General features: G+C 37.7%; 1 protein-coding gene and 1 pseudogene across 1 annotated transcript; one reads left to right on the top strand and one right to left on the bottom strand.

Annotated features, from left to right (window-relative positions):
- Positions 1 to 15,399: 15,399 nt before the first annotated feature.
- PIK3C3 (phosphatidylinositol 3-kinase catalytic subunit type 3) lies at positions 15,400 to 160,559 on the top strand. Its single transcript, XM_040478958.1, has 25 exons — positions 15,400 to 15,563; positions 19,057 to 19,245; positions 23,707 to 23,850; positions 30,898 to 31,027; positions 58,202 to 58,288; positions 60,357 to 60,452; positions 63,056 to 63,127; positions 66,307 to 66,411; positions 67,097 to 67,189; positions 76,035 to 76,220; positions 80,812 to 80,966; positions 82,568 to 82,658; positions 88,581 to 88,648; positions 94,779 to 94,884; positions 96,393 to 96,509; positions 99,528 to 99,659; positions 103,106 to 103,234; positions 104,329 to 104,398; positions 106,629 to 106,693; positions 112,908 to 112,992; positions 119,483 to 119,557; positions 134,288 to 134,456; positions 139,764 to 139,854; positions 149,212 to 149,337; positions 159,742 to 160,559. The coding sequence occupies exons 1-25, from the start codon at positions 15,496 to 15,498 to the stop codon at positions 159,754 to 159,756; spliced, it is 2,664 nt and encodes an 887-aa protein (XP_040334892.1). The 5' UTR covers positions 15,400 to 15,495; the 3' UTR covers positions 159,757 to 160,559.
- Positions 160,560 to 182,443: 21,884 nt separating this feature from the next.
- Positions 182,444 to 183,722, bottom strand: LOC121032710 (pre-mRNA-splicing regulator WTAP-like; annotated as a pseudogene).
- Between the last annotated feature and the right edge of the window lie 56,736 nt (positions 183,723 to 240,458).

Here is a 240,458-nt window from a genome sequence, read left to right as displayed (position 1 = left end):
CGGCGGGGAGGGAAGGAAAAAGACCAAAGAGAGTTTATGAATTCACTGTAGGATTCAAATCACGTCAGGGGCATGGCCAGTCTCCTTCCGCATAAAATCAGGCAAGGCAGAGATCAGCACTGTGTGCTGATGTTTTGCTTTCTCCCCTTTTCTCTACATCTCCATTTACTCATTTAGCAACCTACTGACCTTGCAGAATGGGGGAGCCGAACCACTCCCTCTTACATCAAGCAAAACAGGAGTGGAGATGCTTGTTTTTTTTGTTTTTGTTTTTGTTTTTTTTTGTTTTGTTTTGTTTTGTTTTTATCACTACTCTTCTCTGGGGACTTCAGCAAAACTGAAATACTGATTCACTTTTAAAGAAAGTTTTATCTAAGTTGCTTCCAGAATGCCCTGAGGTTATTTAGTCTACTATTTGTCTCGATATTTAAATTTTTTTAAGTTTATTTATTTATTTTGAGAGAGACAGAGACAGCATGAGTGGGGGAGGGGCGGAGAGAGAGAGAGAGAGAGAGAGAGAGAGAGAGAGAGAGAATTCCAAGCAGGCTCCTCACTGCCAGTGCAGAGACCAGTGTGGGGCTCGAACTTACGAAACCATGAGATCATGACCTGAGCTGAAACTGAGAGGCGGATACTTAATTGATTGAGCCTCCCAGGCACCCCTCAATATTTACAATTTTAATATAGTAATAAAAACAGAGATTTGCAAATGCTCATCATCACTCATCTAGAAGCAATTACTCCAAAGATAATTTAGCATCAACACTTTTTTTTTTTTTTTTTTTTTTTTGAGAGCCAATATCTGACTGGCACTTTCTGGGGCCTTTCATGCGTATAAGAATATAAAGGTCATATTCCACATTGGTCAGTGTGGGATGAAAAAGCAAACATGTAAAATAATAGCAAAAAACAAAAAGCAAAAAACAAAAAACACGCTAACTAAAAAAGTACCAACAGGGAATACAATGTACCTTATACCTTCCAGGTTTTCCACACAGGTATTAAATAAATAAAGCTTACATTTTCTGTACCATAATACTGACCTGTAAATACATTGTGCTATTCCATAATATTAGTCACCTCATTCATAAATCTGCAAATCATCTGGTTCAAATAAAATTTTAAAAGGTGAGGTATTTTTCCTTTTTAGCTGAGATCTTTTGTCAAGAGGCTAATAACAACAAGAAGAAACGACAAACCCCAGAAAGACTCTAAGTCATGGCAGAAGAAGTTTTAAGAAAAACTTGTGTTTTATAAGGGTGACTTCTATAGATAGGGGAATGCTTCTGTGCTTTGCACTGAAAAATGCTTTCAGTGATCCTTAAGTCAGCTGGGAACGTGAGAACCAAAATGCACGTCATCAAATGTTCACATGGTACCAAATAACTTCATGCATCACGTGTCAGTAAAGACAAAATAGCATGTTGTATAATTTTATCTTCAGAATTTTTCTTTCTCTTTTTTCATAAAAATTTTAATAGTTTTGGCTTAATTATAAATAATTTAATCCAATAAGAATTTTTTTTTAATTTTAATCAAGGGGTTATTGTGTAGAGAGAGAGAGAGACCCTCTCACAGAGGGTCTCAACAGCAATATGTTCAAACAATAGATGCCAAAACTGCAGGATGAGACTCTGGCTATGGAATGGGAAAGGCAAGGCAAATAGACTTGACATTGGAACTTGGGTTGAAGAGGAAATAATAATTTCACTGAACCTACAAGTTGTCTATTAAATTCTAGATTTCATTCCAATTTCAGGGTTGTTTGGAGGCACCTGGAATCTGAGATCGGTTCCTGTCAAAGACAAAAACCAAACAAGGAAAGAGATTACTTTTATTCAGGCTAGTACCATAGGAAGAACACCCCAGATGGGAAGCTCAGAGTTTCTCAGCAGGATGGTTTCACCTTAGACTTTCATTGGGAGAAGGAGACAAGTTATAGGTGGGGTGATTTTACAGTAGGGATTGTTTTTATAATCAGAGGGATTCTCAGCCAGTCAATTAAATAGGAAATATTTCTCTGTGTATGTGGCTAATTTTTGGACAAAAGACAATTCAGTTAGTCATTTATGAGACAAAGAATGGAAATTTGAAGGGTCTGTGTCTGGTCTTGTTATAAATAAAAAAGAGGTTCATTAGTGAATTTTATCTAAGTCCTAGGGAGAAGGGTGGTTCTTTGTAGTAAGCCAGTTTCCTTGATCACAAAGAATAGGGTTGTTTGTTTGTTGTTTGTTTGTTTTAATCATCCCTGCTTTCTAGGAATACAGGGCTCAAATACAGTTTACCACTGCCATTCTCAAACTGGCCACTAACTAAAACTAAACTGCCTTGCCTTCTGAGAGGCAACCTTATTCCCGTGGTAGTTCATTTATTGATGTATTATCCATTGAGGGATTCACTTTCCTATAAAAGGTAATTTTCAGAGAAAGGTAAAATGATGACTATCATAAAGATGTAAAAATGGACACATGTTAATAACCATTTTGTTCTACTCATTAATCAGTGAGGGAACCAGGCAGATACCATAACCAGTTCAAAGGAGATTCAAATACTATTCATGGTAGTTTTAGATCAGGAATATTGACATGAATATGCTAATCAAGGAAAAATGGTTTTTTTCCAAAAATGGCCAAAGGCAGTTTGAATTTGTCAGTAGGCATTATTTTGCATAACTATTGGGTGCCTATGGTTTACAAGGTGATAAAATAGCTCAAAGACATTCTAGTGTTTCAACTAGATTCATATAATCTATAAGGGTGTCATCGGAAAATGCCTGGTTCGTCACTGAAGTATAATTTTTTTCTGCATTCCCTTTATAATAAGTCCAGACTTTTTAGCGTTTTTTTTTCTAGGCTCTGGTTCCTCCTACCTCTCACCCTCTCTCATTGCCTTTCCTCTCTGTTACGGGTTGAATTGTGTCCCCTCAAAATTCTTCTGTTAAAGAAAGTGACCTTATTTGGAAATAGGGTCACTGCAGAAGTAATTGGTTAAGATGAGATCATACCACGGCAGGGTGGGCCTTAATTGATTATGACTGGTGTCCCTATAAAAAGGGGAAATTTGGACACCTACATGCATATAGAAAGAAGGCCATGTGAAGATAAAGGCAAAGATGCTTCTATAAACCAAAGAACACAACATGTTGTCAGAAAACCACTAGAAGATAGAAAAGGAACATGAACCAGATTCTCCCTCATAGCCCCCAGAAAAGAGCAACTTGCTGACACCTTGATCTTGGACTTCTAGCCCCCAGAACTATGAGACAATAAATTTGTGATTTTTGTCACCCAGTTTATGGTACTTTGTTATGGCTGCTCCAGCAAACTAGCCTACTCCCTTCCTACTGCGTTCTGTGTTTCTTTCAAGTTGTCCTCCCCTGAGAAAACCCACACTGTTTCCTCTGCCTCCAACACTTTCCTTCCCTCCTTTTCATCTATGCTTCTCCTCTGTCACCAGGCCAGCTTCTACACATCCTTCAGATTTCTGTTTCATCCATTCTTCCTCTGAAAACCCTTCCTTGTTTCACCTGCACCCCCAAAATGTAAAGAACCATTCTGATGTGCTCCCATGGAACATTATGTCACTTTTCATACCTATCATAACTAATTACAGTCAATTCTGGTTATTTACAGTAACTGTGTTCTATCAGGTAGCCATGAACACTGAATTAGTGGATACTGAATATCCAATAGTGGATATTGGTCCCAGGGGGAGTGCAGGGTTAGTTCCTGTGCATCTATGGTCACAACATTTTCATCAATCAATACATAATCTTATTTTATGTGTGTTCCTGTTTGAAGACATCATATTTAATACGTATTATCGATTCATTAACATTGAATTCACGGCCAACAGCACTATAACTCATGCCTGAATAAAGCTTACCTAACACATGTATTTTCTTTGTAAAGTTATATCACAACCTTATATTTAGGAACACTAGACTGCACTTCAACATGACACATAAGGGCCATTTTAAACAGTGAAATCACTGATAAATAGGACAAACATGCAAAACAACATGGCACTAAATAAACTGCAAAAGGGACAGTAGTTTACAATATAGAGCTGAAACGTGAATGCACAGCATTGCCTTGTTCTATCTCAACTGGGAATGTATGCATTGGACAACTCAGTTTTTTTTGCTGTACTGCAGATGTATATGAATGACCACAAAAGTACTGTAAGTATGAATTTAAATTTCAATGACAGTAGGTAAATTTGTAAATATGAATCCATGAATACTGAGGATGATTATACTTATTTAGTTTTATGCCTTCCCGATGACACTGTAACTCAGAGAGGGTAGAGGCTATATTATCTATGTCTATGTTCTCTCTAATTGCTATGCCGGGCCCATAGAAAATATTTAATAGGTATTTGTTGAAAGAATGAATGAATAACAGGTGTAATAATAAATGTTCATGCTATTGTACTGTAGAAAATACAAAGATAAATTAATTTTGGCTCCAGGATGCTGACACAAGATAACAATTTGTACATATTTATGCATACCAATTACTAGGAATTTCAAAGATGTCTAGGAGTTTGGAAAAATTGTTTCTGAAGATCAAGGAGGCTAAATGTAATGAAGTTAGTTCTTGAAGTAAGTGGGACAATGAGGAAAGAAGGAAACTCTTTAGGGAGAAAATATAGTATAGGCAAAGATATGTGAGCAAATATAAGTTGTGCAGAAGACTGCAGTTGGGTAGAGACTAAGAGAGACTCCAATTTGAGAAGCTGTAGAAAGCAACATACCAAAAGGAGAATGAAGTAAGAATCTGGAAGATAAAGCAGGCCCTGGTAGACTTGATCTTTATCCCATTAGATGTGATGAATCATGAAAGGGTTTGAGGAGGGGAGGAACAAACTGATATATAATGTATCAGGTGGGGAAAAAATGGATAGGATCCTTATCTGGGATTATTGGAAATCCTGTTAGAAAACTTTTGTTCTTCTTAAGAAGTATTAGAGAAGGGGCGCCTGGGTGGCACAGTCGGTTAAGCGTCCGACTTCAGCCAGGTCACGATCTCGCGGTCCGTGAGTTCGAGCCCCGCGTCAGGATCTGGGCTGATGGCTCAGAGCCTGGAGCCTGTTTCCGATTCTGTGTCTCCCTCTCTCTCTGCCCCTCCCCCGTTCATTCTCTGTCTCTCTCTGTCCCAAAAATAAATAAATGTTGAAAAAAAATTACAAAAAAAAAAAAGAAGTATTAGAGAAGATCCTCCATAGGCTAGAGTTGTTCTTCAAAAAATGCAAAAAGATTTGGGGAAGGAATGGATAAAGGGAGAAGCAGAGAGCAGTCAATGTAGATCATAGCTTCCTAGGAAGCACTAGCCATAAACTTAATTTGCTGCCTGTTAGCTCACAGAGATCCATCTCCCCTGTGAAGTCTTCTGGCATACTCTCCTCCAGTTCCAACTCTGTAATTATCAATATGACCTCAGCCATTTGCTTTAATCCCTACAGGAATCAATTTCTGTGTTTCTAAATGAAAAGGAATGGATAGTGCAGATTAGCACTACTCAAGACAGTCTTAACGTCACTCATTATAAATGAAGGCTCTCCAGGGCACTTGGGTGGCTCAGTTGGTTAAGTGTCTGACTTGGCTCTGGTCATGGTCTCCTGGTTTGTGAGTTTGAGCCTTGCATCAGGCTCTGTGCAAGTGGTGCAGAGCCTGCTTGAAATTCTCTCTTCCCATCTCTGTCTGTCCTTCCCCTACTTGCACTCTTCTCTCAAAACAAAAACAAAACAAAACAAACCTAAACTGATGGGATCTTAGAGTGATAGGGGTTCAGAGCTGATGGCCAAGAAACAATTCTTGAGATTTCTTTGGTGCAAAGAGGTAATTTTATTAAAGCATGGGGACAGGCAGGACCCATGGCCAGAAAGAGCTGCAAGGGAGTTGTGGAGAGTGACTGGTTATATACTGTGAAACTGGGGGAGATAGAGTCAAGAGGAAGTTTCTTAAAGGGATTTCCATATGCTAAAGAAGACTCACAGATTACTGGAGGCCCAGCTGTTGTCAAGCTAAGATTATTTTTTCCTCTAGCAAAGCATTATCATTAAGACAGTAGGGAGCTCCTGAAGATTAGGCTATTGATAAGATTGTCTTTTTCTTGTAACTTACTAAGATATTTGTTTAAGTGATGGAGACTCATATCTTGCATGACTGTGATCTCTTATCAGTTAAACATTTGCTTTTCCCTTTTCTTTGTTCTTTGGCAGCCAGGAGTGCCTGAGGAACATTACACATATCCCACCTGGAGTGAGGGTGGGGTTGCTGGGGGGGAGGGGTGTTAGCTTGCCTTATGCTCCCTCATCAAAACTAAAAGAAATAGACTCTCAGGTCCCATGGCCCACATTCACTGAATCAGAATCCTCATTTTATTTAAAAAAAATTTTTTTTATGTTTATTTCTGAGACCGAGAGAGACAGAGCACGAGTGGGGGAGGGGCAGAGAGAGAGGGAGACACAGAATCTGAAGCAGGCTCCAGGCTCTGAGCTGTCAGCACAGAGCCTGACACAGGGCTCGAACTCACAAACCATGATATCATGAACTGAGCCAAAGTCGGACACTCAACCAACTGAGCTACCCAGGTGCCCCCAGAATCCTCATCTTAGTACAAGTCCCTGGAAAATCATATGCACACTGGTCTAGAGAGGCTCTTCATTCTCTTTGGGGAACAAATACAGTCCATTCTCATTATTCACGGATTCCATATTTACAAATTTGCTTGCTCACTAAGATTTTTCTATAACCCAAAAATCAATATTTGCAGCCATTATAGACATGCACAGGGCAGTGAAAAGTCTGAGTCACTCGATGTACACGTTCCCAGCTGAGATAAAACAAGGCAATGCTCTGACTTCTTGTTTTCACTTTTCATAATGTAAACAAGTAGTCTTTTTGCAGTCTCTTAGTGCCATGCTGTGGTTTGTTTGTTTTTTGTTTTTTGCAATGGTGATTTCACTGTTTAAAATGGCCTCCAAGTGCAGTGCTGAAGTGCCCTCTGGTGTTTCTAACACAAGAATGTAGGGTGCCTCATAGAGAAAATACACGTGATAGGTGAGTTTCATTCATGCATGAGTTATAGTGCTTTGGCCATGAGTTCAATATTAACAAATCAACAGGGTATATGTTAAATAAGGTGTCTTTAAACAGAAACATAAATCACACAAGGTTATATGTTCATTGTTGGATGAAATGTTATGATCAGAGGCCTGCAGGAACACAACCTTTTATTTCCCCTAAGAGCAATATTTCAATATTCACTAATTCAGTGCTCTGTGACATTACAGAACATAACTTCTATGAATAACAAGAATCAGTACACCACTACTGGGTGAAGATAAAGGCAAAATCTGAATACAGAACAATAGAAAAAGATTTTATTCAAAACTGATGTCTTCAAGCAAACATTGAGAGGCAAATAGAAAATAACAATTTCATAAAACAGCTAAAACTTACTCCAATTCTAAATAGTCTATGAAATCTGGAAAACCTCTGTTTCCTCTCAACTGCTGTGAAGAGCCCCAGGATTGAAGAGCACTTTTGTGTTGTTTTGTCTCTGTTGGTTCCCAAACTGGGGAGTTCCCAGGGGGAAATTTGAAACCACTTCCCTCTCCCCCAAAACAGAAAACCAGGAGAAATGTGAAGAAGGAGGCTGGCCCCTCCAAATTGGGAAGTTGTGGTTTTAAAAGCAAGGGAATTACCAACAGGTTTGTCTCAGGTGCCTCAAGACTAGTAGATTCCTGCACTTGCTCGTTAGAATCTTGACAGTTTATACTGAGGCCTTTAGTGGAGCTCAGTCATGTGTACTGTCTAGAGAGTCCCAACACCACATCACTCTCTTAAAGCTGCATCCTTTAAAATGGTTCCCACTATGGGAATGGTGGGCAGAATGTACAATACAGGACAGGGGAGGGGTGAGGAGCCTATGACTGCCTGGAGCCAGCTCCTGGGTCAACCAGTGGTCACGTCCTCTCTATGACCTCCTCCTACAGTTTTTGAGACAGAAAAAGAAACAGTTTCGCCCCTGCACCTTAGTTAGACTTGGTTTCTCTGACAAGATGGATGTCCCATTGTTTTGTTTCTCATATTCTCTCCTTTGAGCCTTAAGTCTGTTCCTTTATCAAATCCCCGCTCCAGCCTGACAAGGATCCCTCTCATTCTGGAGAGTATTAACTTCTGAAGCTCTTACACTAATGCATGGCTCAGATCCAAGCAGACTCTCAAGTGAACAATTCTTCTTTCCCCCTTATTTTTTCATTCCAGGGTTTCTTTTAGTATTTACATAAGGGTTTTGTTTTGTTTCTTATTAAAAGATAAATTCCTACAACACAGTGAGGGTCTTTCCTTTTTTTAGAGTCTCTGTTACTCTTTCCCTGTGCATTTACAGCATCTGGGTAGGTGGCAAAGTGACTTAAAATGACTCGAGAGATCACGAGGAATTACTTGTGTCACTAATTATTGTCTATGGACTCAGACCTTGATTGCTCCTCTTCCTTCTGTTGCAGAGAAGCAAGCCTGAGTGTCGGGTCAGCAACCTCTCTGTGATTAAATATTCATGCACAAACACAAATGCACAGAGGCGAGGCAATAAGAAGTGCCAAAAATAACAGCAGCATCTCTGTCCTGTGGAGCTTGTAGAAGCACAAGTAAAGAATGAACACAGACCAGAATTGCAGATCAAACATAATGTGGGCTGAGAATGCACTCATTGCCATGGGCTTCCTAACAACAGTGAGTTCTTTTTTTCTTTTTTTTTTAAATATATGAAATTTATTGTCAAATTGGTTTTCATACAACACCCAGTGCTCATCCCAAAAGATGCCCTCTTCAATACCCATCACCCATCCTCTCCTCCCTCCCACCCCCCATCAGTCCTCACTTTGTTCTCAGTTTTTAAGAGTCTCTTATGCTTTGGCTGCTTTGGCTCTCTCCCACTCTAACCTCTCTCTCTCTCTCTCTCTCTTTTTTTTTTCTTCCCCTCCCCCATGGGTTTCTGTTAAGTTTCTCAGGATCCACATAAGAGTGAAACCATATGGTATCTGTCTTTCTCTGTAGGCTTATTTCACTTAGCACGATACTCTCCAGTTCCATCCACGTTGCTACATAGGGCCATATTTCATTCTTTCTCATTGCCACGTAGTATTCCATAGTGTATATAAACCACAATTTCTTTATCCATTCATCAGTTGATGGACATTTAGGCTCTTTCCATAATTTGGCTATTGTTGAGAGTGCTGCTATGAACATTGGGGTACAAGTGCCCCTATGCATCAGTACTCCTGTATCCCTAGGGTAAATTCCTAGCAGTGCTATTGCTGGGTCATAGGGTAGGTCTATTTTTAATTTTTTGAGGAACCTCCACACTGTTTTCCAGAGTGGCTGCACCAGTTTGCATTCCCACCAACAGTGCAAGAGGGTTCCCGTTTCTCCACATCCTCTCCAGCATCTATAGTCTCCTGTTTTGTTCATTTTGGCCACTCTGACTGGTGTGAGGTGATATCTGAGTGTGGTTTTGATTTGTATTTCCCTGATGAGGAGCGACGTTGAGCATCTTTTCATGTGCCTGTTGGCCATCTGGATGTCTTCTTGAGAGAAGTGTCTATTCATGTTTTCTGCCCATTTCTTCACTAGATTATTTGTTTTTCAGGTGTGGAGTTTGGTGAGCTCTTTATAGATTTTTGGATACTAGTCCTTTGTCTGATATGTCATTTGCAAATATCTTTTCCCATTCCGTTTGTTGCCTTTTAGTTTTCTTGATTGTTTCCTTTGCTGTGCAGAAGAAGCTTTTTATCTTGATGAGGTCCCAATAGTTCATTTTTGCTTTTAATTCCCTTGCCTTTGGGGATGTGTCAAGTAAGAAATTGCTACAGCTGAGGTCAGAGAGGTCTTTTCCTGCTTTCTCCTCTAGGGTTTTGATGGTTTCCTGTCTCACATTCAGGTCCTTTATCCATTTTGAGTTTATTTTTGTGAATGGTGTGAGAAAGTGGTCTAGTTTCAATCTTCTGCATGTTGCCGTCCAGTTCTCCCAGCATCATTTTTAAAGAGACTGTCTTGGGGCGCCTGGGTGGCGCAGTCGGTTGAGCGTCCGACTTCAGCCAGGTCACGATCTCGCGGTCCGTGAGTTCGAGCCCCACGTCGGGCTCTGGGCTGATGGCTGGGAGCCTGGAGCCTATTTCCGATTCTGTGTCTCCCTCTCTCTGCCCCTCCCCCGTTCATGCTCTATCTCTCTCTGTCCCAAAAATAATAAATAAACGTTAAAAAAAAAAAAAAAAAGGGACTGTCTTTTTTCCATTGGATATTCTTTCCTGCTTTGTCAAAGATTAGTTGGCCATACGTTTGTGGGTCTAGTTCTGGCGTTTCTATTCTATTTCATTGGGCTATGTGTCTGTTTTTGTGCCAATACCATGCTGTCTTGATGATGACAGCTTTGTAGTAGAGGCTAAAGTCTGGGATTGTGATGCCTCCTGCTTTGGTCTTCTTCTTCAAAATTACTTTGGCTATTCGGGGCCTTTTGTGAGTTCTTAGGAAAATCTAAAGTCATTTGTCATCCATAATATCCATAGAAGAAATGAAATAAAGATCTTTGTGGCCTATGATCTTACAGGACAGTTTGCATGATGACATAGGGAACACACAGTGAGGGATGTCAGGGGTGGTGTCACATGCAGATGGGGAATACCAATTTCTCCCTGATGAGATTGGAGGGGCCAATATTCAATATAATGCTTGGCGTAGTTCATGGCACATTTTAAGCATTCAGTAAATATTTATTACATAGATGGGTGACCTGCAAAGACGCTAAGCAGACCAAAATCTCCTCTCTCCATGGAGTTAATCTGTAATAAATCAAGATGTTTACCTGAGAATACAATCTATAGAGAGGAAGAGGGATCAATGGCAGTGCTAAATAACTAACATCGAGGATGCTAAAGATACTGCCATGAATGATTTGTTTTCTGTCGCAAAAAGTAAGTTCAGGAATTATTTTGCAATATTTCCTTGCTGTTTGGTAAAAATATCATGCCTTTTGAAGCCAGATACACTTAGCTTTACAATGTATTAGTGAATAATTATACACAAATAACTTTATCTTATAGTTACTTTTCTGTAAAAGAGGATAACAGTAACTTATTGTTGAAAAAATTAAATAAAATAATACACATGAAATTGCCTAACATGTTATCTGACATAGAGAACTTTTACCAGTGCTTGTTTCTTCTCTGCTTTGCTTAGACACATCTGCCCTGTGTCAGGAACTAAAGTAGGATGCAGTCCCGGATAAGATATACACAACTTTTCCTTTACAGAGCTTGTAATTTAGTGGGGAGATAACCATTAACCAAATTATTATGACAGAAACTCTTGAAAATACTGTGAAAGAAGAGTGCAAAGATGGATAGATTTTTGAGTGGGATGACTTTATCAGTGTTGGGGAGGAGCGTGAGGTCAGAGGAGACTTCTCTCTGAGGGAGTGAGGTTAGGCTTGCAGTGCCAAGATCTAATGGAAGTTCCTTTGGCAGGGGTGGTGGAGGGGGTGGAGACTCTTCTAGGGTCTAGTATAATTTTGTAAAATCCCAGAGTCAGTGGGGCTTAGATTTTTAAAAAATCTTTTAAAATCTTGACTTAAAAGAATATAACAATCAGATGTTTCTCACACTGTTTTTTAGCTCTTCTCTCCAAGATTGCATTCTAGAGACCACTCCCATATTGAGTGAGATTTGAAGAGACACAGAGCTCCCACCACAACAATGTTTCTTCACCATGACCTAATCATACTTCCTAGGGGAGAGAGGACTCTATCCCTCTTTCATAGCTGAGATTCTTGACAGGATGTCATCTAACTACAAGTTGTTTTTTTTTTTTTTTCCTCAATTGTGACACAGAGAGAGGAACTTCTTCTAGTACATAATAGAAATATTACAAAGTCACACACATGCAAGATATATGTGTATTATTTCCCAGAATGCCTCATGCTTTTGACTTTTTTTCCTTCTGTAGCTGAAAGAAATTACATTCTTAAATAGAACAGCTCAGGCCTTGTGGGTTCCTGCTCAGGATCACTAGCAGACTTTCTCAAGTCCATATTTTCCCCCATTGTAAGTAACTTGATAACAGGCCAAGAGTCTTGGCTTATGAAGTAGGAGTTTTCAAGTTTCCTAACACTATTCTATCATTTAATTAGGTTCCAAAACTACTGGGGTAAATGTAAGAGTTAAATTGTAGTCTAGGGCTAACCTGTAGCCTTAAGAAATAACAGCTTTGTTTTAACACTGTAGATTAACAGATAACAGCCTTGTCCTATCAATCAAGGGAACAAAAGTTCAAGGGAAATCAACTGGATTAGTGTTTGATTGGATTGGGGCAAGGGCTTGTCTGAACTGTTTCCACCCCCATCTGGGAACTATTTTTTTGTTCTGTCCCCAAGTGATGATAAGACGATGTGGTCGGCTATAAAAACTCTGTACCCCAGTTGTTTGAGACTGCACTCCGGTCAAGAGTGTCGGTCCCAATCGGTTGGCCTTGCCTCTCATTGCAATAAACTTTGTTGTGACTGTCACTGGTGCCTGTAGCATTCTGTTTCAGGAGTCGTGTGGATGCAAAAGTAAATGTAAAGGCTTTTTTTTTTTTTTTTTAACTGGAGAAAAAGGAACCATGAGATCATTTTAATCTCATGGTATCATGATCTTTCTTGCAGAAGCTTAATAATAGATGGTTGCCTGTTTTAAAGTATAAATCCAAATTTTATTATAAGCAAAAGAGAAGAAATTGAGTGACAGGAACTGACAAAAACAAACCTGATTACCACTGCCTGAATCCTGGGCAACTTGAAGGAATCAACCATTATTATTAAAATCACTTATTTGAATAATAAACATGAGATTGAAAAAGATGGCAAAAGAAACAAAAAATCCAAAACTGAAACTGCTGAGGTGAATTAAGTGCAGGACCAAGTAGCCATGAAGCAGCCTACCATATAAAGATTATGCATAAAAAATATTTCCCTACAGACAGGCAGTAGACAGTGATACACAGAACTGTGGATTCTTGAAATACAAATTGTGTCCCATAATTATAAGTGTGTGTTATATTTATGAGTTGTGGAAGATCACATGTAAAAAAATATCACTCTTCTCCTTTCAGAGTATAATGCCAAAGGCTTCCCTTTCCTATATGACCATGGCCTTGCCAACAGGACTGTGGTACTCAGATCTACTAACCAACACCTTCCTAACTGAAAATTGGTCTGGAAAGGCATTGCCAGTTTTGGTTTCTGTGACTTACCATCCTTCTATGACTTACCAAAATCCTCCTCCTTAACTGGCACACTAGCGTTGTTGTTGTTGTTGTTGTTGCTGCTGCTGCTGCTGTAGTAGTGTCTCTACCAATTACTGTCCAATCTTCTAATATTTCCCATAATATATTTTTAATGTTATTTTTTCTTGATGATTATCTTTAAAAGGTTAATATATGTCTATCCTGGATTCTATGAATGAATATCTTAGAACTAAGTGCTGACACTTCATTTTTATGCCTTTATCTGTGTTGTGTTTGTAGCTGCATTGGGGTCAATTAGTATCACTTTAACTGTCATGAGCTAAGGAGAAATGGACAGAGATAGACTTAAGGCTAAATAAAACTCTTTTGGGGCCAACTAAAGGCCAAATGCCATTATGGTACTTATACTCCTGAAAATTTCATAGTAATGTGAATAAAAAAGGAGGCAAGAAAAAAATATTGCTATGTGAAATACAGCAATACAGACATGCTGAATTTCAAAGAACCAGTCCTGTAAGAGTAGGCAATGCATGTTGTAGACAATAGAGTTTCACCAAAAAGACTATATATTATATTAAGGTTGTTAATTTGAAGCTTCTTATATTTAATTTATAAATTTTAAAAATAATTTATAAGAATTATAAATTGAATATTTATATATGTAGTTTTATGGTGTTTTACTTAGGTTTACACATTAAATAACATTATAATAAAAGTAATTTAAGTGAGTACTGGGATCATAGAATTTATCCTTCATAAATTATAACTATTTTATTCAATTTTGATAAGTCTGTTTCACATCAAACTTCACAACCATTGCTGGAATTATCCCATAGGGCACGTGTAAGTATTTGTTTTACTGTTGGACAGCTCTGAGGATTAGAAAGTTTAATTTTTATTGCTTCCTGATATTACATTTCCTGTAAGTTCCAACCATTGGTAGTAGTTACAGTTAAGAACAACTCAATTCTCTTCTCTTTTTTGGGAACTTTAAGTTACAGGAAAAAACTATCATTTTTTTTTTTTCCCTTAGCCTTGCTTTCACAAATGTTTTTGAGAACTTACTTTGACCAAAACAGTGCATAAGCCATGTTTTGCTCTTCTAGCTTAACAGCTACACTCCTTCTAACTCTTCCGTGAAACCTATTTTTCCCCTAATTACTGTAATTTATACAAAGTCTACCCATGTTCCTATTGCAATATGGCACCTAAAAATAAACATTTACAAAATGGAAACTTTTATTTATTATAGCCGATAATAATAAATAGGAATTATTAAACTCGACAGTGTATTGAGCATTAGTGGGGGCAGATACTGAAGTAAATGCACACTATTCTTGTCTTCCAGGAGTTTTGAATCTAGTTGAAAATAAAAATTACAAGTTTAAGTAATACTAAATATTATACGATCTGAAGAGAAACCAGAGTATGTAAATATTATAAAAAAATATGCATTGCAGGAGTTCATAGGGTTCAGGAAACTTAGTTCTAGATTGTTACTGGATGTTTCCACGTTCTAACTAGGGTTGTCTTGAAATCCAAATTGAGTGTGAAAATTACCATTGCAAGCAAGTACCAAGTGATTTGCCCAAAGTAACATAAATATCGGTAGTGCCAAACTGGAACCCAGGTTTCTTTGTTTTTTGTTTGGTCCTTTCTCCACAAAGAAGAGCACACAGAGGAAACATAGCACGAAGAGAAAATCTTTGTTTGAGATAGGAAATTAGGGATTAAATTCACAATTTTTGGAAACGCCATTGGAAATTGAACTTGCGAAAATTCTAATTCTTGTAATTGCTCCTTGTTTAGCCTACAGCGAGCGAAGACTGTTACCATTCTTTTTGAATCGAATTTTGTTTTGATTTTAGATGGAGCTCAAGCGCAAAAGCCAGCTTCTTTTCTTACGGGGGAAAAAAAAGTTCTTCAAACAGGAAAAACACAGGAAGCCTGGAATGTAACCAGATAGGTTGTTTCCGGAGTCCCACTTACCCTTAAGCAATATGGTGAGCTACTTTTGCACTTGCGCAGAAGGAAAAGTTGGGCGGGGAGTTCCGCTGCGTCGGGTCGCGCTCCGGACAGGGATTGGTAGCAGCGGGCGTGAGAGGCGGAACCGGAAGCGCCTGTGTTGTGGGGCTTAGCTTGCTCGGTCCCGGTGTCTTTCCAGCGCCTTGTTTCTAGAGGTTGGTGCTGCCTTTGCCGCGGGTGCCATGGGAGAAGCGGAGAAGTTTCACTACATCTACAGTTGCGACCTGGACATCAACGTGCAGCTTAAGATGTAAGGGAATCGCGACAGTGACTGGGATTGCTGGGGCTTGGGGACGCTGAGGCAGGGGCCTGTGGGTTGGGGGGGAGAAGATGGTTATTAGCCTAAAGGCCTGCCTGGGGCGGCAGGGAGGGTTGTAGCCAGGGAAGCGGAGGAGAACGGGAGCGTGGAGGGGGCGATGTCAAAGAAAGATTGAAGACTAGTTCTCTGGGAGAAGGGTAGCTGTAGGAGGCTGCTCTAAAGTCCCACGATGTTTTACTTTGTTTGAAGCATCTTGCTGTTGACAGCAACCTTTTGAGGGTTTTTACATTTTACAGATGAAGGAATCAAGTCTCAGTTAAGTCGTCCTCTGGCTGGTAATAGTTGGAAGGTCTTTAGAACGGGGCTGGCAGGTGGGAGGGGGACTAAAGAAATTATGGAGAGGTAGACACAGGCAACAACCTGGTAGTTGAGAATAAGATGAGCACATGGATACAGTACTAGAAGCACAGGAGGTGATAGAGGCTTAGATTGAATCTTTGGACCGTGTGGCATTATTTAGCCAGGGAAGTTGGGAGTCATTCGGAGGTGACGGTGGTAGTTGCAAAGGGACCAGAAGATATGAGAAAAGAGCCTTGCAGGAAAATCTTGGGGCATCACAGTTGAAGTAAAGGCCAAGGGCATGACAGCTTGAGATGAGATTACTGGAACGGAGACTGGGAACTGGTGGGACTGAGTTGGAAATTATGTCCATTTTAGGGCAGTCTTATAGAAGTATTTTCATATGTGAAAGCTATCATAAATTATGAATCATATCATCATTTATAATATATTTAGTCAGTATTCGTCTAATGTGCCTCTGGCAAAGGGCTGCATACAGGCAGTGAGTACGTTTTCTCAGCTGTCAGATGCACCTCTGAAGGACTGTTTCCTTTTATTTTCAGAAGTTACTTATTTCAGACTCTGACAGATCTTTTACTATCCATCTTGTGGTGGTAGTAAAAATAATAATTCAACAACCAAACTATACTTTTGTAAAATCATTTACACACCCATTTCAGGAAATTTCTACAGCATGTGGCACTAGTTGTTTATACAGGACTGCATCGTTATTATTTGGTAAAGGGCTTTCCTTCAGTCTCCTACCTCTCAGTATTTCTTGGACATATGAATTTTTTGAAACTTTTGAATATTAGAAGGAAAGAAGAAAAGTGAAACAAAACAAAACAAAAACAAACACACAAAAAAACCCCTGACCTGTTATTAACAGTTACACACTTGGTATTTTGAGGCAACAATAAAGCATAAATTAGAAGTTTGACAAAATTCAATGCTAACTGTCTTTCAGCTTCTGTGACTGCCGTTGTTTATTGGGGCACAGGAAGTAGCAACTTAGAATCATATAATCAGAGAATAGTGAATTCTTTAATTCAGCTTGTTCTCCCCTTCAGTTTGTTTCTCCAGTTCAGTTTGTTCAGTTTGTTCTTTAGTTTAATTGCTACAGTTTTAATAACAAGTTGCGCTTTGATGTCTCTTTTCTTAGCGCTGTAATTGGAAATCAAACTGCCTGAGAGACATAGTCACTTTGGATGTGCCAAAGCACTTTAAAAGCAGCTGTCTGAAACTGGCACATCATTAGCCTACCCCTCTAACTCTAATCTTCCCATGTTGTCTCTCTTATTTTCATGATTGTTGGCATCATTCAGCAGGTTGGTTAAGACAGAAAACTTTGGAGTTCTGCACACACCCCTCTCTTACCTTCTGTGTTTAATCATTCACAAATTGTCTTGAATCTACTGGCTTCATATCCTTGATCCACACTTCAGTCTCTCCTCTCCATTATGTTCTTATACTGCTGCCAAAAGTATAAATCTGATTGCATTACTGTCACTTCAGATCATTCATTTAACAGATTTTTGAAGTTCACTTTGTGTCAGGCACTGTGCTGAATATGGTATCTACCTAGCTTCATTTTATACCTACTTTTCATTCTCATCTCTAGCTTCTTTGCCACATGAGCTTTATGCTTTAGCTATACCAAACAACTTGTAGTTCCCTAAACCTACCATCTTGCCTCTTTGCCTCTATATATGGTTATCTGTTCTTCTGGGATGACTCCTTACCTTTTGGTTCTCATCGCCATATATTGTTCAGGCTCATTTCAGACATCTGTCTGGGATGCTGAGCTCTTGCTCCCAAGCAAGTTTAGGTGTTCCAGAGACTCTTTGAGTTATCTTTCTTCAAATGTCTTTGAAGGACATTGGCTGGCTTTGGCCTCTTCTGCCCTTGTTTCTATTCTCAGCTCTGTTACTTTGTGAACAATAAGCTTGATCTCTGAGTCTCTGCTTCATTATTTATAAAATGAGAAAAGAGTGAAAAGTAATAGAGTTTATAAAATGCCAGGCACAATATTTGACATAATCTTGTCCAAGCAATATTCCCACCTCTTTTTTAATGTCTGTACGTATCTTTTATGACTTCTTTTTAAAAAAATTTTTTTGTTTTTATTAAAAAAATTTTTTTTAACGTTTATTTATTTTTGAGACAATGCGAGAGACAGAGCATGAGCGGCGGAGGGACAGATAGAGGGAGATACAGAATCTGAGGCAGGCTCCAGGCTCCACACTGTTAACACAGAGCCCGACGTGGGGCTCAAACTCATGAACCGCGAGATCATGACCTGAGTTGAAGTTGGATGCTCAACCGTCTGAGCCACCGAGGCGCCCTGTTTTTATTTTATTTTAAAATAAAATAGATTTATTTTATATTTGGAGAGAGAGAGAATGCAAGCAGGGAAGGGGTGGAGAGAGAGGGAGACACAAAATCTGAAGCAGGCTCCAGGCTCTGAATCGTTGGCATAGAACCTGACTTGAGGCTCTAACTCACAGACCGTGAGGTCATGACCTGAGCTGAAGTTGGACGCTTAACTGACTGAGCCACCCAGGCGTCCCTCTTTTATGATTTCTGTGTTTTTTAATTTAATGTGATCAGATAATATTATAAGTTACATTATATATATAATGATAATATATATAATAATATATATAAACATATATAAATAATAATACATAGTAACAAAAATTAAAAGAGTAATAAAAGAATATACAGTTACAAGTAAGTGGAAGCAAAGACTTTATTTATTATTTATCTCATCTTTCATTTTTGGACGTCTGTGCCCAGCACAGTGAATGTTTGTTGAATGAATACATGAACAAGTTCTCAGCTTGAAATTAAGTGAAACTAAGGCCTGGAAAGCTGGTGATGTCTAGAAGGTAGATCAAGAGATGATGACAGAATATAAAATTAAGTAAAAGCGTAAAATAGAGAAATATGTTGATGAAGATTAGAATGATTTTAGGTATGTTGGGATTTTAAGAGCCCTTTATAAGATGTAAAAGTGGCTTTAATTTTATATACAGGAAAATGTTGAGGTAAGATTACTGTGATACAAACATAAACTATTTTTGGTGTATGTTGTGTATATGTTTAAAAATGTCTATAAACATTATTATTCTTATACTTTCAGAGGAAGTTTGGAAGGGAAGAGAGAACAAAAGAGTTATAAAGCTGTTCTAGAAGACCCAATGTTGAAGTTTTCAGGGCTGTACCAGGAGACATGCTCAGATCTTTATGTTACTTGTCAAGTTTTTGCAGAAGGGAAGCCTCTGGCCTTGCCAGTGAGAACATCCTACAAAGCATTTAGTACAAGATGGAAGTAAGTTGTTGTCTTGCATATGGTGGGTTCCAGACTATTCTTCTATTTCTTTATAAATGTGGCAAAAATGATTTGGTAGGGATTAAAGAGGAAATTAAAAAAAAAAATTTTGTACCTAATACCTATAAGCATTGATCTAATAGTTTAAAGCAGTAGCCTCCTCAGATGGAATAAAATATTATATATAGTAATATTGTAAGTGCAATTTAGGTAGAAGTGAATTTGTGTTTGTATTCAATATATTGGTGTATTTTTATAAGTACTTTACTGATTCACAAAATGAGCCAAACCAAAAATACATGTGTAACATCTTTAAATTTTCTACCACTCTACTCCCTGAACACGTGAACACTTCTGGATTGTCTGAAATGTTGTCCAACCTGATGTTTGTAGCTCAGATTTTCAGAGAGAGAGATCTGTTGTCATCTGTTCGGATCAGATTTTTATTATTATTTTAAATATGAAGCTAACTTAAAAAAAAGTTCATGGTTTATTGAGCATGGTACATTAGCAGACCATTGTTGGGTTGCAAGGTAAATCTAGTGAACATGAAGTTCCTGTTTTTCCAGAACACTGTTGTGGGTCCTGAAATCAAACTCTTGTCTCCTCTTATTTGATAGATTATGTGGTGCAGTTTTGTTGCTCTACCCATGAGGGTTATTCAGCACCCTGGGAGGCTCTCTGCAGGATTCACAGGTTATGTGCCTCTTAAGGAAAAAGCTTATGCCCACAGTGTTAATGAAAAAAAAGGTGTGACCAAATGGACTACCAGGTTGAGGGTACAGCCCTGTGTTTACCAAGTGTGGTCTAGTAGGTTGAGAAGGGTTTTTTCAGAGAGCAGAAGTCTGAGCTCTAGTGATCTGGCTTCATTGAAACCAACTATTTTAATAGTGTAATTTCTTTAGTAGTCCTTTTGTGGATAGCTATAAACACAAACACACTCAAGTATATATATATGTATATACTTGTTATTTTGGAAAATTTCAAACCTGCAAATGTAGAGAGAATAATACAATGAACTTCCAAGACTCTATCACCTGGCTTTGATAATTACTAAATCAAAGCCAATCGTGTTTCATCTATATCCAGTTATTTTAAAGCATATTCCAAATATTTTATCATTCTAACTGTGTTTCTGTGTATTTGTTTTTTGTTTTTGTGTTTGTTTTTTTTTTGAGAGAGAATATGTACATGCAGGGGGAAGGACAGAGGGAGATGGAGAATCTTGAGCAGGCTCCACGCCTAACGTGGACCCCGACTCAGGGCTTGATCTCACTGAGATCATGACCTGAACTGAAATCGAGTCCGATGCTTAACTGACTGAGCCACCCAGGCATCCCTTTGTGTATTTCTTTTGTTAAACAAAACTGCAGTACATAATTATAATACATAATTACATCTAAAGCAATGGACCAGGATTCCTTAATTATATCAGGTTTTTAAACTGGAATCAGGAAGTGTGCAAAAACCTGAAATTGTATGCAGAATTTTGTATCTTGTGCATTTTTACAAGGACAGAGCTCAAAGCTTTTATTAGATTTTTTGAGGTGGCTTATAACTTCAAAAAAGACTTCAAAACTACAAATTAGGTTTAGACCATCAACATTTATGGTGAGTTCCACTTTTCTTGGTGAGGGAAATTGTATAGTGGTTTTGCTTCATGCCTTGGAAATAAAGAAAATTAGAGAAAAAGCATATTCCCAGTTACAGGGAGATTCAAATCTTTTCTCTTTCCATTTGCCAACTCCTTTCTTCATTTGTTATGTGTTATGTATTGTTGAAAGATATAAAGACTGCCATATTCGCTGTCCCGAAGTTTGAATTTTTTTTATATTTTTAAAATTGTGACTACACAAGTAAGTGCTTACTACACAAGTAAGTACTGCAGAATAATTAAAGTGGCTTCTTTTAATTGAAAGGTTCAACACATCTGTGTAGGATATAAGGTGAGAAAATACCTCATGTTGGGTTAATATGAGGATAGGCTTTTTGTTTGGTTTATTTGTTTCTTTTAAATATATTCTTTTGGCTCAGGGGGAAGACATTTGTAGATTTTGTACACCCTGCTCTTTGGTATTTAAGAGGTGAATTTTTTACAGTTTATCAAACCAAAAATTGCCCTCCTAAAATGCTTGAGGGCAAACTTTTCACAGTCACCTTCTATACACTTAAAAAAGAAATAGTGTAAACTTAGGAAAAATAAATTATACTGTAAAAGGAAAATTTTGCATTTCCTTAGTTTAGACCGTATTTTTGGATAGTTGAGATTCCTAATGATCTGAATCTGATTTTTGAGATTCTGATAGTTGTGAGAGTTCAAATAGTAAGGATTCATCCAAAATTTACCCAAGTCTATTCTGTCTTCTCCTATTCTATCCTGTCCATAGTGGGGAATCTTGTACTTTAGTTACATTTAAATAGAGTTGTCATTTGTGTGGAATATTGCAGATTTCCATGTTTTATATGTAAGTATTATTCTGTAGGCAAGTGGTTTAAATCTTTTTTTTTTTTTAATTTATATTCTCTCCTGTCCCGTAAAAGATATAACATGACTTTAGAGAGAGAAACAGACTGATAATCTAATATAATTAAGAAATGACAAAAGTAGGATTTAGGAGTGCACTGGTCAGACAAGAAGGTTAGTACAGTCGTATGTGGGGTGGTGAGAATCCAGCCATGCAGAATCAGGCTTCAGAATATTGAAATGTTTTGAAAGTTGCCAACTAGATTTAGTCTCTAGCTCAGTGAGGGTTGGGGCGTGTGGAAGGCCTGATGTGCTGAGAGGGAGAGAACAAAATGGGGTTCAGAATTTATATCTTCTTGATATCTGATCAGATCTTTCCATAATTTCTGGAAAATCTAGAGTTTTCAAATCATATATCTGCAGATTGATTTTCTTCAAAAGAACTCTTCTGCAGCAGTCCAGTATATAAAACAGGTTACAGTATAGTTAATTTGATTTTAAAAAGGTGTGGGGGTGTGTTTTTAGATGACAAGTTTGAGGCAGATGATTGTGTGGTCATAGATACTGTTTTTTAGTCAAAGGACAGAATATAGAAGTGAGAATTTCCATAGTTCATTTTGGATATTGTTGTTGATTTTTCTGTCTTTAGCCTGTATTAGTTAATTTTTGTGTTTTTTTTTTCCCTTGGCACAAGATGATACTGCTTAGTATTTACCCTTTCAGTCAGACCCACCTTGTGTACAGTAATTAAATAAATTCATTTAGTTCCTGAAGTTTATCTAGTGAAGAATGGCTTTTTTGAGAAAGGCTTTTTTGAGAGATGATTTATTTTTTTAAGTTCTTCATAGAAGAAAAGGATTTAATAACTTTTGATTCTCCTTTAAATTGGTAGTCATGTCTAATTTTCTTGTAGGTCCTTGAATTTATATGGTGGGCATAAATGATTTATCCTTTAAGTTTTTGAAAATTCTGTTCAATTTCTTACTGATGCAGATGTATTTGACCTAGACTGGGATATGCCCCTTTGATAATAATTTTGAGTAAACAGAATAATTCTGAGTAAACAGAGAGAAACAGTTCTGTGTGTCTTCTGGGTATTAGTTTGTGTATTGTTTGCATAATTTTCTTTTGGGATTTTAAAAGCCATCTGTTGTTTAAGGGAGTTGAAATTGTCAAATAGATTCAGTATGAAGTTTGAATGCAGAAGAAAATTTGCAGGGATAAATAGAAATAAAAAAAAGAGCTGTGTTATCATTACTAAATTATTAAGCATGAGCATTCTTTAGTGAAATCGTATATACAGGTATGCTTTAAAAATGTGACACCTGATAGCTTTGCATTATCAGTATTGATGAAATAACTTGAGGAACAGAAAAATATGTAAAAAATTGTCATATGTTTGTCCAGAGCAGTCTGGTAACTTCTTCATGTTAGGGTGGTAGTAGATAGTCTACTTTGACCTCTTTAGGGTTTTGGTTGTTTTTTTCTCCTTTGTTTAGGTACTCTTGTATAATATGGGACCATACTATCCTCAGCAGCATTTTGAATAATTCTTTTTTTTCTCTTTATAATGTAAAAACTGTGTTCTGGAAAATGCTTATAGATAATCATACTTACGTTCAAAACAAGTTTGGATCTAACATGCTTGTGTTTTACCAGATTTTTATTAGCCATTATCACTTTCCTGTGTCTTAGTGATATTATGTGAATTTCTTGATTAAAGAATACCAGTGTAAATTTTCATGAGCTTGGCTTTTCATTATTTTTTTTTTTATGTGTTCTATATTTAAAATTGAAGTTGCCTCCATCAGAATCGAGGTAAGTGTCACATTTTTTGTAGTACCAACCTAATCTTTTGGAACATTTTCTCTGGACAAATCATACAAAAGTATGGTTTGTTAATTTAAAAGGAAGTTTACACACACACACACACACACACACACACACACACACTTTATTTCCTTAGCTTTATGTTTATGTTGACTTTATTTCTATAGCTGGAATGAATGGCTAAAACTGCCTGTAAAATACCCAGACCTGCCCAGGAATGCCCAAGTGGCCCTCACTATATGGGATGTGTATGGACCAGGGAAGGCAGTGCCTGTGGGAGGAACAACGGTTTCGCTCTTTGGAAAATATGGGTAAGCATTCTTTTCTTCTGATCTTTTAGGAATGTTGGGAGAGCTTTTCTTTTTGGGAGAGCTTTAATAGTTTATACCCACTCTGGTGCTCTGTGTCCTATGAAGCAAAAACATATTTGGTATACATGATTCCTTTATTCTTGAGACTGAATTTGACACAAATTTCCTATGGGATATGCAGGTAGATTAATTAAGAAACACAACTTCAGTTACTATACAATTAGTGATTGGTAATATGATTTCTATTTGAAAATAGTCATTAGAAATTCGAATCTTGCTAGAAAAAGAGGCTCTTTGGTGTATACTGTAATTGCATTGTTAAAGCATTTTTTTTTGCTTTCTCAAAGTAGTGACAGGGCAATAAGCAGAGTTAAAAAGCATTGCTAATAATGACAGTGATTATATCACTGTGACTATATCATTGAAAAGGTGTCAACTCAGTTTTTAAACATTTACAGATAATAGAAGTTTGTTGTAAAACAATAACAACAACAACAACAACAACAAAAGCATAATCCTGAAAGGTATTTTTTCTCCTTTTTTCTCCTGGAACAGAAGGATCACTATCTTTAGAGAATTGGTGATATTCTATTATTCTTTTCTGTGTTTATTAATTGGGGTTTTCCTCTAAAGAACGTGGTCTTTCATCAGGTATTGAGTTATCTCGGTACACTGTTTATATAGGAAAGGCGGATGAATGTTCACTTTTTTCTCCTTTACCAATTTTAAGAATGAGTTGGTGTTCTGATAACTTGTCTATTTGATGATGGAGTTTTTTTTTTTTTCCTTTTTGTTTTTAAGTTTTGTCATTAACTTTTAGTCTTAAACATTTTTGAAATGTTTTAATTAATTTCTGCCTTTAGTCTTCACAGTGTTCAAACACTCCCATTTTTGGTCAGTAATAGTTCCTTCAAGCTTATTCCCTCCCTGGTTCTGTGACAGTACTCCAGTAGTCATTCGTACCTTCTTTGCTGTCTGGTTGACACACTATTTCAGGCTAATTGGGCAGTTTCTCATCCCTGAACTGGAATCTCTGAAACCCTACTTCTTTTCAGTGCAAAATAGGTAGAGAACTTAACCTAGGTATTATCAGACTTATTAATTTGTGTTGATTTTAAAGTCAGATAATGTTATTGCCTGAATTAACTTGCACATCATTAAATTTAAATGAAAATGGTCATATTTTGATATGTTCATTTACTGTTTGTGTATGTTTCTGTGAATTGCTTTTTGATGTCCACCTATTTTTTCAAAAAGTGAAATATAATTCACATGCCATAAAATTCTGCTTTCTTTTTGAGTTGTCAGTTTTCTTACTAATGTATAGGTGTTATTTGTAGATTAATGAAATTAGCCATTTGCATGTTACATGTTACAAATACTGTGTTTCCTGTTCGACTTTTTTTGAATTAGTATATATTTATTTATTTGCTTGCTGTTCATGGACCTTAAATTATCATGTTGATCAGCTTTTATTTTTATGGGCTGTGAATTGTTTTAGAAAGTCCTTTTCTAATTTTAAAAGAGATTTCCTCTTATGATTTTTATTCTTATTTAAGTCTTTGATTCATCTAAAATCACTTTCTGAAAGGGGTGATGTATTGAGAATCAACTTAAAAAAAACCAGAAGACTGACAAATGGCTACTTATTTGTCTTAACACTATTTATTAAATTGGCCTTTGTTTCCAAATGTTTTGAAATGATACCCTTATATATTCAGTTCATCACATATTGAAGTCTAAGAGAAACAGTGTAGTATATCATACGGTGGTGGTTAGGGATGCAGCATGGAGAACCAGATTATCTGGGTTCAAATCCTGGCTCATTTGTTTATTATCTTTGTACCCTTGGGCAAGTTATTTAATATCCTGCTGCCTCAGTTTCCTCATCTCTAAAATGATATAACAATATTTATCTTATAGAGTAGTTTATGATGATAAATTACTGAAGACACATAATTAACTTAATAAGTGTTCAGTAAATATTAGCTTCAACATTATTTCTGAACTATTCTGTTAGTCTTGAATACTATTATAAAATGTTTTAATATTAGATGGGGAGCATTTTCCTTATTTGCCTTTTTATAATTTCTCTGGATATTCTGTTTGTTAGATAAAATTTTTATTATTTCTTCAAATAAAAAAAGCTCACTGTTATTTTGTTAGGAAATTGTATTGAATTAGATATGTTAATTAAAGGAGAAAATTGACACCTTTGTAATATTGAATTTTGCTATCCAGGGATAGGGTGTGTTAGAAAGCCTTCAACTCACGAACAAAATCTAGATGTAATTTCATTTAGAATACTTTCGTTGCTTAATAATGTGAAGGTATTTTTGTTTGATGTAATTATTAAAGAGATATTTATTACTGAAATTCATGAAAGAACAAATTTAGACATAGTCTGACACATTACATATAATTTGGTTAAAATAGCATGTTACATTAGAATGGACATGTCACTAAGTCAGTATTGTTCCTTTTCCAGAGTGTCTGTTCCTTTTTGCTGTTCTCTACTAGGGTGGGGTTTGCCACACAGTAAAAAAGTGCACAACAGTTTATTACTCTTGCTGTGTAGTTAGTGGTTAAATGTTCTTGAGAAACAACAGATACACCTCTTGGTTTTTCCTCTTGACCTCTTTATAAGTGGTTTCCCTTTTGGAAAATCAGCTGGAGGTTTTGTCATAAAAGCACACCTCTGCATTTAGATGACCTTAGGATATAGTTTCAGGGGACAATTAGACTAGACAGTAAGTATGAGACAACTGAAATTTCCACAGAAGTGCAGTAAAATGAACTGCCTAAAGCCAAACAAACTCTTTCTTTCTCAAATTAACATTTGTGACCCAGTTTTACTTGACTTTTGGCAAGTTTTTGAAAAGTACATGAAGTCAGTAGTAATCAACCTATGAATAAGAAGCATCTGGTAAGCTCACTAGACAGTCATCTTCCTGTGTTCTCACTAATTTAGTGAGGGTGTCATGGGGCCCAAGATTCGGCATTTTTAGTAAGCAGGATCCCGAGTGATGCTGTGGCCTACGGATCAACATTTTGGGAAACGCTGCATTAACCTTTTTATAATAGTCGACTGGTAGAACTTACGCCAGCAGTTGTTTTCAAAGTTTCTTTCATCCTGTTGCCCGCTTGATTTGTATTTCTGTATGAACCCCAGTAAAGGAAGCATTCCTTTACCTCTCATCCAAACCATGATGGAAATGTGCCTGAAATATGAGTCAGTAGTATTTGTTGTACTTTAAGAAGTAATTAAACCCCAAATATTTCCATGAAGGTAGTGGTAGCAATAGGTGGGAGTTCAACTTCAATTCGTTTTCCTGATATTAAGTAAATTAAGACTTCGAATCTTGGAGAGTCCTCTGTTTTTTCATAACTCTTAACTGGACATTAGGTCATGCTGCCCATCCATGTCCTGAACACATGAGGTGTCAGGTGAAAATAAAACGTGTTGGAGATTGGTACTGACTCTGTGCAACTCCCTCACTTAGAGCAGGGTTTCTCAAATAGGACTGGTTGACTTATTACTTTCCGAATTCCTGCCTTATCTCTGTACTGAGTATCTCTGTACTTGATTATCTGAATTGGCTCACTTTTAAAACAAAAACAAAACACATAGCTCCTATGTGGTTGTATGTCAGTTAGCCAAATGATAACATCAGATTTCAATATAGGTTTCTCTGATACTTTGAACAGTGGGGAAGGAATGAAGAAAAGGTGGATCATCTCCTCCTGTTCCCTCTAGGTTGACATTTATCCTGACCTTCACCTCAGAAAAAGGAAGCATAAGAAACTTTATGAAATTGAAATAAGTCCTTTTTCTCTGTGTGTCTTGGGGCCTTTCCTTGAGATGAACTGGGTTGTGCTGCATGTAAGCCCAGGCATCTCCTGGCACGGTACTAGACTGTGTGCAGCTTTGTGTGTGACTGCTCAGGATGTTCAGGTGTTGTGGCAGGGTACACACCTCCGCTAGTACTGCGGGGTCACAGCTGCTTCTCTGCATGCTGCTGCTGACATTTCGGCAGAGAGAGTGGCATCCATCTTTTGGGTGGCCTCAGCAGGAAGCTGCTGCAGTTGTTTTTTTTTTTTTTTTTTTTTCCTTCCTACTGTTAAAAATCATGTCACGTGCCACCACGGTTTTTGTGATTTAAGGAAACTGCTTTAGACTGTAGTTTCTTCAGATGTTTCTTGAACCATTACATAACCCCAGTTGCTCCTCACCTTTTCCCCTAAGTAGGGCTGGTATGGACTTAGTTTTTAAGAAGTGGTCTTCAAAGCATGAGATAGTTGTCTTATAATATTGGGAACCTTGTGACTGTCAACTCTTGGTATTTGCTAATGTCTGTTTTGTTTACTTGAGTCTGTGTGAAGCAGTGCTTCTTGGAGAATAGTATAATTAATAATTGAAAGACTCATCTCTTAAGATACAGCCAGAATGACTAATTGTCCTCATTTTGAAAGTTTAGCTGGTGAGATTTCTAAGTAGCTAAAAAACGGATTGATCATTAGATTGAATTGGCAGAGAACCATAAGCAGGCTGCAGATTTCTCATGCAGATGTTTTTCCACATGTGAATTTGAAAGTCAGGGCAGTGGCTGCGATAGTGGCTTGGCACTGGGAGCTGGAACGTCAGCAGCAGCTGTTGCTGGGGCCTCTGCTGGAGTCCGAAGGAGATCCTGCTATGCTGTGTCTTTTGTCTTGCCTGTTTGGCTTAATTTCCCAAGTGGACATGATGCTCTGAGCATCTTTTGGCTTGCCACCTGGAGGCTGTGTAACTCTCTGCAAAGGTTCCATTAGTGTCAAAAGAAAGTAATATGTTCACTTGATCATTTGAGTCACTTGGCATCACCCCTTCCCTCCACGTCCCGTATCCTTAAATCTTCTCTCCAGATTCATCCCAAGGCACCTAAATCATTTAGTAAACTGACTTCCTGCCAAATGTACTTATTTTTGATTTAGTTACATTCAGCCAGTCACAGTATTCACTGGGGGATACAGAGGTAGAGAGAAGGAAGGCAGGCCTTCTGCTGTTTCTCAAGGTACATGTAAGGATATTCATTTAAAGTGGCATTATTGCTTCACTGTACCCAGTTTCTTAGAGACTAAGCAGGTCTGCTTGATATTGAATCTATACCTGATTTGAAAGAAAGTGAACTTTATAAAAGACTGGCATATGTGCTTTTTTTGTGATATAACTTTTTGATCTTTAATATGGTAGATAAATCTTGAGAATTTTTATTCTTTACAACTAATCAGTGCATTTTTGGGGGGTCTCTAAGGTAAGCTTTTGCATGGCTGCTGGGTGCCACCTGTTTATTGCCAGCCTTAAAGACCTTGTAACAAGTATGGTTATACCTTAGTCTTACTGTGCTCATGAGCTTGTAGCTATCGTTTATAATTCCGTTCTCATTGTTCATGGCATCATTGCTTATATACATTACAGAATCATGAAAATCCTCTTTATTATCTGGGAAAAATCTGTGAAGAAATTTTCCATTAGTCAGAACATGATAATAAATGGCTTAAAAATTTTATGTAAGCCTTTTATAGTTAAGTATAATGTTTTTAAAGATGGAAAAATGCTGTATCAATATATGTAATGTACTTTATTAAAATTTTTTTTAATGTTTATTAATTTTTGAGAGCCAGAGCATGAGTGGGGGAGGGGCAGAGAGAGAGGGAGACACAGAATCTGAAGCAGGCTCCAGGTTCTGAGCTGTCAGCACAGAGCCTGACTCGAGGCTTGAACTCATGAACCGTGAGATCATGACCTGAGCCAAAGTCCAACGCTTAACTGACTGAAGCCACCCAGGCACCCCATAATGTACTTTATTTTAAAAAAAATTATTAAATGTGAGAGTGTGCAAAATGCTTTGGACTTGCCTACTCACTTCCAGTCTTATTTTTTTCCATTGCAGTCATCAGCTTGCTCTTTGAGCTTTGGGAGGATGCTCTTTGATAGACTTTATATTGTTTGAAAGGTCTTGTTTAAAAAACAACAACAACAACACTTAAGAAAAAAGAGAACACACTAACAGAAGGACATCTCTAATCCTTCCCTGAAAAAACACTCAGACACTTAATAGTAGCATATTTAAAAAACAGTTGTCTAAATCTCCTTTATGACTTTGCTCAACCTTTACTCTAGATCTTCTTGGTAGCTTTTGAAGGAAATTTGGACATCAATAATCATATATATAGTTTTTCACTATAAAGCAGGATCTCACCATCCTCAGATTGAATTTTGGCTGTATGTTAAATCTCTTGATTCATAGACATGGGATTTTTTTTCTTATACGAATCTGCATTTGTATTCTGTTTTAGACCTATCTCTTGTGTAAAAGAAGATAGGAGAGAAATCATGATACCTAGTGAAAGGCTGATAATAGCTAACATTTATTGAATACTTCCTGTGTGGCAGGCACGGTTCTAAGTACTTCTTACTTCTACCGATCTATTTAATTTTTCTAACAACTCTGAGATACAGGTACTCTTTATAATCTTATTTTATAGATGAGAAAACTGAGACATAGAGGTTGGGTAATATACCCAAGGTCATGTAGGTAATAGTTGATGGCACTGCTGGGATTCAGATCCCAGCATTTTGACTTCACCTTCTACTGTGCTGAATTGTCACTTAAAGTAGAGAGTTATGTATTCATTTAAATTTGGTTTCAGTTATTATAAATGTGACATTCTTTTATTTGATAGGAATTTGGTCTCTATTATTTCTCAGATCTCCACTGAAATGATGAAATGTGAGTGTGGTCCATTATGGAACTTTCTATTTCTACTCTACTTGTAGGATTTCTGTAATAGTTCTGTGTGGAGGGGAAAAGAATGGCATGTAAAAAAACAGTGTTAACATGGATTTTAGTTGCTTAGGTAATTGCTTTACAACCCACTGGAGGTTTCAGGCTTGGCAAGACAGACATGCATTTTCCTCTGTGGAATTCTCTCTGTTTTAGGAACCTAAATGTCCTATAATGAACTGCATTAATTTACTTCTACCCTGAACACTATCTTTTCGCCTAGCATGTTTCGCCAAGGGATGCACGACTTGAAAGTCTGGCCTAATGTAGAAGCAGATGGATCAGAACCCACAAAAACTCCTGGCAGAACAAGCAGTACTCTCTCAGAAGATCAGATGAGCCGCCTTGCCAAGGTAAACAAGAAATTTGGATCAGTTGGAAAGTTCTGAATGTGTCTACTATAGTACAAATGACATTATGACTTGTCCGATTATTTTTTAATTTAAATTTAATTTTTTTAAGTTTATTTATTTTGAGAGAGAGAGAATGAGAGGGATGGAGGGAAAGTAGGGGAGGGGGAGAGAGAGAGGGAAAGAGGATCACAAGTAGGTTCTGTACTATCAGCGCAGAGCTGACACGGAGCTCAAACTCAGGAACCATGACCTGAGCTGAAATCAAGAATCTAAGGGGCGCCTGGGTGGTGCAGTCAGTTAAGTGTCCGACTTCAGCCAGGTCACGATCTCGCGGTCCGTGAGTTCGAGCCCCGCGTCAGGCTCTGGGCTGATGGCTCAGAGCCTGGAGCCTGTTTCCGATTCTGTGTCTCCCTCTCTCTCTGCCCCTCCCCCGTTCATGCTCTGTCTCTCTCTGTCCCAAAAATAAATAAAAAACGTTGAAAAAAAAAATTAAAAAAAAAAAAAAGAATCTGAGTCTTGATTAACTCACTGAGCCACCCAGGTGCCCCTATTTTAATTTTTAATAAGAATATTATTGAAATAATAATTCACATACCATAAAATTCACCCTTAGAGAATGTATAGTTGAGTTGCTTTTAGTAAATTCACTAAAAGTTGAATATGTAGTCACACTACTATTTAATTTTAGAACATTTTCATCAAATATGTCACCATGCACTGTACCTATTAGTGGTCAATCCCCATTCCCTCTGCTCTTTGGTTCCTGGCAACTACTGATCTACTTTTTATTTCTGTGGATTTTCCTATTCTGGACATTTCAAAAAATTGAATTATATAATACATAGCCCTTTGTGTTTGAATTCTGTCAGATTTGAAACTGTGGAGCTTTTGGTGATATTTTCAAGATAACCACTTTTTTTTGGTGATATAGTCTTAAAGATGCAGGTGTTACATGCTACAGATTCTTACATTGCTTGCTTGGAGGTAAAGATTCCTTGTATTACTAGCTGGTCTAAATGGCTCTCACACCTCCCCTGTCTCTTTTTTTTGTAAGCAGACTGAATTACTACCTTTTAATTTAAAAAATGCTTCATTTATTTATTTATTATTATTATTATTATTATTTTTAATTTACATCCAAATTAGTTAGCATATAGTGCAACAATGATTTCAGGAGTAGAGTCCTTAATGCCCCTTACCCATTTAGCCCATCCCCCACCTCCCACAACCCCTCCAGTAACCCTCTGTTTGTTCTCCATATTTAAGAATCTCTTATGTCTTGTCCCCTTCCCTGTTTTTATATTATTTATGCTTCCCTTCCCTTGTGTTCATCTGTTCTGTGTCTTAAAGTCCTCATATGAGTAAAGTCATATGATATTTGTCTTTCTCTAATTCGCTTAGCATAATACCCTGTAGTTCCATCCACGCAGTTGCAAATGGCAAGATTTCATTCTTTCTGATTGCCGAGTAATACTCCATTGTATATATATACCACATCTTCTTTATCCATTCATCCATCGATGGGCATTTGGGCTCTTTCCATACTTTGGCTATTGTTGATAGTGCTGCTAGAAACATTGGGGTGCACGTGCCCCTTTGAAACAGCATACCTGTATCCCTTGGATAAATACCTAATAGTGCAATTGCTGGGTCATAGGGTAGTTCTACTTTTAATTTTTTGAGGAACCTTCATACTGTTTTCCAGAGTGGCTGCACCAGTTTGCATTCCCACCAGCAATGCAAAAGAGATCCTCTTTCTCCACATCCTCGCCAGCATCTGTTGTTGCCTCAGTTGTTAATGTTAGCCATTCTGACAGGTGTGGGGTTTCTCATTGTGGTTTTGATTTGTATTTCCCTGATGATGAGAGTGATTTGATCATTTTTTCATGTGTCGGTTGGCCATCTGGATGTCTTCTTTGGAGAAGTGTCTATTCATGTCTTTTGCGTATTTCTTCACCGGATTATTTGTTTTTTGGGTGTTGAGTTTGATAAGTTCCTTATAGATTTTGGATACTAACCCTTTATCTGATATTTCATTTGCAAATATCTTCTCCCATTCCGTCAGTTGTCTTTCCATTTTGCTATTTGTTTCCTTCGCTGTACAGAAGCTTTTTATTTTGATGAGGTCCCAATAGTTCGTTTTTGCTTTTATTTCTCTTGCCTCTGGAGACGTGTTGAGTAAGAAGTTGCTGTGGCCAAGATCAAAGAGGTTTTTGCCTGCTTTCTCCTCGAGGATTTTGATGGCTTCCTGTTTAATTTAGGTCTTTCATACATTTTGAGTTTATTTTTGCGTATGGTGTAAGAAAGCGGTCCAGGTTCATTCTTCTGCATGTCACTGTCCAGTTTTCCCAGCACCACTGGCTGAAGAGAATATCTTTATTCCATTGGCTATTCTTTCCTGCTGTGTCAAAGATGAGTTGGCCATACGTCTGTCAGTCCTTTTCTGGGTTCTCTATTCTGTTTCATTGATCTGTCTGTTTTTGTGCCAAAAAATTGTTTTAATGTAGTGTTTTCATTTAGGAAAAAAGGTAGGTTCAATTCTGTGTTTAACTCACAACAATATATCTTATGTGATGAATGTTTGTTCACAAAGCGCTATGCTAGATACTGCTTAAAGATCCTTTTACAATTCTTTCATTAAGAGACTCTCTTTTAATTCTTACATGTAAATTTCCTTTGCAATCTTGTTCGTGTGGATAACTCTTTAGTGTCTGGAGAAAGTTTTCATGCCAAGCATTTTACAGCTTGTTGTCTCAACCTACATATGGAAGAAATATTAATTATCAAGAATAAGTACTTGCATTGGGTTTGCTTTGTTCTTCAACATAAAATTTTCATTGTCAAGTTCATTCTGTGATTTTTGTATTGCTCTTTTATGGAAAAGTGATGTATGTCATGGTTTCCTCATAAGCTTTTTAAGCAAATTACTGTTGTCAGCTTCCCTCCCCCCATAATTAGAATTTAATTTCTAATTCAGCCACTCATTCTGAGGTTTTGTTTGCATTTTTACATGGGATACAGAAAAGTTCTCAAGCTTTTCATATGTCAGCCTTCTTTTTAAGAGTTTATCTTGGTGATGGACTTTATGCTACACTTTGTGACTTTTATAAACCTGGAACAGTTATAGAAATTTTATCAGAATCAGCTCATTTATAGCATGTGGGTCACAGAAGGTTAAATCTCCAATGCAGGAGGAAGGTAGCATGTGTGGAAGAAGTAAAGCTCTTAAAATTTTTTTCTGTTTGTTTTTTGCGAACAGCAATGTGATGCATATTATGGATGAAATTCCAAATTTGAGGGGTAACAAGGAGAGTCAAGAAGTACATCCATTTTGGTTCTCTTTTAAATGAATTATTTATGTTTCTGTCCATATGTTCCTAATTTTTTTTCTCCAATTATTTTTGTTAGAAGATTCAGATATAATTTTTATAACAGGTGACTATGCCATTTTTCAAAAAGCAGTATATGTAGCATAGGAATTTGTTTGAACTGGACTTCTCTGGATTTGTAAGGTAGCACGATGTTAAGTATTTCTCATTTTTATATTTTGAATTTTATGGTAGGAAAAAAAAAAGTGACTTGATAGTGATCAGCTTTTTTTATGATTGAAACAATAACCGCTTAAAGAGTTTTATGGGTTCACATTTATTCTCTTGGTTCTTAGTGCACAGTTGCAACTCTGGAATCGACGACTAAGCATATGCAGAGCAAAATAAGATGTTGGGAAGAAGCTTTCTTAACATGTTTGGTAATTGATAGTAATCATTAACTGTCTAAATTCTTTATATTGAAGAATATGGCAAGTTTGGTCCTACTTTTTTAAGAGATACTAAAATTTTAATGTTGTCTGTATTTCCCAGAATGGTTAACAGTTTTCAAATAAATTTTTATCCATTAATTTCTAAATCTTTAAAATGGGTGTAAAAATTAATGAGAATAAGCATCTTACAGCCTTTCTGAGGCTATTTGTAAATGAGCTCTTTTCAAAGTTCTTTGCTCCTAACAGAATTGTACTTGTTATTTCTGAGTGGAATGGAAGCTTCAGAACTTGCTATGCTGTGACTTCTTGCTTTAGTGTTACCTCATGTTCCCCAGAGACGAAAGAAAAACTATTAAAACCAGTAATTACTTTTCTTACATGGAAAATACATCGTGTTTGTAGCATTGTTGAAAGAACTGTTCCCTCTTTGAAGGAAGCTCTTTCTTTTTCTTGGCACTTTGGGCTAATGTGTTTCATTCTTTCTGTATAGAAGTTCGTCATGCTGTTTGAGATTTCAAAACCTTTTCAAAGCCTGCTGCTGTGGAGGAAGAACATGTTTTAAAAAATGATGTCTTAGGTTTGATGAAATTGGAAGCTTGGGCACTTGGAAGCACTTTTCAGTGGGAAGAGCACTGTGGTATGAGTCAGAGACTTGGCCATCCCACTGACTCACAGAAAATTTGAGCCCGTAAAATCAGAAGTTTAGAATGGATGATTTCTATGTAGGTCCTGTGTAGCAGCTATTCATACTCTGTTATTTTAAGAATACCGAAATAGCAAATGATCAGGATTGTTTATCTAACTGGATTTTACAGTTATCACTTTAGTAGAGAATGAACATGTGATCATCTATTTGCAGTTGTGAATGAGCTGTGTTCATGTCATTCCTTCTGTGATCTGTATGCCAAAAGTATTATTCCGACCTGCCTAATAGGAATGATATGGCTGTGCTCTTAGATTTTATTTTTGTTGTTGTTGTTTGATTCGTACCTGTTTCTTTAGTTACACCTTTTTCAGGCTGGCTTCCTGAGTCTGTGTCTCTTGTCTCATACCAGAGACAGTATACTTTGTTATTTGTTATACCTGAACCTAAAATTATACTTCCGTATTTCTTTTGTTCTGAAAATTGTGCCACAGTAGCTCTTTTCCCCCTTATTCTCCTGCCCCTCTCATTTTTCTGGTTCCACATTAAAAAGTTTGTTCTTTTAGATTGGCATTCTCTTCCACAAAACACTTTGAAGTTGTCTTTGGTACAGTACATTTTTAAGAACTGGGAAAGAATGTGTATGATTGTGTTTCCATTTGTATACAGTAAGAACAGATTTTAGATATAATACTCAAATTTCTCGCACTACCATTTTAAGAAAATAAATAAGTATTCCAGTAGAAGAGACTTAAATGGTTAGAACTGAATGGTTTATTTCTTGTACTTTGATTTTCCAGCCAGTGAATTTACCATGATTGTTTCTAATTGTTGAGAAGGCAGTTGGACTCAGAATAGATAGGTGCACATAAATCTTAATAATAGCAAAGCATAGTTACCATGCATTGTACCCATGAGCCAAAATAAATAGCACAGAGACAATTTTCAAAATGCAGTGTAAGAAAGTCTATTCAGTTATAGAAGTGCTTCAGTCTTGGCTGCCTGGGGATAATGGGACAAGAGGACTGTGAAATGAAGATGAACTACTTAAATGACTTGTGAAAAGATGGTGTTCGATAATTATTAAGCAAAGAACCTCAAACTCCAGCTGGACTAAATATTTTTATTCTCACTTATTGCTTGCTTAACTATGAAGTTTGTATTATAACTGCAATATGGATAACTGAAGTTTAAAAGCCTGATTTTTAGGTTGAATATTTTTAAAAGTCAAACCCTTTCAGAGGGAGTTTAGTGGAATTAACGTCTCTAATGATTTTACATCATTTTGTGAACATGCCTAGTTTTCCTTTGAGGAAACGCTTGTGAGAAAAGGAAACAAATTGGAAGTCTTCAGTTTGGTTCTTATTTTTTAAAAGTTGGATTTCTTAGACTTAGCAGGGAATAGGGAGAAATGAATTCATTAAAATATACTCCTCTCCCATCCATTTCTTCCTAATTATCTTTTCTACCCCAGCTCTACATTTTCCTATTTAATATTTACAAGTATAGTATCTTTCTGTTTGAATTGATTTGTGAAAATAATCAAAGGCCAGACTTCTGGAGCATTTATTCTACTTTCATTGTCCATGACCCAGCCTTTTAATGATTGTGGGCCTTACTTGAGCAAATTTGCCCATTGTTCCCATCTGCTGCGTTTTTCAGCTTGTCATATTGTAAGAGTTTTATGACTAGGATGCATATCCACCTGGGGTTTTGGATGTGACTACCAAACTTCAGTGTTTGATTTATATTTGAATCCATGTCTTTAGACATGAAAGGTTAGTGCAAAAGCATGCCTCTCCACTGTCTCCTTTTCATTTTAGCAGCTCTGCTTGATGCCTTTGGAATGTGCTTTAGTTTCTGTCAATTTGATTAAGAGGAGGCAAAGAGAAAGTAACCCACTAGATGAAAAATGCTTTGTGGTCTGTGTGACACAGATAGGTTGGGGAAAGTTGAGTGTATAGGTGAGCATTGTGACAGTGAAGTTGTGGTAAAGTGAGGTGATGTTTCAGGCTGACCCTAACATTGTCTGCATGGAGTCATTCTGGGTCCAGGGTCCAGACTTCAGGTCTATAGCAGTAGGATCTGGATATTTTTAGTTCATTCAGGAGCAGTTAGTATCTTGAGAATAGGCTCATGCCAATCAATTTAAAGAGTTATAATCTAGAGTTGTACTGTCTAAAATAATAGCCGTAATTCACAACTAGCAATTTAAGTTAATAAAAATTAAATAAGATTAAAAATTCAGTTGCTCTGTTACCATAATCACATATCTAAGTGTTCAATTGCCACATGTGGCCAGCAGCTATTGAACAGTGCAGATATGGAATATTTCCATTATTGCCAAATGGTCTGTTGGATAACACTGGTCTAGAGTGCCAATTTACTAATTTGTAATGGGCTGGTAACCATATTATTATCTCTCTGGTAACCATGTTACTTGTATCTGCTACCCAGGACACCATTTTTTTTCCTTTTTTTTTTTTTTTTAACGTTTATTTATTTTTGAGACAGAGAGAGACAGAGCATGAATGGGGGAGGGTCAGAGAGAGGGAGACACAGAATCCGAAACAGGCTCCAGGCTCTGAGCTGTCAGCACAGAGCCCGATGTGGGGCTTGAACTCACGGACCGCGAGATCATGACCTGAGCCGAAGTCGGACGCTTAACCGACCCAACCACCCAGGCGCCCCATGGACACCATTTTTTAAGGTACCTTGGAAATTAAATTAGTCTTCAGGAGATTGTTGATTTCTTAATGAGCCATAAAGGAGCTAAGCCTGAAGGAGCTAGAAAGTTCTGTAAGTCATTTCAGTTTGGGGAAATCTTAAAAGGACTTTCTCTCTTGACATTCACTTTTTAGTTGCAGCATTACTTGAATATGCTGTCTACACTGCGTCTTTTGAGTAAACGTTGACAAATTATCATGGTTACAAAATAATCTTTTAAAATTGAAACCAAGGTAACAGATTTTCTGCTGACATAATTTCGTGAAGTGGGATTGAGGCTGTTTATTTTAGATTATTGTATAGTACTCTTTGACCTGCTGAAACATTTGCCCTTGAAAGAAAATAGTTTACATTCAATGCATTACATTGCATGGGTACTAGTCTAGAGGCTTTAATTAGAGGAGCTCACTGAGATTTTTATTTCAAGTATATGGAAAAGTCCTCTTTTTTAAAAATGTTTTTATAAAACTAAATTTATTCAATGTAAGGGACTTTATTCTAAGATTGTGTTCTTTCTGTGCTGTTGAGTATTAAAATGACCCTCATTTGACAGTAGCATTTAAAAAATGACTATGCTTGGCAAAATAAGATTTGGGAACATCTATAACTGTAAAAAAATTCAGTTGACATGCTATATTATATTGGTTTCAGGTGTACAACATGGTGATTTGGCATTTATATACTTTGTGAAATGCTCACCACGATAAGTGTCGTTACCATCTGTCACTATATAGTTATTATAGCATTATCTGTCTCTATCTCCATCAGCATCACCTCCTGTACTGAAGGCACACTGCTGTATGTTGGAGACAAAAAAAAAGTTATTGGGTTGATGCTGTCATTATTCATAGTGCCATTATGAGTAATAATAACTAATAATGATAATCAGCTTGCATGTATAAAATGTTTAATGTCTATAAAGCCCTTTAGCATAGATTGAGAACTAAAATGGAGAAGTGGTAAAAATCATGGCTTTGGAGACTGTTTTTCATTCAGATTTCAGTTGTCTTTTGTTTAGTTGTGATCTTAGATTAACTACTTAACTTTATCTAAGCCATGAAATCCTCATCTGCACAATAGAAATAATACACCTACTTTCTTCAGTTATTGTGAAGACTAAATCTAAATGAGATAAAATAATTAAGGATTTTGCATATTGCCAGGCATCACTGAGCATTAATAAATATTAGCTCTTGTTATTACTTTATCTTATGTGCCTTCATTTGATTCTAATGAGTGTAATGATTAGACACTACATATTAGAAAATGTACCAGACATTGTTTTTAAACTAATGAAAAGATGGAGGCTTAGAGAAGTTAAGTGATTTGCTTTAAGGTGTCGTGTTAATAAGTTGAATCTGGACCTAAAATCAGGTCTTTAAATTCTTCATGTAAATGTGTTTCCAAAGGTAATTATCTTGCTTTCTTAAGATTTAAAACTTGTGAAGGATTTTTTTTTTTTGTATGGAGAATATGTTTTTCTTATCAGGAAGATTAGAATTGAAAATAGAAGAGACAGAGGGAGTAAGAAACTGTATATATTTGGAGGTACTCACTCAGGTATGGCATAAAGAAAGATGGTGCCCAGGAACTTAGTAAACAGTGACTTGCCTGTGGTCAGTACCTATGACAAATGTGTGCCATGAAGGAACTAGTTATAAATGAGACTTGTGACTTCAGTTGTTACCAATGCATAAGTTAAAGGTAGTAAGTAACAGTCACTCTTAAGATTTCTTTCACCCATAGACCTCAAACAGCTAAGGCTTAAGAGGAAAGGAAACACGATAGTGAAGAGGATAAGTGTTGTTCAAAGAAACAATATGGTAGGAACTTCAGGGTGCAGATGCACGTGAGAATCCTTTGCTAAAGATAAAAGAAGGAAACAGATACTGATAAACTTGTGAAAACATTTCAGAGCTGTGGAGAGGAAGGTGCTGTTAGTTTCTTTGTGTGATCACAAAAAATGATACAGCTAGAAAGTTATTAGTGGTAATGAAGTCTCATTTGTGCAGCCCAGGCTTTTGTCAAAGTATTGCTTGATCACTGGGTAATTTTTTAGAAGACTAAGGAAAAAAGTTGTGGCTTCTCTAGCATTAAGTTATTATCAATATGAAGGAACCAGTTGGTGAAAGGGGAATAATAGGAAGTTTGGAAGAAACTAAGGATGTCTCATTATACCTTGAGATTGCAGTTATAGCCAAGGAATGGGATATTGGATCAAGAGTCGGATTAAGAAAACAATTTCAACTAGAATGGAGAAGGGCAAGACATTCTGGCAATTTGAGAATCTAAAAAGGAAGACAGCCCCAGAGAATCAGTGATTCTCAAGAGGTGATTTGGGCTGGGCATAAGAAGGATTTATGACAGGAATTGTTTTGAAGAAAAAGTCCTTAAAGATAATGATATTTATATTTAAAATATATTTTAATAAATATATAAATAAAAATATATTTAAATAAATATATATTTAAAATATATTTAAAATATAAATATTGTTTTGTTTTGAAGGCACTTAAAGCACTTTTGAAGTAGGTCTATGTGAGACAACCTAATTGAATTAGTGGAGTTTTATCTTCTTCATCAAAATGTTCTTTAGCCTAAGGGAGTTAACCAAGTAAGTTAAGTGGTAATTGAACCCTAAGAGTGGTGAGAAGAGGTAGTAGAAGGCACTTACAGACTGTAGATTAATTCAGTTTTCCCAGCCCTGCCAGGTTAAATGCCTGGGTTTTAAAATTACGTATGTGTACAGTTATGTTTTTAATTTTTATTTTAAAACAATTCAAATAAAAATAATACTGTAATGGACATCCATGTATTCATTGTTAAGATTGAACATTCAACATTTGCCTTGTATCACAGTGTTTTAAAAAAGGATGAAAAAAACCACAGATACTTGTTAAAACTTCCCTCGTTTTTTTTTGTTTGTAATTTGCTTTTTTAAGCTTAATGCTGTTTTTGAAATTTATCCATGTCAATATACGTAGCTTGAGTTCTTTCATTTAAACTCCTGTGTAGTATTCCATTGGATGAATAAATCAGTTTATTTGTTCTCCCAACAATTTCAGCTTTTTGTATTATTAATAGGGCTAAAGTGAATGTCACTTATTGCCCACAAGTGATTTCTTTACTATAGAAATCTAGGAGTGAAGTTGTTGGATTTCAAAGATTAACATCCATACATTTTCTGTTCCATTTATTTCTAAATTTCAGGTAGTTTTTGTTGCTATTGTATATATTTTCTAAGGAGTGTATTTTTAGATTGGTAAAAAGGAATTTGGAATAACATTGATTCCTGTTTATTGACCTTATGTTCAGCAACAATTCTGAACTCATTGTTTCTAATAGTTTGTCTGATAGTTCTTTTGAGTTTTCTATGTGATAATCATCTTAAAAAGTTTTAATTTCTTTCATTTATGTTTTTCTTGTATGACTGGTACATGAAGCTCTGGTGTAGTGCCTACCAGAAACAGTAGTAGAGGCATCCTTGTGTTCCTCCCGACTTTAGTGAAAATGCTTCTTACATTTAACCATTTGATAAGACGTTGGTTACCACTTCTTCGTATATTTTTTAAAAATCAGGTTAAGAAGGTCCTCTTTTACATTACCAAAGCTCTATGCGATGCATGAGTGTTGAAACTTACCAAAAAATTTTGGGGATCCTTTTACCAAATGTTTTTTTCAAAGCAGTTAGTGTAGAAGGCCTGCTATTTTTATGAGGTCCTGCCTACAATGTTGGCCCTTGGCTGATGTTTGAGAACTTGGCTTCTGAAACATTACCTAGCTGGTATAGATGTATAACTGTGCCTAGGCTGTCTGTACATTGTGATTGATGGTGAACACCTGCTTTCTTCCTAGGAGTCTAGAACTTTGGTAGGTGATAGCAGAGAATGCCTGTGTGACTAGCCCTCTATAAAAACTTCTAATCTCAGTCTCAGTGGGCTTTCTTAGGCTGCATTTTCCTTGCTAGAGAAAGAAGCATACCCAAGTATGTTTCTTTTTGGGCAGGGGAAGGAAGGTATAGGAAGCCTGTGTATGGACTTTTCCAGACTCTGACTTTTCTGTTTCCCTTACTGAACCATCTAGCTGTATATTCTTACTGTGTTGCTATAATAAATCTTAGCTGTGATTACAACTGCCTCTGAGTCCTGTGAATTTGTCTACTTGATTTTGGGGACCCTTGATAACACTCAGTAATGTAATGGATTACACTAATAGGTATTCCGTGTTAAACTGTTCTTGCATTCTTAGAATAGATCCTGTTTCATCATGATACGGTTTTTTTAAATTCCTTGACACATTTTGCTAATTTTATGCTGAAGTTTTGCGTCTATATTTATAAGTAAGAATTGCCTATAACTTTCCTTTCTTTGACTTTATTGCTCTAATTTTACTATCATGGTCATACTGATCTTAGCACGTTTTGTGGATCCAGATTATGAAACCACTTGAGTTTGAAAAAGGGGAATAAAGGGGGAAGAATCACTCTACCTAATATTAAGGCATACGTATGTTTGTGATAAATAATGTATTATTCTTTTTTTGTGTGATTTCTTGATTTATGTTTAATGTTTTTGTATTGTTATATTTTGAAATAGTTGTTTTATTTTCAATAACATACTACCTAAATTTCAGACAGATGTATTCCAGTTTGCTATGATTATTGATTTTAGCTTTCATTGGATTGTAATTGTAGATTGGAAACTCATCTCTTACGAGACTTACCTTTCTAAGTTGTTATACCTATTTTACTGTTACTTCATATGTTTTAGCTGTTTGTTGTGGGAGGATTTTCAGTTTTTCTTAGTCTTCACATTATTGAAATTGGAACTCAAACCCAATGTTACTTGCTTATCTGCTGTTACCGTTAGATGAATGTAGAGAACAGAAGAGCTATTTTGGAAAACTGAGATTGGGAAATGTTTGGGGTTTTAGAAATATGATTTAAGAAAGGAGTTTGTGATAGGCTGGACATCATTTCTTGTTACAGATTTGAGGACAGATTATCAAATTGATGATTTAAATGTGTACTTGCATAATGGTATTCTCTGGTTAGATTTTAGAGACATGAGAAACATGGAATTATCCATGGAGATGGTTTGAAAAATGAAGGCATTGCCTTTTATTTTATGCTTTTAAAATTAATAGAACTATCAAAACTGATGGAAGATTTAAATAGTAATGAGATACATTATAACTAGGTAGGAAGACTGGCAGTCAAAACCCCTGATTTATAGCTCTCACAGTTCATTGCATAACCAGCTATTTCTGCATTTGTAGATGTTTTCATTGATAAAAAGTGGTCAGTTGGACTCTATTCTCTCTGTTTTTATAGAAATCATAAAAATGCCTTTATTATTGTGATTGTTATCATCATCATCACAATGAAAAACAAACAATTGAAACTTGACCACATAGTAATGAATACAGTAGAAGTATTGTCATGCTCTCAAAGAAAATGAGAACCCCATTTATGTATTTTGTCTATAATAATGTACTTTAGGGGCACCTGGGTGGCTCAGTCGGTTAAGCATCTGACTTTGGCTCAGGTCATGATCCCAGGGTTTGCAGTTCCAGTCCCGCTTCTGGCTCTGTGCTGACAGCTCAGAGCCAGGGGCTTGCTTCAGATTCTGTGGGGGAGGGGCAGGGAAATCTCTGTCTCTGTCTCTTTCAAAAATAAATAAACATTAAAAAAATTATAATAATGTACTTTAGTGACAAGAAACCAGCAAAGCCAAAAAACTCCTATTTTTAAATGTTTACGTTTTGGGGGAAGGAAAACAGTGGTCAGAAGTGTTAATGGAAAAATTTCTTACTTTAAAAATGAAAAAACAGAATCCTGCTATAAAATTTCAGTTAGGCAGAAGCATCTCACTTTGGCCTATTTCCTTCCTTAGATCTTTTGTAAATGACAGTAATAAACAACAGAATTATGATGACAGCTGCTGAAATTACTCAAGGCTATGAAACATTTTCAGTGGCACCACTGACATCATCAAAAATACCTCTTAAGCACAGGTTTTTATATAAATAATACGTGTAACTTTTATAAACATACCTTATATGATTTGATTCTGTGTTGCTGTTCTTTTTTGTCATAAAAGGAAGATTTGGGAATCTCTTCTAAATTTGGTAGATGGTATATATGGTAGAATCTAATGCTATATGGTAGACTCTTCTTTATCAATCACTTTGGTTTGCTTACTGTTGTCTGAGACTGTCAAAGCTTTTAGATTTGTCTTGAAAGCAAGGGTAGCAAGTAGACTAAATTAGTTTTTGTCAGTGTAAGATTGAGCCCTAAAAGAATATTGATTGATGTTCTATAAATCTGTTGTTTGTCTTGACAGCGATAGTTTCTGCCAGAAAAATAGGAAGTAACATGCTTTTAAGAGTAGATTAATCTCTGAGAAATTTAACCAAATGAAACTTTTATGATGCAAAAGCTACTCTTCCTAAATAAGATTTACATGTAAAATTTCAAAGTAAAAATTGAAGATTTGTAGCTAAGATACTGTTAATCAGGAAGATAGAAGAAACTTCTGCTTCCTAAGAAAAAATACATAACTGTGTGTGCTGAGTCTCTAACACACATACACAGCTGCTTTTTTAATCTCAGTAGTTCACATGAATTCATATATACAACTGTATTTGGTCTTGAATTATAAATTACTATGGTTTGTACTTGATTTGATACAGGTAGGACGCATCATCTTATGTTTATGGAAGAATTGTACGTTTTAACAATAGAAATTTATGAGCCATGGTGCATCATGTGAATGCATTAGCTGGCCTATAATGGTATTCTGTTCAATGAATATTTATTAATTTAGCTCAGTTCCAATCTAGGCTCAGGGAATTGTTAGAGTTGAAAGAGTTATATTTTGGCCTTTACGTTGAGGGAATTTAGAGGAAGAAGATACAAGATAGTTGAATTAAACACCATTTATATAATCATGCAGGAGAAAAATAGTCTTGTGTCTGGTAGTAGCAAGCACTTTTATTGGTCAATATTCTCATAACTGTTTCAAGACAGAAATTTTGATCTTTTCACATAGGTTCTGTGAATCTGAAAGTTTTCTGTGTAGTGACGGAGCAGAGTAGGTTTTTTCATTTGTTCAATATTCCAGTGGCAGGGGAAAAAACACAACTTCACCATTTTTTCCCCCTTATATCCCCTAGAGATCATATGTGTATCTGGCCCAGGCATCATCTATCATATACCTCCTGTTTTTTGGGGGGTGGGAAATTCATTTATTTCTAAGAGTCCTTGTAAAGTTTCTTGACATGAGTAAGGTTTGATACATAAAACCTATAAATTTCTCTATATAGGGGTTTTTAGTAAACTACATATTGAAAAATAGTAGTTTTTAATTTACACAGTTCTTTACTTGGACCTAGTTGAAAGGCTTTTGGAAGAAATAATTTGAGAGAGAACAATTATGTTAATGCTTGGTTTCTATTTTAGGTGATCAAATTAAATTATTCTGCTAGGTCTTTAAAAAAATTTTTTTTAATATTTATTTTTTGAGAGAGAGAGAGATACAGAGCACAAGCAGGGGAGGGGCAGAGAGAGAGGGAGACACAGAATCTGAAGCAGGCTCCAGGCTCTGAGCTGTCAGCACAGAGTCTGATGCAGGGCTCGAACTCACGAACCGTGAGATCATGACCTGAGCTGAAGTCAGATGCTTACCAACTGAGCCACCCAGGCACCCCTGTGATTTTTATTAAATTGGGATCATATTGTCTGTGTGTTTAATTGAGTCCCATTCTTGCACTTAATGTGTGTTTTAAAAATTGTTCCAGGTCATTTAAGAGACTTCTACCACATGATTTTTTTTTTTTTTTTAAGTTTATTTATTTTGAGAAGGAGAGCCTGAGCAGGGGAGGGGCAGAGAGAGAGGGAGAGAGAGAATACCAAGCAGGCTCCACACTGTCAGCACAGAGTCCAGTATGGGGCTTGAATTCAACGAACTGTGAGATCATTACCTGTGCTGACAATTAAGAGTCAGAGGTTCAATCGACCTAGCCACCCAGGTGCCCTTCTACAACATGATTTAAAAAAAAAATTTTTTTTTAAGTTATATATTTATTTTGAGAGAGAGAGAGAGAGAGAGAGAGTGCATGCAGGAGGGGCAGAGCGAGGGAGAGAGAGAGAATCCCAAGCAGGCTCCACACTGTCCATGCAAATCCTGATGTGGGGCCTGAATTCAAGAACCACAAGATCATTATCTGAGTGAAAACAAGAGTCGGATGCTTAACCGATTGGACTACTCAGGCACCCACCCCTCTAATGAATTTTGGGGTGATGGTGGGGTTCGTGGGGTCCAGAGCCAGTGACCAAGAAAATTCTTGAAGATGTCTTTGGTGAAAAAAGGTGATTTTATTAAACCATGGGGATAGCACCCATTGGCAGGAAGAGCTACACTGTAAGTGTGGCGGGGGGAGGGCGGGTTTGTGGGGGTGGTGGTGACCATTTTATGGTGTTGGGAGAGAGGGGGTTTCCAAAGAGACTTTGACATGCTAAAGACTTACTGGAGGCCTAACTGTGGTCAAGCTAAGGTTGTTTTTCCCTCTAGCAAAGCATTAACATTGAGACAGTAGGGAGTTCCTGGACTTTAGGCTATGATGGATGGGATTGCCTTTTTCTGGTAAACTGATGGAGACTCTTATGAGTTTAACCATTTGTTTTTTGTCCTTTCCCATTTTTGGGTAGCCATGAATGTCCAAGAAATATCATACTGTCCCACCTGGGAGGGAAGGTGCTGTTAGCCTGCACCTTGCCCTCAGCTTGCCCCATGCTCCCTCATCACCTCTACAACATGATTTTTAAAGACTACAGGAATTTGCATGCTGTGGATGGATATGCCATAATGAATTTCAGCAGTCCTCTATGGTTGAATATTCAAAATGTTTGTGAATCTGTGCTGTTGTAAAGCCATTATCCACTTTAAATTTTCTGTTGGCTTGAAAATAAAAAAGGAGGATTTTTCTGAGTCATATTTAGATTGCTAATTTGATTTGCTCATATACTATATTTCCATGTCATCAGACATAGTCATAAGGTATATGTGGGTGCTTAAAATCAGGATTAAAGTTTGGTGTACATCTTTGAATTCTTTTATTTTATCAGTTATATTCTGTCTTAGGTGTTCATCTTGTTTTCCAGCTACATACTAAACTCTTTATGCAATCATGTCATCTCTAATGTTGCAGGATTTTTTACCTCAGCACCTAGGTTGTATTGTCTCGCCACTTCAAAGAATGAAGAGATGGACACACACTAAAATTAGCTGCATGCAAAAGTTTATTAAAGTATGAGATCAGAAAGGAGGAATAGTATGAACCTCTCTTTACAGAGAGGGGGCATCTGAAAATGAATGCCTGAGACTATAGGCAAGGGACTTTGTATTTGTTCTAAATACTCGGAGCCCAGGAAGAGACCAGCTACAAGCACTCGGGAATCAGAAAAGACTGTTTATTTTGCACCTGTGCTGGCCAGTGGGGTCACTTCCAAGGGCTGAGCCTCCATTTTGGGTTTTACTAATCTTTTATACATATGTGCTTCCAGGTTGGGTGGGACTAGTATAGTCAAGCTTCTGGTTCCTGGCTGCTCGCTGATGCAAGAAAGAGGCAAGCAAGATTGCAGAAGCCAGAAACATGCAAGGGGAGTATCTGGCCTCAGACATCTTGCTGGCTCTTCTTACTTGCTTTTACCAGCTTTCCTTTTCATGTTTTATAAGGTTTTCGTTGGCCTCTTTCCTTTCCCCTTGTTCCTTCTCAGACTCTATCCTTATTGGCTTGGTAACTCTAAATGCCTAGTCATTCCTTTTTAATTGGGTTTTTGTTGTATGAGGGGTGGTCTGTGGCCATACTGTTCCTTGTGGGTCATTTATGGTCTACTTATTTTTAGTCAGGTCTTTTGTCATAGAGAAGCCTGAGGTGGGGAGGAAGAGGGGGGCAAAGGGGAGGGGTAAGTGGTGTCTGTCACATTCTCAGGAGGAACTTTATGTCTGAGGGATTTTGCTCTAGATCCAAAGCTCCCAGCATTGTTTTAAAACATGCGTTTCTGGGGCGCCTGGGTGGCGCAGTCGGTTAAGCGTCCGACTTCAGCCAGGTCACGATCTCGCGGTCCGTGAGTTCGAGCCCCGCGTCAGGCTCTGGGCTGATGGCTCGGAGCCTGGAGCCTGTTTCCGATTCTGTGTCTCCCTCTCTCTCTGCCCCTCCCCCGTTCATGCTCTGTCTCTCTCTGTCCCAAAAATAAAGAAACATTGAAAAAAAAAATTAAAAAAATAAATAAATAAATAAAACATGCGTTTTTCCCCCACCCAGGGACCTCAGGTCCTAACCTTTCGCTCTCTGCCTATTTTATCCTATCTTTGCCTATCATATTAATAAATAAAAGTAATCCCCTTTCATGGCACTTGTGAACTTAAGCCATGTATCTGATATTGTTTGATAAATACATGTTGATTGATGTCTTTTGTAAAGATAAAGTAGGTGTATGAATATGGAAGAAATTGGCCAAGGAATATTTGTAAAGCAGAAATCCTTTCTCTCCATTTTCCTTGTGAGTCTCTTCCTCCTCTTCCTCACAGATTCCTGGGCAGACTTGAAATAAACATTGCTTTTTAGTCCTTATTCTTTCCTTTCCCTCTTTAGGCTTTAAGTGTAGTATCTACTATAAGGAAAAATCTAGATATTGATGAACCTCAAAGCAGATTCCCAGTAAGCGTCTTATGTGTATATAGATCTTTCTACCCTCCACCTTAAAGATAACTTGATTTATTTAATTAAATGTTCACTGAGGACTACCTTCCTCCTGTTTCTTTAATGCCTGAGCATATCAAGCTTATTTTAATGCTAACAGCCATTTCCTCTGCCCTGGAGGTTTCATTTCTTTTTGTTTGGATGATTCCTTTATGTTTCAAGTGCTCTCTTAAATGTTAGGTGCTTGAGAAGCCTTCTTAAGACTACTTATTATTTTGTGTCACAGCACCCAGTTCAGTACTTTTACATCAGTGTGTCAATTTGTTGATACACATATAGACATTTAACATATGATTGACTCACCCCTTCCTACCCTTAAGTTCTATGAGGGCAGGAACTTGCTTCTGTTGTTCAATATTCTGTGCTTCCCTCCAGAGCAGAGGACCTAATGGAAGTTTGTAACTTACAATAGCAATCAAGTACTATATATTTATGTTGAGAGTATATAAATGTTATGTCCAGAATTCATGATCCCCAAAAACCACCAGGGAGCCAAGTCCCATGCAAAAGCAAAAGAGCCTAATTCGAGCTAGCTCGAGCTCGAGCTCAATCCCCTACCTGCACCAACGCAGTGGTGAGATACCGGGGAGAGAGAGCGAGAGTTTCAAAAGCACAAAGGTTTTATTGGGGTCTAGGGGCAGTTGGTGAGGTAATGGCTGTGGCCTCAGCAGATTGGCTGGGGAAGGGTCGGAGTCCTGTAACGCAGGTCGCTGGGGCGTGTTTTGATCTGGAAATTTGAATGGGTGAGTGGGAGGTTACTCAAGGAGAGGAGGCGTGGTCAAGGTGAAGGACACAGAACACGATGGAGTCGGCAGGCGTAGGCCCGCCCTTTCAATAAATACTACGGAAAAGTGACCCAATGGCATGAATCATTCTTCTCTTCAGTTTCCTTTTGAGTGTTACCCCTTTCTCTGATACCGTGTTTCCCATCCACTCCCCACAAGTCTGAAGCAGAATTCTGAAGTATACAAACATTTGTTTTCCATCTATCACCCTTTTACATTAGAAGGCTTTTCAACAGATATATTCATTGAGTAAGTGCTAGGTTCTATCAACCCTCATAGTTTTAGCACTCAGGAAGCTTATAGTCTAATAGAGCAGATAGAAATATATCTAGTAAAACAGATAAGGAGAGATGAACGGTGAGTTGTGATCACAAAGTCGGTATTCCCAGGGATGACTGTCAGATTTGGCATTTGTTTTCCCAACTGTTCTTAGTTCATATGCAGGGCAGCAAATTGGCCTACTTTTAGTTCTGTTCTTAGTACTTGTATTGAACACCTACTAATCTGAGACCTTGTTTCTGCCTTCTCATTACATCTGATAATACATGGTTGGTTAGTCCTCCAGGCAGTTTCTTGGGCATGTTGTTATTTGCTTCTTACAGATTTTTTTTTTTTATTTAAATAGACTTTAAAATCCATTGCTGTAATTTTGGAGAAGTTAGAGCTAGTAATTTTGCTATTACTTCTATGACTGTGGGTTTCTCTCTGAATTCTCTGTGTTTTCTAAGTTTCTCTGTAGAAACCTGTGTTCCTTAAAAAGTGAAAATGACACTTTCATTGATTTGTTGACCTATCTCCTTCCTAGGATGGGCACCCTAGTGAGGATTATTTCTTTACAAGCAATTTGAAACAGACTGTACTGGTTTTATCCTGCTATTTAACAGAATGCAGATTTGCTCCTTTGAAAGATCTAGGTCACTGACATTTGAGACCCAAAATGAAATATAAGTTTAAGTTCATTTTTTTAAAAGTTTATTTATTTTGTGTGTGTGTGTGTGTGTGTGAGAGAGAGAGAGAGAGAGAGAGAGAGAGAGAGAGAGAGAGAGAGAGAATTCCAAGTAGGCTTTGTGCTGTCAGTGCATAGCCTGATGCAGGGCACATTGCGGGGTCGATGTGGAGCTCAATGTGGAGCTCAGACTTAGGAACCGTGAGATCATGACCTGAGACAAAGTCAAGAGCTGGATGCTTAATGGACTGTGCCACCCAGATGCTCCTGTTAAAGTTCATTTTTGTTTTTTAGTTACTGTGAAAGTTCCCAGACTGGAGACAACCAGCAGCTTTGGACTGGTGAAAATCATCCAAGTTTGTCTCTATTGTTATCAGCACCTATAAGAAATGAAATGACGTAGATTATGGTCTAATTATGATAGTTGCTTATATTGTGCATAGTGCTTTACAATTTTATAAAATTTTATAAAACTTGTAGTAAAATTTTTTTCCTCTAATATTTAATCATTTCATCCATGTTGAGTCTTCAAAGTAAAATGCCTTTATAAAAGTTTGAAGAACAAAAGGGGTGACTGGAGTATAGTGTGTAAGTTGTAGGAGATCATTTTGGAGAGGAAAACAGGACTTAGGAATTGTGATAACTAATTCTAGACTTTGTCTATTGCTTGAAATCTAGGTAAGAGTTGACTGCCTTCTGCAGAGTCTCTCCCACTGCTCTTTTGCAATTGAGCAATCAACTATATTGTACGCGTGGGCTTTCCAATAAGTGCTGTGCTAACTAGTCTCTAAAAAACACCCTCAGTGATGCCTCTTGATACTTCTACCCTTCTGTTCCACATTGGGATCTGCATTAGTGCTGTGACTCATTTTAACTGATACAGTCCTGTGAAGTGATGCTATGTCTCTTCCAGGCCTAAACCTTAAGACAGTTTGATACGCTTCTGTTTTTCACTTTTGGGACAGGGAGCTATATGTGAGAAGTCTGGGTATCCTATTGTACTGACTATATTGAAAGACTACCTGGAGAGGGAAAAGCACTGAGAGTAGATGCAGAAAGAGAGAGGCCCACCCATCCTGGTTTCCCAGTTGAATTCACTTTTTCCCACAAATGTATTAAACATGTGAGTGAAGTAAGCTATCATGAACATTCTAGCTCCAGCCACCAATATGACAGTAGACTGTTGAGACACTGGTAGGCCAATAGAAAAAAAAAAAATCTAGGTGTCTCACAAGAAGATGGCTTCTTGAGTTTTTGAAGTATCAGAAATAAAAAACTGAATATTGTTTTAAGGCACTCAGTGCCTTAAACTGAGTGCTTTGTTACGTAGTAATAGGTAAATAGTGCAGAGGCTAGTAGACATTTTAAATGGTAACTTTCTAATTCTGCAGAAATTATAAAACTATTGAAACAGAATTAGTTTTATAGAATATAGAATTTCTTGCAATTTCAGAGTCTGATGCAGGAGACAAACTGGTAAGCAGTCATAGTATAAGTGGTATCTCTCTTTTGGCAGTCACTGTTGCATTCAATGGAAACAGTGATTTTTCCATGTCAGGGTACATAGTATTCCATAGTGTACATGTATCATAATTTACTTAATAGTTTAAGATGGACATTTACATTTCTTTATGTCTAAATTTTTCTGTATTGCAAATAAAGATGCAAAAATGTGAATTTAGGATAATTAAACTTGTCCTCGTGCTTTACCAAGTTTATGGTACTACCATCTTAACCATTGACATTCTTTGTTATAAGTTTGAGAATGGTCACATTTACTATTCAAATGGGGACATTTGGAATATGCCATATAGGAAGTAATATGTATTAGTAGACATGAATTCTGGAAGTAATGAAAATGACCCCAGAAAATTTATGATTTGTCTGATGATTTAGTAAGGGAAAGAAGGAGCCCCACCACATTCTCCCACATCTAAACTTAGCCTGCTATTGCTAATTCTTTCATCAAAGGAAACTAGTGGAGAATCAACCACAATAACATAAATATGAAATTAGTATTTAATAAGTTACAAAAATTAGTTGAACTTAAATGTCTTACTAAGAGTGCATATTAGAGTGGGTAGCAAAACCTGGTGGAAGGAACATGGACTTCAGGATCATATAGACCTGGGCTTTAACTCCTCATTCTGCCGCTCTACTGTAGTAGTTGATAATCATCTGCAAATCGGGGTCAGAACTATTTATTTTATAGTGTGGTTAGGTTATAAAAAGAGCCAAAAATTTGGTGTGTGAATAAATGTTATTTTCCTCTTCCTTCTTGCTATATATGTCTAGGAATATAAACTCTAATTACTGGTTTTTACCGTTACTTTGTTCATAAAAGCAAAGCATGTAATATGACCCTTTATATTTTCATGAATTTTAAAAACCAGTTTGGAACATGCTGCAAAGTGTGTGCGAATATAATTCTTTATAGACTACAGGAAATAATATTAACTGTCGTATTTTGCATCCATTATCTCTGAATTTTGGGAGTAGGAATAGAAGTTAATACTTTCATCTTGTAGATATGGGTTCAAACATTACAGATTGGTAGCTATGCTTGTGGTGAGCATGGCATAATGTATAGAACTGTTGAATCACTATGTTGTACACTTGAAACTAATGTAACATTGTTTATCAAGTATACTTCATGGAAAAAATGACGAGTTAGAGGGGCGCCTCAGTGGCTCATTGGTTGGCTTAGTCGATTGAGGGTCCAACTCTTGATTTCCACCCAGGGTTTTGGAATCAAGCTCCATGTCAGGCTCTGCACCGAGCATGGAACCTGCCTAAGATTCTTGCTCACTCTTCCTGTTTCTCTCTCTCCCTACACCTCTCCTCCGCTGCTCATGCATACACGCACTCTCTTTCTCTCAAAAAAAAAAAAAAAAAAAAAAAAAAAAAAAAAGACAGTTGGAAAATGGAGTGCTAGGATTATAACCCAGGTTCTCTGGCTCCTAGTCTAGTACTCTTTAGGTCATATTGCCCGGTGTTCTTTTGGTTCTCTTGTAACTAATTCTTAGTCTCTTTCCGTGATGGTATCATATTTGTTTAATCTTCAACTAGAGCCAATGAAATGCTTAGTCCCTGCTTTGTATGAGGAACTGTGCTAAGCACTTATGTTGCCTTATCCATTTTAATTTAGAGATAACCTCAGGTGAAAAGGAATTTGAAAGCTAATCTGATATTTTTATATTACGATAATCCTCAAACTTTTTGTATGAAGTTACTTTTTTTTTCACTCCTGAAACAGTATGACCATGTAGTCATGATAAGAATCCCTTAATTGAAGAAGATAAAGAATATTGATGGTGAAAGTTTTTAGTTCCTTGAGACATAATAATTGATGGAAGTGTTTGGCTTCCTTGTAGGCATACCACCATAACATACATAATGGGACAGAAAATGACTGGTAGAGTACCATGTAAGGCTTTGCCACCAGTTTTGCTTTATGCTATGAATTTGTTCAGAATGAAAGAGGGGTTTTGATACATGAATAATGCTGTGTTTAAATTACACTTTATAAGACAAAATCTTGTTCCATTTTGAGGACCTTGGAAATTGTCTTGAATACTCTGTGTATTTGAAGTGTCAGTGTATTATTTAATTTCTGAAACCAAGGGTAGATTGGTATGTATATAAGACCTTCAGAGGACTGTATCAACTGCAACTGTAGAAATTATTTTTTCTTTTAAAAAAATGTTTTAAAAAATGTTAATTTTAATTTTTTAAATGTTCATTTTTGACAGAAAGAGAGAGCTTGAGTGGGGAAGGGGCAGAGAGAAAGAGGGAGACAGAATCCCAAGCAGGTTCCAGGCTCTGAGCTATCAGCACAGAACTCACTGCGGGGCTTGAACTCATAAACGGCAATATCGTGACCTGAGCCGAAGTCGGATGCTTAACTGACAGAGCCACCCAGGTGCCCCAAATGTTTGTTTATTTTGGAGTTAGAGACAGCAGAGCAAAAGCCTGGGAGGAGCAGAGAGAGAGGGAGACATGGAATCTGCAGCAGGCTCCAGGCTCTGAGCTGTGAGCACAGAGCCTGACGTGGGGCTTGAACCCATGAACAGTGAGATCATGAGCCGAATATAGTTGGACGCTTAACCGACTGAGCCACCCAGGTTTCCCTGGAAATTATTTTCTTACTGCTAATTCTTTTTTATTATTAATTCTTTTATCACTTCCTTTCAAAATTAAAACACACATGCATACCTATGCACTGAAATCTTGGAGTATTAAATTATAGGCCTCAGAGAAATACCTTACTGTGTGTAAATGATTTTTTATAGTTTTTTTAGATTGAGAGGAAGGAAATAGACAAGGTAGTTTATTTCTCATTTGAGAAATTATTCTTTAAAAAAATTTTTTTTAACGTTTATTTATTATTGAGAGACAGACACAGAGCATGAGCAGGGGAGGGGTAGAGAGAGGGGGAGATGCAGAATCTGAAGCAGGCTCCAGTCTCTGAGCTGTCAGCACAGAGCCTGATGTGGGGCTCGAACCCACAAACTGGGAGATCATGACCTGAGCCGAAGTGTGTTGTCTAACCAACTGAGTCACCCAGGCGCCCCGAGAAACTATTCTTATTATAAACCTGTCTCTTTGTAATGAAAATATAAGAAATGTAGAACATGGAGATACTTTTAGGAAAGGCTTCATTATTTTTTAACATGTTTAGATTGGCAAATTATGGACCTTTAAATAAAATGTTTGAAAATTGTTTTTCTCTAAAAATCGTAGATGATTAGTCTCTAGCCAAGTCCATCTGTTATCCTGATAGTTGTATACGGTTTCTGTTATGTATAGGAACGTGTCAAATGTGAAGGTGACATTACTATCCATTTTTTAAAAGACTTTTTAAATATTTTATTTTTGTAGAGAAATATTAGGTTCATCGTGATATTAATAGGAAGATACAGAGTTCCCATATACCCTCTGCCCCCATATCTGTGTAGCCTCCCCCATTGTCAGCATCCTCTACCAGAGTGGTACATTTGTTTTAATTGATGAATCTGTATTGACACATCATAATCACCCAAAGTTCATAGTTTTCCACAGGGTTCACTTCTGGTGTTGTATATTCAGTGGACTTGGACAAATGTATAATGACCTTTATCCATCATTATAGTATTGTACAGAGTAGCCTCACTGCCCTAGAAGTTCTCTGTTCCACCTATTGATTCCTCTTCCTTTGCAAACCTGAAGCAACCAGTTATCTTTCTATTGTCTCCATAGTTTTACCTTGTTCAGATGTCATATAGTTGGGATCATATAGTATGCACGCTGTGTAGTTTTTTTCAGGTTGGCTTTCTCATTTAGTAATGTGCACTTCAGGTTCCTCCACATCTTTTTGTGGCTTGATAGCTCTTTTCTTGTTAGTACTGAGTAATTTTACATTGTCTGAATGTACCACATTTATTTATTTATCTATGAAGGACGTTTTAGTTCTTCTAAATATTAGCAATTATGAATTAAGCTGCTATAAACATCCATATGCAGACTTTTGTGTGGACATATTTTCAACTCCTTTGGGTGAATACCAAGGAGTACATTTCCTGGATTTTATGGTAAGAGTATGTATATTTTTTTTTAATTTTTTTAAGTTTATTTATTTGGAGAGAGAGAGAGAGAGGGAGCAGGGGTGAGGCAGAGAGAGAGGGAAAGAGAGAATCCCAAACAAGCTTCATGCTATCAGTGCAGCGCCCAATGCAGGGCTTGAACTCATAAACCATGAGATCATCACCTGAGCCAAAATCAAGAGTCAAACCCTTAACTGAGCCACCCAAGTGCTCCAGATTATGTTTAATTTGTAAGAAACTGCCACACTGTCTTCTAAAATGGCTGTACTATTTTACATTCCCCATGTAGCGACCAATTTCCAGCAGTGAATGAGACTTCCTGTTCCATTTCTGCATTTTCTTCCTGTTCTATTTCTTCCTGTTCTTTATCTGCATCTGGTGTTGTAGGGTTTTACAGATTTTGGCCATTCTAATAGGTGTTTAGTGGTATCTTGTTTTTTTTTTTTTTGTTTTTCTTTCTTTCTTTCTTTTTTTTTTTTAAAGAGAACGAGCACCAACAATCTCAAGCAGGCTCCACGCCCAGCACAGAGCCTGGTTCGGTGGCTCATTTTCATGACTTTGAGATCATGACGTGAGCTGAAATCAAGAGTCAGACACTCAACGGACTGAGCCACCTAGGTGCCCCAAGTGGTATCTTGTTTTAACTTGCATTTCCTTGATGACATATTGATCATTTGCCATCTATGTGTTTTCTTTGATGAGTTGTCTGTTAAGGTTCTTTGGCACATTTTTCTTAATTAAGTTGCTTATTTTCTTACTGAATTTTAGGAGTTCTTTGTATATTTTTCATAACAGTCCTTTATCAGGTCTTTTGCAAATATTTTCTCCTAATCTGTGGCTTAGTTTCTCATTTTCTTAACAGTGTCTTTCACAGAGCAGAAGGTTTTCTAATTTTAATGAAGTCCAGTTTGTCAGTGATCTCTTTCATGGATTGTGCCTTTGTATTGCATTTAAAAAAAATCACCTCCATACCCAAGTTCATCTAGTTTTCTCCTATATTATCTCCTAGGAATTTTATAATTTTGCATTTCGCATTTAGGTGTATAATCTATTCTAATTTAATTTTTGTGTGTAAATTCTGTGTCTAGATGCATTTTTTTGCATGTAGATGTCCACTTGTTCCATCACCATTTGTTGAGAAGACTGTCTTTGCTCCATTATGTTGTCCCTGTTCCTTTGCCAAAGATCATATGTCTGTCTTTATGGAGTCTAGTTCTGGGTTCTGGGTTTTGCTTACATGATTTATTCATCTATTCTTTGGCCAAAACCAAACTGTCTTGATTACTGTAGCTTTATATTAATCTTCAAGTTGGGTAGTGTCAGTCCTTCAATTTTGTTCTTCTTCAGTATTATGTTGGCTATTCTTGGTCTTTTGCCACTCCATATAAACTTTAGAATCAGTTGACATCTACAAAATGTCTTGCTGTAATTTTGACTGGGATTATATTGATTCTATAGATCAAGTTGGGAGATACTGATATCTTTACAGTATTGAACCTTCCTATCCATGAGCAGAATATCTCTCCATTTATTTAGTTCTTGGATTTTGTTCCACAGATTTTTGTAAGTTTCTTCATGTAGATCATGTTTTGTTCGATTTATACCAGTCTCATTTTTGGGGTGCTGATGTAAATGATAGTGTGTTTTTAATTTCAAATTTGACTTATTATTGGTATGTAGGAAAGGGATTGGCTTTCATATATTAACCTTGAATCATGCAACTTTACTATATAATTGCTTATTAGTTCCTGGAGTTTTTTGATCTTTCTTTATTTTCTACATAGATAATCATGTCATGTGCAGATAAAGGCAGTTTCATTTCTTTCTTTGAAATTCTTATGCCATTTATTTCCTTTTTAATGTCTTATTGCACTTTTTCCTACTATTATGTTGATGATCATTACCATTTTTATTCTCCTTTCTGTGAAATCTATGTTAAAATTTTCTTCATTGTATTTGTTCTGCAGCTCACCAAAGCTCATCGACAAGGACACATGGTGAAAGTAGACTGGCTGGACAGATTGACATTTAGAGAAATAGAAATGATAAATGAGGTGGGTTGTATCCCTCGTTTTTTGCATTTTGTTTTCTTACAAAATATTTTTTCCATATTTCTAACTCAAACTTTGTTTTTTTTTAACTTTATCTTATTATGAGAGAGCATGTGCATGTGTGCATGAATGGGGGAGGGGCAGAGAGAGAGGAAGATAGAATCCTAAGCATGCTCTGTGCTGCCAGCATGGAGTTCGACTTGGGGCTTCATCCCAGGAACCATGAGATGGTGACCTCAGCTTAAGTGACTGAGCCACCAGGCAGCCCTCTAAATCAAACTTTTTGAGAAGCATTGTTTGTTGACAGATAACTTACAAATGTGAGAGTATTGAGGATAACCTGTAGTTGTGAGTTCTATGGTAATAATTGGGAAATTTGAGATACCTGTTTTTCTTTAATTTTAATGTTCTCTCAAACCATGAAGTAGGTATAAGTTATCCTTAGTGTACTGAGTATTATACAAGTGAAGGCTGTGTTAAACTTGATGCCTCTTTTGATGTTCTCTTTCTCCATTTGGCAGCATATATTTATGTTCAATTCAGTATTGGACTCTTTCAACCCAGTGCTACCTGTTTATTTCAGTAACCTTAAGTCATTGTTAGTAATTCTCCCCAGTTAAGATACAGTGTGTATTATGTACTATGTACAGCACTCTGCACCCTTTGTAAAGTTACATGGTTCAAAGTAATTTGTTTGTTTTTTAATCTTGTTTACTGGCCCAAAATATGTTTAATTAAAAGATGGCTTCTGTGAAACTCCGAAAGTTAGAACAAAATTTTCTTTTCTTTTTTATATATTTGCACTGACATACTACATGTTTGGCCTAACATTCTGTGTCTGGGTAATAGAACAATTATTTTAATCACATTAGGAGAGAGGAATTTCAATATTTGTGATATGCCTAATTTACTGTGATTACCACAGGGCATAACTGACTTATTTTATATTCTGTGAATGTTTTTTTAGCAGGTTGAAAGAGAGAAATTTTTAATTTACAATGAACACTTATAAAAGTTAAATTCTACTATTGTTTATTTAAAAAAAATGAGTGTTTTGTTTAACAGTACTTACATTCAGTATGAATAAACTGGGCATCTTTTCTAAATTTATTCATAATACATTTTCATATTGAAACTGAAAGAAAAATTTATTTTTTGAATTTTTATAATAGTTACATTCCTAAAATAGTTAAATCAAAGTGTTTTCATTTTTCTGTTCTTCAACTTAGATACCCTTGAGTGTAGAAGAAGCTGTGTCACAACTTACTTTGTCCAGCCTTACTCACCTTCCCTTCTTTAAAAGATAGGAGAGCATTGCCATTACCATAATTAGACTATTATATGTTTCATAAAGCTGAACAATTTAAGTGACTTCTTTAGACCTTTATGATTTTATACATACAGATTTAATACCATTTTTAAAACTGGGTTAAGACTTATCACCCTTTTAGACTTTATTAAGAGGACACATTTATACATGCAATATTTTTTTATGTTGGAGAAAAGTAACTATTTCCCAGTATATTTAAAGTATATTGATAAAAATGTATAAATGATTGCCAGTTATCTTAAGACCATTTGTGAATTGTGAATAACTTGTAAAGGTTGTATCTGGGAAGCTCAAATAGCTTCTGTTTTTAATTATATACTTTACTTAATTTACATACTTAGACATATGGTTTAAGGATAAACAGTTATTTGCTTAAATTAGAAGTCCAAAACATCTTTATTTCTGAAATAAAATAGTTTTCGTGAAAATGTATATAAAATACCTTCCAAGATTTTATATAATATAATCCAACTAGAATAAACCAGAAATGTCATTGACTTTGAGGAGGGAGTTATAGGAGAATAGTAGACACTTCTTTATAAAACAATGGTGCTATATAAAATAAAATAGCAGTACTGTATAAAACAGTGTGTTTATAATAATGCAATAAAAATTTACTACATTTTAAGTTGTACTTGATAGGTCATGTATTACTGAATTGGAAATAATGATGTATTACTGATCCTTTAAAGGAATGTTGAAGATCATTATTTTTCATAAAAATCTTTTTTTTTTTTTTAGAGTGAAAAACGAAGTTCTAATTTCATGTACTTGATGGTTGAGTTTCGATGTGTCAAGTGTGATGATAAGGAATATGGTATTGTTTATTATGAAAAGGTATTTGTCTTGGAACTGTTTATAGTCTCTAAAGTAGAGGGGAGGGGAAACAGTAAAAAAAATTACTGTTGTACCTGCTGAGATGAATTATTTGGTTGCAGGATAGCAGCAGACAGCTGTCAGCCGCAGCTGTTTGTGTATACACAAATCAGATCATATAGCTACAACAAGATTACAAAAACCAATCATTCATGTAATGGAGTTCTGGGTTCCAGAATTCAATAAATATGCAACAGATTAAAAACTTTTTGATTAATTGTTTTGTAAATTGACAAGTAGGATATTAAAGCAATAGCTTTGTTAACAATTGATATTCATTTGAAAAATAAAAAGAATAATTTTTTTAAGTGATAAGGTGTTGAAAATTAAGCGTATACTTCTTATTTGAGTAAGCATATATAATGTGTTGGAATTGTATATGTGATCCTTACATAAGTATGCTTATGAAAGCCATTCTAAATATGTATTTTTTATATATAATTAATGCAGAATTAAGAAAACCATGTTATCTGACTGAGTGATAACAAGTACACACTTATGGATTTGTTTTGGTCTGCTCATTATGCAGAAGAAAGTACGTGTATGTTTGATATGTAGCTAGATGAAAAATATCTGTTCCTTTAATGCTTGTTGAAGGGTCTTAATTTAAGCACTATAGAAATAATTGCATGCATAGTTCAGAACTACGTAAACCAGGTATTATTGTGGAAATACTTAGGTGCTTAAATCATCGTGGGTGAGGACAGACTTTTTGATACATGGCATAATAGAATAATATTTCTTCTAGTATATAGTTATATGCAGTATATTTGTTTATTAGAGGCAGCACTTCTAAATTATATTTACGCTCTAGTGTTATTTATTAAAGCTGTCTCAGTGATTTTTGAAAATATACATCTTTTTATAACTATAAATTATTTGAAAGATCTTTTTGTAATGGAGTTTTAAGGTTTATATAGTTCATTTATGATCATTTTTTTTGATACTTTTCAAGTTAACATATATCTTTTTCTCTTAGGCTTGTACCCCTTCTCTTTAATAAAAGGTTAGGAAAAGTTAACTTGTTTCAGCTTTTTATTTTATAAATGATAGTCTTTGGTAAAAAGACATTAGGAAGGTAGACTAACATTGTTTATTAATTCATTAGAAAAACTGCATTAAAAACAGTGGGAAATACAGATGAGTGAAATTATTTTGTCACTAATACACTTTAATAAACTCACATTTTACATTTTATACTATATCTCATATAATTTAAAGCATTATTTCCTGCCCATGTGGAGTTTATATTGCAAAAACATGGTAATGGAAATGGTACTTTCAAACATAAGAGATGTGAAGAATCTTTTGAGAGACAGCTTTGATAATAGATGAAATAATAACAGAACAAAAATTAGAAGAATTTCAAGTATTTTTGAAAAGGTTCTTGACCCCTTTCTACTGCTTCTTGAAAATTGCTCATAAATTAATGCTTGTCTACCTACCGTGTCATATTTCCACTTAGTGTAAAGATTGCTGGGCCAGTGTATTGAATCTAATGGAAATAGACTTTCTTGTCACCTGTCTTTTGTGACAGATAGCCTTAGTGAAGATTACTTGTCACAGTTGGGCTGATAAATGTGTCTTCTGGTATTGTGACTGAGAACCAGCCTGTTAAACAACGGCTGTGGGAATTTGTGGTTTTCTGTAAGACTCAATTATTGAACTAAAGTCAAGTCACAGTACTTCCCCTATTTCAGTCTCTCCTGGTTTTGTGCACATTATCTAACAAAGGAAATACTAGCATTTGGAAATTGACAGAAAAACTTGATCCAAGATGTACAGTTAGGAGGAAATGAATTTTGCCCTTAATTAGTTTAGCTTTTCCCACTATGTACACAGTGACATTTATTATGCTGAATTACCTCTCTTGCCTGATTTGGATAAAAATAAAAGCCAATACTCTTCAAAAGTGATAATACCAACAAAATAAGGCAGCTTTATTTCTTAATAATTGATGGATTGATTCTTTTTATTCAGGTTTGCATTGCATTGAGGAGGTGTCCCTCTAAGAAGCAATGCTGCTGAGTCTCTGTGTATAAAGTTCAGCAACATTAACTCCACACCTAAAATTTGACTTCTTTGAATGGAACTTTATTGTGATAATTTGAAAAGTTACCAACATCTACTCAGTAGTTTTTGCAAATAATGCAACACATCCCTTGTGCATTTTATTCATATTTATACTTATTATATTTTAATTATACTTTGTGGTTTCTTGTTTTAAGTTGGAAAATGAGGACATACTAATTTTGACCCATTATCATTATAAACAGTTAAAAAAACTTACAAAAACAATCTACTAATTTCTATATCTAATATATCTAAAAACTGTAACAACTTTTTGTTAGATTTTATTTTTCCCAAAGTATTTCCTCAGCAACAACAGATAAAAAATGGATATGTATTTTAAAATACAGTTGAAAGAAGATACTTTTTTTTAAAAGGGAGGAATGATGTTCATTAAATAGAATTAAAATACATAGGATGTGCATTATCATGTGTTATTTTTTACTATTTGGTTAAATTTTATCTGTTTTTTAACTTACTACACTGTAACCCAGGATGGTGATGAGTCATCTCCAATTTTAACAAGCTTTGAGATAGTGAAGGTTCCTGATCCTCAGATGTCTATGGTGAGTCATTGTCAAATTTCTTATGAAAGTGTGTTTCTCCACAGTGATTATGACTTGGATCCACACATACACTTTCTTTTAAAAAGTATGTAACTAATTCAGACACCTAAAAGTAATTCATAAGTCCATTTTAGCTATCTGGAGTCAAGTTCAGTGAACTTTTACAGTATCAACACCTAAAAATAAGGTCAGGAGAGTATAGTATTGGGGAACCATTTTATTTGATTATTGGAAGAGTTAGGGAATGTAGTCTTGAGAACTTAGGGAACAGGTATTTGAAAGGTTGTCGTCATGTGGAAGGGGAGTTTGTTTATACTGGAATGAAACTGTAGGCTCAATGGATAATTATAGGGAGACTGATTTTGTTGGAAAATATGGAAGATTGTTGTAGCTACAAGAACTTTTTTATTTGGATCATGGTGACGTGGATGATTTTGAGAGATACCTACATATGGAAGTTTGAGATGATAGCACTTTCAGGGATAGGAAACAGGAAGAATTCTTACTTTGTACCAGAGGATTAATTAGATGACTTTACATTTAGAAAGTTTCAGGCAAAAAATACTTTTAGTAGCATAATGGATACCATGATATTCACACTTAAAACTCCTTTACATCACTCTGAACCATCTTATTCTTATTTTTTTTTACCTTTCTAATTGGATTAGTTACCTTCCTAATCAGACCAAAGTGGATTAAAAGTGGCATATTAGAAGATAAAAACATGATGATAGAGGTAAATACACATCATTAAAGCAGGAAGTAATAACTGATGGCCCAACACCAAAGGAAGAGATGGCAGAAAAAAAGCATAAAAATTAGGGAAAAAAAGGTCACTTGCAAATCTTTTAGAAACAAACCTCCTGAATTCCTTCACAGTCCCTATGCATAGTATAATAAGTTCAAGTTAATATGTCTAAAATTGAAACTGAATTTTCATTATAAGATGATATATTTTTTATTCTGGATATTTGAAACACATGAATGGACATATTTTATGCTTACCTTCAAAGTAGCCAACAGTGAAAAAGATTTTTGGGGGCACCTGGGTGGCTCAGTCCATTGGGCACCCTGTGTTGGGCTCTGTGCTGACAGCTCAGAGCCTGGAGCCTGCTTCAGATTCTGTGTCTCCTCCTCTCTGCCCCTCCCCTGCTCATGCTGTCTCCCCGTCTCTCAATAGTAAATAAACATTTTAAAAAAATGTAAGAAAAAAAAAAAGTTTTTTATACCAGGACCTTAGTTAGCACTGTTACTCCTATCAAAAAGTCCGGTAAATGAGATGTTTGTATTTTTAGTGTATTCTTTTCTAAAGAAGATACTCATCAAGAGTTAATAGCTTTAGGGTGCCTGGGTGGCTAAGTTGAGTGTCCAAAATCGTCCCAGCATCACAATCTTGTGGTTCCTGGGTTCTAGCTCCACATCTGGCTTGCTGCTGTCAGCATGGAGCCTGCTTTGGATCTCCTGTCTAGCTTCTCTCTCTGCCCCTCTCCCGCTTGCACTCTCTCTCAAAAATAAATAAAGCTTAAAAAAAAAAAAAGAATTATAGCTTTAACATTATGGATACTGTAATTAAAACAAAACAAAACAGGGGCGCCTGGATGACTCAGTCGTTTAAGCGTCTGACTTTGGATCAGGACATGATCTAACTGGTGAGTTCCAGCCCCACATCAGGCACTGTGCTGACAGATGAGAGCCTGGAGGTTGCTTCACATTCTGTCTCCCTCTCTCTCTGCCTCTCTCTGGCTTGAGCTCTGTCTTTCTCTCTCTCTCAAAAATAAATAAATATTAAAAAAAATTTTAAAACAATTAAAAAAGTTTTAAATGCAAGTGGGCAAACACTAAAAAGATAGAAAGAAATCCAAAACTAAAACAAAAAACCAAAACTACTCTCCTTATCCCCTGTGCTCAAAAATTTAGTTCAGTTTGTAGTCATGATTATTTACCAAATAGAGGACTATATTTTAAAAACAACGACAACAAAAAACCCCCAGCTATTAAACTGCTGAATCAGAGAATAAAGCACTATAAAACTTCTGTAATTATAAGCACATGTACTAGCACGTGTACATACACAGATAGACACAGATAGACTGATAGAACAGCAGAAAAAGCCCAGAAATAGATCCAAGTACATATGCAAATTAGTATATGATAATTAGTGGCATTTCATTACTGGAACATAGTCGTGGGGAACTGGTTAGCCATTTATAGAAAGATAAAATCAGACCCATACCTCACATCATATATTTCGAAAAAGATTAAGTCAGATCCATACTTCACATCATACGTAGAGAAAAATTCCAAATAGATCAGGGATTTAAGTATTAAAATGAAACCTTACTAGTACTTTACTGTCAGTGTAGGGAAAGCTTTGTAATCATGTTATGACTCAAAATCTAGAGACTGTAAAAGAAATGATTGATAAATGTGACTATGTTAAAACAATCATATGGCAAAACACTATAACAAAGTCAAAAGACAAGTGACAAACTGGAAGAAACTCTTTTTGACCTACATCACAGACAAAGGGATGAGTATCTAATGTATTGAGGATTCTTAAAAACTGAAGTAATAAAGGACCAGAAAGCCAATTGGAAATCAGGAAAAAGATATGAACAGATAATTCACACATGCAAAATAAAAATAAAATAAAAAAATCCCTTAAGCAAAGACAGTATGTTCAAAACTAATGGCTTTGGCTATAGGTAAAATAGTCCATACCAAGTATACATATGTATGTTCAAGCATTATGGTCACCATCCCTTCCATCAGTCACTGCTGGCAGATGTCCCAGGGTCATTAGTAGCTCATAGGAAGAGGGAATGCTTTAGTCTGGGTTGTCAGGGAAGATTTTAGAGTAAAGGTGATACCCGAGTGGGTATGAAAGCCTTGAATATATGAAGAACGAGGGGGTATAATGAGGTATTTTAAGAAGCTGGAACGGTATGTGCATATTATGGCACTAGTGAAGCATAAGGCATATTTAGTTTCCCTATCTCAATATGGTGACATTTAAAAGAAACATACACAGGGGATGAAAGTTGTAACAAGAATAAAATGTTAATTATTTTAAAATGGTTTTAAGTAAGCAACTACTTACTTTTATATTTATAATTGGCTATTGAAACTTCCTTTTGATGAAGTTTACATTATTGATTAATTTTATAAATAATTTATAGGAGAATTTAGTTGAGAGCAAACATCACAAGCTTGCCCGGAGTTTAAGAAGTGGACCTTCTGACCATGATCTCAAACCTAATGCTGCCACAAGAGATCAACTAAATGTAAGAGAATTTATGGACCAATAATATAAAAATAATGAAATGTGTAATTTAGTTGCAATTGATGTGATAACCACTTCATTTGAAAGTGATTCAGGTGCATGTGTTTTCCAGGGTAATGAAATCTGCATAACTTCAACAATTTTGCATTTTCTGTATGTTTTTTGAAATCAATTTTGGGGCTTTAAGAGAATATATTAATCCTGGAGACAGAGAGACAAATAGTATATACTTTCTTGATATAGTGGTCTGGCCACCATATAGAAACTGGCCCCAAGGTACATTGCCTGAGGGAAAGCCGTGGTGTGCAGATATGCATTGTTGTGTGCTTTGACTTGACAGGGAAAGTGTTCATTATTTATTTCCTTTTTCCTTTTGGAAAGAAAGGGGGATTTTGTTATTTTGATATGGTTTATTTTTGGTTGAATTAAATGAGCTCTGTAGTTACAGATTTCTATATGGAGTGTGACTTATTACATCGTTTTTTTCTGTCCCTGCACTCTAATAATATCCTTTTTTGGACTGAGAAGTACAGCAAATTTAAGCCTTACTCTGCTTCATGTACATTTCTCTACTTCTGTAATATTCTATTATAGAAATATTTAAATAAATGAAAAATTTTAAATGAAATGGAAATACATAGGAAGAATATATTTAACCAACGTAGTTCTTTTTTTCTTTGTTGTAGATTATTGTGAGTTATCCACCAACCAAGCAACTTACATATGAAGAACAAGATCTTGTTTGGAAGTTTAGATATTATCTCACTAATCAAGAAAAAGTGAGTATCTTGAATATTTTCGTATATCAGATTTATTTGCAAAATTTGTTACTAATGAAGAGGAGAGGTAAAACTGCCATGGAAATAAAATGTTATTGTCAAAATAAAAACATGCTATAGAGCAATATATATGATACTTCATTTTTTAAATATTACAAAGAGTATATACACAAAGATACATGTACCAGTTTGTTGCTGCATAGATTATGTATAGGTGCATAGTTTGAATGGGTTAAATCAGAGAGACTTGGGTTCACTTTTGGTAACACTACTTATTCTTACTAGGTAAGGTGAGGAGAATTGCCTTGGAAGCTTGGTTTCCTCATTTTTCTGGTGATGACAATCCTTGATAGGTGAGGTAATACTGGTGAATAACCTGGCCAAGTACCTGGCACATAGTAGATGCAGAGTAAATGTTTCACCTCTATCTTCATGGTTCTCACCTCTTTGAACTTGGATGACTACCAAACTATTTATGTTATTAAAAGGAATATAGAACTTTGGAGGAGATGTGCCTAGAGAGGGAGTATGAGAAATGTAATTTGAAATGTATAAGTTGAGTCATAGAGTGGGATCCATCTTGGCATGCGGAATAGAGGCAAGGTCAGAACTAGACATTTGCTTTTCTTTTTTTCTTTTCTTTTTTTAATTTTTTTTTTTCAACGTTTATTTATTTTTGGGACAGAGAGAGACAGAGCATGAACAGGGGAGGGGCAGAGAGAGGGAGACATAGAATCGGAAACAGGCTCCAGGCTCCGAGCCATCAGCCCAGAGCCTGACGCGGGGCTCGAACTCACGGACCGCGAGATCGTGACCTGGCTGAAGCCGGACGCTTAACCGACTGCACCACCCAGGCACCCCGACATTTGCTTTTCTTAATGAAACCATGGAGTTACTAAGTTTCTGGAGAGAATTAGGATAAAGTAGTCAGCACTAGATTACAGTCTAGGGACTTGGTTCTGAGACTTAGTGGACTGTTGCCACTAAGAAGCTTTTTGAGTACTGGCAAATCACTTCCACCTGTCTGAATTTTAGTTTCTCATATTTAATATGAGTTGATTAAATGTGAACTTTAAGTCTCTTTTAGTGTTTAAAATAGTCTGTAAATTCTTAGAACATAGGTTCAAGGGCTAACCTTTAAGATATAAGAATAATAACCAGTATCTGTTAGTCAGCCACAGTATGCCAGGGATCTTTTAAATCCCACAACAACCCCAGAATGTTGGTGTGATCATGAGTGTTCTGTATATGAGGAAGCTTGAGTCTTAAAGACATTAAGGAACCTGTGCAAGAAGCACAAAGCTCTTATACCATCTTGATGTGCTCACATCTGTGAATTAGAGGAGAACTTAGTGGATTTTAGAGAAAATATTTGCAACATCACGTACATGCCTCAGCAGGAATTATGAAATGTGTTGGGCACAAAACATAGCAGCACAGGAAAATTAATATCTGTCAGAAAGCTATTACATAATTATATGAGAATGAATGAATATGTTTTACAATCTCATGAGACAGTCTTTAGCTACTTTAACTTGTTTTTCTGAAACAATTTTATTTCTTTTCATTTCTAAAGTAAAGGTAAAAATTCAATTGCAGCTCATCTTAAACTTTCCAGCTTTACTTCTTTATCTTTTATTGATGCCTTGGGAAATTCTTTGTAGATGAATTATATTAACTCTCCTTACATCCTTAACAAGAGTGAAAAAAGAATTTTAAATTTCCTATAGCTTTGAGTGTTATTCTCTTCATGACTGCAAAAAAGGAAATATTCATCAATAAAAACTTAGGTTGTGATTCTGGGTTTCATAAAAAGATTGAGTTAGTACATGATACTCTGTTAAATGAAGAAAAACCTTGGTCACAGAAATTGCATCTTGAATGTAGAAGAGTGTTTGCTAAAACACACAGCAAGATATTGAATTAAACCTGTTAGAATGTATGGGTTCAAGAAGCATAGAAAAGATTTACAGAGCAGAACTGCCTTAGATAGAAACACTTGCAAGAAAAATTGTTTGTTTAAACAAGTAGTCACTTCCCACCGAAATTCAATTACTTCCAGATATGTGCAAAAGAAATAAAATGCTCAAGTGATATAAAGTATGTGACAAGTTTCATTTAACTAGTTGATTTCAAGTTTTTGAAATGTGGGTGATGAAACTTCAGTTCTCAGGACACATTATAGGATTCTTATGATCACTAGAGTAGAACAAACAATATTTCTTAATGTTTGGGAAGCACTTTTCAGTAGACCAGATATATATATTGGCTTTCAAGTGACCAGAGGAATTATTCACACAGCCACATTTGTGTCTTTGTAATAATTTAAAATGGGTTTTGTAGAAAACAAATACTCTTGTACTCCTGTCCCTTAATTTACTTACACAAAGAAGTTCTTTCCGTGTCAGTTTCTCTGAAACTGATTTAGGTTATTTGGCATTGGGCCCTGAAGCTGAAAAGATTTGGTGTAGAGAAAACAGTGGTCAAAAATTGATGGAAATTAGTTCTTACAAACTTACATTTCTTATTTACTTTTTAATTAAATTTGGTCTTTCCACCTATTTTTTTCTAAATGACCTGTCTTAAGTATTTTGGATGAAAACCTTCTACTCTGGATGTGATGTTGCACCTACGAAGTTCACAGTAATCGCTTTATCTAGCAAAACCAGTGAAATTCAGGAACATTTTAAAAATTTGTGGTCCATACTATGTAGAACTATTTCTACATAGTATGGAAAGTGGCTTATTATTATGAAATCTAAAATGTGAATATTGTAACTTTTCAAAACCAATAAATGGTAAATGGCTTCTTATAAAAATGTTAATTGAAAATAACTTTCTTAATGCCTTTCTGTTATCTTTGGGGGAAAAAAAGCATAGGAACTGTCACACAGTGGAGGTAATAGTGATGCACTGAATGTTCATATGAGGCTTTCCTGAAGTAGCTGTTGGGACCGTAACATCAGGACAATAATCATATTTGTGCTGTCAAGAAGTCGATGAGGAGCAGAAATGAATTCACTTCAGCAAGCAAAGTTACCACTTTGGCCTAGTAATATTTAGACTCTAGGCTTCGAGATACCATTTCTCTGTCTTTATATAAATTAAAACTGTTTTTAGGGAAAGGATATTTATACAGAATCAAAATGGGGAAACATAAGCATGTAAATTGATTAAAGGTTATCCTCCTAATAAACATTTAGGTAATTACTATAATAGATATGTAGAGTATAGCAAGATCAGTGTGCTATGATATGAAGGAAATTTCACAGAGCAAAAGATTGGTCTTAAAGTTTGAATAAGCTTCGATGATATTTTTTATGTGATGATCATTTTTCATGGAGAAGAAAAGCATGAGTAAGGCAGCATGTTAAGTTCAGAGACAGAAAAATTTGTGTGAATGGCTATGAAATAAACAAGTTGGAGTCAGTTTGAGCCTTGGATTCTAGCTTGGGAGTTGGATTTCACTGGTGATAGGAAACCACTAAAGCAACAGAGTATGTCTTAAGAAGTGATGTTTTAAGGAAGTTGAATCAGGGTGGGTTGGAGCAGGTCTGAGAATGAAAGAAGAGACCTAATTAGGAGACTCATGTATGATTTTGAGAGTGATCTTGGAGGGCAGGGGAAGGAGAGGAGAATGTGTAAGATGACTTGGTGACAACTCCCAGGAGTTAGGCTTGAGTGCCTGAAATAATGAAATAGGGCAAATGGAAGGAGCAGGGTGAGCAGATATTTTCAATTTTGAAATTAGAAGCACAACTGTGATACTGTGATCTAATAAGAATATATGCTTGGTTTTTGTTTCTGGCACAGTTTCTAAAGCCCTGGGGATTTCCTGAGTGGTAGGGATAGGGGTGGTGTCTTTTTGTTATTCATAATAAGCCCCTTTCAGCCATACCTGAGTTTATGCTAATGAGGTGATTCTTGCAAGATGGAGCTGGTTGCTAGAGGAACCAACCAGATGAATATGATTAGAGGGTTGGAATTTTCAACCCACCCCATGACTTCTGGGAGAGGGACTAGGCATTGCATTAATGAACACTGGCCAGAATAAATCAAACCTATGTAATGGAACCTTCATGAAAACCTATAACAACAAGGTCTGTAGAGCTTCTGGGTTGGTGAATGCATTCATGTGACAGGAGAGTGGCACATCCAAACTTCTATAGGGACAGAACCACCTCTGCTTGGGACCCTTCCAGACCTGTCCAATGTACCTTTTCATCTGGTTATTCATTTTGTATCCTTTGTAATAAACCAGTAGTAATAAGTAAAGTATTTCTGAGTTTTGTGAGCTATTATAGCAAATTACTGAGCCTGAGGAAGGTGTCATTGGTAACTTCTGATTTGTAGCGAAGTCACACACAAGTGTGGGCAACCTGGGGATCCAAAATTTGTAATTGGCTCTAAAACAGGAAGCAGTTTTGTGAGACTGACCCTTTAACCTGTGGAATCTTCAGTAACTCCAGGTAGTTTCATAATTGAACTAGATTTTGGGACATCTAGTTGGTGTTCTCAGAGAATTAAGCAATTGTTTGGTGTGGAAAACGACACATTTGTTGTCAGAAGTGTCCTGAGTAGAGGAATAGATTTCCCTTTAGCAACAAATTAGAAATTTCCCATAACTTAGTTGGTAGAAGTTAAAAATAGAGATATATATGATGAACATAGTTTTTTTCAGCTCTGAAGTGATTGTGAATGTGATTCTAAGAATAGGAGATAATAGTGAAGAGGTTCTAAGATCAGAAGGGAGGTTAATTAAATACTGCTATTTAGGGGCGCTTGGGTGGCTCAGTCGGTTAAGTGTCTGGCTTAGGTCATGATTCATGGTTTGTGAGTTTGAGCCCCGCATCAGGCTTTGCGCTGACAGCTCAGAGCCTGGAGTCTGCTTCCGATTCTGTGTCTCCCTCTCTCTGTCTGCCCTCCCTCCCTTGCTTGCTCTTTATCTCTCTTTCAAAAATAAACATTAAAAAAAAATTGGAAATACTGCTATTTAAAACATGGCAATAAAAGTGGTAATGTTGTCATTTGACATTGCACCCAACATCAGAAGTAGAATAACAATAATATCAGATGATAAAATAATTAACATCAAATATATATTATTTCCAAAGTACTGTTCTATACATTTGCGTTCAGTAACTTATTTAATCATTACTGCAACTTTATAGGACAAGTCACTTAAAAGTTAAATAATGTGCTAGAGGTGACTCAGCCAAAAAGTCATGGAGCTGGGAATTAGGATTTGACCTCAAACACTCTGGCTCGAAAGCCTGTACTCTCCATTTATCAGTGGAAACTCTAAAGATAAAATTGCTTTTGAATCCTTAAATTTACATACATCAGTACAGCATCTTTAAAGGGCCAGGAATTAAGTATTATTATTGCTTCAGATTCTTACATTTTCTATCTTTCTCATTTCCCTTCTCCTTGTTTTCCTTCTTCATTCTACTACCTCTTTGCTTACATTTGTAACATTCAGCATTAGAAAGTTGTATAATTCTTTGTACAGTGTCTTAAGTTCCTTGGAAGCAGCATGCTATAAATCTTACTAGTAAATCTGTAAATCTGAGAATCTGGGGGTTAGATTGTTTCAGTCACTGAGCTGAGTACATCAGCATGCTGCAAGATTTGCTTGTAAGTACATATCTGCACATTTCTATTAAGACTGCTGATGTGCTGTGAAATGGAAAAGGTTTTGCTGTAGTTATTTAAGAAGTATTGCTTTGTTTCAACATTCAACATAGAAATGCATTCTAGAAGTGAAAAGTAAAATGCATGGAATAAGTTAGAAGGGTGGTCTGTGTTCTTACATGGAGAGGGAGCACTGTGCTAAATGGCATGCTGTCGGTACTGAAGAAATGGATAGCTACCCTTTCGGAACAGACTCCAGTTGTAGAGATAAGAATGCCCACAAAAGTGTTTGGCAGTTAAGAAGAGCATCATTTGAATGAAAGGGGTAAAATTGAGGTAAGTACTAAAGGAAGAGCTCAAAGTTGCTGAGAACTTACTGGAAAAGTTGAGTCTGACAAGCTGGCCTTGAAGATGACATTACTGTTTGGGTGAAGAGCATGGGGAAAGCTTGTAGACAAGAATTAGAGAGTGATGTATTAATTAGGTTAAGTTGGTTGAAGCATAGAGAATGGGAGTTAGCTTAATGAGAGAGGATTGTGGTGAGAAGTATCATTGAAGTGTTTTGAGAAAGAAGCCAAGGTTTTGTTGTTATGTTTGTTTTTTGTTTTGTTTTGTAAATTAGAGTGATCCTATTATCTAATGGGAAACCACACTATAACAATATGGTAGTCATCATTAACTGTTGCAAAAGTTGTCCATGTATTGGGGGGGGGGGAGTTAAATTTACTCTCATTCTCTGCAATGAAACGGACATTGGGAGGAAGTTACATGAAAACACTTCTGTCTTTTGGTTCATTATAGTTAAAAAACAACAAAAATGGCTTCAAAGTAGGTACTTTAGAAATTAGCCATTGGAATTACTTAAATATTAAGTCTCTTTTTGTCAGGGATATTAGAAGATACATTTCTGTTGACAATTGGTGGTTCATGCTAACATTACTTCCAACTTGAGCTTCTGAGAATTCCTGTGAAATGATTAGAAGAGAAACTGGTATTAAGGCTCTTAGCTAGAAGGCTATGCTAAACTCTAAATGTGTGGTATAGTGAGAATCAAGCTGAGGGGAAAAATGCAGGAAATATTGCTTGGGAAATAATGGACAGGAATTGGTAATGGATTTAGGAGATCAGTGTTGATGGAATAATGGCTCTATGGGGCATGGATTTAGCCAGTTAGGAGATGGCAGTGCCTTAATGGTAGGGAGGAACCATCTGGTGAAAGATGCATGGGCTCAGAGTTAGTGGATCCCAGTTTTGGGTGTAGCTTCTTCACCATTTTGAGGTGACAGGCAAGCCACTGACTTCATTGAGATTATATACAGTTTGAGCACTGGACTAGATAATCTCCATCGGGCCTTTTTGCTTAATTTACTTAAATCAAGAATAAGTTAGGTCATGGGCATTAGGGTTCATTTTATGTCATACTAACCAATAACTGTGTTTTGTTGTCCAAAAGGGCATTTTCTTCAGAACTGTATTAGATTACTAATGAAAAGATTTTAGTTGGGCAGAACAGGAATTTTAAATAAAAAAAAAAAATTTTTTTTTAACGTTTATTTTTGAGAGACAGAAATAGAGCATGAGCAGGAGAGGGGCAGAGAGAGAGAGAGAGAGGGACACACAGAACCGAAGCAGGCTTCAGGCTCCGAGCTGTCAGCACAGAGCCCGACACGGGGCTCGAACTCACAGACTGCAAATTCATGACCTGAGCCAAAGTCGGACGCTTAACCGACTGAGCCACCCAGGTGCCCCAGGAATTTTAAATTTTAAAGTTATCTTTGTTCAAGAGATGAATTCATAGACAAAGAGAAAGAAGAAAATGGGATCAGCCAGGAAACTGTTCCCAGTGGGGAGATGTGACAATAGAGATAGTTTTTTATGGAGAACAAATATACAACCTTGTTAAAAGAGCACTTATTATGTATGCAACCATGAATGATATGCTCGAAGGTCATTTATTTACCTGGACAATCTTGTAAAAACTTTAGATAGTTATGCTGCTTGTCTAAAGAAGTGAGGTTCCAGAAAGATACTACAAACAGGTAGCTGAATCATAGAATATTTGTTGCTGCTTCTGTGTTTTTCTCTATGCTTGTTTGTGTGGAGTTTTTGTTTGTCTTTTAAAATAGTTACTTCTCTGTGTAAGAGATGTACATATTTAATTTAGTTTGAGCCCTCATGTGTGAGTATCTAGGAAACCCAGTGATCCTGGGGAGGTTTGAGAGTGAGGTTCGTGGTAGGGATTGTACTTTTGCTTGACTTTGAACTCTTTTTATTTATTGGCTGCAATATTTCATGTCCCATGTTGATGTTGTAAAATGAAGGTTGTTTGTAAAACATCTCATGAGAATATGTACGCCTCTTTATTTCCATGTCTTGAGGCCTGCACTATTTTGTTATTAAAAATTTTTTTTTTTAATGTTTATTTACTTTTGAGAGAGAGAGAGAGGGTGGGGGGGTGGGCAGAGAGAGAGGGAGACACAGAATCTGAAACAGGCTCCAAGCTCCGTGCTGTCAGCAGAGTCCTAATCCGGATCTTGAACTCAGGAACCGTGAGATAATGACCTGAGCCGAATTTGAATACCTCACTGAAGGAGGCACCCCAAGGCCTGCGCTATTTTAAAATAAAAAAGGAAAATGAGGAAAAGTCAAAGAAAACTTAAAAATTTGTAGTGCTCTGTATAGTGGTTTAACTTGAAAAATGTAGGGTCGCCTGGTACAAGGTACAAGCCAGTACCTTCATGTGGGTTCAGACTGGGTGGCTCGTCCGTTAAGTGTCTGACTTTGGCTCAGGTCATGATCTCATCACAGCTTGTGGGTTCGAGCCCCGTGTCTGGCTGTGTGCTGACAACTCAGAGCCTGGAGCCTGCTTCGGATTCTGTGTCTCCCTCTCTCTCTGCCCCTCCCCTACTCACGCTCTGTCTCTCTCTCTCTGTTAAAAATAAATAAAACCTTAAAAAAAAAACAAAGAAAAAACTAAGCTGAAAAATGTAAAGTTACAGGGAACATGCTTTTTTTTTTTTTCTTTCTGTCCTGCAGTATTTTTCTAGGAACATATGTGTAACTATGTTTAGTGGTTACACATGGAGTCTGTCATCAATTCTGTGACTTTGTCATCAGGACCAAGTGGGAAACTGCCTACTCACTCTTGACCTTTCCTTTTCCCAGGTAAATAGGCTGTTGTTTCTAATGTTAAAATCTTTTCTGATTTTAGGCTTTAACAAAATTCTTGAAATGTGTTAATTGGGATTTACCTCAGGAGGCTAAACAGGCATTGGAACTTCTAGGAAAATGGAAGCCAATGGATGTAGAGGACTCCTTGGAGCTTTTATCCTCCCATTACACCAATCCAACTGTGAGGCGTTATGCTGTTGCCCGGTTGCGACAGGCAGATGATGAGGTACATTGTTACTCATTACTCTTCTTTGGGTACATTTTAAACTAGAGCCTGATTATAGACTCATTTACTCCTCCCCACTCAGTCCAGTGTGTGTGTGTGGGGGGGGGGGGGTAGAGAGAGGGAGAGAGAGAGAGAGATAGGTAGACCAGACCAGAGAGAGAGAAAGAGAGATTTTTAGAAGGGAAGAGGATATACTAGGTGTGTTTTCAGAAGTAAAATTAAAATATTCCTCCAAGGACTCTTCTGTGAAATGAAAATTTACTTCCTGATCTGTTACATGATAGGACAATCTCTCCCAGGACATTTACCTGGCAGCAGAGCTTGTATTGCTCTGTCTGGAAAAAGGAATTCTAATGAAAAATGGTTTAATGCGGCACCAGCTAGGGAATAATTCAGATCCCCTCTATCAGTCAGTATACAACAAGCCACATTTAATTGCAGCCTTGAGAAGCCCTTGGGGCCTTTAAAGCATAGAGATGCATGGTCATCTTATTCTCCTTCAAACTTCTCCTTTAAACTTTCAGCTGCTGACAATTACGTGTATATGTAGATTTTCTGAAGGTGGTTTTGAATCCTCTGGAAAGCCAAGCCTGCAAACTTTATGCTGGCTATTTATATACATATAAAACCACCAGGGAAGGAGGAACACTCTGTGGACACAAAGCATTGCTGGATTTTGAATTGGAGTTATTCCTAATAAGATAGAGTAATCCAGCAAGTTTTTTAACGTACTAATTTTTATATGGTGAATGAATGCCTTTTCCAAACATAACCTAATAATTTATGCTAGCCTGCAGGGCTTATGGGATACAGGATAACTTTTCTCAAGTCTCGATGTATATAGCAATGTTGATTCCATAGAATAACTAATACTGAAGATCTTTTTTTAAAAAAAGTCATTTTGAATTTGTAGTGGCAAAACATAGCACTAAGGTCGATGTATGTCTTTAATTATAGTAAAATATGAGCACTAAAGTAAATAGTCTAGTGAATGCTCACATATCATTTACCCATCTTCAGTTGCCAGCTCACAGCTAGTCTTGTTTCATCTGTAACACCACTTACTTTCTCTTCCCCTTTTCCTACCCTTCACCGGATTATTTGGAGGCAAATCTCAGGTGTTGTATAATTTTATTGGAACAGTGTTTTTTACTCTTCCTGTCAAAAAGCAATCCTAAGCATTGTGATTCAGCATATTATCTTCTTCCTCACTGTCTTTACTGTATCACAAGTAAAATTTATTACATATTTATTTGAAATGTAGAAATGTTGAAATATTTATTGTGAAATTAATTGGAAATTTAACTTAAATCATTAATTCTCAATGTTTGATATGAGTCATAGCGTTTAGCTAAAGGCCTCTGGGCTACAGTCAAGACAGTACCTTCGTGTGGGTTCAGAATTTAAATAGAAAAATTATCAGTCCTAATTTTTGATTGTCTTATTTCAATTCCCTCACAAGCTTCTAGCTTAGTATTTGATTGTCTCTGGAGATAGCTGTATTCATGCAGGTACTGAACTATTTCCAGACCATTTTAGAATTTTTGTTATTAGGTAGAGGATAATGATAGAAACATTGTGTACACTTTAAATTGCAAAATATGGTAGTTTTTTTTAGGTTTTAGAGATCTTAATCTTTGAATACCTTTCTGAATTTAATTTGCTAATATTCTATTTAGGAATTTTTTATTTTTATTTTTATAAATTTTTTTTTCTTTAATGTTTATTTTTGAGAGAGAGAGACTGAGAAGGTGAGTAGGGAGGGGCAGAGAGAGGGAGACACGGAATCCAAAGCAGGCTCCAGGCTCTGAGCTGTCAGCACAGAGCCCAGTGTGGGGCTCGAACTCATAAACCATGAGATGATGACCTGAACTGAAGTTGGATGCTTAACAACTGAGCCACCCAGGTGTCCCTTTAGGAATTTTTTAAAAACTGTATTTCTTATTGTTGTGTGGTTCAAAAGGAGAGGTTCCCCATTAGAGTTTGAGGAGGAAGTGGCATTTGAGATACTCATTAAAGGAAGAGTAAATGTTCACAGTTGGACATGAGTTTACATTTTAAGTGGCGAGACCAAAATCAGCAAAGGCAAGGAGAGTGAAAAGTAATAAGAAAATAGCAAGTATTTCACTTTAACTGGAATGTGGGATGTATGTAGCTAGCTGTTCAGGATGTAAGATCAGAACCTGTGTCCTTCTAACTGTAAATGCCTATATGAAGAATTACTCTTAATTCAATAAGAAATGGGAAGTCACTTAGTGATTTTTGATACGGAATTTTGCCTGTGTACCCTGAAGCATTAGAATTAACTTGTTATTGAGAGAAATGGTGATCACTATCTAGATAATATTCCATAGCTCTTGGGAAATTTTACTGAATTGCCTCAGATGGAAACCTGATCTTTTCTTTTGTTTTACTCCAATGCTATGTCCTTCATGCTTAGAGGAATTTTATGTTTTTCAAGATGTGACTATATAATGAGCAAATAGACTTTGTACAAATGAAGGAAAGTATAGTTTGAATATAGAATACCAAACCAACAAATCCGATAGTGATGAGTGACAAAAAGAGGAACGTTTTCTTCTGAATTCCTCCTTTGTGGGGAATTTAATAACGATATAGCCCTTTTGATTTCATGTGGAAAGTCTTCTATAATTGGGAAAACATAACAGGTGATATACTGAGCAGCATTTTCGAAGCATGCTTAGCAGTGAAACACAATTACTTAATTCTCCTGAGAAGGATATTTGTCATTAAATATATTAATCAATTTTTTGTTATGAAATTCACCTTTTTTCCCTTTGAAAAAGCATACCTATTGCTATTAGATGTCATAAGTCTCAAAATAATAGTAGAAAATCAGATGTTTATTACTCCAGTTAAAAAATGGTTTTGGGGCACCTGGGTGGCCCAGTCCGTTAAGCTCTTGATTTTCGCATAGGCTGTGATCTTATGCTTTGTGTGATCGAGCCCTGCATGGGGCTCTGTGCTGACAGTCTGCTTGGGATTCTTTTTCTCTCCCTCTTGCTCTGCCCCTGTCCTGCTCAAACTCTGTCTCTGTCTCTCTCTCTCTCTCAAAATAAATAAATAAACATTAAAAAAAAAAAAAAGATTTTTAGAGAACAAAACACTGTAGAGGTGCTCTGACACAGTCATTTGATTTCTGTGGCCACTGACATTGATATATTTGAATATGAATGAATAGGCCAGTTAAACTTTTATTTAATTTTTTTGTGGCAAAATCATAGTTAGTCGTGAAATCCTGTGTATTCTTCCCCTGTCGCTATTTAGATAATGATAAAAATATTGACTATGTCAATGTAAGAAAAAAGGTACGAAAAAGAATACAGTAGAGTATAAAGTAAAGGAAAATAGGTTGTTGGGAGTGGACTTTGTCCTCATGGAGTTTGCAGTAAACTGGAGAAGATGAAGAGTAAATAAGCAAATAACTAAAAATTCTATAGCTGTTACAAGTAAGGAAGGAAAGTGTGGATCCTGACTGAAGTTCTGACAGGGGATTTCACTTGGCTCATAGGCCTAAAGAGGAGACTGAGATTGAGGTGGTATTCATCAAGTCTCAACAATTCTCTGATTATGAGTTTTGAGGGGCTAACTAGGTGAGTAGCAAGTAGAACTCGAAGATAATGAAACTTTAAAAAAGTGTTTGAGTTGTGTGGATTTCTTCAGTTTATAATTGGTTTTAAAAGTGACACTTTGGGAGTTTTCTTAATAGTCATTGAGAAGGGCTAAGAACTACATTTATGGAGAGTAAGATAGGCTTCATATCCATGCTAAACATTAAACTGGAAGAGTCTTTTTACATTAAAGGAAAACTCAGAAAAGTAAAAACGATTTTGTTGACACTTTTGAGTCCTAATTATCGTGTTGATTGTCAATATCAGTATGGGAAATTTAACCTTGGGCATTTGTTTTTTTAAGCCATTATTGCTAGTTGGCAGGAAAGTAAGCTTTTCCTGTAACCAAGAGTGTTAAAATTAAAATGTCTGTTTTATAGGATTTTTCCATTTAGGTAGCAACCCAAATTCTCTAAAACCTGAGCTCTCAAGGAAAAAAAAGAAGAAAGGACTCAGGATTAAAAAAAAAAATCCTAACCAGAAAAGTTTATGAAACAGGAATTCTTTGAGAACTTGAAAATTTGGAGTTTCTTATGAAATCTTAGACATAAAATGTCGTTTTCTGATCTATTGCTGAAAAAAGGATCCTTTCTAAATTTTTTAGTTTTACACAAACCATCTTAATCCTTGTTTTTGTTTTCTGCCTTGCTTTTTGGATACCACTTTAAATGCATTTGTTGGCCATTTACTCTGTGCCAGGCACTGTTTTGTGACTTTCTTCTATTAACTGATTTAATCCTCACAACTTATCTCTAAGGTGTAGATTTGTCCATTTTACAGATGAGGACCCCGTGAGGCAGCAAGAGGTTAAATAACCCAGTAACTTGCCAAAAGTAGCACAGCTGATAAGTGGTAGATGAAACTAAACTGTTAGCTTGATATTTAAGAATAAATGATGTCTATAATCAGTTGCATTTGTTTTTCTAATATTAGCCTATTTTTGTTTGTTTGTTTTCCAGGATTTGTTGATGTACCTATTACAGCTGGTCCAGGCTCTCAAATATGAAAATTTTGATGACATAAAGAATGGATTAGAACCTACCAAGAAGGATAGTCAGGGTTCAGTGTCAGAGAGTGTGTCAAATTCTGGAATCAATTCTGCAGAAATAGATAGGTATGGATATGCAGGGAGGACTTATGTTCAAATCTAATAGTCTCCCCTCTTTTCAAACTTCTCCTTTCCTTTTTCCTTAGATGTACCAGGCCCTAGTTGGTACTAAGTTTAAAGTTGTACCGATAAATGTGACATATGCACTCACAGAACACACATTACTGTATTACAGAGCAGTGTTTTGCAAGCTGTGGAGTCAGAATACTTGAGTGAAAATCTTGACTCTGCCACTTACTAGCTGTGTAAACTTGTGTAAGGTGCATAATCTCTGCTTGGCCCCAGTTTCTCATCTTAAAAATGGGAATATAATAATAGTAACTGATTTTTGCAGGTTGTTGGAAGATTAAATGAGTTAATACACATAAAGCACTTAAGATAGTGCTTGGTAAGAGTTAGAAACTGCTCATGCAAAAATAAAACAAATGGTGGGGCATGGTAGTGGACTCAAATATTTTATTGTAAAGTTTATATTTTACACCTTTATGCTTTGCACCTTTTTAGTAGTCATAATAAAAAAAAATGCCATAGTACTTGAATTAAAAGCTGTTAACAACAATGACAATTAAGAACTCCCACCTCTGTAGCAGACACTGTGAGGGGGCCCACATACATTAAGTCATTTTAATAACCCTCTGAAGTACATATTCATATCTCTAATTTAGAAATGAAGGACTGAACAAGAAGTTAATTGTCCAGAGTCTTATATCCTGCAAATGGTAGAGTTGACTCTAAAGCCCACGTTCTTTCTACTTGCCATTTTGGTTTCCATAAAATCTTAAAGAATTTGAGACAAATAGGAACCTTTGGGTGAGAAACCTGAGGCTCATTGATGAAAATTATTTTGTGAAGGTCATGAGATTTGTTAATGACAGATGAGGTCTAGAATTCAGATTTCCTGAATTAGTCCAATGATGACAATTATCCCATGGGCTTAAGTTTGTGTTTTTGAATTTTTCACTATGATTATGATACTGCTGTTTTTATCTTCTGTGTTTCATTTGAAGAAGAACAGAAAAACGGGAAAGATCATTTTTTTTCTTCTATTGTCTGCTTTATATTTTTTGTTTTTAAAAGAACAGACCCTTGACTTTGTCTTCCACTGTACATTGGAGGTCTTCGGTCTCCAGTCATGCTTATTTACCTTCTTTCTTACTTCTGCCACCTAGAATATTTTCTTAGAAGTCTGTTAAGATTTTACAATGTAATGTAAGCTGTAATTGAGTATTTCCCAATTATGGTCTGCTGCTCACTAACTTCTATATTTTGTAAAAAGATAAAAAAAAAGAGATGGGCTGCTCTTGTGGGCAGAAATGTTTGGGAAATGGTGGTTTAAATTAAAATGGGCTTTTAAAAAAACTACAGTACTTACCAAAAACCTTTAATATGCCAGCTTGCACAAAAATCTTCCGAGAGGACTGTGGCCCATATTTGTTGACTATAGGCTTTTTCCAGGCTATAATGTGACTCTAGTGTTGCACACAACATGCTTTAGGAAGTGATGCTTTAACCAGACAGAGCTGAGGTGAACTATGCTAAAAAATGTATATCTTCTCTTATAGGCAGAGTATTTTACCTATCAGTTATATCTCCTATTACTTTTTCAGCTCCCAAATTATAACCAGCCCTCTTCCTCCAGTGTCTTCCCCTCCTCCTGCATCCAAAACAAAAGACAGTTCAGATGGTGAAAATCTAGAGGTGAGTACAAAGCTTTTCAAGTTTCCTACAGGAGAAATCTTATAAGATTTCAAATGAACATTTTATGTTGGTCTTTAAAACATTGATTTTGATTAATAAACAAAATATTACAACCTTATTAAATAACTTGTTTTATGATGTATGTTTATGACTTTCTTCTCAGCAAAAAGTGCCAGATAGTCAATTCAAGGCATTTTATTGGTGCTTTGGGCATATAAATGGATTAATGAGAAATGTGAAAATAAACTGGGCGTAAATATTTTATTAAGGAAACTCAGAATATTTATTGTTAACATTTATGAATATTACTGTAATTGTCGGTATTTGTGATTACATTGTAGAAATGTATGACTTTGATACTGGGACTTTTATACTAAGTAGCTGTTTTTAACACATAGAGAAAAATTAAGTGAAGTTCTTCTAAATAAGTAGACTGATTTCTGAGGTAAAATAGGCCAAATAGGCTAGCACTACTCTGAAAGGTACTTTTGGAAGTACATTTGCAGAAGCTGATGTAGTATGTTGTTGAATTTCTCCCCAAGACTTCTAATTTGAGAAGAACTTTTCACATCTCTGATGTTGAAAACAAATAGTACATGCTTTGATACTAGAAAGTTCAGCTAATTTTTTTTTAATGTATATGCATATTGCTTTTAGTCAGATAATGTTAATGAGTGCATTATTCCTGTTTTTATTACCGTTAACCAGAGTTTGATATCTGCCTACCTTTTGATATAATAGGAAATATTTAAAAAAGAATTTTACATTATAGGATCATAGAATCCTTAGGGGAGCCCTTTAAGTAAAGAACCATTTAGCTCCAGTTTAATTGTTTTGCCTTTTCAAAGCTAAGGTACTGATAGATTGATTCAATAATTCATCCTTTCACACACTTTTTTAAAAAAAGTTCATTTATTATTTTAAAAATTTTTATTTTTTATATTAAAAATTTTTTAGATTTTAAATGTAAATTAAAATTTTTAATTTAATTTTTTATATTAAATTTTTTTAAAATTTTATTTACTTTTGAGAGAGAGAGAGAGTGTGAGCAGGGGAGGGACAGAGAGAGAGACACACACAGAATCTGAAGCAGGCTGCAGGCTTTGAGCTGTCAGCACAGAGCCTGATGTGGGGCTCAGACTCATGAACCATGAGATCATGACCTGAGCCGAAAGAAGTTGGATGCTTAACCAACTGAGCCACCCAAGCATTCTTTAAGTTTATTTATTTTGAGAGAGAGAGAGACAGGGAGAGAAAGAATCCCAAGCAGGGTCTGCACTGTCAATGTGGATCCTGATGCGGGTTTCGAACTCATGAGCCCTGAGATCATTACCTGAGCTGAAACCAAAAGTCAGATGCTTAATCGACAGACACCTAGGCACCCCTCACACATATTTTTTAAGCTCTTATTATGTACCAGAAACTATCCAAGGTGTGGGGGATGGTGCAAGAGAGAACAAAAGAGTCAAAATCTTTGTCTTCATGGAGCTTATATTCTGGTGTTTAGGCTGATGATAGTGATACTTATATATAGTAGAAAAGATAATAATATCTACTTTTTAAGGAAAAAATAAATCAGAGAGGGATGATTAGGGGGTGTTGGGGTGGGGTTAGACAGTTGTGATTTTGAAAAGCAGTCAGGGAAGGCCTCCCTGAAAAAGTAACATCTTTTGTAAAGGTGATAGAAGTGAGGGAACAACCATGTGGATGGTCTGGGGAAAGGAGCATGTGAGGCAGAGGGAACAGCCAGTATAGAGGCCAGAGCTTAAGTGTGTGAGGAAGAGCAGAGGATGCCTAGCTCCAGAGAGTGAGCAGAAGGGAGCATGGGAGAAGAATGAGTCCAAGAAACAGCGGGAGATTAGCCATGCAGGGCCTTGTAGGCCATGTTACCAAATGACTTTTACTGAGAAGCTATTAAAATAATCCACATAAGACTTGTTGGTGGCTTAAACTAGGATAGTTTACATTGAAGAGTGTGTGAGGTGATTGGATTCTGAATGTTATATTCAGAATACAGTTGTACACACTGTCACTCGAACTTTAGGCTAAAAATAAAAATAGTTTTTACATATTTCTGATTCCTTCTCTTGTGAAAGAAGGTATATTCCCCAATTTTTGGATACACCATTGTACATGTCTGTTTGACCTGTTATTACTTAGTGATTAAGCCATTCTGCCTTTTCTCAGCTGAATAGTTTCTTAAAGGGTTTATGTAATTCAAGCTTTCCCAGAAAGCACTGGGACTTATTTTGAGTACTTTTTCCCTCCCCTTTCCTGTATTGCTCCCAGCAGAGTAATAATGCTGCACATGCAGTCATCCCCTTTAAGGTACTTCTAAATGATTAAGTGTTTAGAGATGTCTAGGTATTATTATCTGACCAAGCTGAAATTCCCTCTCTTATCACTGCAGATACTAACATTCTTGTCTTCTCTTTGGCACTTGAGGAGTGTCTTGCCTTTTCCCATCACTCCTTTCCCTGTTCTTAGAGTTTTAGGAAACCACTATGCATGTCTGGCCAAATGTTAGAAACAAAATAGAAACTCAGCTAATCTAATTGCACAAATATGGTCATTTTCCATAAATTCCCTGGATTCTTGAAAAGAAGATATATTCCCCAATTGTTGGGTACACTATTGTACATTTATCACTAGAACAAGCTTGAAGTTTTTCTGTGTTTGATATCTTAAGAATTAGGGTAAAAATACCCCTGTATCATGGTAGAATTGTCAATTTCTCCTTTTTGCCCCCTGTTGATGTTTGCTTTAAATATTTTGAAACTGTTTTATTAGGTGCATTCGAGTAAATTGATTCTTTTATCACTGTTTATTAATGACCTCCTTTATATTTAATCATATTATTTGCCTTAAAGTCTGTTTTGTTTGATAGTAATGGAACTTCGTCTTGATCAGTGTTCACTGGTACACTTTTCAGTCCTTTCATTTGAGTTTTTCTCTGGAAAGCATATAGCTAGAGTTCGTTTTTCAATCCTGTTTAACACTATTGTCTTTTAACTGGAGGTTTTACCCCATTTTTATTGTGTTTAGAGCTCTATTTGGATTTATTTCCTCATCTTATGTGTTGGTACTTTTCTCTCCTTAAATATTTTTTCCTTGCCTCTATTTGGCTGGATCCCCTTCCTATCCTTTGTCTCTACCCCTAACTTGGAGGTTATATTGTCTTTATCAGTTCTTTAACTGTGGTAGATATTTTAACATCCATCTTTTAAATTTGGCATAAGAAGTATTATCCTCCTCCAAAACAGTGTACCTCTTTACTTGTATGTCACTTTTACCCAGTGACTCAGTCCTATCTTATTTAATTCCCTAATTAGATAATATTATTGTTGTAAACAGTAGTAATAAGTATTTAGAGGTATTTATCTGTGTTCTTATTTACTGTTTCTTTTTATATCTTTGACCTTTAATAGGAGATCATTTTTTTCCCTAAAGCACATTTTTTTCTAGTTGTTTTAAAATTTTAAAAATTGCTCACCTAAATTGAGTTTAAAAATTGATAGTACATATATATGTACTAGCAAAAAGTACATTTGTTTCACAAATATTTTTATATTTAATTCTTCCCTGTTTATATAAGCTCTGTAAATCATTTTTTAATGAAAACAGCACACTGTCAAGTGAAATATGTGTTCTCTATTCAAGTACATTTACAAAACTATATAAGACCATAATGTCCTTCTCAGAAAGCCAGAGATAAACTTTAGGCTTAGATTCTACCTGTTATATACATGGATTCAGTATTATGGCTTTCTGGTTGAGGCATTTCCTTACTGGACATTTAAATGTTGCCCATTTAAAATCTAGTGCTGAGGTTTTGGCTCTAAAATTAGATAAAATTCTTGCCACTTCTGACAGCATCTGGCATATCTGCTTTGTGATAACAACCTTTTATTACTAGAGCTTACTTTCTGAAATACCCCTACCACATAGACACTTCTAGTCTGTTGATCTCTACCCCTTTTTTTGTTCATCAGCCCCCTTCAATATTTGCTTTCCTCCGAATATAGCTTTTATCCCTTGGCTCAGCATTTTAGTCATTTTTTTTATTAGTACCTTCAGTTCCCCTAGTGAAATCTCAGCTCTTGATAAGGCTACTTACCTAATTGCTTTATACCTGAGTATTGCTGAAGAAAAGCACATAGCCTAGCATTTTGGCATTACTCTAAATTCATGATCATAGACATCAGGTGGGCACTCAATGCTGTCTGCCATCTTAAATTTCTCTCAGTGGGTTGGGTTGCTCTCCCTGCTCTGCAGTGACTCCTTCCTACTTTTTCTACTCTGTTCTTCATGACTTGCCTCACACTTAATGGAAACAAATAGAAGTCACTAGGTAAGAATGGTATCAATTTCCCATCACCAGGATTTACAGAATCCTTTTCCATCCTTTCTTTCTGTTTTCTTAGACAGAAGAAATATAACTCCCTTCAAAGATACATTCTCTTCTTTTCCTGGTAGAAATATTCAAATATCTCAGTATCTCTTATCTGAAAAATTAAAAAATGAAACAAAACAAAACAAAAAAAACTCTTGACACCATATCCTTTGAAACAGCACCTTTATGATCAAGCTTCTAAAAGGAGTTGTTTGTACAAACTGACTCTTCTTCCTTTCTTTCCATTCTTTAATCCACATCATTCTGGCCTTGGCTTCCCATCTTTATATCAAAACTTACTTTGCTAAAGTGGGAAATGACTTTAATTTTTGTGGTTATATATACTTCTCAGTTCCTCTTTGCAGTATTCAGCAAAGTAAATGGCTCCATTCTTGAAGGACACTTCTCATGGTTTAGATGATACTGTACAGCCCATGTTTTCCTCCTCACTTCTCTGGCTGCGCCTTCTCAGTTCCCTTTGTCAGCACTTTCTCTGCTGCCTGACATTTTAATGTTCCTCAAGGTCTCAATTTATACTCTTGCCCCAGGCAGTACTGATAAACTCAAATTTATATATCTTGCACATTTCTCTCATCTGAGTTTTAGATTCATATATCCAGAAACCTACTTGATCTCCTTTATATATCCGACAGGCATTTCAAAGTTAATATTTCAAAATACAACTCTTTCCCCACACTCCAACCTGTTCCTCGGTTGGAATTTCCATCTGTGAAGTAGCAGATCAGCCCATTTGTTAAACCTATACATTTGGAAGTTACTGTCCATTCTTTTCCTTCCTTCTTCCTTTCCGTCAGCAAGTCTTATTAATTATACTTCCCAAATGTTTTAAAAATCTGTTTTTTCCTCTCCATCTTCATTCTCAAGGTTCACTCTTGCAGACTACTGTAATAAGCATCCTAACTGATCTCAGGCCTATACTTCTCAGAGCAGCTGGAGTCATTTTCATAAAATAGAAATCAGATCATCTCATTCTTCTGCCTAAGACCTTTTGTTTGGTATCCATTGCTTTGCAGACAAAATCCATACTCAATAGTATGACCTTAAAGGTCTTGCACAATTGGGCTTTGCCTGCTTTTTCAGCCTCCTTTACTTTCATGTTCACCATATTTAGCTCTACCAGGCCTCTTTAAAATTTCTTTAACAGTCAAGTTTAGGGCCCCTGTACATAGTGTCATTTTGGTCTTGCCTAATATCACATCCCCATCGCTGCCTTTTCTGACCTCCTGTGATCTGAATTATTCCTCTGACTTTCTTTGATGTCTGTCCTCCACGAAGTGTTAAACTCTAGTAGGACAAGTAACTCTGTGAACTGTGACGTCGTTAGCCTCTCATATTCTGCCTGATTGAGAATAAATATTGGATGAAGGGATGGTGGGATAGATGGACATGTGAAAATCTGATCTGTGACGAGATATGTAGATCAAAACGATAGACAAACATAGACTCTCTTCTTTCCTTCTTGTTATTAGCAGATGGTAATAAATATACATTTCTTTTAATTCTTTCAGCAAGATCTCTGTACCTTCTTGATATCAAGAGCCTGCAAAAACTCAACACTGGCTAATTATTTATACTGGTATGTGAAATAATTTTCTGTTTATTTTCTTATTACTGGTGAGGACTATTTTTTTCCCCATACTATAAACATAAAGGCAGTTTAAAATAAGGTATAAGAAGTCATCAAAAGCCTAAATGTAGTACTTACATCTCTCTGGCTGTGCTTCTTTACAACTGTGCTCGTGGAAATGCTTGTTGGCACCACTGTTTGTCTTCCCTTTACTGATTTGCCACGATCTAAGATAAAACTGGGTAATGGTTTTGCAGTTTGATGTCTGTTTGCCTTTTATGCTATTTAAGTAAAGTATGATACATCACAGTCCTTGAGGAGTGTGTATTTTCACATTGTTTAACAAAACATTGGAATCATGCAAACACAGGAAGTTGGAATTTGAAATTACCTCTCTCATAAATGAAGAAACTGAGGCAGAGAGAGGCATGATGTAACTCAACTGGGTAGAACCTCAGTTAGAATTAGATCATTTACTTAGCACTTTGCCATTTATAGAATACTTTCAGTGACCTTTTCTCACTTGTTCCCATGAAGTTAAATAGGGCAAGTAGAAGTATCTGTATTTTACATGAGAAAGGTTCCCTTTTGAGTTGAAGGAAGAGAAACTAAGGCCATAGAAAGTTTGACTGATTTCCTGAGACACAAGTAATATGAGGCTTGGCTCCCTTTATCTGTCACAGGATATTAAAGTGGAAAGGACAAGTAGCTTAAGCCCCAATGAGTAATATATTGGTTAAATGAAAGAAGGCATAGTGTTTAAACACTAGACAAGAGAGACTTATCCAGTTTTATAGAGCAAATGAAGGTCCAAGCCAGCTGGGCCAGCCTTACCTGAAGCCTTCTGTACATTCAGAAATGTTTAAACTTATTGACATACTGGATAGTATTTAACTATGGAAATTATCTCTGATCTAAAATACTCCTTGACTGTGTTTGTTTAAACAGTAGAAATGAATAGATACCCATTTTGAAAACTCATTATTTTTGAAGTATAATGAGGCATTTTGCTTTCCATGAAGAAATGAAACAAAATACTATCTTGTTTTAGACTGAGTTTGGAAAACTGTGCTGTAGATCAAATCAAGCCTTAACTTCATTCCCCCATTCTCCAAACATAATGTTATTTTGGACACTCCCCTTGTAGCCAAGAAATAGGCAACTAAATCAGAGGACTTATACAAACATAGCTGTCCATTATGGACATAAACAGTAAATAATTGTTTAGTTTTAACCTTTATGGTTCCCTTTATGATGAAGAAAAACTGCTATCAACAATTGTGACTAAATTTGTCTCCCCCGTCCCCCCCCCCCCCCCCCCAATGCTTTGGAACCTGTACTTTTTTTTTCCCTATTGATCTTAGTAATGGAAAGAAAAATAGTTCCTACTTTTGTTTTAGCAGTGTAATATAATATTCATAAAACTACATTTCTTTCACAATAAATTTCAGTATGTCCTTAAAAAACACCCACAGAATGTTTTGTCTAGTTGTTAATCACCATTTTTATTTTGAAAAGTTTACTTGGAAATTCACATATTAGCAAATATCTATTTCTTTGTAATGTAATCTCTTGCTTCCTAATGTTCTCCATATTCCAATCTAATTTCTTAAATGTGTGTCTATTCACTGGTGTTATGGAAAATTTCCTCATGAACATCTAAGTAAATATTTAAAAGTAAATAAAAAAAAATGTAGCACTCAGCATGTTGCTGAGTTTTTGAGTAAGTACTTACAAGCTTCTCAGGTATTTTTAAATTAAGTTTTAATTTTTTAAGTCATTTACTTAAAAATACCTTTATAGGTATTTTTCTTTTCTCGCACTATCTATAAAGAGTTTTCTCTGGCTCAGAATTTATAGTCTAGAGTAGTCACTTTTGTAAGAGCTATGTGTGCATATACTGATTAAATGGTGTTTTAAAATTCTGTATTCAGATTTAATTGGAGACCAGATTTCATTGTAGAATCTCAAGTTAGTTGTGATAGAAACTTTGATCTCTTATTTCAAGTAGGAAAATTTTCAAACCGTTTTGAAAACAGCTAAACAATAGGAACCCTGTTAGAGGAACAATTTCCAACAAGGCAGTAGCTTCCATTCAGAAAGAGTGCTTTTTTTTTCTCCATAGACGATAAACAAAGTGCAACTCCAACTCCCAGTCTTAGAAGCATTCCATCAAACTTAGATTTGATTTGTGTTTTCCTGCTATATCTCTGATTCATTGAAGCAATAGCATGTGCTGTGTCTGTTCCTTCTCAGAGGAGTAATTGTTTTTCCTGTAGTTACAGTCTGCATATTACATATTCAGAAATACTCACAGGGAGGAAAAAGCTATTGATGGGGGCTTCTGACGTTGGTAGACACTGCTTTTGTGATTGTTGGGTGAAAACATGGAAAATAATTTCAGTACTTGGTTTAAAATGGTCATTCTCTTCCTTTGAACATGGACAAAATAGTATAAAAATATTAATCAAATGTAACATTTCAAGGCCTCTCACTCTAAGCGTACTCTTATTATATAACATAAAAATTTTAATTGATTGTGCTATTTTCTTCTGAACATTTTGAATTTCCTTTTTCATTTGTTGCCTTTCCAGTGATTTAAATGGGATTCCTGCTATAGCTGAATCCTTAGGGGCCTATAGTTGTACAGACAATCCTTTTAAAATGAATAGTGTCAACCTTTTAAGCCACAGAGGGGAGTTATAGTCTCCAATCTGTAAAGTGTTAGGCATCAGGATCTATAAATCGTTCCACTTTTTTATTTTTATAGCTATTCCAGTATGTCGAAATTGAAAGTAAACTTTGGATGCTTTGACATGTTTTTGTATGACTGTTAAGACCTTTCAAGGTAATAAAGGTTATTTACCTCACAAAATGAAATTGCCAGGAAGCAGGTAGCCCACTGATGTCATCTTACAATGGGTACCTGGACAGTTTTGTCTGCATTTCTACTTGAAGATGATAGGTTTCAAGGGAATACCTTAGAGTGCTTTGTAGAATCTACTTACTGCTGTGACCAGAAGATTCAGAAATGATTCAAATCTACGTCTTTTAGTCTTGATCTAAATTTGTCCTTCATATATAATTGTCATGATATAAATGACACTGTCATCTGTATTTTAGATGGACTTTTCTTTTTGTAGAAGAACTTTGGCTTGGAAGAGTTTTGACCTTTATCCTGAGCATCAATGTAGACCCTCAGTCAAAGGAAATAGCTGTGACCATTGTGTGTTTACTTGGTGGTCAGGGAGACCTGAACAAAGCAATGGCTATATGTTCTGGTTATCTGTATTGTTCATTTGGAAGTGAATTTCTGTGTAAACACACAGAAAAAGACAATTAATATACTAAGGTGATGGAGATAGTCAAGGACTTTAAAGGATGGAAAGTTTTGGATAGGTTTTGAATAGGACTGTGTTGGCAGTTTTATAGTTTAGAATCACTGTCTATTTAACACTCCTAGGTAGTGTCCTGAAATGACCAAACAGTTTGGAATACTGTGAATAGGAAACAGGAGTTTATCTTAACTGTTCTAGCTTATTCATCTACAACAGAGCTGTCCAATGAAACTTTCTGCAGTGATGGAAATTATCTATAATGCTGCACATAAGGCTACTGAACACCTGAAATGTAGAATGTGTGATTGAAACACTGCATTTTAAATTTTGTTTGATTTTAATTAATTTTATTAGTATAAATACTATTTAGTCATATGTATCCTATGGCTCTTGAATCTTGATTCAAGATTAAAGAACGCCTTCTTGAATTTTTGGCTTAGAACTTCTGTTGGGAACATGATATGGTGGCTGTAAGGTCATGGTTCAGTTCTTCATTCCACTTTACAGAAAATTCTAGGTTGTGCAACTCTACGACTTCAGAACAGCTGCTATTATCATGGTAAACCATTGCACTGGTTGGCTACTAGAGGAGGTAGAGAGGCTTTTACTTTTATCAGTCCTTAAAATTTTTCTGTGTGTAGGACTATTAGGGGTGTATCTGGGGCTGCTGAAAAATTTTAAGATATGGCATATGGCATCAGTTTCTTTGTAATCTATGAAGGGAACTAAGAGTTAAACACATGAAACAGTGATGAGCTAGGTAACATCAGCACAAGTTGTCTGAGTGGCAAGGCCTATTCTAGGAAATCAGAGAAGAGTGAACTCGTCAGGGTCTGTGAAGACTTCCTAGAAGAGATCAAGTGTCTCCTGTACTTGAAGGGTGAGTAGAATATGGAAAGGTGGAGACTGAAAGGTCTTTCTGGAAATTCCTACAACATGAGCAAGAGCACCAAGTGGGTGCATACTAGGAGTGGTTAGGGGACTGACCTGACTGCAGTGTGTGTGCATACATTGAGGATAGTGGACGTTTGAACCAGATGCTTGGGGCCACAGCAACTGTTTTAACATAGTCAAGGGGCACCTGGGTGGCTCAGTCGGTTAAGTGTCTGACTTGGGCTCAGGTTAGGATCTCATGGTTCGTGAGTTCGAACCGCACATCGGGCTCTGTGCTGACAGCTCAGAGAATCTGAAGCCTGCTTCAGATTCTCTCCCTGCCCTTTCCCTGCTCATGCTCTGTCTCTCTCTTTTTGTCAAAAATAAATAAATATTAAAATTTAAAATGGTAGTCAAGAGGGAACCATTGATGTTTCTGTTAATACAGGTGGAACATTATGAAGATAGTTTAAAGAAGAAAAATTTAGGGGGCTTCTGGGTGGCTCAGTCAGTTGAGTACCCAACTCTTGATTTTGGCTCAGGTCATGATCTCATGGTTGTGAGATCAAGTACCCTGTCCGCTCCACACGGAGGATGGAGCCTGCTTAAGATTCTCTTTCAGGGTACCTGGTTGGCTCAGTAGGTTAAGCGTCCGACTTCGGCTCAGGTCGTGATCTCACGTTTCATGGGTTCAAGCCCGCATTGGGCTCTGTACTGACAACTCAGAGCTTGGAGCCTGCTTCAGGTTCTGTGTCTTCTTTTCTCTCTGCCCTTTCCCTGCTCGTGCTCTGTCTCTCTTTCTCAAAAATAAATAAATATTAAAAAATTGATCCACTGAAATCAATTTAAAGCCTCACAGTCTAGCATTTGTTATTTAAAGAAAAATGAAATAGAACAGAGTAGCAAATATTAACATATTGTTTATGGAGTATTTTTGAAACTTTTTTTCCGTTTTTTGGGCATCTGTGTGTACCCACATGGCTGTGTGTCCTGAGTTGTGATATAAAATGTGTTTGTTAGTATGGCTTGTTCCCATGAGAGGAGTTAGAAAACATTGGTGTCTGAGATCTAATTCAGATCAGTGGTTATATGACTTGGCAATTATATAAGCAGTTCGGGTGTAAAAATATATTAAAAATTTCTTTAACCCTCTAAAACCATAATTTTGTGATACACAAATTTATATATGATTATATATGGATTTTTGAGAAATGGGGAGATTGGATGGGAAAAAAAAATTTTAAAATTATTTTGCAAAAGTATGTAAATGAGAAGTTAGCTTCAGAGTAGTTTTCAAAATAAGAGAGCCATGTGTAATAACAAAAGTATTACACAGATTATGAAAATATTGTTTGAGTTACTTGGTAGACATGGGAGCTTAGATGATTTCTGAGGATGGTAATGCTGTATGTACCTTATAAAGTATTAGGAGAAAATGTTGGCATCAAAAGAACATCTAGGATATTATACAAATTAAGGCGTTATTGTTATTAATTTACTTTTTTATAAATGGTTGTATATGTGCCCTACTTTTCCACTTTTATTGTTTTTAAAATTTTTAAAGTTTATTTATTTTGAGAGAGAGAGAGAGAGAGAGAGAGAGACAGACAGACAGACTGCATGTGTGTGAGGGAGGGGCAGAGAGAGAAGAAGAGAGAGAGAATCCTAACCAGGCTCCACACTATCAGCATGGAGCCCAATTCAGGACTTGAACTCCCAAACTGTGAGAGCCAAAATCAAGAGTCAGATGCTTAACTGTCTGAGCCACCCAGGTGCCCCTAATTTTCCACTTTTAAAGAGTGATGGAAGAATATGTTTCATTTCTTCCACTTATTTTTTGCAAATGTGAATTAATCAAGTTTTGTGGAAAAGAATATGTATTTACAAAATGAATCTGAGTGTCATTTCACCTCTTATGAATTTTTAAGGTATGTGATAGTGGAATGTGAAGATCAGGACACTCAGCAGAGAGATCCAAAGACCCATGAGATGTACTTAAATGTAATGAGACGATTCAGCCAAGCATTGTTGAAGGTAACCATTTAATGTAGGGGTTGCCAAAAACACCGTACATGGGCCAGATCTGGTCTGTTGCCTGTTTTGGTATGTCCCATGTGCTAAGGGTGGTTTTGATGTTTTTAAATGGTAGAAAAAACCAAAAAGAATAGTATCTTGTGACATTGGAAAATTATGTAAAATTCAAATTTTGGTGTTCATATGTAAAATTTTATTGGAACATGATCATGTTCATTTGTTCTCATATTGTTTATGGCCACTTTTGCACTGCAATAACAGTTGTATAGTTGAAATGGAAACTGTATGGCCAACAAGACCTAAAGTGTTTCTTCCTTGATCTTTTACAGGAAGTTCGTTGACTTCTGATTTAATGAAATAAAACTATACATGTAACAAATTCCAGAACTTTGCTTTTTTATTTCCCTTTGTCTTTTCTATTTTGTTTATCAAGATAGGTACATTTTTAGAAATTTGACAATGGTCATATTGCAGGTACTTACTACATAACTTATATTTTTGCTTCCTTAACGGTTGTTAAAATCTACGTAAAGCCATTTTCTCCTCTTAGGTGTTGTGATTCTTAAAGCACTGTGGCACAGTGCAGCCAGCAGAGGGTGCATGGGCAGTGAGAACTGCCACATCATTGATCTGTGATTTGCTGCAGAAGTATATTACTTCACAGCATCTTTTATCTGCAGTTTCATGTTTCATGTTCTTAAAATTTTAAAGCACATCTTATTGAGCTCTTTGAGCCTAAACATTTCTATAGTTCTCAGAACTTCTCTGCATTTAGCTTATTGGCAGATAAGTACTTGGTTGTCTCTTCTAACGTCAGTCTGTCACAGCTTTTGTCATCTTGTGAAGAAATTTCATTTTCTCTGAGCTTAAATTTCCTCACTTTCAAAATGAGGATGATAACATTTGCTCTCATACTGATAAGCCACCCTTATCAGTTTATTGAGAAGATTAAATGAGAAAATGTATTTTATAATATTTTATGAACTGGGTATTCACTACATAAGACTTTATGGCATTTAATTTTTATAACTTACATTTTACGAAGCAAGCATGCATTATGTTGCTATTTGAGTGCTTTCCTTTTTTTTTTTTTTTTCCCCAGTAGAGTTTTCGTTCCTTGAAGGTGATATTGTTTCTACCATATGCCCAGTGCATTTCTAAAGACATCATAGGCTTTCAGATACTTACTGAGTCAATGAGCGAATGCATTTTGGGTGAATGAATTCTATCTTATCACATGGTTGTATTTGAAAAAAAGTGCTGTTTTTGATAGATTAGTATTCGCTGAAGACTCAGATAATTTTCAACTTTGGAAGAGTTGGCAGTGTTTAAATAAGCTAGCAGTTTTCTCATTATCTCTGAATCAAGATAATTAATCTTTTTCAATTTCACTTTGTATTGAAGTTTGTAGCTATTAGAAGAATAAATAAAGATCACCCATGCTATTAAAGAAACCCTGATCATTATGCTACACAGAACTAATTTTCCTTTCCTTTGAATCCCTTCAGGGTGATAAGTCTGTCAGAGTTATGCGTTCTTTACTGGCTGCTCAGCAAACGTTTGTAGATCGTTTGGTGCATCTAATGAAGGCAGTGCAGCGTGAAAGCGGAAATCGTAAGAAAAAGGTAAACCTATGGGCTTTGCTTTTTATTTTTGACTAATGATGTCTTGGTATCATAAAATACTGAGTCCTGGTACTATCTTTTTGGGTTGATCTATTTTATGAAATTCTTATGCAATTATAATAATAGGAGGATTTATAAGTATTGATTATATACAGGATCCTGTTTTATGAATTTATATCTATATAGGTATAGATAGATAGATTTAATCCTCACAACAACTCTGTAAGTTAGATGATGCTATTATCTCAATTATAAGAACAAATAGGGGTAGAGGGGTTAAGTAATTTGTCTACCATCCTCAGCTAGTAAATATTATAGTTGGGGTTTGTTCCTAGGCATTCTAAGTCCATATATATTTTTTAAGTTTATTTATTTATTTTGAGAGAGAGAGTGCAAGTGGGGGAGGGGCAGAGAGAGAGGGGGGACAGAGGATCCAAAGCGGGCTCTGTGCTGACAGCAGAAGGCCTGATGTGGGGGCTCAAACTCCCGAACCATGAGATCATGACCTGAGCTGAAGTTGGACGCTTAACTGACTGAGCCACCCAAGTGCCCCTCTATGTCCATATTTTTAATCTACAGTGCTTTATTGGGTCTCATTTTAGCATCTTAGCATCTTTGAATATAATCTGTTTGATGTGGAAAGGACCTGTACAGATCATTGCTACTGGAAGCACTCTGAGAAAATGAAAGTCCAGAGTGACTTGCCCAAGGTTGCAGAATTAGTTGCTTGTGACCTCACTGGCTTTGCATCTGTTCTCATGGCTAGAACAGGGATCTTTCCATCAAGTAAGGCTTCTACTTGATGACAATAGATGAGTATTTGTTCTTCATATGTTGTTTTTCCTCATCACTAGCCCAAATGATGTGAAGGATTCACTCTGAATCTTCTCTTTACCTAATCCCATCACAGGCAGATCTTTCTTAGTGATCTTTATAAAAGAACACAACACACTTTACTGTTGTTCTTCAGACTTGTGAGAGGAAGGTGGAGAGAGGAAAAGGTGAAAAATTGAATCAGGAGTTCAAAGGCAGGGGATCAGCTGTAAAGAGAAATGCTAACAGATATGTGTGTAAGGAATAATATTCACAAGGTTAAGAAGGAGAAAATAGGCGGAAGAGAAACACATTTTTATTGAGATGACCTTTTTTTTGTTGTTGCTGAGAAAAATAAGAAACCAAAGTAAATAACTAAATCCCTACTGCTGTTCCTTCTGGAGCCACTCTCCCCAAAGGTGCCTGTGTGAGGGAGCAATGTGATCCCACATACCCACCTGCAGGAATGTCTGTTCCTGTGGCTGTCAGTGTGGGGCATAGATTTCAACCAGCTTGTTTTTGTGTGGTGTGCTCTTCTTTTTGGCACACACACGAGTCTCTGGCTACACTTCAATTTTAGCTATCCTGGAGGATAACTGACTCCTTACCTATTTGAGGCATCGCTTAAAGCTTCCTGAAATAACTTTTGTTTTTACCACACAGCCTAATATTTAAAAAAAGTTTTTTTAATGTTTATTCATTTTTGAGAGAGAGACACAAAGTACGAGTTGGGGAGGGGCAGAGAGAGAGGGAAACACAGAATCTGAAGCAGGCTCCAGGCTCTGAGCTGTCAGTACAGAGCCCGACGCGGGGCTTGAACTCAAGAGCTGTGAGATCATGAACTGAGCCAATGTTGGATGGATGTTTAACCAACAGCCATTCAGGTGCCCCCAAAATTTAAAGCTTTCATTTTGAATGTTGTTAAGTATTCTCGTTTCACTTTATCATTCTTTAGGTGATAATATTCATGTATTTGTTGTATAAAAATGTATTTGGCATGCCTACAGCATGGATCTAGGGATACAGCAGCAAACATAAAGATCTCTATTCTTAGGGAGTTTTGGAGGAGAAAGTAAATAGAATAAATAAGTGAAATATGTAGCGTGCTAGATACTGTTGTATGCTACAGAGGAAAATAAAGCAGCAAAGGAAGTAGGAAGTGCTGGGTTTGAGGAGTAAGGCAGTGAGTGTTTCACTTCTCAATAGAGTGGTCAGGAAGACCTCACTAAGAAGGTGACATTTGGACAAAGACCTGAAGCAGGTGAGGGAGCGAGCCATGTGAATATTTAGAGAAGACCATTGCAGCCAGAGGGACACCCAAGTACAAAAGCCCTGAGGTGAGAGTGTTTGTGTGTGTGTGTGTACGTGCGCACAAGAGATAGAGAGATGTATGTGTGAAATAGGAAGAAGCCCGGTGTATTTGGAACAAAGGGAGACTGGGGGAGAGCAGTAGGGGATGAGGATGGAGGACAGAGATAATAGGGACACAGATGGAATATATCCTTGTAAGTCATTATAAGGACTTAAACACTGAGTTAGTGTAGAATCTGTTGGGAGTTTTGAACAGAAGAGTGACGTGACCTGACTTTGGTTTTAGCAGCAGTACTCTAGTTGTTTGTTTGTTTTATGTTTATTTATTTTTGAGAGAGATTAGAATATGAGCAGGGGAGGGGCAGAGAGAGAGAGGGAGACACAGATCTGAAGCAGGCTCCAGGCTCTGAGCTGTCAGCACAGAGCCCGATGTGGGGCTTGAACCCACAAACAGTGAGATCATGACCTGAGCTGAAGTCAGATGCTTAACCAACTGAGCCACCCAGGTGCCCCTAGTTGTTTATTTATGTTAAAGTTTATTTATTTTGAGAGAGAGAGAGAGAGAGGGAGCAAGCGCGTGCATGTGTGTGTGTGATTGGGGTGGGGCAGAGAGAAAGGGAGAGAGAGAGAGAATCCCAAGCAGGCTCTGTGCTATTAGCGCAGAGCCCAACCCGGGGCTTGATCTTGTAAACTGTGAGAAGTTGAGCCGAAGTCAAGTGTTGGACACTGAACCGACTGAGCCACCCAGGCGCCCCTCCTTTATGATGCATTGCACATAATTTTATGGTGCTTTGCAAACATTTTAAAGTTAGTAGAATTAGTTTTTATGTCTTTACCCTGTATATTATAAACTACCTTTACATTAACTCAATTCTTTCTGATTTGTTCTCTTAGAATGAGAGACTACAGGCATTGCTTGGAGACAATGAAAAGATGAATTTGTCAGATGTGGAACTTATCCCATTGCCTTTAGAACCCCAGGTGAAAATTAGAGGAATAATCCCAGAAACAGCTACACTATTTAAGGTAATTGTGATGGATATCTAATGTATATCATTGGAACCTAATTCTGTAAAGCAAAAACACTCCCTTCAACAATGATTACGTTGCAGACAATATCTAAATTTTGTTTGATTTAGTACATGCTAGATAAAAAATTGTCTTTTGTTTATTCAATGTGTCTTGATTTAAAGATCTTTTATTATCAGTAGGCATTTTTATGTGAAATGTGTAAAATACACTTTTTTTTAAATTCTGGGTTTTTTAATCTTTAATTTTTGAACTTTTTATTAATTAGAACCACACCTACTTTTTCCATGTAAGCTTAAAAAAAATAATTGCAAAACTTATATTACTCATTCAGTTCATAAATCCATGTAGTAACAGTCTCAGTTAACCTTTTTAACATTTCTTGATCTGATATCTGTTCTTGTGACTTAAATTTTTTCTTGTATCTTCAACTAGTAATTCTCATTAGTCCTTTATAGCATGTCACGCTTCTTTTGGCTGGCCATGACTTGGATAGTTAGAAAGAGCTGGTAGCAGCCACTTTTTCCACTTAGTCCCAAGGAGTGACCAGCATTAGCTGTGAAGCGTCATTATCTGTTGGGCATCATAAAGAATGGTCTCAGGGATACCTGGTGGTTAAGTTTTGTGATTCTAGGGGTACAAGGCATAAGTTGCACTCAGATATTACTTTGTATCCAGAAAAGAAAGGGCTCATAGGACAATGACTTATGAATATAAAAAGGGGTGTGATTATAGTAAGAAGTAGTTTGGAATTTTTTCAAGGGTGTGTTTAAAGGCAGCCTATGGTTGCACATCTCATTCAACTGAAAGGCTGAGTTTTATAAAGCAGCACTGAACCTTATTGCATGGTATGGACTCTGATAGTTTCTATTCTTTTAAGAATTATTCTGTTCCATTAAGTTTTACATTTAGCTTGCAACTCGTTTAATTGGTTTTAAATCTCATTAATGGATTATTACCTGCAATTTGAAAAATACTGGTACAGGAGATAAAATGCAAATATTTCTCAGCTTGTGCTTACAACCCACTGGAAGCTGAAATGTAAAGAGTTGCACACAGACATTAACAACCAGTATACCTGTATACAACTGGTGTTCCTTTGGACTTGAACTCTCAAACAAGATCTGCTTCTAATATTCACATTCCCTGAGGACTAATTGAGAGCAGTAAATCAAAAAGGTAGTTTTACCAATTTTTTGAAACAGGATGAGTTGAAAGCAGGAGTTGTAAGAGTGGAGTATAAGAATATACCTGCCACTATTGTTAGGTAGATTCTGGACCCATTTTCTCCTGAAGTATGCAGATAATTATGTCTTACATGCACAAAATGGGTAGCCAATAAAATACCATGAAATGTATTTTTGATCCTGATACTCAGTTTTTTTTTTTTCTTCCAACCCTAAAGTATGTGAGCATTCTTGAAAATTCTGGGTTGGAGTTTAGGGTTAATGGTTTTAGGGTATTTACTACATAACTCTATCATAGTAATTCTTTTTTTTTTTTTTTTTTTTTTTTTCTTAAGAGATAGAGCTCATGCACAAGAGCAGGAGTCAGGGAGGGGCAGAGGGAGAGGGAGAGAGAGAATCTTAAGTAGGCTCCATGCCCAGTGAGGAGCTCCATCTCAGGACCTTGAGATCATGATCTGAGCCCAAATCAAGAGTCAGAAACTTAACTGACTAAGCCTCTCAGGTGCTTTTCTACTATAGTATTTTTAAAAAAGTTTATTTATTTACTCTGAGAGAAAGAGAGTAGCAGGAGTGGGAGAGGGACACACACACACACACACAGAGAGAGAGAGAGAGAGAGAGAGAGAGAGAGAGAGAGAGAGAGAATCCCAAGCAGGTACCCTGTCAATGCAGAGCCCAATGTGGGGTTCAATCCTACCAACCTCAAGATCATGACCTGAGCTGAAATCAACAGTGGGATGCTTAACTGACTGAGCCACCCAGGCACCCCAGTCATAGGAACTCTTAATCATTTTTTGGGTCACAAAAGCCTTTGAGGTAATTTATAAACTATATTTTTGCTTGGGGTGATAAAAGGATACTCCAAATTTAAGATAATTTAAAATTCAGAGTTTTAATACACAGAGGTTGTAAGTTCTAAACATATATTCACTGAAGCATTTTTGATGCCTTTTACCCCTTCATTTTATGGGGAACTTTTCAAGCATGCAGCAGTGTTTAAAGAATTACACAGTAAACAACTATATATACCTACTGTTTGACTTTTGTTAACATTTTATGTATTTGTATTTGCTCTGTCGCAAATTTGTCTGTTTATCCCTGTCTGATACTTCTTTCTGTTATTCCTCATCACCTGTGTAAATTAAGGTTGTAATGGCTTTCTTTGTCAGACACATTTCTTTAGACTATCATACATTTTTTCCAATTTCAATATTAAAGGATTTTTTTCCCCTCAGTGATCTAAACTAATAGGGCATCTTTTTCTGAACAGTTTTCTGACCTTTTATCTCCAAGTAGGCATGTCAGTGTGCTACTACTCCACATGAGGTGGTTTCTAAAGTGAGTTTAATTCCATTAATTATTGATTTAGACACATTTATAAGCTACATTGGAGATTTCAGCTAGTTAAGGGAAAGATTCAGGGCAAAAATATAATTATTCCAGAATAAAGTATATAGGTATTTGAGACCTCCCCTCATTTTATAAAAGAGGAGTTTGAGTCTCAAAGCTGCATGACTAATCGTATGCCTGCTATTAGTAACCATGGCTCATGACTTTCTATCTGGTGCATTTTTTTTTTTTTTAATGTTTGTTTATTTTGTGAGAAGAGGAGAGTGTGTGTGCATAAGTGAGGGACAGAGAGAGAGGGAGAGAGTTCCAAGCAGGCTTTATGGTGTCAGCGAGGCTCAGTGTCACAAACCGAGAAATCATGACCTGAGCCGAAATCAGGAGTCGGATGCTTAACTGAACTGAGCCACCCAGGCACCCCTCTATCTGGTGCACTTTTATGCTGTAGTTTTATCTCATTTATTTCATTTATGTCTGTAATACTAAAATGATGATGGCAAACATAGATAGAACATCTGCTTTGTATCAGGCGTGGTGCCAGACTCTTGTTCCTCTATGGTTTCTAATCACCTTAGCAGCTGTGCAGAGGAAGTGTTACCTTCATTTTACACGTGAGGAAACAGGGTAAAGAATATGTGTAAGATCCAACATCTAGTACCTGGTGGAGCCTGGATTCCTATCTGTGACTGACTCCAGAGCTTTTGCTCTATATGCTGTGTAATCTTCTGAGTATTAGCTAGTTCGTAGTTTTCTTCAAGGATTCCTATTGTGTCTTGTTGTCAGCCCATTTTGTTTCTTTAGGTTCTGCTTACCTCTTTGTTTACCTTATGTGTCAGCATTTCCTATGTGCATGGTAGATCTTTATGCATTCATTTACATCCATATTTAAAAACAATATTTTTATTTCAGAGTGCTCTTATGCCTGCACAGTTATTTTTTAAGACAGAAGATGGGGGCAAATACCCAGTTATATTTAAGCATGGGGATGATTTACGCCAAGATCAACTTATTCTTCAAATCATTTCACTCATGGACAAGGTAACTATAACTTTATATTGGCAGGGACCATTTTTTAATTTTGGTTTAGTATATATGCAGTGAATGGACACTGAATTTTTTTTAACATTCAGGTGCAATCATAGGAAGCTCAGCAATCTCCAGTTGACCTTAAACAACTTTAGTTGTTTTTATGCACTGCAGATTGACTCTTGGGTTGAGTATAAAATGAAATTGCAACTGTTCCTTTTTTTTTTTTTAATTCTTTTTAATGTTTATTTATTTTTGAGAGGGAGATAGAGTGTGAGCGGGGAAGGGGCAGAGGGAGGGAGACACAGAATCCAAAGCAGGCTCCAGGCTCTGAGCTGTCAGCACAGAACCCGATATGGGGCTTGAACTCACAAACCGTGAGATCATGACCTGAGCCGAAGTCGGTTGTGCAACTGACTGAGCCACGCAGGTGCCCCTGCAATTGTTCGTTTTTTTTTTTTTTAATTTTTTTTTCAACGTTTTTTATTTATTTTTGGGACAGAGAGAAACAGAGCATGAACGGGGGAGGGGCAGAGAGAGAGGGAGACACAGCATCGGAAACAGGCTCCAGGCTCTGAGCCATCAGCCCAGAGCCTGACGCGGGGCTCGAACTCACGGACCGCGAGATCGTGACCTGGCTGAAGTCGGACGCTTAACCGACTCCGCCACCCAGGCGCCCCCTGTTCGTTTTTATTAAAACTCTTTTCTCAGTTAAGTTCTCTTGATGTCGAGTTTAGTAACTCCCTTCCTCTTAATCAACTAGATCTTTTTCTTCTTTAAATTGCATCTCTGCCTCTGGCTTTTAAAGGAACGTATTTGTCCTCATTTCCTTTTTTTCTGAGTTCTAAAATACTTTGTGACTAGAAAGAGCTGCATAAATGAGTTGGAAGACCCCCAGTGTTGATTGGAAACTATTGACAGTGATTTAGAATAAGTTTAAAAAAATTGACATTCCATCAAGTGCTTAATAAATTTATTTTTGATGATCAAAGTACAATTAATTTAGTAATCTCTTATAATAAGCTATTATAATACTTACCAGCAAGACTGCTTCAGAACAATCTTTATACTTGTTTGGTTAATGTATTTTATCATTTGATCAAAAGCTGCTACGGAAAGAAAATCTGGATTTGAAGTTGACACCCTACAAGGTATTAGCCACTAGTACAAAACATGGTAAGTTTATTTTACACCATGGTTGTTTATTTGAGTGTCTAATAAGTATACTTTTCCTCTTTTAATTGAAAGTTAAGAATGCTAGAGATTGAATTCATTTGTAGCACTGAAGGCTGACTGGGCCTCTTTCCCTTTCTCCCTGGCTCCCTCTTGAAATCAGCATATTTGTAAGACAAATTAATACCTTTACACTGTATTTCTTTGCATTCAAAACTGGTTATAATTTACAGTAGTTTTTTTTTTTTTTTTTTTTTTTTTTTGCAAAGTTTATTTATTTTTGGGACAGAGAGAGACAGAGCATGAACGGGGGAGGGGCAGAGAGAGAGGGAGACACAGAATCGGAAACAGGCTCCAGGCTCTGAGCCATCAGCCCAGAGCCTGACGCGGGGCTCGAACTCACGGACCGCGAGATCGTGACCTGGCTGAAGTCGGACGCTTAACCGACTGCGCCACCCAGGCGCCCCTACAGTAGTTTTTTTCATACTAATCTGTGTCCAGAATCATCATTTGAGAGTTACTGTGACCCAGAGTGACTCTGTATTGTGCTCTTAAAAAAAGCCACTCAACAATGATGCTGCCTCTGAACTAGTTTTTTTTTTTTTTTTTTTAAATATAGAATGATAGCATCTAAATCTTTCTGAGATTGAATAACCTCTGGAAATTTGATAGACGGTTCCCTAGGAATGCTTGCCTACAGCCTATTGTCAATTCCATAGTCTTGATACTCTTAGAGCTTCTCACCCTTCGATACCTGGGAAAAACAAAAGTATCCATTTTAGGTTTCTTGGCCTTCTGCTGGCCACCCTCAAATCTTTTTGGTGGTGGTTTAATTCCTCTTCTCGCTTTCGGAATGATGTTGTTTAAAGTGCACATATGATCTTTGACTATCCTGCATAAAATGATTTACTTACTTCCATTCGTTCTTTGGACAAAGTCACAAGCCTTAGCTTGTTTTACAAGTTCCAGCATCCTGTGACACACTCCTGTACCTGTCTCTCAAGCCTCTCTTTTTCCAGTCTCCCCCTTGCTTCCCAGGCATTAGCCACATGGGCCACCTTCCATTTTCTCGAATGCACCGTGCTCTTTTCAGCCTTAAGGCCTTCATTTATGTTATGATCATTATCTTTAGCATCCTTTCCTCACAGCTTTACCTATTAACTTTCACTGTCCTTCAAAGCATGGCTCAAATGTTAGATGCCCTCTGATCTCTATGGTAATTTAGGTCTCCCTACACTATTCTCTTTCACAGTACCTTTTTATTCACAATATTTATCCCAGTAAAAATTGCAGGCTTCTTCAGTGTATAAAGGCAGGGTCAAAGCTCTGTTTTTTATTGGCAAACTTATTATTGCATGGGAGAAAATCAGTAAATATCTTAAGTGAACTGATACACACTATTCCCTGTTTGTGATACAGGAATGAATGAGACATTTCTTACTTTAAAGGAGTATATGGTAGTTCCTTCATTCAACTTTGATTTTTCATAATGTCCTCCTCCTTTTTGGTAGTTTAAGGGATTTATACTTCTGTCATTTCCAGGAAATGGCAGAACATGGAGTATTAGATAAAAAAAGGCAATGAACATAATGCAGTTTTAGGCTTAGTTGATTGATATTATATAATTTCAGAGTTCTTAAAGTGATTTTAAATTTGGAATATTTTTTTTTTTAATTTTTTTTTTTCAACGTTTATTTATTTTGGGGACAGAGAGAGACAGAGCATGAACGGGGGAGGGGCAGAGAGAGAGGGAGACACAGAATCGGAAACAGGCTCCAGGCTTCGAGCCATCAGCCCAGAGCCTGACGCGGGGCTCGAACTCCCGGACCGCGAGATCGTGACCTGGCTGAAGTCGGACGCTCAACCGATTGCGCCACCCAGGCGCCCCGAATTTGGAATATTTTTAACTGGCATATGTTATAAAAGTACAGAAAGAAGAAATTTTTGTGCATATTTAAGAAGCTTAGCTATTACTTTTTGTCTGTGTATACAGTAATAGAAATTGCCCTGGAGAAACATACAGATTAAGTCAGCTTAATTGAAAGAAGAGTTTACCTCTAGTTCCTATGACTCAAATGCCAGTCTAAACTTAATATATTGTTTACAGACTCTTTAAGTCATTTGAGTATGCAGTGTATGCATTTGAAAGTGAAGGTTATTCTTAGTAGAACCCTTACTATTTTTATTGCTTAACCAGTGTTGCGCTTAATGCAGTGCATGTATTTCTTTGTAGGCTTCATGCAGTTTATCCAGTCAGTTCCTGTTGCTGAAGTTCTTGATACAGAAGGAAGCATTCAGGTACAGAACCAATTTTAAATGAGTTATGCAATTCATGAATATATCGTTTTAAAAAGTTCAATCTTCATAAAAAGTGTGTAGAGTTAAAAGTGCATGTTTCATTTTATCACTGTTCTTTCCTTGAGTTGTTTTCCTTTTCTCAGAAGTGAATAATACTAAAAGTTGCAAATTCTTCCATGTTAGTATGTACAGATGCTTAGTTCCTTAAATGGTGCCTGGCACATAATAGGGGAGTGGGAATAAATGTTAAAAGTTTGTTAGTTTATAGTTATCTTATATTCCAAATTATGGAAATTCTACAGTGTGTTTAACTACAAATTAACATTTGGCTATTTCCAACTTTATGGTTCTTCAGAACAGTACTACATGCTCTTGCTCACGCATGTTTTGCTCATTTGTTTTTAAGACCCCTCTTTTCCCCTTCAACCTTGTTGCTGTCCTTTAATATAGGAATAGGTGAGCAGTTCCTAGGATTATGCCATGTGTGTCTTTGAAAATTTTTACACTTTATAGACATGGATCAATTCTTATCACATCTTAATGGTTAATTTGTGTTATTTAAAAAATTTTTTTTACTGTTTTATTTATTTTTGAAAGAGAGAGAGAGACAGAATACGAGCTGGGGAGGGGCAGAAGGAGAGGGAGACACAGAATCTGAAGCCGGTTCCAGGCTCCAAGCTGTCACCACAGAGCCCGACGTGGGGCCCGAATCACAAACTGCCAGATCATGACCTGAGCCAAAGTTGGATGCTTAACCGACTGAGCCACCCAGGCACCCCAATTTAAATATGACTTTCTTTTTCCCTGTGTAAGAAGAATGTATGTAATTTACGCAAAAAAAACCTGATATGCCTGAAATGAAAGCTAATACAGGACGGACTTGACAGGGGATATTTGTTACAATGTGTTTTTGTCTTTCCCAGTTTAGCATGTAATTCAGTATGGAGTTTAGATTTGCAGAAAAGCATTATTCTCATTTCTTGGCAAAGCAGGTGGTTATACTGTTCTTTGGTTTAAGGAATAATCACTTTGCAGTAGTTAAACATTCATGCTCACTAGAGTCTTTTGGGTTTTCTATGTATGTAACACGTCATCTGCAAATAGTGAAAGTTTTACTTCTGCCTTACAAATTTGGATGCCTTTTATTTCTTTTTGTTGTCTAATTGCTGTGGCTAGGACTTCCAGGGCTATGTTATATAAAAGTGGTGAGCGTGGACATCCTTGTCTTGTTCCAGACTTTAGGAGAAAAGTTCTCAGTTTTTCCTCCTTGAGTATGATGTTAACTGTAGGATTTTTATATAAGGACTTTATTATGTTGAGGTATGTTCTTTCTAAACCTACATTGTTGGGGTGTTTTTTTCTTTTTATCATGAATGGATGTTGTACTTTGTCAGATGCTTTTTGCATCTATAAAAATGATGCAAAGATAATTTTAAGAATAAAAATTATTCTTTCTCTTACTAATGTGACATACCACATTGATTGATTTGTGAATATTGAACCACCCTTGCATTCCAGGAATAAATCCCACTTGATTGTGGTGAATGACTTTTTTTTTTAATGTATTCTTGGATTCTGTTGGCTAAATTTTTTTAATTAAAAAAAATTATTTTTAATGTTTATTTTTGAGAGAGAGCGAGATTGACAGAGCATGAATGGGGGAGGGACAGAGAGAGAGGAGACACAGAATCTGAAGCAGGCTCCAGGCTCTGAGCTGTCAGCACAGAGTCTGACACAGGGCTCAAACCCACAAACCATGAAATCATGGATTCATGAGCCGAAATTGGATGCTTAACCAACTGAGCCATCCAGGCGCCCCTTGGTTTGCTAATTTTTTTTTTTTTTTTTTTTTTTTTTTAAGATTTTGCATCCATGTTCATCAGAGATACTGGACTACTAGAACTGATGAATGAATTCAGTAAAGTCGCAGACTACAAAATCAAGATATAGAAGTCTATTGCATTTCTATACGTTAATAATGAAACAACAAAAAGAGGAAAATAATCCCATTTATAATTGCACCAAAAATAATAAAATACATAGGAATAAACTTAACCAAAGAGGTGAAACACCTGTACTCTGAAAACTATAAAACACTGATAAAAGAAATTGAAGATGACACAAAGAAATGGAAAGACACTTCATACTCATGGATTGAAAGAACAAATATTGTTAAAATGTCTGTGCTTCGGGGCGCCTGGGTGGCTCAGTTGCTTAAGCATCTAGTGTCAGCTCAGTTCATGATCTCGCAGTTTGTGAGTTCGAGCTCCGCATTGGGCTCTGTGCTGACAGCTCACAGCCTGGAGCCTGCTTGGGATTCTGTGTCTCCCTCTCTCTGCCCCTCCCCTGCTCGCACTCTGTCTCTCTTTCTCTCAAAAATGAATGAACATTAAAAAAAAATGTCTATACTACTCAAAGCATTCTACATACTTAATGTAATCCCTATCAAAATGCCAACAGCATTGGGGCACCTGGGTGGCTCTGTCAGTTAAGCGTCATCCAACTTTCGGTTTTGGCTTAGGTCATGGTCTCACAGTTTTGTGAGTTTGAGCCCTGCGTCAGGCTCTGCACTAACAGTGCAGAACCTACTGGGATTCCGTCTCCCTGTGCTTCTCTCTCTATCCCTTCCCCACTCATGATGTCTCTGTTTCTCTCAAAATAAATAAACTCAAATAAAAGAAGAAAATCCCTTAAAAAACTACCAACAACATTTTTCATAGAACTAGAACAAACAGTCCTAAAATTTGTATGGATCCACAGAAGATCCCATAAATAGTCAAAGCAATCTTGAAAAGCAAAATTGGAGTTATCACAATTCCAGACTTCAGATTATATTACAGAGCTGTAGTAATCAAAACAATATGGTACTGGAACAAAATTAAGACATACACATCATTAAAACAGAATAGAAAGCCCAGAAATAATCCACACTTACATGATCAGTTAATCGTTGACAAAGGAGACAAGAATATGCAATGTGAAAAAGTATCATCAGCAAATGATATTGGGAAAACTAGATAGTTACATGCAAAAGAATGAAACTGGACTACTTTCTTAAATCTGAAAATGGATTAAGGGCCTAAGTGTGAGACCTGGAACCGTAAAAATCCTACAAGAGAGCATAGGCATTAATTTTTCTAACATCAGCTGGTAACAACATCCTTCTAGATGTTGTATGTAGATGATGTCCAAGGCAAGGGAAACAAAAGCAAAAATAAACTGTTGGCACTACATAAAAATAAAAAAAGCTCTGTAAAACAAAGGAAACGACCAATAAAACTAAAAGACAGTCTGCTGAATGGGAGAAAATATTTGCAAATCACATATCTGATGAAGGGTTAGTATCCAAAATATATAAAGAACTTACACAACTCAATACCCAACAAATAATTGAATTTAAAAATGGGCATAAGACATTTCTCCAAAGAGGATGTCCAGATGGCTAACAGACACATGAAAAGATGCCCAACATCACTCATCATCAGGGAAATGCAAATCATAACCACAGTGAGATACTACCTCATTTCTGTCAGAATGCCTAAACTCAAAAACTCAAGAAACAACAATTGTTGGTGAGGATGTGGAGAAAACGGAATCCTCATGCACTGTTGGTGAAAATACAAACCAGTGCAGCCATTGAGGAAGACGGTATGCAGGTTCCTCAAAAAATTAAAAATAGAACTATCCTATGGTCCAGTAATTGACACTGCTGGGTATTTACCCAAAGAATATGAAAACACGAATTTGAAGGGATATATGCATCTTTGTGTTTATTGCAGCATTATTTATAATAGCTAAACTATAAATAGTTTATAGGGTATAATGATAAGTGAAATAAGTTTATAGGGTATAATGATAAGTGAAATAAGCTAGTCAGAGAAAGACAAATACCATATGATTTCACTCCTATGCAGAATTTAAGAAACAAAACAAATGAACAAAGGAAATAAAGAGAGACAGATCAAAAAACAGACTTTTAACTATAGAGAACAAACAGAACATTAGCAGCAAGGGGGTGGATGGGGGAATGGGAAGAAAAAAGCAAATAGCTGGGGCTCAGAACACTAAACTGCCTAGGGTTGATGTTTTGCTATGCAGTTTTCCAACTGTGTAACCTTTAGTCACTTCTTAACCCTTTGTGCACAGAAGAGTTAACAGAGCAGACCTGAGGCTATTGCCTTTAGAAAGGTCTGCTTGCTAAGTTAGCCTTTGACTGGTATCTGGGAACTTGGCTTTCAGTGTGTTATTCCTGTGTTCTCTGATAAGAGTGGTTCAGTGTGCCTAAACTGTGCAAATAATTTGATTTACAGTGAACAACTTGCTTTCCTCCTAGAATTTTAACAGTTGCTAGACAGAGGGTGACTTTATGACCAGCCCCCAGTAAAAAACCTTGAGTGCTGAGTCTATAATGGGCTTCCCTGGACAGAAACATTGCACCCAGATTACTGCCTTTTTTTTTTTTTTTTTTTTTTTTTAAAATTGGCATTGGAGAAAAGTAGTAAGTATGCTCAGCATATCCCCTCATAGAAGAGAGCCAGGAGGCTGACACATGGATTTCTCCAGGCTTTGCCCGTGTATTTTCCCTGTCCTGATTCTACTGTGTATACTTTTGCTTTAATAAGTGTCACTTGTGGTACAACCATATGTTGAGTCTATGATTCCATCTAACAAACTTGTCGGAGTTGTTGACCTCCTAACATACCCTTTAGGTCTCAGTTTTTGCATCTGTGAAATTTGGATAATAATTTAATAGTATCTGCCTCTAGGATTAGTACCTGAAAATGAGGTGAAGTGTATGTAGAGCTTTAACATAGTTTCTAACTGAAATTATTATTTAATAAAGTTATTAGTTATTATGTGGCTGTGTGCAGTTGGTATATTGATTTGGTAAAATAAGGACAGTGCAGTTGGTATATTGATTCTTGGTTTCATGTCTGATCTGTGTAAATAGTTTTGCTGAGTCAGAGGTTATTCTCATGTTCAACTTCAGTAGACAATTAAAACGTATTTTCTAAAATAGTTGTTTTTGGGAAGTTATTCTGTTTCTCATTGCTATACATCTTTGCCTAATCTTAATATTGTCAGACTTTTAAATTTGGTATTGTAGTTTTAGTTTTCCCTAATTATCACAGGTTGAACATTAAAAAATATATGTGTAGGCTATGCATTTCTTCTGTGGAGTCCTTATTTACATCTTTTGTTCATTTTCCTCTTGGGTTGTTTGGGTCTTATTGATTTATAGGAGTTCTTTATATATTCTAGGCATAGATCCTTTGTCAAGCCCAAGGGTGTTCAGAAAAGCTGAAACATAGGGTAAACTTTTTTTTTTTTCAACAGCATGTTACTTGTGTTTTCAAATAGTATATTCTGTTTTTCTTTAACATCTACATGTAAGGGAATAGTTCTAGTTGGTAATCAGAAACAAAACAAAACATTATTTTCCCCACTGTTTCCAGACTCTTTGGACACTCTAGTGCATGTATTGTATCCCTATAATTCTTTTGTTCAGTTAGCATCTCTCTTATATTTATCTTTCCATCAATTTCCCCTGGGAATTATTGGCACTTTCTAATCATTTTTATTGAGCTTTTTTTTTTAATTATTATTATTGATGTATCATTGACATACAGTATTATATTACTTTCAGGTGTACAACACAGTGATTTTGACAATTACATACATTATGGAATGATCACCATAAATCTAGTTACCGTCTGTGACCACACATAGTTATTATAAGCAATATTATTGACTATATTCCCTGTGCTGTAGTTTATATCCCCTTGACTTATTTGGTTTATAACTGGAAGTTTGTTAATGCTAACAGTGTTTCAGTAGCTACACTTAAAAAGTAATTTCAATAACTCATGTTCACTTTAAGGAGAATGTATGATACAAAAAACCCCCTCTGAATTGTTTACATTCAGAAGAAAGGTGAAAAAAAAGTGATAGAGTATAGAGAAATAAAAGTAAATTCATTTCATCTAATGTTTTCCCCCTAAGGTGTAAAAGTAGCAGCATACTTTTTTTTATCTTAACTGTCTGCAAGCACAGTAGTAAAGACTGATTCTTAGAATATACTTTTTAAAGTCCACATTTTATAATTATTGACTAAACATTAGGCCAGGTACTTGGTCATGTTTTACAATTGCAAAATGTCTGATTTGTTAAGGATTGTATTGAGTTTGTAAACATGTGAATTATATCTTTTCAGAACTTCTTTAGAAAATATGCACCGAGTGAGAATGGACCAAATGGAATCAGTGCTGAAGTTATGGACACTTATGTTAAAAGCTGTGGTAAGTTTTTCAAGCTCTATTTTCCACTGATGCAGTGAAGTCAAGGAAATAGGCTATCCTCATGTTGCTATATTCATACACATTTGTACATTGTAGGATTTTATCTTACTCCATGTGGGCTGCTCTAACAAAATACCAGAGACTAGGTGGCTTGTAGGCTGGAAGTCCAAGATAAGGTACCTACTTGGTCAGTTGACGGCCCTTTTTGGGGAGAAGACTTTTTTGTTGTATCTTCATCTGTCAGAATGGGCTAGGGAGCTGTGTGGACTCTCCTTTTAGAGAGCACTAATCTCATTCATGAGGGGTCTACCCTAATGATTTAAGCACCCCCTAATACCATTACATTGGGCTGTATGATTTCAACATGTGAATTTTGGGGGCCACAAAGACATTCAGATCATAACATTTCAATTCTGTATAAGAAGATGACTAAAAGATATACTGATAGAAGAAGTCAATTAATGTTTTGACATAATAGTAATTAACAAGGTATAAATTCTGTTTAGTCTTTGGTGAATGTATCTTTGCAATCAGTTAACTGTGTTATTATTACAAGTTATCTCTTCCTGGAAGCTGTTAATTTTCTCCAAGATTTTCCCTGTGTTTGAGTAACTACAATTAAAGAGACTGAGGGAAAAGTCTCAGCAATAATTATGCTTTAGATAAATCTCAAGAGCTATGTTAGGAGGATGCCTCTCATGATATTTTATTTTATGGTCCCTTCCTGGAAATAAGTAGGTAGTAGAATGCCAGAGGGATTAATTCACATCGTTTCGACCATTTATGCCTACCTATCCTCATGAAGTTTATGTTCTAGAGGATTTTTTAATTTTCTTAAGCAGTTTTTTGTTTGTTTGTTTTATTTGTTTTTGCTTTTAATAGCTAGATTGTTTAAAAGAGGGTTAGTAAAGGAGTTGACACTAGAGTTAGCCCTGGATGGGATATGGTATATAAGTTGTTCCTGTTTTAAGTTCCTATTTATACCTAAGGCAAAGTAGGTAAGGGACTTTAGACACATGTAACAGTTGTATTTAAACTTTCATATCATTTAATGGCTTATAAACTGATTCTTATACATGACATTTAAAAATTTTTCACAATGTTCCTATGAGGTAGTATTCCAGATTATTTTAGACAACATAATTTACTCCCAAATTTATACTAGATGATATATAAAGAAGTACATCTAGTTGGCTGAGAAGTATAAAGAAAATGTAATATAGCTGGGAACTTTAAAAGCACTGAAATAAAACATGTATGTGTATATTAAAATCCTTTATGGTTTTAATCGTATTTTTACTGAAGGAATATAACGTGGTACGTGTAACTGTGCTGTCCCTTAAAAATGACCATGTACAGTGTATTTAAAGACTAAAAAAAAATTACTGAAAGATTCTAGAGAAAATGTATTATTTCTTTTAGTTCCCCTTGCTCTCCCAACTCTGTATTTCTCTTTTCTTTCTCTCCTTCCCTGCTTTCCTTCTTTTCTTCTTTCCTTTTCCCCTTTCTCTTCTTTCCTATTTTTTTTGACCTTCAACTCTTGTTTTCTGTGTTCTGAAAAAATTACGTATCATCTAAAGACTAGGCAGGACATCTAAGATCACTCACATGACAGTTCATAGTTCATACTGTCTTTTATAGCAAGACTTGTCTGTCAAGTGTCCTGTACGTGTCTTCTCTGTGGCTTGGGGTTCTCAGAGCTGGGATCCAAGAGGAAGTATTCTAAGAAACAGAAAGTAGAAATTGTTGGTTTCTGATGGCTTGGACTGGGAAGCTGATCATTTGTCATTTCTGTTATAATCTCTTGGTCAAAGCAGTCACAGAGCTTGCCCGGACACAAAGGGAGGGGTTATAGTTCCCACCTCGAGTGAAAAGCACGTTAAAGAATGTGTGGCTATTCTTTAGTCCACCACGCCTAATTACTGAAAACTTTTTAACATCATGAATCTATTTAACAAATGAATGCTAACTTTATCTGCTTGAAATATATACACACACATACTATCTATAAATATTGACTAAAATTTTGAAAGCCCTGCTCACTCTTAGTAAAATTACTGGGACAGTATATTATGGTTGCATGTCGTAATTGTTTTATGTAATGTTCTATTACATAAATGTTCTATTACATAAAATGTCTTTTATGTAACGTTCTATTTTTTTCCAAGACCTAATGAAAGTATGACTGGGTTTTTCATATAAAAAAATAGCCATTTCAAATTGAACTTCTTGGGGCACCTGGGTGTCTCATTCAGTTGAGCGTCTGACTCTTGACTTCAGCTCGGGTCATGATCTCACAGTCCTGAGATCAGGTTCCATGCTGGGTGTGGAGCCTGCTTAAGATTCTCTCCTCCCTCTTTCCCTCTCCTGCATGCTCATGCACTCGTGCGCGCGCTCTCTCTCTCTCTCTCTCAAAAATAAAGAAATAAGTTAATTAATTAATTGCACCTCTTGGATACTTCAGTTCAAATTGGATCTTGCTCCTTTCTTTCCCTAATATTGTACTTTTATTCCTTTCCTGGTAATCGATTTGATGGCAAGCCTTCTCTTCATCTTATTTTGAATAGCCTTTTTTTTCCTTTGTACCTTGTTGTGTTACAAAATAATCATTTGTATTTTAGGGTGTTTGGTATATTGGAGGTTGAAAGCCATTATTTGAGTTTTTCATTAGAGGATTTAGTGATCAATAAGTTGCTACTTTGTACTAGAATCTGATTGTTGGACATTATCATATAGATGTATGTATAAGTTTCATTTTAGAAAGTAAAGGTTTAGATTTTTGGCAGAGTGTAAGAAGAAAGTGATAATAGTTTTGGTGACAGTTTTTTTCCAGATTATGCAAGGTATCAAGTATATTTCATGCAAGTAAATAGAACATTAATTATTTTTACAAATATATTTTTGCTAAGTGAAGGGAGATACTATCATTTGCTTCTCTAATATTTCTCTGAATTTTACATCAAAGTTGTATTATAATACCAATTTAAAGATATTGTGCATTTCATATGGGCTCAAAACGCTAACAGGCAGCATCCTTTTGACAAAATTCTCTTGGACAATCTACTCTGTGCCATCTCATATTGTTTTGAATCTGTTATCTTTGCTTTAAAAATTTCTGGGGATCATCTGACTCTTAATTCATGTATTTTCCAGCATGTTCTCTCTTAAGCATTGATACTTTGAATTATTGGGACACCCTGATTTCACCCCCCCCCCCATTTATATACATATGAAAGAGAGAAGATCATATGTTATCTCACTTGACTTAAACAAAACAAAACAGCGGTGCTTGGGTGGGTCAGTTGGTTAAGTGTTTGGCTCTTGATTTTGGCGCAGGTCACGGCCTCATAGTTTGTGGGATCGAGCCCTGTGTCATGCTATTAGCATGGAGCCTGCTTGGGATTCTCTCTTCCTCTTTCTCTCTGCCCCTCCCCTGCTCGTGCACTCACTCGCTCTCTCTCAAAACAAATAAACTTTAAAAGAAAAAAAACAAAAACATCTATTAAAATGACCCTTAAACATATTTATGACCTTAACCCACTGAGGCAGGGTAAAGGCTCTTTCCCATACATTTCCCATTTCCATTGGAAAATAATCCAGTAATAATTACTGTAAAAGCAAACGTGATGATAGAAAGTAGTATATAAAAACATCTTGCTTTGTCAGTAGAGACAGGCAAAATTCATGGCATGTCTAGTTGTGTAAAAATTTTAGGTCAAATGTACTGTTGCTACACATGTGAATCATTACTCTGTAGAAGTAGCTAAACAATGAAACAAAGTAAATAATGATAAAACTAATTTATAATGAACCAAAAGATAAGCTGCACCATACAACAATTCAAGTATATTGATACACAGTGATGTTCTTTTGGAAAATTGCCAGTGTTTTAACAATGTTCTGATGCACATTATCAGGAGTTTTCTATCCTTCACAAGTATTGAGTGGCAGCCAGATTGCTAAGTGACTCACGTATTAGAGAGCTCGGTGTCCTAAGTTCTTACGTGTTCTCTTTATGAATTTCCTTTAGCATGGCGCTCACTAATGTCGGAGTGGAGGGCCATTAGTCGTTTGTGGATTGCATATTTTGCAGCAGTTTTAGAGCAGCACCACTCCAGCATTACCACTGTAATCCCTGGACCAGCAGCATTGGCTTCATCTGGGAACTTGTTTGTATTAACAGAATCCCAGGCCTTGCCCCTGATGTTTTGATTAGAATCTTCATTTTAACAGGAGTCCCAGGGGATTCTAGTACATTAAAGCAGAAGGGAGTAAACAAACTGTGGTGTGTATAGCAATCACTTTCTAGTACTGCCCCGAGAAATTCTGATGCAGCAGGACTCAAGTGGGCCCTAAGGGTTTGAATTTTTAAGAAGCTCCTAGGGGAGAGTGATGCTGCCAGTCTGTGCATCATTTTGAAGAGCAATTTCCTAGCAAGAGTCAAATCAGTTTCTTCCTACAACCTTCCTCATGGTAAGTATTTTAGGATTTTTAGGCCACATGATCTCTGTTGTAGCCATTCAGCCAGGCCAGTGTCGTGCTCAAGAAATAGGTAAATGAATGGATGCGGCTGAGTTCCAGTAAACTCTATAAAATATAAAAACAGAGGAGGTCCCATTTTGGCCGTCAAGCTGTATTTGCTCACCCTTTATGTAAGTGGCCCTCAAGTCCCTCAGTGGACCACTTAATGTGTCAACAATTGTATTCAGCTGAAGTTAACATAATCTATAGTGATGCACACACACAAGTCATTTTCTTTTTTGTAAGAAGCCCAGATGTCAGTCATTGTAGTTGCTTTAGCTGCTTGTGGATGTTAGGGCCAACCAAAGTCTTTGTGATTTTCTTGGCCTTCTCCCAGTGGTGCCAAATGACTATTGCAAATGCAGTCATCATGTTTGCAGTCCAGCCAACCAGGAGAAGAAACCTAAAAGGCTCATTTCCCAGCTCAGCCAGCCCCATCTTTAAACATGCTCATCACAAACCTACATTTGCTTATAGTTCCCTGGACATGCCTAAGTGCAGGTGAGGCTAGGAAATACAGTCTTTTACCTAGGCATGGTCTTGTCTCCCAGATCCTGGTTTTGTTTTAAGGAAGAAACAGATTAGATAGTGTGTAGGCAAACTCATAGTTCCTGTCACACTGCAGGCTATATTTTGAGAATAACTGATTTGTTACAGTTTAGTGAAAATTGTTAGTAGACCAGTAATATGATTAGAAGCATTTTTTGGGTAATAGTGTGCTTTCATTCATTCTGTACATATGGATACATTTTGAAATATATAAAATGTATAATTTCACCTGTAATTAGTCTATGGTTAGTTATTCCAAACAAATACACTTGAACTTAAATATCTTGAGTGTTGCATCTGTCTAAATAGCCACTTTGGGGAACAGGAGTTATACAATGCAGAAGTGGCTTGAGACAAGGACTTTAGAGTGAGAGGTTCAAATCCCAGCCTAGTGACCTTGGACAATCTCGTTAACTTCTGGAGCCTGAGATATTTTCATTAGAAGGATAGTTACAATACTTAACTGGCATCATTAAAGGGCTAGAGATGATGAATGTAATGTGCCTACCTAAGGGACTAGCTTTCAGGAAGTTGTAACTATGATTAATTAATTAATAATTAATGATTAATCCAGTGAAATTAATTTGGTCATTAACAGGTGGTCCAGTCTTTTTCCTACATATTAACTGAAATAAACATGCTTTTGTAAATACTGATATAGCCATGTGTATGTTTATAAGTTATGTTTCTTGTTACATTAATAATAAGAGAAATAGAATGGAAAAAATAATCTTCAAAAAGGTGATATTTGCTTAATTTTATTTGAGCATTTTCAACACATGGCCGGTTTCCAGACTTTTTAGAAGAGAAAGGCAAAAGAATAAAGATAGAGCCAGTGACTCTGCCCCTAGCCCTGCTCATGTAATTTTTCTTAATACTTTAGAAGATTGTGCTGTTAACTTCTTAAGCGCCTTTACCACTCAAGTGAATTTAATTGTTTTTCTATCTGCTGGCACTTCACGATTGTTTCTCCAAAGATTTTTCTTTTAAACCTACATTTACTTTTGTTATCTTATAGATAATAGGGTTGTGGGATGCTTGACTTCATTATGTGTATTTCTGTAGACACTTCTTTTTTCTGCTGTCATCTGTAACATGTGTCCAATTTGAAATGAGAAATGGGAGAATCATATTATAATTAAGGTTCCTGAAGCCTGAATTAACTTTTGATAGAAATGACTTTTATAATTTGACAAAATTCTACAAGATATTATTTCTCATGCAAATAGCAATTTATATTGAGTTTCAACTGATAAACTCTTCATAGAGTCAAAGAAAATTACACAATTGAGAATTTGGGTGAGAAATGAAAAAATAGTAATTAAATTGAAATGAAAGTAACACAGACTGCTTTTATACTCATTTGTATGTTTGACCTGGTTTGCATGTGTTTTCACAATTTTTTAACTGTTATTTGCAGCTGGATATTGCGTGATTACATACATACTTGGAGTTGGAGACAGACACCTGGATAACCTTTTGCTAACAAAAACAGGTATCAAATCATGGCCACCAGTAGATGTATATATTTTATATGCTGGTGATTTTTACTGTGGAATCTGCTTAGTAAAACAAAATAAGTTGCATAAACAAAATAAGTTGCAAAATGTGGTAGGCACATTGCATATGTGAAGAAAAGTCAAATAGTCTTTTTTTTTAAATGTTTATTTTTAAGAGACAGAGAGAGAGAGACAGAGCTCATGAGCACAGGAGGGGCAGAGAGAGACAGAGGGAGGAGAGAGAGTCCACAAGTGGAGGAGGGGCAGAGAGAGAGAGAGGGAGACAGAGGATGCAAAGCAGGCTCTGTGCAGAAAGCAGAGAGCCTGATGCGGGGCTTAAACCCACGAACTGTTGAGATCATGACCTGAGCCAAAGTTGGATGCTTACCTGACTGACCCACCCAGGCACCCCTGAAAAATCATATAGTCTTAAAAGTCCCTTCATATGGGACCTTTGAAAGAAACTCCCATTCTTTTTTATTTTATTTTTATTTTTATTTATTTATTTATTTTGAGAGCACAAGCTAGGGGAAGAGGCGTGGGTGTGTGTGTGTGTGTGTGTGTGTGTGTGTGTGTGTGTGGAGAGAGAAAGAGAGAGAGAGAATGAATCCCAAGCAGATTCCACGCTCAGCGTGGGCTTAATCTCATGACCCCGGGGTCATGACCTGAGCTGAAATCAAGAGCTGGACACTCAACTGACTAAGCCACCTAGGTGCCCCCAAAACTCCCATTCCTTACAAAGAATCACTTCAGTAGTAATTCTATGGGTGGTCTTCTCGCTCTTCCTTCTGAAAATGCCACCTTTGGGGGAAAGCCCATAATAATGTATGCAAGCAGTTGAGTTAGTGTTACTTACTGCTTACTTACAGTGTTACTTCCTTCCTTCCTTCCTTACAGCTCTAGTTAGTGTTAGAATGAGCTCACATTAACCCCTGTCTTTAATTTTTTGCTTTTCCCCTTGGAGTTCCATGGAATAATCATTCTCATCCCCCTCTTCGTGATAATTATTTAGCCCCTTGGCTTTAACACTATCTTGAAGCAAACAACTTTCAAACTTACAGCACTGTACTTTAGTCCATTTCATTAAGCTTCAGACTGAAATATCCAACCACTTACTTGACATCCAAATTACATGGTCAGTTGTAAAAGTTGTTCCCTTCCTCCACGACCTGCTTAATAATACCTGCTCCTCACCTAATTTTTTCCCATCTCAGTAAATTGCAACATCATCCACCCAGTTGTTTAAGCCCCAGGCTTAAGAGTCATTTTTAATTCCACTCTTGGCCTCATTTCACATATCAAACCTATTAGCAAATATTGTCTACTCTTCACCTCCAAAATGGATCATGAAGTTATCCACTCTCTTCATTTCTACTCCTTTGACTCCGTTTGAAGCCACTACCATCTTTTGCCCAAACTATTTGAATAAAATCTGAACTCTTTACTGTGGTGCTTGTGGCTTGCCCACACTGACCAATTTGATTGTGTAATGTCAATACTTCTGCCTCAGACTAATGCCCTTGTTTTTCTCTCTGGAGAGCTCTTCTCTCAGATCTTTGCAAATCTGACTTTGGTTATTGAGTCTAAGTTTGAGTGGCATCTCCTTCGAATAGCCTTTTCTAACTCTCTGATCTGAAATGGCTTCTGAAATGTACTTGCCACACCACCCTTCTCCATTACTCTCTATTATTGTTTCGTTTTCTTTAAAGCACTTACCACCAGCCAAATTTATCATTTTTTGTACAATAAAACAAAGATTTATTGAGCAACTGCTATGTGTCCAGTATTGTTCTGTGTTCTGGGGATACCAAAATGAACAGAACAGACACAAATCCAGGTCCTCATTGAGCTTGTTGATCTTCTCATCATTTTCTCCCATTCAGGATGCAGGGTCCATGAGAGCAGGGACCTTGTCTGTCCATCCAGTTGGCTACCATTCCTCCAGAACCTTGAACAACACCTAGCTAAAGTGATTGATAGATCACTGTTGAATTAATGAATGAGTAAATAATTCTTCTCTTCTGTGTAGTCTTTCCTTCCCTGGGCTAAATAATTCAAGTTTCTTCAGTCTTCCACAGAAAATAGATTTTAAATTACTCTTAAAATGGTCTCTCAGGTAAGAACATTTTCTGTTTTGTTAGTATTCCTCCAGATTGTGATACCAAGAATTTAACACATCAAATGTAATTTAATATATCAAATGTAGTCTAATTATTAATATATAATTATTAATTCACATAATCTAGAATTTCATATATTAGTGTGAAAAATTATCTGTGACAGAATTTGCATGTGGGATTCATGTCTGTGTCAAGGCCAGGCTGTCCCTGTAGTAACTAGGACCACAGAATGTTGTGGAGGTTCTCGCCAAATTTGCCAATGTAGCAGAGGATATTTAGAAAATGTTATGGTGTATTTGGAGAGAATTTTAATTTGGAAAAAGTTTTCCTGTGTTGTTCCTTAATGCTCTGATATTTTAATTGAATCTTTTAACCACAAGAATCAAAGTACCAAAGTGATTCTGTTGGTTTTTGTATTGAAATTATTTTATAACTACAATGCAATTATTTAATGTATAGAGTGCCATTACATCTATAATGTTATTTTCACGTATCTTGTCACATACCTTGTCTCTTCTTTTGGAAATTGATAAATAATAGACCTTTTTCTTTTGGACTTTGAGAACTGCTCTTTGTATGTGTGTGTGTGTGTGTGTGTGTGTGTGTGTGTGTGTGTGTGTGTGTTGTTGGGGATTTTTAAAAATGAGATTTGGAAATCAGAGTCTATTTCATACACTTCTGTGGTCCAGTTCACAATTAATTTGTTTTAATGGAAATAGAATATAAAATTTCAGAAGCAGGTTTTAAGCATCTTGTCACCAGTTTTCCACTAGAGGGTGCTCTAAATATGACTTAAAAAATCAAAAACTTACAATGTGCTAGATGAGAGACATGTTCTCTTTCTTTTGAAACGGCATTTCTTTTGGTTATTTTTTCTTAACTGGTCTTTAATTATTTCATTATTGATATCATACAGTTAGCATTTTAAGTCTTACTTGCTAGGATTAATGCCTTTAATTTTCAAGTTTAGTTTTAATGAAATTAGATTATATAAGGAAATACCAATTATATCAGGACAAATGCAAGTATGATGTATTCCTCAACCTCTAAAAATTTGTAATAATTTATTTTAAAATGTTTTGTGTTTATAGTCATTTTTTACTGACAGTTTATATTTCAAAGTGGTTTTTACATATGTGATATAATTAGACTTTGTATAATTTAGACAAGTATTACATATTAAATTATATACATGAATTTTGAATGTGGTTCATTGCAGGAAATACACCTTAGAACTTGTAGTTAAAAAATGCCTCAAGTATCATGAAGCTCCTCCATTGTGTATTTTGGATCCACTATGTCTTAGGCACAGACTGTGATGTATTAAACCTTTAAAACTTTAGATTCTCTTATGTAACTCTCCAGTCTCAGTGTTGATGGTGCAGTTTTTATTATAAGTAACATTGCTCCCATTCTTCAGAATAAAATACCTTTTGTCTTCTTACCTGCCAGCTTGAGCAGGTGTAGTATCCATGACTTTGCTTTCAGATGAAAGTGGTTTGGAATTGTAATCAGAGTTCCACTGATTCTTCTGTGCCCAGTTCCTTGGCATGAGAGATGGAGCAGAGAGGAAGAATATACTTAGATTTCATTTTATTGGGGATCTCTTGGAGATTTGCCCCCAACACACTGTTCCACCTGTAAATTTAGATGAGACACAAGAGGGTCAGATTGATGACTTTAGAAGTGTGTGGAGGAAAATATTTCACTGCATAGAAAAAATTTCAAAATGTATGCAACAATAATGTGCAAAAAGGCAAAATATGAGACTCAATTACAGATTTCCCAGAAATTTTTTTGCCTGGGTTTATTGGTGTGTTGATACTTTAGCTTGGTTGAAGTATCCTCAGCTTGTCCAGCAGAGGGCATTGTGTGTCCACCATAAATGTGACAGTCTGTTAATTCCTTTGTCAGTGTATTGCCCTGTGGTCACTTATAACATTGTTTTCCTGAAGCAAATTTGGAGTGAATGGTATTTCACTTATCAATGCAGTGATGTAGCATTATTTGGGCAAGAAATTAAAAATTTAAGCTCTAGAATGGGATTGGAAACGTAAATTTCTTTCAGAGCTGGTATCCTTTGAGGAAGCTTTGAGAAGTTTGTTCAGGGTTATTTGATTGTGACAGGACTCAAAGCCTGATTTGGGTTTATCTCAACTGTGGGGAAAAATTTTTTTATTGTTTATTTTTTAAAATTTGAGGGGGAAAAACCAGGACTGGTATAACTGAAAAACTTTATTGTTTATGATTTACAGTCTTTATAACAGAATGAACATTTATATCAGTATATAAATAAGTGAAAAACATTCATAAATGAAAACAAGGAGCTAGATATCTGTAGTAAATGGAAAGTTCCCTGTAGTTCCTGAGGATGGCTCTTCTAATCTGGAGCTGTCCATTTGTACAGTGAGAGGAGTGGTGACTCTTTGTCTGTCTCAGCACTTCAGAGTAATGCTCTCTGAACCTTTTGTCACAAAGCCTGAAGGTAAGAAAGTCATTGTTCCCTAATTGGAAACTTTTCTTCATCATTCTTTAATTTTATGTCAAATTGATGCACATCCTTTTTTAATTCTGAGGAACAGTCTCACATAGGAGTTAATGTGTCAGGATCTAAAATAAACCTCTTTAGTTTTAAATTGCCCCTCCACCATTGGGTGACTTTGGGTAAGTTGTCTCTCTCTATGACTCAGTCTCTTTTCTGAATGTGCCCATAAGAATAGAACCTCTCTGCCTGTGGTGTGTGAGAGTTGAATGAGATAATGTGGGCAAGGTTTTGTACGTATCGAGCATATAGTCAACATTTCTTAAGGACTGGCTAGCTATTATGGTTTTCTTTGTTGGTTTACTACCAAAAAAGAAGAATGCCTTCCTTTTTTGGCTTATGTAGCTTTTTTATTTGCAGTCATAATTTTAGAGATAAAAATATAATTAATGTATTTCAAAAATTTCTTTTTCCCACTCTTAAAAATACAAACTCTTTTCAGTTACTGCCTTTTAAATTCTGTTTTGATTGGCTCTTTATTTTAGTAGTGTAGGAAGGTTTATAAGAGAGAAACAGTCAATTTTATCATGGATTTAATGTTATTCTTTCTGTTTTAAGGTTAATCTTGATATTTTGAAAGTAAATATGTTTGTTTCAGTGTTTTATTTTTTTCTTAGGGTATAACACAGTAGTTCAAAATCTTCCATAGGGAGAACTTAGTTACTACTCAAATGGTAATGCTTCCTAAGCTATTTGTATTTAAGTTAATTAGTTTGGTAGGTTAAAAATACTGTAAAATCTAAATCTATAGACTTACTTTATTAAAAATATTTAGCGTTTATTTATTTTTGAGAGAGAGAGAGAGAGAGAGAGTGTGTGTGAGCACAGGAGGGGCAGAGAGAGTGGGAGACACAGAATCTGAAGCAGGCTCCAGGTTCCTTCAGCATAGAATCCCATGTGGGGCTCAAACCCACAAACCATGAGATCATGACCTGAGCCAAAGTCAGACTTTGACTGAGTCATCCAGGCACCCCAACTTGCCATTAAAAAAAAAAATTATTTATTTTGATAAAGAGAGTGGGGGAGGGGCAGAGAGAAGCGGGGAGAGAGAGAGAATCCCAAGTCGGTTCTGCCCTGACAGTGTGGAACTTGATGCGGGGATCAATCCCATGAACCATGAGATCATGACGTGAGCCAAATTCAAGAGTTGGACAATTAACCGACTGAACCACCCAGGCACAATGAAATCTATAGATTTACTTTCTTAATGTGCTTGTTTATTCCCTGGGACTTGAGAGAAAGGGGTGTAAAATGTTTTATGCAGTTGGTAGGCACCTAGTAAATGCTTTTAAAATGAACAAATGAATGAAGTTTTTTCCTGTTATTTTTATCCATCTTTAGGGTTTCTAGAATAATCTGTTTTCCTGCCTAAACTTATTTTTACTGTAGACTATAGACATAGTAGTATTTACCAGTTTGTTTTTTCTCAGTTGATGTATGCAAAAGAGAATCAGGCACATAAGACCACCCCTTTTTAATCCATAAATACTTTTTAGTCTCTATTAATCATTACTTTAGATGCTTAGATAATGACAAGGACTCACAATCATGTGAATAATTTTCTTTTCAGACATTATTTAAAATATGATATTTTGAAAGTTTCTTGAATTTTTCAGTATCAGAAATCTGGCAGTCTTTTTTTTTTTTAATTTTTTTTAACATTTATTTATTATTGAGAGACAGAGAGACACAGAGTATGAGCAGGGGAGGGGTAGAGAGAGAGGGTAGACACAGAATCTGAAGCAGGCTCCAGGCTCTGAGCTGTGAGCACAGGCCCAACGTCGGACTTGAACTCACGAACCATGAGATCATGACCTGAGCTGAAGTCAATCACCTAACCAAATGAGCCACCCAGGCGCCCCTGGCAGTCTTCTTATACTTAATGAAACCTATCATAAAGAAATTGTTAATGGTGCCTTAAAAGGTGCTGGGTTTTTTTCTTGTTTGTTGTTGTTGTTTGTTTCTTTTTTAGAGAGAGGGAGAGGGACAGATGGGGAGAGAGAGAGAGAAAATCTTAAGCAGTCTCCATACCCAAGTGTGGAGCCTGATGTGAGACTCAGTGTCACAACCATGAGATCATGACCTGAGCTGAAATAAAGGTCGCTTCACCAATTGAGCCACCCAGGTGCCCTGGTGCTGTATTTAGAAGGACATTATTTCCTCTCATTAGAAGTAATAGAAAATGATAAAGTGCTATATATACTCTTTATGCCTAAGGAGCTGAAAATTACATCACAGAGAAAGTAACAGTATGAAGAATGTGCTGGGTTTCTATGAGCTACACATTCCAGTAAAAGTACGCATTCCAGCAAAAATACCTGGAAGCTGAAATAATCAATGCCTTTGCAGGTAATACATAGGTTGGTTAGATTGATTTAGGTCAGATTGTGGAGACAAATCAATCTGTTTCCTTTTGTATCACCTTTTATATGGCAAAGCTTGATTCATTGAAGTAAAACTGTAGATTAGGACATTACTTTTTTTTATGTAAGTTTTCTTATCAGGTGATATATTTCTTAAAGCTGGGTAGACACTGTATTTGTTTTGCAATACATAATTTGGAGGGAGTTCATTTTTAATGAACTTTAAAGCATTCAAGTTCCACCATAGGCTAGCAACCACAAACCAGATATAAAAAGTTAGTACATTTTTATAGTGACCCCTCGAACAAAAGAGGAGTCAAATTTAAAAGTAATGAGGTTGTACAACACAGACAAACAGTAACCATTGGTATCAAGTATGAGTTTTTATTCACTGAAGTGATTCACCTTGCCGCTGTCTCTTCCATAGTGATCTAACTGAAGTTAAGAGTTGTATTAGTCAATGTAAAGTAGATCAGAAGTCCTCAGACTTTGTCTTGTATCAGTATCACCTGGAGAGCAACCTAAACTATAGATTGCTGGGCCCCAGGCTCAGTTTCTGATGCAGCCTTGATGGTAGGCCTGAGAATTTAAGTATCAAAGAAAACTATCCATAATTATCTGAAAACGTAATTAAAATTCTAAAAGTTTGTATATATTTAGAAGCTGGATTCTCTTCTTACTTAAATCAAAATAACACAATAGAAAGAAACAAATATGAGAATCTAGCAGTCACCTATTAAACCAGACATTAAAGAGGTTTGCAAAATGAAAGGAGTGCCACTCATCTCATTAATTTTTTTGTATTAGAAAATAGTTATTATTCATAAAAAATGTTAAAATGTTCACTTATTTTTAGATTAATATTTTGGGAGGTCTCAGTTTTAATTTAAAATCCAGGAAATATCTATAGAAGTAGCCCAACTAAGGTTTATTTGGGGTCTTCAGTAATTTTTAAGAGCATAAAATTTTACACAAAAGAGTTTTAGAATTAATATCAAAGGCCGTTTTTTAGGTTTTTAAAAAAATCTATAAAGGGTTTCTGTTCTGTTTTAGACATTAAAACGGTTCTGTAGAAGAAAAGAATATTGCAGGGAATAGATCCTTTATTGGCCTTAATAACTGTAGGAAAAATGAAAATGAAGATCATTTAAAAGTTTTTCTTTTTTTTTAAATTTTTTTTTTTAACGTTTATTTATTTTTGAGATAGAGAGAGAGACAGAGCATGAATGGGGGAAGGTCAGAGAGAGGGAGACACAGAATCTGAAACAGGCTCCAGGCTCTGAGCTGTCAGCACAGAGCCCGACGCGGGGTTCGAACTCACGGACTGCGAGATCATGACCTGAGCTGAAGTCGGCCGCCCAACCGACTGAGCCACCCAGGCGCCCCAAGTTTTTCTTGAATAGAAATGGACTATATAATCAGATATACCACATAGATATGTTTTGCCCCCCTTTCATTAGTTAGCTAAATTTTGTTCCTATCATCAGAAACCTAAGATCTTAACAGTTGAATGTGAAAAAATAAATTATATGAAATATTTAGCAGATAATTGGAATGTCTATACTGATCTTTACTTATGTATGTCTTATTTTCGTTACTCAAAAACGATTACTAAAAATATTTTATCATTACTGTGCTTTTAACTGTAAGTGAAAATAGCTCTAACCAGGTATACCATAAGGGCTTAACTAATAAGCATTGGGAACATTCGGAGTGTAGCTTAGGGAGCGTTTTTAATTCTAAAAATATAGGTTCCATTGTATCAGTAAATGGTTGTTCACTACCTTCTTTGTTTCTAGGTTTCATAGTAGGGCAACTTCAACATTCACAGGAAGAAACATAAGAAAAATACAACATTCACATAAGAAATAAAAGGCATTCTGTGGAAAAATAGTAAAATGTCAGGTGTATGCCAAGAAACTGAAGACTGGGAAACTTATAGAGTAGAGTGGCAGGGAAGAATATTTGAATTGGGGAATTGTGTGGGATTTAAAAAAAAAATTGAGGGGCGCCTGGGTGGCGCAGTCGGTTAAGCGTCCGACTTCAGCCAGGTCACGATCTCGCGCTCCGTGAGTTCGAGCCCCGCGTCAGGCTCTGGGCTGATGGCTCAGAGCCTGGAGCCTGTTTCTGATTCTGTGTCTCCCTCTCTCTCTGCCCCTCCCCCGTTCATGCTCTGTCTCTCTCTGTCCCAAAAATAATAAACGTTTAAAAAAAAAAATTAAAAAAAAAATTGAGTTTGGATTATAGGGAACAGAAGAAAATTGTCAAATAGAAGGTATAAGCAGAGTTGTGAAAAAATGGAGTAAGTACAATTTTGAGATTGGTCATATGTAATTATTGTATAGACAAAAGGGAAATTAAAAAAAAACTGCTATAAAATACAGTTCATTTCAGCAATATCTTTTGTCTTTAATCCAAGAACTACAAATACTTTGAACCACAATTTTAGAAATAAGTTCGTGTCACTTATTCAAATAACAAGAAAATTTAATTAGCACATCTTATTCCCTTTGTATTGCAAGTCAGGGACAAAAGGTGGTATTTGCAATCAACAAACATTCAGTTTGTTTTATGTACACTTTACCTCTTGATTGTTTAAGATTAATAAGTTTGTTAATAGATTTGAATAAGCCCATACTTCCTGAATTTCTTTTTTTTAAAATTTTTTTTTTTCCAACGTTTATTTATTTTTGGGACAGAGAGAGACAGAGCATGAATGGGGGAGGGGCAGAGAGAGAGGGAGACACAGAATCGGAAATAGGCTCCAGGCTCCCAGCCATCAGCCCAGAGCCCGACGCGGGGCTCGAACTCACGGACCGCGAGATCGTGACCTGGCTGAAGTCGGACGCTTAACCGACTGCGCCACCCAGGCGCCCCTGAATTTCTTAATTAAACATTTTTTTTAAAAATTTCATGAAGTGCATTTATAAAATCATTGTAAGTTTCATTTTAGATATTAACTTTAAAAGAGCCGCTCCCTTTGGTATCTGCAAGGATGAATTTTCTTAAAACATTAATAGCCTCTTTTCAAAATACATGACTCTTTGAACTTGCAAAGCATAATAATGGTTTCATTGTTAGATACTGAATCTTTTATACCTTATAATTAAGCAGTAATCCTATTCTTTGAGAGTTTTCTTACAAGAAAGATAGAAATATACTCTCCATTTGCAAGCAGTGATGCATAGCCCACACTGGACTTCCAGTAATGCCTGTGGTGAGACAGAGAAAAGTGGGGCTAGGTTTCTTATTAAAGGATGGAGCCCATTAAATAAACCACGTGTGATGGCTGATACAGTTTGATACTAGGATAGCATGATTTATTAAAAATCAGTTTGAATCAAAGAGGGGTCAGATAGGTTATCTGCTCAAGTGCTAAGTATCATTAGAAATTATATTGGTAACAGAACAATATAACAATAACAATATAACAGAACAATATAAACAATGTTTACTTATTTTTGGGAGAGAGAGACAGAGAGTGTGAGCAGGGGAGGGGCCGAGAGAGCACGAGACACAGAATCTGAAGCAGGCTCCAGGCTCTGAGCTGACAACACAGAACTTGATGCAGGGCTCAAACTCATGGACCACGAGATTATGACCTAAACCGAAGTAAGACCCTTAACCGACTGAGCCACCCAGGCGCCCTGAACAAAACATTATTTAAATAATTAAACAAAACTAAGGAAAGCTTATCTGTACCTATAATGTAAGTTTTTCATCTCTTTACCTTTTGAGGGGTACTGGTATTTGTCTAACAAGGTAGAAAACAAATGGGAGCTCCAGAGTGAGAGGAAAGCACAGAATGAAGTGCTTAGCTTAGCTACAGGGAATATACATTTAGTTTAAGGAAATGGAATCCTTAAGAGAAGTTGATCAGGACTTTTTACCAAATAATGGAAAATTGAATGATAGCCTGCTTCCTTGGACCTTAAGCATTAAGAAATGATGCTTTCCCAGTAAATACTACAATCATTAAACTCCTTGTTCTAAAAGTACTTTCTCATCTTTTTGGAATCATGAACTTCCCTTGGGGATTTGGTGAGGTCTATGGCTTTCCCCCCAAAATTAATTTTATTGTAGTTAGGGACCTCTGAAATCCATTTTGGAATTCTGAAATGGTGTTTTTCAATCATGAGTAATACACAGAACTGTTTTAAATAGAAGTAAAATGCATTGTGCTGAGTTTATAATCTTAAATATGTACAAGGTAAAGCTGATACTAACTTCTTGTGTGTCTACTCTTCTATACTATAAAATAAAAATAACTTTATAAATTAAATCATGTTACAAACTAGCAAAATGCAATTCAACAACATTAATGTGACAGATGAAATAATATTGTAACTAAATGTCACTTGCAGTGTGAATATGGTGCAGATAGTATAGTGTGAGTTTGAGTTCAGAGCACTGTAAATATATGTCATGTGAGTATTCTGAAACTACTTTTCTCTACTTGAACTACTTTATAACCTTCATTATTTCAGCATGCTGTTAGGTAATTTGAAGATATAACCAATTCTGCTTGTCTTAGTGTTAGCCTGAAAAAGTTAAAGTAGCCTTGTTGTTTAATACCAACCCAATCAAAAAGTGAAATCACAGGATAGTACTAAGTAGTAAGGTAGCATCTAGGTGATCCAGACTCAGCCTGTATTAATTTTGTTGTAGATCTTAATGGAAATGAAAATACAAAAATTTTAAACAAAACAATTTCCCATAAGAACTATCATTTCCAGAAAAAAATTTCTTGCAATAGCAATGTTATTAAAAGGTGCCTAAGCTATAAATGTGAAGTTGAGGTGTCATTGGTTAAGTAAATGCAAAATAGCTACACTGAGTCCTTCTGCATGCTAGGGCATTATCCTAGGTTTCAGTGCTATGCAAAAATAAATAAAGCACAATTCTTAATTATAAGACTCCTAATGGTTCAGTAAGAGTTAACTTTGGGGAGAAAGATAAGTGAAGAAATAATTTCATTATACTCTTAGCTGAAGTGTTTTGAAGTAGGAGCCTCACTAGTAACTACTTACGAATCCTTGTTTAGTAAGCCCTGGGTGTGAGCTTGAGGAACCAATTCGCTAAACTGTCACTTTGTTATTTTGGAGAGAGCAAACCCTTTTCCAGTTCTCTATAGGTTCCTTGCGCTCTCTATCTAATTATAATTCCTTCTCCTCTCACCTCCCCCGTCTGTCATTTACTATACTAGATACACGCATTTTTTTTGAAAGTTCTTATGAGATTTTCATCATTTCTTCAATTTGAACGGAACATTTTAAGATTGGTATAAGCTTGAAAAACAAAGACAAGGAGATGATGTGGAGAAATGGAAAACTAGTTTTCAGTGTAATAGTTACATTGTTAATGGGTAGTTTTTCTATAGGCAGGTGATGATAGTGTTTAAACCTTCCAATACTTGTTTTGTGAGCAATCATAAGTAAGCTGTTGTTTCTTTTTATATATGAACTCCATATCCCAAATGTAGTACATTGTCTGCTGTCTACTCCAGTTAATTTTCAGTGTAGTTTTTCTTACTAATGCGTGAAAATAACGCCAGTGTCTACTTTGAATTTTACATAAGCTTAATATCATTATTGCCTTTAATCTGGACTTATTATTATTATTATCATTATTATTATTACGTGGTCTTGGCAAATCCGAAGTTTTCTCTCATTTTCAAAGTTGTATAGGATTTCCCGCTTAATGTATTATTTAGTTTTTCATTGTAAGAACGATGCCTGAGATGAGTTGCAAATAAGATTGCTTATCCCTTTAATATTTAATTTTACTAATCCCTGGCAGTAGTGATCTCAGGTATAAGGAACATATAAATACCAATTCAGTATATTTTAAATGTCTTTGAAGTGGTACTTATTAATATTTCTTTTTGAGCAGTGTTTAGTATTTTACATTTTTTAAAAAAGTGGTATTCAAAGTATTTAAGATAAACATTTGTATGCGCCTTTAGGAGACATGGTCATTAGATATCATATAGCTTGATTTAGTTTTATGTTCAGACTAAAATGTTTTTTTCCTCTGAGGGACATAGCTTCTTAAATGAGACAAGGCTATAGATGTAATCATTCTTGACTTAAATGGGGTTTTTTATTTTGCTTGACCCTGTCATCTGTAGCTTAGTTGGAAATAATAATAATGACAGGAGACATTTAGACTGTTTACTGTGTATCAGGTACTATTTTAAGATAACATATCTTTATCTCTTTTTAATTCTGTCTTATGAGGTAATCAACAGTATTAACCTATTGTGCAGTTTAGAAAGTGAGGATTAAAACATTAAGTGGCTTTGTCTGGGTCACATACCTCATCAAGTGAGACGTGAAGGTGTCAGTCGTACTAAGAGGCAGTTATACCACTGACTCAGAAGGCCTGCCAGCGTGTCACTGTTCACCTGGGATTTCATTGCCACACCCAGAGTCAGTTCTATGCCCATCATTGCCTTAAATTTCCAACAGTGACCTAATGATGGAGTATAACATTCACAGATAACAGTAATAATGCACAGAGAAAGAGGTAGGGGGTTTAGCTAATATGTTAATGGATAGAATTGATGTATAAAAATACTTTGCAGGATGGCAAAAGTATGCTCAAACTCAGTACATGTACTTGAAGAAGGAAAGTTTTTGGCTGCTCCCCTTGAGGGGTAGGGGGAACCTAAGCTTCCCAATGCATGATGGAGGATAGGTTTTCACATAAAACAGGTCATATAATGTATCACAAGACAAACAAGAGTGGGAAGATTACACTAGATAGATTTTACGTTGTTGTTTTTTTAAATGAATTCATCCCTTCATTCAAAAGTGAGTGCCTAGTGTGCCAGAAACTATTCTAAGGCATGGGTAGAGTGATGTATGAAACGGCATAAATCCCTGCCTTGGTGGAGCTTGGGTTGTAGGATCCACGCGGCTACTCTTTGTGTTAAAATGTATGCTTCTTTTACACCTACTGGTAAGTCAAAAAATGCTTATGAATTCGGTGGTGAATCCTTCTCTAAAATGAATGATCAGTCACATTTTTACATGTCTAGTCTGTGGGCTTTGGCGACTCATGGAGAATTTGTCTTCATGGGCACTGCAGCTGTATTCAGTTCTTGGTAGACATAAATACTGTGGTTTGTTCCTAGTTTGCAGCTAATGAGTGACATGGATTAGTTGAAAATGGTTTAGAAGAAGCGAAGAATATAATTTGCAGTTTGGGGGATTTTTTTTTTTTTTTTTTTTTTTGTGAGGGGAATAGTGAAAAGTTGTTAAAGGATTCGTTTCAGAAATACTTACAAGTGAAAAGTTAAAGGATTCGTTTCAGAAATACTTAAAAGAAATGGTCTTCTGCTGTATGAATGGAGTTTGTGTAAACTTCAGGGTGAGAAATTTGCTGCAGGACACTAATTTCTGCTAATACCTTAAGTTAGCCTTTGATTGTCTTTGATTCTGGAGATCTTGAAGTAGAATATAGATTAATATTACTATGATATTATTTTAACTGAAGTTTCATTTGAATAACTGCGTTACAATGAACTGCAGTATGCTCTTAAGGCCACACCCGAGCCTGGCTGTAGAGGGTTCAACAGTTGAATAGACTTCATCATGACTTAGTATTCGTTGTGAAGAGACACTGCACATACGATAATATGACATATTCCCTTCTCAGTTTTTAAAGATAACAAATGAGTTTCTTATCAACATCCAGGCAAACTCTTCCACATAGACTTTGGATATATTTTGGGTCGGGATCCAAAACCTCTTCCTCCTCCAATGAAGCTGAATAAAGAAATGGTAGAAGGAATGGGGGGCACCCAGAGTGAGCAGTACCAAGAGTTTCGTAAACAGTGTTACACGGCTTTCCTCCACCTTCGAAGGTAAGTTGATTTGCTTGGCATAAAGAATTTTGATAAATTCATTTCATAGAGTAAGAAAAGGAGTTTTTCCAATGTATATATTCTTTCACATCACCCTTTCTCAGAATGACACAGACAAATGTATTTAAAAATTTTTTTTTGTTTTACATTTATTTATTTTTGAGAGACAGAGCACAAGTGGGGGAGGGGCAGAGAGAGAATGAGACACAGAATCAGAAGCGGGCTCCAGGCTCTGAGCTGTCAGCGCACAACCCGATTGCAGGGCTCCGGGGCTCGAAGTCACAAACTGTGAGATGACCTGAGCGGAATTCAGACACCCCACCGACTGAGCCACCCAGGCGCCCCGGTATTTCTTAATATACGTTTGATGTCTGTTTTGGGAAACAGTCTGATAGCAAAAGAAAGAAGACTCTCTTGCTTTCCTACTAAATATTCGATTGCTAAATCCACCAAACAAGAAGCTGACATTACACAAGATTAGGCAAATATGGAAGCTTCAAAATCTGTGGGTTAATATCATTTTAATAAAATATACTGTGTTCTTTGACAGTGCTGGAATAGAGAAAAGATTAAGAAGCTTCATAACCATTCACATCTCCCTGAAGCCAGTCTGGAAGGATTATAATCACGATATTGAGTTGTTTAACTTCTCCCAAGCTCACTTCCCACTTTTTTATCAAAGAATGAAGCATTTAGCTTATTTAAAGTGATATTAATCCATTCATTTTTATTCTTTAGCAACTTTATCAGCCTTGGTTTTGGTTGCTCTTCAGGAGCATTCAGAAGTTTGTTAAATGATGGAGTAATAAATGTTACACATGATTTTGTCTCCTTTTAACACCTCATCAGTCATTTTGCTGAAGGAAAAAGGTTGATTTTTCTCTACACCTTCTTTCTTCTCCAATGCCAATCCATCTCTGCTTTCTTCATCCTGGTTTACTTAGAACTTGTAACATCATATATCATCAGGAAAAAAGTAAATTAAGTCAGGTTGGTTAAATTTAGGACATGGCTCTGATGGTTAGTCAAAAATGATGGGATCATTTGACTCTAAATCCATTTTCAACTTAACTTTGCAAAAATGAATATTCTTAGTCCAATGAAAACTCCCAGCCCAGGAGACCTACTACCTTCTTTCACCTCTTCCAGATGAAATTATAACCAGTAGACAGTGAGCTGCCTATGCACATGGGTTCTGTCTTATTTGTCTTTATAACCTGTTACTCATATGGTTAGAACGTAAGACTCCCAGTGTATGGTTATTAAATGAATTTCTGCTTCTTATCTGGGTTGAGACCATGTTCCTGGACGATGTTGATGCAGTTGGTCCTAAGAGAGTGGCTGTACACTATTAATTAGATTTCATCTTGGCAGTGACTCATTAGGCCTTCATTGTTAACTCAGTCTGTACCATGTGTCACAAACTCTGATGTGCATTTTACAAACAGTCACACTATTTATCCTTTAGGTGGCAGAGTGACTCAGTTTTGCTTTCAGAAATGCTAAAACAATAATGGAAGATGGGTGCTCTATGATTTGTCTGGTGATGCAGAAGCACTTTCGGAGAGATGAAAGTTCCACTTTAATATCTTAGGATTTTTAATTTAAAATAGTCCAAGCCTCCTAAAAACTAGATGGAACCATGGCATTCTCGGTAAGGAGGCAGACAATGATATGAAATGATAACTAGAGAAATGTCAGGGGTGCTCTGTCTTACTGAAAGCAGAAGGAAAACAATGTGCTTTATAAACTGTCATTGATAATGGATTAGTAGCAATTCAGTAGAATGGAAAAAACAGAGGCAGGTTATTAATGTGGAGCCAAAGTTAACTTTTATCACTGCTAAGAAAAATCACAGAGTAATCTAAATAATTTTATGTTAAGTTATGAAAACTTTTATTTTTTATTTGTTTTTAAATGTGACTATACTTTGGTTAAGATCAGCTGGACCCTAATATTTGGATCAACATTTATTTTTTAATGTTGTATTTTGGAATATGGTTCTGTTAGTAAAAATTTTTCTTTATGACGTGAGAATTAACCTGATAGTTGAGTCAGTTTGGAGCTAAGGTTACTTGACACTTTTATTATTAGGGTTTGGTTTCATGGTTTTTGTTAATTGTTGCTCATTTCCTGCAACAAGAAACCATTACTAACATTTGACCACATAAGTAGAGCAGTCTGTTTTGAACTAAGTTGTGAATGCTTACAATTGTATAGATGTTAGAACACATTTTATGGTGTTATGATTTTCATGTAACAAAATATATTATCTTTTACTAAATAATACCTATTAATTATATGCATTCCTATTTTTAGTATTAAAGGTTTTCACTGAAAAATTTAGACCATCTTTGTATGACCTTATATTTTTTGATACTGGTTTTAAAGATTTCTAGTAACCTTTAAATCTATTTTCTGGGTAGGATATTGAATGACTACTCAGAATGTATACTTTCTGTTTGGGGTCGCTCACCCTATCTTAAATGGAAAATGCAGGTTCATAGCAGCAGGTGTAAAAGTTAAGGGTGTGACAGATGTTCTACAAAATAATTGAATGTTTAAGCTTCTTATAGACTATTCCTTATTTACATTTTGTTTCCTTTTGCTACAATAATAGAAGCATGGGTGGTTAACTTAAAACCAACAGATAATCCAGAAAACATTAATATTTGCCTTTTTAAAAAGAAACACACATATGTTTCCACAAAAACAAACATTTTAACATGGATCCTGGCTATCTATTAGAATTGCCTGGGGGAACTTTAGGGGGAAAATCGTTTGGGGTCCCATCTGATTTACTTGGTATGGGATTGGGCTCAGGCATTAATATTTTTAAAAAGCTCCCAGGTGAATCTAGTGGGCAGCCAGTTTTGAGAACCTCTAAAATATTACTCTGAATTTACCCTGAGATTCCCTTATGACAAGATGGGAAAAAACTGTATGGTCAACAAAGGAGAGTAAAAGTAATTGAGGGTTCATAGAAAGAGCATATTTTATTCATGACATAATACATAGCAGGTGGCTGTACTCTGCTGATGCCATGGTCCTTGCAGCCCTCTCAAGTGGATCTTCTTTATTTCCATGTCCTACATATTGTAGAGCTTAGAGAAGGGCTTGGTGCCCCCCTTGCTCCCTGCTGCAACTTCCAAATGATTTCTTTCCTTGCTTTCTTAAGGAAGAAAAGCATAGACACACACACTGGGAGATCACACCAAAAGGTATCCTCCCCATTGCTAAAAGTCAGGTGTCTGTCTGTCATGCTCTATTCCTTGAAAAATTGTATTGTCTACTTCAAGACTACTGCTGTGACTTCCACATTCACATAAGTGGCCCAGCCATGACCTGACCTCTGAGTGTCTTGTCCTCTTCATGTAGAACCAGCCTTGTCTGCTGCCTCTCATGAATAACATTAATTTACCCCTCCAAAATCTCAATCACCACCTTTCCACTCTGACCAACATCGTCTATCCTTGCAGCTCATTTTTGGATTATACTCCTTCCTGGAAGACTTCAACCTCACTGATAATGTCCAGTCACCATTACACCATATAAAATTACACCATACTAAATCTGCCTTATATTCTCACTTTTCTCTTTTCCCCACTGAATTTTATGCCCTCAAGCTATAATCACTGCCCTTCTCTCTAAACTTTCTTACACATTTTTATCCAGTCCAATAACCTCACCTGCTGACACTTCATCTCTAAGCACAACTCTGTTCCTTCCTGTCTCATGTGTACAGTGCAACAGCTGTACGTTACTGAAGAAACTTCCAACAGCCATGGTGTTCTCACCATTGGTTTTAAGTAGCGGTTCTCAGCCAGACCTGTTTTACACTCCCCTTTTCCCCAAAGCACATTTCACAATGTCTGGAGACAGTTTTGGTTGTCACAACTAGGTGAGAACCTCTGGCGTCTGTCTGGTGGGGAGAAGTCTGGGATAGTCCTAGACATTGTACTTCTGCCCTAGTTCTTTACTCTTTCACAGCCCATTTGCTTTAAAAAAGTCTATCTTGGTGCCTGGGTGGCTCAGTTGGTTAAGCGTCTGACTTCGGCTCAGGTCATGATCTCACGGTTCGTGGGTTCGAGTCCGTATCGGGCTCTGTGCTGAGAGCTCAGAGCCTGGGACCTGTTTTGGATTCTGTGTCTCCCTCTCTCTCTCTCTCTGCCCCTCTCCCACTCATACTCTGGTCTCTCTCAAAAATAAACATTAAAAAAAAAGTCTTTCTCACTGTCTCCACTAACCTTCCTTTTCTTCCTTCAGTGTAAGACTTCCAGATGTACCCTATCAAAACTAATTTTATCGAGATAAACTGTCACCTATACCAAATCTAGTGGCCACTTTGCTTTCTTGCCACTTGACACAGCTGAGCACCCCTTTGTTCCTGAAAACCTTTTTTCGATTTGGTATAACCCGCTCCTCTGTTTTCTTTTTGCCTTGCTGACCACTTCTGCTTCTTTCCTGATTTCTTCCCTCTTCTGTCTGACCTTTACATATTAAACTGTCTAGAATTAAGTTATGGATCGTTTTTCCCCCTAAACTCCTTTTCAGTATTTTCATCCAGACCCGTGGCTTTAGTTAGGAACCAAATGCTGGTGTTTTGAACTAATACCATCAGCCCTGATATCCCCCTTGAGTTCTCTGACTGCCTACTTGATGTCTTGACTAAGAGTCTGGTAGGCATTTCAAACTCAATATGTCTAAAACAGAATATTACTGATCCTCAGCCCCAAATCCTGCTCTTTGTTCATTCTGTCTTATTTTGGTGAATAGTAGTTTCCCATTGCTTAGGCTGAATCCTTAGTAACATTCAGTTCCTCTGCCCCCTCTCCCTTGCTCGTTGAAACCATCAGCAAGTGTCATCCACTCCATCTCCAAAGTACATCCAGACAACATCCATATTGTTTCTTTTCTACCTGGACATCTGTGAAATAGTTTCCCTACCTCCATTCTTAGTCCCTACGAGATGGCCAGTGAGAGCTTTTATTCATTTATTTTTATTTTCTTTTTGAGAGAGGGGGAGAGAGAGAGAGCGAGCAGGGGAGAAGAGCAGAGAGAGAGAGAGAGAGAGAGAGAGAGAGAGAGAGAGAAAGAGAGAAAGAATTCTAAGCACCCTCCATGCTTAATACAGAGCCTGACACAGGGCTCGATCCCACAACCCTGAGATAATGACCTGAGCCAAAATCAAGATTTGGAAACTCAACTGACTAAGTCACCCAGGTACCTCTAGGGATATTCTTGACAGGAGAAGAAGCTGCAAAATTCTAACACACTGCTGTTTTTTCTTTCTTTCCCACTCTCTAGGTATTCTAACCTGATATTGAACTTGTTTTCCTTGATGGTGGATGCAAACATTCCAGATATTGCTCTTGAACCAGATAAAACTGTGAAAAAGGTAACTTTTATGTTTTCTACTTTTTATATATAAAAGATGTTAATGTTTTAATAACCCATTTCCCTTTGATGTCCCTGGCTCTAGACTCTTAAGTAACATAAATTAAGAAAAAGAGCTATTGTATAATTATTTTTTACCTTCAGAACACAACAGCCTCTTAGGTCCATGCAGCCAGTTCTGTTCATACCCACAGTCACATGACTAGGTCATTGCATCTACAGAGAAAGCTTACTGCTACAACCATTGCTCTTTTTTTTAGAAAGTTGTAGCTCTCCTTTAATAGTCCTGATACGATATCTGATGCCTGGCACTCACAGGCTATACACGCTAAGGATCAGAGACAAAATATCATAATCCTGTCTGGGACAAGCCATTCTATATCCTTCCCATCCATACCTTGGTTACCAGAGTTTTTTTCCATGTCAACAAAGTAGAGACATCCCCTTTAACTCAGCTTCCAAAGAGAAGAAAAAAGGGTAGTCGTCATGTAGGTGAACAGGGATTCAGACTTGCCTTACCATGAATTCTTTGTTTCTTGTTTTTGTTTTTGTTTTTTAACATTTATTTATTTTTGAGACACAGAACATGGGGGAGGGGCAGAAAGAGAGGGAGACACAGAATCTGAAGTAGGCTCCAGGCTCTGAGCTGTCAGCACAGAGCCAGATGTGGGGCTCAAACTCAACAAACCGCGAGATCATAACCTGAGCTGAAGTCAGACGCTTAACCAACTGAGCCATCCAGGTGCCCCTGTTTTACCATGAATTCTAACAAGAGATGGGAGGAAGGGCAACAGATTTGAAGATTTTTATCTGAATTAGCTTCTGATTCTCTGATTCAGCGGGCGTGTTGGGGGTGGTGTATATGAAGTGCTTTTTTTTATATCCAGAGATAACGTAAGATCGCCTTCAATATCAGTATGATAATTATTATTGAACTTGAAAGAAAGATAGTAAAACTTTTTACCTTGCAGAAGTATACAGTTACTCAAGGACAGTAGCAGTCTCTGAGATGGAGTCTCTGTGGTGGTTGAAAATAATAATTGGAACGAAAAAGCTCTAAGTTCTGACATAACAGACTCCGAACCAACTCCAGATTCCTCTGGATTGAACATTGTCTTAGTCTATTTGGGCTGCTGTAAGAAAGTACTAGAGACTAGACGGCTTATAAACAACAGAGAAACAAATTTCTTATAGTTTTGGAATCAGGAAGTCCGAGATCAGGGTGTTTGTATGGTCAGGTGAGAGCCCTCTTTGGGTTGACTTTTTGTTATATCTTCATCTGGCAAAAAATGTTAGGGAGCTCTGTGGGATCTCTAAGAGCACCAATTCCATTCATAAGGGTCCCATGTTCATGATCTAAGTGCCTCCCCAAAGCTCTACCCTAATATCTTCACATCGGGCATTAGTATTTCAACATGGATTTGGAGGAGACACAAATATTCAGACAATTGCAAACATAAATGAGAATCCCTTTTACTTGGTTTTATAAGTGTCACAAACAATGAGGGGTTTTAATGTAAATATTGTTCAGTCTTTTAAGTAAATTATCCTCTTATTAAAACTGCATTTATTATTGTATCCACAAGCACTGTTTCAATAAACACCCTTTTCCCCTTAGGAAATAGATTACTTATCACACTGGTTTTTGGCGTGGCTTATTTTTGTCATTTATTTTTTATTTATGGACTAAACCTGGTCATCAAGAAAAGTAATTGGTTGATGAAAATTTAAAATTTCCTTGACTATAATTGATGGGTGCACTAGATTCCAAATACTATTATTTTTTTGTTTTTGTTTTTTGCATTGATATATTCAGGATTTGTTTTGCTGTGTATTTTAAATCCATTTATCTCTGGTTATATATTCACTTTTCCCTAACTTCACTTGTGTTCAGAAGTCAAATTATGAAAATTCTCTAACGGTGTTTGTCAAACTGAGTCTTCCAGTTTCTTCTGCCAATTAAGTTATGTCGTTCTTGTTCTTATTAGATCTTCTATTTCTCTTTTAGAAAGTCATGATTTTACTGTATAAGGTCAGTGACCTTTTGTTAACAGTTGTCTTTGCGGCCCTATCTTTTAACACAGAAGTAACTTATTTTGTGAAGAAAAAAATGCATGTATGTATTGCCTTTAGATGGGTACTCCTTAGCTGTTTTCTGATTTCAATTAAGTGAACCTTGAAAAAAATGTATTTCACCAAATATCTCCTCAAAAGGGTATTTCATAAAAGGTTTTCTTTGCTTTCTGCTCTTTTATTAAGAATATGAAGTAATTATTTGCAACATACACTTGACATTAAAGTCCTGATAATGTTGTAAACTTATGCTGGAATAGGCTAAAATTTATGTTTCATATATTTCATTTTTTAAGAAATGTAAATATTTGGGGCGCCTGGGTGGCTGAGTCGGTTAAGTGTCCGACTTTGGCTCAGGTCATGATCTCAGCTTGTGGGTTCGAGCCCCATGTCGGGTTCTCTGCTGTCAGCACAGAGCCTGCTTTGGATCTTCTGCACCACCCCCCTCCCCGCCCCTTCCCAGCTCATGCTATCTTTCTCTCTCTCAAAAAATAAATAAACATTAAACAGAAAAAGTGTAGATTTTTATACCTTGTTGAAATAACAATTGCTAACATTACTTTGAAGTCTTAACACTTGGAACATTTTTGTGTTGGCCTCATGAATAGAAACCAACTAGGGAAATAGAGTGTAGCAATTTGAAGCTGAGAGAAGGAGAGATTAGTTAAATTATTAGAGTAATCCTAACAAAGTGCAACAATATTTTCCTGTCTCCTTAACTTAATTTAGTATATATCAGTTTTGTTTTAATTTTTGAAATTGAATACTTATAGATGGGATACATAATATTTTTGTTGATGAGATTTGTTCATTTCTTATAAAACCCAATTGCCCAAAAAATGTGAGATGGAATCACAATGATTTAAACACATGGTCATCAATCACAGACATCAGTTAAGTATCTGGTAGTAGTAGGTTAGTGTGCCAGTCTTTGCTATATGCTGTGGGAAGCTTGCACAGAAGTTGCTTTAATCCTTTTCATAATTTAGAACAAAGTTATCCAAGTAGTCTAGTAAAAATAATGCATATTGATAAAAGCAAAGTGTTGTAGTGCTAATATAACTAAAGCATAATGGATAGACTAATTTTCAAAAATGAGCAAACAGATCATACTAGTTTTTTCTTTCAATAAATTTTATATGAACTACTTAAATCATAAAGAATACAGATGCTCATGTAACAAACACCCAGTAATCACCATCTGTATTTAAACATTTTGCCCTATTTGCTTTAAATCCTCTTTTATTAATGGATCAAAACAGTCATTAGTGTTGAACTGCACCCTACCTGCCTTCCTCTAGTCTAAGGGTGATTATTCTCCTACATTTACCTTTATCCTTCTCATGAATATTTTTTCTACTTCATTCATTCACTCAACAGTATTTATTGAGCTATTTAGATTTACTATGTCTCAAGCACTATCTTATTGTTTGAGTTATAGTAATAATAAAATAAAATTTCTTGCCTTCAATGAGCTTACCTTCTAATAAGGGAAACAGAAAAGAAACAGGATAAAGTAAGTTAAAATATGTAACATATTAATAGTGATTAGTGTTTAGAGAAAAAATAAAAGTGAGGGGAAAATGAAATGTTGAGTTGGCATTGATTTTGAAAATTTTAGGATTTGTGGCCAGGAAGGGCCTCACCAGTTAGGTTTGTCAGCTCTTTCTGGATAAATTAAAAGGAGGTATTTTATGAACCTGTGGTATGGAAATAAGATTTCTTAGCTCTCTCCAACTAGATTGTCCTAGTGAATAAAAGGAAGTTAAGATATTTGAGATAAAAGACCTGTGTATTCAGAAACTGATGTAACATTGTATGTTGACTGTACTTCAATTAAAAAACAAAACAAAACAAAACTGTATTTCCTAGCAAATTACTCACTTTGTTACCAGGGAGAGTGTGTTGAAAAAAGGCAATTGCCTATCTACAGGGAGTTTTGAATTTTTTTAGCTTTTTGATACAGGTGAGTCTCTATTTAGAAAAAAAAAAGAAAGAAAGAGAAATAGAATAGTTTAATGGATAAACATCACCACTTAGCAGTGCTTTTTCATTCGTGTTTTTCTTTAAATGAGTAATAAATCTTTTAAATTGTGGTAATGAGTTTATTCAAAGGAATTTAACAAGATAATACTGTTTTGTGTTGAAGAATAAAGGGATAATACTGTTTTGTGTTGAAGAATAAAGGGATATGTTCTTTCTCTAAATTGATCTTTGACTAATCTGTAAAACAAAAAAAAATTATATACATATATATTTGTATGTATACATATTTGTATGTATACACATATTTATAATGAATATGTGTATGTATAATTGAAAATCTACAAATTGAAGATCTGTTTCGAATGACCTGTAAAATTAAATTTCCTTGGTGCTTACAAGTTATGTTTATTAAAGCATATAAGCCATGATATCCACTCTTAGGGAGTTTTGGTAATGTAGGTGTCATTTTTCTTTAGCAGTCTTGTGTCCTATTACAAACAATTATAGCATTGATTCTCTTTTAGCAGTAGTTGGATGGGGGGTTTCAGTTTTTATCATTTTTCTTTTTAATTACTCTTTATTTTAAATTCTGGTTTTTATTCAATTAAGGGATTTTTTTTATTATTCTAATGCAGTTCAGATAATCAAATGAACTCAGCAAGGAAATACTGTTTAGATTAAAACTCTTTCTTTCACCTTGATGAATGAAAAGTGTTCCTTTGTTGTAATCACTTTTGTGATTGAATAATTATTACAAGGAAAATTTTTTTATTCTAATAATTTAAATAAAAAATTTTAATAGGAAGTGTCTGCTTTTATTATTTTAATGAAAGTTACTCTTATTTCAGAGGTGCTAAACACTAAATTGTTTTAAGCAAAAGTATTTATTAACGAATGCTAAATTAGTTTCGCAATGGTGTGTTTTGAGCTTTCAGAGACAAAGGGTAAAGATTAAGTATAAATGATATCTCTGTGCTCCTTATGAAAGACAAAATAGTTTAAATTTATTTTCTTAATGTTTATTTTTTAAAAGAAAGAGTATACAGAGTATGAGTGGAGAAGGGGAAGAGAGAGAGGGAGACAGAATCTGAAGCAGGCTTCAGGCTCTGAGCTGGCAGCACAGAGCCCCACACAGGCCTTGAACCCATGAACCATGAGATCATGACCTGAGCTGAAGCTGGACGCTTAACCAGCTGAGCCACCCAGTCGCCCCCAAAGACAATATAGTTTAGTCTAGAAATGTGTGTTGTGTGGGGAATAGCTCTACACCCCTGAGAGTGTGGATGCAAGAAGAGTGTACATCAAAAGGTCATTGAAGACAAACTCAATATTTAGTACTAATTGGAATGTTAGAGACTGTGTTTGTGCATGTTTGTGTGCATGCACACATATAAATAGAGCTTACGTATACAATCTGAAGAGCAAAGAGAATATAGCTTGAAGAAAATGATTAGAATCTTAAGGACCTAGGGGACAATACCAAGTAGGCCGGTCAGTATATGTGATACCAAATCAACCATTTATATGCAGTTAACCTTAACTTCATTGTTATAAAAGATCATTTTTTCATATTTGGTAAACAACATCTTTTTATGCCAAATATATATATTCTGTTTGTGTTGCAAGCGCATATACAAGCATTTAAGTTTTGATCAATTGGCTGAAGTTCTGATTCTTCTGATCTGTAGTTTTTTGATGCTTTTAAAAATAGTTCCAGACCTGTCAGACACCTTTCTAAGTCAAGGAAAATAAAGGATTAAACTCAAAGAAGAGATATGCCATTAATTGGGATTCAGAAATAGGAGAGCTAGTTCATTCAGGATAGACTTTCAGAGGCACCTGGGTGGCTCAGTCAGTTGAGCATCCTACTTCAGCTCAGGTCATGTGAGTCATACGAGCCATACTTCAGCTCAGGTCATACAAGTTTGAGCCCCGAGTCGGGCTTTGTGCTGACAACACAGAGCCTGGAGCCTTCTTCGGATTCCGTGTCTCCCCCTCGCTCTCTGCCCCTACCCTGCTCATGCCCTGTCTCTCTCAAAAATAAACGTAAAAAAAAAAAAAAAAAAAACCCAGACCTTTAGATGTCCCTCCGCCGAATCGTCCTTCACTCTTTATGCCCACCTCTCTTGTACTTCCCAGCCTGAAGCTGCAGAGCTGTTGGGTCATTTGGTATACCTCCGATCTAGCAAAGAGATGAGCACCGTTCCACGGCCATGGTTGTTGTACTGTGTCCTTCTTCGTTTTTCTTGTAGTTAAATTCTATACTTAACAGTAAATACTAAATACGACCATTTTTTATCTGCTTGGAAACATCATTTTCTCCTTGCCTGCTTTTTCCAAGGTATATATGGATAACTTATAAGAGGAGAAAGGAGTAGAGTATAATGCTTTTAAGCATTATCTCCACTTATAAGAGGAGAAAGGAGTAGAGTATAATCTCGTGCAGTGGCATGAGATTGTCTGGAAGTGTGAGACCCCTGCCATCAGTTAAGGGTCTTTGGGTTGGCTTCATAAATTCTCTGTGCCTCAGTTTCTGCATCTTCTAGATGGAAATATTATTCTACTTCACTGCTATCTCAGAGTCAGGCGAAATCTTGATGTGAAGTGTTTTACACAAAGTGGTCATCAATAACATTGACTTTTATTTTTTAGGAACCATTCTTATATGTTTCTACTAATTTTTCTAGTGCTTCTTGTTATTGGGAATCAACTGGAACTATAAATATGAAACAAAGAAATTTCTGTCACTGGAAATTACAGACCAACTGAAGTAGTTCTTTGCAGAGGTATAAGGAATTGCTATAGGAAGGGAGACATTTTTGGAAGATCTACTTCAGTTGATTTTGCCGGTGACTAACATAGTTTCTATTCTACTATAGGCAGTGAAACAGTGGGGGAGAATATTATTATCATCTCACCTTGGTATATCCATTTAATAATGAACAACAGGGATAAAGTGAAAGAGATTATTTATTAATAAATATGTCACATTTTTAATCTTACACAGTAGTTCTAGCTTCAAAATGTGAAAAAATAAAGGACCCTTTTGAGTTAAAAGAACAGTTTTTTTATTTTTAATTTGCAGGGCCTAAGAATCATGTTTACTATTTAGTTTTTCTTTTTTTAAAAATATAATTTATTGTTAAATTGGCTTCCATACAACACCCAGTGCTTATCCCAACAAGTGCCCTCCTCAATGCCCATCACCTACTTTCTCCTCTTCCCCACCCCCCATCAACCCTCAGTTTGCTCTCTGTATTTAAGAGTCCCGTGTGGTTTGCTTTCCTCCCTCTCTGTTTGTAACTTGGTTCCCCCCTTCCCTTCCCCCATGGTCTTCTGTTAAGTTTCTCAAGATACACTGACTTATTTTACTTAGCATAATACTCTCCCGTTCCATCCATGTTGCTGCAAATGGCAGGATTTAATTCTTTCTCATTGCCAAGTAGTATTCTATTGTGTATATAAACCACATCTTTATCTATTCATCAGTTGATGGACATTTACGCTTTTTCCATAATTTGGCTATTGTTGAAAGCACTGCTGTAAACATTGGGGTACCTGTGTCCCTATGCATCAGCACTCCTGTATTCCTTGGGTAAATTCCTAGTATTGCTATTGCTGGGTCATAGGGTAGTTCTATTTTTAATTTTTTGAGGAACCTCCACACTGAGGTTGCATTCAGAGCAGCTGCACCAGTTTGCATTCCCACCGACAGTGCAAGAGGGTTCCCATTTCTCCACATCCTCGCCAGCATCTACAGTCTCCTGATTTGTTCATTTTAGCCACTCTGACTGGTGTGAGGTGGTATCTCAAGTGTGGCTTTCATTTGTATTTCCCTGATTATGAGTGACATTGAGCATCGTTTCATGTGTCTGTTGGCCATCTGGATGTCTTCTTTGGAAAAGTGTCTATTCATGCCTTCTACCCATTTTTTATCTGGGTTATTTGCTTTTTGGGTGTTGAGCTTGATAAGTTCTTTATAGATTTTGGACACTAGCCTTTTATCAGATATGTCATTTGCAAATATCTTTTCTCATTATGTCGGTTACCTTTTAGTTGTGTTGATTGTTTCCTTTGCAGTGCAGAAGCTTTTTATCTTCATGAGGTCCCAATAGTTCATTTTTGCTTTTAATTCCTTTGCCTTTGGAGATGTAACAAGTAAGAAATCCCTGCGGCTGAGGTCAAAGAGGTTGCAGCCTGCTTTCTCCTAGGGTTTTGATGGTTTCCTGTTTCACATTCAGGTCTTTCATCCATTTTGAGTTTGTTCTTGTGTATGGTGTAAGAAAGTGGTCTAGTTTCATTCTCCTGCATGTTGCTGTCCAGTTCTCCCAGCACCATTTGTTAAAGAGACTGTCTTTGGGGCGCCTGGGTGGCTCACTCGGTTGAGCGCCCGACTTCGCCTCAGGTCATGATCTCACAGTTCGTGAGTTCAAGCCCTGCATCGTGCTCTGTGCTGACAGCTCAGAGCCTGGAGCCTGCCTCGGATGCTGCGTCTCCCTCTCTCTCTGCCCCTTCCCCGCTCATGCTCTGTCTCTCTCTGTCTCTCAAAAATGAATAAACATTAAAAAAAAAATAAATAAATAAATAAAATAAAGAGACTGTCTTTTTCCATTGGATACTCTTTTCTGCTTTGTCAAAGATTAGTTGTCCGTATATTTGTGGTTTCTCTATTCTATTCCATTGGTCTATGTGTCTGTTTTTGTGCGAATACCATACTATCTTGATGATTACAGCTTTGTAGTAGAGGCTAAAGTCTGGGATTGTGATGCCTCCCATGTTGGTTTTCTTCTTCAATATTAGTTTGGCAATTTGGGGTCATTTGTGTTTCCATACAAATTTTAGGGTTGTTCTGACTTTGAGAAGAATGCCAGTGCAATTTTGATTGGGATTGCGTTGAATGTGTAGATTGCTTTGGGTAATATTGACATTTTAACAATATTTATCCTTCCAACCCATGAGCATGGAATGTTGTTGCACTTCTTTGTATCTTCTTCAATTTCCTTTATAAGCTTTCTATACTTTTCAGCATACAAATCTTTTACATCTTTGGTTAGGTTTATTCCTAGGTAACAACCAACAAGAATAGGGTGATTTACAGCATATAGCAAAAACAGTAAACTTTGACACTCAAAAGAATAATAACTTCAGAACTTCTTGTAAGTTATAAAACACTTCTTTGTCACAGAAATCAGTCATAATATATTGTAATAACGTCTGTATCCATTTGGTTCTGTCTCTTCAAAGTATGTTTTGGGCCCCCCCCCCCCCCCCTCAAGACTAACATACTATGATCTTATAGGTTCAGGATAAATTCCGACTAGACCTGTCTGATGAAGAGGCCGTGCATTACATGCAGAGTCTGATTGATGAAAGTGTCCATGCTCTTTTTGCTGCAGTGGTAGAACAGATTCACAAGTTTGCCCAGGTAAGTTCTCAGTGCAGTGGACTTTATCTCTGCCTCCCCGTGTTCTACCCCAGAGTCCTCAGAGAGCCATACTTTTCTCCTGCTAATGATGCCTTTTCCTTATTTTCTTTGTCAAGTCGTTTTTGCCATCTCAGCAGCCAGCCACTGTGAACATGCTGCGTACATTATCAATTCTAAAACAGCCCACTGAAATTTTCTTAGTCGTCAGCTAAATTGTGGAGTATTAGCATTGGTGTATTTGTCCTTTGGCGTCAGTGGTGATTGTAAACCTTCCTTGAGAATGATCATGGGTCTAACGGTGGCCTTGGCAAGTGAGACTTGAGCACAATTTGGGTTTTCACAAATGGTGAAGTGCTGGGAAAGGAGTTTTGAAGCTGAGTGAAGCAGTGCGCATCATGTATGGAAAAGGTCTGTCTGTAGCCTTACTGTTAGCAGAAGCTTGCATACAAATGTCTGAGGGAGGGAGACCTTTTCACACTAGCCTGTGATGCTAAACCTCAGGTTTAAAGCCTGGCTTACGTCTTCACCCTACTAGTAAGCCTGTATTTACATGATAATACCTAATGACCCACCAAACCCATGCATATCACATAGTCAACCCCAGCCCATGGCCACTTACAGGGGCCCTTTCAGCTCTCTTGATAACCTCAGGCCTAGCTATATGATTTCACTACAACTCAACACTATTGTTAACCCTTGGAATAACTACCAATCTATTAACAATATACCAGTGATGACGAGATATTATTCGAGAAAGTACATTCCAAGGCCACCATACACCCATCGTTCAGAAAGGCCTCCGATATGGAATAATCCTCTTTATTGTCTCAGAAGTATTCTTTTTTGCAGGCTTTTTCTGGGCCTTTTACCACTCAAGTCTAGCCCCAACCCCCGAACTAGGGGGATGCTGACCACCAACAGGCATTATTCCCCTAAACCCCTTAGAAGTCCCACTACTCAATACTTCTGTACTTTTAGCCTCTGGAGTATCAATCACCTGAGCTCACCATAGCCTAATAGAAGGAAACCAAAAACATATACTCCAAGCACTATTTATTACAATCTCCCTAGGAGTTTACTTTACACTCCTTCAAGCCTCCGAGTATTACGAAACATCATTCACAATCTCAGATGGAGTTTATGGGTCCACTTTCTTCATAGCTACAGGATTCCACGGACTACATGTAATTATTGGCTCCACTTTTCTAATTGTATGCTTCTTGCGCCAACTAAAATACCATTTTACATCAAACCACCACTTCGGGTTCGAAGCCGCTGCTTGATATTGACATTTCGTAGACGTAGTTTGACTATTCTTATACGTTTCTATTTATTGATGAGGATCTTATTCCTTTAGTATTAAAAAGTACAGTTGACTTCCAATCAACCAGTTTCGGTATAGCCCGAAAAGGAATAATAAACATAATAATTACCCTGCTCACCAATATACTTCTATCTACACTACTTGTACTCATCGCATTCTGATTACCCCAACTAAATATTTACGCAGAAAAAGTAAGCCCTTACGAGTGTGGGTTTGATCCTATAGGATCCGCTCGCTTACCCTTTTCTATGAAATTCTTCTTAGTAGCCATCACATAATGAATTTCATAATGAGGATGATTATGAAAATGGTGACCAAACAGAAAAATAAGACCTCTTTCCCTCTGTCCCCTACCCTCACACTCTTCTCCTTGTGCACCCCTTCCTCACTTTGCATATTCTGTTGGTAATTTTACTAATCACCCAAGCTCAAAGCCTGTCTGCTTGACTTCTCCCTCACCCGGTACCATTGTACCACCAAGCCTTGCCAGTTTAACTATTTCTTTAATTACCATTTTCTATCATTTTTGGACTCCTAACATTTTAATCCAGTTTTTGCTCTTTACGATACCTTGGATAACTAAAATGCTTTATAACTCTTCTCTCTGTTTTAGCCTTTTTTTTTTTCTGTAAGCATTTTTTATTCTAAATATCAGGTATATTTTCACAATATAATGTTTTACTTTGTCCTCTCGCCCCCCCTTGTTAATGTCAATGTGCAGTGTTTCCCCGTTGCCTAACAGTGAAGACCGGTCTCTGGAAGTTCAAGGCCTTCCAGGATTGTATTCCAAGCTACTTTCCAAGCTGTTTCCCTAATACTGTCTCTGAATATTTTGATCTCTTCTGTCTCTGTGATTACTTTGCAGCTGCCATTTCGTCAGCACCAGAACATCCATCTTTTCTTATAATGAATCTTTGGTAAACTTATGCTTACCAAATCCAGTCTATCCACCAAGATGTATTCTTAATGCCACTTTGATTGATCTTCCTCTGGATATTTATAATACTTTTAACTTATTGAGTTGCACTTATATTTGCTTTCTGTTAATAGATATTTGTTAACGTTTATTTATTTTTGAGACAGAGAGAGACAGAGCATGAATGGGGGAGGGTCAGAGAGAGGGAGACACAGAATCTGAAACAGGCTCCAGGCTCTGAGCTGTCAGTACAGAGCCCAATGCGGGACTCGAACTCACAGACCACGAGATCATGACCTGAGCCAAAGTTGGCCGCTTAACTGACTTACCACCCAGGCGCCCCTCTATTATAGATATTTGGATTCTTGTCTTATAACTCCTAAAATGCAAACTTCTTGAAGTCAGGGCTATATCTATTACTCACCTATTAGTACAATGGCTTATCCACTTAAAAAATATCCAATGAACTTAAAGGGGTGTCTTCCTGTAGATGTTAGCCTATACTCTTTTCCTGGCTTAACAAAAAGTTTCTTCTCCCAGAACACCAATTCAGGTCATATTTTATTATAAGGACCAAATCAAGTTCTGCGTCCTAGGTTATTAATCCTATCCAGTCAATTCTCAAGAGAATAAACTGTGATTCAGATGGTATGTAAGTGATTTGTCTAGCTAATGGTGAATCTGAGTCCACACATAATACAGCAGAGTGTTTTAGAGCAATAGAAGCAGTAGAATAGAAGTCCAGAACGGTTTAATGACTTAGCCATCTTCATGTGGCTAACAAAGAAGGGACAGAACCAAAACTTGAACCCAGATCTTCTGACTTCCATATCTAGTATTTTGAAGCCAGTTCTCTTGTCAACATTTTGCTCACCACTATTTATGTTATGTGTTAATGAAATTTTCTGTGGCATAGCCCACGCAATCCTGTTATTTTCTCTCCCTTTTTCTTTCCCTTTATTTTTTAAGTTATTTATAAAATTTTTTTTAATGTTTATTCATTTTTGAGAGACCGAGACAGAGTGTGAGTGGGGGAGGGGTAGTGACAGAGAGGGGGTGACACAGAATCCAAAGCAGTTTCCAGGCTCTGAGCTGTCAGCACAGAGCCTGATGCCGGCCTCGAACTCACAGACCATTAGATCATGACCTGAGCTGAAGTTGGATGCTTACATGACTGAGCCACCCAGGCGCCCCTCTTTTTATTTTTTTTTTTAAGACAGAGAAAGACATGGAGCACAATGGGGGAGGGGCAGAGAGAGGAAGATACAGAATCCAAAGCAGTCTCCAGGCTCTGAGCTGTCAGCACAGAGCTGGATGCCAGGCTTGAACTCATGAACTGTGAGATCATGACCTGAGCCAAAGTCAGACACTTAACCGACTGAGCCACTCAGTCGCCCATCTCTCTCTGCCTTTTTCTATGTACACCTTTTGTTTTTCTTTTTTAATACTCAAATAGTTGTAACATGTTTGAGGTTAGAAACTTTTAACTTCTGTGTCTTTGCATTTCCTTTAGAGTTGGTTATTTATATTTTATTTTGCTCTGTCCTTATTGACAACTGTACAAATTTCTCTCCTTCATGGGTTTTCTTTCTTGTATACTTGAAGCTTCTCATTTTTCTCCCTTATTTTCCTGGACATTTATTTACCATATATAATGGAGCTAAAATTCCACACTTGAAATTAATGCAGCTGCCTAACACCTCATTTCAGATTATCTGTAGCTATGTAACAAACCTGAACTTCCTAGCTTAAAAAACTTAAAAAACTTCTTATAATTCTCTAGTCAAGATTTCAGCCAGAGCCCAACCACTTGGTTCTTTTGTTTCCTGTTACGTCAGGTGGGTTCACTATTCAGCTGCTTTCAGCCCATGATTGGATTTGTCTGAAGGGCCCAGAAGGTTTCACACATCTCTTTGGTGCTCTTCCAGACGGCCTCTCCACTTCTGTCACCACTCAGGACTCTAGCCGGGGCTGCTGTTCTACTGCATGGTGACTGGCTGCTCCACAGGAACGTGAGAACAGAAGCAGCAGGCCTCTTAGAGCAAGTCTCAAGGCCAGCCCCTGTTCTCAGGAGCAAGAGATAGAGTGTTCTCTTGGGAGGAGAAGGATTAAGTGTTACATCTTTGAAGGCTTAACTACCACTTATTTGATACAATCCAGGTTAAAGTTTGAGCCTTCAAGTTCTGTAAATGAACTTGTGGCATACTTTACTATAGTTTTGAAATTGTGTTGTCAATTACATAAGATGCCTGTTTTTGCATTGCTCACTCCATCTAAGAATAGAAAGACTCTTTCTCTTAATATTCTGTGTTAAAAATAGAGGAGACAGAAAGCTAGATTAAAAAAAAGGGACCACATATTATCTGGGGGAGGTAGTAATAGAGGCACCTTCATTTACCAATGTCTCTGGGCCTCAGTTTCCACATCAGTAAAGTGATTGGTATTGAGGTAAAAACTAATATAAATTTAATCTATAATCAGAGATGTACAAAGGTCACTTGCTTTCCATATATAAAGCTTATACTGACTACTACAAAAACTAAAAGTAAATGAAACCCCCAGCACTGATGGTTAAATTATGACGGTTGTTGAGAACTAAGAGTTGATACACATACCTTTAATGTTCACAGAGAAAATATGAATATGGGTGATAAATTGGTAATAGAAATGGATGTATTCTTAGATGTGGGAAGGATCATTTTATACATATGAACTAATGAATGATTATATTTCTTGGAAAGAAGTATTAAGTCTTTTAGGTTTCTATTTTCTTAGAAATCCTGGATAAATAGTTATTTGATCTTACTTGGTCTTCGTTGTTACAAACTTTCTTGGGCTAGGATAGATTCTTGATAACAAAATAGTGTTATTATCTAAAATTAAGGCTGTAGCAGCATGAATATTAATAAGAGCAAATATCTGGATTATTCCAGTGACTTAATACTACCAGCATCATCCCAGACAGGTAAAAGTGGAGGTTTAATGCAACATGAATATTTATGTAGACAAAAATTTTTAGACCATCTCTCTCAGCTGTCGACTTTATAATGACAGGTAACAGTGTCTGAGACAACAATAGCCATACTTTATTTATTTGAACTTTGTATTTCATATAGTGCTTCGCTATTTTTTAATATTATATAATCCTTAACAACCACAAAAGTGAGTTTTAACATTCTCTTCTTTTATAAATGAGAAGGCTGAGCCACATAAAACGTTTCCTAACTTATTAAATTCAGGTCTTTACCAGAATATCCCCTTTTCTACATCCTAAGAGATGAACTTGAAAATGCTCATGCTATCTGAGGTTTCCTTAAATATATTTGTCACCTGTGTCTGTACTCTTGTGCAACTGAAACAATATCAGAATAAGAATAAACTAAGGATGTTTGATTTCATTGGAATTTTTTTAGGCATTGAGGGTTACAGGAGACACTGAGTAAAGTTTTAACTTCACATAGTCTTTTGAAATTATCAAATGACAGAAGCATAGCTATATCTAAACTGAAGTTTATTTTCTTCTTGAAACTCACACTCCTAAATGCAGTATATTTTCTAAATAGTGACTATGTATCTTTTTTAGGTAGTGATACTAATAAATTATTTGCACATGCAAATCCGGGTGACCAACATCTGTTTCTTCTGGTCACTCAAAGCATTTATTATAAAGATGTACATTGCTAAATGAGTTTGGCTAATTTCAGTGCATTCCTATTAATCACTGTGGATTGTAGGACAGTTTTCTAAAAATGGAGATAAATTAATTGATACATGTTAACAAAAACTATAGTTTTTCAGCATAAAAGAAATTATAGTCTATAAGAAGACCACAAAATTGCCACATAGAACTATTATGTTGCAATGCTGAAAAGCCTTATTTTCTTCCATCATACCATTTGCTAGGAAGGGTAGAGATTAAACACTGCAATATATGTTGCCTAGCAACACCCACCTATTAGTGATACAAATTTTCCACTGAAAAACACTTTTATTTAGGTCATTGTCTTTGTAATTGCTTCATCAGAACTCTTGTCTCCACTGAAATGGTCTTTAAAAGGCTTTCTAGTCTTAGCTGCACAGAAGGGTAGAGGTCACTTAGTTTGGGGCACTTACTGCACTAAAACTAGGCCTTTGGATGGTGATCTCTCACAGTACAACCCATTTCTTCCCTGTTTTTACTTTCTCCTGTCTCTCTCTTTACCGATTGATGATAGAAGGCTAGAAAGTGGGGTGTGGTTTCCAATCATTTTAATACTTAGAGGTGCATTTTTTGCAGACTGAGAGTAAAGCAGTAACAGATCGGGTTCAGAAAGTTTGCCTAAATTCCAGCCCAAGATACCGAGAACACATTACTGCTATACATTTGGCAAGAATCCTTACTTAGCCCCTGTGGTGTTCAAGGGGGAAAAGCACAGGTCCAAGCAGAGGGGCACCTGAACTTAACACTTGAGGTAAAGTTATGTGCCTTTAGCTGAAGAGAATTCCACTATACATACTGTGGGGATTAAAAGAAAAATGAAAGGAGAAAAACAATGTGGTTGTTCTACCTGATGTTTTTCCTGAAGAGCATACGTCCTCTAATAAATGTGAGAGGAGCTCCTTTGGTAATGTTTCAGACCCAGTGTCTCCCATGACTGTGCTGCATGTGATTCCAGTATTGAAGATTCTCGTGTTTTGCACAACACGGCTTCGGAGTGCAGGCAATCTATCTGCCCCGTCTGCTGCTCAGAGAAACAAGTTGTTTTGTGTCAGTATTAAGGGAAAAGCTTCCTGTTTTGGACTTTTGTGGGAGATAACTGTCTGCAATGTGTTTCCTTGTGAAGGGCTTTTCTCGAGTAATCGTGTTTTTTTGTGTTGCTATTTTACCTTTGTGTACTGACCTTACCACTGACCACAGTGTAGATGTTTGCACTGTGCCTGCTCTACCCTCTACTCTCCCGTGAGAGCACAAAGATGCAGAAGATGCCCGCAGAGAGGAGAAGAGAGCGTCATTTCTGAGTTTATGTTATATGGACCGTATTTTACCATTTAGAATAAAGGACAACAGTATAAAATATTTTATTGAACAAAACAAAGAGTATTAAATTCTTTAGCCAAAGAGAAATTTTTCTCAAGAAACAAACTTTTTTTTTATTAAATAATTTTCTAAAGAGTCAGATGATTCCCAGACCAGTGGCTTAAATAAGTATCATAATGCCAGTATATCATACAAAACTATTTTATATCATTTTGTGTCTCCCATCTGATCTATTCCTAATTTGTTTGAATTATCCTGGGAGGAATAAAAATTAACAACAAAGAAACAGCAATAATAGTAGTAATTACAGCCTATTGAACACTTGGATGTACCAGGAATTATGTAAAGAGATTTCTCTGCTTTGCCTTGTTTAATCCTCACACCTGTGAAGTGTGTATATCACCAGGCCCGTTTCATCGATGAGAAAACCGAGGCTGAAGTTAAATAACATACACAAGGTCTCGTGGTTAATAGGGGACAAAAGTCCAGAATCAAACCCAGACCTGTGGTTGTAGAAATAGACAGTAGTTTCTAAATCATGTTTTTCTTGATACACGTTAAAGCTTTAATTTAATGGAGGTGAATGGGTTTTTTTGTGAGTAGCGAGTTTTAAAAAATACACTTGTAAATAAAAAAAGAAATGATCTTTAATTTTTCTTTGATCTTTCATCTGCCCAGTGAAAGAAAAAGTCAGCTGTGCAGACAGCCAATGGAGTATGATATAAAAAGGAGCCATTGGGAGTAGTTACTCCCAGGTAAATATGGTAAATGTGGGACAACGTTTATTTTGCACGTTGGTCATAAACCAGTCTTGCTTGAATTTTATTGACCCACATGTGCTCTCTGTTGCACTGCTGTCAGCACCACGGCACGAATAGCCATCAAAACCTGTGACATTTAAAAACCTACTAGAGGAGCTTGCTGCATTCCAAATGTTTTAAAGTCTTAAGATCAGTTAATTACTATAATACCAACAGTCACCAGAATGCCCCAGAATTTTCAGCTAAAATGCCCTGCAGTTTACTTTTTATCTGTAGAAATTTAATTTCCTTTAATTTAATTTAAATTCTTAATTTCTTCTCCGGGGAAAGTTTTTAAACACTTGAGTATCATCCACGGTGAGATTTGTCTGTTTGTTTCATTAACTGCTTTTAGGAAGGTTAGTCGTCATAACCTTGTTTTTCTGCCCTTCTGGTTACATTTAACTGTTTTTTTATAAATTCATCAAATGTACAGGGCGTTTGAATATTTTGGGACTGGCTCTGCTACGTAGTATTACTCACTTTTTTCTCACAGAGACACTTTGAAGTACTTAGGAGATATATTATAGACTGTTCAGTAGCAGTGTTTTTCTCACACATACAAACACATATATACACTTGTGTGGTTTTTTTTTATCGTTTTCAGGATATTTAGACTTCCTAACAGGTGAGGACCCTTCATAATTTGGCTCTAACCTGCATTTTCAGCTTTAATCATTTTCTACCAGCCTTAAAAAGAGTCCTTTTTGTATTATACTCTAATGATTTACCCCCATGACAATTTCCCATACGTAGTATTTCCCCCCAAACCCTCACAAGCACTACCTCTTTGCTCTTTGCCAGGAATGAGTTCCCCAACCATTGCCCAACTTTTGGATATGCTTGTGTGTGTTTATGAGTGGTGACTCTCTCTATGAGCATTTTGTCTTCATGTTTTTTTTTTTTTTTTTTTTTTTTTTTTTTTCCTTAACTAACTTGGGGACTCTCACACAACCTGAGGCATTCCTGGCACATGGTAGGCACCAAATAAATGTATGTGATTTTATATAAGTGCCCAGGACCATTTGAGAAGTTGATTTTCTCTGATACCATCTTCTTGAAAATATTCAAACAGCGTTTTGTTTTCTTTTTTTCCCTAACTAGGCTCCATGCCCAGCATGGAGCCCAGCATGGGGCTTAAACTCAAAACCCTGAGATCAAGACCTGAGCTGAGATTAAGAGTTGGATGCCTAAACTACTGAGCCATCTAGGTGCCCCTATACAGCTTCTTTTTATTTTATTTTTTATTTAAAAAACTTTTTTTACATTTATTCATTTTTGAGAGACAGTGCACAAGAGAGGGAGGGGCAGAGAGAGAGGGAGACACAGAATCCGAAGCAGGCTCCAGGCTCTGAGCTGTCAGCACAGAGCCTGACGCGGGGCTCAAACTCACAAACCACGAGATCACGACCTGAGCCAAAGTCAGGCACTCAACTGACTGAGCCACCCAGGTGCCCCCTATGCAGTTTCTTAAATCAGAAATTACATTCCTCTTATTAGCATTAAAGCTGAATGTTATCATATTCTTACTAGGATTGCCACCCTAAATCATATCAGACCAAAATCAGTCAGCATCTTTGACATTTTTACACATATATGTGAACGCACATCCACATCCACAAATACTTGTCAGTGAGTTTTTTTCCCCCCTCATGTTTTTTATCAGAGTAATAATGAGGTGAAGTTCACGGAAACAAGATTTTGTTTCACATGTACAGCATTCTTATTTCCTCCGAGATAATGGCCAACATCTATTTTATTGAATAAGATGGCACATGAGTTATGGATGACTCAGTGTATGTTCGCCCAACAGGGAGAGTTGTTTGTGCTGAGAAAGTGGTGGTTGGTGGCATCTGTACGTGTTAATGACAACCGTTAACTGTTACAGATTATTTTTGCTTAGTAGTTCTCAAAAGTAAGATCCTCTTAGTTTCAATGAATGCTAATGTAGAGAGAAAATGAAAAGAGGGTCATTGTCACAGATCTCTTTATCAGCCATATTGAGGTAACTGTGAAGAAAAGTAACAAAAATAGGTGATAAAAGCATTGTTTTCTTTTATTTTTACTTGGTATCTTAAAATCAAACACTGTTTGTATGTTGGCCCCCAAACAACTCTTGACCGGGCTTCCTTGTTCTTTCAGGACTACTTTCTTTGATTTGATTCCAGCTCAGTACTGGAATAAAGTGGTTGCACTCAATGAAGTGGAATAAGCAACAGGTTTTCACAGTCTCTAAAAATGTCATGACAAAACTAAGCATTTTTTTAAAAAACTATAGACTCTGTTGTCTTTCTTTGTGAACATTGATGTTAATTACTACTTGTTTATCTGTTTTTAATTTTCATAGTACTGGAGAAAATGAAACTGGGTTTGGCACCTCAAAATGTTTGGCTCTTTAAGAGAACTCCTTTAGAAGCAACCTCTGTATAAGGAAGACTTCAGAGTAACAAGGAAGAGAACATTTAATCTTCAAGATACCATATATCGTAAATGTTACATGGTGCCTGAATTCAATTTCCTTGGATGTCCCTGTCTAAATATTGTCTTGAAGGGTTTGTTTTGAAATATTGTACATATTTATTTTCAAATGTATACATTGTTAATAAGCTAAGAAGTGAAAAATTTATTCCAGGATCATGTATATACTTTGAGAGTTCTGGAAGAATTTTATGTTGAAATAGTAAAACATTTTAGTCTCTGCGTTTGAAATGTTCCTTTTTTCTTTTTTTTTTAATCATCTCTTCACACCAAGACAGCAGTTATGAATTTGGACTGTCTCACTTAAGAAGGCTTTTTTGTTGTGTCTCTCCCTTCTCCCTCCTTCTCTTCCCCCTCTTTCTCCCCTGCTCATGTTTGTTTTTGCCTAATCTACAGTACTTAAAGGTTTACATATTGTGACTCATTCTTTTACAAAAGTTCAACAATTGCATATACTTCAAATAAGACAGTCATTTTCTCTCATTTTTAAATATATATCTTTTTTGAAAACTATAGTTAGTTCACAGTTTTCCTAGCTTGTAAGTACATGAATCAAGACATGCAAATATGTCAATCTGAGTCACTGGCCAAAAGATAACAATGACACAGCTGTTAGTATTGAGCCCAAGATATTTTTACATACACATGTAAGCATAAATTGTCTTTCTGCAATAAATACTTTTTTGATGTAAACTTACTTTTCAAAAGCTTTTTGAAATAGCTCTCCTAGACTTGTTAATATATCTTTCCTGATTATTGTTTGTATTTAATAATAATTATTGATTATTATTTCTGATAATTGTTTGTCTTTTAAGACTAAAAGTTCTGCTAATCCATCTAGCCTTTTCCCTCGTGGAACTTTGGGAAAATGGCACATCTGAAAATAGAAGAGTAACACACTAATAATCTCTACAAATTAATGCGTTGCATAGTCACATGTGACTTTGTTTTGGAAGAAAAACAATGTCTCATTCTTCCATTGAGTAAATAATATTTGAATAAATATTAAATATCAGATGACAGAAAGATTAGAAGGTTAAATTGAGGCACTGTTTCAGAGAGTACAGTCAATTACAATATCTGTTTGTCACCACATCGTCATTATCTGTGAGCTTGCCCTTTTAGAATGAGGTTACCAGCTGGATAGCAAGCACGTAATTGGGAGACATCCTTAGAGGCACATGGAGTTTGGTTTGTGTAAAACATACGTGCTGACTTGAAAACCAGAAAAGATGAAAGGGCCTCTGCAAATCATCTTTAGAGACTTGATGCCCACATGAGCTGGAAGCTCCATCCTTCTCTTGCTTTTTCTGTGCTTCACATGTTTTTATCACTTTCTGTTGTTATGAAGTGTTGAACCCATCTGCATTCTCTTTCTTTGAGTCCTATGTCTATTGGCTCTGAAAACTTTTCTCAAAATGGCCCTGTTGAAAGTGGCCAACCTTCTGAACTCTTAAAACTCTTTATTTATGGCCTTTTAATTGGCATTTAGTAAAGGTGGGTATTATTGTTATACTTGCATCTCCCAATTCAGAGGTTTGGCAAACTTTTTGTGTAAAAGGCCAAGGTAGTAACTATGTTAAGCTTTGGAAAGCATATAATCTTTGTTACAACAACTCAACTCTGCTGTTAGGGGAAAAAAGCAGCCATAGACAACATGTAACAAGAGGCCTTGGCCAGATTTGACCCTCGAACCTTCTTTTGTTGACTAGTTTGAGCTAAGTTTAAGGTAAAAACTCCCATCTTACTCATCTTTATGAACTTTGCTGCACTTTGCATAGGTAGTAGTATGTTGATAGCAGGGCTCAATGAATTATTTTTGGACTAATAAGGAATTCTATAAGGGCCAACACTGACAAGTGGTATGGAGAGTTGATCATGAATAACCTTGTATTCAGTGCCAACTTGGTAAGAATCATAAGGGAAGTAAAGTTTTCTAAGAAGGAAGATGGGTACTGAGTGAGGAAATAGCATCTTTGAGGATAGACAGTGGCCATGGTTTTGCAGAGAGTATTTTAGCTGTGGGTGGTGAGCCTACATCAGAAAGAAAAGTGATTTAGCTGTGGGTGGTGAGCCTACATCAGAAAGAAAAGTGATTTATCAGTCTTAATTTCTGTTGCTTCAAGCAACCTCTTTGTTCCTACTCTCTTCCCCAAACTCGATTGTTTTTGTTGTTCAGAGCCTTCTTTACAGTGTAGTCTGTATGTTTCTTCATTATCATTACCTTCCACATTCTGTCAGTATTTGTTTTGAGTTTGAGAAAGGTGTTTGTGAGGACACAGTGCTTTGATTCAAGAATGTGGGTACCATGGTCACGTACCATAGGCACTCAGAGTGAGATTTCTGCATTGAGGAAAGAAAATGTTGATGGCAGCCACCAAAAGTGGGGCTGCAAAAGTGGGGAAAGAAGTAAAGTGTGGCTCACATTCCTAAATGAAGGACTGATACAACCTGATTTTTGCTATTCTGTATACACTAGGCTTAGATGTTCCCCAGCTCATTTGTATTATAGAGGTTTCAGTTGGGTATATGTTGTAATAATAGCAGTCAACATCATTTATAAAGGCTCACTGTTATATATTAGGACTCTGCTAATTGCTTCATATGCTTTATCTCATTATTCTGTATATAATGGTCCAATGAGGCAGATGTGTGTCCCCGTTTTCCAGAATTTTAAGACAGTTGAGTCATTGCCCAAAGTTAGGTTGCAAGTGAGAGGAGAGTTGGGATTTGAAGTTGAATAACTCAGATTCTAGTGACCAGAGTCTTGACCATCAAATTCTCCTGGCCTTCATTTCTCACTGAGTCCGTGGTGACAGTCCTGACCTCTACTATGTGCAGGAGGTATGTGTATGTGGTCCATGAGACTTGGATTCCCCCAAAACAAAATTCCATTTATTTATTTGTTGATTGATTGATTGTTTGATTTGTTGACTGATTGTAATGAACAGGATTACCAAAGGTGCAGGCAGTAGTTAATAAAACAAAATTAAAAATTCTTGAGAAAGTAAATTGAAGTAAATTTCAAATTTTTAAGAAATGGAGTTGTATTATCATAATACATATTCATACTTGCCTTGGCATAAATCATTCGAAAACATACAGGTAAAATAAATCTTGACTATGCAACTGTTAACCTACAATCCTGATGTACCTTGTATCTTTGCACATAGACCTAACATTGCAATTAAAAAATAGATAAATAAACCAGATTGAGACTTAGGATAAAAAAAAAAAAATAGATTGCAAAACACCATGGACTATCTATATCAAATACAGAAAATATACTGGTTTGCCAAAATGAATAATTTGATATGAACTTCACCATAAAGAATGCATACAACCTGGATGGGATCCTGGAAAAGAAAAGGGACATTAGCTAAAAACTATAGGAATCTGGTAGCAGTTTAAAGAGGAATGGTATGAGTAGCCTCAGAGGGTTGTGAATGTCCCATGATTTGTGTACACTTAGAGAAGCTGAACTGCTTCAGAAGGAGATCTTCCACCTGAAATTACTCTTCAGCCCTCTTGTCTTTCTTGACTTTGACATATTTTTAAAAGTACAAAGCAGTTAGATTTGCTTTGTACTTAGCAAATCTAAGAAAATTAGACAAATTTTGTCTAATTTTCCTCAAGGTTGATTCATTTTTTTTGTAAGAATACTTAAAATGCTGTGTTCTTCTCAAGGCATCCCACCAGAGGGTACAAGATGTCAGTTTGTCCTATTCCTGGTGTGGTAACTTATTACTTGGTTAAGATGGTTTCCAGCTTTCTTCATTCTGAAATTAATTTGTAGTTGATACTTATAGAATATTAAGCAATTCATAAGTTTTATGAGGAGATACTTTAAAACCATATAAATATCCTGTTCTTTACCACTTTTACCCATCAATTTTAACATGGATTGATGATTCTTGCCTGAATCATTTATTACTATGGTAAAAGCCAAATTGTTTCTTTTTTTAATTTCATTATTCTTCTACGATTTTTAGTGTTCTACTGTAAGATAGAATTCTCCTTTATCCATTAATTATGCATTTATTTGTTTATATTAATATGGCTTCCTATTGTATTAGGAAATGCATTCCTATTATCACTTATTTTGAAAGTAAAATTGCACCAGAACTGAGGTATTTTCAAGCTGGTGCCTGTGTCCCTTGACATAGTCCCAATATTCTTTGAGCCCTTTTTTTACTTTTTGGCACAACAAGATATTCCAGGCTCATCTCCTTTCTCTGCCTCAGCTCTGGAGTCAACCATTTCTCCAAGGAGTCCTAGTTCTTAGCTGGTCTGAATTTAGCAAATAACTCCCCAAATAAAATACCTGATTTTTCTAAAAACAGAAGTTAATTTAGCATCCAATATTGCCATTATGGAACTCTGGAGTCTAGATAGGGACATATGGATATAAATAAGCTCAAAATAGAGTAATCCATATGCGAATGAACCAGCTCCACCTTAGGGGTCCTTAGCTGTAGATCATCACCATCCTAACTGCCTTGAAACCATGAGGACTAGTCTTATTATTATGCCCTTTATCTCTGTTTATGTTGGTCACTGCAAGAGACCCAGACCTCCTTAAATCATTCTTTACACCCAGGTCCCTCATTTCCATCAGCTTTGTACAACCCCTGTCTCCCAAACCTCTGGACTTCCTTGGGCCGTTATCCATCCACAGAATGAATCTGTGAGAGTCAAAGTTTACCTTTTGTGCTGTATAACTAGGTATTGCCTCTCTCTCTCTCTCTCTCTCTATATATATATATATAGAAGAAAAAAGCAAGTAAACCAAGTTAGTTTCAGGAAATCTGAGAAAAGAGTGAAATAAAAAAAAAAAAAAAAACCTCAAGAGTATATCCTAGTGCCTCTATACCTTCAGCCACATTCTCTTTACACAGTACTGAACAATTACTGTTTTGTTCATAATCATGACCCTTTGCAAGATTACCAGTCATCAAAGGAAACAATTATGTTTAGTTAATTATACCAAATTCCAAATACTTAGTACAATGTCTATCTAGCTCAGTTTTTCAAAAAGTAAAATAATGGTTAATTCTCAATTAAGATAATAATTAGAACTTCCATCACCAACTTTAATTAAGTTGGATTCTTGATCTAACCTTCTCTTTTAAACCTAATAAAGAGATCTGAGTTTGGCATAAAAAAAAAAAGTTTGACATAAACTTAACTTTCAAAACTGCAATCCCACTCTTCGATATCTACAAGAGAATTGAAAACCTGCCCATCTAAAGACTTGGATATAAATATTCCTAGCATGATTCATAATAACCCCCCAAATTGGAACCACTCAAATGTCCATCGACTGACGAGTGTCCAAACAAAACATGATGCATTCACACACTGGGATATTATTTGGCAATAAACAAAAACTGCTTACACTGCAACAGTATGGATGAACCTCAGAAGTATGATATTAAGTGAAAGAAGCCAGGCACAAAATAACCACGTAGTATAAGCCTCCAGAAACAGTAAATCTTCAGAGGCAGAAAGCTGATCAGAGGTTGTCAGGCGCTGAGGTAAAAAGGAGAATGGACTATAAAAAAATGAGGGAGCTTTGTGTAATAATAATGTTCTGAAACTGGAATTTGGTGATGGCTGCACAAGTCCGTATTTACTAAAAGCGACAGGATTACATTACGTAAATTGTACATCAGTAAAGCCAGGGTTAGGAAAAGAGATCCGAAGCAACTCCAGGTCTAAAGCAAGGCAATGCTGGCTTCCTAGCTCTCAGGAGGCGCCAGAGGTGGCCGGGGAAGTAGGTTGGCGCCTTGGCCGGGTCTCCGCCTCCTGCGCACCAGGTGGTCCCGGGGCGACTCCTCCCCAGGCCGCCGCTTCCACCACGTGTCTACCTGGGCTTCGCCTCCGTCTCCAATTTCGCCCACGTTGTAGCTGTGGGACCTGCCGTGAACCTCCAAGGCCCTGGCGGACGCCACGTCTACCAGCTGTCCTTCCAGAGTCACCGAACCTGGCGTCTTGCACATTTCCAGCTTTCTTGCCTGTCGGGGTAAGTGTGGACCAGCCCAGGCCGCTGCAGGGGAGCGAGAGGAGCCCTCGAAGCCACGGAGAAGTCCGAGGCCCCAGGCGGGTGCTCGCAGACGCCCACGGACGCACGTTCCTGAGCAGTTGGCCCAACTCCGACCAAGATTACAAATTGCTAGCGAGACTTCGGTCTTGAAGGACAGTATGGTGCTTTATACATTATTTGAGACGTGAAGTCTTCAATTCAGAAAATGCCTGAGACTGGAAAGTCAAGTGCGAGGCAGAAAAACAGGAGGCCATGCTCAGGGTATAAGCGGACACCTCCCAACTTCTGGGCACTTCTCTTGGGGCCTTTCTCCTGCTTGGAGTGAGAAAGCACCACCGCCTTCACCATGAGGAGGAGAATAACCTCTTTTTGAGTGTTGCACTCCCGTCAAAAAGGTAACCCCTTTAATCCTTTTATTTGCAGCATGCGTGGCTGGTGAATTGTCAGTGGGTAGTGCCCTTTCTATAAATTGATGCCTCTTAAGTTATGAGAGGACAAAGCCAAACTGGTGTTCTGGGATTACCGGAACTCTTTCTTGCCTCGGGAGAGGAATTTGTCTCCCTTCCCAAAATGTATTGGTAGAAACCTCCAGTGGTTCTAATCCCTCTTCTAGGGTCACTGCTGCAGTACCTGTGGGCATTACCACTACGAAGCAGAGGTTTGGGCTTGTCTTTTCCTAGAGAACCCCCCCTCCCCCACCCCATGCACCTTGCTGCCACTGAATCAGTAGAATTAACCCTCAAATGTCTGGTGCATGTGTACACACACCTAACTCAAATTTCCTTATGAGCATCTCTCTGAATCCAAAAACTGTTTGGAACTTGCTCTCAAATGTTACTGCACTTTCTTTCCTATGAGAGCACTTATATGCCAGTCCACTACAGCTGAATGGACTCACTTCTGCCATACCCACCCACAGTCCGGGTAGTTATGCCAGAAACTCAACAGTGAGCCCCTCAGACATCACTGCCATCCTATTTAGTGTGTCACAGAAAGAAAGGCCCAGAAAATGCAATTAACAGCATCAAGTCCAAATATTTCTTCATATCGTGTCCTTACTTCCTTGGTTGCTCTTTCTTCGCCACCTTTGTGGTTCTTCTCTGATGAGCCCCTAGATGTTGAACCACCACAGTGCTTGTGGCTGGGACCCTATGTTCTTTCTGTCTGTACTTCCGGAAGTTATCCCATCCAATCGCGTGGAGTTAGAGGCCAGTGGTGGCCTGCTGATGATGGGGGCCAGCTTGGTGGGGGTACTACGTGTGCAGTTGCACAAAACTCCACATTCAGAAGGGCCCTGAGCTTAGTTTAATGCTCTGTTGTTGCTGTGTTAAGAGCGTTAGTAATTTAATCTTTGAGTTGGTGTTTTTTATCTGAAGTCTGTTGAGACAGTGGAGCACGTGCACGAGTGGAGGAGGAGATGCCCATAGTAGGTTTATCTGCCCTTGCTACTCCATTAGCATTTATGGTGCCAGGTGAGCACAGAACTCTGGGAGGCCCACAGTACAAGGGGAGAGGGGATTCAGTGAGACTCAAAGAGAGAATAAGATAATTATGTTCTATCTGTGACTGAAAGTGGGGACACTGACAGCTTTAAGAGGCCACACTTTTCATTTGAAACAGAACTCACTTGGAAAACAGAAAGAAGACAGTGGTGTTCTAAGAACACAAACATCCAAGAGCCCTGTGCACATCCGAAAATGTCAGGGAGCTCTGTGAGTGTGTAAATGTGTGTGTTTGTGTGTGTGCGTGTGTGCATGCACGCGTGTTGTGGCAGTGAGGATGGTGGTTTGAAGGTTAAGGCCCATACCATGCACAGCAGTGCCTGTTATGAGGCTTCCATCTGTAACTCATTTTAAAAAATATTTTTTAATTGAAATATAAGTGACATATAACACTGTGTAAGTTTAAGGCATACAGTGTGCTGGTTGGGTACATTTATATATTGCAATGTGATTACTACAGTAACGTTAACATCCTTTTCACACCTCTATCATTTTTGTGTTGGGAACAGTTAAGATATAGTCTCTTGGCAACTTTGAAATTTATAATACAATATTGTTCACTGTTAACACTCTGTTGTGTATTAGATCTCCAGAACTTACTTGTCTACCAGTTATAAATTTGTACCTTGAAACAACATCTTTCCAATCCCTCCCTACCAAGCCTCTGGTAATCACCATTCTACTCTGTTTTTATAAATTCTTTTTTTTTTAGATTCCACAAAAAAAAGTGATATTTATGCTTCTTTGTTTGACTTATCTCACTTAGCATAATACCCTCCAGGTTGATCCATGATGTTACAGATGACAGGATTTTGTTCTTTTTGAGGCTGAATAGTATTCCATTGTAGGTGTGTGTATGTATATATATATACACACACACCCACCATGTTTCTTTATCCATTCATCACTTGACGGACACTTGGGTTTCCCGATCCAGGCTGTTGTGAATAATGTGTTTCCATGTTTTGTCAATATCTTGGCTGCGATGAACATGGATGTGTAGATATTCCTTCAAGACACTCTTTTCAGTTCCTTTGGACATATACCCAGAAATGGGATTATTGGATCAAACGGTATTCAATTTTTAAGTTTTTGAGAACTGTTATACTGTTTTCCATAATGGCTGTACTAATTTATATTCCCACTAGCATGGTTCCTTTTTCTCCACATCCTCACCAACATTTGTTATCTTGTGTCTTTTTGATAAAAGCCATCCAGCAGGTATGAGGTTGATAGCTAATTGTAATTTTGATTCACCTGCAACACTTAAATTCACATACCCCTGGGCTCAACCATTTCTATTAAGAGCAGCGGCTTCTCCTGACAGAACTCACTGTGTCAGCCACCCACCTGGTGTTGTGCATCGATCCGAGGTCACCAGCCTAGACTTCTGATTCCTTCAAGCATATTTTACTTTGAGGACCTTGCTATCCTTCCTGTCATCAGGCTTTTAGGAGGCACCTACTTCCATCCCATATACTCCCTTAATCTTAGAATTTCAGAGTTGAAGCAAGGTGCTTTTTTTCTGCCTCACAGTCCTGTGGGATCGTCATGCAAATTGTTCCATCCTTTCTCCTAAAGTCTGCACACAGTCAGGGCCAGGGAGAAGATGCCAACCTCCCAAAGTCAAACCAAAAGCCCCCCTCCTCTTTTTCCATAGGACTTGTGCCTTCCTAATGTACATCAGTGTAGCACCGTAGTTGCAAATGTCAGTGCCAGAGCCAGAGTGCCTGGGTTCCGATTGTGGGTGCTCATATCTTACCAGCGTGACATTGAGGAAGTTGCTTATCTTCTCTGTGTCAAAATTGGCTTTTCAAAAAAAAAAAAAAAAAGAGGGATAAGAATGGAAGTACCTCATAAAATTATTTTGAGACTTAGATAAATTTTCTGTGTGAAGGTTGTATAACAGTGACTGGCCTGTACTAAGCATTATGAAACTGTACTCTATTATTAATTTTTCAAAAATGGCTAAAAAAGAGATATTTATACAAGCACCGATTTAACCAGTACTTACTGTGGGCTTAGTACTGAAGATAAACTGTTGAAAAGAACACATCTGGTTCCTGCTTGTATGGCTCTTATAACTTAGTGAGAGAGATGGACGATAACCAAGCTCGTAAGTAATTAAATTAATAACTATAAAATGGAATAAATATTTTGAAAGAAACAACTGTGTGCAGTGAAAAAGGATACAGGAGAAAGACCTAATTTAGATATAGTCACCAAAGAAGAATTCTTTGAGGAGGTGATCTTAAGCCAATGAAAGATGAATCAAAGGAACTATCAGTGGAAGAGTATGGGGTCATTGTGGCAGGAGAAGCTTTATAGTCAGAGGGAACAGCATGTGCAAAGACCTCAAACGAGGATAAAAGGCTGCTTTGTGCAAACACCTGAAAGCTGGTGTGTCTAGAACCTATGAGCAAAGTGAGACACTAAAAGATGAGGTGGGAGAGGAATCATGCAATGTCTTATATAAGCCATGGGAAAGATTCGACATTTCATTATAACTGTAAAACTTTTATTAAAAAAAATTTTTTTTTTTTAATGTTCACTTATTTTTCACAGAGAGAAAGAGAGAGAGAGCACGAGCAGGGAGGGGCAGAGAGAGAGGAAGACACAGAATCCAAAGCAGGCTCCAGGCTCTGAGCTGTCAGCACAGAACCTGACACAGGGCTCGAACCCATGAGCTGTGAGATCATGACCTGAGCTGAAGTCAGATGCTCAACCGACTGAGCCACCCAGGCGCCCCTAAAAAATTTTTTTAAAGTTTATTTATTTTGAGAGAGACCAAGAGTGAGAGTGGGAGGGGCAGAGAGAGAGGGAGAAAGAGAAACAGAAGTATGCTCTGTACACTGTCAGCATGGAGACAGATGTAGGGCTCAATCTCATAAACCATGAGATCATGACCTGAGTTGAAATCATGTCTGCTGCTTAACCAACTGAGCCACTCAGAGACCCCTTATACGTGTAAAACTTTTAATAAGGGCACCAAAATGATTTGTTGAAGTTATTATTACTTTGTTTCTGGTGTAAACAATGGACCTTTTGGGAAAAAATCAGGGAGACCAATTAGTAATTTTGGAGGCAATTATAGTGGTTTGCATTAAGGTTTTATTTACTTATTTATTTTAATGTTTTATTTAGTTTTGAGAGAGCGACAGAGACAGAGCGTGAGTAGGGGAGGAGCAGAGAGAGGGAGACACAGAATCCGAAACAGGATTCCAGTCTCTGAGCTGTTAGCACACAGCCTGATGCAGGGCTTAAACCCATGAACCGTTTGATCATGACCTGAGCCAACGTCAGACGCTCAACTGACCAAGCCACCCAGGAACCCCTGCATTAAGGTTTTAAAAATGGCTACAGGGACAAGTGAGTGAGTTTGAAGTTTGGTTTGGAGGAAGAATGGATAGAACTTACGGATAGAATACGAGGATTAAGACTGGCCCCAGGTTTTTTGCATGAACAATGGGATGAATGGGGTCACTTGCAATGATTAAGTACAAGTGACAGAAGAAGAAAGGGGATTTTGGGGGGAGTTATGAGGATGAATTTTCAGTTTGGACACTTTGAGAAAGCTGTGAGATAGTCAACTGTGAAAGCCAGTTGAAGCACAGCTTGTGACAGCTGCAGAAAAGGATTGGGGGATATAATCTCAAGTTTTCTGTTAGTAAATGGTATTCAAAGGATAAAAATTTATGAAGTGAAAGTGATCAAAAATGCTCAGAACAGGCTTCAAAAAGGACAAATTTAAAGGACTTAAGCTCCCTGGTTTCAAAACTTACCACAAAGCTATAGTAATCAAGACAGTATGGTATTGGCATATGTTAGACATATACATTGATGGAATATATTTGAGAATACAGAAATAAAACATTAATTTATGCTCAATTGATTTTTTTTTACCTTATTTATTTTGAGAGAGGGAGAGTGTGAGCAAGGGAGGGTCAGAGAGAGACAGAGGGAGAGAGAGATTCCCAAGCAGGCTCTGTGCTGTCAATGCAGAGCCTGACATGGAGCTCGAAACCATGAACCATGAGATCACGACCTGAGTTGAAATCAGGAGTCAGATGCTCAACTGACTGAGCCACCCAAGTGCCCCAGTGGTCAATTTATTTTTTACAAGAAAATCCAATTGTGATAGGGACTGGTTTTCAACAAATGATGCTGTGACAGTTGGATAGCCTTATGCAAAAGGATAAGGTTGTAGCTGTTTACCTCACATTATACACAAAAACTAGCACAAAATGGATCATAAGCCTTAATGTAAGAGCTAAATCTACCTAAAATGGTTAGAAAAAAAAAAAAAAACAACATAGGAAATCTTTGTGACCTTGGATTAGACTATGGCTTTTTAGCTATGACGCCAAAACCATAAGCAACAAAAGAAAAAATAAATTGCACTATATCAAAATTTAAACCTTTTGTGCTTGGGAGAAAATATTTGCAAGTCATATATTTGATGATGGCCTTGTGTATAGAATATATAAAGAACACTTACAATTCGGCAATAAAAAGACAAATAATAAAAAAATGAGAGAAGATCTGAATAGATATTTCTCCAAAGAGTATGTATATACAAATGGCCAATAAGCACATGAAAAGATGCTCAACATTATTGGGGCGCCTGGGTGACTCAGTTGGTTAAGCATCTGACTTCGGCTCAGGTCATGATCTCACAGTTTGCGAGTTCGAGCCCCATGTTGGGCTTTGTGCTGATAGCTCAGAGGCTGGATCCTGCTTAAGATTCTGTGTCTCCTTCTCTCTCTGCCTCTCCCCTGCTCATGCCCTCTCTCTGTCTCAAAAATAAATAAACATTTTAAAAAATTAAAAAAAAAAGAAAAGATGCTCAACATTATTAGTCATTGAGGATGAGCCCCTTCATACCCACTAGGATAGCTATAATAATAAAGACAGACAATAACAGTTGTTGATGAGGATATAGAAATATTGGAACCCTCATACACTGTTGAGATTGTATAATAGTTCAGGAAGCTTTGGAATGCAGTTTTGCAGTTCCTTAAAATGTTGCACAGGGTTACCATATGACCTAGAAATTCTAGTCCTAGCTATGTTGAGATAAACGAAAATATACATCCACATAAAAATTGTATACAAGTGATCATAACAGCATTATTGATGACAGCCAAAAAGTAGAAACAACCCAAATACCTGTCGACTGATGAATGGATAAATCACTGTAGTATATACTACAGTGGACATTATCCATCAGTAAAAAAGAATGAAATTTTGATACATGCTAGAATGTAGATAAACCTTGAGAACATGCTAGGTGAAAGAAGCCAGCCATGAAGGCCACATATTGTATGGTTCCATTTATATGAAATATTCAGAGTAGGCAGATCTCTAGAGTAGGCATACTAGCAAGCTGAGTATGAGGAAACAACCACTGTATTTGGTAAAGCAGCATTATCTTTATTTCCTATTAGACTCTAAGTTCTTTGAAGGCAGGTTGATAAGACCATCAGTTTGTATGGGACAAAGCCAGCTGGGGAGGGTTGTAGAGTGAATGGCAGGTGAAGGACTGTCTCCACTAGAAACAATAAGTGGAGACAATTGGCAGAGCTGGTAGGTGAAGGGGCAGATGGAAGAGGATATAGGGCAAAGGGATGTTTTTCTCTTTAAAAACACAGAACTAGATAATAGAGCCATAAGAGGATGGTTATGAATTGAAAGAAGGAAGGCTGATAATGGAGAGAGGGCTGTAAATAAAAGAGTAAAGTTCGCAAGAAGGTGACGAGGCTTGTCATCCAGAGCCAAGTGGAGAACTTTGTTTTAGATGGCAAGAGAGTGATTTTTCCACTGTCAGGGGCAAAAGGTGGGGCAGGAGAAAGATATAAGAAGGTTGATACAGGGGCATCTGGGTGGCTTAGTTGGCTGAGTATCTGACTCTTGATTTTGGCTCAGGTCATGACCTCATGGTTTGTGGGATTGAGCTCATTTCAGGCTCTGCACTGTGACAGCATCAGCCTGCTTGGGGTTCTCTGTCTCCCTCTGTCTCTGCCCCTGCCCTGTTCTCTCTCTTTCTCTTAAAGTAAATAAATAAAATTAAAAAAAAAAAAAAGAATGGAACTCTAGTTAATTTTTTTAAAAGAAGGTTGATACATAGGAAGGAGTTTTAATTTGAAATTTTAATTCCATAGTGTAAAAATGGTAGGAAAGGTTATTAGTTGAGAGTGATAGGATACTGTGGGAGGTTTGATGGGAGATATTATATTTAGAAATGTCATCATCTCACATTATTACAATTTTGTATGTGTATGTGTCTGTGTTGAGAAGTTGTAACATACTCTCTTAGTAACTTCCAAATATACAATATTTTTAACTATAGTCATCATTCTATACACTGCATTACTAGAACTTAGTCTTATAACTGGAAGTTTGTATCTTTTGACTAACTTCATGGGTTCCCTCACCTCTGGCAACTCCCTAGATTTAGGAGTTCATTTTTTTTTTTTTTAGATCCCACATATAAGTGAGATCATACAGTAGTTGTATTTTTCTGACTTATTTCACTTAGCATAATCCCTGCCATGTCCATCTGTGTAGTTGCAGATGTTAAGATTTCTGTCTTTTTATGGCTGAATGATATTCCAGTGTGTGTGTGTGTGTGTGTGTGTTGCATTTTCTTTATACTGTTATCCATCCATGGTCATGTAAGTTGTTCCATGTCTTGGCTGTTGTAAATGATGCTGTAGTAAACCTGAGGGTGAGGATGTCTCTGTGAGAGAGTGATTTCATTTGGTTTGGATATATACCCAAAAATAGAATTGCTGGATCATATTCTTTGTTCTATTTTTAATTTTTTGAGGGACCTCCATGCTGTTTTTCATAGCGGCTGTACCAGTTTACATTCTTACCGCAAAGATTTCCGTGTGCACAAAGATTTTTCTTCCTCCACATCCTTGCCAGAACTGTCTCTTTTCTTTTAGATAATAGCCTTTGTAAAAGATAGGAGGTGATATCTCATTGTGGTTTTGGTTTCCATTTCCCTGATGATGAGTGATGTTGAGCATTTTTTAATGTGTCCATTGGCTATCTGGGTCTCTTCTTTGGAGATATGTCTGTTCAGATCTCTTGTCCTTTTTCAAATCAGATTATTATTATTATTTGCTATTGTATGAGCTCTTAATATATTTTCTGTATTAATCCCTTAATCAGATTAATTCCCAGTTGTATTATTTGTCTAATATCATTAATAAACATTAAGCATTATTAATTAATTGTGTTAATCAGATATGTGGTTTGTAAATATTTTCTCCCATTCTGTAGGTTGCCTCTTTATTTTCTTGATCATTTCTTTTCCTGTGCAGAAGGCCTTCAGTTTGTTGTAGTCCCACATTTGTTTTTGCTTGTGTTTCTTGCGCTTTTGGCCATATCCAAAAAAAATCACTGCGAAGACCAAAGTCAAGGAGCTTTTTCCCTGTGTTTTCTTCGAGGAGTTTTATGGCTTCAGATTTTAAGTTTAATTCTTTAATCCATTCCTAGTTAATTTTTATGAGTGGTATAGATAGGGGTCCAATTTTATTCTTTTGCATGTGAACATCCAATTTTCCCAGCATCATTTATTGAATAGACTGTCTTTTCCCCATTGAGTATTCTTGACTCTCTTGTCAAATATTAGTTGAGGTATATGCATGGGTTTATTTCTGGGCCCCCAATTCTGTTCGATTGATTTATGTGTTTTATGCCACTACCATAGTTTTTTTGATTATCATAGCTTTGTACTATAGTTTGAAATCAGGAAGTGTGATGCCTCTAGTTTTGTTCTTTCTTAAGATTGCTTTAGCTACTCAAGGTTTTGGTGGCTCCATATGAATTTTAAGATTGTTTCCTATTTCTGTGAAAAATGCTGTTGGACTTCTGATATGAAGTACATGGAATGTGTAGATGGCTTTGGACAGCATGGATAGTTTAACAACATTAATTCTTCCAGTACTTGAAAACACAGGGTATCTTTGTATTTATTTGTGTCTTCTTCAGTTTTTCTTATGAATGTCTTATAGTTCTCAGTACAGATCTTCTACCTCTTTAGTTAAATTTATTTTTAATTGTTTTGTTGTTTTTGATGCTATTGTAAATTAGATTGTTTTATTTCTTTTTTAGATAATTTGTTGTTAGTGTGTAGAAACATGATTGATTTCTGCATGTTGAGTTTGTGTCCTGCAATGTAACTGAATTTGCTTGTTAGCTCCAATGGCTTTTTGGTGGAGTCTTTAGGATTTTTTTTTACATATAAGATCATGTTTTCTGTAAATAGAGACAGTTTTATTTCTTCCATTCCATTTCAGATTCTTCTAATTTCTTTCTCTTGCTTGATTGCTTTGGCTAGGATGATTACCCCAGTGAATAATTGACAGTGTTCTTGGCCCATTTCAAGATTGTGATAATGAAATAAAGTGAAGAGAGTTGTGTAATTTCTCCTTTTCTAACAATATTCAGCTGCAAGAGTGGAAAAACTAGATTGTTGGGGGTGTCCAGAGCTTGGGTTTGACCCCACTAAAGTAAAGAAGACACAGCAGAGTAAGAGAATTCAGGATTTTTTTCAGGAAATTCTTGAATTTGATGAGGCATGTAATCTACACTCCACAAAGAATGGGATGTGAAGAATGGAGAGGGAGAGGATTGTGAAAGTGACGGAGTCAGTGCATTGGAGGTCTGTATGAGATTTAAAATGTAGTGGGGATGCGTGAGCAGGTGAGATAGAAAGGTAGGTGGTGACAGTCACCAAGTAACAGCTGAAGCCAAGATTTTGTAGATAATGGAATTTCTGATGTTGACATAGTCTTTGCAGAATGGGACACTGTGAGTGTATAGCTAAGAAAGAGTTGAGAAAAAAAGTAAGGGGTATTCAGTTGAGAGGCCTGGGCTTTGGATGGGCCATCTTGGTGCATATAGAAGAGAGTGAGAAGGATGGTTCCCTAACTACTCATAGTGGTGATGGGCTGGTCTCTCCCAAATCTGCTTTATGGTGACACCTCAGTGTGGTTTGAATAGAGAGCAACTTGCAGCATCTGCCTAAAGAAAATTGGTGTCACCCATGTGCACATTGGAAATATTTTTTGGTGGTCAAATCTAAGTGTGTACCAAGGACCTTTATGTACTTTCATTTAAAACTTAGAAAACCTTAAAAAAAAAACAAACTTAGAAAATATTAAAGATTTTCTTTGTGGGACCATTTTCATAATCCATAGATGAGAAGGGACATTTTATTATTCTGTGGTCCTCTCTAATTCTGTGTTTTTCCAACTTATTCACTTGGTAGTTTCTTTGTCCTTGCATGCTTAGTGTCGGGAATGTGTGAGCACTGCAGGTTCTGTTCCATACATTCTAGCACTGGCCCTCCCAGAGCTCTTGGTATGACAGACTGTATGGTAGTCTACAGTATGTGATGCCTCGTTATATATCGTGTGCATAATTCTCTTGTGTTGGTTAAGTTTGTGGTTTGTGCATAAATAAATGATTATGACTCACCATTAGGAACTGAAGGTAAGTTAAATTCTTTTGTAGTGTTGACATCACCACACCTGCCCAGATTCATTATACATATTACTTTTGTAGTTATTTTCTTAGCATTGTCTGGTTTGACTTATATGATTTCTTTGCCTTCCAGACTTTGACATTTCACTGAAAGATGGTGAACTGGGAATGTCTTGGAATGGAAACCCTTGATGGTCTTGTTTTAGGGTATGTGCCACTGAAGTATTCAGAGTTGAAGGATTTCTAAAATCTGGTGTCAGGAACTTATTACTGGAAGCTACTTTTCCTGATTCCAAATCAGGGCCATTGAGCAAATTCCCAAACTCTTCTCTTGGGATATGCAAGTTGCTTAGGAAAGGAGACTCAGGCTCTTTCAGCTTGGCATGTAGGGACAGTCTGAAAGCTGCCTCTGATGATCAAATATTCCCTCTTCTTTTTCAAACATTTTTAATTGTACTTTAGTCCTCCTGTAGTTTAGTGTTCAACCAGGATAGCCAGCCCTCTTCAATATTTCAGCCAATCAGATAGCAGCCCTGCTCAGGGTCCCAGCCAGTGCATTTTCTTGGCACATATAGAATTGAGCTTAGCAATGAAATGCCAACTCATTCTCTATTTAGCTTCTCTAATGACCTCATTTTGCAACCTCATTCAGACCTATTCTCCTAAAAAGGAAATGGGTTATAAATGTGGTTGCATACATGGTACTCCTGTTCCTACATCCTAATTTCCTTTTGGACTTCAAAACAAAAGTTCACGTTATGGCTTGTAGGAACTCATGATAGAAAGGACAGTCATCTAACCCTCCCTGTTCTCACAGTTTTCCTAAAGCGAACTGGCGTGGAATTTTCCACTTCTGCATGTTTCCGCTCAGTTGAGAAAGCTTAGTGGTGAACTAAAAATGAATGTTGCCATTGAAATGTATCATGTTATGAAAGCATTTCCATACAGATCTATATATATAGAATTTTTCTCACCTTATTGGTGGGATTTTACATTTTTAAAAATCACAAGTACTTTGGATCTTGAGAATAAAGCAAATACCAGGGTAAACATTTTTGCTCATGTTAGTTCTAACTTTGAATCTTCAACTTCTTTACATGTGAACTGAGGTTTCCACCATTTTCAATGAAATGCAGGGTAGAAGGTTTCTTGTTAGGGAAAATATCTAAAAAGTGCTATGTTCCTTTTATAAGATTTTATAAAATGGCAGTGGTTTGAAACAGCAAAAAATAAATCTTTGTAACTCATAATTGTAGTGCCTAAAATCATAAAATGCTTAGAAATCACAGAGTTTAAACTCTGGCAACTGAGGCCCAGAAAGATCAACTAAGTGAGTCCTTTGAGTCACAGGGGAATGTGTGTGGGGCTGAGACCATGTGTTGAATTCCCAGTCTGCAAACGAGCTCCTCCTTCCCGTGGGGAGGCACCTGCATGGCCTTCCCTGTGCTCCAAGTAGCACATCTTCACTGAAGATGGGTGAGATCCCATTTTCTCTTCTATCAAATGAAGGGGGTTGAATTAAAATTATATGATTCTGCCTGGCTAGAAAACAAGATGATTGTAGTCTCTGAATTTAGATAAGAAGGAATCCAAGTGGCAGGAGAAGAATGTGCTAAATGGGGTTTTTGACACCGTCACAAATTTCAGTCACGTTTTCCTCTTCAAACTAACAATACAAAAATTCTTTGCATTTTTGTAACATTCTGTGTAGCTCTAGGGGACCTCCCAGTTATGGTTCATAGCATCCACAGCAACAGAGGTGGCTATGTGACTTGCGCCTGCCCTAGTCATAGTACCCATGCATGTTATATACAGATGGGAGTTTATGTGCTGTCACTGGGAGAGTCAGTTAAGAACCCTTTGCTGTGGGGTTACCAGCTGGGATGGTGTTAGCCTGGAGCTCTCTGTGGATCTTCCCAACCTTTCAACCCCAACCCTAGCTCCCAGCCCCCTGGTACAAAGGAAATATGACAGGAGAGAAAAGGGGCAAATGAGAGGACATGAGGGGCAGAGGCAAATGCAGTCATTTGAATCCTAGCCTTATCTATGCTCAAAGTGTCTTCCTGATCTTCCCAATTACATGAAGTAAGGAATTACTCTTTTTTTTTTTTTTTTTTTTTTTTTTTTGCTTAAGCCGATTTGAATTGGTTTTCTATCACCTTTATCTGTAAGACTCCTGACTAATGCAATTACCTATACCCAATAGGGGAATTGAAACTGGGTCAGGAAAAAGCTTCAAAGTAAATCCCAAGGATACTGGGTAATAGTGGATGATCCTTAGTTATTTTCATTTACTCATTCATTTACTGAGCACTTTCCATAAGCAAAGCACCCTAACTTAGGGGAGGGAAACTGAGAACAGGGCAAAAAATGAAACCAGAGAGCAAGTCAGAACATGATAAGGCCAACATACCAACCTCAAGACCTATGGTTTGTGGAAGCAGGGAGTCAAAATCAACTGAAAAATCTGGGGGATGTCTTTTAGACAAGGTGAGGACCGCCTGGGACACTGAAGTTCCAGATGATTTGGGCTGAAAGCAGTTTGGTTGAAATGAAGATTTGGTGTGGAAAAAAAAAAAAAAGAATGCCTTTTTGGCAAGGATTTTCTAGTATTGGTAACTGTGGTGCACTATGGGGTAATTTAATAACTTTTTAAGCGTTTTCTTTCTGCTTAGAATTTGTGTAGTTTTCTTCTTTATTTTTGCTTTTAAAAAAAGTCTTTCTTACTTAATACTATCTGTAATGAAGAAATTTGGTATAATAATTGTCAGCCAGTGATGGATTTGTTAAATAAAGTAGGTTATAAAACATAATGGATTGCACGTTCCTATTTTTGAATAAAATAACACATGTGCATATAGAAAGATTTATAAGGGGATATATGCCAGTGTATTATCAGCAGGTGACTCTGGGCAGGTGGGTATCATGAATATTCTTTATATTATTTTGCCTGTCTGTATTTTCTGGTATTTTTGGAGTATGCATGCCTAATTTTTGCACTAGGAAAATAATAAGAAAAACTTAAGAATTAAAAATATAAAAACAGAAGAAACTTGAACACGACCAGCAATGGCAAGAAGGAAGGGCTGGATTAATAGGAGGTAAATGGACATCTGGACAGAAAGTAGAAATGGCACAAGCAGAGATCTGGGACTGGGGGGCAGGCAGCTTATACTAGGAGTTTAGGAGAAAGGGAATGCAGTGAGGAAGAGAGCTTTTTCTGTTGTACCTGCTTTGTGTCATCAGTATTTCAAATAGCAAGGTGAATATTGTTTTGAAGGGAAATTTCAAATAAGGATATATCAGTAAAAAGGCACTGCCTTGGGCTTAGAAAGTAAAATGACTGAGAAGTCAAAAAGGTATATATAAATATCAGATATATACGATATATATGTATGCTTTAAAGTCTATTTCAACATCTGTCGTTGTTTTGGACCTTGAATGTGTTGATGAGGGGTTAGCACACATGTGGCAGGTAAGATACGATGACTTAATAAAGTTTGTAAGGAGAGGTTATAAGCTAAGGTGGATGTTACCTCTTGGATAGAAGCCCCTGCCTTTGCCCCTTTGCTGTTGACTTTGAGATAAATTCAAAACACACTGACAATGTGAAACAAATAATTCAGAATGAAAGAATGTGAAAACAGAAGCAACAATGAAAAGGGAGGAGGGACTGCCAGGGATTCATTAGGACAACAGATATCAATCTCCATGTCTCCAGGAACTTGAAAAATTAGTTGGGTTACTGGAGAAGAAGCATTTCTCTTTGAATTTGACTGATGGAAAGGATCAAAAGGCAGGAGTTAGAAATAGGTTTGTGAATCTAAATAAGCTACTTAATGTTGCTGAATACAGGAAAAAAAATAGATATATATTTTGAGCTTGCTTCTTAGAATGTTCAAATATACAAAAAAGACAAATTAGCAGCAACAACTTTCTATAGACTGAATCAGAACAAGCTAACAGTGATGGGAAGAATTGAAGTCTTGGCAATAAAGTTCTCTGTGGAAGATTAAAAAAAAACAAGGAAATAAAGCTTAAAACATTGGAACAGCCTTTGAAATGAATATCCTTTATAACTGGTAATTATGTGAACTTTGTTCCAAAATCTGTGAATTATTCGATGACAGTATTTCATAGAGTTTTCTTTGGGGTCATTTCTCTGTTCCTGGGTTAGGGATAACATAGGAATACTTACCTGAAGAGAAGACAAAATTTGAGATTCCGAAGTTTTTTTGTTTTTGTTTTTTTTAATGTTTGTGTATTTTTGAGACAGCATGAGTGAGGGAGGGGCAGAGAGAGGGGGAGACAGAGGATCCAAAGCTGGCTGTGCACTGACAGCAGTGAGCCTTATGTGGGGCTTGAACCCACAAACCGTGAGATCATGACCTGAGCTGAAGTTGGATGCTCAACCGACTGACCCACCCAGGCACCCCTGAGATACAGATTATTATTATTATTATTATTATTTTATTTTTTTTTTTTTTACTTCAAGGCACATTTCATTTAATGTCAAGAGTGTAATACAAAAGGCCCAAATGCAATGAAGGAAACATTCCCCCATGAACACCAACAACAGTGCTCTTTCAACATGTGCCTATTGAATGGAATGGGGATTTAATTGCACTACTAAAAAAGATAACTCAATGAGTCTCATCACAGCCAATATCCTATACAATCTAGTAGTGGAATGAACGTTCATAATGCTTCAAACAGTCTCAACCTGAATACCACACCTTTACGTTTGTACAGTCCTCCATAAGATTATCTACAGCACTAACAAGCATTCAAAGAATAAACCACTGATTAAAACCACATTGTTTTAAGGCTCAATCAGGTAATATAGAGCCCCAAACTAAATGGTTAAATATATGAACTACTTGTACTGACATCTATTATTTGATTCTCTCACAGCTATTAAGTTGGTTCTTAGTGAATGAAACTCTTTAAAGGCAAAATTCACCTCATTTGAGTTTTGACCCAGAAGTTCAACAACAATCATGAAGTCCACAGTCTTATTGGCAAAACTGACATACAGTGTCTCTAAGTCACTTTGCTCAAGGTTAAGAGCTTTGCATATTCCACTGTTACATTTTACTGGAAGTTTACATGTTCAATTCATGATTTTAAATCTCAAGGTTTTCATTCCTCCAAACGGTCTGAATACACAGTGTGCCACAGACTTATGACTTCTCCTTCTCCCTCTATTTTCTTCAAACAGAAACATTTCTCAAGTGTCTACGTGTTGTAGAAGGGAAAGTTTTCGGAGGTGGCCACTTCTTCGGAATAGTCTGATGCCATCAGGCCTCTGAAGCGAGGGGAGGGGGAAGAGAAAAAAGCTGAAACACAGGGTTCATCTGGTAAGTTTTACAATAACAATTACAAGCTGAATAGTATAGGAATGTGGCTTTTTTTTTGGCTCAAAAAGTCTGAGTCTTGGTGTGGCAATGAGGACGTGGCTGTCCCACCACAGCTTTCTCGCAGTGGGACTTTCCGGGACGTCTTGACTGGGGACTATGATTTGTTTACCTATCAGGTGTATACTTCCAGGCACTCAGTTCATTTTGGGCTTGTTCCAGTTTGTCTTTAGTCTGTTGCAGTTCACCTTTCATTTTTAGGAGAAACAAGTTGATCGCTGGGTCTGCCGTCGTTGATCTCAGTTGGGCAACGCTAGGCTGCTGGACTTGCTTGAGGTACTGGATTTGAGTAGTACACTCTTGTGTCTCCTGCTCCTTGGTAGCTAGTGTCATTACAAGGATGTTTTCCCTGCGGGCAGACTCTTGTTATTGCTTTAGTTTTTCTTCAGACTCCCTTAACCCAGTTACATCATTAGAATGAAGATCTATGTATTTGTCCTCCAGAGCTTGGACGTGTGCTTCATATTGTTTCCATCTTAGAATTAACTCATCTCATGCCATAACTTTAAAGTCTGTTTCACTCGGTCGAACCTTTTTTGGGAAGAGGTTCCTCGGTCATCGTGAATCTTCTCCAGACGGAGGCTGTGCAGGTGCTGCCCAGTCACACAGGCCAAGGCGACCAGACCGTGCTGCCGCTGGCCCCCATGCTCCTCCTCTGGCCACAGCCCCGGCATTCCCCTTTATTTGCAGGTCTCACTTGAGATTAAGTTTTAAGTGAAGGATCTATGATATCAGACTACTACTAAATGAGAAGATACAATATTTCTTTGTAGTAACATGGTCATGAGAAAGTTAAGTTAGTGAGTTAACAAGATTGGATGGGATCCCAGAACCTTTTCCTGTGACTGCTTCCTACCTCTTCATTTTCCATGACTCAAATTTAAGTCCAAGCTCTTGCATTTGTACCATTATTAGGGATACAGTGTATGTCCCACCCATTTGTCCTCTTCAGACAGTTATCTGAGGTATTGTTTTTGTCAGGGGATACCTATGGTCAGGCTCCACTCAGTGCAGCCCAGCAGATCAGGTTCTTGGCTGGCTTCCCAGAGACTTTGGTCCCTCACTCTGCAACAAATGACCTCCATGCCGCTGACAAGAATGCTCCTGCTGGAACACCCATTGTCATACTCTTGAGTACTTGAGTACTTGTCCAGATTAAACTGCTGCTGTTTGCTGGCTGTCAGGAGTTATTAATGCCCAGGTAGCAGGGTTTCCTGTTTCTCTTCTCTCTAAAGTAGATCCGGAGTTTCAGCTATAGTATTTCAGATCACTTTATGGAGTCCTCACTGGGATGGAAAAGCACTTGTTCCATTCTCCATTTCTCTTCTGCCTGTTACGTCTCAAAGACAAAATTCTGGACTTACAGCTTCATCTGCCTTGTCCCCATGGTGCATGACTCCCACCTCCCACCTGGTTATTTGTAGTTATAACTATTCTGTAGCACCCTCGGGCAGGGAAGCCCCATCATGACACTTAAATTTCTATAAGAAATTTGCTCAGAACCTTACATCTGCTGGTTAGGTGTGGACCAAACAGCGGCCCTCCCTGTACAACAACACCTGGAGAAAATCTCTCATTCAGCCGGAAGATGTGTTGGGAATAACTGTACCTGCACTCTGTATAGCTGTCTGTCTATACCTTACTATGCATAGTTGATATATAAAAAATTATAGAGTGCTTAGTGGAAGGGGTGGACACCCTTAAAGGTGTGGCTAATGGAACAGTTGTTAATGTGTTTCGACTATTTCCCTTTGCAGTCCATAATGCTTTTGTCATCCTATCTGTTGCTTTAGGGACTTGTGCCCTTTCTAAAACCAACCCTTAAGCACTGATTCTCTCAGTTGATTTCTGGGAAGGTTTTGGTCCTCCTACTGAGCTTTGCAGAGCGCTGGCTGCAATGGTGAGCAGTGGTGAGGTATAGCATATTTCTTTCTCTCCCTCCATCTCTTCCTTCCCCCATCCCCTCTAGATCCTTCCCTCCCTCCCTCCCTAATGCAGATGTTCTGCAGCTGTGTTAGCTTGGCGTGCTAGTCATCCTCTGGCAGTCTGATGTAGGCAAGAGCCCTGAAACCAGCGAAGGGGGCGGTTGGAGGGATCATCATCCATCTTCAGTCTACACCTCAGCTGTCTCATCTTGCTAATGCAGGTTTCTGACTCTGAAGGTAGGGAGATGGAGAAGGAGGTGAGTGGGGGGCCTGCAGAGTCATTCCTTGAATGGTACTGCCCTGAGACAGCTTTGTAATGGTTGGGTCCTGCAGGTGACAGCTGTCCCTTTCTCAGGTCCATGCTGCAGTGGGCTTCTCAGAGGCCTGCTTCTGGGAGTGTGTTGCCGGCGACTTCCTCCAGGTCGCTGCTTTGCTCTCAGCCCTTCGTTTTTTGGCAGTTTACCTCAGACACACACACTGTCTGCTGGAACCCGTCATCCTTCCTGGCAATTTTCTTGTGTGGGATTTAGCATGGCTCCTGGCCAGCTCTCTCTCCTGCTTGGACCACATCTGGTCCATGAGAAACTCCTAATGTAATTTTGGCCCAGCAAAGCAGTGGCTCTCCTTTGCTTTCCCTCCCAAACTGTGCACCAGCCATCTCTTGTCCTCTGAGTTTCGTAGACTGGAGTTGGCTCCCAGTCCACTGAGTTCTGTCCTTAGTGCAGGGAACCCACAAAGGTTTTACTTGTAGTCTCCTCCTTAATGCTTAGTTACAGGGCTAGACCACAGGAGAAGCTGAGTGAGAAGTATGGCTAGGCTCTGAATCTCTTCTTCCTTTCAATCCTGAGTAAATGCCCTTGAACTAAAAGTTTATTCTCTTTTCCTTAGACTGCAGTTCCCTCTGGCAAGCAAAGCCACTCCAGAGACCTTCTAGACATGTAAAATGAGGATAATAATAGTTCCTACATCATAGGGTGTATGAAGGTTAAATGAGTTAATGTGTATAAAGCACTTACAACAGATCCTGGCACATAGTAATTGCCATGTAAGTATCCGCTATTATCATAATTACAATGCCATGTGGATGAACCGTCTAGTTCTTCCCTCTCATTCTGTGGGCTTGCTGCAGAGGGGTGGAGGTAGAGGTGGGAGAAGCCAGAGGATCAGTCTTGAGCTGGTGACATGGGACCACGAGTGGGGGTACCTACATACATGAGGCTTACCCACTGGACAGGAAGTAGCTGATTAAAAACAGTGTTATTGGAATTTCTTTGAGCTAGACTTCATGAAGAGGAAATGTTGAAGAGCCAGACAGTGAAATATTAAAATTATGCATTTGGCTGGATTGGAAGAATGAGTTGATGGGACATATTGCCTTGTTAAATATATACAATAATTAATTTGTTACTCAGTGAAGTAGGTAAATTGTTAAAATCCCAATTTATTCCTCAAACAGTGCCTGAATGATTTGGCTAAGATTTCAGAGGGACTGTGAAGCCCAATAGGAATTAAGATGCCAATTCATTAGCCCATGGCCATCAATATCTTGCTGTCAGCAGTTTCTCATTTAGGCATTGAGTTGCTGTGTCTCCTCTGTTCTTAGGCTACTGAAAGGTGCAAAGTATGCATACCAAATACAGGTAATGTCTGGTAGTCAAAGCTCAATAAATGTGGACTGCATGTTGAATATTCACTGGCCTACCTGGGTGCATTCATTCATTCAACATGCCCTATCATGTCTTAGGGCTCTGTTAGGGGTTTTCCAAATTTTATAAAATTAACACATTCTTTACGGTCAAAGTTCCCTCCAAGGTGAACTCATAAGCACCGTGATCAGTGTCCACCTGCTTTGATTGTTCTTTCTGCTTCTCTGCATGCTTGGGCTCTCATCAGCCCCTGCCGGTCTCCCTGTCTGCCAGTTTTGCAGCCTTGTTGACCAGTTCAGCCTTTACATGTTCTTTCAGATACTGCTGTCTGTGTCTGCTCTTTCCCAATAGTGGCATGTAAAACACGGGATGTTCTGCATGTTTTAATTTAGCCACATTGATTCCATCGATGTCTTGTCAGATACTCTGGAGCCTGTGGCCTCATCAGCCACATAGGACACATCAGAGATGGGCCCTCTGGTCTTTTGACCCTGATTATTCTTTCTTTTTGTTCTGATTTTCTTTTGGCATTATAGAAGTATGTGGACATGGAGAGCCAGGGGGAGGAGGAAGGGAGGGAATTAAGGAGGAGGGAGTAGGAGGTCAGTGCTCACAAAAACACAAGAACAAAGGAACTGCAAATTGGGACCTCTCTTCACAGGCACCTTCATTAGGGAAGTCAGTGGGGAACCATCCATCATCTTCTAGGACTCCTGGCTCAGGGCTGGCTTGGACCAAGTGAGAACTATCTAGGCAGCCACTTGTCAGACCCTTTCTAGGGACACCTCTGTCCAGTCATCCTGCCTTCTCCAGGAGGACTCTCCCACTGCCTTTTGGGGCTTCACATCCCACTTAGTTGTTAAGGAGACAAAAGGAATGGTTGACAGAACCCATGGTTGGAGAGCAGCAGATAGTCTGTGGCTGGAGGGACAGGCTCTGCTTGGTAAAGGTTCAACCAGGTTTATTTTGTTTGGATGTTTTTGTGTAGTTGTTATTGAACACACCCAGACATGATATGTACCCTAATTGCATTTCCAGAACATTTCTTGACAATTCTGATAATCTATTGGTTTTTAAAATTCAAGTCTTGGCATTGGAGGTTCCTTCAATACTCGAATCTAGTTTGTATGTGAAAGGGGGTCGGGACTGGGGAGTCCATGAATAATATATGCAATTTGTAACCATCTGTGGAGATGAAAATAAAATAGACTGGGTGTTGTGTGTGTGTGTGTGTGTGTGTGTGTGTGTGTTTAAAATCTCTGCATTTCCATCCTGTATTTGGAATTTAAAGTTTGAAGGGAAAGTTGGTGCCTTTATCTGACCTGTCAACATTATAGATGATACTGTATATTTATAAAGATATTTGCATATCTTCTATCAGATGGATGCTCTTAGTTGATTTAGTGTTCCAGTTGCTATTTGGAAGATGAATTAATATTTGAAATGAAGATGAAAAACTCTGGGGACCTGGCTCCCTGTCAGTCCTAGGTTCCTCATGTACTTGGGATGTTTGACCTTTTGGGGTTAATGCTGGATGTAGGGCATATTAGTGAATTAGGACCTCTCTTACCTCCTTGTCTTTTGTAACCACCCACCTACAGATCTGTAATGTATCTTAATCCTGAAAGTTTCCTCTGAGCTCTGCTATTCACTAGTTATCATTTAAAATGCACCTCCCTTCTATTGAGTTTTAAGTGGACATTCTTGAATACTTAATGTATCTAAGATTAAAAAAATAGAATGCTTTAAGGATTTCAACAATGAAAGAAAACTGTGTTTTTTGCATATATCTTATTCTGATTTTTCTAAATTATAGAAGTGCTATTCAATAGGAAGGACAGACTTTATTATGTATATTTCAAAGATGATAAAACTGATATTTAGACAGGTAAAGGATTTAAAGCCACAGTGAGCCTCAGCCCAAAGATACGAGAATTCACTGAATCTCACAAATGCTTTTTCTCCTATGACACAGCACTGCCTGTCTTCTCCAATAATGAAGTTTTAGGTGGTAGGATAGAAGAGGGAGAGGGATTTTTGGTTGGAGAAGCTTACTCATACCCTTGAGGATGGCCTTCTGTTCTAGCTCATCCTAAGGAATAATATGGAATGATACAGAATTCAGTTTTTAATCCACCTCTGTAACTTGCTAGCCATGTGCTCTTTACAAAGTATTCAACATCTCTAAGGCCTAGTTGATATTTTGTAAAACGGAAAGACAATGAAGAATTGTAGTGAGAATTTGAGATGTGCGTGTAATATTGGGATTCTTTCTCTCCATCTTTCTCCCTCTCTCTCTGCCCCTCCCCCTCTCTAATAATCATAACCATAATCATAATCATAATCAAAATATTTGTTATTGAGCACTTAATATTGTACCAGGCATCACTGATGCCTTTCGTGAGTTTGATAATGTTATTTCCATTTCACAGATGAAATAAGTGATAAGGCAGCTTAACTAGGGTCACAAGGGTGATTAGTAGCAGGGATTGTACTGAAAGATCTTCTGGTTCTTTACAATTTCACTAAAAAAAGAAAGAAAAGCATAAAGAATTTTTGATGCAGTTCTTCCTTCTTGAAATACAGGAGGGGAGAGGGGAGGGGTGGGCATAGATGGAATAGGCAACTGAGAAGCAGGGGCAGAAAAACTGGGGAAAAATTATCTTCACCCTTTATGGTCACCATTTACGTTGCTATATATACAAAGGGTGCTTGGGGAAAGCTATAAAATAATTAATAGCGCATGGGAGGAACATTTATATTTCAATTGTCTACATTTAAGAAATACTTTGCATATCTGTTCAAGGCTTCTGATCATGGTCTTGAATATGAATGAGAGGGAAGGCAACAAAGGAAGCCCAGAGGCAAGAAAAGCCAATTAGAGGGCCTCAGATAGGACACCTCAATGCCATAGAATCCCAGGTATGACTTTGTGGCCAAGCTGGGTAGAAGTCCAAATCTGATTTTGTCTGTTTTTTCACTGAGAATCAAGTCCCCTTCAGGGCCTCCTCTGAGATTTACCACTGATTGCTTCAGAACTGGGCCCATAATTTCCCTGCATAATTGGCTTGTGTGGGCCACAGGCGATATAAAGGTTATTGGGCTCTAAGCAGTCACTTCATAAATTTTCAGATGCACTAATTAGGTTCATGTGTGCTACAATCCTAGGAAAGAAAACAAATAGTTTTCAGCTACACTTACCTAAACTCACAAGACCTTGAGGGTTCTGCTTTCTGTTAGCATTAGAGCAAAAATTAACTTTCATCTTTCAAGTGAAGTTATGAACTTATGATAAAGACCCCGAGGCTCTGCATTACTTTGTACTTATCACCCCAGTAGCTCAGAAGGTCTACAGAGCAGGCACTGTGGTTTCCAATTTTATGCAGGAGACCCCTGATGCAGACTTTAAGCACTTCCTGAAACTGGCCACCTAATTGCTGGTAAAACCGAGACTAGAAACAAAGTGTTTCCACTAGATGGCGCTGCGCACTAAGATAGAGGGTTAGTGTTGCCCTGCCCGCAGTTCACAGAGCTTGATTATCAGTACACAGCCTGAAAGAGCTTTTCTCCTTAAAAACTAAAAAAAGAAAGTCTCCTTTTATGTTCTAGGGCCTTCCTTAACTCCACTCAGCTCAACTGTAATTTAGTGTGGTTAGTAACAAGGCACAGATCTGAGCACAGTATTCCTGAAATAGCTGTCCATTTTGGAGTCAGCCTTTATAAAGCAAATTTATAAAAAATTTATAAAATTTAAATTTCCGAAGACTGGGGTCATTTTTTTTAAACTTCCGTTTACATGATTAAAATTGAGATAGGTATCAAGAAAATAAACATCCCAGACAAAATATGGACTAGATAGAAACAAGAATAAGCAATTAAGATAAGAGTTCCAAAAGAAAATCATACATACCATTAGGATGTGATTTTGGTAATAATAACACAGAATAAGTTATAAGGAGAAATACTATTTTGAAACTTCATTCTCTTTGAATTACAGATATCCAAGGAATACCGTAATAGTGTTGGAAGTCAGCTTCTTTTGTTTGATTAGTGCACTCTTTCTATTCTAAATATTCTTTTAAAAGATATTCACTTTATAAATATAAGAAAACATTGGCCATGTGCTTGAGTTTAGTCCTAGTTGCTGTATTGAAATCTCTTTGTTGATCGTTTGCATGATAAATATTTCTGTCCTGGTTCCTGTTGAATTTTTTTTTTTTTTAAAGAACTCCACCCCCTTTTTTTTTATATTTAATAGATTTATTTTTAAAAGTATGTTTAGATTCACAGGAAACTTGTTCAGAAAATGCAGGGAGTTCCCAGATCCCTCTATTCCTGCCAATTTTCCTTATTATTAACATCTTGCATTAGTGTGATGTATTTGTTATATATGAGGAAACAATATTGACACGTTATTCTTAACTGAAGTCTGTAGTTTAATTAGGGTTCGCTCTTTGTGTTGTACAGTTCTGTAGTTTTTCACGAATGTATAGTGTCATGTATCCACCATTATTGCATCATACAGAATAATTTTACCACCAGAGAACTACTTTGTGCTCTACCTATTCATCCCTCCTTCCCCCAGCAACAACCCTGGATCTCCCTTGATTTTAGATAGATGATAGATAGATAGATATAATTGTCTTTTTTTTTTCCTGTCACTATAGTTTTGCCTTTTCCAGAATGTCATATAATTAGAATCATTGTACTTAGCCTTTTCAGACCGACCCCTTTCACTTGGCAATATGCATGTGTGGCTCCTTCATGTCTTTTCATGGCTGGTAGTAGCTATTATTATTATTATTATTATTACTGAATAAAATTCCATTGCATGGATGTGCCAGTTTGTTTACCCATTCAGTATTGAATGTCATCTTGATTGCTTCCAGTGTGGGCAACTATGAATAAAGCTATTATCACTTGCGAGCAAGTTTCTCTGTGAACATGTTTTCAAATCATTTGGTAAATACCTAGGAGCATGGTTGCTGGATGACATAAATGTATGTTTAGCCTTGTAAGAGATTGCCAGACTGTTTTCCAAAGTGGCTGTACCACTTGGCACTCCCATCAGCATGAGTGAGAGCTCCTGACGTTTCATATCCTTATTGGCATTTAGTTTTGTCGGTGGATTGGATTTTAGCCATTCTGAGGGGAGTGTAGTAGTATCTCATTGTTTTAAAGGTTTTTTTTTTTTTTTTTTAATGTTTATTTTTAAGAGAGAGACAGACTGTGAGCAGGAGAGGGGCAGAGAGCGGGAGACAAAGAATCTAAGGCAGCCTCCAGGCTATGAGCTGTCAGCACAGAGCCCAAAGCGGGGCTCGAACTCATGAACCGTGAGATCATGACCTAAGCCGAAGTCAGATGCTCCACTGACTGAACCACCCAGACACCCTGTATCTCATTGTTTTAATCTGCAATTGAGCATCTTTCATATTTATTTGCCATCTGTTTTCTTTGGTGAGTTGTTGATACAGATCCTTTGCCCATTTTTTAAATTGGATTTTCTTACTGTTGAGTTTTAAGAATTCTTTGTATGTTTTGGATATATGTCCTTTATCATATATGTCTTTCTGCAAATATTTCCCCCAGTCTGTTGTTTGTATTTAATTCTCTTTAAAGGACTTGCTGTTTTGGACTTATTTTAAAATGATCTTGGGCTAACATGAAAGCTTCATTTCTTCTTTTCCTTCTTATGGCCTCTGCATGTAAAAGAAGCCAGTGAATTTTCAGGCAGGCTCTGCTTCTAGATAGGAAAGACAGTTTCCTCTCTAAGCATCAAGTTTCTCATATATAAATACAAAGAAGTTGAATTGGATTGCTTCTGAATTTGCACATAGCTTGAATGTGCTGTGAATCTGTTTGATAACTGCAGATTCGACATAGGCAGGGAGTTTTCAGAAGCTTACTTTCTCTACATGGGTGTTATTACTGGGGACTTTTGTGAGTCTTCACATATATTGAGGTCAGAAGTGGAGAATTCATTCTTCCTTGGGATGGGTACTACTCAATCCTGTTTTAAAGTGTTTGTAATTCTGTAAGATAAATAGAAGAATGACTTTGGAATACTGCACACAAACTCACAAAAAAATAATGAAGTAAAACCTGAGTTGGTAATGTTGAAGAAAGAAGACTGAAGGACAATTAGAACCTCTGCAGTAGCACTCTCAACAATAGCCAAATTATGGAAAGAGCCTAAATGTCCATCAACTGATGAATGGATAAAGAAATTGTGGTTTATATACACAATGGAATACTACATAGCAATGAGAAAGAATGAAATCTGGCCCTTTGTAGCAACGTGGATGGAACTGGAGAGTGTTATGCTAAGTGAAATAAGCCATACAGAGAAAGACAGATACCATATGTTTTTCACTCCTATGTGGATCCTGAGAAACTTAACAGGAACCCATGAGGGAGGGGAAGGAAAAAAAAAAAAAGAGAGAGGTTAGAGTGGGAGAGAGCCAAAGCATAAGAGACTCTTAAAAATGAGAACAAACTGAGGGCTGATGGGGGGGTGGGAGGGAGGGGAGGGTGGGTGATGGGTATTGAAGAGGGCATCTTTTGGGATGAGCACTGGGTGTTGTATGGAAACCAATTTGACAATAAATTTCATATATTAAAAAAAACCAAAAAACCAAAAAACAAACAATCAAAAAAAACCTCTGCAGTAGTCAAGAGCAGTATCTAGGAAGTGTGGTAGCAATCAGCCCAGAAGATGGTGTTTAGCATTTAGAGAGAAGAAAAAAAAAACAAAAAACAGGCTTTTCTTCTGTCCTTCATGCCAGGGAATTGGGGATTGGGCAAACAAGAGCTTGTGGAATAAATGGAGAGTCCAAGGCATAGGATGATCCAACAGTGTATCTAGGGTATTTTCTGATCGCAGTTGGCATTGAGTGTGCTCCAGAACTAGACTTAGCTTATCTTTGGAGCTCGTTTCCATTTCTTCCCTTTGCTTGGGTGGCAACCACCCCGAACCCATGCATCATCACCAGATCCTAGTTCCAGCTGCTCCACCAACTCTTACTGATTCCAAGTCAGAAAGAAAAAAAAAAGGTTTTAATTTACCACAGATCCTAAATACACTTTATGCGTCTCTACCTTCTTAGACAGATTTTTCTGCACATTCTTACCAGGTACTAGGCACTTGTCCCAGAAATAATCAAGTTCACTCCCATCTTAGGGCTTCTTCTCTAGCTCTTAACTCTGCCAGTAGGTTTGTTCTCTCCCTGATTTTTGCAGACATGGTAACTTGTCGTTCAGATCTCAACCAAATACCCCTTCCTGGAAAGATGCTCTCTCTGACTCCTCAACCCAAAGTAGAAAGCGTTATCCTCTTTTCCTTCTTCCCCTCCTCTGTTTCTGGCTTCTGTTAGGATGATTAAGATTTCAAATTTCTCTTGTTACTCTATCACTTTACAAGTTATCCAGATAGTTTGTTTTCTTCTGATGGTTTCTTTTACATTTTAAACATATACACTTACCCCCCAAAGGCTAAAATTAATTAGTATCTTTTCTCCTCTGAAGCATCCTCTGAAGTTTAATCATGATCTTTGCCTTTTTTTTATCCTTAATATACATTTCTGCTTCCCAATGTTTGCCATCTTTTTTCTTCCTTTTTGCATTCCACTTCTTCTGTTTTCCTCATGTGCAAGTATATCTCTTGTATAGTTACTTTATTCAGGATTTGTAAAGAGTTAGTCCTTCTGCTTTTTGTATTTGTGAAAATATTTTATTTTGCATTTTGTTCTTGAGTGATTATTTTGTTCCCTCTCAAAATCTAATCTGACGTTAATTTCCACACTACTCTAGAAATGTGAATCTTTGGTTTTATGGCCTCTGTTATTGCTTATAAAAGTCTATGTTATTAGTCTACAATTCCTTTTTAGAGAAATAGTCATCTCTTTCTGGTAGCAGTTGGAATTTCTCTTTCTCAGTTCCATTGTGTGGTTGTTCACTAGGAGATGTCTAGTGTGGATTGATTTCTTTATTTTGTTTTGTTTGGGACCTAGTACATTTCTCAAATATCAGAATTCATAACTTTCATTGATTTACATTCCAGTCTTTAAAACTTCCCTTCCTCTGCTTACATTGTATTTTATTTACTCTTTTTTTCTATAATGCCTTTAAATTTTTTTGTTCATTTGTTTGTTTGAGAGAGAGAGTGTTCAAGCATGAATGGGGAGAGGGGCAGGGGTGGAAGAGAGAAAGTGCCAAGCAGGCTCCACGCCCAGTGTAGAGCCTGACATGGGGCTCAATCTCACAACCTTGAGAATCATGACCTGAGTGGAAATCAAGAGTCTGATGCTCAACCCACTGAGCCACCCAGTCACCCCTAATACTGTCTTAAGATGGAAGGTAAAGTCGTTCAGTTGAGGCCTTTGAGTTTCTAGATTTCTTTTTGGTATTTATTTCTAATTTAATTCCACTGAGGTAAGGGAAAGTATTTTTCTTTTCATCACTGCTTTTTTTTTTTTTTTTTTTTTTTTAATTTTTATTTATTTTTTTTTTAATTTTTTTTTTCAACGTTTATTTATTTTTGGGACAGAGAGAGACAGAGCATGAATGGGGGAGGGGCAGAGAGAGAGGGAGACACAGAATCAGAAACAGGCTCCAGGCTCTGGGCCATCAGCCCAGAGCCCGATGCGGGGCTCGAACTCACGGACCGGGAGATCGTGACCTGGCCGAAGTCGGACGCTTAACCGACTGCGCCACCCAGGCGCCCCCTCATCACTGCTTTTGAGAAAATTGACTATCATGTGCCTTGGTATAATTTTCTTTATGTTCTTGTACTTAGGATTATGTTCTTGTACTTGAGATCCATTAGTTTGTAGTTTTCATCAGATTTTGGAAAGTTTTGGTCATTATTTCTTTAAATATTTTTTTCTGCCCCTCTCCCTAAGGACTCCAATTATACACTTATTAGATTGCTTATCCCACAGTTCATTGATGCCCTTGTTACTTAAAATTTTTTTTTTTCTTGCTCTCTTTCCTTTTGGATAGTTTTTATTTCTCTGTCTTCAAGTTCACTAATCTTTCATCTGCAATGGCTAATCTACCACTACATACACACTGTATTTTTTTCTCCTCAAATGTAATTTTAAACTTTAAATGTTTGTTGAGCTTTTATTCATATCATCCATAGTGTTGCTTACTTTTCTTTTTTGAACACCTGGAATACAGTTACCTTTTTTAAATGTTAGAAATTTTATTATTTCTATTCTGTTTGTTCATTCTCTTTCTTGTTTCTCTGTTTGCCTTTTTTTTTTTTATCATCTTGTGACTTACTTGAACTTTATTAGAATTCCATTGTCACTTCCTCTGGTATTATTAAATATAACATTTTATAGTTTTTATATATAAATATGTAACATATCACAGTCTACTTGTATCAACATTTTATTACTTTGAGTTAAATGTAGAAACCTTACCTCCATTTAGATCCCTTTATACTTCCCACTCTTAAGACATAAATGTTGTTTAGTATCTCCTCTATGTGCATTGAGTATCACACCAGAGGATGTTACAATTTTTGCTTCATCCATCATGTATAAATATAAAAAACTCATGATGGAAAGGAGAGTCTATTCTCTTTACACCTATTTTTACCCATTATTTTTCTTTTAAAAATGTTTATTTGTTTATTTAGAGAGACAGTGAGCAGGGGAGGGGAAGAGAGAGAGGGAGACAGAGAAACCCAAGGAGGATCTGTGCTGTCAGTGCAACGCCTGACACGGAGCTTAATCCCACGAACCCTGAGATCATGACCTGAGCTGAAATCAAGAATTGGATGCTCAACAGACCGCACCAGCCAGGCGCGCCCCCCTCTTTAATCATTCTGTAAGAAGTCTGTTGGCGGGGTGCCCAGGTGACTCAGTCGGTTAAGCATCTGACTTTGGCTCAGGTCATGATATCACAGCTCGTGAGTTTGAGCTCTGTGTCGGGTTCTGTGCTGACAGCTCAGAGCTTGGAGCCTATTTCAGATTCTGTGTCTCCCTCTCTCTCTGCCCCTCCCGTGCTCGTGCTCTGTCTCTCTCTCTCTCTCAAAAATAAATAAACATTAAAAAAAAAAAGAGGAAGTTTGTTGGCAAAAATTTCCTTAGTTTTATTTATTCTGAGAATGATTTCAGTTTTCTCTTCATTGCTGAAGATTATTTTCACTAGATACAGAATTCAGTGTTGACAGTTCTTTTGTTTCAGCATTTGAAAAATGTGGCTCTTTTATGCCACTTCCTTCTGGCTTCCAGGGTTTCTGTGACAAATCTGCTGTCATTTGAAAAGTTTCTGTCCCCTGTAGAACAGACTAACTTCTTTCAAGAGTTTTTCTTTGTCCTTGTTAATAAGAAGTTTGATTATGATATATCTAGGTGTGAACTTCTTTGGCTTTATTCTGTTTAGGGTTCACTTATCTTCATATACTTATCTACATACATACTTATCTTCATATATGAAAGGTTATGCCTTTCACTAAACTTGGAAAATTTTCAGCCATTTTATCTGAATGTTTTTTTCAGCTCCAACTCTTTCCTCTCTTTCTACATAGACAGTGATACAGATGTTAATGTTAGATCTTTTGTTATTATCCCAGATGTCCCTGTAGCTTTCTCCATTTTTGTAAATCTCTTTTCTCTCTTTTATTCATATTGGGTAATTTCTATTAATATTTCTTCAAGATCACTCATTCTCTTCTCTGTTGTCTCCAGTCTACTGTTGAGCCTGTTCTGTGAGAGTTTTTTTATTTTGGTTATTGATTGTATTTTTCATCTCCACATTTTTTCTTTGGTTATTTTTTATATCTTCTATTTCTTTGCTGAGATTTTCTATTTTTCATTTGTTTTAAGAGTCTTTATCATTGCTAACTGAAGAATTTTTATGATAACTACTTTAAAATTCTTGTCAGATGATTCCAACATCTGAGTCATCTCTGTGTTAGTATCTGTTGATTGTCTTTTCTCAGTTTGTGATTAAGTACAGTGCATAGGTCCAGGTTGGGGAGGGAATGTTTAATTACCTTCTTGGCCCTGGTGACACTACCCTGGCAAAAGAGAAGCACTGACTTATGTGGCTTCATTGCACAGGAATGCAGGATGGGTGAAGCTTCTGGTTGGGCCCTGCTGATGTCTCCTTGCAGAAAATGAAGCATGAACTTGTACCTCCTTTTTGCTGAGACATGGGTATGTAAGCCCAGCTCCCTAGTTGGTCTTGATATCAGCACTGTGATGGGGAGGTTGGAACACCAGTGACATCTTCTGTGGGTGGGGGCTGGATCATTCACTACCTTGTTGGCCCCACAGATAACACAGTGCATTTTCCCATTGTTTTCTATTGGTGTTTGGCTGGAGTAGGGTGAGTATTCTCAAAAATATTTTCTGTTTTGTTAGGCTGGTCTTTTCTCTACTGTTTTACCTGGAGAGAATAATCTTTTCTTGGAGCTTTGTGTCCGTCTGGAGTTCTGGGTTTCAGGCTTCTTTAGCACCATCGCTGGGATACCTGGAAGACAAAAAGAAAACCCAGGGAACTCACTGCTGTGGTGTATCTCAAGTCCTTGTATTCTTTCTACCTGTCAGAGACTTCCTATGGTTGCTTTTTATATTATGTCAGAATTTTCTACTTGTTATAAAAACTATTTTAATATTTTTGTTTGCTAATTATAACATTTGTGCTTGTTATAGGTTAGGTTCAATCGTTTGGTTTCATTTGCCCTTATTAGGGGTTGTATTTTCTGGCTTCTATAATTAGATGCCAGTCTGACATGGTCAATTTTATTTTGGGGGGTTCTGGATATTTGTGTATTTTTATAAATATATTTGAATTCTTTTAGTACTCGTTAAATTACCTGAGAATAGTTTGATCCTTTTGGGTGTAATTTTTAAAATCTGTTAGGTGGGACCAGAATAGCATTTTGTCTGGACATCCTCTTGTTCAGTCATCTGAGAAAGTCATGTTTCCTGCCCTTTGGGTATCACCCTTCTTCATTGCTTGATGTCTAATCTCTTGAATTGTTTGTACATTGCCTATTTATTTATTTGTATTTGAGAGGGAGAGTGCATGCATGAGCAGGGGAGGGGCAGAGAGAGAGGGAGAGAGAAAATTCCAAACAGGCTCTGAGCTGTCAGCACAGAGCCCGACTTGGGGCCTGATCCCACGAACCATGATATCATGACCTGAGCCAAAAGCAAGAGTTGGGCACTTAGCCAACTGAGCCACCCAGGTGCCCCTATATATTGCCTTTTAAAATTTTGTTTCAGGGGAGGGTAAATCTGGTTCCTGTTACTTCATCTTGACCAGAAACAGAAGTCTCATCGGCAGCCTTAAAATGGGAAAAAAATCACAGAAAAATAAGAAAAATGAAGTTTGGGATACAAATGTGAGGAAATGAGAAAATTTCATCTGGGTTCAGATGAAATTAGAGGTCTTTATGATAGTCTTCAAGAAATACTTATTTCTTTCACACCTAGTTCCATCCTACAATTAATACTTAATGCCAGCAGTGCTAAAAGATGCAGCTAAAACAACTAACTGTCCAGTGTCTGGTCTTAGCTTTCTCTAGGGCCAATGGAAATAAACCAACTTCCTTCTCTCATTTCCACTAAATCCCACCTGTTTCCAAGGACAAATTCAAGTGGTCCTGGAATCTCTCTGAAGCTAAACTAACTTCCTCCTCCATGTATCCAGCACTCAGAATGATTAATTTTGCTTTCATTGATGCAGAGAATGTTATAATTGGAAAGATGTTTAGAGATAAAAAAAAAATGTCTCATTTTACATGCAGAGAATGAAAAGTGGGATGTGGAGAGAACTGATCAGTGCAAGTGATAGTATTAAGTACAATATAGTGAAATAACCAAGGAAGGAATTCCTCTTCGTGTATCATAGATTGGGAAAGCCAAGTTTGTAAAAGTCACATGACTTATTCAGTGTTTTATAAAATGATAGACGTGGGTCATTTGGGCATAAAGTGTGTGTGTGTGTGTGTGTGTGTGTGTGTGTGTGTGTGTGTGTGTTTTCATACTTACAGTTCTTTCTTGGAAATGACCTATTTGCTGATGCTCAGATCAGAACTCCTTTTGCAGTAGTCCTAGAGTAACTTATAATTATTGTACTTTTAATGTTTATTTATTTTTTGAGAGAGAGAGTGGGGAGAGGGAGGGAGGGGCAGAGAGAGAGGGAGACACAGAATCTGAAGCAGGCTCCAGGCTCTGAGCTGTCAGCATGGAGCCCGACGTGGGGCCAGAACCCACGAACCAACAGATCATGACCTGAGCCAAAGTTGGACGCTTAACTGACTGAGCCACCCAGGTGCCCCAGTCCTGGAGTAACTTATGAGAAATCAAAGAACTATCTGACTCATATAATTCATTATATTATGAGGCAGAAGCCAGGATGTGGATATCTCTATCCTATCTCTGAAATATGAATCATGAATAAGGCTTATGTAATAAGAGGAAAACCTCTACTCCATTGCAACATTTCACATTTCCTTCCAGTTTTAACCCCTCAGTACACTGCAACCACCTGTAATATGTGGCCTTAACTCAGACAGTTGCACTGGGTGGTTCCTCATAAACACAGGTGTGGAGTGAGACTTTTCTAGACTTTTTGGTACAATTACAGGCACTTGGGGCCTGCTTCTCATGTGCAGCGTCTATAGACTTGGCGGATACTGAAAGGCATGATGCCTTATAATTTATATCAACTGTGTTAGAGGGCCCAAGATTAAAGTAAAACATCCCCAAAGAAAAGAATTATAATTATATAATTATATATATGTGTGTGTATATATATATATATATATAAAATTATATAATTAGGTTATATAATTAGATGTCTCTGTTGAATAGATTAAAAAATATTGGCAGGACATGAGAAAAACGATAGTTAAACTGGCTTTTTTTTTTAAATTTTTTTTTTCCGACGTTTATTTATTTTTGGGACAGAGAGAGACAGAGCATGAACGGGCGAGGGGCAGAGAGAGAGGGAGACACAGAATCAGAAACAGGCTCCAGGCTCTGAGCCATCAGCCCAGAGCCCGACGCGGGGCTCGAACTCACGGACCGCGAGATCGTGACCTGGCTGAAGTCGGACGCTTAACCGACTGAGCCACCCAGGCGCCCAAAAACTGGCTTTGATTCCAAATCCCTGGTGTTTGAGAACTCTCCTAATATCCACAGCAGTCACCACACTAACATTTTACCCTGGTCAGGTGTAATGCCATCAGAACAAATGGTTTGGAAAACAGAAAACAGCAAAGACAAATTCTGAATCATTAAATGATCTTAGTATCAATTTATGTTTCCTTTGGTTCAAGGATTTGAAAGTTTGATTTTCCCTTGGTAATGTCCCAAAGAACAACATTCCTGAGGTTGCTTCGCAGAGTTCTTGTAACTAGATTAATATTGGCCATGGGATTTAATTATCGACTCCCTGTTTGCCTGATTCAGTGTTATTCACATGCTAGAGGCTCAGGCCATGTTTGTGGTTGATACACACATCTTACTGGCACAGTCGGGGTAATGAAAACATTTTGGGACCAGATAGAGGTAGTGGTTGTACATGTGCTAGATGTCAGCGAGTTGTTCACTTTAAAATGGTTAATTTTGTGTTATGTAAATTTCCCAAGCTGAATTTGGACAAAGAGGTAGGAAGAGGAGTGACTTGTGCCTAAAAATAAGCCTGTAGGAAGGATTATTACTCTCTAGATTGGGGACTCTGAAAATACACAAATACATTTTTGAAAGTTGTGTGTAAAATAAAGTGTGTGTGTGTGTGTGTGTGTGTATGTTATCTATTTTGACTTTCTAGAAAACTGCTTTGTTTACTTAATGCTTGTATATAAAATAATGTTATAAAGTTTTAGATACAAGAATATTCTAGAAAGATGAGTTCTGGCCGTGCAAATACATTTTGTGATAATAATTTAAAAATCTCTGATCAAATGAGATAGAATATCTGAGAAAGAAAATGACATTTAAAGATATTAAGTGTAAAAAATATTCAGCACAATGTCATGTCCAGGAATTCCTGGATCGAAGAAGTATTTGCCACATGATTTTTTGAAAAAAAAAAAACCCCACAAAAACAAACAAAAACAAAGCAAAAAAACACCTTATCATTAACAAGGAAATAAAGGGGATGGGGCGACTGACAAGGTGAATAAGAGCTTCATCTTGAAGGGCCTCCCGTTGGCCGCATGATGGCTGTCAGCCTCACTGAGTGCATTTATGTGCGGGAGTGTGTGTTGCTCTTCTAGAAACACAGAATGAGTGAGCGCTTGCCAAGAAGCCCAGCCCAGCCAGCAGCAGAGCCATTATTAAGCTGTAGCCCTAGAGCCTCCCGGTTTTATTTTATTGTTTCTGGGATGAGAGTGCTATGCAGCTTTTAGGCAACTTTCTTTCCAAGCAATTAAGTCCCCCATCTCCCCATCTCAGAAGCCACAAAAAGGAAGTACATAGAAGGGGGAGGCGGCCGCGTGGTGGGGGCATCCAGGTTATTTATTACTTTAATAAATCTGGGTTCCTCCCAGCCCGCCTCAGACTCCTGTTTCTGTCAGGCTGGTGAGGACAAACGATCACTTAATTGTAGGGTTTGTGGGCCGAGGTGGGTACCAAGCAGTTTATTGTCCAGGAAAGGCTGTTAAGTAAGACAATGTGATAGTGCCCTGGACAGTACGTCATTAAACAGGAATTAAAAGCAGAAAACTTTCAACTAGCCGGTCTCTAACTTGTATTAACTACTTAAAGGCAGGGTCGATTGTGTCTGGTGCCTAGGGTGAATCAGAAAAAGGGTTAGTCAGACAAGCAGGAGACCAGAAGCGGCTGTGGCGTCATCGTGTGTGTCCTGTCCCCTGAGAGCATGTCCCTGGCTTGCTCCATCTGGACAGCGGCTGTCATACCTGGGGACTGGAGGCCGCCAAAGTTCCAGCAACGTGTGCTATTCTGGTATTTCACTTGAACTTTATTACGTCCTTGCAATATATGGGCCATGTTCCTATTGCCACATGAGAAGGTGGGCAGGGCCCTTGGGACTTGCTTAGGTCACACAGTCAGGTGATAGCCCTGCTGAACGTTGGCCACCTCTTCTCAGCTGCTCAGTTTCACTGGGAGTGGAAATCTCTTACCTCAGGGAATCAGCTTGAGTTCATTCAGGCAGAGTGATATTCTTGGGTAGATTAGAGTACAGTTTTCTGCCTCTGGGTTTCAGGAAGGGAATAACCAAAGAACTTTGAATAATGGTCAACCAAGTGATCCCTGCTTCTAACAGCATGACAGAGACATTAGAGAGCAAGTGAATAAATAATAAGAGAATGGAAATTTCAACTTGCCTTTGCTTATAGCTCTACTGAACTGTGCTCTTTGCCTATCTGTTCTCACTTTAGTTTTTTAACCTTATCTCTTTTTTAAAAAAAATTTATTTTGAGAGAGAGAGCATGAATGGGGTCGGGCAGGTGGGGGGGGGAGGGGAGGAGAGAGAGAATCCCAAGCAGACCCTGTACTATCAGCCCTGCAGTGTCCAAGCAGAACCCAACACGGGGCTCCATCCCACGAAGTGTGAGATCATGACCTGAGCTGAAATCAAGAGTTGGATACTTAACCAACTGAGGCACCCAGGAGCCCACCCCCTCATCCCTCTTGAAATATCTTCTCTATCTGCTCCTCCTTATTTGTGACTTTTCCTTACTTCCCCCCCCCCCCTTTCTACTGTCCATATCCCCTATTCCATCCAGCCTCTATCTTTGTCTGTTCCTCTCCAGTCTGACAGTTTGTTGACGGTTCTCTTTTCTACTTTTCCTTTCCTCTTCCTTTTCCTACCTTTACTCCTGCTTTCTTCCCTTTCAGCTTACATAAATGTGAAACTGAAGAGTAATATCTATTTTCAGCCCATGTTGGTTGTATTGAATACATTAGTATTAGCTGTTAATTAAAAATAGCAAGTGTTGAGTATTTTATATTTCTCTAAGAGAAACAGCATCAAATAAATCAAAGTCGTTCTTGGGGTGCCTGAGTGGCTCAGTTGGTTAAGCCTCTGACTTCAGCTCAGGTCATGATCTCGTGGTTCGTGAATTCGAGTCCCATGTCGGTTTCTGTGCTGACAGCTCACAGCCTGGAGCCTGCTTCAGATTCTGTGTCTCCCTCTCTCTCTGCCCTTCCCTTGCTCACACTCTTGTCTCTCTCTGTCTCTCAAAAATGAATAAATGTTAAAAAAATTTTTTTTAATTCAAAATCGTTCTTGTATGTGTCTCTCAATTTTTTTTTTTCCTAGGAGGTCAGTAATTCTCAGAAGTCATTTCCTAGCCCATTATTAGTCTGTTTGTAACCTACCCACAAGGATTTTTAGAAAATGGAAAAAAAAAGGATTCTCAACATTTTTCTAATTCTGTGAAGATTATTTGCTCAATTCTGTATTTCTCAGATTGAAACCGAATCCTCTTTTCTCTTATTTAGTCCATAGCTGAGAGGGTGTTTTTCTCCTAACAATGCACTTGAATAGAGGGTTGAGTAATGACCCTGACATCCCAATTCTTCCTTCAGTTTTATAGAGGTTTATTTCCACTGTTGCTCTCTGCTTCTATTCTGCCTTTGTTGAGCAAGATTATCCAAAACTTGGAAGTAAGGCAGAAAGAATCTTGCGTGCCCCTGTCAATGTCTTCCTAGAGCATTTTGTAACATTCACCTTAGGGTCATCTCACTTTGAGGAAGATAACTTTGTTTGGTTTATTATTTATTACTAGATTAAGGCTCAGATTCTCTAAAATTGGTTGCTAAATTGGGGAAGATTTATGTGTTGCAAATGGTTGTTATTAGGTAGAATAGATACCTCCAGGGGTTATGGCTTTATTGTCCTGTAGGACATTAACCGGTTTTCAATCTAAGTTTGCAATCTTCTTTTTTTGCACTGACATATATCAGTTTCTCAACTCCTCAAATTGGCTTTGCCGTCCTGCTGTTTCCTTTATTAAAGAGTTAAATACATCTTTGACTCGTCTCTTTGCTCATATGACAGTTAACTTATTGAAAAATGTTCTGATATCTTCAGATATAGCTCAGGCGACACTTCATGCAGGGACCTTCCCTTATTATTTCTGCAACATCCATCTTGCCTTTCCAGAGCTTCTGTAATTGATTCAAGTGAGTTAATATCTCTTTATTTACAAAAAAGTGTACTATTTTAGAGACAGAACCAGTGTTGCATACTTTTTCTCTATCCAATTCTTATCCATCAATGAAAACAGAGACAGTCTCCTTAAATGTTTATTGGATTGGATAGAATTGAACTGAATCTGTCTCAATTGTCTTCAGCCTTAGGCTGCTAACAATAGTTTGCATGGAAAGAAAGCTTTAGTGTTCACAGAATATTAGTTTCTGGAGCTCTCCATTATTGTCTCTTGAGAATATTTACAGTGGCTAGTGTTTGCTCTCCTAGCTGTCCATCTCTGGCCCAATTTTGGAGCCTTTCCAGGAATCTCTTGGTAAGCAGCAGAACAGATTTGAGTCATTTTGCTTAATGCCAGTAAAATGTCACCTGGGTGCCACCTCAGGGTGCTGGGCTGGAACTAACAACATCATCCCTTCCTCATCTGTGAGTTGTACCCACACTGACTAGATGCTGCCTGGGAATTAGAGAAAATGTAACATTTGTGCCCTTCTTTTTTTTTTGTTTTCATCTGTTGAAATTAATGTGTCATTGTGAAGATTCTAAACAGATGGGAAAAGGTCAAGGTTTCTTTGTTGCTAAGTATGTTTCCATGGCTACGGCAATATATGTGCATTATCAGAAAGCATCATTTGTTTGGCTGTGGTGGCTCATTAGCGGAGGGAGGAGCCCCCCTTTTGATGGTTCTGGGTGGTTTATTTCTGTTTTACTTTTTATCTTGTTCTGAGAACCACAGTGATAGGTTGGAAGACAAATAAACCTGGTAGCTGTAGGTGAATAATACTTGCAGCAGCTTAACACTCCCATATAAATAACCCAAACAGTTTAATTGGGACACCTGAGCCCAGATTAAAAATGAAGCAATGTCCAAACAACTGGGTGTCTGGGTGTTGCTTGTCTTAGGGGTTCAGTACTTTGTGGAGTGCCTGCCTTTTTTTTTCTTCTGCTTCTCGGTACTTTGCTGCCGGGGAAAGCCCCATTTTGCCTGCTGAGGGGAAGCCCCATTTTTTTTCTGGATTTTTCTGGGAAATACTACCTTCCATACTTGTTGCTTTTGTCCTTCCCAGATGGTTTTGCTCCAAGGCATTTCTGGGATTGCAGTAGGGAGATTGAAGAGGAGTACCTTGGGTCAGGCAGTATTAGGACTAACAGAATTGACAAAGTTTATCCCAAAGGAAACATCTGTAATGAAAATTTTTGGATACAAATGCATGGCAAATTGAGATTTAATTCAAGTAGAATCTAAGAGATTTGGATACGGGTGAAATAGGAATGAGTGTCTTTGAGCAGTAGGGGGTGCTAGAAGTCAGACCCATGGCAAGCTGCCTGTTGGGTTGTAAGCCAGATCCCAGTCAGTAGCTAAGAATTTCAGGGACATAGCCCACATCCCAGTGAGAGGCATTGATAAGGCAGGCTTGAAGGGGTATCATCCAAGGGAAACTGAGGTTCAAATCTGCGTTTCAACCCTAGTGAACACATAGAGTAGGCACCGATGCTGTGGATAGCATTCCAGACTTAACAGTGGCAGGAGGTAATTCCAGATTTTGCTAGCCATTGGAGTCAGCCAAGTGCTGCTCAGCTTCATAAGGACTCGTTGTAGACACGTGACAGGCCTGGGATGTGTTTGTCTCTGCATTTCCAGCCTCCAGCATCAGGGCTGTTCTCAGCAGGGTTTCGTGACCACTTGGTAGTAAATGTGTGATCTGGGATGGCAGTGCCTGAGGGGTGGAGGGTTCATGCCTCTCACTTTGAGTAACCAGGACAGCCAAGAACAACCTTTCTCCACTGGTACCACCCTCACTCTGTATCCTGTTGTCTCTGGAAGGTGATGGATGGTTTCTAGAGTGAAATGCTGGTGTGACAAGAGGTTCATTGGAAGCCACAAAAATGGAACTGTTTGTTCTCCTTTATCAGCCACTGAGACTGGCTGATTTAAGGCAGTCTTCTCTGTTTTCTGGCCTAAGGCTCCTCATTGGTCCATTTCAGGGCTGGGCTTGCCGTGTTAATGGTTCTGATGTTGATTTTTTAAATATATGCTAGAATAAACAGCAGAAAATATCCTGGTATCAGATTTTAAAGTGAAAGAAATCCATGTTAGTTAATATCTTCAACTGATACTTCTACCATTCGGTAGATGAGAAAAATATGTCTGATCCCTCCATTTCTCCTGCCATTACTTTAGTCTGGGCTATCACCATTCGGGTCTGCTTTATTTGTTCAACCTTTATTTTGCAACCAGTCTTCTCTGCCTCCAGTTCTCCACCTTAATATGTCCAGCTCACTGCTGCTGGAATTATTCTTCCTAATACTATCATTTGTCTGCTCAGAAGACTGTTGTGTGCCCCACTACCCACAGAATAAAGAATAAACTCATTAGCTGTGTACTGAAAGCCATGCACTAGCCATCTTTATATTCCATCACCACAAACATAGAACAGGTAGGCTGGCTTCTTTGCTCTCCCCGGATTGGCCATTTTTCCTTCCTGCATGCAACATGCTTTCACATGTCTTCGCACACTCATACAGACTGGTTTCCTGCCCTGGTTTCTCTTGTACCTGGCTAAATTGTTATGCACTGATTGACTCACCTGTGACATCCTGGGCATGCCTCTTTCATGGGATGTACCTTGACCTTATCTATTTAGGGGTGCAGAATCTGTGTCATATTCATCTTGGTTCCCCAGTTTGAGGCATGTACATTTGATTGAACTGAAACAATTACAGATTTCTGCTCATGTTATTTCTCCTTTGGGAATCTTCTTTTCTCCTATGTCTCACCTCCAGCCATGTCTCCCCCAACCCTGCTGCATTCTGTGACTAGTGAGCTACTTTTTATCTTTCAAGAACTTGCTTATACATCAACTACTTGTGAAACCTCACCTGACTCTCTCCTCCCATTTACCTTCATTGCAAGCAGTCGGAGAGAAGCAGCCAGGTTGCTCACGGTTGTGTCTGCAGACTCCAACCCAGGTCCTTAGTACTTGTTTGAGGTAATTAATATTTATTAATTTTATTTCTAAGACACTATACTTTGTATAAAGTTCTCTTATCAGAACTGTCCCTTTTAATAAAACAAGGAGTTGTATAGATAGGGCAGGCAACATTCACCTTTTTTTTTTTTAATACATGAAGGGATAAGATTCACATGGAATGGAATCTGGCAAAGGTCAGAGTTAGAAAGCAAAAGATGTGGGATTCAAATCATTATTTATGACTTAAACTGAATGATCTTTCACTGTTTCCATAGGGAGATGATTGCCAAAGTCTGCTCCCCGTGGATTCTAGATTGCCCATCCACATGGATTGCCCCGAGTCTTCAGTTTGATGCTTCAATATCCCCCTGAGCCCGCACTGACCCCCTGCTTCTGTTAGTTGGCAGGACACCTATTTGACAACGTGTAATGAGAGGGAGCTGACATCTGTGGAGTTACTAGGTGCTAGAGATTTCATAGTTGTTATGCAATTCTTAACAAAAAGTCTTTGCTCTACCTATTTTTTATCTTTTATTAATGTCACATATTTTGTAAAATTTCTCAGTGGGGGAATAAAGGCTTTTAGTCCTTATTTATGTCAACCTACTTATAAGAGAAGCCAGACTCAAATTCTTATCTTCTGTCTCCGATGCCATGGTATTTCCATCAGACCACACTGCCCAATTAAGGAAGGGAGAGAGTTAGGGCCTCTTGGACATGAGCATGCCACATTCTTAATAACACACATTTGAAAAATTCCTTTTATTTTCCACCTTTCAGAAATTCCCTTCTATGGGAAGCTAACAAGCAGCCGACCAAATTCTAAAACAGAGGAACATCTTTGGCCCGATTTGTCCTTTGTAAAACAAGAAAAGCATGATTTCTTTATCAGAAAGTACAGGGTTTTTTTTGTCATCCTGTCACACAACTGTATTTCAAAAGTAGCATTTAGTTTGGTGCAAGCACTGGGCTCTTAGATAACCCAGCTCCACCAGGGCAAAATGGCAAGGGAAGAAGGGCATTCTCCTGGAAATATCTGGTCGATATGTTTTCCTTGAATGTTCCTTCTGCCATGTGCTTTTTTTTCTGTGAAGTTGAGGTGCTGGAGGAATGTGGGTTTTCTCTAACAACAAAAAAGAAAGCATGAAATTTGGAAAGAAAAAAAGAAAGGACATTTCAAAGCCATTCATTATCAGGAAACTCATGAAAGTTGGTAGATAAGGTATGTTAGAAGTAATGTTATACAGTCTGGCCAAAATTACTTTATATGTGGAGCTTTTCTGGATCTGGAAAATCACTTTGTCCACATGATTACAAAGGGTCTAACTTTAAACACGAATTAATTAAATGGTCACTTGCTTGGAGGAACTTAAAGAGATGAGAGATGAATGATGGAATCATTGATTTAAATATTTTTTTAATTTTATTTATTTTGAGAGAGAGAGAGAGAAAGCATGAGCAGGGGAGGGGCAGAGGGAGAGGGAGAGAGAGAATCCCAAGCAGATTCTGTGCTATCAGCACAGAGCCCAAAATGGGGCTCAGTCCCCGGAACCATGAGATCACCGCATGAGTCAAAATCAGCAGTCAGACACTTAACCAACTGAGCCACCCAGGTGCCTCCGGAATCACTGATTTAAAAGGCTGTAAGAAATCTGAGAGAATATCCTCTAGAATGATGTTTTTCAAACCACTGGTCATAACCCTTTAGTCGGGGATGAAATCAATTTAATGTCAGCTTTAAAAAAAAAAAAAAAATTAGAATAGAACAGACCAGAACAGCAAAGTGAACTGCATATAAAAAGATTAGTGGAATTTTCATGGAATTTTTATTTTTATGCACATATACATGATGTTTGATTTAAAATATATTTGTATATTTCTTACAGTGGGTCATGTCAAAATGCTTAAAAACCATTACCCACTAAGTTCCATGAGAACAGGGAACTGAATGTCCTTGTCTCACACCCAGAGTATTTAAAAAGTATCTGTTGACTGATCTAGTCCACCTCTTTCATCTTATAGTCATATCACTGTGGCCCAGAAAGGCGAAATGTCTTCTCTAAAGTAACAAAACTGGTTAGTGACAGAATCAGGAGTTCTTTGTACTGAGCCATAACTTACAATGCTTCTACTTCATCATTCAAGAAAAAACTTTTTGGCAGAATTGTCATTGCGTTGGCAACTGAAACTATTGCCCCTTAAAACATGAATCCCTTTTCCAGGGATCTGATACATTCCTGATCTCCCCAGTGCTTCCTGGGTCTTCCCACTATATCCATGCACCTTTGCCTTGGACTTGGTACCTGTCCTCAGACTACTGACCATCATCGCATCCTTCAGCTTGCCTAGACTTTTGGTCATGGTCTCCTTTACTTTGGCCCCTACGATGTTGTTTTAGATTCCAAACCCTATCACCCAGACATGGTCATCTTTAACTCATACTTAAAAAAAATTAATTTTACTTAGTTTAGTGGCATAATAAATTTGTTGTCTGCTTTCTTCTAACATTTTAAATGACAACATGTTTGATGATGTTGAAATGCCTGTAGAAAGAGAACTCAGAAATAGGGTGGCTTTTCAGAAGACAAAAACCTGAGTAATGTTACATGTTAATTGGATTTTGAGTTGTAGGAATCATTATTTCTCAAGAGTAAAGGGGACGCATCTTTCTATTAGGCTACAGAAAACCAATAGCCATTGTATGTTAGAGCAGCTACACTGAAAACCAACAGTTTTTTCCAGATTGGTGCTTCTCTCTGTAATGGCATGGCTCAGTCAAGAATCCCTCTTCTCTGCAGTGCTAAGCAGCTGACAGCTGTAAAGGGGAGGATGGCACTGTGTAGTAGTGACTTGTGCTGATGGAGTAATGCACTGTTTGTTTTGCACTTGGGTCTTGTTTCAGAGACTGGTAACTTCTTTCTGTTTTGATAATTGAATAAATAACTCCAAGAACTAGGAGAGACAGAGTAACATAAGCTTCTTACAGAACCAAGGTAAGATGACATATCATATTAAAAAAAAAAAAATCTAATTAGAAGTGAGGTGGTTTGCACTGAACTCCTGGCTCTATCTCCAAGAACTTGTATATTTGGGACCACTTACTTCCTTTGTTTGAACCTCTGTTCTCACATCTGCAAAATGAAGGTTTGATAAGACCAGTAGTTCTGAACCTTGGGTAAACGTCAGAATCACTTGGGGAGTTAAAAACAACAGCAAACAAAGACTGACAGGTGGGCTCTACCTATAGAGATTCTGATTTAAATTGGACTAGAGTGGGGTCTAATTTAGGTATCAAAACAAAACTCCTTAGATTATTATAATGTATAGTAAGGGCTAGATGACCTCAAGGGCCTTTCAAGATCTGATATAGTAATTACAGTGAAAGCATGATGGTTTTAGGCAAATAACTATTTTAGCTATAGTAGAAATACAACTCAAACTGGAATGAGAAAAAATGAAAAGAAGATATTTAATGACTTTGGGCTTCAGGGCTTCCCAGTGTGAACTTTGTTTCCATTTGTGGTTTGGTCTTATTTTCTCCCTGATGCAGTTTGGCTACCCATGTTTATCAAGGAATGTTAGTGGATTCACCTACTGTAGATTCACCTACTATAGATCCATCAGTGGAAAAATGAGTTGTTTCCTTCTAATATCTGTATATCAGCTCCAGAGATGGGCTCTAAGTGGTCTTGCTTGGCTCATCTGTCCCTCTCTTGGTGTGTTGGGTTATATGATTGACAGTCACACTATATGGCAGCCTCCAGATGCTGCTCCTTTGGATCTACTACATCATTCAGACCAGGACCTCTGTTCACTGGGTTGCTCCCAGCTAGTGATCAAGCACATTGAGGGTACTCAAATCAGGTCATTCCTTCCTGATGAGGGATTCCTCTAATGGGCTCTAGTGAGTTCAGGGTACTCTCCCACCCCCACCATTGGTCTGGCTGAGATTCTCAAAACTGCACAGTAATCTGAGACCCTTTCTACCCAGTTATTCCTTCTCTTTCTCCTTTTATAGATGCCAAACCTGCATTGTGGTCTAAAATGAAGGTTCTCATTACGTATTCCACTCTCTCCTTCATCCTTTGCTGGAGTTTCCTCCTAGAAACCTCTTGCTTACTCATTCAGATCTGATGTCTATTTCTTGGAGGACTTGAATGGATTCAAACTAGAACCACATGCAATGGGAATGATGTGGTTCACCTAGGCAAGAGATGTCAGGTGTTTGAAAGAAAGCACATGCCTGCTACAGGCTTCATCTTTGGATCTCTGTCCAGTATAGGTCACTCTAAGAGAGGATACAGAGCAAGTACTAGTACTGAGCAACTCAGCCTGTTTCCAGCGCTCAGGTGTATTCTAGAGGAGACTGATATTCCCACTGTCCAGTGAAACCCCTAACGATGTCAGATCTTCATGTGTTGAAGAGTTGGTTAAAAAGAAATTAATCAAGAGTCATCTGGGTGGCTCAGTTGGTTGAGCATCCAGCTCTTGATATTGGCTTAAATGATCTCAGGGTCATGGGATCAAGCTACACATAAGGCATTGGGATCTGTGCTGAGTGTGGAGCTTGCTTAAGATTCTCTCTCTCTCTCTCTCTCTCTCTCTCTCTCTCTCTCTCTCACTCTCTCTCTCTCTCTGTCCCTCTGCCCCTCTCCTCTGCTCATGCACTCTCTAGAAAGAAAGAAAGAGGGGCGCCTGGGTGGCGCAGTCGGTTAAGCGTCCAACTTCAGCCAGGTCACGATCTTGCGGTCCGTGAGTTCGAGCCCCGCGTCAGGCTCTGGGCTGATGGCTCAGAGCCTGGAGCCTGTTTCCGATTCTGTGTCTCCCTCTCTCTCTGCCCCTCCCCTGTTCATGCTCTGTCTTTCTCTGTCCCAAAAATAAAATAAACGTTGAAAAAAAAATTTAGAAAGAAAGAAAGAAAAAGAAAGAAAAGAAAAGAAAAGAAAAGAAAAGAAAAGAAAAGAAAAGAAAGAGATTAACCAAGATGCACATCCAGAGTTGTTACATGTGTCAGTCTGAGCCCTCTGCAGACATCAACCATGGAGCCACTTGTCTTACTAACATTGGACTACCCATTGGATGTTTCCAGAGTCCATTTAACTTTTTTAATTTCAAAAAAGAGAAATACTATCTCTTTCTATTCATTATTTAGAATGATGAATAGCTAATGTTTTATTATATATGCTTCACATTTGTTTTTTGGCTGTTGTTTAATGATTGTGCTTTTTTAGGGGAACTTTATCAGAATGATGAAATGCAAGGTTTTCAGAGGAGAGTAAGTAGAATTCTTCCATTACTTCTCCAGCCTTCGCCTCAAGGTGTCAGCCCTGTGATCCCACCAATTTTCCTGGAGATAATCCAGTTGATATTCATTAATTCTTTCATTTGGGAAAATTATTTAAAAGCTTATTGTTAGACTAGTGATTCTGAAAGGAGTTACTTTTAAATGTGATCTTTTATAAGCTCTTTGGTGTGAGCTACTTATTAGCTTAGATTTCCAGCTGGTGACTTGCTGAGAGCAGGAAAAGGAAGGAGCAATTTCAGTGAACTTGGGGGTGAGAGCAAAAGTGTCTGTGGCACAGGGTGCTGTCTCCACAGGCTGGCTCTGAGGGCCACTAGAGTCATGGGTGTGAGCTATCTGGGGCCACTGGGCACCGCTGAGGGAACTATGATGTGAGGAACTAGGGAGATTGAAGGAGAAATGGGGGAGGATGAAGGCAGAGGTTCTTTGCTTTGTGATTTTGCCTAGGACCTGGCTTAGACTGTGTTTGCCTGTGCAGCAAGATGTGCAAGAGGTACAGTGACATCCTGAGCAGAACAGGTGGTCACAACCTCCCTTGCCTCTCTCCAGCCAGAAGGAAGCTAATGTCCAGCCCCTGGCGAGGCCAACTCGATTCACCAGGCGGAGCACAATGATCTGAGGATATGTGCCAGCTCTCCTGCCTAGCCAAGCTGTGAGACCAACTGTTCCTTATTTTCCAAGCATTGAGCTGCTTATGGAATTTGCTCCTTTGTGTAGCAAATTCGTCTCCTCTGGATTTGCTTGATCTCCAAGCCTGAAGTCAAGCCAGCAGTGGCTATCGTATCTTCTCCCAACCACACATTTATGAACCATAGTGACCACAACACATATTTATGGCCTCTCTTGTTTTCCAGGGGCTTCTGCATATTCTGCCTGGTTTGATACTAGAAACTGAGCTCTACATTGGATTGGGCAGATGTTATCACCTGTTTGGAAGGTGTTGGCCTGAGGTCCAGAGAGGCTAATATAAAGCAAGTGTCAGAGCCAGGAGTCCATCTATAGTCCAGGGATACCAGGGATACTGTTACGGCTTGGGTAGATAATGCACATTCTCACTTCCTATTGAATAATGTTAACTCTTATATGGCTTTTTTTTTTTTTAATTTTTTTTCAACGTTTATTTATTTTTGGGACAGAGAGAGACAGAGCATGAACGGGGGAGGGGCAGAGAGAGAGGGAGACACAGAATCGGAAACAGGCTCCAGGCTCTGAGCCATCAGCCCAGAGCCCGACGCGGGGCTCGAACTCACGGACCGCGAGATCGTGACCTGGCTGAAGTCGGACGCTTAACCGACTGCGCCACCCAGGCGCCCCTCTTATATGGCTTTTATATTCAGGTTTTGTTGTTGTTGTTGTTGTCCTCAAGTAGCCAAATGAAGGAAAGAAGGGGGCATTAATATGGTGAGGCTCAAGGCCATCCGCTTGATAAGGCAAAAGTAGAATTTGTTGGAGCAGATGGTCATGTCTGTGTCTTATAGGAGGAGCCTAAGAGCAGGAGTAAGAAAACCTGAATTTTATTTTACTTATTTTACTTTTTAAGTTTATTTATTTATATTGAGAGACAGAGAGAATGTGCACAAGTGGGGGAGAGGTAGAGGGAGAGAGAGAATCCTAAGTGGGTTCTGTGCTATCAAGGCAGAGCCTGATGCGGGGCTTGAACCCACAAACTGTGAGATCATGACCTGAGCTGAAATCAAGAGTCAGATGCTTAACCGACTGAGCCACCCAGGCTCCCCAAGAAAACCTATATTTTAATTCAGACTTGTGGTGGATTATCTCTGTGACATTCATTGAACTCACTTAACCTACGTCTTGTTCTCTTCTTAAGGAGGAGTAACACTAACCTGCCATTTATGCCCCCAAAGGGTTGTTAAGGTAATCTGGTCGAACTATAAAATAAAATTGCACTTAAAACTATAAAGCACCATTCAAATAAAAAAGTATTTTTCAGCATTGTCTTCATTATTTTCACATAGAAGGACTAAATAGGTATCTGTTGGAAGAACGAATGAAGAAATGAATAATTTGTCTCTTTTGAATACTTTGCATCTTCCCAAGCTCTTGCAATCTATTAAATCCTTCAAACCCTCCCTCTTCCCAATTTCTCATTGATTAAGGTTAGATTGTCTTTTTCCCTTTGCCTTTAACTAGATGTCAAAGTTTGTCACCAAGTTTGACTAATAATGAAACTCTTGGATACTACAGGGGAACAGATTTACTGATTCAAAGAACCTAAAGGGGCCTGAGAGACCATCTTAACCATCTCCTTATTTTACTAATGCAGCTGTTGAGATCCACAAGGGTAAAAAAAAAGGCTACAGTGGGCTCATTCACCCAGTTAATGCCAGAGCCACTAAATCCAAGACTCTGGATTTACCAGTGCAGTAGTCTTTCCAGTTTCTAATTCTGGGAGGAGGCTTGCAGAGTGAGAAAGCCAGAGGAACCCCTAGGACTATCTGTCTTTGGGGCTTTCCTTAGATAAAAGAATGAATTTCAGAAGGCTTGTCTCTGCTGCCCTGACCTCCTAGTTTTGAAGGCCTCCCTCTAAAAACTCCTTCATCCAACACAGCCTTCCAGTTCTATAGCCCACTGAAACTAACTCTTCTAGGCAGTATTATTTTTCTGATTGATGCTTTGGGGACACATGATTTAGTGCCCATATTCTTGTTCTTTTATTTTTTATGTCTGGAGAGGGTGAATTTAGTTGATAACTCACATGGAGAGCTCACTGAGGAAAATTCTAGAGTGTTGGTCCCGCTTTGTTCAATAACTTGGAAATGAAGGAGGTCTTGTCGGGTTTGAACAAGCTGGAGCAGGCTGGGAAAAGTCTTAGAGGTCATATTTCTTTTTCTTTTTTCTTTTTCTTTTTTCTTTTTTGGGAGGGTGTTCATTGCTTTAAACTTTTTATTGAGGCATAATTGGCATACAACATTGTATTAGTTCAGAATGAGTTGACATTTGTGTATACATTGTAGAACCATTACCACAGATCTCCCATCACCACACACAGCCACAGTATGCTTTCATATCTATGATCTTTTTAAAGAATTATTTCTTTCTTGATGTATTCAACAAATATTTTTCTTTAAAAAATTTTTTTGTTTTAGAGAGAGAGCATGTGTATGAGTGGGGGAGGGGTAGAGGGGCAGGGGGAGAATCCCAAGCAGGCTTAGCACAGAGTCTGATCTGGGGCTTGATCTCATGACCCCGGGATCGTGAGTTGGGATCCCGTGACCCCAGGATCATGATTTTGAGCCAAAATCAAGAGTTGGATGCTCAATGATGACTGAGCCATCTAGGCACCCCTATTCAACAAATATTTCTTGAGGTCCTATTATGTCTCTGGCCCTCTAGGTAAAGATTGTTTTATACAGTTTACAGATCAACTGAGGGCTAGTGATTCAGCTAAGCAGGGAGGAGACACAGCTTAGACTTAGGACCTTCTGATTTTAGGTTCAGTGATCTTTCTGATATATCATGTGCTGGGTCTCCTGACTTCTGCTATATGCTCAATTCCTCCAGAATTAAACTATGTACTCATAGCATGAAACAGTCATATAGATATAAGAGGTCAAAGCTTTGAATTGAATATTGTAGAGTAAGCATGCAGTTAGTGGCTGAATTTTTCACATTTTAACTGTTTATGCCCATGTTGATTATCCCACACCTTTGCCATGCTAGCTGGTAAGTATTTGAATATCACCTGGTTAGGACTCCATCACATTTCAGGCTGTGATATTTTTGTTTGTTGTTTATTTTAAGAAAACTTTTTAATTGCGGTGAAATGAAAAAGTGAAGTGAAGTGAAGTTCACCATCTTAACCATTTTTAAGTGTGCAGTTCAGTGGCCTCAAGTACATTCACATTTTGTGCACCCAGTCTCCGGAACTCGGCAAAACTGAAGTTCTGTGCCCATCCCCGCCCCCCACCCCCCAACTTGCTGGCAACCACTCTTTTATTTTCTGTCTCTGGCTTTGTTCTTGCAGACAGAGACTTAGCATTCTGCAACTGCTCTCTTTCTGTCCCTCCTGTTCTCCCAGTACAGTTACGTACATGTTAGTGTCATTTACCTTTGAGCCCAGTGTTATACATAAATTATGTTTCATTTCTTACGTATGTTCTTATTTTGTTCTGGTGTAATAATTGCCTCATCTAAAGATTTGGTCATTTTTCTACATGTCTATTGCTGATTTTTCCCCTAACTCCAGTGGCTTCTTATTAAAGGCTTTTATAGAGTCAAACCTATCAGACATTTCACGATCTCCATGTTTTCTTGGAGACACTGCTCCTGGAGCCCTTTGTGCTCATACTCTTCCTATCTAGATGGGTTGTTTTTTAACAGGCTACATTGGTTTTGGGCTGAATTAGCTGCTCAGCTTTGGAAACGGTGTTGGCCAGAGAACTACTCCAGCCCCTCACTGGCTCAGGTGCGGTTTATTCATTCAATGAATCCTTTTTCCAGTTGTGCTCTGGGGCCAACCCTATGCCAGGCCATGGAAATGGGTCAGAGGGATGGTGTGGAGAGAGCACAGTACAAACCTCAGTTTCCTCCTCCAAAATTGGAATAAGAAAGTTTATTTCATAGAGTCCTTCTGAGACTCAATTGCTATAAGGTTTGTGGAAGCACTTAATAAATGATAACCCATGAGAGAAATAAAGGGTGGTGTTACTTTTATGCAGAAAAGAGTAAAATAGTTATTGCATGTAGCATCCTGTAACACATATAGTCAGGTACACTGATCTATAAGCTTCTACTATGTGGGGGTTGGGTGCTATTCACTGTTATTCTTGGTCCCCTGCATTGTGTCTGACACATGATATATGTTTGAAGGAATAAGGAAGTTAATGCCAGAGGAAAAGTACAGAAAGCAAGTCGCAAAGAAGTTCACTGAAGTGAGTAAATTTGGTTATATGAAAAGATGGTATGACAGCTTTCATGTAGGCTTAATGTAAGGAAGAGCCTTCTAAAAATAGAACTACTAACCATGGAATGAATGCCCAGTAGTGGAAGTACCGAATCATATGTAAATCTATTTTTAATTTTTTGAGGAATCTCTGTACTGTTTTCCACAGGGGTTGCACCAGTTTGTGTTCCCACAACAGTGCATGAAGGTTCCTTTTTCTCCACATCTTCGTCAACATTTATTATTTCTTGTGTTTTTATTTTATCCATTCTGATTTTACTCCTGTGGAAAAGGAACAAGACAAATGAGCAATAAAGAAAAGAAGCGAGAAATAAAGAAAACAAACAAAACACAGACTCTTAATACGGAGAACAAACTGGTGGTCACCAGAGGGGAGGCTGGTCTGGGCATGGGTGAGGTAGATAAAGGGAATTTAGAGACACTTATCTTCATAAAAACTGAGAAATGTATAGAATTTTGAATCATTATATTGTACACCTGAAACTAATATAACACTGGAGGTTAATTATATTTGAATTAAAACAAAAAACAAAACAGAAAACTTAAAATCTGTGCTGCATGTAATAAAAATATGATAATCTCATATGCCTGCACATTTTCAAAGTAGTTTTACATTAATCCTTTCATTTGATTCTTTTTTTTTTTTTAATTTTTTTTTTCAACATTTATTTATTTTTGGGACAGAGAGAGACAGAGCATGAATGGGGGAGGGGCAGAGAGAGAGGGAGACACAGAATCGGAAACAGGCTCCAGGCTCCGAGCCATCAGCCCAGAGCCTGACGCGGGGCTCGAACTCACAGACCGCGAGATCTTGACCTGGCTGAAGTCGGATGCTTAACCAACTGCGCCACCCAGGCGCCCCATTTCATTTGATTCTTACCATGATTATAGTACTGTGAAAATAATAATACATGCTAAACACTATTCTACATATATTATTAATATGTTAATTGTTATATTAATTGTTTAATATAAGACATATAAATTCATTTAATCCTCACAAAAGCTGTGAGGTGGGTCACTATTATTATCTCTATTAGACAGTGAAACTAAGGCAGCAAGAAGTTAAAGAACTTCACTAAGGTCACACAGCTTAAACGTGGAAGAGCCGGGATTTGAACACATGCCTTACAAAGCCAGCATCTGTGTGCTCTCAACCGTTGCACCACGTGGTAGAGAAGCAAATCTGATGCTTCCTGGCCCTGGTCTGAGCCATGCCCAAGTGGCCCAGACAGTGGCTGCCTTTCTGTAGAAGGCAGCCGACTCTCCATCCTGGGTGGTTTTTGCGGTACTGGTGTTGCCAGTTCTGAATGTTATATGGCATCCTCCAGTTTATTTATTTTTTAAAGTTTATTTATTTATTTTGAGAGAGACAGAGACAGGGCAAGTGGGGGAGGGGGCAGGGAGCGAGGGAGACAGAGAATCCCAAGAGTGCAGAGATGGGAGGCTAGAACCCAGGAAACCGTGAGGTTGTGACCTGAGTCAAAACCAAGAGTTGGATGCTTAACCGACTGAACCACCCAGGCGCCCCTGGCATCATCCAGTTTTTAAGTGTGTCAGTGAAGTGAATATATGCTTTAATATATATGTTTGTATATGTATGTTAAAGCAGTGTTTACACCAAACAAACTGGGAGGCTAGATTTAGCTTGCATGCTCTGCAAAGATGTGGCCTCTATCTCTGCTGAAACCTGGGGAAACACCCCTTTTCTGACATGCAGGGAGAGAGAGGTTAAATGACGTGCTTAAGGTGAGAACAGTGAGTTGACTCTGGGCGTTACGAAGACCTGGCTTTTATCTTGTTGTCATATCCATTCTGTGCCATGTTTAAGTAAACACAAGGTGAAGAAAGAAAGAACTGGAGAGGGAGCCACCCTCCCTTCTCATGGACCACATCTTGACATCCCTGTGGTGGATTAAAATGGCCACGGATCCTTTGTTATTCTTGTCATTGAGAGATGGAGTCTCTCCATCTGCTCTCCTAGTGATATGCTTGACCAAAAGAATGTGGCAGAAGCCATGTTCTGAGACGCCTAAGATTAGTTGTAAGAGGCCTTATAGCATCTGCCTGTGCCTTTTGGTACCCTTGCTCCAGGGATGCTTTGTCTGGAACCTGGCCACCTGCTGTGAGAAGCCCAAACCACATGGAGAGACATCTGGGCTCTGAGCCATCAGCCAGAATCAAGTGCCAGGCACGCAGCCCAGGCTTCAGTGTAGTGATGGCAGATAACCCCGTCCTGGATGTGAGCCCTTCCTCCTCAGCTGCCCCAGCTGATGCCACATCGTTCAGATTTCAACTTCCCATTGCTGCCTCTTCTAAATTTTTGACCCACAAAGAAATGTGAGGCAAATAGTTATTTTAAACTACTATTTTGGGGTAGTTTGTTGCACAGCAATAGGTGACTACAACAATACCTCTAAATGTTTCACTCAGGGACACACTCCCAAAGCTGCAGCCTCTCCACCCTCTTCTCTTAAGATTCTCCCGCAGAAATTTCATTTACTGCTGGAACTTCACACAAGCCTGGGAAGTCATTTTTGTAAAAGAGGGCTTGGGAGGTTCCATTTTCATATTGAATGCATTTGTCATTTGGACACAGCTGACAGGTAGAAACCCTCCGACAAAGGGGTGAGTGACATGTGTGTGTATGTCCCTGGCCATGGGATTTATCATCCCCCCTCTGTGGGCCTCCGGAAGACAAGTAGAGTTGGAAGGATGAAAGAGGTCTCTGTAATGACTCCAGGCGCTGTTGGGATTCCACCTGGAGTCACGGCGGTGATTGAAAGGGCCTGTTGCGGGAAGAGAGAGCGAAGTGTGGCCCAGGGTTGCTGCATTGGACAGCCTGACACTGTGGGCGTGCCAGACTGAGTGTGTCTGTATCCACCTGGCAGCCCGTCGTGTTCATCTCGCCGTAAGTGCTGTGCCAGGGGCTGGGGCTCTGCCAGGGCTGGGGCCCTAAAAGTGAACAAATGTGCCTCTTTCTACATAAAGCTACAGACTTAGAGGATGTATGTGTGCATACACACTTATGTACATGCATATATACACATGCATATATACCTACATAAATGCATGTGCACAATGTAAACAATAAAATGAATTTATTGCCTGGGCTGATCTTTGTAGAGTATAAACAGGAAATGGCTTTATTCTCTTCTTATTTCCTGTAGCATGCTTTATCTCATTTCCCTTCTTTGCCTATTTTTTTTTTTAATTTTTTTTCAACGTTTATTCATTTTTGGGACAGAGAGAGACAGAGCATGAACGGGGGAGGGGCAGAGAGAGAGGGAGACACAGAATCGGAAACAGGCTCCAGGCTCTGAGCCATCAGCCCAGAGCCTGAACTCTGGGTTTGAACTCACGGACCGCAAGATCGTGACCTGGCTGAAGTCGGACGCTTAACCGACTGCGCCACCCAGGCACCCCTTCTTTGCCTATTTTTTAAAAAATGTTTATTTATGTATTTTTGAGAGAGAGAGAGAGAGAGAGAGCAAGCAGGGGAGGGGCAGAGAGGGAGATAGAAACTGAAACCAGGCTCCAGGCTCTAGTGCAAAGCCTGACACAGAGCTCAAACCCATAAACCATGAGATGATGACCCGAGCCAAAGTCATATGCTTAACACACTGAGTCACTCAGGCACCTCCCTTCTTTGCCTGTTGGTGGCATCTTGGGTAGATTCCATAGCTGTGCAATTCCTTGTAACTCTTTTTTTGACAGTGTAGAGTCCCTTTCGGGTATTCAGAAGCCTAATTCTGTCCTTTTTAAAACTTCTAGATCTTGTCTAATTTAAAGCTTCTCTTCTTTCAGAGCAGGTTTAACTGGTGGCTTGGTTACCAGGGGGAACCAGTGATCTATTTCTTCTTTTTGTGTTTGCATGTTTCCCCCTTCTGCTTCATGTTCCTTCGGGGCTTGGGGGTGGTGTGGGGGAGGCGAGGCCAGGCACTAGATGCTGCAGGGATAGGGGACACAATGATTTACATGACTAATGGTCTGTAAGACAGGCATGCACGCCTTCGCCTGTAGCAAGTGTACAAATGCTACATGAGGCACATAGGTAGGCCCTCCTGCCCAGTACCACCCCCGCACCTCCAAGGTCAGGATTTCTGCAGTGCAGTTTCCAGATGTGGAGGCCACATTCTCCGACTCCTGGCAACCCCTTTCTAGCTCCTGTCTCTGGAGGTCAATCCAGAGGCATCCAGCCCTCTTCTGTAGGATCTCATCAGGTTGCTCCCGCTCTGCCATGTACCCTCTGTGCCATGCACTTGGCCCACAGGAAATGTACACGTCTAGGCTAAGCCTGACACTGCTCCCCTGCTGCCCTTTCCCTGCCATCCTGGCCTCCTCTGGCCAATCCTATGCAGCCAGGCTCCTCCAGGTGGGAAGCAGGTTCCAGCTTCTCTGTCCACGTGTGTCACCTAACTTAAGCTCTCCCAGGAATGCTCTGGACTTCATTTGGATCCCTGGCTGCCGTGAGGCCTATGATTCGGTGGTACAGTAGGCATCCTGCTGGGAAGCAGGACTCTAATCTCCTCCTCCAACGACTACCCCAGGATCTATAAATGATGCTCTTCAAGTCCTTTCTCCAGCCCCTTGGTTGAGAAAGGCCAAGAACTTCTATTCCTTCACTTCCCATTTCCAGTGTTCTTTCATATAGCCTGGATGGTCAGGTGGTCTTCAGCTTCTTGCTAGAATGTGTAGTTACTTATCTGGTGTCCACAGTGTTAGCCAAGATTCTAAGATATTGGTAGATGTCCCATTAAATACAAACTCTTCCCAGCCACACTGATAACTGTTAACAGGAGCCAGGGATTAAACAAGTCCAAGGGGAGGAAGAGGCAGGAATGCCTTGAGTTACTGAGTATCGGGGAGAAGAGCTCTGGAAGGACCAGGGGGGTTTCATCAGGGAGGACAGCAAGGAGGGAATTCTAGGCAGACACATGAGAACAAACTTGGTGACAGAGTTTGGTGAACTCCAAGCTCAGCAAGTCTGCAAGTTGGGTCTGTGAGGGAGGAGTGGCAGTTAGGACTGCAGAGGCCAGCTGGCTCAGGGGAAGGGAGGCGGGGAGGGATACTGACCAGCCATAGGTATGCAGTGCTGCCATATCATTTATGAGTCAAAAGGGGGCTAGGAAAGGAAGCAAGGGAGATCAGTTAAGAGATTTAGCCTTGCTTGTATGAAGGATAATGAAGGCCTGCTTTAGGCAGGATAGACATAGAGAGGAGAGCTGGTTGGAGAAAGGTCTTCAGATAGAACTTAGTGATTGATTAGCTATGTGGTACTCAGGGCTATGGATAGGGAGTAAAACCTTGTCTGGGTCTCCCAGGTAATAGCAGTTACCTTCAAAATTTTACTTCCTTACATCTTCCTTAGATACCCAATTGTCTTGTGTGCTTGAATCTCTCCGTTCCTCCCCAGAGGGGTGACAGACACTGGTAAGTGGGTGGCAGAGTATTTATTTGATGGTGGTGGAGCAGGTCCATATGGCTGCAGCCCATTTTGGCCACATCAGTAAGACTGAGTGAGGTAGGTGTATGGATATAGTCTATAAAACTCCCACCTGAGAAAATGCAAGGAGCTCTTATTTTTAAGCAGATATTGTTTGTGCAGCTTGTTTGGCAATCAATCATGAACTACCTGTGACATTTCTTCTCTTGTTATCTGGAATTGGTATTTAAGTCTATAAATCCACTCACCCCACCCCTCGGGGCTCTGCTCCTCAGTTTCCAAGGTGACACAGCTAGCTGGCAGGTAGACTAACCCGTGCTGAGTTGTTAGTTGATACCATAGGAGGCAACTCTGAGTAATGCCAGGCATTTTAAACCTAGTAACATTCAGGCTTCTTTTGAGAAGAAAAAAATATTTCCGACCCAGAGTAATGACCTAGATAATTTTAAGTTATAACATCAGTTCAGTAGGTATGCAGAACATTTGAGTGTACAGGGTGTGTTACATTACTTTATGTACTTTCATTCAGACCAAATAAGACTCTGAGCTCTTAATCTGCCAGGCCTGCAGGACATTGAATCTTATTACTGTTCTCTGAATCTCAGCTAACATATCTACTAAAGGTTGTGCAAAGGTCTTGGGAGAGTCTTAGGGACAAAGCACATAAGCCTTTGGTCCTGCTATGTATCAGTGAGGTGGTCTTGTCCAAGTTCTCAAGGCAAGTTAAAGTCCACTTCTCTGCTCCCTCAAGACCATGTCTGGGGACCAGAAATCCCTAGGATCCAATTCTCCAAGGTGTGCTATGCACCCATTTATCCCATCTCCTGCGCCTCATCATGATGGGGAGTGGGCATGGATTTCTACTACGTGATGGACCTTCAGAGATTTTTCTCCTTCCACAATTGGGTAAGTCTGACATCATTTTTTCTATTTCTTCCTCTCTCCCTAGTAAGGGCCTTTGCCTCCTTCCATCCCCCTCTTGTATACTCAGCATATTTCCTTCGTCAATGAAGTTTTTATGGAAAGCTCTGTGTGATGTGTTCATCAAGCAGATTCAGTACGGCCCCACAAATACTCCTGATGTGAGAGAACACAAAGTGCCCCAATTACTGTGTGGAATGGAAGTGGTGGGCAATACAGACCACAAAACACAACATCTCAGTAAATCCTTTTATCTCTTGTACAACCATAAAAGTAAGTAAATGTTTTTTAATGCCTCTGCCTCTTAACACAAGAATAAACATAATAAAATTATTAATCAGAAACAAATACACACTCCAATAAAATTTATATATTTTTTTCCAATAAAATTTATATTAACAATGTTGCTCATGTATGATGATGGTATTTGAAAAAAAAAATTCAGTCCATATGCACATGGCTCTGACTCCAAGGCATGGGCCTTTGGAGGTCAGCATGAGTGTACTTTGTGGTGACCTCTTTTCAAATAATCAGCTGTGATGTGATTTGGACTTTACATTGTAATCATTATTTACATAATAAACATGCTGTGCTCTTTCACCATTATTTTGAGACAATTAAAGTAGTACCAGTTGTAACCAGCTCCATTACCAACCTTCACACAAGCTTAGACACAGAAATCATGTGATAATGTCTGGTTTTTAGATGGCCATTAACATAAGCCCGTATATACTCATCATTTCAAAGACCGTTGCAGTACAGACAGAAAATTCAGAAGTTTTTGGATTGAATGCTTTGAATTCTGGCCACCTATGAATCCTAGGCCCATGGAAGCCAGTTTGGAAACATTGCTATGGTTGCATGAGTATGAGCTTGAGTCAGAGCTGAATTTGAATTCTGCCTCAGTTTCCACCTCTATAACATAGTAGTGATAATACTTACCTTCTGTATTAGTTTGTTAGTGCTTCCATAATAAAATACTAACAACTGGGTGGCTTAGAACAATAGAAATATATTATCTCACAGCTCTGGAGGCTAGAAGTTTGAAATCAAGGTGTTTGTAGGGCTGTGCTCCTTCTAACGACACCACAGAAGGATCTTCTCCATGTTTTTCTCTCAGCCTCTGGTGGCCTCACACATTCCCTGCTTGTAGATAGATTCCCTGCTTGTAGATAGATCACTCCAATCTTCCATGTTCACATGGCATTCTTCTGTGTCTTCACATCATCTTCATCTTCCCTCTGTGGGTGTCTGTCTCTTGTCCAAACTTCCCCTTTCTATAAAGACACTGGTCATGGGATTAGCACCCCCTGTGACCTCACTTTAATTTGATTACCTCTATAAAGACCCTGTTTCCAAATGAGGTCCCATTCTGAGGTACTGGGAGTAGGCCTTCAACACCTTTCTTAGAGGCTGGGGACATAATTCCAACCATAGCATCATCCTTTGCTATTCTCCAGATTAGAGATAATGGATATAAAATGCCAAGCTCAATTTTTAGGGGTGCCTGGGTGGCTCAGTCAGTTAAGCTTCAGGCTCTTGGTTTTGGCTCAGGTCATGATCTTGTAGTTTGTGAGTTTGAGCCCTGCATTGGGCTCTGCGCTGTCTGCGGATTCTCTCTCCCTCTCTCTCTGCCCCTCCCCCTGTTCATGCTAGCTCTCTCTCTCTCTTTCTCTCTCTCAAAATAAATAAATGCACTTTATAAACTTCCTGGCTCATTTTAAATTCTTAATAAGGAGCAGTAAGTATGTTCATAATAGGATGGCTCATTGCCCCTCCCAGAGACAGTTCATGATGACATTTACATTCAGCATAAGGGCTGTATGTAGTTAAGGATTTCCAACACTACGATGTATCAGTGAGAGAAAGGCTCTTTATTATAGATCAAATTCCACTAAAATGTTTATGTACTCTCAAGGCTAAAGCTGTCACATTTCTTTATCTACCATGTTAGTCTTCAAAAATCTCTTTGGACCAGATTGTGAATCTTTTGATCTCATTCACTATTCTATCTCCGCTATCCAACAGCTGCTGAGCAAATACCAGCCCCTCAGCCCTTTCAGTTTAGGTTGTGAGTTTCTTTTCCTTTAAAGAAGCAGCCTGCTATCTATCTATCTATCTATCTATCTATCATCTATCTATATCTATATGTGTGTGTGTGTGTGTGTGTGTGTGTGTATTCTTCTTTACTTTTGTTCTTTCATTGAATTTTGGCACTGAATCTGATTCTCCCACAAATTAAGAAAATTAATGCCAAGCTAGGGGCAGTGAAATGTGGAACCTAGAAAGAAAACTTTGAAGGAAAGTGAATATGTGTGATTAACTTTTGTGGGTGTGTCCAGCTGTGTCCAAAGTCTTTGAAAGTGTCTGCATTTTAGTACTGGGCTGTCATATTCCATGCAGATTAGAGTCCCAAGGGAACTCTGAACAGTGGTCCTTGCCTCACAGACATAAAAACGTTCCTTGTGGAGTCTCATGCCCATTAAAGCAAGGAATGGAGCCTAGCTCATCACACTGGCTGAGGTTTTTTATGTGGTGGAGGGAGAGTGGGGGACCAGCTTTATAGAATACCCTATCAGGTAGATACACATTTGACACAAGAATGCTGAGTTATCAAGTTTTCTCCAAGGGCAACCATATATCTTGGGAATCCAGAGCCAAATTATATTTGACATTTCATTTAAAGCCTGAGACATCTTGATGTTAAACCAGAGTCTAAGAGTGCTAAAGTACGGGGCCGTTCAATTTGACAGAGCGGATGTTTCTATTCCTATCTCACCTGCATGGGTAATAGACAAGTCCTGATAGTTCTTCCTTATTTCATCCAGATGAAAATCACTGAGTTAGCTCTTTGCTGAAATGACACTAGCTCAAAGTTATTTTCTCTCTGGCAGTGTGCAGAGAGCACATCTGGAGCCATTCGGAAGCTACATTGGGGCTGGTATTATTTATGCAGCGGGTAACAAAGCTATATTTACTTGGCTTACATTCTGGATTGAAGAGGTGTAGGTGTGTGTGAGTGGGAAATACATGAACCAGACCCTTTGGGTGACATTTCCTCCAGATGAAAGAGGGAGGGGAGAGGGTGGAGTCTGGGAGAATTGCCGTTAATCCAGGGTGGCAGTGATTTCCATATCCCGCTTTCCTTTTTAGGAGAATTTTGCACTACTTGTCCTTGTGGGTGTTGGAAAAAGGGCAGGGAGGACAAAAAGGGACAACAGGAAGGCTATTTTAGCCCAGTGTTTTTGACAATATGTGGAAATACTTTGTTGTGTAAAAATAAGAAAAATTTAGACACAGTAAGTTAGTATGGTGGTATATAACATGTAGATAATTCATAGATAAAGAAATGTGTGTATGTGTTCAATTTTTATTCATATATTTTTGTACTGAGGGAGTGCGGGGTCAAAAACATTTGGAGATAACCAGCCAATGGCCCGTACTGGTTGTTCTGTTTATTGCCTTAGGAAATTACAAAAACAGAGTCAGCCCATCTGCTAGTCAGGAATTATTTTAGGAGTACCTAGTATGTAAACAGTCCTGTGCTAAACTTTACAATAGAAACAGAGAAGCATGCATGATGGGCTTCACCCTCAAAATGCCCCATAAGGGGAAAGAGGGAGAGGGATAGCCTGAGTCCCTGGAAAGTTGCCAAGGACTATGAACATGCATCCGTGTATCCATGCCCATGGTCTGCGTCAAGCCTCCCAAGTAGCAGGGGATCCAGAATAGTGGGTGAAGGAGTGAGTGACCAAGTAAATAAACAAATGAAAAAGTGCTTTGTCAGACTGAAGCTGAAGGAGAACTCAAAACACATCGGGCTACAGTGGTCACACGGAATTCTTGGACGCAAAGGAAAAGCTTAGGAGCTGTGAATTCTGTTTTATCTGTGAAATTCTCCAGGTGCAGCCAGTTTCGTTTCCAGAGACCCCAAACAGGACCCACTGGCAAAAAAAGGCTTCTTGAAGAATGAGAGCAGACACATCAACCCTCAAACACCATCTGTCATGGTACCTCTGTGCTCCTCTCTTTTTAAAAATGTTCCTATCATGTTACAGCCCAATGTTACAGCACCAGTAGAGGTGTATTGTTGAATTTTAGAGAAAACAAAAAACAACAGCACATTCTCATCATCCAGAAGTCAACATGGTTAGCACCTTATTACCTATCCATCTGTGCATATTTATACCAAAATGAGATCATACTGTATATACTTATCTGCAACCTGCTCCTTTTTTCAGTAATGATGTCCACCTTTCCATTTTATTAAGTTGCAAACTCACCAAATATTCTCCCAAAGGACACTCACATGACTCTTGTAGTTGGTTTCTCCTGTTATCAGTCCAGGACCACACTGAGTAGGCTGTTATGTCCCATCAGCAGTGGTACACTACAGCTGGCTTGTACTGTGTACAAGGAATTCTGGAAGCTATTTGATATCACACAGGTAGCTTGAAATCACCATTATAGGGGTGTTTACTGCATGGAAATTGGCAAATAGTTACAAATTGGGGCTTTCCCATCATATTGAACTGGTTGTGAAACATTTACTGGCACACCTTTGATGCTGGTATCAGTTAATCTCATGTAGCACTCCCGGCCCTTTCTGTCTTATGCCACTGACTTGTTATGCAGGTCAGTTGTCCCACAGAATGTACTATAATCTGGATTTGTTTGGCTCTCGGTGCCATTTGGCACACACGTCTCTTGTATCTCATGTATTTCCCATATACTGGAAGTTATGCCAGAAAGCTTAATGCAAACGTTTCTGGCTAATTTTAGGTGATTTTTAGAGGTACAATATTATAGTATGCCAGGGGACACATATTTTTTGACCCATCATTAGTGATACTAACAGTGACCCCTGGGTTAAAATAAGGGCAATTTGAACGCTCCATTGTAAAATTACTTTTTTTTTCTCTTGAGACTAGAGAGTAATCTGTTTGGCATTATTTGGCAATGTATGAATGCATTACCTCAAACCATTCACCTACTGGTGTTAACACCAATTGATAATCCTTCCTTGAAGCAGTTAATCTAGTTAGAGTTTCTAAAAGGTTTTAGAAATTCCACCACTGCTCCTTCATTTGCTAGCTGATATTCTGATGTAAAGAACAAATTTCCCGTAGCAAGTGGGCTGTTTTTATTGCCCTGAAACCAGATGCCACCAGAAATGCAAGATAAATGATCAGCTGTTTTACTTCCCAATTTTCAAAGAGAGGAGTTGTGCAAGTACTTACCTCAAATGGTGACAAATGTGATTTCTATGACTTTCTCTTTTATAGTATCATGATGTACTCATTGATTTTTCATTGATTCAATCTGTTTCAACCCACTAAACTCATTATTCTTTTTGAGGTCCAACTTTGACAGGTTGTAGCCTCTCCACATTGGCCCCTGGATCTGTTTGGCATAGTCCCGTTAATCTTTGCAGGTTTGCTTGCTTTCTGATACAGCAAAAGGTCCCAAGCTCATCTTGCTCCTTTTTCTCTCCCAGACTGAATCAGCCATTTCTTCTGGGAGCCTTGGTTTCTTCCCATGGGGAACGGTAATAGAAGCCATAATCTGGGCACCAGGGATATGCACTGCTGTTGAGATTGCATTGCTTCTGGAATCTTTCAGGGGTCTTTGAATATATAATTAAAAAGTCGTGAGCTCATATTCATAATTTAAATTTGACTTTTAACATTGGAATGTTCTTACTCGTTTTACTTGCATTATTTTTATACTGAAAGTTTTGATTCCTAAAACATAATTACTTGTTTTTATATTAAAAAGAGTTTGAAAACACCAATACCAATTTTATAACAGACAGTATAATTACTGAGGAAGGTTTATTTTTGTGTATGTGGTTATTTTTCCTTAGAGTATCTCACACTAAGTCTTTACAATTAAAATACTATGTTTTCAGGTCCTTTGAATTAAATTCTATCACTTTTACCAGTTTGATATATAGTTTCATTTGTTTCCATTTGTTTTCAATTTGAGGCTTTTTTTCCTTATTTAATTTTTTTGAGAAGTTACTATATCAACATAATTCAAAGGTCAGAACAATACAAAATATATATACCAAAGTCTTGGCTTTCATTTCCCCATCATCAGTTTCATGTACTTATTTAATAATTAGCTTCCTATTTATCATTCCAGTATTTATTTTTTTTAATGTATCTCCCCCCACCATAGACTGTGTACATCATTCTGTGTCTTGCTTTTTGTTATTGTACAATATTATTGGCGATCTTTCCATATCAGTACATGAATATTGTCCTCATTCTTTTTTGCCTTTGCAGAGCCTCCCTTTTTAGGAGGTCTATCATAGGTGGAGGAGGTAGAATAAAAGCAGAAGAGGGGGAGTTAGGAAAACAAAAGCCAAACTCTGTTGTTTGGGAACATCAAAACAAGGTCAGAGACAAGGCGAAGTGGGAAAGTCCAGGTTTATTCCAGCTGGGAAGAAGGGCATGTTTGGTACTGAATAATGTTTTCTCAGCTTATACCAGACAGCTACCTTCCTTCTTAGGGGCTTACACTTTCTCCAGCAGCTGAGCCCTGCTTACTCAGTATGACAAGGTACAAGGCTCTCTGTGCTGTGGTAAGCCTGCAAATGAGAAGGACCAGCATTTCTTAGCTAGCATCATGGTGTCCAAAGGATCTGATGATTGATGAGAGGTTGATGACATCAGATTGGGTCTCCTGTTGGAAGGAGACTGATGGTTGGTCTCACTGAAGTTGTTCTTTATGATCAAGTCCTAAAGTTTTGTGCTTAATTGATGAAAATGGACTGATATAGAGTCCAGGAATACCAAGTTTATAGCCATGTTCATTTGTTACTTCATTTATTCAACATATATTTATTGACTGCTATTTTCTAGTAACTTAGCTAGGCTCTGAATATGTAAAGCAAAATAAGATATAATTGTGTTTAAAGGATCTTCTAGTATAGAGCAGGCGTCCCCTAGTGTTTTAAATTTCACCACACCTCAGCACTAAATACTTTTCAACACGCATCCCAATTATCTTTATTTATTCCTAACACTTTGCCACTCTAATGTGAACATTATGAAACTTACACAAAAATACACCTTACAAAGGGTTTATGAAAATATAGTGATGTTTTTTTCTCTCAGGATGGTTTTGTGAAAACTGTTGAATAAAATACCAATGTGATATGGGTTAATGCAACTTGTTAGACATCCAAGTAGAAGTTAGGTTAAAACAGAATTTGTCAAGGGTCTTCTTACCTGGGTATCTAGGTATCAGGATCTTGCCTCTAATGTTTACTTGGAGTTGTCCAGTTCAATTAAACCAAGTGGACTTTTGTATTTTTAAGCTAAGACTCAAGGAGACAATACAAATACTTCTTTTTTTGCGGGGTGTGGGGTGACCATATGTAATATCTACCACCTGTTTAAAGGCAAAAGGTCCTGAAATTGTTATCCAGTTCATCTGCCATAAGAAACTGGTGATGATCCTAATTGGTGTGGTTAAGGGGATAGTTTGGATCCACCTTTGGATTTCTTCTGGATATACCATAGTATTCTGTGAGTTAATGTTAGTGTGTCTTACTCTTGATTCAAAAGTACTATTACTAAGGCATAGTCTAAGCTTAAACATTCAAAATAAAGCCTTTAAATACTTAAACTCTATTAGTTAAGTTTGACGAAGGAGTTTTTGCCTCCCTGGTGGTCTCAGAATTGCTGCCATCAGCTCTGTGATGCTGCAACATTTTGCGACTTGGGTCTTCTTGGCAAGAAGATTCTCTATGAGCTGTGGTGCTTAGGAGTGAGGGTGGGATGGTTAACTCCATTGCAGAAAGACCTCCTTCCTTCTTGAAGTCTTGGTTGAAAAATGAGTTCCCTCATTGTGGAAAACATAAGCACTATGACATTTTCTGCAGACATTATTAAACATTTCCATGGCAACAGTGAATTAGGACACTGAGTTAATCACTCATGCCCAATATTTTGTCAGTTACAATAAGATAGAAATATCAGTGCTAAATCAGAAATGTAAACATTTTTTTTAAACTTCAGGCTTACTGTCTTAAGTTGGAAGAGAAATTGAAAGAAAGTAGTTTTCAAGTGTTCCACAGGAGACTTGTTTTTAGAAGAAATAAAAGAATTTTTTTAATTTCCATGGTTGTTTGTAGGTAAACAAGTGCCACTAAAATGTTTGGAAATCATTTAAAGATATATTTAAATATCTCTTACTCCAGTCCTCAGAATTTACTTTGCAATATTAATTACTTAGCAAAAGTCCCTTCACAGGTAACTTAAAATGAGACTTCAGCCTGAGTCAGAATTCTTCAGATTTGAAGTGTCACAATCCAAATTACAGAAGCCTTGGCGAACTTTGAGGCTTGGTTTAGAGTTAAGCTGACAAACAGCAATGAGCCAAGCCTGGTGATGAAAGAGAAGGCCTCCTAACATAATATCTTGGCAGACTCTCTGTTCTCTCTTTACGGGCTCTGCTTAGCTCTCTCTTGTGAGCCCCATTTGCAATATTAATATAATAACATCCGCATACATATATTTATAGGGTGCTTCTTTTCCAAGGAGGAAAGACATTAAGATTAAGCCAAGTATTTTTATTTCCCCAGCCATATTATGAAAAAACAAAACAAAACAAAAAACAAAAAATAATTGCTTTTCTTGCCTCTGGGATGGAAAGCCTCAGTTATCTACAAGTCACCAGTTTATGCTGGGGATAAAGGTAACTGAAATTAAGCATCATTTTAAACCTCCATACCACTCTTGGGATTAATGAAGACAAGTTTGGAAAGTGAAATTTTCTTGGGGAGCATTTATTCAGCTTTGTGGCGTTAACCAGCAGAGAGGTGGTGCCTTCACTGAGATGGCCGTCATGGCTTGCCACTTGCAGCAGCATCCAAGCATACTTACTGGCTCTTAATTGATACATATGCATGTCCTAAGCACTGTGCACCTGAACCTCCACTTGTAGCCCTTTAATAATTCAACTTACGTTTATTTGTGTGATCGTTTTATGAATGTTTGTATTCCCTTAGGCCACTTGTTCCATCAATGCAGAGACCCTCTCTGACTTACACTCAGTTTCTGCACAGGTGCTAGCAAATAGTAGTGCTAAATACGTATTGGTGGAAGGAAGGAAAGAAGGGAGGAAAGAAGAGAAGACAAGAAGAGCAAGAAAGAGAAGGAAGGAAGGACTGAATTCAAAAGTACAATGTAGCTGTAGTCCTTGAGCTCTTGGTTGAGGCTCTTCAAGTGTTTTGGAGAGATGCGTCTATTTTTAGTTACTAAGAGCCTTCGGATCATGATGGGTAGGGTGACATAGTCCTGTTTGCCTGACTCAGTCCTCGTTTACTCTTAATTGACATGATATAATTATTAATAGTGTGCCTTTGCAGTCTCAAAAGTGTCCTGACTTGGCAGACAGATTATAGTATTCTCCCCCTTATCAACAGGAAATATTTTCCAAGATCTTCAGGATGCCTGAAACTATGGAGAGTACTGAGCCCTGTATACATTATGTTTTTTCCTACACATACATGCCTATGATAATGTTTAATATAGAAAATATGCATAGAAAGAGATTAATGATAATAACTAATAAAAGAGAACAATTATAAGAATATACTGTAATAAAAGTTATGTGAATGTGGTCTGTCTCTCTGGAAATATCTTACTGTACTGTACTCACCCTTCCTGTGATGATGTGAGGTGATAAAATGTCTATGTGATGATATGAGTGAGATGAATAATTTGGGCATCACTGTGACATAGTGTTAAGATACTACCGACCTAAGGATAAATCAGAAGAAGGATCATCTGCTTCCAGAACTTCAAAGGTAACTGAAACCATGGAAAGTGAAGCCACGGGTAAGGAGATGGGGGGTACTGTATACGGTGATGCTAGGGAAGGGGATATGGAAAATGGGATCTGGTGGCATTAAACTATGCTGACTCAGTACTTTTCTGTTTTTATGAAGTATGGGCCCAGACTCCACCCCTCACAGCTTTGTATGAGAGAAAAAGAATTTTCTCTTTACCTGAGTTCTTGGCTGAAACTCCTGGAATAAAACACAGATTAATAAGAGAAAAACAAGTGGAAGTTTGTTAATACATATACTTCATGTATACATGGGAGAGACCCAAGAAAAATGAGTAATCCTAAGAGGTGGCTTTAGAATTTAGGGTTTAACAAGTCTTTTTTTTTTTTTTTAATGTTTGTTTATTTTTGAGAGAGAGAGTGTGAGTGCTGGAGGGGCAGAGAGAGAGAGACACAGAATTGGAGGCAGGCTCCAGGCTCTGAGCTGTCAGCACAGAGTCTGATGCAGGGCCCGAACTCATGAACCACGAGATCATGACCTGAGCCAAAGTCGGACACTTAACCAACGGAACCACCCAGGTGCCTCTAATAAATCCTAAGGAAAAGGGGGCAGGGTATAAACCTCTCAAGGGAGAGTAAATGATTATTAGGGACAATTCTTCCTATCTAGATGACTAGATAGGAAATATGTCCAACAAAGTTTGTCTGGATGTGGTGTTGGACTTCAGTCTCCTCTCCTGTCATAAGACTCAATCCTACCTGGTTGATGAAACTCCTGAGGAGGGGATTTCTGACAACTGTGTCCCTTTTGGAGAATCTGTCTTTAGGCAGATCTGGGGAGTTCAGAGAAGGCCTCTCCCTACATTTGCTGTTAGGTGCCTACAGCTCAAAATAATTTTTTAAAGTGGAATATTTTGGGGTGACACATTCTGCTGCCCCTTCAACTTGCACTCCTTTAACTGACCCCATGTGCGTTGCTGCTCTACAAGAACGTTTGAATGAAAATATTTATATCATTTGACCACCTTTTGGTTCTTCCAGCATACACGGTCTGTCTCCAGTTTCTTAGCCATCAAACGGAAGTGAAGCAGCTGGAAGAAGTGGTATGTTCCAAGTGTCTCAGTGATTCCCTTGGTCCTCACTTGTTTGTGACTTTCTGTAGCAACCAGAGTGCTTATTTTCACTGCCGGATAAGAGCAACGGAGAGAGAAATGAGAGCCAGCGTTGGTTTGTACAATATGAACACATGAGGACAAAAAAGAAACCCTTCGTTAAGTTACCTGAATGTCTTATTTATTTAGCTTCTGTCATTTAGATGGGGGATTTGGAAATAGCCAAAACATTCTGATCTTCCACTGTTTATTTAATTATTTTTCTCACCATATGTAACTAGTACTCCTCTGACTTCATGCTTCTGGAGGGGCAGCAAAGCCAGACCCGCTAAGGGTTCAGTTGCAGCTCATTGTGAACAGAATTAACGCCTGAGTGCAAATGAAGCCATAGCTTGTCCCATCCTCAGTTTGGCAATGAAGAAATCAAGGCTCAGAGAGGTTAGGTGACTTGTTGAAGGTCACACAGCTGCGCAAGACTGAGTAGACTGCAGACCAAACATGGATCGCCCTCTGATTTCTGATGCTCTCAGTGTGAGGGGACGCCAGAGTTCTTGCTTCAGAAGGAATGTGCTGAAGCAGGATAATTGAGGAGCATCACACCAGGCTCTGAGAGGGATTTGCAGCCATCATGGGAAATTTGGGTGCCTGGCCGAAACTGACCTCAGTCAATCACTGTCTCTTTCTCTGGCTATTGGGAAGGAGGGGGTGGAATTTTTTGCTTATGGCTATAGTTGCAAGTTATGGGTTTGTATTTTGAACAAATACATTTTTTCTTCTTAAAAATTTTTGTTTCTGGTAAGGTTAGATTGGGCACTTGGTTTGTCGTATCCAGCACCAGGGAAAGAACATGGCTTCTCCCTTCAAGCCTGTATGTAGTTTCCAGCCTCTGCAATTTTATGTATCTCAGACCAAGTAGTCCATACATCTTAATTATGCAATTATTTGAAAGATTCCAATATTGTCTACTTCTCAGAGGTCTCTGGAATACACACCATACCCCCTCCGATTAGGGGTGATTAGGGGTGATTAGAGAAATACCTGATATCAAACTGTTTTCACATTTCCTTCTGTATCGATTGTCCAAAAGGTGATTATTGTGGCTGCTCAGCTGGCTGTTCTCATTAGGAATCCATTGATTGTAGGCTGGTTATGGTTCCCCACGCCAGGCTAAATGTGCTGCTTTCGATTCATAGTGTGAGGCAGCCAGATAAGAAAAAGGAAAATGAAAGCCAGCATTTTATTGTCTAAGCTCTGGTTAAATTGCTCCACCTTCTCGCTACTTTCCCAGCTCCCTCCCACCAAAGAAACAACGTTAATTAGTCTTTTCAGCTATGCAGTCTTTGGAAGCAATACTCTTGATCTATTGAAGGCTGCATTATTAAAATTATCTGCTGTGTCTGTCCTTAATAAGGTCAAAGAAGGAATCTATGAAAGCTGATTCATCACAAAGGCCCTGGGGATGCACATCATTGAGAAAGCCAATTTTATTTTCCTACTCCAAGAGAGAATTGGGTTGCAGCCTCCCTTGCTTATCAGAAGTGCAAAGCCCAGAGAATCCACCATTAATTTGGAGAAAGCCCTAATCAGTCCATCTGGCCTTTTTTTGTGGAGGGTTCCTCAAGACCAGGCCACCTGTGGAGGATGAAGTGGTGAGGGAGGATTTTAACTCTCTAAGTGAATGATAATTCCTCTCCGGAGATGCTTGTCGGAATAGATTTCCCTGTGAGCTCTCAGCTTACACTTCTTTAATAGTTATTAATGCCACTGTATTGGTGATACTTTTCTACCCTGATAAAATCTCTCCAAAAAGGATTGCTATCACATGCATTCAACAGGATTTAGGAAGGCAAGATGCAGGGAAAGAGAATTGATTTTCCCTCTTTTAGTCGAGGACAATGATCGGTGTGTCTTATAGCACAAAGTCTGTAAATTACTTCAAAATTGCATGGGATGTTTTTCATAATGTGGAGACTCCCATCTTGGTCACTTTACCTTAATTTGTGTGTTGTTAAAGAAGAGTTTGTTTCCTATTTCTCTAAGAAATTGAAGTTCTGGAATTTGGGGAACAACCAGTGTAGGAAAAAAATGGTGTTTGGCTCCCTACTGCACCAGGCACATCGTAAGCAATCAGTGAATATTTGTGGACTTGTGGATACACTGCCAAGATTAAACGTTAAAATTTCCCATGAGTCATTTCAATACAGCTCCCGTTCACAGTAGGTAATGAGAGCTTGATCTTTAACATAATTCATTTCTTAAATAAGTGTAATTATAAAACTATGGAATCTGAGTACTGGAGGTTCTGTGAACTCTCCTTCACATCAAACTCAGGCAGCAACTGAGAAGTCCTCATCCAGCCTCTGGCTCTGGGGTCACAGTAAATTTTCCCCCCTTTACAGACCTGCAGTGATATTCCTAGAATATGTGTACAATTTTGGTCTGACCCCTAGCCAAATAATAGGAATGTTAATAAAATGAGCAGCAAAGTTATTATTATTCAAAGCCTTGAAAGTAATAGATTCCTCTTGGGTGAGAATGCTGTGGTCATAAAGGTTTTTATTCGGCTTATATCTAGAACTTTCAGGAGGGTTCCAGGCCCTTTGCTTGGAGTGTAAGGTATGAAGGTCCCTAAACTACGGCTTCTATCCAGTCAGTCCAGTTGACGATATTAGTAAAAGGTTATGTTGCATAGAGGAGATAAAAGGATTTCCCAGTTGGATGCACCATAGAATACAAAAAGATTCTAGTCTGTTTTGGAAATTTTGGCCTGCATGAAAGCAAGTGGCTGGAGAAAGTATGAGAAGCAAGAAGGAGCCAGGCCTTCCAGGATCTGATAGATCAAACTGTGGATATTGGGGAGATTGTGTGGCTGACAGAAGATTCAGACCTGGGATGACAAGATCATCCTTGCCATTTACAAAGTTTGTGGCTCTCCATAAACCCAAAGGGAAAAAAAAAAGGCAGGAATTCACGCTATAGTAAGTCCCACATCGAAAACATCCTGAGATCCAGCCTTAGCCATTACATTATTCTCCTGAGGGCTTTTTGTGTTTCTTCTCAACCATTTCAATAACAAACGTGGAGGACACATCCCTGTTGGGAGACCACTAATGTTTATTTCTCAGTGCCAATGTCACAGGGAAAAATATCATTTTATGTGACTCTAGGAAAATTGATCTTCAGATGGAATAAAATATCCTACACGTACTCCTCATTTGATTTCTGATTTACATAGTAGCTCTGTGTTCAGCAAGGAACACCCTGCATGGCTTCCTGATGCTGACCTGGATTTTACTTAGAGCTGCCCTAAATTGTGTTATGCTGGTATACCTCTTGTTCAGTATTCAGTCTTGCTCCTCTGTAACTTAATATTATGATTTATTTCTGACTTGGCTTTCCTTTATCAAATGCTGACTTTTCCTAAGAGGTTCATGTGGAAATATGCTGCATGGCGGGAAAAAAAAAAAAAAAGAGCACAGTTTGGCCTCAGGGAAAAAACATGAATAGTGACCCAGGGACATGAATACAGGGCAGAAGAGATGGTGCCGTGGGTATATCAGCAACGAACAAAATTAACTCACTGCTTTGCCTCTTGCATGTAGATGTTGTGCAGCGACTATAGACTTTACCACAGAAAATAAAGTTAGGTTGTATTTGTCTGCCAACGACCTGTTCTTTTAACCTCAAAGTTCCAAAATTTGCTTGGAAACTGACACTTTCATTTTTTTTTTTATTTATATATGAAATTTGTTGTCAAATTGGTTTCCATACAACACCCAGTGCTCATCCCAAAAGGTGCCCTCCTCAATACCCACCACCCACCCTCTCCTCCCTCCCACCCCCCATCAACCCTCAGTTTGCTCTCAGTTCTCAACAGTCTCTTATGCTTTGGCTCTCTCCCACTCTAACCTCTTTTTTTTTTTTCCTTCCCCTCCCCCATGGGTTCCTGTTAAGTTTCTCAGGATCCACATAAGAGTGAAACCATATGGTATCTGTCTTTCTCTGTATGGCTTATTTCACTTAGCATCACACTCTCCAGTTCCATCCACGTTGCTACAAAAGGCCATATTTCATCTTTTCTATTGCCACGTAGTATTCCATAGTGTATATAAACCACAATTTCTTTATCCATTCATCAGTTGATGGACATTTAGGCTCTTTCCATAATTTGGCTATTGTTGAGAGTGCTGCTATGAACATTGGGGTACAAGTGCCCCTATGCATCAGTACTCCTGTGTCCCTTGGATAAATTCCTAGCAGTGCTATTGCTGGGTCATAGGGTAGGTCTATTTTTAATTTTCTGAGGAACCTCCACACCGCTTTCCAGAGCGGCTGCACCAATTTGCATTCCCACCAACAGTGCAAGAGGGTTCCCGTTTCTCCACATCCTCTCCAGCATCTATAGTCTCCTGATTTGTTCATTTTGGCCACTCTGACTGGCGTGAGGTGATACCTGAGTGTGGTTTTGATTTGTATTTCCCTGATAAGGAGCGACGCTGAACATCTTTTCATGTGCCTGTTGGCCATCCGGATGTCTTCTTTAGAGAAGTGTCTATTCATGTTTTCTGCCCATTTCTTCACTGGGTTATTTGCTTTTCGGGTGTGGAGTTTGGTGAGCTCTTTATAGATTTTGGATACTAGCCCTTTGTCCAATATGTCATTTGCAAATATCTTTTCCCATTCCGTTGGTTGCCTTTTAGTTTTGTTGGTTGTTTCCTTTGCTGTGCAGAAGCTTTTTATCTTCATAAGGTCCCAGGAATTCACTTTTGCTTTTAATTCCCTTGCCTTTGGGGATGTGTCGAGTAAGAGATTGCTACGGCTGAGGTCAGAGAGGTCTTTTCCTGCTTTCTCCTCTAGGGTTTTGATGGTTTCCTGTCTCACATTCAGGTCCTTTATCCATTTTGAGTTTATTTTTGTGAATGGTGTGAGAAAGTGGTCTAGTTTCAACCTTCTGCATGTTGCTGTCCAGTTCTCCCAGCCCCATTTGTTAAAGAGACTGTCTTTTTTCCATTGGATGTTCTTTCCTGCTTTGTCAAAGATGAGTTGGCCATACGTTTGTGGGTCTAGTTCTGGGGTTTCTATTCTATTCCATTGGTCTATGTGTCTGTTTTTGTGCCAATACCATGCTGTCTTGATGATGACAGCTTTGTAGTAGAGGCTAAAGTCTGGGATTGTGATGCCTCCTGCTTTGGTCTTCTTCTTCAAAATTACTTTGGCTATTCGGGGCCTTTTGTGGTTCCATATGAATTTTAGGATGGCTTGTTCTAGTTTCGAGAAGAATGTTGGTGCAATTTTGATTGGGATTGCATTGAATGTGTAGATAGCTTTGGGTAGTATTGACATTTTGACAATATTTATTCTTCCAATCCATGAGCAGGGAATGTCTTTCCATTTCTTTAAATCTTCTTCAATTACCTTCATAAGCTTTCTATAGTTTTCAGCATACAGATCCTTTACATCTTTGGTTAGATTTATTCCTAGGTATTTTATGCTTCTTGGTGCAATTGTGAATGGGATCAGTTTCTTTACTTGTCTTTCTGTTGCTTCATTGTTAGTGTATAAGAATGCAACTGATTTCTGTACATTGATTTTGTATCCTGCAACTTTGCTGAATTCATGTATCAGTTCTAGCAGACTTTTGGTGGAGTCTATCGGATTTTCCATGTATAATATCATGTCATCTGCAAAAAGCGAAAGCTTGACTTCACCTTTGCCAATTTTGATGCCTTTGATTTCCTTTTGTTGTCTGATTGCTGATGCTAGAACTTCCAGCACTATGTTAAACAACAGCGGTGAGAGTGGGCATCCCTGTCGTGTTCCTGATCTCAGGGAAAAAGCTCTCAGTTTTTCCCCATTGAGGATGATGTTAGCTGTGGGCTTTTCATAAATGGCTTTTATGATCTTTAAGTATGTTCCTTCTATCC

The sequence above is a fragment of the Herpailurus yagouaroundi genome, unplaced genomic scaffold (genome assembly GCF_014898765.1).
Source record: "Herpailurus yagouaroundi ecotype Mexico unplaced genomic scaffold, PumYag 142, whole genome shotgun sequence".
In the NCBI taxonomy this organism is placed as follows: Eukaryota; Metazoa; Chordata; class Mammalia; order Carnivora; family Felidae; genus Herpailurus; species Herpailurus yagouaroundi.
The sequence above is the reverse complement of the archived record's forward strand: the minus strand, read 5'-3'. Positions and strand labels throughout refer to the sequence as shown.

Coding starts and splice junctions, on each gene's coding strand:
- PIK3C3 (XM_040478958.1), top strand. CDS start 15,496: ATGGGAGAAGCGGAGAAGTTTCACTACATCTACAGTTGCGACCTGGAC. Junction 31,028..58,201: donor AGATGAGCCGCCTTGCCAAG/GTAAACAAGAAA, acceptor TTTGTTCTGCAG/CTCACCAAAGCTCATCGACA. Junction 67,190..76,034: donor ATCTCACTAATCAAGAAAAA/GTGAGTATCTTG, acceptor TTCTGATTTTAG/GCTTTAACAAAATTCTTGAA.